Genomic DNA, 288358 nt, shown 5'->3' with positions numbered 1-288358 from the left:
GTTCCATCTGCTATTCTACTACTCCTCAGGGATTATTCAGGCCCCCTCCCTTCCGTACACATCAAGCTCGAGGATTTGCCCCCACCCAGGACTGGCAAATTAGCTTTACTCAACATGTCCCGCATCAGGAAACTAAAATCTTAATCTCTCCCACTCTAGGTTCCCATGCCACCCCAATCCCGCTTGAAGCAGCCCTGAGAAACATCGCCCATTCTCTCTCCATATCACCCCCCCCAAAATTTTTGCCGCCCCAACACTTCAACACTATTTTGTTTTATTTTTCTTATTAATATAAGAAGGCAGGAATGTCAGGCCTCTGAGCCCAAGCCAAGCCATTGCATCCCCTGTGACTTGCACGTATACGCCCACATGGCCTGAAGTAACTGAAGAATCACAAAAGAAGTGAATATGCCCTGCCCCACCTTAACTGATGACATTCCACCACAAAAGAAGTGTAAATGGCCGGTCCTTGCCTTAAGTGATGGCATTACCTTGTGAAAGTCCTTTCTCTGGCTCATCCTGGCTCAAAAACACCCCCACTGAGCACCTTGAGACCCCCACTCCTGCCCGCCAGAGAACAAACCCTCTTTGACTGTAATTTTCCTTTACCTACTCAAATCCTATAAAATGCCCCCACCCTTATCTCCCTTTGCTGACTCTCTTTTTGGACTCAGCCCGCCTGCACCCAGGTGAAATAAACAGCCATGTTGCTCACACAAAGCCTGTTTGGCGGTCTCTTCACATGGACGCGCATGAAATGAATAAGTTTGGTTTTTTTAATAGTAGAGTTTAATAGGAGTATTAAAAGAGTAGAATAACCCCAGACAAATGTTTTTTGACAGATTAAAAGGTGTCAGGGATGGGAAGCCAGATACTCCTGGGTGACAAGTTCATGGAAATAATTAATGTGATTTTGTTACTGGGAAGAGCAGAGTCCTCTGTTCTTAGGCTTACTTGCAAGAAAGAATCCTACCAAGAGACCACTTAGCCCAAAAAGAGAATTTACTGAAGCAAAATTAGAGCACAGAGTTTATTTAGACAGACAGTACACTCCAAAAGATGAGGCACAGTGGGCTACTAACAGAGAATGAGCCAGCAGTAGCCCCAAGAGTTCTGCTTTGGGTTTTTATGATGGATTTTTTCTTGAAGTTCTCGTCTCTGTTTTAAGTCTCCACCTTTTTCCTTCATCTAGTTTTTCCTGCTGCTGCCTTAAGTCCTTGCCTTTTCCCTGCCTAGTTCCTGCCTCAGATTTGTGGGATTCTATCTATCAGTTGGCGTGCATGTGTGGACCTGGTGTTGGACACAAATTCTACCTAGTGGCTACATTGCTCATTACCATCACCCCAGGAAGGCTGTATGGCAGTTAAATCTGTACTTTTTTTTTTTTTTTTTTTTTTTTTTTTTTTTTGAGACGGAGTCTCGCTCTGTCGCCCAGGCTGGAGTGCAGTGGCGCGATCTCGGCTCACTGCAAGCTCCGCCTCCTGGGTTCACGCCATTCTCCTGCCTCAGCCTCCCGAGTAGCTGGGACTACAGGCGCCCGTCCCCACGCCCGGCTAATTTTTAGTATTTTTAGTAGAGACGGGGTTTCACCGTGTTAGCCAGGATGGTCTCGATCTCCTGACCTCGTGATCCACCCGCCTCGGCCTCCCAAAGTGCTGGGATTACAGGCGTGAGCCACCGCGCCCGGCCTAAATCTGTACTTTTTATGCCTGCATATCTCTTAGGAATTTCTCCTTCACCCTCTTTCCTTCTTTATTAGCATGTAGCTAGCTACATTCCGACAGGTTAATTGCAGAGTGGGTGATTACTGGGTGTCTTAAGGGGGCGATTCTTCCCACATAAGTATTTCCCCATCTCTTTGCTTATATCCAGCCTACATGTTTTGGGTGGTCCCTGGGGTGTGAGATTTTCCATACTTCCCTTTTCCTCAGTGGCTCCCCTCCTCTTGCTGCTTATGTCTAGCTATCTGCCTACTCTGACAATTTCTTCCTACTACAATTAATATGAAAGAGAATTAATTCATTCTTTCATTCATTCACTCTTATAACAAATACTACCTGAGTGACAACTATGTCCCAAGCGTTGTTCTAGGTGCTGAGGATATAGTAATGAACAAGGTAGTTAGTTTCCCCTTTCATGGCTCACTTATGAGGCAGACATGGAGGCAACAGAAAGGAATAAATAGATAAATAAATGATGAAGAAATAAAATTCAGTAGTGAAATTGAGACAATGAATCAATACATTCAGTGATGAAACAGAGAGTGACCAGTAGTTCCTATAGATGGAGTGGTCAGGGAAGGCCTCTGTGGGGACATAGGAAGTCACCTGTCACCTGAATGGCAAGAATCCCGCTGCTGGGTGTGTACCCACATGGTGTTATGAAATGTATTGGTTTTCATAGATGGATTCTGGCTCATAACTCCCAAAGCCCTTGTTACAATCTTCTGTTACAATGTTGGGTATGTTAGGCCTCAGGGGTGGGCCTCTAACCTTCTTCTGCCCTCCTTTCACTTGACCCAAAGCAAGACTCTAATCTTAGCTTGACTTTCTGATTGTGGGTCTTACGGCCCTCCCATGAAGGTAGTCCCAGGAATACCCCCAGGAATATCCCCCAGGAATACCCTGGGGGAAGGAATGTTGACATCATGAAAATCTAAGGGCACAGGGTTCAGAGAGTTCTTGGATACCTGAACACATGGAGGTACCTGCAGGGTGGTGTTCCTAGGGATGGCATAGAAGCTCCACACCCCTTCCCCTACACCTCATCCCACATGTCTCTTTATTTGTATTCTTTGCAATATCCTTTATCGTAAACCAGTAAATGTAAGTAAGTGTTTCCTTGAATTTTCGGAGCCACTTCAGCAAATTAATTGAACTCAAAGAGAGGGTCATGGGAACGAACCCCAACTTGAAGCTGGTTGGTCAGAAGTTACAGAGGCCCAGACTGGTGTGGTGGGGGAAGGGTTTGGGGACTGAGCCCTCAACTTGGGGGATATGACACTATCTCTGGGTAGTGTCGAACTGAATTAACAGCTGATGTCTGCTGCTTGGTGTGTGGGGAAAAGAATCCCACACAAATGGTCACAGAAGTCTTCTGTGTTGATGACTATTGTGGTGTGAGAGTAGAGGAAAAATATGATTAAAGAGTTTCTCTACACAGCCCAAAAGATAGGAAATCAGTATATCAGAGAGATATCTACACTCCACTGTTTTTTGCAGCAGTATTCATAATAGCCAAGATTTGGAAGCAACCTAAGTGTCCACCAACAGATGAATGGATAAAGAAAATGTATATATACACAGGGGGCACTACTCGGCCATTAAAAAAATGAGATCATGTCATTTGTAACCACATGGATGAAATTGGAGGTCATCATGTGAAGTGAAATAAGCCAGACACAAAGAGACAAATTTCTCATGTTCTCACTTATTTGTGGGAGCTAAAAATTAAAACAATTGAACTCATAGAGATACAGAGGGTAGAAGGATAGTTACCAGAGGCTGGAAAGAATGAGGGGCGATTGTGGGAGGGAAGTGAGGATAGTTAATACATACAAAATAATAATTAGAAAGAATGAATAAGACCTAATATTTGATAACACAACAGGGTGACTATAGTCAATAATAGTTTAATTGTACATTTTAAAATAAGGAAAAGAGTATAATAGGTTGTAACACAAAGGATAAATGCTCGAGTGATGGATACCCCATTTTCCCATGTAATTATTATGCATTGCATGCCTTTATCAAAATATTTCATGTACCCCATAAGTATATACACTTACTATATACCCATGAAAATTAAAAGTTAAAAAAGAAAACCAGCTGACACAGCTCTAGAGGAAAAACATTTCTTGCAACGATATCATTCTATGCAAAGGTCCACAGGTAGAAAAGAGCATAGCAATTCAGGAACCAAAAAGAAAACCAGTGTGGCCGAAATGTCATGACAAGGAGATGAATGATATTCAATGTTGTTGAAGAGGTAACTAGGGGGCTGCTGATGAGAGAGTAAAAAGTTTGTGGGTTTGTTTTTTTTCTTTGAGATGGATTCTTGGTCTGTCACCAGGCTAGAGTGCAGTGGCACAATCTCGACTCACTGCAACCTTCGCCTCCTGGCTTCAAGCGATTCCTCTGCCTCAGCCTCCCGAGTAGCTGGGACTACAGGAGTGTGCCACCATGCCCAGCTAATTTTTGTATTTTTAGTAGAGACGGGGTTTCACCATGTTGGCCATGATGATCTCGATCTCTTGGCCTCGTGATCCACCTGCCTTGGCCTCCCAAAGTGCTGGGATTACAGGTGTGAGCCACCACGCCCAGCCTGTGTTTTATTTAAAGAGATGAAAAGGTGTTAGAGAGGAATACTACTTTACCTTCTTCGTTTTTCCATAGAAGGAAGAAAATTTCTGTTTTGTTTTCTCAAAGAGAAGAGAGTTAGAGTAACAATTCCAGATTCTATATGACTTATCTAATTGAAGAATTCTGGATAAGAAACTGAGATCACAATACTGTTTTTCAATATTCTGGTAGACCATGGTGTTTTTAGGTACCAACAAGACATTGATATTCTTTTGATATAATAACATTAAGATTAAAAAAAGAACCATTAACATCTTTAGATGTCTTAATATACTACACTAAAATGTCTAATAAGACATTTGATTTATTATAAAACATTCTTCTATACTTCCAAAGTTCCTCTAAACAAACACAACAAAAGTCAGTTGACCATACAAATGGTATCATAAACATAAAAATTCTTACTCTGGTTTAAAAACTTTCTAAACAAGAGAAATATGAACATGACAAAGTTGAAATTAATTCAGATGTTAATCAGTTTCTAGAAAATAAAAAAAGAACTAAAAACATTTTCTTTGAAAAACACACACACTATGGCTTGCTCTCAATGTAATTACTGAAAAAAATAAAAGCTTTCAAAAAGATCTCAAACTTCTCTCGCAAGAAGGTGAATTAACCAGAGGAAAATATTGAAATAGCTTATAAATGTCTTATTTCCCCAAAAAGAGTTTTTGATAGTTGCTTTTTTTTTTGACAAAAAATCACTACATACATGGGTTTCAGCAAAATGGCAGAATGAGAGGGCCCCAGCCCAAGACCCTTCACAGAAATTCTCTAGTCTTCTTACAGAGTTAGTAACTATTCATAGACAAGAATGCCTTTGTAAGAAGTCTAGATCACTGGAATAAAATTGCAGCACCCAGTAGAGCATAGAAACAGAAAAGCTACATTAAAAGAGGTAAGAGGAATGATTTCACTTTGGCCCATGTTGCCCCTCCAGCAAGCCAGCACAGAGCCATGCCAAGAAAGATCCCCTTGGCCTATAACTTCTCCAGTGGGAGAGTAGACTGAGGTGGCTGTTCAATTTCCCCAGCATATCAGAGACATACAGAAGAGCCCCAAATCAGTTTAACTTCACATAGAATACTCAGGGGATTGGCCTGGATAGACTGACAGGAGAGAGTTATGAACAAAGAAAAAGAGTTGTGGGAATTTCAGCAGCAGCATGCAGATCTTCGTGGAGTCTCCATATTTCCACCAGTGGCCTTACCCAAACAGGCAGCCTCGCCCAACCAGAGTCCACTCATCCAGCCCTGCCTAAGTGTGAAGGTCCTCCAACTGGCCCTACCCAACGATGGAGCACACTCAGTGGCTCTACCTGACCAGAGAGTCCAGACAGCAGCCCTATCATACCAGGGAGCCCAGCCAGCAGTCCTGCCGGATCAGGGAGCACTTCCAGCACCCTGCTCAATCAGGGAGCATGACCAGCAGCCCCACCTGAATGCAGAGCCTAGCTAGAAGCCCTACTCACCTGAATGTAGAGCCCAGAGAGCAGCCCTGTTGGACCACAGAGCCCAGCCAGATGTCCCATCTTACTGTGGAGTTCCACCAGTGACCCTGTCTAACTACAGGGCTCTTCCAACTGGTCCCACCTGACTTTGGAGCCCAGCCACTGACCTTGTCTGACTGTAGAAATCCCCCTAGATAGCCATACTCAACTTCGGACATTCCCCCAACTAGCCCCAACTGACCATGGTGCCCAGCCAGCTGATTCTGCCAGATAGCAGAGCACAATCAGTGGGCACCACTCAGCCACAGAGCACTGGCAGTGGGTCCTGCTTGACCAGGGACCCTGGTGGCACAACATGCCTGATCCTATATGCTACCAGCTGGCTTAGCCAAAACTCCACGCTGAACTATGTGGAAAAGGTCTGACCCTGACAAAACCAATCTACAAAGTCTGAAGAAGTAATCACTTCCTCAAGTGTACAGTACAGTTGCAGGATACAAAATCAACATACAAAAATTAGCAGCATTTCTATTTACAAACAACAAACTATGAAAAAAGGAAAGAACACAATCTCATTTACAATTAGCAACAGAAAAAATAGAATACACAGGAATAAACTTAACCAAAATGGTGAAAGACATGTCCACTGAAAATTATAATATGTTGACGAAGGAAATGAAAGAGGAAACACATAAATGGAAAGACATCTGTGTTCGTGGTATGGAAGGATTAATATTGTTAAAATGTTCATAACACCCAAAGTTATCTACAGAGTCAATGCCATCTCTATCAAAATTCCAAGGGCATTTTTCGATATGAGTGCCAAGAACACAAAATTGGGAAAGGCTCGTTTCTTCAATAAATGGTGTTGGTAAAACTACATCCACATCTGAAAAAAATGAAGTTGGACCCTTATCTTTCATCATACACAAAAATCAACTCAAAATGAATCAAAGATCTGACTATGAGATCTGAAACCACAGAACTGCTAGAAGAAAACAGAGAGCAAAAGCTTCTAGATGTTGACCTCGGCAATTGTTTCTTAGATATGACATCAAAAACACAGGCAACACAGCAGAAATAGACAAACAGAACTACATAAAATGAAAAAGCTTCTGCATGACAAATGAAACAGTCAACAGAGTGAAAAGTAACCTATAGAATGAGAGAAAATATTTGCAAGTTATGTATGTGATATGGGGCTACTTTAAAAAAATATATAAGCAGTTTCTAAAACTCAGTAGCACAAACCAAATAATCTGTTTAAAAAAATGGGCAAAGGACTTGAATAGAGAAACATTTCTCTAGAAAAGACATATTTCGATGGAGGAATTAATATTGTTAAAATGTTCATAACACCCATATATTATGTACCATAATAATATATAAATAAAAGGAGAAACTGGGTGCAGGATATATAAGAACACTGTACAGTCTTCTCAATTTATCTGTAAATCTAAAACTGTTCTAAAAGATGAAGGCTATTTTAAAAATAATTCTGCAAAATTTTTAAAATTGACCATTTTAAAATTGATCATTGACATGTGATCCATTGACATGTGACCAACCCTTTTTTGATGATCAAATAATATTTCAATATTATGTTTTTACAATTAAATTTATTTTATGTAGTGTTTAGTTTTTTAATAATTGCTCATTAAATTTTATCTGATATTATTTTATATAAAATTAAATATGCTTAACTATAATTGTTAAACAGTAATTGTTTTATAAGGTGACTTAACCATGTCTGGAGCCTGAGGAAAAGAAGCCAGTAGAGAGACTGCTATAAAACCCAGGAAAAGGAATAAGGGGTGGTATGGAATCCTGGGGAACAGAGACACATGGGGACTAGGAGTGAGCTGTCAAAAGGAGAAGGGCCATCCTCAGAATTGAGGGAAAGAAGAGAGGATAGGAGAAGAAGAAGAGAAAAATGTGATTGTGCCTATGCTTGAATGTGTCTACTGTGGCGTGTCCTCCTGCTTTGGGGACATAAACATCCTGCTCTGCATTCCTTTGTGAGAATGGCAGTAACAGAGGAAATGTCACTGTGCCCATAGCTTCAGAAGGCTCTAGAATTAGATCCCTAGGCATGAGGTCATCATATGCTTGGAAGTTCCAGTGAGTTGAAGTATTTGAAATACAGCACTGATTCTGTGGGCACTGCTGCCTGGCTTAGGCATTGCAAAGAGACTGAAGCATGTGGGGATTAGTTTAATACCCCAAAACTTTGCAGCTTTGAGAACAGCAGGACACAGCAGCACTTTAGATAGGAAGGCGCTCTTCTCATAGTCAGTATTGGCAAACATGGTCATGTGGAGGTATCTATTACAGGTGGATCTCAGGCATGAGATATATCAACCTCAAAGAATACCTGGGAAACCTTCTTGATATGCTTCAAGAAATTAGAAGAAATTTTGACTGGGGGTCAGGGAGGCAGGGTCTGACCAAGTTCCAAGTCAGGCATGGGGAGATGAACAATTGGCAAAATTTAGATTATCAAGGTTAATGTTACCATGTTTTTACCCACAGGTTCATGAGATTAGAGGCCCTTTAGACAACATGAATTTCAGCTAGTTATTTCTAGCTGTTCCTTCCTAAAATCGAAATCACCCTTCAGCATTTGTTACAGACACTTAAATCCTAAATTAGAAACAAGAACACAATTGGCCAGGCGCGGTGGCTCACCCCTGTAATCCCAGCACTTTGGGAAGCCGAGGCGGGTGGATCATGAGGTCAGGAGATCGAGACCATCCTGGCTAACATGGTGAAACCCTGTCTCTACTAAAAAAATTAGCCGGGCGTGGTGGCGGGCGCCGGTAGTCCCAGCTACTCGGGAGGCTGAGGCAGGAGAATGGCGTGAACCCGGGAGACCAAGCTTGCAGTGAGCTGAGATCACACCACTGCACTCCAGCCTGGGGGACAGAGTGAGAATCCATCAAAAAAAAGAAACAACAATACAATAGCACAATTCATGTGACAACCACATGTAGGTTTAGTGATGTTTGTTCTCTGTGAAGCTAAGCTATCTCAGCTAGGGGGTTGAGGACATTTGTACTATCTGGACTAGGCAGAGGTGAATATGATTGAATGTGTAAGACAGTGCCAATTGTGTGCCATATATAGCTGTGTGTGTTTCCTTCTGTCTAAAATATCAACCTATGCTTGCCTTTAATCTCATCCTCAATTGCAATGCTCAAAAACTCCTCCTAGTGTCGTTATATTGTCATAAAATACTCTGAATCACATGTTTAGAGAGATAAAAATTCTAACTTCTCTTAAAGAAACAATGTCTGAAAGTCTTTTCCTTTGGGTTGTTCCACATGAAATGACTCTAAGTGTTGAATGTGCACATTATTCCTACATTCTGAGACTTAGATTTATAGCTTATGAGTTGTCCTTCTAAAGGTAAACTCTTCATATGCCAGTGACTCCCCAGCTTATACAGTAGTTATGTCTTATTGGTGAGGGATGTGTTCAAAGACTCCTTGTGGATGCCTGAAACCTGTTACCAAACCCCATATATCTCTAGTGCACATCTAAATCTGTGTTTAGACGAACAGAACCAGCTTTGTACCCGATTATCTTCACCAAGATGTCTGACGTAAATCTCGAACTTGTCATATTTAACACAAAGTTCTTAATTTCCTTCCTTTTTCAAGCCCAATTCTGCTGTGTTTTCTGTTTAAGTAAATGACACTCATCCATTTAGTTATGTCAGAAACCTAGGAATTATCCATGACTTCTCTCTTACTCTTTCTGCACTTTAAATGCATCAGCTAGTACTGTCTTCAAGAATGTATCCTTTTTACCCAGTCCTCGCCATCTCCTTTACTATCCCCCTTGCCCAAGCAACTATACTTTCATCCTGCTGTGGAAGCAGTTTTCCAACCCTCCTTACTCTCCTTTTGACCACTTAATATACATTCTTCACTAGCCAGAGCAATCTTTGAAAAATGTAACCTACCATATGTCACTCCCCATTTGAAATGTTCCTATTGGGATTTTAATATGATATTAAATACTCATTTTCTCAGCTCTCAAGTCTGAATTCAATTGAGAGGCAGACAGATTTGGGCAAATGAGATAAAATATTCGTTTTGTATTGATAAATGGTTGGATTGGCAGATGTTGCCTTGTATTGAGTATGGTCGTAAAGACATCACTAATATTTAACTTACCTACCTATTTATTTTCCCTCACTTTGAAGTGTGGTTAGAATTTGGAGGAAGCAATTTCATGAAGGTAGAAATAAGATTGCCCTCATAAAATATATTATGTCCTCATAAAATAAATATTTATATATTATATATAAAATATATAAATTTATTATCCGATCCTTCCCAAGAGAGATTCCGCACCTGTGGTTGCCCTTAGGCTTAATCATTAAGCCAGAACCATAAAGAGAACAAAAAACATTACCTGTGCCCGACGTTTTATGGCCTGTGTCACTCCTCAAGTAGTCTCTCCAAAGGAGGAATGTCTGACGTGGTAAGTAAGTTTGAGAGGAAACTGGATTTTGTTGGATCCACCCCTTCTGAAGTCTCTTGTTGTCTTCCTCCCTCAAGAGATGTCTGCCCTATTTTCCACTTGTTTGGAAACTATCTCCCCTGTCTGGTGTCCTTGCAGCTGTGCATCTGTCAGTCTGTGCTGGTAAGCTTTCTCCCTCAAAAACCGACTTGATGTGCTTGTCTGTTCTTATAATATCTGGCTCATATACCTGCATTTCACTAACCTAACCTATATATTATATATAATTTTGTTGTTTATATGTTCATCTTTTATACCTCACTGAGTTCCTTGAGGGTAGGAACAGTGAGTTGTGTTTTTTTTTGTTTTTTTGTTTTCTTTTTTTTTTTTTTGACTCCATGTTCTCAGAACTCTGGCACAGAGTAAATACAAAATATTTCTTCTTCCTTTCTTCCTTCCCTCCTTCTCTCTCTCGTTCTCTCCCTCTCTCTTTCTCTCTTTATTTCTTTTGTCTATCTTTTAAATCACCAAAACAATACTTTGTGTGCAGTAGGTATTTTCCTGCCTAGTACATACCCAAGTATTTTTCAATATTGTTGCAAAGTAATTAGTCTTAGAATTCCCACCTAGATTTTTAGAGGGATTTAAGTCTGATAGTGGTGTCTATATAATGTGAAACAACATTATTTTACTCAACTGTAATGTAATATCAACAGTTTGTTATATGTATCTGTTTGCACACTTTATGGACACCTCATATTTTGAGATATCTGCCATATCTCAAATGTTGTAAAACCTATCTTAAGTACTAAACAAATGACTGATACAAGCATGTTTTATCTCGATATCTGAACACTCCTCATTACTTATAATCTATATCACCAACATTAATTTTCTGTCTCTCATTTGTTCATGCTTGTTTACATTTGGTAATAGCTGGACAAGTATTAACCAGGTTGGAAGTTATGTTAAAGATGGTGAACTGATTAAGCAATAAGTAAATGTATGAGCCTATATAACTAAAAAATCTGAATATTTAGCTTTTGGAGCAGCTGGATGAGAAGCTTATATATATCTGTTATCAGGACCTAGACGATTTTTCTTTAGGTCCTACTTTTGTTTTCTTTAGGTCTACTTTTGTTCACCTCTAATTAGGATCCATTCTTAGTTATGCTCTGTCCTTGTAGTTGCAAGATGACTGCAGCAGCTCTAGAACACTTATCTTTAAAACTCCACACCCAGGAGAAAAGGGAAAGTCCTTGTCTCAGAAAGTTCTAAGAAAGTCTTAGAATAGAATCTCACAGATCTTGATTTCACAGACTTGGATCCTGTGTCCATTCTGGAATCAAATTGTGGCCAGAACAAATAGCGATTAATAAAATGTATTGTTAGAATGAGGATTTGGCCAAAAGTGCACTCCCAGAGCCAGGTATGAAATAAACTTTATACATATTGTTATGCCCAGACCATTTGTTCCCCAAAGAAGACCACCAGAGTCCAGAGTCAAAGCCAAGCGGCAAGGATCTTTACTACAAGTTCGAACCTGGTCCCTCCATTCCACAGCATACAAGAGGGCCCTGAACAATGCGAGTGTTTGCTTTTTATAGCCTGAGAGTTACAGGGGAACAGAGGAATTCTTTTGGTTCCCGCTTTTTCAGTAAAACTTTGAACGGCTGTCTCCTTATCGGAAACTTTCCTGGTGGTGTTTGTACTGGGCTCAGGAAGTTTGAGAGATATATGGCGATATGTGGTGAGATGGGAGGATGGGATGTGTTTGTACTGGGCTTGTTTGTTTTGAGCCTGGGGCTGAGGAATGTGCCCGGCTCCTTTCAATATAGAAAGGTAGGAGAAGGGAATCCCCCAAAACAAAATCAGAGTTCTGTAACCACAAGATGAGATCTTGATTACAGGTGGCAAACCCAACAAATGTTCATTATAGATGTCCTGATACATTGTATGGTCTCGGTAGTACATATGAAATTCACTTTGGGGAATTCACAGAAAGAGGCAGCCTTTCTCAGGAAAATTAAACTGATGTTTGGAAAGATGCCCATATGAAGGAAGAGAGAGACCTCTCATATTATTTTATATTGTTTTATACTCAGTACCTGTTTTAAGAAAAAACAACAAGGAAGTAAAACCAAAGACAGGCAGCCCGGCGTCAGGCCCATAACCAGGCCTGGGCCTGCCTGGCCTAAACCCAGTAGTTAAAAATCAACTCATAACTTACAAACTGATGTTATTCATAGATTCCAGACATTGTATAGAAGAACACTGTGAAACTCCCTGCCCTGTTCTGTTTCTCTCTGACCACCGGTTCATGCAGCCCCTGTCACATACTGCCTGCTTGCTCAAATCAATCACGACCCTTTCATGTAAAATCTTTAGTGTTGTGAGCCCTGAAAAGAGACAGAAATTGTGCATTTGGGGAGCTCGGATTTTAAGGCAGTAGCTTGCCAATGCTCCCAGCTGAATAAAGCCCTTCTTTCTACAACTCGGTGTCTGAGATGTTTTGTCTGCGGCTTGTCCTGCTACACATAGACTGCTGATTAGGAAAGACCATTCATATTAAAAGGGCATTAACAGGTAAAGAAAACATTGGCTTCCCATATGAATCAAAAACAATAATAATAAAAGCAGATGCCTCAACTATCAGCCATTGATCCATCACTGAGCTGTCTCTTAAGAGTACCATCTCCTGGGTGACAGCAACAGGACTTATTTATTTAATTTGATAATTTTTAATGAAGTTAATAATACTGTATTGTAAATTTGAAATTTAATAAGAGAGCAGACCTTTGTTTTTACCACATACACAAAAGGTAACTATGTGAGGTGATGGATGTGTTAACTAACTTAATTTTGGCAATAATTTCACAATGCATATGTACATCAAAGCATCATACTATACAACTTAAATATGTACAATTTTATTTGTCTATTATACCTCAGTAAAGCGGGAAAAAGTATTAGTTAAACAGTATTATGAAAGCCTGAAGGCCTTCTATGTTGTACTTGGCACTCTGTTAGGTGCTAGGAAAAGACATATTTTTTTAAAGGATAACCCTAGGAGCCAAACATAGGATAATGATACTGGTGCCCAAAGAGACCGGCTCCATCAAAGACAAAGCTCAGAAGATGCCTTGAGGCTAAAAGAATTGCTGTCCTTGGCCAGGTGCAGTGGTTCACACCTGTAATCTCAGCACTTTGGGGGGCCAAGGTGGGTGGATCACCTGAAGTCTGGAGCTCAAGACCAGCCTGGGCAACATGAAACCCATCTCTACTAAAAATACAAAAAATTAGCCAGGTGTGGTGGCACATGCCTGTAATCCTAACTACTCAGGAGACTGAGGCAGGAGAATCGCCTGAACCTGGGAGACAGAGGTTGCAGTGAGCCGAGATCATGCCCCTTCACTCCAGCCTGAGCAACAGAGTAAGACTCCATCTCAGAAAAAAAAAAAAAAAAAAAAAAAAGAATTGCTGCCCTTAAAGGTGAAGTGAGTCTCTTGTAGAGCTGATCACCTGGCATTTTGAGCTCTTTCAGAGGTCATAGACCTCTGGAGAGAGAAACTGAGACACGTAAGAGGGTGGAAACGACTCAGTGGTGACACACTGAGGAATCCTGCCCACAAGCAGCACACACTGATGCACTACCCAAAAACCCTAGGCCACAGCTCAGTTCCTCCTTTTAAGAAAATAAATAAATATATACATAAAACCAGGAAACCATCTAAGAATGAGGAGAAAACAAGGAGAATAACCCACTTTTGTGCACTCCATAGGTTTTACGGCACCTTTACTTGCCAGAGTAAAATGGAAGTAATACAGTCTTTGTGCACATTTAGATTAAGGAAAAAGAGCCCTAAGGTGGACCTGTAAACTATAGAGTTCCCAGGTCCCCTTTTTCTGTATTTTCTTTTCTGCCTGCTTTAAATCTGCTGTTATGTTTCTGCTGAGATAAAAACCACTGTTTAGATCTAACAGGTTTTGTTTGTTTGTTTTTTGCGAGCTGGCAAATTTGTATTTATCTCATGGCTAAAGTACTGAAGTAAAAGCTGTAGAAGCTGTGTGTGTGTGTGTGTGTGTGTCTGTATATGTGTGTTTGTATATATTTGAATGCCTTTATAATAGACTTCTATAATGTTATGTTCAATCGGCAATTAAATCCATTTTAATTTCCCTCCAGCTCACCAGGCTTTCTCTTCTTACACTCTTTTTTTTTTTTTGAGTCAGAGTCTCACTCTGTTGCCCAGGCTGGAGTGCAGTGGTGCCATCTCAGCTCACTGAAACCTCTGCCTCCTGGGTTCAAGCGATTCTCTTGCCTCAGCCTCTCGAGTAGCTGGGATTACAAGCGCACCAGCACACCTGGCTAATTTTCGTACTTTTAGTGGAGACAGGGTTTCACCATGTTGACCAGGCTGGTCTTGAACTCCTGACCTCAAGTGATCCAACTGCCTCGGCCTCCCACAGTGCTGGGATTACAGGAGTTTGCTGCCCCACTGGGCCCTCTTCATACCTTATGATGTAAATTTTGTTATCTGATTTTCACCTGAGTTGTTTCCTCTAAAATGCAAATTTAAGGCTATTTAGCTGACAACTGCCCAGGGTGAGCTTAAAAAAAAAAAAAGGAAAAAAAGGAGGTCTTTATGAATCTATAAGATGTACTTCTATCAGCATGCCTAATACATCTATATATTTATTTGTTGTGTACACAATATTTCACTATTAAAAATATATAAACGAGCTCTGATTAATTGGATTAAAAAATAAAAGTGCTTAAATCAGATACTAAAGAAAAAAGACTAGTTAAATGCTTTTTCAAGTTCATGTGAGTTAAGTAAAATCTTTAATAAATAAGTTGGCTTTAAAATTATTGGTAAAATAATATTAGAAATGTCTTAACAATTTGCCAGAGTACGTTTTTGTTGGCATTTATTAATCAAGCATTTTCATACTTATTCCTCCTAAATACTATAAGGTGTCAAAACTTGGCATAAGGGTTACAAAACTATTAACCCAGCCCAAAACAGAATGATCTCCACTTTCATAATCTTTAATAAATAAGACATGAGTATTGATTTAATCAAAATAGTTACATCTTAAATTTAGTAAGATTACTATAACTTCTAATCTTGTGGTTTTAGGCGGTCTAGTTCACAGGCAATAAAGTTTGTTATTGTCTTTGTTTCAAAGCTAAACTATAAACCAGGTTCTTCCCAAAGTTAGTTCGGCTTACACTCAGGAATGAGCAAGGACAGCTTGGAGGTTAAAAGCAAGATACAGTCAGGTAGGTCAAATCTTTATAATCTGAAGATTTAATTTAGAAAGTTATATTAAATTAAATAATAGATATTTCATTAAGTATTTTCCAATAAAACTGTATTTGTAGAAAAACATTCTTTCTAAGAAAAAAGTGTGCCCTTTAAAAAGGTGAACAATTTTTGTCTAATTCAAAGCTTATTTAGAGGTCTTGTATAAAACAAGGTAAAGGGAACCAGGAAATAAAGGAGATGTAAAGAAAGTTATAAAAATAAAGAGGTAGGTTTTTTTTTGTAAGAAAGCTTAAAGAGAAATAATTTTATATGAGAAGAATCTTGTATGGTAAATTTAGTCCTAGAGTAAAATGACTGGTTGTTTAAGAAAGGAGGATGTTCAGGACAAACCAGAAAGTCGAAGCATGGTCTATGTAAGTCACAATGAGAGGATTAAAATACCCCCAAAGCCCCAAAAACTTTTATATGATCAACTTGTCATATTATTATTAAGTTTTGACTTGTTAGGAAAAAAACTGAGTTGAAAAACCTTTAAAAAATTAGGGTTATTACATCTGTGTGTCTCTCTGTATGTGTGTGTGATTTTTTGTTGTTGTTGTTTTGATACGGAGTCTTGCTCTGTCACCCAGGCTGGAGTACAGTGGTGCGATCTCAGCTCACTGCAACCTCTGCCTCCCGGGTTCAAGCCATTCTCCTGCCTCAGCCTCCCAGGTAGCTGGGACTACAGGCGTGTGCCATCACACCTGGATTATTTTTGTATTTTTAGTAGAGACAGGGTTTCACTATATTGGCTAGGCTGGTCTCAAACTACTTGTGACATTGAGTTATAGGGCTCTGACTCCTGGGTCTAAAAAGACACCAAATCCACTAAATTTTAAACACTGACAGTAATTAAAGCCCCATCTTCAGGCCCTGTAGAAGATGACATCAAAATAAACTGCATTTCTGAAACACAGAGCCGGAAATGAAAGCTATTCAATTCCTCAAGGCCCCAGGACTATCATGGAAGAGGTGGGCCTGTGAGATTGTAAGGGCCCATTTTGAGAGACAAAATAGTTCAGTTTCTCTATAAGTTAATCATTAATGTCAAAGGCACACTGATACCTGTGTGTGATTAACAAGGTTTTCTTGAAGCGTTAACTGACTCCTTAGTAAAGGTTATAAAGGTTATAAAAGGCTTATGAAAATTATATCTTATGGTCAAGATTAAACTTTTATAGACTGTTTATAAAATTTTGAAAAAAAATTTAGTTGGCTTCATACTGTTTTATTAGGGCTTATTGTTTTGAAAATTAAGTCTCCTTTCCCAGATAATGAAGATCCTTGCCTTTTTTTTGAAATTCTTGAGTTATCACTTTGGTCAAATGAATGACTTATTTTACAATGACCTATGATATCAAGTATTTTAAACATTTGATATTTGACAAACTTTCCAAAACCAAATGACAAATTATGTCTTTTTTCTGACCTAATTGGTCCTTTAAGGTATTAGCTTCCCTAAAGTCCAAAAATGACAAAATTTGGCATATTTGGTATAAAAATTGTATAGGAAGCATTGTCAAATATGAAATGGTGTTTGGTTTTCTTTGGGCTGTATTTGTATAAATATGTTATTGGTATGTGTTTCAAAATCATGAGAACCTCCTATAATTCTGATATTACTTAGTGTATATTATCAGTAATAATTTTAATTGTTAAATTATTGTTTGCCTCAGAGAAACAAATTTCCTTGTCAATTGTGTCTTTGATTATGGCTGCCCTAAAACATTTTGTCATCCATGGACAATTGTTGTCTTGTTTTGGTTCTCTTTAGAAGGTGGTTTTATAATAAGCCATAGAACTCTAACAGGTGTTCTTAAATGAAGGTTTCTGATATCTTTGGAGACTATGACATTAGAATAGAGGAACAACTTTCAGGACTCTCATGGAAAGCTAAAATGTTCATGAATATCAAGCAGAATAGGAGTGAACTGTGCAAACTGAACTGATAGAAGACTAAAGTAATCTTTTTAGCTTTTTGCTTAACATGTTGCTGATCCTTTGTTTAGTTTTTCGGATCAAGAAGACTTTTGTTTATGCTATTTACAGCTTTTTTTTAAATTTAATTTTATTTTATTTTATTTATTGATCATTCTTGGGTGTTTCTCGCAGAGGGGGATTTGGCAGGGTCATAGGACAGTAGTGGAGGGAAGGTCAGCAGACAAACAAGTGAACAAAGGTCTCTGGTTTTCCTAGGCAGAGTGTTTGTGTCCCTGGGTACTTGAGATTAGGGAGTGGTGATGACTCTTAACGAGCATGCTGCCTTCAAGCATCTGTTTAACAAAGCACATCTTGCACCGCCCTTAATCCATTTAACCCTGAGTGGACACAGCACATGTTTCAGAGAGCACAGGGTTGGGGGTAAGGTCATAGATCAACAGGATCCCAAGGCAGAAGAATTTTTCTTAGTACAGAACAAAATGAAAAGTCTCCCATATCTACTTCTTTCTACACAGACACAGCAACCTTCCGATTTCTCAATCTTTTCCCCACCTTGCCCCCTTTTCTATTCCACAAAACCGCCATTGTCATCATGGCCTGTTCTCAATGAGCTGTTGGGTACACCTCCTAGACGGGGTGGTGGCTGGGCAGAGGGGCTCCTCACTTCCCAGTGGGGGCGGCCGGGCAGAGGCACCCCTCACCTCCCAGACGGGGCGGCTGGCCGGGCGGGGGGCTGACACCCCCACCTCCCTCCCGGACGGGGCGGCTGGCCGGGCGGGGGGCTGACCCCCCCACCTCCCTCCCGGACGGGGCGGCTGGCCGGGCAGAGGGGCTCCTCACTTCCCAGTAGGGGCGGCCGGGCAGAGGCGCCCCTCACCTCCCGGACGGGGAGGCTGGCCGGGCGGGGGGCTGACCCCCCCCGCCTCCCTCCCGGACGGGGCAGCTGGCCTGGCGGGGGCTGACCCCCACCTCCCTCCCAGACGGGGTGGCTGCCGGGCGGAGGGGCTCCTCACTTCTCAGACAGGGCGGCTGCCGGGCGGAGGGGCTCCTCACTTCTCAGATGGGGCGGCCGGGCAGAGACGCTCTTCACCTCCCAGACGGGGTCGCGGCCGGGCAGAGGCTCCCCACATCTCAGACGATGGGCGGCGGGGCAGAGGCGCTCCCCACATCTCAGATGATGGGCAGCCGGGCAGAGACGCTCCTCACTTCCTAGATGGGATGGCGGCCGGGAAGAGGCACTCCTCACTTCCCAGGTGGGATGGCGACCGGGCAGAGATGCTCCTCACTTTCCAGACTGGGCAGCCAGGCAGAGGGGCTCCTCACATCCCAGACGATGGGCGGCCAGGCAGAGACGCTCCTCACTTCCCAGATGGGGTGGCAGCCGGGCAGAGGCTGCAATCTCCGCACTTTGGGGGGCCAAGGCAGGCGGCTGGGAGGTGGAGGTTGTAGCGAGCCGAGATCACGCCACTGCACTCCAGCCTGGGCGCCATTGAGCACTGAGTTAATGAGACTCCGTCTGCAATCCCGGCACCTTGGGAGGCCGAGGCTGGCGGATCACTCGCGGTTAGGAGCTGGAGACCAGCCCAGCCAACACAGCGAAACCCCGTCTCCACCAAAAAAATTAGAAAACCAGTCAGGCGTGGCGGCGTGCGCCTGCAATCGCAGGCACTCGGCAGGCTGAGGCAGGAGAATCAGGCAGGGAGGTTGCAGTGAGCCGAGATGGCAGCAGCACAGTCCAGCTTTGGCTCGGCATGAGAGGGAGACCGTGGAAAGGGGAGAGGGAGAGGGAGCCCGTGGAAAGGGGAGAGGGAGAGGGAGCCCGTGGAAAGGGGAGAGGGAGAGGGAGAGGGAGAGGGTAGTTTTGTGACTTTGTTCCACAGCCAAGGAGCAAAAAGGGGGTATTTACAGCTTTTAACAATTGGGTAAAGTCTACTCCTATGACCAAAATTTGGAGCATATTTTCTTCTTTCTACCTGATTTCTAAAGAATTTGGAAAGTATTTGTGCATATTCTTAACTTATGACAATACCATTATTTGCACAAGTGCAATAATAATCTGTTTTCATTTGTAAAAGGACACAATTGGAAAAACTGATTATTTTACCAAGGCTTTTGGTATGATTTCCTTTAAGGAATCAAACTTGACTTATAGAGCAATAAAAGCCCCTTAGAAAACTGGCCTCATACCTTTGTCTATACAGCCCCCGTACAGGGTTCCTGACTTGTAGTAAGTGAAGAATGTCACTTTCTGACAGGCCCAGGAGCCCCGGGTTTATCTTGGAACCTCAAGAGGAGAGGATCACCCAACTCATAGGTATTTGATGTGTCAGGCCTCCTAACCCAAGCCTGCACATATTCATCCAGATGGCCTGAAGCAAGTGAAGAATCACAAAATAAGTGAAAATGCCCGGTTCCTGCCTTAACTGATGACATTACCTTGTGAAATTCTTTCTCCTGGCTCATCCTGGCTCTCAAGCTCCCCCAATGAGCACCTTGTGAGCACCCCTGCCAGCCAGAGAACAACCCCCTTTGACTGTAATTTTCCACTTAATCTACCCAAATCCTATAAAACTTTATAAAAGTTTTATAAAAAAATTTATTGCTCACACAAAGCCTGTTTGGTGGTCTCTTCACACGGATGTGCATTAAAGTGGCACAAATCCATGGCTGGGCTCAGCTTCTAAAAAGTTTTATCTGAGATTCCTTCTATGGAACAAAGTTGCATCAACGCCAATTTAAAAGCCTATATAAAAATAATTATTCTTGCTGCAGTGTATACAAATAATCAGGCCAAGTATAATAAAGCAAATCAGTCCTACCCTGATTTGTCTTTAGTAAAAATGGGAAACTAGAGAGAGAAAACTCTATAGTTTCAAAAACTATAGTACACCTGTTGTTAGATTCTAGTCTGGCCTATTGTTTTTTAATTTTTACTATTTTCCACAGTTTGAACCGAATTCTAATTTTTCATGGCTACCAGGCATCGAAATAATGTTTTAAATTTTTTCCTTCTTTTTTTCCCCTAATTTTTCCTAATTTGGAATCACTGAAAACTAAGCTCTGCTCTCATAAAGCCCTGTGAACTGAAACTAGACAACTTAAACTTTAGAAGTAAATAACAACAACCTATTTACATAGATAAGCCACTTTCATACCTGCCTACTGATGTATGAACTTCAGAGTCATGTGGCCTATATCAACTTACCAGGATTGTTTTTTTGTTTGTTGTTGTTTTTCTCCCTTCCTCCCTCTATTTTCTCTTCATAAAACCTGAGACTTCACAACTTTCTACAAATGAGCTTTCCTAGTAACTCAGGACCTACCTGTCAGGCCTCTGAGCCCAAGCCAAGCCATCGCATCCCCTGTGACTTGCACGTATACGCCCAGATGGCCTGAAGTAACTGAAGAATCACAAAAGAAGTGAAAAGGCCCTTACCCCGCCTTAGCTGATGACATTCCACCATTGTAATTTGTTCCTGCCCCATCTTAACTGAGTGATTAACCCTGTGAATTTCCTTCTCCTGGCTCAGAAGCTCCCCCACTGAGCACCTTGTGACCCCTGCCCCTGCCCACCAGAGAACAACCCCCTTTGACTGTAATTTTCCATTACCTTCCCAAATCCTATAAAACGGCCCCACCCCTATCTCCCTTCGCTGACTCTCTTTTTGGACTCAGCCCACCTGCACCCAGGTGAAATAAACAGCCATGTTGCTCACACAAAGCCTGTTTGGTGGTCTCTTCACACGGACGCGCATGAAAGAGCGATCAGATGAAAGCTGGAACCAGAGACTCATTTTCTTCTGAAATGTTTTCTCCGAAAGATTTTTTAGAAAGAAAAGGGAAGAAATGTGAAAGGGAAATATCTTGGGCCCCCAAAATCACTAGACTAAAGGGAAAAGTCAAGCTGCAAACTGCTTAGGGCAAACCTGCCTCCTATTCTATTCAAAGTCATCCCTCTGTTCACTGAGATAAATGCATACCTGAATTTCATGCGCGTCCATGTGAAGAGACCACCAAACAGGCTTCGTGTGAGCAATAAAGGTTTTAATCACCTGGGTGCAGGGGGGCTGAGTCTGAAAAGAGAGTCAGTGAAGGGAGATAGGGGTGGGGCTGTTTTATAAGATTTGGGTAGGTAAAGGAAAATTACAGTCAAAGGGGGTTTGTTCTCTGGCGGGCAGGAGTGGGGGTCACAGGGTGCTCAGTGGGGGAGTTTTTGAGCCAGGATGAGCCAGGAAAAGGACTTTCACAAGGTAATGTCATCACTTAAGGCAAGGACCGGCCATTTTCACTTCTTTTGTGGTGGAATATCATCAGTTAAGGCAAGGACTGGCCATTTACACTTCTTTTGTGGTGGAATGTCATCAGTTAAGGCGGGGCAGGGCATTTTCACTTCTTTTGTGATTCTTCAGTTACTTCAGGCCATCTAGGTGTATAAGGGCAAGTCACAAAGGATGCGATGGCTTGGTTTAGGCTCAGAGGTCTGACACTGATTGCCTCATTTGGAAAGGCTAATCAGAAACTCAAAAGAATACAATCGTTTTTCTCTCACCTACCTGTGACCTGGAATCCCCTTCCTTGCCTGGAGTTGTCCCACTTTTGCTTTGAGTTGTCCCACCTTTCTGGACTGAACCAATGTTCATTTTATATATGTTGATTGATGTCTCATGTCTCCCTAAAATGTATAAAACCGAGCTGTGCTCTGACCACCTTGGGCACATGTCATCAGGACCCCCTGAGGCTGTGTCATGGGCATGTGTCCTCAACCTTGGCAAAATAAACTTTCTAAATTAACTGAGACCTGTCTCAGATTGTTGGGGTTCACAGTTCACAACCTTAAATGGATCACGATTGGGAATAGTTAGTTGGTTAGCTTTAGTGTTCAGCGAGGAGTGACCCATCTCATAGTCTCAGGTAGTAGCAATAAACTGAAACCTGGGGAAAGACAAGGAATTTTTCTGACAGCCTGACAACCTGTTAGGGAAGCCATGCCTGTGACACGATGATGGGTCATAGTCAGGTGAGAATTCATATGTCTGTAATTTCCTGAGGTGATTCCCTGAGGTGTCCTTGTTGCTTCTCTCAATACAGTGATTTAGAAGTAGCTCTCTAGATTAATTTTAAAAATTACTTTAGAAAGTATCTGTTTTTGTATCATTGAAAATTCCCACCCAGTAATGTAATCTTTCCTCTCTTTTCTCAATACAGACACTCAATTTAACTTGCAAAAATATTCATTTTGACTCATTATATCTGCTTGTTATTCACTTAAGTGAATCTGTCACAGTCGCATTTCTGTATCAAGGACCTCAGTCAAGAACATTACTACTAAACTGTTAGGAATAAAGTCTCTTCATGAATGTATGTTCTATACCTTTGCCAAAACATGGCAGGCCTCCAGTTTCTAAGAGATATCCAACCATACTTAAAACTATCCTAACTGCTGAATTGAAAACATTTAATTTTGTATTTTGGTTTCTCTCATATATTTGTTGTTGTACTTTTTGCAGTTTTTATTTTTCCTTATTTTTTAACCATTTTTCTACCAAGTCATACTATTAATAAAATCAAACTAAATTTCTGATGGCTCAAATAATAGCATTAATCAGTATGATTCTAACTTTAAAAAGTTAGTTGCCTATCTTGTAAGTGACCCTCAATATTTTCATTAAGGCTAATACATAGAATGATGAGAATAATTGTGACTTATCATATGTATGGTATTTCTATTATTTTCTAGAATTATAATCATATGCATTTTTTTAAAGTTGAAGGAGATTCAACTTCAGCCTTCTCCCCAAAGCAGGGCTTCTTTCTATGTGAGATAAAATAATTTTTAATTTCGAAGCAGGAGAAAAAGTTGGGTAAATTTTTTAATATGAGAAATTTGATTGTTTTTCCATTTCTTAGTTTATGGTATGAGATTCACCTCAGTGCATTCTTAATCATGACTACTAAGGCAACCAATTGACCCCATTTAAAATAAGGAGACAAATAATGTTTCATTATTTTATTATTCAAATCAAAAGCAAGTTAAGACTTCATATTGAATTACCCTTCATTATACTAGGCTTCTCTCCTCTCTTTTAGTCATCTTCTTCAGGGTAACCTCAAATGTTCCAAGGTCTTACACCTACTCATCATATTCAGGGAACTGAGACTCCACACACCTCACTTTGAGGCTGGAATATGCTGAAACTGACTCCACAAACTCATTATTCTGGACCAAGACTTACAGCCTAAAGTGAAGGACATTTCCAAAGAAATTTTCTCCTCACTGATGCCTCTCCTGCTGCAATGCAATGACCCTGGCTATGTACAAGACATACTTTGGCTTGCTCCTGGGAAACCTTTGCTCTGTAAAGAGCACTGAGCTGTTGCTACCATTGCTGGCTTCAAGCACTTTGTCCCCATTCATTTCCAAGGTCAGACCTAATGCCAAGACTTTCTTGAAGGAGAAGTGGGGAGTCTCAGCTACTGCTTCCAGAAAGGCAGATGTTTTCATTGTTTGCTGCAACTTGTTTGTCTTATAGTGGTTTCTCAAGATATCCAGGAAGAAAGAAAAACAAATACCTCACCCTGCCCTAGGAAAGTGACAGACTGTGATGACACTTCCATCACAAAACAGGCCTGGACTCTGAAGCAATTGTCTCCTTTAACACAGCCATGTTAAAACCAGTCTAAGTTTCGCCTTCTCAGGCATATTCCCACTACATTGTGTTTACAATGTTTTTTTTCTCTATTATTATTTTACTTATTATTTTTTTGAGATGGAGTCTCACTCTGTTACCCAGGCTGGAGAGCAGTGGCGCTATCTCGGCTCACTGCAAGCTCCGCCTCCCAGGTTCACGCCATTCTCCTGCCTCAGCCTCCTGAGTAGCTGGTACTACAGGCACCCGCCACCACGCCTGGCTAATTTTTTGTATTTTTAGTAGAGATGGGGTTTCACCATGTTAGCCAGAATGGTCTCAATCTCCTGACCTCGTGATCCACCCAACTCGGCCTCCCAAAGTGCTGGGATTACAGGCGTGAGCCACCGCGCCTGGCCTTAAAATATTTTAATACACATTTTCGTTTATTGGAGAAATGTGTCATTGCTTAAGTTGTTCTGTTTAAACAATGTGATACAGGTCTCATTTAATTTAGAAAGTTTATTTTGCCAAGGTTGAGGATGCACGCCTGTGACACAGCCTCAGGAGGTTCTGACAACATGTGTCCAAGGCGGTCAGAGCATAGTTTGGTTTTATACATTTTAGGGAGACATGAGATGTCAATCAACATATGTAAGATGAACATTGGTTCAATCTGGAAAGGGGGGCAACTTTAAGCAAAGGCAGGAAGACTTGAAGTCATGAGGGGCCTTCCAGGTCATAGGCAGATAAGAGAAAAATGATTGTATTATTTTGAGTTTCTGATTAGCCTCTCCAAAGGAGGCAATCAATTATCTCAGTGAGCAGAGGGGTGACTTTGAATAGAATGGGAGGCAAGTTTGCCCTAAGCAGTTCCAACTTGACTTTTCCCTTTAGCTTAGTGATTTGGGGGCCCCAAGATTTATTTTCCTTTCACACTCCTAGGTACAGTGCCTAGTCAGGAAAAAAAAAAAAAAAAAAAAAAGCTCCAAATCTATAAAGTCACAGCGACAGTCACAAACATAATTTTCCCACGGTGCTCTGCATCCCACTTTATAATGACCACTGCACACTCTAATGTTAGTCTTGCATCACCTGAAACTTCTTTACCCTAGGTGCTATGGGTTTATGAGAACATAAATGATACATAGTTATAGAATCACAAGCTGAATAGACTCCAACATTGTCTACCATGAAAGAAATATTTATTCTCCACCTTATGCCATGCCACTACTTTTGTTTGGACCTATTGAGGTACATTTATTTTATTGGATTTTAATGAGCTTGGGACACTGAGAATACATGTCAAGAAGTAGAAGGGAGGAAAGAAAAGAAAAAATGTTATGGTCTGCTCTGCTTTCTTACTTAATACTGAAAAAAATGCAAAGAATAATTCACAGATGAGGACATTGGGATATGAAAAGTGATAACTCTGTGATCACGTGGTTAGCACATTGCAGATCTTGGATTTTAACTGATGTTTTACATGACTTAGAAACCCTTCATATTATTTACACTACTTATTTCTATCCTGCCAGATGTCTCTGTTAATATCCAGACTCTTTTTTGGATTAAAACTCTGAATTATCTTTCTGACCTGTATCATTTAAATCACAAATACTTAGTATGAACACCATAAGTGCTAAAGCATTAAAAAGTCATTAAACAACCTCAAATTAATAAGGCACTTTAGTGTTTGAAAATTCTTGTACATATATTACCTCTTGTCCTTTCTTTAATAGCAGTATAAGATGAATATTTTTATGTCATCTCTTTTTTAAAAATTAGGAGGCCAGTGTCTAGGGAGATAATTTGTGAGAGAGAGCATTATGATGGTGGAGCCAGAATGTGAACTTGGGTCTTCTGGCTCCAAGTCCAGAATAGCTGCATTGCTCTACTACACTCAGTGTTTTGTTGAGGAAACATCTGTAGCCTCACTTTCCTGGGGTACAGCATCAGGAGAAGGACAACAAAGAGTATACATGCATTCTCAGTGATGTTCAACAGTGGTTTCCTTCCACTAACGACTTAACAGAGTTCTCTCTTCTTAATTTCCTTCCTTTTCTCCAGTGAGAGTCTAGAAGTCATTTATATTCACTATGTCAAGTGTTTGAGCTTAATTTTCTTAGGTATATTTTGCTGCTCTCTCTTTACTTTCTTATGGACTCATTCAATGAGAAATTCAAACACAGTCAAACTGTCAAAGGCATTCAAACCAGAGCAATTCCATGTTGAGTGAGGGATAGGAAAAATGAAGCTGGAGCTTGCTGGGCTGCATTCCCAGGAAGTTAGGTATTTCCAGCCTCTAGATGTTTACAGTTAAGGGGACAGATTTATAATGTTTACTAATCAGGCCCAGACTTGGGAGTATCCTGATATCCCGATATCTTTTCTTTTTTGAGATGGAGTCTCGTTCTGTCGCCCAGGTTGCAGTGCAGTGGTGGGATCTCTGCTCACTGCAACCTCTGCCTCCCTGGTTCAAGCAATTCTCCTGCCTCAGCCTCCCAAGTAGCTGGGACTATAGGTGTGCACCACCACGCCTGGCTAATTATTGCATTTTTAGTAGAGACGGGGTTTCACCATGTTAGCCAGGCTGGTCTTGAACTCCTGATCACAGCTGATCCTCCCACCTTGACCTCCCAAAGTGCTGGGATTACAGATGTGAGCCACCGTGCCCGGTCAATATCCCAATATCTTCAGACAGAAGCGTTCTTAATTTTGTTTTAAAGATAATATTGATTCTTGCAAAATATAGTAATTAAAAAATCCTGTATCACAAACCCTTGCAACAGAGCATGTCTCCTCATCATCTTTTTTTATCCTGTATATAAGCAAGTATTGTATCTAGGGTGGATGCATTCTCTTACTTTCGGGAACATCCTACTCTGCCTATGGAGTAGGATGTTTTTTCACCACTTTACTTTCTTAATAAACTTCTTTTTGCTTTGCACTGTGGATTTGCCCTGAATTCTTTCTGGCATGAGATCCAAGAACCCTCTCTTGGAGTCTGGATCGGGACTCCTTTCCTGCAACAAAACCATGTGCAGTGTGAGTGCAGGAACATTGCCACTGCTTGGAGAATTGCTGAGCCTAACTGTTGCAAAAACAAATTCTGCTGGCTGCCATCACTGTCAAAGTGGGGAAGGCTCTCTGTCTACTCACACATGCATATTGGAGCTCTTGCTCTACTTGGCTTACCTCTTCTATTTTCTTAGTTTTCTTGCAACATTATGCAAGTCTAAATTCCTTTCCTTATTAGCCAATGGAGACCTTTGCTCTTGGCTGGGGCGCTGAGTCTGATAGTTACATGGAGTTTCACAAAAGAATAGGCTGCAGGGCAAAGGGGAAACTGAAGGCATAATCTTGGGGGAAAGTGGAGTTGAAAGTCAAGGTGTCCAAACAAAGAATCCCTTCAAAGGTCAGGGAGTGAGTCAGGAGAGAAAACTATTCATTAACATATTTTAACAAGCATCTTGTTAAACTATTTTTTCATTTACCTCTCCTGACTTCTGTGGGTATGTGAAATTGCAACTCCCACTTTAGAGACATAAACAAGTTTTGTTTTCATTCCTTTCCTTTTCACTTAGGAATCTCAACTTCAGTGTTATAAAACTTACGTTAATCCTAAAGTAATTCCTGCCCTTCTTCCCAGATTCCTGAGGACCCTATTTGGCTCTTAGAACCATGACCATGTTTCTCAACGTTGAACTGCATCTCATGAGGCAGCACACAATTAATTTCCAAATGTGTATCGAAAATTTCAAGTTAGGAGACTGAGTTAGAAATGATTGATTTTTTTAAAAAGGAAAAACAGAGCTTTTTTCTTTTCTTTTCATAACTTTGGTAAATCTAAAATTACATTGTTTGGGGCCATGAATGTTTATTATGTAACATTTGGTTTTAGGGGCATGAAACTCCATTGTATAACACTTGGCATGCTTATTTAAACAATTTGGTTGATATATTTAGGATATAATATATGTTCATCTTGTCTAAAAAAATGTGGAGAAAGGAAGTCCCTCCACCTTTCCATCTCCTATCTAGGTGACTTTGAGTATGGTGATGATATTATAGATACAACACCGAAACCATGATTCATTAAAACTAATTCATAAGCCAGACTTCATTAGAATTAAAAGTTTCTGCTCTGTCGAGGCCACTAACAAAGAATAAGAAGATGACCCCATAGATTGGGAGAGTATATTTGCAAAACACATATCTGATAAAAAAAAAAGACTGTTATCCAAAATATACCCACCCCCTGAAAAACCCCTCTTAAAACTCAACAGTAAGAAAGTGAACAACAGATTGGTTGCCCACAACAAATGGGCAAAAGATCTGAATAGACATCTCACCAAAAAAGATACAGATGACTAATAAGCACATAAAAAGATGTTCACCGTCGTATGTTATCAGGGAAATGTGACTCAAAATGATGAGATACCTCTATACACCTATTTAAATGGCAAAAATTCAAAACACTGAGAACACCAAACGCTGGTGAGAATGTGGAGCAACAGGGACTCTCCTTTATTGCAAATGGCAATGAAAAATTGTGTAGCCACCTTGGAAGACAGTTTGGTAGTTTCTTCTGAACATATAATTCAAAAATCATGCTCCTTGGAATTTTCTCATATTAGTTAGAAACATATCCATACAAAAATCTGCATGCAGATATCTATAGCAGCTTAATTAATAATTACCAAAATGTGGAAGAAACCAAGATGTCCTTCAATAGGTGAATGAATAAGTAAACTGCGGTATATCCATTCAATGGAATATTATTCACCATTAAAAAGAAATGCACTGTCACACAGTGAAAATTACCATGTGAAGCAAGCCAATCTAAAAAAGCTACAAACTGTGTGGTTCCAACTATGTAACATTCTGCAACAGGCACAACTATGAAGACAGTAAAAAGATCAGTGGTTGTCTGGGGTTAGGGAAGAAGAGGGAATGAATCAGCAGAGCACAGAGAACTTTCAGGGCAGTGATACTATTCTGCATAATACTGTAATGATGGCTACATGTTATGATACATTTGCAAAACTTATAGAACGTGCAACACCAAGGGTGAACCCTAATGTATAGTATGAACTTTGGATGACAATGATATGTCAATGTCATATGGAGTTTCATTATAACAAATATAGTGCTCTTACGTGGGATATTGCTAGTGGGGGAAGCTATGTGTATGTGGGGGCAGGGAGTATGTGGAAAATCAGTGTACCTTCTGCTCAGCTTTGCTATAAACCTAAAACTAAAAAATAAAATCTATTTTAAAACCTAAAAAACAAAATCTATTAAAAAATAGGATTAGATATTTGCATAACCTGAAGTGCCTCTAAGAAATCTTAGAGTCATCTGAAAGAGTTTGGTACCCACCAAGTGAAACTGTCATTCATTTCATAACTAATAATATCATTGAAAACCACAATACAATCAAAATAAATTGAAGACACACCTCTTGAGAAACTTTACTAAATCTTCGCAAACGTATTCTTTCCATTCCTAAATGTAACCTTATGGGTCAACTATTATTTTTAAGTTAACCTTCTTTATCTATAAGAAGACTTTTAAAACTCATTTACATATAAGGAAACAGATGTACAAAGAAGATCAATGGGTTGCTCAAGGTCACAGAGCTAGTAAGAGAAGAGACAGCGTCAATCCTAGGCTCTTGCATGACACCCTGGAACTCCCTTATCCTGATCTCTTTGTTTGGGCAAGACCTATGACACCCCGCATGAGGAAAAAGAACTAAGTACACTCAGTGAAGCTGTGCCTTTGGATGACTGCATTGTGAGCTTTCCAGAGACTGCCAGTTCCTCTGCCTTGGGTTCTGAAGGGCACCAGCCAGGCCTCTCCTGAGTAGGAGGCTAACACAAGTCTGGCTCTGTCCAGGAAGGTCCTCTCTGCCCCATGGGTGGACTAAAATGAGGAATGCTGAAGAAGCCACTGAAATAATGTTCTCAAACTTCCTGCTTTTCATTCTTGCATCCACACGTGTTCTCACGTGGCTATTATGTGAAAATACTGTTTTGGGCACAGGAGGTACAGGAGTAAACAAGACAGGGAAGGTTCATATTTGAAGCAGAGAAAATAGCAAATGTGAAAGCCTTGAGTTGGGAACAAGCAGATGCCTGTGGCCAGGCAGGAGAAGGAGCCCCCAGGAACCACCAGTGGCAGGGCAGAGGTGTACATAGTTTACATTTTATTCCATTGAAACATTTCCTCCTTATCATTTCTTTTCATTCCTGCTTATGTGTTGACCTCAACTCAGATGGAAGCCTTGCAGCTGAAGGCAGAAGAGGGGAGGAGGCCTTACATGGTACCACTGACTGTCAGGAAATGAGCATATTTGGTTAACAAGAGAGGGATAAGGAGAGAGAAACAATTGAGTTCTGTTTCCTGAGTGACAGAGCTAGCACCAGGCTCTGCTGAAGAAAGCACAAACAAAAGCTTTATTTGTTTCCCAGCAGCAGTGCCCACTAAGGCCTCTCCACAGAAAAGAGATCTGAAGAAGAAGCCAATGAGATTTATTTTTACCATACCGAGTATGAGTGTTGAAAGTGAGAGGCATCTGGGGGAGTTACTTTTTAGCTGCCTCTTACATAGCTTCCCAGCTAAGGAGTTTTGGCATCTACCTCCTTAGGAATTCCTACTTTATCCTTCATGCTTAAAGACTAAAGCTCTTGCAGTTCCCCGAACAATGTTATCCCTCTCTTCTACTCAGTCTCAATCTGTTTTGGCTCACGTTTTCAGATTCTTTATTTTTGACCTCAGCATTACTTTCATCAGAAAGATTTTTTGGCTCTGTCCCAGGGTGACATCAATTGGGCTTTTTTGGAAAAGATTCATAGAGGCTTTTGTGCGCAGAAAACAATACTTACAGTACTCTGTGTTGTCACTGACACTCATTCAACTACAATTATAAACGGAAAACTTTGCTTTTCTTAAGGTTTTAAACATAATTGAAAAACATTTGGTATTAATCTATAAATGTAAACATTTTTCAGTTAAATTAAGCACAGTTTGTCCTTGGTTATTGTTTGGTTGGCTTATATATATATATATATATATGTATTTCACAAACAAAATGTATATAAATCTTTAGGTACTATATATAAGCTTAAATTGTTTCATATTTTAAATATACAGTTGACTCTTGAAAAAGGCAGATGTTAAGGACATTGTCTCCCTTCACAGTAAAAAATCTACATATAATTTGACTCTCCAAAAACTTAACTACTAATAGACTACTGCTGACTGGAAGAATTACTGATAATATAAACACTCAATTAACACATATTTTATATATTATGTGTATTATATACTGTATTCTTACAATAAAGTAAGATAGAGAAAAGAAATGTTATTAAGCTATTCCTAAGAGAAAATATATTTACTATTCAGTAAGTGGATCATCATAAAGGTCTTCATCCTTGTCATCTTCACACTGAGTAGGTTGAGAAAGAGAGGAAAGAGGAAGGGTTGGTCTTGCTGTCTCAGGGGTGGCAGAGCTGAAAGAGGTGGAAGAGGTGGAAGGAGGAGTGGCAGGCACAGTGGTGTAGCTTTACAGAAATACATGATTTCTGTCTGCCTTTTTTGCTTTTTCATTTCTCCAAAGATATTACCATACAGTACCAATCCTTCCACCATTTGCTTTAATTTCAGTTCTTGTATCATAGAAGACTCCATGTTGTACAAAAAGTCAGAAGCAGTGTTAAATAATTGTAACCCTTCTGCCAGATTGTCTAATGCCAATTTGTTTTCTGGCACTGCTTCTCCTATGTACTCTTCCTCACTGTCTCACACTGGTTTGGAAGTCCTCATCTCCATCAAGTTTTCTTCTGTTAATTCTTCTGATGTGGTGCCTATGCGTTCTTGAACTTCTTCATGATTCATATCTTGAAACCTCTCATCCCTGCACCATTTTTGCCATATCCACAATCTCTTTCAAGATTCCTTTGGTCCTGCCACAAATCCTGTGAAATCATGCACAACACCTGGACACAGTTTTCTCCAGCAAAATTTATTTGTTTCGGCCTGATTGCTTTCACAGCATTTTCTGTAACAACGATGGCATCTTCAATGGGGTAATCTTCCAAACTTTCATGATGTGCTCTCTATTGGGATTCTCCTCCATAGTGCTGACAATCATTCCATAGACTACCGTGAATAATGAGCCTTAAAGGTCCTTATGATCCCCTGATCTCCGCTGAATTACAGATGCTGAGTCTGTGGCCAAATAGACCACTTTGATGCCTTTGGTGTAGAACTCATAGAGTTCTAGGTGGCCAGGGACATTGTCCAATATCAAAATAACTTTATAAAAAAGCCCCTTACTGGCAAAGTACTTCCCAATTTCAGGAACAAAGCATTGATAGAACCAATCAGAAAAAGAGTTCTCATTTTCTGGGCCTTCTTGTTGTAATACAGCCAAAAGACTGACAGCTGGTGTTTTATTTTCCTTCAAGGTTTGGGTGTTAGTAGCTTTATAGATAGAGACAGCCCTGATCATAAACCCAACTGCTTTTGCACAAAACAATAGCATTAGCCTATCCCTTCCTGCCTTAAATCCTGGTGCTTGCTTTTCTTCCTTACTAGTAAATATCTTTTGTGGCATTTCTCCCCCACGCCCCAAAATGGGGCACTTTCATCTGCAATAAAAATCTCTTCAGGAAAATGTCCTTTATCCTCAATGGGTTTCTTAATGGTGTGTGGAAATTTGCTGCCTCTTGGTTGGCAAAAGCTGCTTTTCTTGTTATCTTGTCATTTTTTAAGCCACACTTCTTTCTAAAATTATCAAACTATCCTTTCTGGCATTAAGTTCTCCAGATTTAGATCTTTCACCTTCCTTTTGCTTTAAGTTATCATATAGTGACTTTGCTTTTTCTTGAATCATGTTGGAGTGTATAAGTATGCCTTTCTTATAGCAATCCTGCACCCACATAAAAGGTGCATTTTCAATATGACATAAAAAGGTATTTTGCAAAAAGTGCGAAGTTTTGGTACTTCCTGGCCTAGCTGTAGTGATGGCTTCATATCTTCTCTTTTCTTCTCTTTTTTTTCTTTTCTTTTCCAATGAGCCTTATACTAGATTCATTTATCCTGAAGTGACAGGAAACTTCAGCTGCAGACCCCAATCTATGGGACCTATCAAACAATTCACCTTTTTTTGGTAATGTCGTGACTCTTCTCTGTTTCTTGGGAGCACTTCCAGCAGCACTACTGACTCTTTGTATGGGTCCCATGGTGTTATTGAAGGTTTATGGTATTGCACTGAAAAATGAGTGAGAACTTCAAAAGGTCACTTTTTACTGGGATACGCAATTTATGGATGAGACAAACTGCTCACTTGGAGGTGATTAGCATCACATGACATTTGAAGCAGATACAATGCTTGAGCTCACTGCAATAGCAATGAGAGGTGGCTACAAAAGTATTACAGAAGTACCACATGTACTATAATTAATTATAGTTTTTATGCAGTTATTATTTTGATAGTACATCTCAATTTATTTACATTTTTCTCAACAGAGAATGGTGCCATGTAGTCTTTAAGTGTCTGTATGTGTAAGTGTAGACAAACTAACTTTTTTATAATAGATTTTTGTACATCTTATAGAGTAAATAAGAAAATAGACTAGTATCAATATGTTTTATGCATTCATGGCATACCTTTTTCTTAATCTTTTTACTATTTCTAGGCATGATTTATCTGTGAATATTTAAACATTGTCAGACATCTCCAAAAATTTTTCTAATACACTTATTGAAAAAAAAAATCCATGTATAGGTGAACCCTTGCAATTGAAATCCATGTTGTTCAAAGGTCAATGGTATATAATTCAAGAAATGGAAGTCTAAGTCCAATAATATGATTGTTTCTAAATATTTAAACATATTTTATGTACTTGGTTAATTATATTCCTATAAATGTTTCCAGCTATGGCCACAATTTCATATAATGGATTTTCTCAAGAACTTTAAGCACCTAAAAGAGCAGATTACAAATCCCATAAAGAAATCCTTTCTATACACATAAGTAATTGGGATAAGTCAAATAATAAAATTACACATTTCCATATGGTTCTCTTAAGCATTTAAACATCATGAAACTTGCCCTCATATATTTAGTAAATCAGGTTATCTTAACTATTTAAAATTAATTGCAAGCATACCTTTTTTTTTTTTTTTTTAGATGGAGTCTTGCTCTTGTTACCCAGGTTGGAGTGCAATGGCACAATCTCGGCTCACTGCAACCACCTCCGCCTCCCGGGTTCAAGTGACTCTCCTGCCTCAGCCTGCAGAGTAGCTGGGATTACAGGCGCCCGCCACCACGCCCAGCTAATTTTTTTATTTTTAGTAGAGACGGGGTTTCACTGTGTTGGCCAGGCTGATCTCTAACTCCTGACCTCAGACGATCCACCTGCCTCAGCCTCCCAAAGTGCTGGGATTATAGGCGTGAGCCACCGCACCTGGCCTATACATGGGTAAAATCTTCAAGTGTTTTAGTTAAAACCATCTATTATGTTAGTTTCTCAAATATTTTTAATACAAAGCACATACAAAGCAGTATCATGATTTTTTATATTTGCATAAAAACAAATTATGCAAAAATGACAATATCATATTCATTTTTAAAAATCATCTATTTCTCTTTTTTTGATGTAGCCTCGAGTTTGCAAAGTCATTTAATTAAGTAGAACAGAATTATTTCAGGCCCACCACTAAAGCTGAGATTATTCACTCAGAGTCGTTGGTCAGAGATTTGATAACAACGGTATGGATTTGGGGTCACTGGTCACTGGACAAGGAATTAAAATCTGGAACATGTGGACTAATGCAGAGCACCTTCTGAGAAAATTCAGCTCAGGTTTATAAGGAAAATCCCCTCTCAAGAGTTCTGCTGTTAATGGAGAACTCATTGATATTATCAATTTACTGTATCACATAAATTTTTGCCATCTTTCAAATTTACCCTGAGACAAATTCTGTCATAACTGCCTATAACATTTTATCACTTGATTGGATAGATGAATACGCACAACCAGATTTGAATCTCTTTGCTTCCTAATTAGAATAAACACAGTAGTGTAAGATTTTATATTCTATGGCTTAGCAAACACGATTCCATTATTAATAGCTAGTATTCTGGTCTTATTATTTAAGCTGGGCAAGGCTGGAAGTGAGAACGTAAATTCAAGCAAAGTTCAGAGAAACCAGTTGTATGAGCTTCCTGTGGCTGCTGTAACAAAGTATCATGAACAAGGTTGTTTATTGTCTTGTAGGTCTGTAATATAGAAGTCTGAAATCAAGGTGTCAGCAGCACCATGCTCTCTTGAAATCTTTAGAAGAGGATCCTTCCTTGCCTCTTCCTAGCTTCTGGTGGTCCGCAGGCAATCTTTGGTGTTCCTTGATTTGTATATGCATCGCTCTAGTCCTCCATCTTCACACGAAGTTCTTCTTGTGCCTCTGTGTCTTCACGTGGCATTCTTTTTATAAGGATGTCAGTCATATTGGATAGCACCCTACTCCAGCATAATACCATCTTAACTTAATTACATCTGCGATGACCTATCTCCAAATCAGGTCACATTCTGAGGAACCCAGGGTTTGGACTTCAACATATGTTTTTTGGAGGAAGCAGTTTGATCTCTAACACCATGTTAAAATCAATGGACTGTAGATCCTGGTAATGTTAAACAGTTTATCAACCTTGGCATTATTGACCTATTGCACTGAATAATTCTTTGAACTGAATTATGTTTTGTACTGGAAAATTCAGGAGGTCTGTCCTGTATATTGGGAGATGTCACCAGCATCTTTGGCCTTTACCTGTTAGATGCCAGTAACACCCTCTTGGTGTGATAACCAAAAATGTCTTCAGACATCTCTAAATACCTGCTGGAGGGGTGGACATCAACATTGCCCTTAGTTGAAAACCACAGATGAAAGAAAAAGAATAAAGAAAGGCACACATAAAGGAAAGCCAGAGTTGGAATATTTGAGGAAGCGAACAGGAAAAATAGGAAATTTTCTTATGGCAATGGGAAGTGTGTAAATGAGGTAACAAAGGGGTATTAGTTTCTGTAAGAAAAAGATTAGGATATGATTATAGGAGTGAGGCAAGCGCCAGATGTAGGATGAGGACTGGGTTGGTAGAGGGGAAAAAGCCTGGGAATTAAAAGGATCATGTGTGTACACATTGATATATAGCCAATAATTTTATCACAGAAGTAGTTTTGGAGGCTGACTGTTAACCAGGAACTAAAATCTTCAAGAAATGTGGGAGGCAGGGGTGATCTGGGGAAGATGAATGACTATAACAAAGGGAAGGAGAAGGTAAAATATCTGATTATTTGAGATTCAAGCAAGTCCTTTTATGGAGTCAGAAAAGACAGCAGCCTAGAAGTGGCAATGGGGGACAAAAAGGACATCCCTTCCCCCCATGCATATGTGTGCATCCAGTGATACAAGAAAGGCAAAACCACTGCAGGGGGCTGCAGGGGATACTGTCCTCCAGGGGCACCAAGTTCAGTTAGTGCAAGAAGAGGTGGAAGGGAACTTTTAGGAAAAAACTTGAGGCCACAGAGAAGTTTGCTCATTATTGGAGTTCCAGGGAACAGAGTTGAAGGAGTTCAGTGGTTGAGGACTGATCAAAAACAGGAATTAACAGAGCCTTATCAAAATAAGTGTAAGGAGGAATGAGCAATTTCCTAAGAATCAGTCCTTGGTTTCTTGCAATGACTGATGTAAATATGGATAAAGACATATTAGATAATGGTGACAAAGCTGGTGTTTTTGAGAGATGAGGGAGGAGGGATCTTGTCAGGAGCATGCAAAGTTTGAGGGCTCTCTCCTAATCTTTGATGGTGGATTTTTCAGGGTCATTTTTCACTGGGCCCTGAATGGCAGCTTAGAGGAAAGCAGTTTTCTGCCAGCAAGATATTTAAAAAAGAAAGAAAAAAGCTCGAGTGTGGGAACCTGAACCCTCTGAGTTTGTATGCCAGCTCTCAGCTCTGCTACAAAGAAGAAGGGAGATGTCTTGTCTTTTTTTTTTTTTTTTTTTTTCTGAGATGGAGTCTTGCTTTGCTACCCAGGCTGCCATGCAGTGGCTCCATCTCAGCTCACTGAAACCTCCGCCTCCTGGGTTCAAGCAATTCTCGTGCCTCAGCCACCGGAGTAGCTGGAGCAGCTGGGATTACAGGTGTGCATCACCAAGCCCGGCTAATTTTTGTATTTTTTAGTAGAGACGGGGTTTTGTCATTTGGCAAGACTGGTCTCGAACTTTATTTTTAACAAAAAAGTTACTGAAATATATACTAAACTGTCTGCTGAGTTGTACAGACATTAATAACTCAGTCACATTTTAAATCAATGTTTTTTGCACTTTCACATAACCCATGGGGAGAAATACCTTTTACGGCATAATCCAAAGTACATATTTGTGAGCATTTTATTAATGAATACTTGCCCTTATTGCATGTTATGCACACTGGTAATTTATTTATCATATTATTATTTTGTATGAGGCAGGGTCTTGCTCTGTCACCCAGGCTGGAATGCATTGGCGCAATCACGGATCACTGCATCCTGGACCTCCTGGGCTCAAGAGATCCTTTCACTTCAGTCTCCCAAGTAGTTCAGACTGCAGACATGTAGTCACTTCATCCTCTCCATTCACATGATTTACACTTTGTAACTTCACATTCATCCTCTCCATTTACCTAGATCACACGCATCAGGTAACATCCTCTCTATTTACAATATGGCACATACTGAGTAAATGACTCTGTGACTTCACTTCATTCTCTTCATTTACATAGAATATATGCCAAGTAACCAATGGGAAACCTCTAGAGTATTGAAACCCCAGAATATTCTGTAAGTGGGGCTCTTGAGCCCCTATGCTCGGCCCGCTCCCACACTGTGGAGTGTATTTTCATTCTCAATAAATCCCTGCCCTTGCTTTCCTCGCTTTGTTTGTGTGTTTTGTCCAATTCTTTGTTCCAGATGCCAAGAACCTGGATACCTTCTACTGGTAACACTGCTGTTTTTTATATTGTTTCAAATAGAAACAATTAAGTTCATCTCATGATACCAATTTCGAAGCAACTTTATTCTACAAACATACATTGAGCACCTTCTCTCAGCCTAGTTCTGATGGTTGTTTCAAGTTTAAAGAATAATGTAGATTCTGTACCACAGGCCACTGGGGAAAACAAATACATAAATACTTACCAAATAAAGCATTACAATAGAAATCTGTCAAAGTGCTGTTGGATCTTAGCCTAGAAAATCTGAGAACATCCTTCAAAAGGAGAGGACAATTAAACCTTGCTTCAAGATGGAGTAGGACTTGTGTATACAGAGAAAATGTGCTATGAAGATATAAATTTTGTTCCAGGTGGTTATTTCTTAGGCTAAGACACGTACAGAATTTGGTTTATACAAATAGTGCTTTACCACTTTTCTTCTGAAATTTAATCAATCTCATTTATCATCTTTCTTGGATTTTAGAAAAAATATTTCATTTCTGTAGAATTGTCCTGCTGTTGGCTGCCTAACTATAGCCAAAGAAGTGACAAACTAAAGAACTTTCTGGAAGTAATTTCACAGAAAATACCAAGTAAAGCACATACTAATCTGGGTAAGATTTAATCTGCCTGCCAGGAGTATTCATCATGTGGATTGTGCTGTGGTTACAAAGAACACCAAAACTGTTTCCGCACTCAGGATGCGTGCATGTGCTGGGAAGGGGAACAGACAAATTAAAGAAGAAGACAGGCAGTAAGTAGTGTGTAGAGCCATGAGAGGGGATCTTCTGACTCTGGGAAACGGTAGAGTTGGTCTCAGAGAAAGCACTCTGGAGAGGAAGAAGGGGCACCTGAAATCTAGATATGTGTTAATTTACTTAGTTCAGCAGTTGCAGATTCAAGCTCTATGAGAGGTCAGGGAGGTAACCGAAATGAGTGTAACACCCTGTGGACAAGATAAGATGTGGTGGGGTCTTGGTAGACCAAGCATCATAGCCAGTCTACGGGAAGCAGTGGGCAGTCCTCTGGCCGAGTGTATGAGTCTGTTTTCACGCTGCTGATAAAGACATACCTGAGACTGGGAATAAAAAGAGGTTTAATTGGACTTAACAGTTTCACATGGCTGGGGAGGCCTCAGAATCATGGCAGAGGCTAAAGGTACTTCTTATATGGCAGTGGCAAGAGAAAATGAGGAAGATGCAAAAGCAGAAACCCCCGATAAAACCATCAGATCTCGTGAGACTTATTCACTATCATGAGAACAGTGTGGGGAAAACTACCCCCATGATTCAAATTATCTCTCACTGGGTCCCTCCCACAACACATGGGAATTATGGGAGTACAATTCAAGATGAAATTTGGGTCGGGACACAGAGCCAAACCATATCATTCTGCCCTTGGCCCCTCCAAATCTTATGCCCTCACATTTCAAAACAAATCATGCCTTCCAACAGTTCCCCAAAGTCTTAACTCATTTCAACATTAACCCGAAAGTCCACAGTCTAAAGTCTCATCTGAGACAAGGCAAGCTCCTTCCATCTGTGAGCCTACAAAATCAAAAGCAAACCAGTTACTTCCTAGATACAATGGAAGGTATAGGGTAAATACAGCTGTTCCAAATGAGATAAATTGTACAAAATAAAGGGGTTACAGGGCCCATGCAAGTCCAAAATCCACTGGGGCAGTCAGCTTTTAAACCTCTAAAATGATCTCCTTTGATTCCAGGTCTCACATCGAGGTCACGCTGATGAAAAAGGTGGGTTCCCATGATCTTGGGGCAGCTCCACCCCATGGCTTTGCAGGGTACACCCTCCCTCCCAGCTGCTTTCACAGGCTGGCATTGTGTGTCTGTGGCTTTTCTAGGCAAACGGTGCAAGCTGTTGGTGGATCTATCATTCTGGGGTCTGGAGGACAATGGCTCTCTTCTCACAACTCCACTAGGTGGTGGCCCAGTAGGGACTCTGTGTGGGGCTCTGACCCCACATTTCCCTTCTGCACTGCCCTAGCAGAGGTTCTCCATGAGTGCCCTGCCCCTGCAGCAAACTTCTGCCTGGGCATCCAGGGATTTCCATACATCTTCTGAAGTCTAGGCGGAGGTTCTCAAACCTCAATTCTTGATTTCTGTGCACTCATAGGCTCAATACCACATGGAAGCTGCCAAGTCTTGGGGCTTGCACCCTCTGAAGCCACAGCCCGAGCTCTATGTTGGCCCCTTTCAGCCACAGCTGGAGCAGCTGGGATGCAGAGCACCAAGTCCCTAGGCTACACACAGCATGGGGATACTGGGTCTGGCCTAAGAAACCATTTTCTCCTAGGCCTCCAGGCCTGTGATAGGGGGGGCTGCCATGAAGACCTCTGACATGTCCTGGAGTCATTTTCCCCATCCTCTTGGGGATTGACATTCAGCTCCTTGTTACTTATGCAAATTTCTGCAGCAGGCTTGAATTTGTCCTCAGAAAACGGGATCAAACCATATCACTGAACACAGGCTGAGGTTTTTAAAAAGCAAGCCAGGGAATTCATACTTCTATAGAAAAGGTTTTTTAAAAACTTCTCTATTTTGTTAAAACACTTGGTAGGCCAAACAAAACACATTTGCTAGTGGAGGAGGTCATTCATGACCAATTTTTTATTTCTGCTCTGTTAATTAAGGCTTTTCTAGAATTCTATATTTAAAATGAAAATTTCTTTATTGGAAATAATTGTAATACCTTAGTGTGAATGGTGTATTTGATTATTTTAATTGGAGTAAATGGAATTAGTGCTTTTTAAGTCTCCCTTATGGGCTAGGTTACCAGGAAAATAACTCTTAGCATCCTAGAAAGAAGCAATGCTTTCAGGATGAAAAGGAGAAAGTCTGAGAAGCCCTCAGGTAAAGATGGAAAGAAACACTGGAAGGGAAGGAGCAAGTAAGAGGACTCTGGGAGAGGTGCTCTCCTTTTATTGTGCATTCAATTCCTTTGTAGAGTTGGGGAAAGGGAGATATTTTAGCAAGGGTCAGTCCTGGCTACTATTCTGGGACAGTAATAAATTAGTTTTCTTTTTCTTTTGTTCATTTAGGAACTACAGTACTGTTATGTCAGTAACATAGATCACAGTCGTACGTCTCCAGGCTTCTTATCTTCCTTTGAACCTGACCTGGCTACTGTTTGGTGGATTATAGAGGAAAAGCTGTAATGGGAAAGGAGGTTGGGTGAAGGGATGAGAAAAAGGAAAGCATCGTGGAGCACATTAGCAGGCTTTCCCCATGAAGAAGCAGGTATGTGCCCAGTGGAGACTCACAAGACGGGAATTATAGACCTTTTTTCTCTCTTCTTTTCACTTCCTACATGCTTTTTTTCCCTCCCTACCTTTTCCATTTGCTCTCCACTCCTTAAAGGAGACGTATACCTCAATGCCCTGGGATGTGGAGGGGTTGGAGGCAGCAAAATGTTAGTACCACTGTGTACCAGTCTACCCTGGACTCTTGACATGCCAGCAGAAATGTGTGCTTTCCATCAGAACCAAGGCACCATGCAAACCTTGTCAAAAATTCACAGAGAACCAACTGGGTATGGTGGCTCACACCTGTAATCCCAGCACTTTGGGAAGCTGAGGTGGGCGTATCACGAGGTCAGGAGATCGAGACCGTCCTGGCTAACAGGGTGAAACCCCGTCTCTACTAAAAATAGAAAAAATTAGCCGGGCCTGGTGGCAGGCGCCTGTAGTCCCAGCTACTGGGGAGGCTGAGGCAGAATGGCGGGAACCCGGGAGGCGGAGCTTGCGGTGAGCCAAGATAGCACCACTGCACTCCAGCCTGGGAAACAGAGACAGACTACGTCTCAAAAAAAAAAAAAAAAAAAAATTCACAGAGGACCAAAAAAGCATGCTGTGGACAGATTTGCTACCTGTCTATGCTGACACACCCTTTAAAAACATTCCACCTACAGTCCCGATAAGTAATAGTCAGACCATATACTCTGACTTTTAGTTGTGATCAAAGACCTGAAGAGTTTTCCTGGTGGCACAATGAGTGTTCAAAAGACTAAAAAAGGAGTATATGGTATAAATAATGTGTAAGTAAATGCTATCATTTCCACGCTGGACTAGCATTACTAGGAGAATAGATGAGTCAATCAGAGAGGAGAGGCAGAATGTCTTCATGGAAGAGAAGTAACCTCACTAGTTATACCATGGTGATTAAGGGATTTCTTTCTCCAAACACCACTGGGCTCTGCTAGCTGCCAGATTCTTGCAGCCCCTGCCGGAGTGAAAGGCCCAAAGCATGGGTAGTGGCAATTTATTCCTAGACCTAGGGACCTAATCTTTAGAAGCAGAAAATAGAATTGTCCTTAAGGGTGGGAATACAATATGGGAGGGAACAGACATATATTTAGGGCCTATGCCAAGCACAAGATCGGGAACAGAAGTGGGCGTTACAGAGTACTTTCATCAGCTGCTTGTTCAAGAGGTGGCCTAGCTGTTGTTTCAGTGTCTTAAACAGTCAAGCATGTTTAGTCATGCCTGCGGGTTCTTTTGCAATCCAGTTTCCTCAGAAACTGACAAGGCTTCTATACTATTTTCCTTCCAGTGAGTTCTGTTTCCAGGACATACACAATATTCTTAGATATACTTCTTACGTATAGTTTTCAAGCTTGTCTTACTTTTTTGCTTCCCCACCTCTACGCCTCGCTCTCAATTTAATTGCAGCTAATTTGAAGGCTAGTAGGCTCAAGCAAGAAGATATCGCATCTCATTTTTTTTCTCCTCAAATAAGAAATTCAAGTCTGAAGAAAGTTAGAAAATGTTTTCAAAGTTACAAAATTAATAATTGGCAAAGTTATCGGGTGCAGCGGCTCACGCCTGTAATCCCAGCACTGTGGGAGGCTGAGCTGAGGTGGGTGGATCACCTGAGGTCAGGAGTTCAAGACCAGCCTGGCCAATATGGTGAAACTCTGTCTACTAAAAATACAAAAATTAGCCTGGCGTGGTGGCAGGCACCTATAATCCCAGCTACTCGGGAGGCTGAGACAGGAGAATCACTTGAACCCAGGAGGCAGAGGTTGCGGTGAGTGGAGATTGCACCATCGCACTCCAGCCTGGGCAACAAGACTGAAACTCCATCTCAAAAAAAAACAAACAAAAAAATTGGCAGAGTTGAGATTCTATCTTGCATTCCTCAGACTTAGAAACCTGTGCTGTTTTTCTTTCATTAAGCCCAGTAGAGAATTCTCAGCATTTCTGACAGTTTGGAAGACAGGTACTTAATGGACTATAGCCTCCTCGGCAATGTCTGGGAGACCTGTGATATAAAGTGGAGTCTGGACATTAAAAAAAGAGAGAAAAGGAGAAGAGAAGGTAGAAAAGAAAAGTGTACGATAGAGACAAAGAAAAGAAGTAAATGCATATGTTCCAGTAGAGTGGCCTTGGGCCTCAGTGGAGTTCAAGCAAAGGTGTCCATTCTTGGAATATCCTGCTAAGACTGTGGTCTCTTAATCACGTCTAATTTTACTACCACATTTTAAAATATGGTAAAGAATATCTTAGTTCATTTTGTGTTGCTATAAAGGAATGCCTGAAGTTGGGTAATTTATGAAGGAAAAAAGGTTTATTTGGCTCACAATTCTGATTGCTGGAAAATTCATGATTGGGCACCCACATCTGGTGAGGGCCTTAGGCTGCCTCCACTCATGACAGAAAGTGAAGGGGTGATGATGTGTGCAGAGATCACATAGCGACAGAGGAAGCGAGAGAAGGGGGCAGATTCCAGGCTCATTTTAACAACTAGCTCTCTCAGAAACTAATATAGTGAGAATTCACTCACCCCCAAGGGAGGGCATTAATCTATTCACGAGGGATCTGCCCCCATGACCGAAACACCTCCCATTCGGCCCCACCTCCAACATTAAGGATCAAATTTCAACATGAGATTGAAAAGCATAACAAAGAACAAGTAAAGGAAAACTGAAAATGTGGGTTATATCAAAGTCAAACTGTGAAATTTGAGAACTGCATTTATTTAATCCTACTGACCTTTAGTTTCCTCCCCTGCAAAATGTCAATAGTGGTACAATATTGTAGATTCATTGCAAAGATAAAGCCATATAAGTTGAGTTCATAGCACAGTATCTGGCTCATAAAGAGATAGCAAATGCATCATCTCCTTCCTCTCTCCTTAAAAAATTTGTTTTATTTTGCAGTTATTTTCTAAAATTTGATTCTGTAAAATCTTTTTTGTGTTGACAATTCCAAAAGAAATTGATATCAACATAGTTCTGCAAAGTTGCTCAAAAAGCAGGAGGAGGGCAGAAACATGAAGTAGAGATAATTTGCTTTCTGTGACCAACCTCTCATCCCCAAATCCCCAGTAGAATCCTAGATACATGAGTGATACATGGTGGTGATATGCCCCAGAGATTTGGTGGTGGTTTATAACACAGTCATGGCATTAGATAACTGACACAGTCATCATGGGTGAATTGCACAGAGTCAGAGGAAGTAGTATCAAATGAAGCTGATAAAGTGGCTAGAGGCCAGATTGTTGACCCTGTTACAGATCTTAGCTATCTTAAGAACAGTGGAAGCCATTGGAGAATATGAATCAGAGTTATGTAACATCATTATCAGAATTTAGAAAGATTACTTGGGTGTGTTGTAAAGAATGGATTGGCAATATTTAAGACAAGCAATGATAATATCTAGAATAAAGGCAGTAGCAGTAGAGATGCAGAGATGTATATTTTATATTTAGGATGTTACAGTAATAAGGCTTTGATCAAAGTCCTATTTCATCAAATGGAAACAAATGGAGAAGTATTATGCATTCCTGCCAGATTTCTGGCTTGTGTGTATGTTGGTTAATATTGAGTGTCAACTTGATTGAATTGAAAAGTGCAAAGTACTGTTCCTGGATGTGTTTGTGAAGGTGCTGCCAAAGGAGATTAAAATTTGAATCAGTGGGCTGAGAGAGGCAGACCACCCTCAATCTGAGTGGGCGCAATCTAATTAGCTGCCAGAAAGACTAGAATAAAGCAGGCAGAAGAAGGTGGGAGGAGCCGACTTGCTGAGTCTTCCGGTCTTTATCTTTCTCCCGTGCTGGATGCTTCCTGCCCTTGAATATCAGACACCAAGTTCTAAAGCTTTTGGACTCTGAGACTTATACCGGTGGTTTGTCAGGGGCTCTTGGGCCTTTGGCCACAGACTGAAGGCTGCACTGTCAGCTTCCCTACTTTTGAGGTTTTTGGACTTGGACTGACTTCCCTGCTCCTCAGCTTGCAGACAGCCTATTGTGGGACTTCAACTTGTGATCGCATGAGTCAGTACTTGTTAATAAACTCCCCTTCATATATACATCTATCCTATTAGTCCTTTCTCTCTAGCGAACACTGTGCCCAAATGGATGATGACACCATCCACTGTTGATACGGACAGGAAACAGGGAAACACTGGGTAGAAGAGGGTGGTTCCCTGGCAAAGGCCCCTATCTCAAGCCTGAAGTCCTGTGGTCCTAAATGGGGACAGGCATTTCTGTTTTCATGTGAAGAAGTTGCCTTTTGGCCCACCATGCCCTCTATCCTGTATTCATATAAGCCCCAGGCTCCAGAAGCAGATGAGCAGATGAGAAGATGAGGAGACAAGCAGATGGATTGCAAAATGGTGCAATAGAGAAAGAGAAAAGAAGAGGAATGTCTGAACACTGAGAGATTTCCAGCTGGGGTGGTCAGAGAAGCGTTCAGCCACAAGATGGCCAAAATCCAGGGAAGATCTTCTTCCCACTCCATTCCCTGCTTCTTGTTCCCTATCCATCCCACTGAGAGCCACCTCTACCACTCAATAAAACCTCTCATTCATCCTTCAAGCCCGTGTGTGACCTGATTTTTCCAAGATGCTGGGCAAGAGCTCAGGACACAGAAAGCTGTCGAACTGCCCCTCTGCCCTTGCAGAAAGGCAGAGGGTCCATTGAGCTGATTAACACCCAAGCCATTCGTGGATGGCAAGGCTAAAAGGGCACATTGTAACACACTCCACTTAGGCTCCTTCACCTGCCTGTCTGTGTGCTCCCTCTCCCCTAAGGGGTTTGAGGAGTGCTAGTGACTGAACAGGCGAGCCACACCCATCATATGTCCTTCGAGGGGGATCAGGGAACTCTCCTGTTTCACTGTAATAGAGAAAACTGGAGGAGGACCAGTTATGGGACTGGGAAAGACCAGGAGTTCGGCTTTGGACCTGTTCAGTTTGAGTTGCCTGTAAGTCAGCAAGTGGAGATGTTTTGTAGACAGTTTGATACATATATCTGAGCTCCAAGGAGTTAGAAGTAGTGATTTTGGACTTGTGAGTGTATAGATCATAACTGAAGACATGGCATGGATGAGATCACACAGGGAAAGAGTACACTATGAGCAAACAAGACAGCCTCTATCCAAGTTTTCGAGAATTGCAAAATTTAAAAAGTACAGGAGGTTGGGCTGGAAAGATGAGAAAATCAAGGGCACATCATATTACAGATGACAATGAATTTCAAGAAAGAGTCTAATGTGAGACATGTACAGAAGAGGTAAAAAAAAATCATTAAACTTAGTGATATGGAGGTCACTAGAGTCCTTCTAGAAAGCAAAAAGTTGCTTAGAATTTCAAGGGGACCGTGGAGTTGTCCCCTTACATGCCCCTGAGCCCAGGTTAAGAACTCCTACCTGTGGATTCCAAACAGTCATCTAACAAGGTAACCTAACTGGATTCAAAGTATTAATTCTCTACTCTCTCAATGGCAAGAAAAATTGCTTAGCTAACTTTAATGTCATTTGAAACTATGTGATTTTGTGTCCCAGGCAGGCTAGAGGTTCAAAGAAAGAGGTTATATTAATATAAATAAGGCAGCTTCTTTATTTGTCCATCGGAAAGTCTGTTCGTCTGCAATCATAGAAAGCATTAGATAAATCAGCTGCGGGGAGATAGCTGTACAGATGCGAAGCTCTGCCTGACGATTCTAGCCTACTTTCCTGGCATAATCAACAGTGACTTATTCCTTCCCTGGAAACTAATCTTCCTGTTTGGACCAATTGTATTATTCTTAACCACACCGTAGGTTATGGGCAACAGCATGAGTAAAATCTAGGAATTCCTGAGATGCGCTTCCAAAAAACTATGGTCGGGAATATGTAAATCTGAATAAATAAGAGCATGAGTTTATAAAAATTTCCAGTTCCACCCAACAAACTCTCTTCCTCCCTTTTTTTTAAGAGATAAGATCTCGCCCTGTCACCAGCCTCTCTCCCTTTTGACCATTGAACCACTGAACCCCAACTCCAATTACTGAAGCCAACTATTTCATAACTCAGTCTCTCACACTCTTGAGCAGATTCAATAATAAGAAAGTTTATCTTTCACTTTTTCTGTTTTGGTTCTGGTCCTGCTCTCTGGATCTTTGTGTTAGTTTCCTATGGCTGCCATAACAAATGACCACAAATATGGTGGCTGAAAATGATAGAAATTTATTCTCTCACAGTTCTAAAAGCAAGGTGTTTGCAGAACTACATTCCATCCAGAGGCTCTAGAGGCAGTCTGTTCTTACCTCCTCCAGCTTTTGATGGCTCCAGATGTTCCTCAGCTTGTGGCCACATCACTCTAATTTTTGCTTCTGTGGTCACATTGCCTTCTCCTGTCCTCTGTATGTCTCGTATAAGGACACTTTTTACTGGATTTAGGGCATGCCCAGATAATCCAGAATGATCTCATGTCTAGACTCTTAAATTATATCTGCACAGACTCACTTATGAAATAATATCATATTCATAGGTTCCGGGGATTAGGATGTAGACCTATATTTGAGGGGATACAATTCAACCCACTACCACCTCCAATGAACACATCTATTTTCTCTTTCATAGAACTGCCTTTTCAATGGTTGAAGAAGCTGTTAGATTTCCTCTTGTTCATATTAAGGAAAAAATGGCTGATGTTACTGAAGCTCTACAATGTTCCAGGCATGTGCCAAAATAATATTACAATGTTAGCGTCTATTTTTACTTCCTATTCATTACCATTTCCCTTTTGTGCGTTATAACAGGTGGGGTCTTTTTGCTCACTGCCTCAGGAAAAGGATGTGGGAGGGAAAAAGAATAGTAACTTATTCTTATTTTACAAAATGCTAAAATCTCAAGCTTTTGGGTAAAGTGAATCAGCACACGTGTGGGGAGAGAGAAGGAACAGAGCAGAGACAGGGAGACGATCTATGGATCCCATGAAAGAGGGTGCATGGGTAGATGTGATTGTGCTCAAACTGTCAAATAGGATGCTGCAAGGAGCCTGTGGCAAGTCTCAACAGAAGAATTACAATTTGGCTGGTGTGGTGGTTCACGCCTGTAATCCCAGCACTTTGGGAGGCTGAGGTGGGCGGATCACCTGGGGTCAAGAGTTTGAGACCAGCCTGGCCAACATGGTGAAACCCTGTCTCTACCAAAAATACAAAAAAATTACCTGGGTGTGTTGGTGGGCACCCGTAATCCCAGTTACTTGGGAGGCTGAGGTAGGAGAATTGCTTGAACCCGGGAGGTGGAGGTTGCGGTGAGCCAAGATTGTGCCACTACACTCCAGCCTGGGAAACAGAGCAAGACTCCATCAAAAAAAAAAAAAAAAGAAAAAAGAAAAGAGAAAAAGAATTACAGTTCAAAGCTCGGTTTTGGAGTGAAGCCATACACGTTTTCAGAAAAATGAAATTATTTCCTTTTGAGAAACAGCTTTTGGCTTGCAATTGAGCCCTGGAAGTCCTTGATCATTGGGATACCAAGTTACTTTTTGCCCATAATTATGAACTGTGTGATTGATCCACCCAGGCATAAAGTCGGGCGTTCCCAATGACAGTATATAGTCAAACAGAATTAGTACATATAAACCTAGGCTTGAGAAAGGCCTGAAGATACTGGTCCTCAGGATTAAATTAAGTTGTATGGGCAACTGACCATTCTTCCGGTGTATGTAGTCCTGTTGCATAGTCACCTGTTTCTCAACTATTTCAACTGCCTCAGTGGGAATTCCCATGAACAGCTGAATAAGGAACACAACAATCTAGACTGATTTATGAAGCAATGAAATTCAATATTCCACCTCATACTCTTTCAGAATTTTTGCTTCCTTTCCTGACGGCTCTGAATGAAACCACCCATGAAGACCTTTCAGCCAAAACCAAAGTTGCATCATTATCTGTGTGTGTAATCTTGAGTAAAATGTATTTCTTCATCTGTAAAATATAGGGGTCAGACATGATAGTTCTGAGGCCTCTTAGCTCAATGATTTTACTATTATCTGATGGGGGCCCATATACAATTCAATGTGGAAAAAAATAACAGGAAATCCACTATTTGGATAGTGGGTACACTAGAAGTCCAATCCCCAATAGTACATAATATATCCATGTATCAAACATGCATATGTACCCCTGAGTATAAAATATAATAAAATAAAAATAAATATATAACAAAAAATAAAATAAACAAAAAATAAAATAAAACAAAAATTACAGAAACTGAATATATCACCCAATTCCTCTGTCCCCTTTGTGCTATGAAACAATGGCAAAACCAAGAAATTTCCTTGTTTATTCCTTTGATATAGCCTGCCATTGACCAGAATGAAATATATCAAATTTCTGTCTTTAGAATAAACCTGAGTCTACGGAGTCAGATATCTGACTGAGGGAAATATTCACCAATTCAATTGAATTCATCTAACATTAGACCCTAACATCCTTTTAGTGTCAGGGTCAAAATGCAAAGGCACGCTTCCTATATTGAAACAGCCTTCTGTGGTGTGAACCCAGCCTATGTTTCCAGTACATTGCATGTTCCTTTCTCTGCTGCCCACCCTAACCTCCAGCCTAATGCTTCCCTTCCTTAGCCTCACTTCGTGTTCCACACTTCCTGCCTCTGCATATGCTGATCTGTCTGCCTGGAATATTTGTCATCCTGTAGTCCAACATTGTCACAGTTTATATGACGACTTCCCACAGCATCTCTAGAGAAAGCATCTTGTCTTATTTATTTTATATCAATAGAGCCAAGCAGAATACCTTTCTCATAATTGAGGCTCAATAAATATTAGTTGGAATGAATGCTCAACCACGTGATTAAGCCAGTAGTTCTTACCTCCTGAGTCTATCTCAGGATAGAAGCAGTTCTCTTTTCACTCCATTCCCTCCTTCTTCAGTTCTCTGAAGTGGATTCTTCATTTATTCTCTGCGCTTCATTGCTCACCATCAAACTTTTGAATATGTCAGTTAGGTGTCCTTCTCACTTTTATTTGTTTCCTCTAATAGAGGAATGATATTTCTACATAGCTATACTACTAACCCCAAATATGACCTCAATCTACTCTTTCATTACCTTACAAACTAGTGAAGTGGACTGTTGAATGACTAAAGGCTGGACTTTAGGTATTACTTCCTGGAGACATTCGCAAAGAGGTTTTAATTAAAATCACTTCAAAAATTTCTAACACATCAAAATTCTTTTCATCTAGTAATATCTAGCTTTACAACTGAAGAAATTACTTAGCCTTCCCGAGCATCTAGGGTTTGCTATTGCTGTTTCTTTGTAAATGAAATAAGGGTACCTTTTTATAGAGATGTCGTGGATATTAATTGACACAGTATGAACAGCAATAAACACTGCATCTGGTGAAATAGTAAAGTGATCAATAATGTTAGCTGTTTTAATTATTATTATTTTATAGCACTTTACAGTTTTCTATGTGTAACCAGGGACTCATCTGATGAATCCTCATAATCACATAGTTGGGTAGATATTATGTCAGGAAACCCAGACTTGGAAATGCTTGCCTCATATTTTCCACTATATTTGTTCATTTAAGGATTAATTTTGATTGCCCCTTATTTTCACCAAAGTAACTCGAAGCAGTTTCAAAATATATATACTTAAAAAGTAGTAACCTGGGAATATTGGAACGAAGAAAAGGTGAGCAATCATGTACCAACCATAATGGTAAATAAATTCCATTGATTGAGTACCATATTTGGCTCTTAAAACAAATTAATGGTGGCTTTTCTGGATGGTGGTGTAATGGACTAATATTTTTTATGTCTCTACTTCCTTTATTTTTATTCTTCTGTACTTAACAATTTTTTATAATGAGCATGTATTATTTTTAATAATCAGCAAGAAGCATCTTAATTGGACGTTGGCTTCTTGACCATCAAGGCAAGAAGGAAAATTAGTCATTTATAGTCACACATTACTTAATATTGGAGATGTGCTCTGAGAAATGTGTCGTTAGGTGATTTTGTCATTGGGCAAACATCATAGAGTATACTCACACAAACCAAATAGTATAGCCTACTACACACCCTGGCTATCTAGTATAGCCTATTGCTTCTAGGCTACAACAATGTGCAACATATTATTGTTCTGAATCCTGGAGGCAATGGTAACATCATGGTAAGTATTTGTGTATCTAAACATATCTAAACATAGAAAATGTACAATAAGAATATGATAGAAAAGATTTAGAAATGGTACATCTGTATAGGGCACTTACCATGAATGGAGCTTGCAGGACTAGAAGTTGCTCTGGGTGTCTGTGAGTGAGTGGTGAGTGAATAGGAAGGCCTAGGATATTACTGTAGACTTCTGTAGACTAAAAAATACTGTACATCTAGGATACACTATATTTATAAAAATAATTTTTCTTCAATGATAAGTAACCTTAGCTTACTATGACTTTTTTACTTTATAAACTTTTTAATTTGTTTTAACTTTTTGACTCTTGTGGCAACACTTATCTTAAAACACAAGCACATTATGCAGCTATACTGAAATATTGTCCTCATATTCTTATTGTATGAACACTTTGTATTTTAAATTTTTTTTACTCTTTCAATTTTTTTATTAAAAATGAAGACACAGACATACATATTAGCCTAGACCTACACAAGGTCAGGATCATCAATATCACTCTCTTCCACCTCCACATCTCGTCCCACTGAAAGATCTTCAGAGGCAATAACATCCAAAGAATTGTCGTCTCCTATGATAATAATGCTTTCTCCTGGAATACTTCCTGAAGGACCTTCCTGAGATTGTTTTACAATTAACTATATATTTAAAAGTAGAATGAGTACTCTTAAAACAATAAAAAGTATACTATAGTAAATTCATAAACTTGTAACATAATCATTTGTTATCATTATCAAGTATTATGTGCTATACATAATTGTATGTATTATACTTTCATATAAGTGGCAGCACAATAGGTTTGTATACACTAATATCACCACAAATGTTGTGAGTAATGCATTGCACTACAACCTTATGATGGCTATGACATCACTAGGTGAGAGGATTTTTTCAGCTCCGTTATATAATCTTATGGGACCATTGTTGAATATGCAGTCTGTCATTGACAGAATCATCATTACGCAACACATGATTGTGTATAGTTAGAATAAAAAAGGAGACACAGGGAGGGGAACAACACACACTGGGGCCTGTCAGGGGAGGGTTGGGTGGAGGGGAGAGAGTATTAGGAAAAAGAGCTAATGCATTCTGGGCTTCATACCTAGGGGATAGGTTGATAGGTGCAGCAAACCCCAGTGGGACATGTTTACCTATGTAACAAATCTGCGTATGCTGCACATGTACCCCGGAACTTAAAAAATTTTTTTTAAAGTAGAGAGTGTGCCAATTCCTTCAGGAAAGTAGTTTTTCTAGTATTGGTTTTCACTTGGAACACTAAGAAGTATAATGTACTTTAACTTCAGAATCATTTTTCAGCAAATACATTGACAATGCCTGAAAATGCTTCTTGTAGCATTGTTCCAGAAATGCAAGGAGTATAAGCAATTTCGTAATGGGCTAAGATCATGTGGTTCAAGAATAAATGCCAATTAAATGGATTTTGTGTTTTCAGTCAATTGTCCCTTAGGATCACTGTCAAATGAGGCCAGGAGTGAGTGTAAAGGCATGACTACTATGTCTGATTTAACAGTACTGAATTTGAAAATGTGTCGGGAACTGGCTATAATGGCTTGGAGTTTCTAAGGATGATAAATAAAATATGTGTTAAAAGTTTTGCAATTATGTGGTAAGTAGCATAACTCCAGAAATTATGAGACACCTGCGCAGATGGGTGACCTCCCACCTGCATCCAGTTCAAGCCATGAGCAGGAATAGTCTGGTCACAGAGGAAGAAGTGATGCTGCCAGAGGTGTGAAGAGAGTATCATTTCAACTTGATTGTCTGCAATAGTGTATCCTCTGATAAATCATTGGTGGTCAAGAGAGTCACACCAACTGGTAAGAGAAACTATTGGAAACCTCTGTGCTATGTATCCTGGCCACACTTATTTTTTTTCTAAATCCAAAAGTGTATTCTGTTTGCTTACCCAAACTGCATCAGTACACGGACTTTCTGTCAGCTCTTTCCTACTATGATACTTCTCAAGAGAATGGTTGTATACTCATTTTAACACCCATGCTTTGATGAATGATTGAGTGCAGAGTGTTTGGAATTCTATTTTCACTGATAGAAGTCTATAGTAATGGAATTCAAGGTTGTTGAGAAAAAATTTTATTTGGAAACCAGATGAAAATGTGGCAGAGTTGAATATATTGTGAAAAAAAAGGAGATACTAGTGTTCTTGCTTAGCAAAGTAAGATATGAGTATTTTTTAAACTTTGGATTATAAGATTTTCAAACATACACCAAAATAAAGAGAAGAATATAAAGGCATCAATTTCTACAACGATAGATGTATGCCAATTTTATTCCCTATCATCCATACCCAAAATATCATAGCATTACATCTGTAATTATGTAGAATCAAAATATAAATTGAATTATAATAAACATATTTCTGGCTGGGCACAGTGGCTCACACCTGTAATCCCAGCACTTTGGGAGGCCGAGGCAGGCGGATCACCTGAGGTCAGGAGTTCAAGACCAGCCTGGCCGACATGGCAAAACCCCGTCTCTACTGAAAATACAAAAATTAGCTGGGTGTGGTGGCACATGCCTGTAATCCCGACTACTCGGAAGGCTGAGGCAGGAGAATCACTTGAACCTGGGAGGCAGAGGTTTCAGTGAGCCAAGATCGTGCCACTGCACTGCAGCCTGGGCAACAAGAGTGAGGCTCTGTAAAAAAGGGAAAGAAAGAAAGAAAAAGAAAAGAAAGAAAGAAAGAAAGAAAGAAAGAAAGAAAGAAAGAAAGAAAGAAAGAAAGAAAGAGAAAGAAAGAAAGAGAAAGAAAAAAGAAAAAAGAAAGAAAGAAAGGAAGGAAGGAAGAGAAAGAAGAAAACAACAAATAACCTATTTCTGAATTTCATTTTCTATTCATGATAGTACTTCATGAATTTCCACAAGTCATTTCTAAATAATACATGCAGGTAGATTTATTTCGTCCTTTATTAAATATTTAATTTCTTCAGAACCAGGATTTTTAGTAGTGTCTTCCTCTGCAATACCTCTTAGGACCCAGTACAGTGAGATGCCTAAAATGGTGCTTGATAAATGCTAACTATTGTGAGACACATGCTGTTGTTCTGATCAACATAACTGCTACTGGCAGAAACACATAATCTAATGATGAGAAATGCAGTGTCACTTTCTAATGAAAACTACTCATTAAAACATAAAGTTTATGACAAGAAAATTATATATTTATTTGGTATAAAATTATCACAACCTTCACCTAATAATATCAGCACCTCTATTCCATCTCTTGGTTAAATAAATGAAGCAAAAATGGTGATCCAATTATATAAAGTTACTTGTTTTCTTTCTTTTCATCTTTCACCACTGTTGAAATGTTCTCTCCAATATATATAGCTTTTGAAACTTCATGAGAGTGAATGGAAATTCATTCAAATCTGGCTTTGTAATGAGTGGTTCATGGTTTTTGGTTTGCTATTTTTAACCTGACGTATCTGGAAACGTTCCCCTCCCCAGACTTGTTTATTGGCTCTCCTGCTCTCTCTCCTCAAGATCCAAAGCTAAAAAACATGCTGTTGAAAACAAAACAACTCTAGCCAAGGGAAATCTATGCAATGGAAAAGGGATTCTCCAGAATAAAGTGTAACGTCAAAACTGTGCATATTATCTCTCAAACAGGATGAGTACCTTCTCACTGCCAAAGTAGTTGGAGGGACATCAAACACCAGTGATGGGAACACTGAATCTCACATAGGGTAAAGCGATTCAGGAAAGTTTTGGTAAGATCTCAGGTCCTGAATATAGATATATAAACTTAGGAAATGGTTTTCTCTGCTGAGCGGTTTCCTCAGGAGATTGGTTCCAGGACCTCCATGGATACCTAAATCTGCAGATGCTCAAGTTCCTAATATAAAAGGGCATAGTATATTCATATCACCTATGCACATTTTCCCACATACTTTAAATCATCTCTAGATTACTTATAAACCTATTACAATGTAAATATTATGCAAATAGTTGTTATACTATATTGTTTTTAAATTTGTATTATTTTTATTCTTGTATTGTTTTTTTTTTCAGATATTTTTTATCCGTGATTGGTTGACTCCACAAATGTGGAACCCACAGATAGGGAGGGCTGACTGTATTTGCAATATTGTCTCTGATTTATTAGAATATAAACTAACATGTATACAAGTTACTGAGCTAAACACAACCAGATCCAGAATCATGTGGTAATTGAAATGCTTCACCTGAGCAGCTGGGCTTCAGTGCCTCTGTAACTGCACTGGAACATAAAAGCTACTCCTAGAAACACACAACTCTCTCTCTTTTTGAGTTTCAAATTTCTGAGATAAGTGTCCCACTATCTAGACTAATATGAGTCCCGTTAAAAGTATTAAAATATCTTTGGGGTATCTATGGAGTGTTTTTCAGGGGAAAAGTCATATGAGCCATGCAGGTACCTGCAGAAAGAACATTCCAGGCAGAGAGAAGAGGAAATGCCAAGGCTCTGAGATGGAAACATGTCTGAAATGTTGGTGAAATAGCCGGCAGGCTAGTGATCAGGAGAGAGAGTAGCAGAAGGTGACTTCAGAGAGTATCAGCGAGCCCCATTGTCTAGAGCCTTATAGCCCACGTAAAGTCTTTGGCTTGTATTCTAGGTGAGATGGGAAGCACTTGGAAATTTTAGGCAGGAGAATTATGTGATTTGACTTGACATATTTTAGAACAGTTATGTTTCGAATAGACTGAAAGAGGAAGAACACAGAAGCATGAAGATTAATTAGAAAGCAATAACAATGATCTAGGGAAATAATAATAATGGTTTGGGTCAGGTGTAAGAATGGAAGTAGGAGCTGGATTCTGAATATAAGTACAGAACAAATAGGTTATGCTGGCAAGTAAGATTGAGATAAATCACTGCAGGGTGGGCAGAAAAGAGAGTTCACTAGACAGGAAGCTGGGATTTCTGAGTTGGAGTTTTGGCCAAAAACACATTTACAATGCTACTGGAAAAAAGTCGCTGAAAAGTATGAAAGTCACTGAAAAGTATGAAGTCACTGAAAAGTATGATTTTTCACACCTACGAAAATGGGGTTAATTACCTTCAGGACCTCACAAGACAAATGATTATGACATCTGTGTAAATGTTGGCTTGCTTGGATTGAGTCACTGCTCTATGTGACTTTGTGCAAGTGAATTATTAGCCTGAGCAACTGTGGAGGGGAGGATGAAATCAAATCTGGAATATTTTGAGAACAAACAAAAAATAAAAATATCACTGCTGTGAAGAAATAATTTAAGAAGCTTTATTTTAAAAGGCAAAGGCCGAGCAAAGTCACTCACCCCTTTAATCACAGACAGGAGGATTTCTTGAAGCCAGGAGTTTGAGACCAGCCTGGGCATCATAGTGAGACCTTATCTCAACAAAAAGTAAAAAGTTAGCTAGGCATGGTGATGTGTGCCTGTAGTCCTAGCTACTCAGGAGTATGAGGCAGGAGGATCGCTTGAACCCAGGATTTCAAGGCTGCAGTGAGCTATGATGGCACCACTGCACTCCAGCCTGGGTGACACAGTGAGACCCTGTCTCTACAACAAAAATTAAATAAAATACTCTTTCTAAGCTCAGAATAGCCATAGAAGAAAGTTCAAAAAAATTATTTTAATCAAAGCCTTATGATTCCTGGTAGTAATATGGATTTTGTACTCTTTGAACCTAGATTTATGAATTGTTATCAAGTCACGGATTGAGGAATACAAACCAAAAAGAAAACATAAAATGACAAAAAAAACCCTTCATTTGCAGTTTCAGTTTCAGTTAAACACAACAGGCTTCTTCTGTTTTCTCCTCTCTCTAAGCAGGTTTGCACTACTCTGGAATTTTTCTGAATTTTTACTAAGAAGAGAAATACATGACTGAGTTATTCTAAGGGACTCAAAAGTTTACAACTTTCCCAATCTGCTTAAATATGCAAAGCCCAAGCTACCTCTTTCTAATTCACAAATACAAAAAAGCACCCATAGTTGAAATTTTAGGATAAGTATGGAAGGGTTGGTGAGCAGCCTCCCAGGGTGAGAGGGCAGGAGACATAGAGGAGAAAGCAAGGCTGTGGTGTTCCACATGGAGCCACCTTCTCAGCAGAGAGGCATGCTCTCAATTACCCTTTCCTTCTCCTCTTTATTTCATTTCTCTATAATCCCCCAAGTCTTCCCCATCAAACATACCTATCCTAAGTCCAAGTATCTCAACATCCTGAAAAGTAACTGAAAAGCCATTTAATAAGCCAATTTAAATTGAATTATTAACAATAGATAAAAATTAGTCTTTGAGCTTTCTCTGCATTTTGAGGAGGAGCTCCCAGTAATACAATGGCCTAAAGTCCTGGTTAAAAGGTGAAATGCTTAGGTACCATGAAGATAGATGTTTAGCAAGGAGTTCCTTTGAGAAAGACTCATGAAATCTTCCCATAAGGTGGTTTTCTTCTTTGCCAATACTTTAAAACAGTAGTCTTTAGCATTGTTCCTAAGACCATCTCAGGGGGTCCACATAATCAAAAAATTGTCATGATAACACCAATAAATTATTTGACTTTTTCACTCTCATTCTCTAATAAATGTGCTCTGAAGTCTTCCAGAAGCTATATGATGTTTGATGTTGGCATCACTCTGATAGCTAATTGGTTATACATTTTTGTATTTAAATTTTATCAGTTTTAATTTCAAATATGATATCAAGAGATATAATTCACATTACAGAAAAAGCTCTTGGGATCCTCAATGATGTTTTTAAATGCATAAAGGGGTCCTAAAACCAAAATGTTTGAGAACTGTTGCATTAAGTCATCCTGCCTGATCTAGTACCAATTTAGCAGAGATACTAGAAATACAGCAAAATACAAGGGGTTGATTCCCACTAAATTCAAAACCATGTGAGCTAATCAGTCTGCAATGGTTGGTATCTAAAAGCAAAATCAAAAGAACACATATAAGGAAGTGCTGCAGAACTGACAGGGTCACGTCAAAAGGACATAGGCACCAACTCAAAGGAGCTCACACCGGCCAGACATCTGATTTGTGTTTTTGTGATTAGTCAGAAACACCAGCTCATCTTTTTTTTTTTGAGACCGAGTCTCGCTCTGTTGCCCAGGCTGGAGTGCAGTGGCGCTATCTCAGCTCACTGCAAGCTCTGCCTCCCGGGTTCACGCCATTCTCCTGCCTCAGCCTCCCGAGTAGCTGGGACTATAGGCGCCTGGCTAATTTTTTGTATTTTTAGTAGAGACGGGGTTTCACCGTGTTAGCCAGGATGGTCTCGATCTCCTGACCTCGAGATCCGCCCGCCTTGGCCTCCCAAAGTACTGGGATTGCAGGCTTGAGCCACCGCGCCGGGCCCAGCTCATCTTTTAGGAGGGGAAAGATAGAGAGGAGGGGAGGGTTTTACATATGATGGGAAAAGACAAGGATTATCATTCATTTCCACATTTCCCAAGAGAATATCATAAGCCAAATATTTGGAGTCAACACTTTTAATTGTTCAATATTTTACTACAAATATAAGAAACGATACAGAATTAAATAACACATGAAAATCTTGCTATATATATATATATATATAAATATCCAATTTAACAGCAAAAACAACTTACACTTTAATTCCTAGGCCACTGGATAGACACAGACAAAGCAGAAGATACTGAAAAAGCAACTAATTATGGTTATTAAAGATTCAACATCATTCCACTAGCTGGAACAATATCTTTAGAACAAAGGGATTGTATGCTCATATTTGCCTCCTCTGCTATTGTGAAAAGTTAATGCATGGAAAAAGAAGCCAGCAGAGACAAAGCATATGAATTGGCTGACTGCTATACAGGAAATCTCCTAAACATCTGTTTTCATAATGTCTTTTCATTATATGAGGCTGAATTTAGAATGATGTAAAATAGGGCTGGGTCATGTTATAAGACAAATGGACAGGGAAAGCATGCTTCTCAAAAAATGTGAGCTATTGTCTAAGACTAACAATATTTATCTAGCTATAAAAATAAATAAGTTAAATGAATAAGTTAAGATTGCCAATGTTACTTCACAATAAATTCAGTCCTATTTTTGTTGGAGTAAATCTCATAGAAGCACATGAAGAACAGCAGTGAAACCAAGGATTCTAGCAAGGCCAGCTATTAGCAAAGCAGTAAGCAGGAGCTGGACTAGATACCAAATGATGGGGAAACAGACTCATAGACCTAAGAACATGGGAAGAAGAGATGTAACATCAACAGAAAGGCAAAAGGCAAGCTCTCTGTATTCTTTCTTCTCTCTCTCTTTCAATTCTTCCCCCTTTGCTTATTCCCTTTTTTTTTTTCTGGAATTACATTTTAAATTAAGTTTTAGAGCTATGTGGTAAATTATTTGGTCCAATTCCTTTATACTTTGGATGAGGTAAAGTGACTAACAGAGGTCCCCACCAGTAGGAGCCCAAGTCAGTCTGTGAGCTCAGTGCTCCTGATACTAAGTCCAGTGCCCTTTCAACCACATAACATGGCGTTGCTTTACAAAATCAAGTCCTACAACAGACCTGAGAGGTAAAATGACTTCCTCTTGGGATTCAAACACTGAGTAGCTCAGATGGCAGTAAAAAGTCGTGGGATCCTTAAGGCTTTCGCTCCCACCTCTTTTGCTCTTTCAGGTCCTTTGGAGAATGGCCCCTTTTCCTCCTGCTTTTCTCTTGTGTCAAATTCAAGTAGACCAGGGAATCACTTTCAGGGTGCTGTGTGACTCATTTAGGGCTCTGGATAAAAGAAAAACAAGGTATTAACTTTGGACACTTGTAAATTCTATCATAATAGATTTTAAGAAGATAAATAATAGAGAGATTAAGAAACACAGAGTTATTCTAGTGTATATTCATTGGCAAAGATAAGGAAGTAGACATTTCTGACCCAGTATGGTGTGAGGGGACTATGACTCTTTACAAGAACAAAAGTAGGCTGGATGCGGTGGCTCGTGGCTGTAAGCCCAGTGTTTTAGGAGGCCGAGGCGGGAGGATCATTTGAGCCCAGGAGTTCAAGACCAGTCTGGGCAACATAGTAAGACCTTGTCTCTACAAAAAATAAAAATAATAAAAAAAAATAGCTGGACATGGTGGCACGCACCTGTAGTCCCAGCTACTCAGGAGGCTGAGGCGTGAGGATAACTTGAGCTCAGGAGATTGGGGCTGCAGTGAGCTATGATCTCACCACTGCACTCCAGCCCCAGGCAATATAGCAAGACACTATCTCTAAAAACAACAACAACAACAAACAAAAGCAAAAACAAAACTGAAACAAAAATAAAAGGGCATACGCAATCCTAGGAAATAATGGTTTAGAAAATCACCTAAGACTACAAGTAAAGGAACATGTTCAAAAATTCCAAATGATCAAAATGTATTATATTTGTAAGCTTTGTTTCTGATGGATAATAACTCACTGGATGTTGGGGTAGAAATGGTCACGAAGTAGAGGCCTTTCCAAGGGCTAGTGGCTTTCTGGCACATACTGAGAGCCTGGAAACCTCACAAGGCACATAGACGATGAAGTAAAAGACTTGGAATTTTATCTTGGCACCACCTCTCACTCTCTGTGTAATCTTAGGTAATTGTTTACCAGAACCTGCAAAGTTCTGCACATTTTAGATCCTGCCCAATATTTCTAACATCAGATATCAATGGACCTTGGAAAGACCATCTCCTCCCAACATGGCTCAATACTTTTCAATTTCAATAGTAAAAATGAATTACTAGAAAAATGACATAAAATAACATAATTCATTTTTAAATTATCAGATTTAACAGATATAAAATTACTGTCAAATTCTTATCATAGAGTGTAAGCATTTTTTCTCAGTTATGTACTTATTTTGCTTCAGACTAGTAAAGAACACTTCTTGGATGGGCAACCATCCTCAGACCATATTGGGAGTAACACTGCTCTAAAATATATACATATATATATATATATATATATTTTTTTTTTTTTTCTTTAGATGAAGTCTCACTGTGTCAACCAAGCTAGAGTGCAGTGGCGCAATCTCTGCTCCCCGTAACCTCCACCTCCTAGGTTCAAGTGATTCTCCTGCCTCAGCCTCCTGAGTAGCTGGGAGTACAGGCACATGCCACTACGCCCGGCTAATTTTCATATTTTCAGTAGAGATGGTGTTTCACTATGTTGGCCAGGCTGGTCTTGAACTCCTGACCTCAGGTGATCTGCCTGCCTCAGCCTCCCAAAGTGCTGGGATTACAGACATGTGCCACCGCACCCAGTAACATATTAATGACTTTTCTGCCTTAGAGCTTTCACATTTGCAATTAATTTGCTAAAAACCACTCTTCCCTTGTCTCTTCCATGGCTGGCTTATTCTCTCCTTGCAGGTCTCAGATTAAAAGTCACCACCTCAGCGAAGCCTTCCCTAACAAATTCCAAGTAACTGGTATCCTTTTCAAGTTATCCTCTTTCATTGCATGCTATATTTTATATTACTCTATATTATTTCCTTGTGCTAAAATCTCATGTTTTAATAGTATCCTTATTTGTTGATTCACTTGTCATTTCTCTGCTGTCCCCCTAACCTGTCATCTCCATTAAAATGGCAAGGTCCTGTTTTGTTCATTATAGTATAATAACCAGTGCTAATTACAATGCCAAGCATATTAAAAATTATTAATAAATACTTATAAAATGAATGAATTGAACTTCTGTGAATTTGGTTTTATCACCTATCAGATGGAAATACTTTCCTTATCAATTGCTATGAGAATTAAATGTAATAACTTCCAGGTCTAGTCCTTTTGTCTCATGAACATCCATTTAAATATTTAAGAACACCCTCCATGCCCTCCTTTCATACCCACTTACAAAGTTTTATCTTCTGAAATCTAAGTGCTGTTTTCCCTGAGTGGTGAGACTATGCATTTTGAACTATCAATTACCAATAACAGAATTTATAATTCTTATATGACCTAACTACTGACTGGAATCCAGAATAATAATCTAAATGATAGCATGGTTTCCTTTAAAGATCACTAGTATACATTTTTGTTGTTGTTGTTGTTTGTCTGTTTTTTTTTTAAAAAAGCTCTTAAATTAAGCCTGACTTTGAATGGTTGATTACTTGATTCTGCATCTGGTCTGAAGAAGTTTTTCCTTTCTCTAAAATAAAGTTTCTATATATCTTTCTCCCTCCATCGCCTCCAAGGCCATGCTTTACTCACAGCCCTTGCCAGAGCAAAACCTTTTAGGATTCTTCTAAACTCTAGAATACCTAAGGACTACCTGAAGTACTGGTTAATTTGCAAAAACACAGGACACTTATAGAGAATGTGATTCTTTGTCTTTTTGTGTGGTTCAGGAATATACTTTCGTTTTGTTTCTCTCTTTCTTTCTTTCTTTCTTTCTCTTTCTTTCCACTCACCTTTCTTTCTCTCTTTTCTTTCTTTTTGGATTGGGTAATCTATGAAGCAATGTGTGAGGGAACAAAAATAATAAGATAAGTTTAAAACATATGGAATAGAGAGTGAAGAAATTGTTTAGTGCGGAGAAGACAGAACAGCCAAGTTGCGGTAAGGACAGGAGAAACTAGATGCAAAACTCATGAATCAGTGCTGATGGGGAACCTAGGGCAGCTTTGGATCTACAAGCACCTTCAGGTAGCCGCTCTTCCTGGCATGTGGCAGTTTAGTTTCCTGGAAATCCATTTATACACATCCTTACAGGAGCTGCCCTCCCTCTACCCTTGACTTGCACTAGCTTCAGTGAGTAATTTTTCTTCCCACACTCCTACAAAAAAATAGTCTAAGCAAAACAGTTTCTCTTCTTCAAAAAGAGATACAATTGCACTAGCAGGAAATCAGTTTTCGGCATCACAAGTTCATTTCAGTATACACACGTTTTTAGAATGCACATTTTCTGATTCTGTCTCCCCAGTGGGTCCCCACAAATTTCTCCCAAGACTGCTACTGAAATGACTTATATAGCAGGTCCTCCAACAACATCCTTTCATTCCACAACATGTTGTTATAATGTTGATGAGAAAAACAATAGATTCCCATCCAGGGCCACTGTGTGGAGTTAGCACATCCTCCCCAAGTCTGCATGGGTTTTCTCTGGATACTCTGGTTCCCCCCACATCCCAAACACGTACTGCATGTTATGTAAATTGGCATGTCCAAATGGTCCCAGTCTGAGTAACTGTGTGTGTGTGCGTGTGTGAATGCCCCCTGCTCTGGGATGACGTCCTGTCTGGCGTCAGTGTCTGCCTTGCATCCTGAGCTGCCAAAATAGGCTCTGGCCACCCATGCCCTTGAACTGAAATCACTGAGTGAATAATTATCTCACTTGTTTTTGTTACTCTTTCTTAAATGTATGCATAGCTCACATTTATTTCAATGTTTAATATTAGAAATGTTTTGGTCTTTATTAAAAGTTTGGTGATGTTTTTGTGACTAGAAATATGCCATAGGAACTTGTCTTGTTTCTATCATTTAGCCTGTGGTAAAATTGGTTTTGTTACATGCCGTTTTGCTTAAACTCGCAGTTTCCAAGAACCTATTGATGACATTAAGACTTACTGTATGAGTTCTTCTCCCTTCCAAATACTCATGCCCATGTGTCCAAACAGATTCAGATAACCTGAAATCTTCCTCAAAGCTGTCCTAACTGCTACAATTCCTGTTTGTCCCTCCATTTACCTCTCTAAACTCGTCCTTCCTTGAACATTTGTACAATTCATGAAAATATACTTCGATAAAATGAAAAAGGACCTTAGATTTAATAATTACAAAAATGAACATTTGTACAATTCATGAAAATATACTTCGATAAAACGAAAAAGGACCTTAGATTTAGTAATTACAAAAATGAACATTTGTTACAAACTTAGTCTGCCGCATTGGTGTGCTAGAGCTTTATTGGCTCACGCTGATGGTTAAATTGTTAGTAGCTTGAAATTTGCTATGGTGGGAACATTTACTTCACAGAAGTTGGCGACAGCTACAAATAAGCACTCCACCCCTCTCCTCCCAGGCCAGTGTTCTAGCGTTATCATTCGTTTTAGGCACTTTTCTTTTTCTTTCTTTCTTTTTCTTTTTTTTTTTTTTTTTGAGACAGTCTCGCTCTGTCGCCCAGGCTGGAGTGCAGTGGCGCGATCTCTGCTCACTGCAAGCTCCGCTTTCCGGTTTCACGCCATTCTCCTGCCTCAGCCTCCAGAGTTGCTGGGACTACAGGCGCCCACCATCACGCCCGGCTAATTTTTTATATTTTTAGTAGAGAGGGGGTTTCACGCTGTTAACCAGGATGGTCTCGATCTCCTGACCTCGTGATCCGCCCGCCTCGGCCTCCCAAAGTGCTGGGATTACAGGCGTGAGCCACCGCGCCCGGCCATTAGGCACTTTTCTAAGCACTTGTATGTATTCCCGTTTAAATCTTCACAACATTCTTATGAGATACAGTTACAATTATTATCCCCATCTTACTCAGTGAGGAAAAGGAGGCACAGGGAAGTTAAATGGCTTGTCCAAAGGTACTCAGCTAGTTTGTAAAGGACAGGATTTGATCAAAATCACTAAGTAATTGTTCATTGTTGCAAATAAAAATGACTGACTAGAAAACAACCAATTTTATATGTCATTTGCAATCATCCTTGCTAAAATTAACAGTTGAAAACTTTAAACTCTTGAAGGAGAAATATTGTAGAAATAAATATCACATTCAGTTTCTCAATTATTTCATGTAGCCTTGGTTAAGATGAAAAGAATTTCAGTTAGATAAGGAGTAATAACTTCAAGAGATCTATTGTACAACATGGTGACTACGGTTAATAACAATGTATTGTATACTTGAATATTACTGACAGAGTAGATTTTATGTGTTCATACCACAAAAAAATAAGTATGTGAGGCAATGCACGTGTTAAGTAGCTTGATTTAGCCATTCCACAATGTATACATATATACAAATGTCATGTTGTACACCATAAATACATACAATTTCTGTTTTCAATTAAAAAATAAAAACAAAAATTCATAATAAGTAATAGTTTTAAAAAAGATTAAAAGACAATTGTGTACATAATCCCAAAGGTATTTAACGTGAACTCTTTAAAGGACTTTCAAAACACAAGGCTAGCATTTCTCTTTATTGTATAAAAAAGGGAGAAGGTTGGAGTATTTATAAACTAGTGTCCACAGAGACTCAGAACTAGCAGCATTGGTCAGTCATCATGAAATTCTATCTAGTTTGAATACTGAGAAGGGCAAGAGGCTCTCTTTTAATAGCCTCTCATTCATAAATTTCCATAATTGTGCCTCATGAAATGCGGAACTTAACATTGAAGTTGTGATTTTTGCAAAACATGTCTTGCATGTTTGTAGTACAAAATCTCATTTGTTCTTTATTTACTAGAAGAAATTGTATTTTTTTATAATATGGTTATTTTTAGAGATTAAAATTATTCAAATTAAATTGTACTGAACATACTTTTATTTCTTAATTTTTTTCTGATATTTCTAACTTTTTTTCTACTTAATATACTTCAAATATATATATTTTTAGCTCTGTCTTTAAAAAAATTGTTAGTGGAAGAACTGCTCTACTGCATATGGGCTGCTGAAATCAATTAGGGCCTATAAATGGGAATTTTGAAGAATTCTGAAAATGATATGAAAAGCATTGAGGCTCCTAAAATCTGTAATGACCTCATAACATGACTCTGCAAGTATTAGGGACTGAGAAATTCCCAGTTTAATACGTTATGATAAGTGGGGAAAGACCAATTTGGTTATGCCTACTATCACCACACATAGTGATAAATATAATTTTCCCACGTTGAACTTTCACAGTTCCCTGTGAACTTGTGTTTACGGGATGCTTATGACTAAGACAAAGGAAGTCAGAATTGCTTCCTCTATGAAAAGGTAGGAATAGAGAGAAGCAGGAAATATGCAAGAACTGAGATTCTAAGAAAAAAAAAGTTTTTGTAATATTACAGTTAGTGATAGAAAACAAGGGAAAGCAGAAGTGATGCTTTTGCATTACAGATTTGAGAGACAAAATCTAATCTTGGAAAATAAAGCCTTGCCTGGTCAGAGGTTCTGACCAGGTTTTGAAGTTCTTTGATAGAGAGTTGGCAGGAACAGAGCAAAGGCTATGGAATTACAGAGAGAGAATGCTTCCACTGGGAGGTCAGTAAACAGCTGTCCCTCTAAGTAACTCACTCCCACACCCTCTTAGCATTTGTGGTAGGCATAATAATGGCACCCCAAAGACATCCATATTCTAATTCCAGGAATCTGTGAATATGTTACTTTACATGGCTAAAGGAATTTTGCTGATGTGATTAAATTAAAGACCCTGAGATGGATTATGCAGTTGGGCCCATTGTAATCACAAGGATCCTTATAAAGGAAAAAGGAGACAAATGTATCAGATTTAGAGTGATTCAATGTGAAAAAGACTCAACTGGACATTGTTGGTTTTGAAGATGCAAGGCAAGGAATGTGGGCAGTCTCTAAAAGCAGGAAAAGAGAGAGAGGGAAAAAAAGGATTCTCCCCTAGAGCCTCCAGAAAGGAATGTCTCCCTGCAGACACCTTGTTTTAAACCCAATGAGACCCATGTTGGACTTCTGATCTCTAGAACTGTAGTATAATACATGTGTGTTGTTTTAAGCCGCTAAGTGCGTGATAATTTGGTAAAGAAGCAATAGAAAATTAATACAGCATTTATGATGTTTCCCCCTCTGTAAGCCATGCTGAGTACTTCCATTAAGTGGCCCAATCTTTTCCAGTTTAAATAGCATACAGTTGGCTTCTTTTGTTAGTAGAGGCTAGGGCCTTGGATCTGTTTAGAGGCAAGCTTATTATATGGGTGTGACTATACTACTGAAATGCACAACGGTTCCAAACAAAACAAACTGGTAATAGACACTAGATAAAGGATGTATGCAAACTAAAATGCAAAAGGAGCAGAGATGTTAGAGGATTTTTCAGCTGGTAGATTTTCTCATCCTTTTTGTTTTTCATTAATTAGTCTAACAGGTACTGACAGCTAATCTCCTTGAAAAGCCCCATGGCCAAAAAGCCAAGGGAATGAGTATGCCATTTGAGGACTGAACACACATTGAATTATTGGGCAGGAGACTGAGATGTCTTGATTCCTAGAGATGTTCCCCACATACAGACTGAAACTTAAAATTTGGGTCATCTATGCCCATGTGGGTTTAGATGTTAGAGAGAACAGCAAAGAACAGCTCCAGGCAAGAATGTCCAGGCATTAAGAATCTGTTTGCTAAGGGTTTTGTGATAAGATTATGTATGTCATCTTGGCATGATAGGTAAATCACCCAAAATTTGTAAAATTTTTGCGGAAAAATAGCCTTGGAATTGAAGATTTCTCCCAGCAATACTAATCTAAGCAGTTCAATGAAGATTCTTTATCACTTTTCTCATGTAAAGCATCACATTTCTTCCTCCCGGAACTATGAGGATACTGGGGTGGGGTTGGGTAGTGCCATTCATCCAGCCTCTGTCAGGGAAGCATAAGTACTTTTTGAGCAAAGCAAAGGTTCTTATTTCATACAGCCCGGACAGAGGGCTACCCATTCATACAGCCTTTGTACGGGAAGCAAAAGTGCTTTCTGAGCAAAGCAAAGGTTGTTATTTCAGAAGGGGTGAACAGATATTTTTTGTTTTCCCCTTTCAACTAATGACCAATTACATCATCACAAATTGTTTATTGAACACCTTTGTTGTTTGTATTAAGTATTAAGTATTAAGCTTAAAATAGGAGAAAGTTACATGCTGTTATCCAGTAAATGACGTTTTATTAACTTTGCCATTGTTATTATACATTGCCAGGAACCCATTCATAGGTTAGGTTATTGTGAAGAGAAGGAAATCAACATAAATATACAGCTCATGCAGAGGAAAAACATACTTCTACATGGATTAGCTAGTACTTGAAAAAAAAGTGAAGTTTGGCATATAAATTTTACATGATTGTCTAAATTTTCTATTGTTCTCCAAAGCAGCCTTGACTCAACCAAACCAAAGCAAAGCAAACCAAACCAAACAAAATAAAGCTGCCTAAAAATTAGGTGATTGTCTATGATGATCTGCCTCAAAGTGAAGTTTCTTTTATTGTTTCTGAGAAGCATGTAATTGTTGGTGGGTTGACTAATGAGAAATAAAAGATTATTCTCAACTCCAAATTTAACTACATTGTCATATATGTGAAAGGCACAACTTTATGAAATCACTGGGTTTTAATAGAAAGAAGTATTTCGAGATGGTGGAAAATTTCCCTAGGAAAGTTTAATTCTTTCTCACTTACTGTTTTAAAGTGCTGGATTCATGAAAGAAAAGAATGTTCTTTGAAATCTTATTAGTCTTACTGTGGTAGTCTCCGGGGAAGTAACTGTGATAATTCTATCAGGAGTGGTGCAGAAAAATGGCCTGTGCTACTTTGCAGTTGGAAAAAACCAACGTCATGCTCTCTGGCATTACACAGGATCACAAGAAAAGTAATGGTCGTCTAACTTCTATGTAAAAATAACATCAGTAACTGTAAGTTTGCTTAGGCATTTGTGAGCAATGAGTAGTGATTATGACCTAAAATAAACTTCTGTTTTGGTCATTTACCCAACACAGAATTGACCTTACTTAACAGACTTACCTTACTTACCAGATTTTTATTATTGGTACATGAAGACAGCTACATGAAGATAATTCTTTGTCTGCTCACACTCAATAAATTCAAAAACTTATTCGTCTGTCTCCTTTGCTTTTCTACAAACTCTAAACACTCTCTCTCTCTCTCTCAGTTCCACCTCTTCAATTTAGTGTTTCTGTTCACATCACCATTTTTGAGGTCACCAAGTTCAAAACCTTTGTATTATTTTGGACCAATCGTGTTTTCCTGCCCATTTGGAAATTTTATGTTTTCAGATGATGGAAAGAAAAAGAGAAAGAAAAGAAAAGTAAGGATGAAAACAACTGGAAGGCAAATGTGTAGGACTATTTCCCTTCCTCACAAAATATCAATCAGAATTTGTTAATTGTAGAAATAAAAAGTGTCACTATCTTCTATGATTTTCTTTCCTTTCTCTTTTCTTTGTCCCAACTTTTTGTATAACCTGAAGTTTGGTCTAAATGAACCAGTATTTTCTTAGCCCTGAGCATTTAAGCTTCAGCATAATTGACTCTTGGTTTTACTAGCTGTAAGTGTATGATGCCAAATTATCTGGCTGTTAAAATTTCTAAATCAGTTGTTATAGTTTGGATACTTGATCCTGCAAACCTTATGTTGAAATCTGATCCCCGATGTTAGAGGTGGGGCTTAATGGGAGGTGTTTAAGCGGGGAAGATCTCTCGGGAATTGATTAATGCCCTTGGTGTGAGTGAGTTCTCTCTCTGTTAGTTCCCATGAGAGCTGGTAAAACAGCCTGGCAGCACCCTCTTTTATTTTCCTGTCTCACCATCTGATCTCTGCACACACTGGCTCCCCTTTTCCTTCTGCTATTAGTGGAGGTAGCTTGAGGCCCTCACCAGAAGCAGATGTTGGCACTGTGCTTGTATAGCCTTTAGAAACCAAATAAACCTCTTTTCTTTATGAATTACCCAGCCTCAGGTATCTTTTATAAGCAACACAAATGGAAAAGAAATGAGTCAAAAATCCAGTCATTGAAAATATGCCACTGAACATTCAGAGGAATTAATGCAATAGGCCATATGTCATGAAGACATCATCAGTAAATGGCAATCCTGATGCGTACAGGAGTCAACATAGGTTCAGGTATTTATTTCATAAGTGAGGAAAAACTTGGGCAGAGAAATAAGCTGATTCTTTTTGCTTCAAGAATCGGATATTGGCATTGAATGACTATACTTCCCAGAAAATCCAAGACTTGCTTAATGAACAAGGGTAATTATTTTGCATGTCTCTTTCCAGTAGCATTTACCTCAGGCTTGAGTAGATTGCATTATAAAACTTTTGCCCAAGAGGGACTTTTAAAAATGAATTTAAATACTTTATACTTGTCTGCTTGCACTTTCCAAAAGAAAAGGGCATTGACAGTAAGCACAGATTAAGTGAATGCAACTGATAACAATAGCTCCTTTCAAGTCAAGACATTGGGGCATCAGTAATGACAGGAAGAACATTTGGCAGAGGTCAGGGCACCGGGGTTTAGTCCTAGCCTGCTCTTAAGAAGCTGTATAAACTTATGGAAGGAAGTCAGCTTTCCTCTCTGGGCTTCAGTTTCCTAATTGGAAAAGAAAAATTTCTGGATAAAGTAGAATCAAACAGACTTCTGTCTTTGATTTTATTCTGTGGAGCACTTATGAGTTCCACAGGCTTATAATTATGTGTGGTAAGATTAACTGATTTGTAATCTTCTCTCCTGGACAGAACAAATACCTTTACCTACTTTTGCAAAAGGGCCACTGACACTGAAGGCTTTTTGTGTGTTTTATAAATTCACAAGAATTAATCTGGAGGATTATGCAAAATAAAGTGGTCAAAAACTTGAAACATGAACAAAAACAAAAATATAAACATAAAACTAAAAGGAAACATTTCTATAAAACATAAAATGAAAGGAAAAAATGAGTGAGATTTTTAATCAAAGTCTAAAATAGCTATCAAAGCCAACTATTTTTCTTTCCTGACCCCTATCCTTCAGTCATCTGAAATGGAGGAAACTCCCACATCACCCCTTCACCCTAGCAAATTTCCATTACACAAAACATAAACTGCAGCTTTGTATTCACTTCAATAAATTATGCATTGTCTACAGAAACCAAAGACATTTCATTCTTCCTCTCTATCTAGCTCACTGCTCTTGCTTTATAGTCTCTTGTTTTAAAATTTCTCACAATATCTTAGACTGGTGTTTATGAGGTACTGAATTTACAATAGGAGAAAGGGAATTGAAAAAAAATCACCTTAAAAATTCTCTCTGTCCTCAATCAGTTCATTCAGTAAATTAACATTTATTCAGACCCTGGTATATATAAGATGCTGGGATAGTTGTGAAAGATAAAGAGAAATTTACAGTCTAGAAGGGCAGAATGGCATGACACAATTACTGTAAGTATGGATCACTTGCATGATGCTGACAGTGTTTGAGGCATCGTGGGAGTATAACACAGAAAGTGCTACTTAATGAGTGATCGTAATTGGACAATTGCAGTCTCTTAAATGGGCAGATGGCCTGTGAAGTGCTATAAAAAGAGAAGAGATTGTCCTTCTCATTAATGAGTGGAAAGGTCCTTGCGTGGGTGCCAGACTTCTTTCTTTGGTTCTATCACCATTGTTTGATTTCATTAGCTTTTAAGTCATCTTAGCAAACAAAAAGCAGAAATGTCCAATTTAATGTCCAATTGCAAGAAAATGCGCCAACGCATTTTAAAACGGTATCAACATTTCTGTATTTTGGAAACAACAGACAAAACACATTGTTGCCATTCCCTTATTTATATCTTCAAACGACTCACAAATTGTCATTAAAAATCAAATTTAATTTGTCATTTTTTGAACTCCCTGTGACAACTCACCTCGGTCCTGATTCCGGTGACGTTTCCAGTACAGTAAGATTGAGATTAGGACGAGAAGAATTACCAGGGAAACAATGCTTAGCAATAGTGGAACTGAAAACCAATAGCCTATGGATATTGAAGAAAGAAAAAGGAAAATGACGTCACAAGAGGAAATTGTTGAGGCAAAAAGTGATAAAGCAATAGAGTTGAGCTTTTAGTTAAAATTATCCTTAAATACATACATATGTAGGTTTATATGTATGACTTCATATTATTTTAATAATATTTAGATATTAGTAATAGCTAACATGTTTTATCTGGCTACTATGTAATAAGAGCTTTAAACTTATCTCATTTAATCCTCAAAACATCCCAAGAGTCATTATTTTCTAACAGATTTAAAGAAAACTGAGGCTTTGAGAATTTAACTGAGATCAAAATCAGAATAACAAATGGGATAGCCAAGGTTTGGTTGAAAGTCTGTTTGCCTCTATTCTTTGCCATACTGTCTATTAAAAGAATACATGTTTATTGAGGAAATTGTAGAAAATGCAGAGAAGCGCAACGAAGGACACATGAATCTCATGATTTCAACCCCCAGAGATAACTCATCTCAAAGTTTTTATTAAATTTCTTCTTATCTATGTCTTTAATGCAACTCAGCCTAAATATCAGTTCCTCAGTGTCATGTTGCAATGCAAAGGCAAATGAGGAACTCCTTGATTTGGGAGTCTCTAGCATCTTCTCCATACCTCCATAATGGGATTCGTCACATCATTATTTAACTGAACACCTCAGACCTCAGACAGGGATTTGTTTGATTTCTATAGTTCCAGTGCTTGACATAATGCTTTGAGCACGGAAGATTTTTGGTAAATGTTCACAGAATAAACAAACATTATACAAGTGGTATATAAACACTGTAAGTGATATAAGTCAAATCTGGCATTCTTGGAAAAAAAAAAAGACATTCTTTTTTAGGTTCTTGTTTTTCCAGGAAATATACCCTTTGCCATGGCTGAATCTGAAGATCTCTTCACAAATATCCAAATCCAACACTGCAAGTCTTTTTGACCAAATTTACCTAAATATCCAATTTCTGATTAGTCTGGGTTTTCAGGGACTCCAAAGGCCACTGCAGTAAAGAGGTGGGTGTAGAAAGCTTTTCCAGTTTATTGCTCATTATTTCTCCAAAAAAGAGGAGTAATACTTTTTAGGAGGCTTATTACTGACTGCTTCATCAAGAGTCAGTGCTTAAAAACTACACAGAGAAAAGACGTGGCTATTATTGCTAAAACTTCTTGTCTTTATAATCTCTGCTCCCTTTATTCTCTCCTCTGTCATTCTCACCTCTTGTATCTATGAGGCCCAGAGACGGTAGTTTAGACAAAAACACAAGAAAGCAAAAAGGGACTTGGATAGGAGGCAGTTTGCTTTAAAATGGGTGATGAAAGCACTTCAGATAGGTCCCTTTCTCACAGTGTAGATTATACAGTGATTTCATCACAGATGTCACTTCTTCCAGGAAACCTTCCAAATCTCCCCCAGATTGAGCCCCTCCTTCCCAACCTCCGATCCTTCCATGGTGCATCATAGCTTTCTCACTGGAGAATGTAATGCACAGTTTTACAATTGCCCATCCATTTATCTCTATTCCCTAGCAGACTAGAAGCTTAGAGACTGAGTCTTGCTCATTGCTGCACTTCTCGTGCTCAACCCAAAGTCTGGCCCAGAACAGACCTAATTACATGTTAGTAGAGTGGAAGAAATAAATAAATGAATGGATTTCAGCAACAGCATTTGGTGCGTGGGCAATGAACCACATTTATGAAAGTAAAACTTGCTTTATTTGTTTCTTCAATTTTTTTGTTTTGTTTTGTTTTTTCCTTATTTGCCCCATTCTTTCTCCAAATAGACTATGCTAAGAGGCTGAAAACCTCTGCAGGACATTCACGGCCTTCCAGGTGCATGCACACAGACACAACCACAGCCACCTTGCTCACTTTCTCTTACCTTTGTTGACGGTTTGCTTAAAGTCGGTCACAGTCCCCAGGTGCAGCACCTGGCAGATCACCTCCTTCCCCACCTGATTCTTAGGGTCTTTGATATGGAGGATGCTGGTAACAGACGTGGTCCCGTTTGGGTGAGACAGAGTCACTGTACTATTTTCAATCCCTGACCGAGGGACCTTCCAGAAGACCATGGGGGCTGGGCGGGCAGTGGCAGAGCAAGTGATATTTAGGTGGTCTTCAGAGAATTTGTAGTGAAGGGATACTATGGGCTGTACTGGGACAAAAAATAAATATGATCTGTTATCAGTTAAGCACCTGGTCTGAGTCCTGCAGTCTCCTCAGAGAGATGAAGGAAATACGCTTATAGAAAGATAATGGAGGCTAGAAAGATAGCATGGCATATCCTACCCAAACTGGGGACTTTCCAGTTCCTCTTGTGTCTAATTTTCTGATCTGCAGGATGGAGACTGGCCTAGTACAAACCTGTGATGAGAAAGACCCTTTCTGTAATTTGTCTGTAGCAGAATTTGTCAGATGGACATAGAGTATTGAGAAGTCAGATGATACTTTTCTCTCCCAAACAGTCCTAATTATTCTGTTCTCTTCCAGGGGCAATGCAGCATCTCTGCCTTCTTCTGGGCATTCCTCTTAAATGGCTTGACAATAACCACCAACCAGCACTGCCATACATGTGTCCTGTACCTATCAGAGGCACTAGGGCAGTTTTGGAACAGAGAGCCCATACATAGAAAGGCTACTGCTTAGAGATAGCCATTTTCTTCTTGGAGCTGGACCAGTGAATTAGATGCATGGAGGAGAGCTGGAAAATCCCTTTTTGGAAGAGCTACACAAAACGCAAATTTGGAATTCGTAGCTAATAACCATAAAAATTAAGAAATGACTGTTGGAAGAGCACTGGAAATCACCTGATTAAGTTCAGAAAAAATAACTAGCTCATGAGAAAATTGTTTTCAGGCCAGCTGTAGCCTGTACCCTTTTGAAAATCCCCTGACTAGTGAGTTCATTTTTGTTGGAATATAGAATTTTTCTTTTCTAAGCAGATGTAAACTTGTCTTTCTGTGGTTGGCTTTGGAGCCCACAAGATAATTAAATGGCAGTGCTAACTGAAAGCCTGGGCTGTGCTTATAGGTTCAAGAGGCAGGTAGAAGACACTGGGTTGGGGAAGTAGGGCTATGGAACTGTGGCTCTGGCTAAGATTACTAATGTCTGTGAGCACTGGAAGAAGGGAAATAAAAATGAAAAAACATGAATATGGTTGATGGGCCAGACTGAGTGTTGAGGTCCTATGATGTATCAAAGAATGGCTTACATGAAAGTTATAAGGTGTGGATGGAAAAGGTCAGTGTGGAAGAAAACAGAATTACTAGCTTTAAAGCTCAGAGACATCTGCTTTTCAGGAAAAAAAATACAAAAGTCTATGAGTGAAGGAAGGAGACTAAGAGAAAGAAAGGTGAGGAAAAGAGGAAGAGAATAAAAAGGAACAGAAATGAGAAAAATATGACACAAGAAAAAAAGAAAAATTAGGAGGAAGGAAAGAAGAAAGGAAGGCAGAGACGGAGGAAAGGAAGGAAGGAGACAGGGAGGAGAAACAGAAAAAGAGAGAATGAAAGAAGTGGAAATCAAGAAAGAAACGACATAAGATTCTACAGAGAGGACTCATTATAGGCATAAGTAAAAGAAATTTCTTTTGGCATTGTCCTATCTCCCTTGCATTCTCATCTACTAAGCCTTTTCTTCCCTGTGGGCAATATTATTGGCATGAGTAAACTCTCACCTTAATATTCCTAATAACCATAAGTTTGTCCTCTACTCCCTAAAACTACTGCCATGTGTGCCATGCTCCAAAGTAATCTCTTATTCCCACTTCCTAATCTTTCATCTCAGCTGTGTGTCAGTTAAGAAGAATCTCATCAAACTAAGCCTCTTGGATTTTAAAAGAATGCTCTTGCCCAGTTATATCTTTAGTTGGCATCATTTCAGGTATGAAAAGGCTCTGCTCTATGTGCCCTTATCAATCCTGAAAGAGCTATCTCCCCAAGCAAAATGAGAAGGACAATCATAACTGGCTCAAGGCTAGTCCAATCTGGCTCTGTCCTTAGATCCAAAAAGTTGAAGTTGTAAGTGACCCTAGAAATGATCTATTTCACACTTATTGTCCAGACAATGAAACTCCAGTGGAGAGTGGATAGGACCCTTCTAGGGTCGCATGATTGCTAGTGGCAAAGCCAGGTCTGAATCATATCACTGCTTATGGAGAACTTGTTGCCCTCACCATTGTCCTCAAATTTCTCCTGTTGACAGCAGGATCCCTCAGAGAAAAGATAGCTCCAGCCAAAGAACTCAGTGTAGCCCCATGAACTCTCCAAATAATCATAAACACAGCTATAGTAGACATGAAAGGCTATCTTCTCATGACCCTTTCTGTGGTTAAAATCCTGAAAAACTGGGCACTATGGCTATATTCCAACCATTCTTGCAAATAGTATTTCCAGACACAGACAATGATTCTCAGAGATTCTCACCATAGACGGTGAGGCAGGCCGTTCCTGAGATCTTCCCAAAACCAAAGGTATTGAAGAGACACATGTAACACCCTTCATCCTCCAGGGTGATATTCCAGAAGGTGATGGTTGAGTTTTGGAGTCCCAGCTGGGTAATGTTTATCTTGTCCTTATAGGCAGGCTGGATCACCACCCCATGGTTCTCGCTGAAGGTGACCATGTTTTCTGGGCTTACAGCTTTCTTTTTCTGCCATGTCACAATGAGGGCTTCCTGGGCATTTTGCAGAGAGCATTTTAAGGAAGCAGGTGTGTACAGCTGCTCTCTTTCATCCTGGGTCACCACTTGCACTATGGAATCATAAAAGAACATTTACATTTAGAGATTGTAACACACATACACTTTTTCCTGATTATAAATAAAATGTATATTCAATGTCAAATATAGAAAAGAGAGAGAAAATGCAAAAAAGAAAACATTTATTTACATTCCTACGTGATGCCAGAGAAATATATAGGTTCAAATATGTTTGTTCAATCTTTAAAGAATAGTAGCAGAGTAGAAAAACAAGAAAGCAACTCTCAGTTACAAGAAATTGTGAATGATCTGTGTAAGCTGCGAAGTAGGTACAATGAGATTGAAGATGTAAACTGCCAGGTAGGATAGCAGCTTCACCAATCTTGTCCATGCTTGGAGAAGTAGAAGCAAAGAGCAGGAAAAGGCCAAAGGATAACAGGCAGAGTGACCACTGTAAGTAAAGAAGATGGAGCAGCCCTATGCATTCCACACAAACACACACACATACACAATCTACAAAGGAAGCAGGTGGAACAAAGGTGTCTGCCTCCAGGAAGCAAGAGTGTATATAGGAACATAGGTAAAGAGATTTATGGGACAATGTTCTGGAGGATCTTGAAGCTTTGGCACACAAATAATAATTTACACACCCTCCGCTTTCACTAAATGCTATGGTGGTAATTTCTTCCCTTCCTCAATATTAGCAACTCATACCATCATACATTATTTGATGGAAAATCTCAACATAAAAACAAATAGCCAAACTTTTGAGAAAGCCAATACAATGAAAGAGAAATAATAAATTTTACAAACCCAATAACTCATACAAAATGAATAAAGATATCATAAGGCAATAAATACTTTGACATGAATACATGTGATGATATAAGTGTAATAAAAGCATAATAAAAGCATTATGAATAGTAGAAATTAGAGATATAGAAAATGAGGAATATAAAATTGCAACAGATTGGCTGACTTAGCAAAATAGATGCTACTGAAGAGTAAATTAGTAAAAAGTAAGAACAGGCCATGAAATTATTCTAGAATGTAGCACAAAGAGATAATGATATGGAAGGGATTAAGGAAAAATTCAATAAGTAGACTTAAATGTTCCAAAATCAGTTCAGTAAGACTTCTAAAAGGAGAGAAAAAAAAGAATGGAAGACAAAACCACTGTAAGGAGGGAAAAAAGTATTTTTCAAAATGATAAAAGGAACAATCTAAAATCAGATCTATTATAGTAATCATAAACCTTTATGCACCTAACAACATAACTCTGAAATATATAAAGCGAAACTAATAGAATTACAAAGAAAAAAATTTAAATTCACAATCATACCGAGAACCTTCAATTTAATATATTTAAACAATTGTTAAAGGAAAAAAGTTAAATAGGAAATTTGAAAAACTGCCAGGTACAGTGGCTGATGCCTGTAATCCTGGTGCTTTGGGAAGTCAAAGTAGAAGACTCACTTGAGGCCAGGAGTTCAAGATCAGCTTGGGCAAGAGATGAGACCCTTATCTCTACAAGAAATGTAAAAATTAGCCAGCCGTAGCGTCATGTACTTGTAGTCCTGGCTACTCAGGAGCATAGGACAGGAAGATTGCTTAAGGCCAGGAGTTCAAGGATGCAGTGAGCAATGATCACAGCACTGTACTCCAGCCTGGGTGACAAGGTAAGTCCATGTCACAAAGAAAAGAAAATTTGAAAAACAATATATATTTATATATATACTTCAGGTATTTAATATTATCAATGTTTTATACGTTTATATTATATACACTATATACTTTATATGTATGTAGATCTCTCTCTGTGTGTGTGTATAAATATAAATTTCTTCCCTTCTCCAATATTAGCAACTCATACTATGATAGATTATTTGATGGAAAATCTCAACATAATAACAAATAGCCAAACTTTTGAGAAAGTCAATACAATGAAAGAGAAATAATAAACTTTACAAACCCAATAACTCATACTAAATGAATAAAGATATCATAAGACACACACACACACAGACACACACACTTTACTCAAAGGATGTATAATCTTTTCAAAACACACATAAAACATTCCTCCAAATTGAACTCAAAATAGGCTACAAAAAAGTTGCTACCCTATGTATGGCCTTGAACACCGTTCATAATACAATAAAATTAGAAATTTACATACTTCTTTTAAGTCTTAGGTACACCGGAAAGCATAGAAAAAATCATAAATTATTATAACTGAATGACAATGAGAACATAATATGTTAAAAATCTATAGAAATGGGTAAGACATGCCTGGTGCAGTGGCTCACGCCTGTAATCCCAGCATTTTGGGAGGCTGAGGCGAGTGGATCACTTGAGGTCAGGAGTTTGAGACCAACCTGGCCAACAAAGTGAAACCCTGTTTCTACTAAAAATACAAAAATTAGCCAGGCGTGGTGGCGGGCACCTGTAATCCCAGCTACTCAGGAGGCTGAGGCAGGAGAATTGCTTGAACCCGAGAGGCAGAGGTTGCAGTGAGCTGAGACTGTGCCACTGCACTCCAGCTGGGTGACAGAGTGAAATTTCGTAGAAAGAGAGAGAGAGAAAGAAAGAAAGAAAGAAAGAAAGAAAGAAAGAAAGAAAGAAAGAAAGAAAGAAAGAAAGGAAGGAAGGAAGGAAGGAAGGACAGTTCTCAGAGAAACATTTAATTCTAGCAACATTTAATAGAAAAGAAGAGATACTTAAAAATGAATACACTTACTTCCAAACCTCCTACCCTCCCTTTCAAATATCGCAGTGAATTAATAAAGATAAAGACACTAATAAAATGGTACACAAAATGTAAACTTGATCACAAGCATCCAGACTTGTTTTTAAAGACTGATAATCTGGATAAAATGTTGACAAGTATAAGTAGAAAAAAAAAGAAGGCTGAGCAAACAAGCAACTCCCCCACAATATCAGGGAATGAAAGATGGGTATAACAAATACAGGCTGGAACACCTGAGTATTGCATGATTCAAAACTAAATGATGTATACTCTTAGAAGATGTGAAAAGTTCTGGGAAACTACCTGTTGCTAGGATTGAGACTTCTTGAAAGTTTGTTGAGATTTTGCAGACCAGAGATTTGAAGAAATTACTGCTTTTAGAAGGCAGAGTGAAAGGGAACTCAAAACTAGAATTCAACTCTTAGATGAGTTTTTTTTTTTTTTTTTTTTGACTATGGAAGAAATCGTTTAGGGGAAATTTACAATTCTTTGCTACCTCTATGGAATCTCACTTAGATTCCTCTGGTCAGTTGATAAGTCCTGTGATGAATGTTGTGGACCAGAGTTGGAGATGGGCATGAAGCCCACCTGATCTTCACCAGCATCACCCACATCTGTGGAGGCTGTTGCTGAGCAACATCACACTGCAAGTGATGAAAAGGCCAGTGGTAAAGTGAGTGTGGCCTCCCAAGGAACTGAGGAGGAAGAGCTAGGAACTTCGGTAGATAAGTAGATGGCACAACCAAATTTGTTACACAATAGATAATATGAGCCTATATAACTTCTACATTTCATTGTTTTCTACATTTTTCTGTAAAAAGGTAACACACCCAATTTTAAGGCTTACTGCCAGATTACTTTCCAAAAAGATTGAATTCAAGCATTCCCATATATTTAAAAACAGAGGAAATCATTATTTGTAATTCAATTCAGTAAGTGAAAAATGACATTTTAAAATAGAGGATTTTTTCATAGGTCTGGTTCATCTACTATGGAAACGGCTTCTAAATATCAAAGTGTGCTTCTACATCGAAAACAAAAGTGTGGAAAGCAGAAAAGAACCACGTCCACTCCTCCAGGCAGATTACATGCTTAAATAATTCATGCAGACAAATGGAACCAGCACAGCACAAACAATACTGGCTAAATGTCTTCACCCCAGAAATTGTGTTTGCTGGGCTCCAAGCAGGGGAATTGAGTTTCTTTACCTTGTGCTGTGCACAGCACCACTGCTGCCATGACCCAAACCAGGCTGTAGGTAGACAGATGACAGAAGGGCATCCTGATCACCTGAAGACAGAAAGCAAAGTACAGAAATGGGGGTTTGGATTTGGACAAATCCAAGGAAGCTTCAATCTAATCGCTATTTCAGGGAATGTTGTAGCTAAGTTTTTACCCCCCAGAGAATTTTGGTTTTGTGGGAGCAGAACTAGAGGTTATAAATGGAAGAAATAACAAAGCATGCTCAGGATATGAGGAGGGAAAAGCAGCAGCGTGGCTTCAACACAATAGCAATGCCTGGCAATTTGGGGCCTTGCTCCTGAAGCCACCATTGTCAAGAGCGAGGTCTCAAAGACGTAGGATCACTGGGGAAAACAAACTGGCTTAAATAAATACAGAAAATGCTGAGAATACAAATATTATACAGCATCCACTTCCCAAAAAATCCATGTCTGTTAATGTTAAAAATGTAACTCAGAGGGTAACCACTTTTCAAGAACATTATTTGACTGCCTTGAATTTTGTTGAGGTTGATTTTAATTCTGCAAGTCTTACATATAAACTGCATGTTTTAAAAAGCAGTACTGGCTTTAATTTTTTCCTTCGCTGCCTTATTTTCATGTGTCTGGGCAGAAATCCTCGGCCTTCTTATAAATCTTGGGAGTATTTAAGATAATGTTATTTTGGGCATCATCCTTCTATAAAATGATAAGTCAAGGTAGAGGCAGTTGAACTTTTCTCTGCAATAGTGCCATGGATCCATTCATTTGGTCTGTATGTATGTTCATACTAAGGGGCGAAGGAAAGAAATGTAACTTTTTCCTTTATTTTTTCTATATTTCTATTTTTCATAATGGAGATGATTAAAAATATAACTTTTTTCTGTTTTTAGCTGAACTTTATTTTTATTTCATGTTACTATTCCAACTGGAGATAAGAATTTACTTCCAGTCAATGTTGCATAATCTCTGTCAATTCAGTCTCTCACCACCACAATACCCCATAATTGTCCCAATCTCTAGCATTGCGTCTGCATTCCTGGGGGTTCACAAAATGCCCAGCTATGAGACAGGACTGCTAATCATTGATTACAACCATCTATTATGCTAGCATTGGCTAAAATGGCTGTGTTCCCCTCAAGTCATCACTGTCATTAGTTTGTGCAATTATTGCTCACAAGATGAACTGGTGCTTGCTCATGTTCTTCCAGGCTGTCCCTGGGTTCCCCTTGTGCTGGATGAAAGGAAATTCTACAAGGCTTTCTGCCTAAATTCCTCTGTATCAATCCATCTCTGTTTTACTGTTCACTTTCCATGATGGACAAGCATGCTGCTTCCTACAGTCCCTTTAGGGGACTGTGAGACACAGGTATTATTTTTTTCTTGGATCTCAACAACTACTTGCAGGTTCTATTTTCTACTCTCCTGAACTTCCCATGTCTGGGGCCTGGACACAGGGCCTTATTTTGGGGATGCAAACTGGTATCTGAGCATAGACATCAATCAGTCCCATTTTGCTCTCCCAGCCTACAAAATATTTATCTCCCTGAGCCAGAAAAGCTAGTTCCTCCATCACTCTGCTTTCATCCAATCAACCCTTTCTAGCATGAACATTATATCCTTGGTCTTTTAGCATTTAGTCTTTTGAAACTGGAATGCCAAGGCTCTTGGTATTGCAAAATTTTGGCTTTTGAAACTAAAATTTATTTTCTGCTTAGTATTCCTTCTCTAAGGCAATGGAAGCTTAATTGTCTGATTTGAAAGACCAGAGGACAAAAATAAAGTACTGGAATAAAAAATCACACCAGATGATACATTAAAATAATACTCCAACTTATATTTTGCATAAGGTTACTAAACCACTAATGCTACCATTTATTGAACATTTATTATGTACTAGGCACTGTTCTTAGCACTTGAGATAAAGCATTTCATCCAATATTTCATATAATCTACATAGGAAGCACTATTATTATCATCATTTTCAAAATAAAGAATATGAGGCACAGAGAAGTTAAGTAAATTGCCCAAGGTCACACAGCTGTGAAGTGACAGAGAAGGGATTTAAGCCCAGGCAGTCTGGTTTCAGAGCTCATAACCATAATTACCACACTATCTTGCCTCCCCTATGTAAAGTTTTGTTGGTTTAAAAATTTTGACACATCGTCACAAAAGTACTTTGTTATTGCCTATGACCAAATCATTGTTGTGAGGAATTACCAAACTGCTATTCACACAGCAATCCCTGCTTCATTGCCCTGCAACACTATGTTAAATTCAATTTTGAAGCTGTTTTTTAAAAGCATTTAAACCGGTTTCCACAGAGCCAAGGAATCTCTGAAAGCCATTGAGTCATTGTCTAGAAGCTCTGCTAGTAATAAAGCATGACCCCATCTGTCACTACCTGCAGCTCAGCACCTACAAACATGCTATCCAATCTCATGTCACTGTGCTTTCCACCTTGAACAGCAAGCTCCACTTCACCATTCTTTCAATGACTTGAAATTACCAAGCTATTTCCTACATTAGTTCTTTTATCTTTCCTTCTGCCTAAGATGCTGTCAGTTGAATAAAAAAAAATGAAGGAATGATGAATAATTAAATTTATGAATAACATCAAATTAATCGTCATTTTACCCAAAACAGCTACTTTTTTGTACTTTTATCTCCCAGGCACTCAAGTCATCCAGGATGAATCATTTTTCCCCTACCTAGATATGAAATTAGTCACTTTACACATTAGATTCTCACATGTGAAGTGTCTGTTCCTTGGTACCCATGTGAAGTGTCTGTTCTTCACCACCCTAGTCTCAGCTCATAACACTAGGTGTTTTGTGCAGTAGTCTTGTCTTCTATTGGAACTGAAATTTTGCCCATATAGTTGGCCCACCGTATCTGTTGGTTCTGTATCCGTGGATTCAGGTAACCACAGATGGAAAATATATTTTTTAAAAAAGCATCTGCACTGAACAAACACAGATTTTTGTCATTATTGCCTAAATAATACAGCATAAGAACTATTTATATAGAATTTATATTGTATTAAAAATTATAAATAATCAAGAGATGAGTTTATATGTATGGGAGGATATGCATAGGTTATATGCAAATATTACAGCATTTCATATAAAGGACTTGCACCATCCACCAATTGGTATCTGTGAGGGTCTTGGAACAAAGCCCCCATGGATCCCAAGGGACAACTATACTTCTTTCATTTATTCTATTATTAATCATCTCTATTGAGTCTGACTTCATGCCAGGCACTATGGTAGGTACTTTGGAGACAATGGTGCATAAGGCAGATATAGTCCCTAACTTAGTTAAGTTTACTATCCAGCTTATGTATTTACACACTATTGACAGATTAATTTTCCTTAAATTCCTCTTTGTACAAGATGCCATCCTCTTCTATAGCCCCTAACTACCTAGAGAAAATTGTTCAAAGTTCTTAGCCTGTTTTCATTCTTGCAAATTCATTTCCATTGCCTTCTTATGTATCCCCTCCCTGCCAGCTAGCCTTTTCTACTTCTAAACGCACCACGCAATTTCCCGCCTTGGTATTTTTGTTTGAGCCATTCCTCCTACATGAAATGTCTTCCCCCTCACTTGTATTTATGTAAGGTCTTACTTTTATGAGCCTGATTACAGTCATCTTGCTATACAGATCCTCCTCTTCGGAAGCATTTTCTGCTTAGGTCTTTTGGAACTTTTAGTGCTCCAAGAAGATTCAAGCCTCTTCCTCCAGTGCCAAAGGGGTCCCATCTCCCTTTGTCTGCCATGCCACAGCTTCCAGATCTTGTCTGAACACACCCATCTGCTTTCCAGTTTGAGAGAAGATGACTACTTCCCAAATATACCCACCATATACCCCACACCTTGAGACACTGTTTCCAGCATGCTTACTACCTGTCAACACCCCTCACCCCCCGCCACTCCCCCAGCTATCAGTCTTTCATTCTCTCTTGTCAGTGAAAAAAATTATAGCACTAAAGCAGACTTGACAGTTTTGAAACTACTCTTCTTTCTCAGACTGAGTTAAATTCCTGAGGTTGGGACATTGTCTGCTTGTTTCATTAGAAACAGTCTCTTATTTGGCTCTGTCTATTCTTTTATTGTATTTAGCAGTATGATCATAGTCTTCCATAAAGTAGTGGTCTCCTGGTGCCTGTCTCATTGCCCCCCAAGAACCTCAATATCCACTGAATCCTGTTGCTTTAGCGGGATGTCCTGACCACTTTTTCCTTAATAAACCCATCACGGGCATCCCTTTCTGAAGTTGTAGGTTCTTAGTGGCTCCTGTTTAGCCCCATCTGTTGCTACTATAATTTGAAGCTTATTTCTAGAATATTGGCCCATAATCACTTAAATGACCTTGCTTTAGGGTCAGGATCATTGCTAAAGGGTGGTATTCTACCTGTGGGAATCCCATCCCCTCATTCTCAGTGTTTGCCTTAACTAAGCCCTATTTTTGCCATTCCTTTTAGATACAATGACTTCCCTGCTGGAATTCATTTTCCTTATCACTCCAAGCTGGGTCTTTCTGTTTGCCTTTCAATTTCTCTGGGATTTTTATTGTCTTGTGATGGCCTTCGTCCTGTGGGCTTAGGAGCAGCGGGTCGGGGAATGGAGTTCTCAAGGATCTAAATCTCTCCTCCTTTATCTGCCACAAGGATTTCTCTTTCTTTTCCTGTCCAATGGGAGCCACTCAATTTTAATATCCTCCTACTCAATGGATTTGTTAATTTTAATTCCAGTCAATACATGCCCTTTTCTTTCCTTATGAAACAGCCATGACCTAAACTTAATGAGGGAAATTTCAAGAGGAAGTACCAAACCAATTCCAAATAACAGGTGTTTCACAAACATTAATCTTATATAATAAGCTTCATTTTTCCTCTAGCAAGAGAAGTTACTAACCAAGTCCCTTCATAGGTAGGGGTAGAAAATTACCTGGTAATCATTGATGGTGGTCTTTCCTAGGAGTGTAGCTGTAAGGAGAGGGCCCCCAATTGTCCTGGTCAGAGTCTGTGGTTTGAGATCAATGAGATGATAAAAATTGGAGCCAATATTGTCTCAGCTCTCTTGGGGCCAACTTGTACCCTGGAGGTGGTTGTGTGTGTTGAGCACCAGAGCTGTCATGGTCTGGGTGAAGACCCAAGATCATGTTAGAGACTGGCCTGCTGGAAAAGGGCTCTTCTTCAGCACTCACTCTAACTGCCAGAGACAAGGAGTCTCCATCACTATCTCCATCACAGTATTCCTGATGGATCTTTCAGGATAGATGTCCTGGAAGGAATGATGTCTCACCGCCCTGTGGCCTATCCCAAGTGCTGCCACATACCTGAGTGTCTTCTTGTCTTCAGCTAGAGAGAACCAATCACTTAGACTCTCATCCTGGACCCCATGCAGTGGCATCATAGTACACGGTAATACTGATCTTTGTGATGTAAGTTGCTTTTTCCTTACATCTCTAAGGCTACAGAGAATTCAAGATTATATCATCTGAAGGTGCCATTAGGACAAATTATTCTTTGCAGATATATTTTATTATTCAATACCCAAGCATACCATAAGCATGCTACCCCTTCCTTGTGACTTCTCTTCCTGTCTTCATAGGTCTAAGACTAATAACATAGTCACTGCTCTTTGAGAAACCCAAGATGGTTCAGCTGCCTGAATACATACAGCCTACAAAGATCTGCTCACCCTGCCCATCCACTGCTGGGTATTATACTCACAAAGGCTTTGGTTTTGAAGTGAAAAAAATATATAACTCGATAATTTTCTCAGTATTACTGAGACTGTTCCATCCTATCTAATTATCTAGGAAAGTCAGAAAAAATCAGGCCAAATGTTTCCTCAGGCTCCATTGCCAGTGCCCACCCAACACATTTTGTTTTATTTTCAGCTAAGGCAATTGTGGAGACAGATACTGGCATTCCAATTCTATGTGATATTTTTTAAACCATTAGGCTTCTCTGACGTGGAAATCCAGGCTCTACTAGAGGCCATGATGAAGAATGCAGAATGGACAAGCTCTCATAGAGAAAATCTGTGTTTTAGGACAAGAGAGAAAGCAGATACATACCAAACCATATATTGTGGACTGGGAGCCAGCAATGTTAAGAAACAAAACACAGTGATTGAGGCAAAGGAAATCAGAAGGAAAGCCTTACTCTTAAATAGATACGTATTTTTATTTTACAGTTTTTTTTCCTCGAGTCTGTGCAGAATAGCTGAAAATACGACCAATCTGAAAACAACAGTATTTATATATTTACAGGGAGGTGACCGGGGCTAAAACAAATACTAGATTTGTGAGCAAAAGAAATCATTTTACCTCTCTGAGACTCCGGAAAAGTAATAGTACCAATCTAATGGTTAAAAAGACTAAATGAAGTAGTATATAAAGCTCCTAGAATACTGCCAGTAGAAATAAGCACTAAATAAATGTTGCTCTTATCTCACATAGTTATTATGAGAATTAGGCAATTAAAGCACTTAGTATAGAGCCTAGGTTATAGTAAATGCCAATACGTGTTAGGTAGCTAAAAAAATTAATCGATCAAATCATATAGGGGGAACTACAGTCCTGAAAACAAAGAAGCCCACTTATAACCCTTGCCATGCAGTCCAGGGTTCACAAAAACCTGGGTCTTACCAGACAGCTGCCCACCTGGTAGCTATATTGCCCCTATTCATGCCTCTTCCTCAGCAAGTTTCTATGTCCAAATCCACATTACCCCACATGTAGTCACAAGGACTTGGAAATATCAGCCTTTCCGCCTGTTTATGTGTAAAACGAGGTAATAATTCATTTTTAGAAGGATAGTTACAAAGAAGATTAACAGCATCTAGCTTGCAATAGACCGTAGCTCACAGACCACCATTCTCCTTTGTTAAGAAAGACAGTGAAATCGTTGGCTATGTGGTCTTGCCAACAAACCATACATGAAAAAATTATCTTGAGGCATCCATTGTATTTGGATTCTTATACCAATACCATTGTATTTGGATTTCATATACCAATGGGATATATGAAAACCTTCTCCGTTTTTTGTCTTGTAAGCTGGTTCCGAATAAACAAAATGTCTGTTTCTCTAGATACCCGGGGTTAACCCTTCAAAGCATTATGATCACAGAGCATTTCAGCTCTCTCAAGTGTAGCTTCAGCTTTAACTGATCCTTCATGGCTTCCCCCAGGCAAGGGCTAGGAGGGAGAAAGGGGCTGCATAACAAAGAGGAGACCCAGGAGCTCTCCCGGAGAAAGCGAGCCTGGAAATCTGTATCTCCGCCGCAGCTTTTGGTGCCAATATGGAACCAATACAGCATTTCTCCTTCCCTTTTGGGGGCAGTTTAAAATAGGCTGTGCCTCCCCAGCTTTGGGAGCTGGAGCCAGTGAGCCGAGCCTGCCCGGAGGATGCGCCAGCTTCGTCAGCGCGGATCAAGCGCCCCCGGAGCCCCGGCCTGGTGCATCTTTTTTTCAGGCAATTGGAATGGAGAATCTGGACACCAGCAGCTGCCTGTAAACCACCCTTTGGAAGGCAAAATCCGCTTCTCAGCAACATAAAGCGCTTAGAGAAAAGCGCTGCCATCAACACCGCTGATCTAGTCCCCGGACCAGATTGTGGCGAGAGCCGAAGCTCCGCGCCTTCCACTCGCCGCCCGCCCCAGGGCCACCGGCTCAACATCGCCCGCCCTGCGCCCTCCTTCCCAAGCCCCGGCCCCGCTCACCAGCCTCTCCATCCTCGCTCCTGGAGGCGCGCGCGAGGTGGCTGACTGCGGATGTGCGCCTGGAGCTCTGCTAGGCAGGCGGGAGGAGCGTCACCTGTGCCCCCGCCGCACCTCCCGCCTCTTCCTTTCTTCCACTCCCTTTTCCCCACGCCCTCACAGGAGCGGAGGCTGGCTGTGTGGGGGGAATTAAATGATGTTTATATTCAGCTTTGTCTATTTTCAGACATTTTTCCCTTTTCAAAGGTGACCACTGGGGAAACTGACAAAGTGTTTGGAAAAAAAAAATCATTTTTTTTTTCCATTTTCCTGCTACCTGGACTGAGAAAGGAAATGAGGTGGGAGGTTGTGGAGATCAGTTGTTGAACTGTTAGCTCTTGATGTAGTGGCAAAGGATTCAAGCTGAATTTAACCAATGGACTTTTCTTTTTTTTTTAAAGAAAAAACTTACATTTATTATTTTTAAATCCAGATTCAAATTATATATTTAAGCAATCAATTCCGTAATGATTTCACCTTTCATGATGTGATCAATTCTTTGGTGAAGAGTTTCCTTCCACTTGCATTAATGATGAGGATTCTTTTTTCCCTTCTCCTTCTCCTTCTTCTCCTTGAGACGGAGTCTCGCTCTGTGGTCCAGGCTGGAGTGCAGTGGCGCTATCTCGGCTCACTACAAGCTCCGCCTCCCGGGTTCACGCCATTCTCCTGCCTCAGCCTGCCGAGTAGCTGGGACTACAGACGCCCGCCACCATGCCCGGATAATTTTTTGTATTTTTAGTACAGACGGGGTTTCACCATGTTAGCCAGGATGGTCTCGGTCTCTTGACCTCGTGATCCGCCCGCCTCGGCCTCCCAAAGTGCTGGGATTACAGGCGTGAGCCACGGCGCCCGGCCCTCCTCCTCCTCTTCCTCCTTCTCCGTCTCCTTCTCCTTCTCCTTCTCCTCCTTCTCCTTCTCTTCTCCTCCTTCTCCTTCTCCTCCTTCTCCTTCTCCTCCTCCCCCTCCTCCTCCTCCTTCGTCTTCTTCTTCTTGTTCCAGAGTTCTTGGCTCTTAAAAAAAAAAAAAGGACAAAGAAATCATCAAGTGTTCACCTCCTGAAGGCTTTTGTGTTTTACTACTACCACCCTCTCATAAGGAGCTGGGACAAAGCTTTGGGGTTTTGTTTTTGCTTCTTTTTGCAGACAAAGTCTTGCTCTGTTATCCAAGCTGGAATGCAGTGGCGCGATCATAACTCACTCCTGGGCTCAAGGGATCCTCTCACCTCAGCCTCTAGAGTAGCTAGAATGATAGATGTGCAGCCACTATGTCCAGCTTTTTTTTTTTTTTTTTTTCCATACACGGGGTCTTGTGTTGCCCAGGCTGGCCTGAAATTCCTAGCTTCAAATGATCCTTCTGCCTTTGCCTCCCAAAGCAGTGGGATTACAGGCATGAACCACTGCACCTGACCTAGTCTCCTACTTCTTTTTTTTTTTGGTGGTGGGGGGGCCGGGGGCGGAGTCTCGCTCTGTCGTCCAGGCTGGAGTGCAGTGGTGCGATCTCGGCTCACTGCAAGCTCTGCCTCCTGGGTTCACGCCATTCTCCTGCCTCAGCCTCCGAAGTAGCTGGGACTACAGGCGCCCGCCACCACGCCCGGCTAATTTTTTTGTATTTTTAGTAGAGACGGGGTTTCACCGTTTAGCCAGGATGGTCTCGATCTCCTGACTTCATGATTCGCCCGTCTCAGCCTCCCAAAGTGGTGGGATTACAGGCGTGAGCCACCGCGCCCCGCCCCTATTCTCCTACTTCTAACACCATAGACTAGGCTCACCTGATTTTGAATTTTATATGAATGGCATCGTAGCATATGTCTTCACTTGTTTCTGGGTTTTTTACTCAACAGTAGATTTTAAAAATCCATCCATGTTATTGCCTGTAGTGTGGCTTATTCATTCTCACTGATGTATAGTATCCTATTCTATAAATACTGTCTATTACAATTTATTTATCTATTCTTCTATTAATTAACATTTCTTTGTTTTTCAAATTGGAAGCATTTTTCATAGTGGTGCTATAAACATTCTTATACATGTCTTTTCACAAGCATATGTACATCATTCTATTACATTTATTTTTCCCATATATTTTCCTATCACTTTATTTTTAACCTTCCTCTATTAGAGAAATATTAACTGCACACTTGGAAAAAAAATTCTCCCACCTTGGCCTCCCAAACTACTGGGATTACAGTTGTGAGCCACTGCACCCAGCCTTAACCTATTTGTATGTTGTAATTACTGATATAATAGGACTTTTAATTTTTTTATATTTTATTTTAGTATATTTTCTTCTGTCTTATCTTTCATTAGGCTAAATATTATCTTGCTACATTAAGAGTTATATTTTATTATTCTGCTGTTTTCTCCTAACTTACTAAGGACAATACATATATTTATTTTTTTAAGTCAATTTCTTAAATTTCCCAACACGTATACCTTAGCATAATTCTCCTCACCTCTCATAATCTTATTTTCTAATTTTTTAAAAATAAAATCTTACATTTATTATTTTTAAATCCAGATTCAAATTATATAGTTAAGCAACCAGTTTCATAATGATTGAGGCCAGGAGTTCAAGATCATACTGGGCAATATAGTGAGACCCCTGTCTCTACCAAAAAATAAAAATAAATTACCTGAACATGGTGGCACATGCCTGTAGTCCCAGCTAATCAGGAGGCTGAGATGGGAGGATTGCTTAAGCTCGGGAGGTTGAGGCTGAAGTGAGCCATGATGGAGACACTGCACTCTAGCCTGGGTGATGCAGTGAAACACTATTTCAAAAAAAAAAAAAAATAGCTTAAAAACAACATTTTTAGGTTAAAAGAGACTTGGGGCACAGAAGAGTGAACAAAAGGGGAAAAACTCCCAGCCATAATGAAGCATAAACATTGTATTAAAAACCCTTTGAAAAAGAAGAAATTTGCTTACATAATTTTTTTAAAAAAAGGTCTGCAGGAAAAAGGAAAAAAATGACATTTAAAATTATTGGACAGATTTAAAGGAGCATTCAGAATTAATATATCACCTTAACTATATCAGATGTCAATATTGAGCAAAAGAAACAAACAAGGAACTCAACAAAATGAGAAGGAAAAATATAATAAAACTAAAGGCAGAAATCAATAAAAACGAACACAAATAGAATAAATATAATTTTTTTAGAGATTAATTGATCAAACTGGTGGCATGTAATACTCAGAAAATTATTTCTGTAATACTCAGAAAATTATTTCTGTAATACTCAGAAAATTATTTCTGTAATACAGAGTAACAATATAGAATGAAAAGGGAGAATTAATACTGATGCGACAAATAGCAAAAATAACAAAACAATATCGTGAACAGTTATATGAAAACTTACACAAAATGAATAAATTTCTGAAAGTGGCAAATTGGCCATAAAAATTTAAAAATTAAATAGGCCAATAACTTAGCAAGTAAATCAAAATCAAAGACTTGTTTTGCAAAATAAATAAATAAATAACAGACCTAGAGGATTGTTAAGGAATAGATCTATCTTATTCATGTTCAAAAGGGAGAATTATAAAATTACTAAGATCTTTCTTTGAGGCTAGTGTTATTTTAATTTTAAAGCCAGGAAAGGATAATCCAAGAAAATAAAATTATAGTCCTCTTTTACTTATAAATATAAAGCGGAACAATTTCCAAAATGGCTTAACATTAGAAAACTGTCAATATAATTTATTATATTAGTAAATTGCTATGAAAAATTCATGATTATCTCAACAAGTACTAATAAATTATTTCTTAAGTTCAACAACATATTTATCATAAGAACAAAGGAGATAGGAATAAGAAAATATTTCCTAACCTTATGCTTAGTGATCAAACTGCAGTAAATGTCATATTTAACTGTAAGGAAATTTTAGACACGGTCTTTTAAATCAGAAACAAGAAAAAGATAACTGTTATTGCAGGTATTAAATATAAAAAGAGGTGTCGATTGGAAAGAAAGAAGCAAAACTGTCATTAGTTGTAAGAGAGAGAATCAACTTCATGAAAAACAATCAAAATCAACAGAAAAACTTAAATACAGAGTTTAGCACAGTTTCCAAATATTGGTTAACTTAAAAAATCCAAAAATGTTCCTAAACCACTAATAATAACCAGCTAGAAATTTTTTTAAATATCATTAATTATAGTGAATAAATCAAAAGTACCAAAGAATTAACCTAGCAAAAATTACACCTACATTGAGAAAATTGTAAAACCTTCCTAAAAGACATTTAGAAAGACTTGAATAAATGGATAATATATTTATGGCTGAAGGAAATTCCACTATAAAGACATCAATGCCCCAAACTCAAACTTATTAACAACTTATAGTTTGACTTAGCATTGCTAAATCCATCCACTTTTTATCCACAAAAAGTGGACTTTTGGTTTTCCATTAAATACTTCTGTTCCCCTAACAGTATAACTGAAAAATTTAACAGAGTGATGCCAAACAGGGAGAAGTAATCTATATCTAGTATGTAAAGGATCTAAGATATAAAAAATTTCTGGCCGGGTGTGGTGGCCCACCCCTGTAATTCCAGCACTTTGGGAGGCCGAGGCAGGAGGATCATTTGAGGTCAGGAGTTCGAAACCAGCTTAGCCAACATGGTGAAACCCTGTCTCTACTAAAAATACAAAAAGGGGCGCTGTGGCTCACACCTGTAATCCCAGCACTTTGGGAGGCCGAGGCAGGTGGATCACCTGAGGTCAGGAGTTCAAGACCAGCCTCAAAACATGACGAAACCCCTTCTCTACTAAAAAATAACAAAAATTAGCTGGGCGTGGTGGTGGACACCTGCAATCCTAGTGACTCGGGAGGCTGAGGCAGGAGAATCACTTGAACCCAGGAGGTGGAAGTTGCAGTGAGCCGAGATCGCACCATTGCACTCCAGCCTGGGCAACAAGAGTGAAACTCCGTCTCAAAAAAAAGAAAATACAAAAAATTAGCTGGGCGTGGTGGTGGGCACCTGTAATCCCAGCTACCTGGGAGGCTGAGGCAGGAGAATCACTTGAGCCCCAGAAGCGGAGGTTGCAGTGAGCTGAGATCGCAGCATTGCACTCCAGCTCTGGGTGACAGAGCGAGACTCCGTCTCAAAAAAAAAAAAAAAAAAAAAAAAAAATTTGCAAATATAAACAGCCAACCATACATTACTTGAAGATGTAGGCAAGAACTTTACAGAAGGGGAAACTTGAATGGCTAACAAATATATGAATACATGCCCATACTTATTAATAATCTGAAAAAATGCAAATCAAGGCAGTCATTCAATTGGTGATGATGGGAGGGGATCTGAATCAGGGAATAAATAGAAATATTCAAAGACATTAATATTAACATAACCTCACTAGAAACCAGTAATTCATGAAATTTGATTATATATTTAACCAAATCATTGTTTTCATTTGTTTCTAAAATAATTGTTGCTACCAAATGCATGATTTAATTTGGAAGGTTAAATCTTAAATTTGAAGTGTACAAAATAACAGTAACAAATTCACAAACCTTCCAATTTACCTGTATGTGAGAAGAGAATGGCTCATTACATTCTCCATGTGAGGCTGTCTCAAATGAAGTATTGGTTCACACATATTCTGTGACCTAGAGATACAGCGACATTAATGTATCCATAAGAGGAATACAGCCCAAACACTCCCCCTCATGGCAGTACATTGTAAGAGTATGCTACGAGTAAAAAATCGGGAGATTCAGATTCAGATTCTCCTGAGATTGACCAAAGTATATTTTCAAATGCTTAGTTGGGCATAAAAATACTCCAATTACAGAACTTGCATATTATTTCCGCTCTATAATAGTGAGAGTCATAACCTATGATTTGTCCCCTTGGAGAGTCTATTCATTATACTCTAAAATTTAAACCACTGGTCCTTATATGTTCCATATATTTCAGATTCATATATAGAGATAATTAACCTATTCCTTTGGATGTAAAACAGGCGTTTCAAAATTAACATGTTCAAAATTGAACTCTGGATTCTCTTTCCAAAGTTTGTTCTTCCTCTGATCTTTCCCATATTTGTAAAAGTTTTCTTCATCTAACACCAAAAAGCAAACAATCATCAGGACAATTCTTATATTTTGCTCTTTTACCGCAGCTGTTCCTTCAGCAAATCTTGCCATCCTAAACTTGTCCTTAATCCCTCAGTCCCCTTTGCTGCTACTCTAGTCCAGGCCACCATCAACTCTCATCTTAACTACTGCAATAGTCTCTTTGAAAAATCTCCTTCCAGGCCGGGCGCGGTGGCTCACGCCTGTAATCCCCGCACTTTGGGAGGCCGAGGTGGGCGGATCACGAGGTCAGGAGATCGAGACCATCCTGGCTAACACAGTGAAACCCCATCTCTACTAAAAATACAAAAAAATAGCCGGGCGAGGTGGCGGGCGCCTGTAGTCCCAGCTACTCGGGAGGCTGAGGCAGGAGAATGGCTTGAACCCCAGGGGGCGGAGCCTGCAGTGAGCCGAGATCGGGCCACTGCTCTCCAGCCTGGACGACAGCGAGACTCCATCTCAAAAAAAAAAAAAAAAAAAAAAAAAAAAAAGAAAAATCTCCTTCCAGTCTCTACCTTTTTTTACCTCTCAATGAGCTTCCTCCCACCAGTTGTCTGTGGTCCATATTCTCTCGTGCAAAAATTTGTCCTCAATAAAGACTCTTAAACTCAATTTACCATAAGTATTAATGATAACTAACAGCCTACCTTTGTAATATTCCAGAGTAAACTATCACTTTAAAAAAGATATACCCTTCACTGCGGGAATTACCAAGCATGTGGAAGAGTTTTTTCATAACAACTCTTTTCATGATGGATTTTGCCAGAGCCCCTGGAATTTCTTTTTTTAATGATTGAAACTAACCCTGTTTCACTCACCCTCTTTTTCACAAGCAGGTAACATCTTCTTTCTCAGAGTAATACAGAGGATAACGATGACAACACATGAAATAAATTAAAATGTTATGAGTGCACCTATAGGTAGACAAATAGAAGAACTAGATGTACCTGAAAAACACAAATCAGAAACGTTCTTTGTGACTATACTTCTTTTCTATACACTGTATTGCCCTCTTGATACCTTTAATCTGTAATGCTCTTTTGAGTTTACACTGCCTCTTTGACATTAAAATGAATACTATATGAGATTTGCCATATTTTGCTTTATTAAAAAAAACTAACAAATATTCAAACTCCTACATGTTCTTCAAAGATATATAACATCTAATATAATCTTAACATTCTCAAGAATAAGAAAAAATAGGTAATCACCTAAATATTTATCACAGAAAAACGGTTAAGCAAAATATAATATAATGTAATAAATAATAAATTAATAAATAATTTTATTAAGAATTATATATAAATTTATAATATATATATTTATAAATAAGCTTAATAATAAAATATAATGTAGTCACTTGCTGACTATATTACTAAAATGGAATTTCCAGAGTCTGGAATAACCTCAGAAAATAAATGTATAATAATAATAATAAATATTCAAGATGAATGTACTAAGTAATGCGATAAGCATTTTATAGGGACCATTTATTCACATTATCTGGGTAAGTGCAGGTATTAGGTACAGATGAGAAAATGCAGTCTCAGTGATGTTAAGAAAATCACTCAAAGATATACCATGATTAAGTGGAAAAAGTGAGAAACAAGTTTAATTTTCACTCGAGTGCCTACACTCAAGAAAAACAATTTTTCAGGCATCAACACTTTAAAAAATAGCTTCTTTGACCAAAGTGTAACTAAGTTGTGTTACTGACATGTGTTCGTTTAGCCCTCTGAATAAAATGTACATTTTTTATTGCAATTTAAAATTAACAAAAAGCCATCACTATAATTGTCAATGATTCTTCTTAGATATGATATAAAAATGAACATATAGACGTTATGTTGGCCCTTAAGTAAGTTTTTGCTAACGTTAACATGAAATATTTTGCATTTTGCATATTTAGGTCTTCTCACAGTAGGCTTTTTTTGTGTCCTCTTCCTAATTGCCAGACTGCTGTAATTTTCCTGCTTACAGTAACCTCTCACTCTTTTTAAATTTGCTGCTTTGAATTTTCATTACCATTGAAGGAAAAGAGAAATCTTTTTTAGTAGTTCTTCTCTGAAATGTTATTTAGAGAGTGCATGTGATCCGGTGTGCCATTTATTTTTGAGTGCTCAGACATCGTTTTGTCTGTTTCTAGATTTTACCAATAGTCTTTCTCAAGAACATACTACATAGTCATTCTAAATAGGTGGAGGGGGATGAATGTGAAGAGTCTGGTGGTAAAATATGAACACATCCTTAAAGTCAACAACAACAATGCATAGAAAGAAAGCCTCATATAAGAATTTCAACAGAATTAGGGATTTATATTGCTAATATTTGTTACAAAACTAAGCAATGAAGAATCATTTTCTTAGTTGATAACTTCTTTCCTGACATTTGTATTTCAATAAGAAGTAAAATTAACTGATATCTAGCTAGTAGATTGATGGAAGATACATAAGCTATTCAACTGGCATATTCCAATCTCATGAGCTGGGGAAGGCCTAGGCGAGTGGATCACCTGAGGTCAGGAGTTCAAGACCAGCCTGGCCAACATGGTGAAAATCTGTCTCTACTAAAAATACAAAAAATTAGCCGAGTGTGGTGGCATGCACCTGTAATCCCAGCTACTCGGGAGGCTGAGGCAGGAGAATCACTTGAACCTGGGAGGCAGAAGTTGCACTGAGCCGAGATTGCCCCACTGTACTCCAGCCTGGGCAACAAGAGCGAAACTCCATCTCAAAAAAAAAAAAAAAAAGAATATTTCTGATCATTTTCCTGTATATTCTGATTGTGAACTTCCTTACATGTCCTGCAGATAAATAAATCTTGTATCATTTGCCCAAGTGATATACTGATATTCATCAGTCTGTTAGTCCATAGTTAATACTGAAATTTGTTACAGCTTTGTTTATGAAGCTTGGCATCTAAAGTGGGACAGACACAAAGATCCTAGACTCATCATGCCTACATTTTCCAGAGGAAATCACCAGAGCAATTAGGAAAAGGGAGAGGAGTAGGATACTGTGTAACTCATTTTGTCTTCTTACAAAATTTGTAAGAATTTGTTTTAAAAAGGATACAGCCATGACAAAAGAGGAAACATTTCAGTGGAACAGGTGCATGTTTTCCTTAACTTACTGAAGCCTGAAATGTAGCCCATTAATTTGAAAATGCAGAAGGTCATGGTATAGAACCTAAAATGTCTTGGACTATAAGGCTCAAATTAAAAGTATATGGTATGTAGAAAGAGCAGAGATGAGACTACTATTGATTTAAAGCTCTCTGACAAGCCAGAAAACCTTTTTTTTTCGTACAGATATTTGGGATACCTTCTTTGTGGTTCCCAGTAATTCATTAATATATTAAAGTTGTATAGTTCATGGCAAGATAGTCACCAAAACTCTAGGCTACAGGATAAAGGAATTAAGAGTATTTGCTCCAAAGCTTGTCTTAGATCTTCTGTTGAAGTAGGAAGGGGAGAATGCATTATTCTTTAACCCTAGAGAATGGTGAAAGTTGTTTGGCTTGTCAATGGATCCTTGTGATTTATGCTCATATTTATCCAAAGGAAAGGAAATCTGTATATTGAATGGACATCTTCTGCACTCTCATGTTGGCTGTTTTGTTTTGTTTTGTTTTGTTTTGTTTTGTTTTGTTTTGAGATAGGGTCTTGCTTTTTTGTCCAGGCTGGAGTGCAGTGGCATGATCATGGCTGACTGCAGCCTCAACCTCCCAGTCTCAAACAATCCTCCCACCTCAGCTTCCTGAGTATCTGGGACTATAGGCGCTCACCACCATGTCTGGCTAACTTTTTTATTTCTTATTGAGGCAGGGTCTTGCTCTGTTGCCCAGGCTGGTCTTGAACTCCTGGTCTCAAGCGATCAGTCCACTTCAGCCTCCCAAAGTGCTAGGATTACAGGTGTGAGACACTGTGGCTGGTGACTTTCATATTAATTGCAGCACTATTTACAATAGCCTAGATAAGGAATCAACCACAGTGTCCAACAACAGATGAATGAATAAAGAAAATGTGGTATATATGCACAATGGAAATACTATCCAGACATAATAAAGAATGAAATCTTGTCATTTAGGGCAACATGGATGAGCCTAGAGGACATTATGTTAAGGGAAATAGCCAGGAACAGAAAGTTAAACACATGTTCTCACTCATATGCAAAAGCTTAAAAAGTTTATCTCACAGAAGTAAAGAAAGGAGGATTCTAGAGGACAGGAAGGGTTGTAGGAAGGGAGAATAGAGAGACATTCCTTAAAGGTTATGACATTTTAGCTAGGTAGGAGGAATAAGTTCTAGTGTTCTATAGCACTGTAGGATGACTATGTTTAACATCAATATATTACATAGTTTCAAATAGCTAAAAGAGGGGATATTGAATATTTCCATCACGAAGAAATGATAAATGTTTGAGAAGATGGATATGCTAATTATCCTGATCAGATCGCTATACCTTTTATGTACCAAAAAACTTCACTGTGTATACCCCATAAAAAGGTACAATTATATTTGTTAATTAAAATAAATAAATAAATAATTTTAACAAGCATGTAGCTCATAATGCCCAAGTCAACCACTAAAGGAAGAGTAAAGAAATCTTACTTAAAAATTAGTTAATAAATTAAAAAATGGGGAAATAAAATTTTTAAAAATAACTCAAAATCAAGGAAAGAGAGAAAAGAACATTAAACAGGTGAGAGATAATAGAAAATGAATAGTAACATGGTAGATTAAAACCCCAAAGTATCAGTATTTACAGTGACTATATGGAGAATAAATACTTTAATTTTAAAAGATTATTTGCTATAATATAAAAACAATTATTTAAATACTGCTTATTGGCTTCTACCGTTAGAAATATCCTGTGACGAAATTATACCCTGTTTAACTATTGTTATAATTAAATTATTGTTACAGAACAGAAGATAAATACAGGTGACAGAGCTTGGAAGGAAGGAGAGCAAAGAGGAATGGGCAACTAAGAGAGACATTCTGAAACTGGGTCAATGGTCAATGGTCTTGTTGTTTGAGGTGTTATCCAAGCTTGTTGTCTTGTGACCAGGAGAATTAAGGAGCATGGATACACAAAGGGTGAGGTTGAAGCAAAAATTTAATAAGTGAAAGAAGAAAGCTCTCTGCAGCAGAGAGGGGAGCCCCAGTGGGGTGCTGTTTTACAGTTGAATTCAGAAGCTTTTATAAGAAACTCCTCTTAACTCTAGCTGCTTGAGCAAATTCTCTTATCTGTACAGCTGTCTGTGTAATTTCCCTTATCTACGCAGCTACAGATATGTCTCCAGGTAAGCACAAAGCACAGCTTCTCTTGTTTGTGTAACTGTGGATTTGTTTTAGGTAAGTCCCCCTCCCCTCCCTGTGAAAGCGCCTGTGGAGCCCACCGTGTACATGTCTGAAAAGGGGAAGTAACTCTTTCCTGAGATCCCACCAATCACAAAAAGAACAAAAGGCTTCCATGCTGTACCTTGCCTCCTTATCTGTGCAGCTGCAGCCTGAGTTTTCCCCAGGCTGCTCTACTTGTGCCTGTAGCTGTGATTTTTCAGCTGCTTCTCCAAGGACTAGCCTTAGCTGTCTACCTAACTTTTTGCTTTCCTTCTCCCTAAATTGTATGGTGGATGAAACAAACAAACAAACAAAAAACAGATTTGGCAAGGCTGTTCAAAGTTGTAGAGGTAAGCAGGAAAAAAAAACTATATTGGGAGGAAAATGGTGGAGAAAAATTTGAGGGAGGTGTAAAAAGAGCTCAATCTTCAGTAATTGTGGCAAAAATCCAGTGGAGACCATAGATCAATTTAACATTTGCCATATAAGAACAGTCGACTCAGGAAGCAGGACTAGGGTAGAGATGTCTTCATTATTTGATTCATTTAACCATGCATATATAATACATTGATTTACATTTAAAAAAATACGTGACTTATACAAACACTTCTGGTAATGGATTTTGAAGAAAAATAAATATTTTTCGTTATTGATGTATCACTTCCACTTACATTCTTGTATTACTAAAAGAGGGACAATCTTCTCATTATTCATTAGAAGATGATTCAAGTACAAAATCAGGCGTTGGAACACCAGAGACCTCACAGTCTCCATAGAGATGGTGCATATTTCAGTGACAGTTATTGTGCCATTTGGATTCTGAGCAAAATATTCCTCTGGTGAGTTAATTAATACTTGTGAGGGGAAAACAGATAGTCGAGGAGTAGGTTTTCTTATAGCTGAATAATTAAGGCTAAGAAAATCTTCAAAGTCCAGATTCAGCTAGAGTTCAGTTCTTAATTCAGATACAGCTGAGGCAAAAAAAAAAAAAAAAAAAAAAAAGGGAGAAACAATAAGTATGTCATGCTAGATTTATATGATCCCTAAGACTGGTCTTCCCCAAATTTTTATATGGAACCAAAGCATAGGAAACATATCCCTCTCAGATATTTCTCCCCACATTTTACAAAACTTCACAGTACCATTTCCTGTACCCACTGACAGGCCCTCCAATTTGAGAAGAATAGTTGATGTCGTAACTCTCATTCAACCTTACATAAACCCCCAACACTTTAAATGTATGGCAACATAATGAGGAGACACTAGGACAATATAATTATTCCTGTAACTTGGTGTTAATTTGAAGACTGGGAATCCCCTATTCTCTTAGAGTCCTCATCCTTCTTCTTTCTTTCTTTCCTGGCTCTTTTTGTTTTTCTCTCATTTCTCAGCTTTCCAGTGTGAAAGTCCTCATGAATTTCACTCATGGTAAGAATGCTACTAACTGATCTAAACTAAGGGTGTGGTGATTGTGGGCACAATAATTTAATGATAAGAGCAAATAATTCTCCTGAGATCTTCAAAAGTATTAATTTCCTCAGTCTTCTGCTACAGTTTGTTAAGATTGGCAGAAGGCCAAAATTTCTTTGTTGGTTGAGAAAAAATTACCAATAATTTTCCCTGACACCACATGGTAGCAGAAAAGGGCATCTGATTAGGTTATTCTCTAATAGGAAGTTAAAGTGAAATTTTTAATTTTCCTGCGATAAGAAAGAAGGGCTTTGGAAAATCTATTAAGTGACATGTATATATGTATGTGTATGCCTCCATGTGTGTGTTTTTGAGGTCTCAAAATATGCAAAAATAATTAAATAAAAATTAGAATTATATTTTCAAAGCTTTCATTTCTAGACAAGATGGAGTAGTTTGCAGCAGGTTAATGTTTCTATTGAGAATAACTGTATAAACTGAATTAATTACACAAGAATTTACTTAAGGGCATTGGGCAACTGAAAAGCCAAGAAGAATTAGAGGGAGTAAAATACAGAGAGAAGGGAGTCTTACAGAGGTGAGCTGAGAGTCAGCGGCAACAACCTGGGGTTATTTTTGTCAGTACTCTGTGGGTTGGAAGTTGAAAATCGGGAAACAGATAAACCTTTGGAGTTTTCTGGAATTTTGCAGCCCTAGAGTGAGTGGAGTGACAAATGGAAGACTTTGTGGAGCTTCAGACACATGCCAATTTCTCCCTTAACATCTTGCTGAACTGCAAATCTGCACATGGTGGGAAGTTAAAAGGTAAATCAAAACCTCAGGAAGTCAGAGTGGAACTCTTCCAGACCTAAGTTTCTTAGAAGATAAAAATCTCTAGGAAGGAGCACTAGAGATTAAAAGCTCTAAAAAATAGTGTTGAATTCATGCAGTGAAAAGCTGCCAACACCTTTTTTCTGAGGATACTTGTTGATACATGTAAGAATCCAGCTTTGACCTTAAGTAGAACTCTGCTGCTGAGCAACAAAGAAATCAAAAGAGCATTTGGTGATTTCTTGGGCTAGAGTAACAAAACTGAAGACTTGAAGAAACTCACACATAGAGTCACCTTCCCCCTCAAAACATTTACCAAATTCTGATTTCGTGCAGAGAAAAAAAACCAAAGAGCTAAGTTCAATCTCTCAACAGCTCAGAAAAAATTCTCGTAGTCTGTTAGGGCTAAGGAGACAGATATGCATTAGTCTCACAATTGAAAGCTCTAGAGGTTCACGCTTTAAAAAGAGTGATAAAACAATTAGAAAATATTTTGAACAGAATTACAATGAAGATATGACATATCAAAACTTGTGATATATAGCTGAAGAAGTGAACAAAGGAAAATGTGTTGCCTTGGATCCACACATTAGAAGAAAAAGGCAGAAAATTGATGATCAGAGCTTCCATGTCAAGATACTAGTAAATCAGCAGGAAATCAAAACTACAGAAAGTAGAAGAAAGAACATAAAAAAGACAAGAGCAAAACTCAATAAAATAAAAGATAAAATAACAACATTCCAGTGGGTATTTACTAGTAAAATTTATACACCCCAGGTGAGGTTAACCAAAAGAAAAAAGAAAGAAAATACAATTTACCAATATTGTGATAAACAGCGAAACCCTACCACAAATCCTACAGACATTAAGAAAAACAATATTTTTACCAATTACATGAAAATTACTTTGAAAATTGGCATAAAATGTAACTTATCAAAATAGACAGAAGAAAAAATAAAAAAACAGAGAAGTGAGATATCTATTAATGATATTGAATCCATTATTAAAAATCATCCAGATTAAATACCAAGGCTCTTGTATCTTCACTGGTGAATACTTCCAAATACTTGAAGGGAGAAAAATTATCAATCTTGTAATACTCTTCAAAGGGGGGAAAAACACATACCAGCAATTTTTATTTTTATTTTTCTTTCACAGCTGGCTGTGTGACTCAAATAGTCAACTTTATAAAATCTATGTATCTGTATGTCTGTGTATCTATGCTATATGTACATGATGTTTCACTACCAAAATAGATAAAAGAGTTCTATAACTGGCTTAGAGAAAGTAAGTGCTTAAAACAAATATTTTATCAGGAAAATAAAAACTTTAACTCATATGCATTTTAGTTTACGTGACTTTAATAATCTTTAGTAAATAAAGACAGTTTTAAAATTATTGGTATAATAAAACGTGTCTTCAAAATTTAATTTAGACATTTGGTCTGAATAAGGAAGGTCAGATACTGTCTCTGCTAGATATAAAACTTTGCTTGTCTAATACTTTTGATACTTGCTTAACTTGCCTATAAACGTGTCTTTAGATTTGAGCCTGTAGGGTCATTTCAAGGCCCAGCCTCAGACATTGTTCATTGTCTTGGACTCTGCATCTAGTACATAACTAAAATTGGTTACTTACTAGGTTTTTCATCAAAAATAAAAATAAGTGTTACTAAGAGTTAACATTGTAATTAATAGCTGTAATTAAAACTATTAGATATAAGAGAAACAATTCTATACACAAAGTATATAAGAAAAAGAGAATGTGTTTTTATTAAAAGAGTTATAAAAAGACATGGAAATGTAGTTTTTTAAAAAAGAAAAAAGTAATTTTGTCTATTTTAGAGGTTTGTAAAAACTATATTAAGTGGCTCACGCCTATAATCCCAGCACTTTGGGAGGCCAAGGCAGGCGGATCACGAGGTCAGGAGATCGAGACCATCCTGGCTAACACAGTGAAACCCCGTCTCTACTAAAAATACAAAAAATTAGCCAGGTGCGGTGGCAGGCGCCTGTAGTCCCAGCTACTCGGGAGGCTGAGGCAGGATAATGGCGTGAACCCGGGAGGCGGAGCTTGCAGTGAGCTGAGATCGCACCACTGCACTCCGGCCTGGGAGAAAGAGTGAGACTCAGTCTCAAAAAAAAAAAAAAAAAAAAAAAGATAAAACAATGGATAAAGAAAGTTGGAAAAAAGAAAATACAAAAGATTATAAAAGGCTTATAAAAATATTACCTTATGAGGTAAGTTTGGATGGATTTGTTTATAAGATTTTATTTAAAATTATCTTTTGCAATAATAATATTTACACTTTGCAAAGGTAAAAATATGGATTTCTCCTTTGAACAAGATTTTCATTTAATATTAAGAGATAGCAAAAGTTTTTTGTTTTACCTTTTGAGTAAACTGCAAAAAGAGAGAGAGAAGAAAGAGGAGAGACAGATTCGATTAAGCTCATGCTGTCTTGTTGTTTGGGAAACTGAGTCTCTATCAAAGAGTAAAGGTTTCTGTGCTTTTCAAAATCTTTAAATTCTCATTTTCTCTAAGTTAACGAGTTATTTGGGATTAACTGGGATAGTATTTTGTGATATCAAGTGTTTTAAACCTTTAATACTTGAAAAATTTTTCAAAATCAAAATTTCAAGTCCCAAACTCAGTTTTTTTAATCTCATTAACTTTTTTTGGTGCTAGGTCCTCTGAAGTCCAAAAGAGACATATTCAGTTAATTCAAGACGTTAAAATCATACAGGAAGCATTATCAAATATGAAATGGTGCTTAACTTTGAGTCTTATTTATATAAATGTGTTAGTAATATGTATTTCAAAATTATATGAGGTTTCTAGAATTCTAATATGTCTTTGTATATGTTATCTACAATACATATGATTATTACATTAAATTGCTGCACGTTACGGAAATAGCCAAATTTTCTTGTCATTTGTATCTTTGACCATGGCTGTTTGGGCTTTTGTCATCCACAGACAATTAATGTTTTACTTTGATTCCTCTCAAAAAGTGGTTTATAACCAGCAATAGCCCATAACTTCCTTCTTTAAGGAGTTCACAGGAAGAACTCTGACAAGCTCTTAAATGCAGGTTTCTGATAATCCTTATGATTGTGACATAAAACTAGAGAAAAAATAATTTCAGGACTCTCATTGAAGAACTAATGTGTTCAGGAGGATTACTAACCCCAGTATCAAACAGAATGAGTAATTGCATTGGACTGAATGAATAGGGGACTAAAATGATTTTTATGACTTTTTGTGTTTGACACATTGGAGATTCTGAGTTTTTTGGTCAGAATCAACATTTTTTTATTTCGAGCTATTTATAGCTTTTATTTTATTTTATTTTTTATTTTTTTGAGATGGAGTTTTGCTCTTGTTGCCCAGGCTAGAGTGCAGTGGTGCGATCTCAGCTCACTGCAACCTCCACCTCCCAGGTTCAAGCAATTCTCCTGCCTCAGCCTCCTGAGTAGCTGAGCTATTTATAGCTTTTTAACAACTGAGTAAATTATACCCTTGTGATCAAAATTTGAATCATATTTCTTTCACTCTACCTGATTTCTCCAGAATGTGGAAACCATTTGAGAGTATTCTTAATTTATGGCAATATAGTTATTTGCATGATTTCAATAAAAATATGTTTTCTTTTGTAGCAAGACACAATTGGAGACATTGGTTATGTTTCCAAGGCTTTGACTGAACTGGCATATTTTCAGATATAAACAGATGGCTTTGAGGAATTAAAATTGACTTTATAAGGTAATAAAAGACTCTTGAAAGGACTAGTCTCATACCTTGTCTATGCAATTTTTTTTACATCTCTTGACTTGTGGTAAGAAAAGAATGTCACGTTCTGACAGGCCCAGGAATCTCAAGTTATTTTGGGACTTTGAGAAGAATAGAATTCACCCAGTTCATGGAGGTATATGCAGGCACAGATAAATCCTCTTCTAGGCTCTAGAGGCCTCTTAAAAGTAAAATCTGTCATTCTTTATAAGAAAGCTCCAGTAAAGCCAATTCAAAATGAGCCTATCAACCAATAATTATTCTTGCTGTACTTTATGCAAATAATCAGGCCATAGAACCACTATAATAACAGTCTTATATTACAACTTATTTTGCAAATAAATTGTTTTTACTATGATTTGTCTTTGGTAAAAATAGGAAAATATAAAAAATTACATTTCAAAATAAACTATAGTACAACTGTTATTAGATTCTAGCCTTGTCTATTGTTTTTCAGTTTTTATTATTTATCTATAATTTATCTGGACTAGATCTTGAGTTCTGTCCTGACTACAAGTCTCCAAACTAATGTTTTAAAATTATTTTTCTCCCATTTTTCTAACTTGGAATCACTAGAAATTAAAACCATGCTTTTCTTAAAACCCTGCAAACTGAAGCTAGACAACTCGAACTTTGGAAGAAATAACAGCAATTTCATGCCTGACTACTGATGTACAGACTTCTTGTAATATAGAATCTGTTTTCCAAGATTGCTTTCCCTTTGTTGCTGTAATCTGGTCTTGGTAGCCCCCTTTTTCTCTTTTTTCCCTTTCATTCTTTCTTCCTTCCCCTTTTTCGCTCCTTGGGACAGAAGACTTGACAACCTCCTAGAAATGAGCCTTCCTAGTAACATGGAACCTAACCTCGTAGGAATAAACTATCTATCAACAAGGGATCACAACAAACCCATAACCAGAGACTAATATTCTTCTGCAATGCTTTCTCCAAAAGATTTTGAAGAATTGGGGAAAATGTGGAAGAAAATAAAATCTCAGGATCCTGAACTCACTATGCCAAAAGGAAAGTTAAGTTTGGGAACTAAGTGATACAAGAGACTACCTTCCTTTTTTTTCCCAAATAGATTACTGTAATTTCACATGCTTATGTTATGTAGAATGTAGATTTACTGAGCATGAAATGAATGCATAATTGACTTTGTCCCACTCCCTCCTCTTCACATGTAAAACAGACTCACTGAGTGCTAATTACTACCCTCCTTCCTGTTTTTTTCTTCCCCTTCTGCTTCCTCCTTCCTCTTTAAACATTGACATTCCCAAAATCCTCTCTGAAAAAAAGCACAGGGCACAGATCCTACTGTGACTTGTGTTTGTTTTTCCTGGGCACGTCCTCAACCGTGGCAAAATGAATCTCAAAATCAATCAAGATCTGCCTTAATTACTTTTTTTACTTATGCAGTATAAGCTTAATAATAAAGCTTAATAAAAATATTTCAAGAAAAAAGAATTGCAGACCAGTATCTTTCCTGGGCTTTGATCCTAAAATAAATATTGGATAATCAAATTAACCAATACGTTATAAAAGGATACACAGTAATTATCACTAAGGTTTCCTTCTCTCCAGTAATGCAAGGATGATTTAATAGTCATAAATCAATCAATTTAAATCACCATTGACATGGTTAGGCTTTGTGTCCCCACCCAAATCTCATCTTGAATTGTAATCCCCAGGTGTTGAGGGAGAGAACTGGTGGGAAGTGATTGGATCATTAGGGCAGTTCCTCCCATGCTGTTCTCATGATAGTGAGCGAGTTCTCACAAGATCTGATGGTTGTATAAGTGTTTGATAGCTTCTGTCTTGCTCACTCACTTCTCTCTCCTGCCACCATCTGAAGAAGGTCCTCCTTTCCTCTTTGCCTCTCACCATGATCGTAAGTTTTCTGAAGCCTCCCCAGCCATGTGGAACTGTGAGTCAATTAAACCTCTTTCCTTTATAAATTACCTAGGCTCTGGTATTTCTTTATAGCAGTGTGAGAATGGACTAACACAGCCATATTAACAGAAAAAGTGAGAAAAATAATGTGATTAATAGATTCAGAAAAAAGCATTTAATATGTTTCTATACCTATTTATGAATGAATAATAGCTAGCTAGGAATATAAGAGAATTTCCTTTATATAATGAAAGATAACTACAACAAACCTTCAGCTAACATTACGCTTAATGATGAAACTGTTAATGCTTTTCCTTTGAGCTCAGTAACAAGACAAAAATTCCCACCACTCTCAGTCCTTCTCTCCAATGGTTGACTGGAGATCCTAGCTTGGACAATAAGCCGTGAGAAAGAAATAAAATGAATAAAGATGGGAATGCATTAAATCAGTCTTTATTTCCAGGTGACATGATTTTGTACTTAAAGAATTAGAAAAATTTACAGAGAAATTATTATAATTAACAAGTCAATTCAGCAAGAACCTGGATTCAAGGTCAATATTCCGAAATAGATAAGATGTCCAGTTTCAGTTTTAACATACAAAGAGCTTGGAATTCATCATCTCATCCTAACACAAGAAAAAAGCTGAACAAACTGAAAACCAATGGTCTTTATTAGGCTCTTCAGAGAATTAAAGGCATGGGAAAACTACAACTCTGAAATCAGCAGAGACATGAATAGAAAGGCACTGAGATCAGCTTACTCGGAATGAAAGTCACTGGTGTTATAAAATGGTAGGGACATATCAGTGATAATTTTGATGGACTGCCAGAGGCTTCATGTGAATCAGCTTGAGAGTGATAAACTCTTCAGAGCTGCAGTCTTAGAGAGACCCCACAATTCCATAGGTTTCACCTCCAGGAACCTTATCAGCTTTTCATAGTAAAGAGCCAAGAAAAATCACTTCATATGTTTAAAAACAGAAGAGGAAATGTAACCATTTTTAAATAAGCCCAGTGCATTTTTCATTAAAAAAAAAAAAAAAAAAACCTACTTTCTAGGAAAAAAAGAAAAACAAAAGATATATATAACCAGAACCTTATCTTATGTAGATGGAAGGAAAATGACCTAACTCCAGTCATTTCTTGCTTTCCTGTCTCATTTAAAGTGGTAAGCGAGAGAAAAATAAGTAAGAAAATGTATGAAGGTCATAAGTGTTGTGGGATTCAGGAGAATGAGAGAGAGACCTAGGGTTGAAACAGGAGAATCTTTTATTGAGTGCACTCAGGCCCAGCTGACTCAACGTCCAAAAGACTGGGCCCAGAACGAAGACAGCACTTGACTTTTATACACACTTCATAAAAGAAGGTGGGCTAGCTTGAAGTAAGCTTACAGTGGCATGAAAGCAGGGATACAGAGGCAGGACAAAGATGGTTAATCAAATTGTAACAGGTTCATAACTCAGGATTACACATAACCATTGCTATGCAACCCAGATGTCCATTATCTGGGTTTGCCTAGGCACAGGCATATCCTATAACCTTCACTATGGCGCCCAGGTGACTGTAACTGAGATCTGCTCAGACGCTCATGACCTTCACTCTACTGCTTAGGTAAAACAGATTACTTGAAGTCACTAGTTACAGAGAACAGGAATCTGTGAACTCATTCCATAAAACAAAGGAAAATTTGTTTTTCTTCTCCTTATGTTGAGAGAGTGCTGGGAGAGTCTCCAGAGCACATTAGATAATATTATCAAGACTCTTCCTGGGTCTGGGCTGTGCCTGTTGCTGCCCCTGGGACAAATCAGCCTAATACAGGAAAACTTTTTTCTCTTTCTTTTTAATTTTACTTTTCTTTAATTTCCCACCTCAATAGCCTATAGCCAAGGTACACAGGCCCACTAAAAGAGTGAGAATTAATCATAAGATTTTAGAATGCTTTCCCTCCACAATTCCTTACCACCATCAATAGGGCTCTAGTATAATAGCATTGGATTATAGCTGAAATAGTTGCAAGTCTCAGACTCTAATTAATAAGCAGTTCTTAGGGATATTCCAAGAAAATGGGGAAGAAAAAAACAAGGAAACTATAGATATGTGAAGCCCTTGACACCTGTTGCTATAGTAAACAATAATGCAAGCCAACTTTTAGCCACTTTTGCATAAAACTCACACTAAAAGCCTATTTACCTCAGTTTCTATTACCTCATGTATCATGTCTGGCCTTTGACAAAAAATTGCAAGTCATGTTAAAAGACAAGAACGGTTCAGGAGCAGTGGTTCACACCTGTAATCCCAGCACTTTGGGAGGCCGAGGCAGGCAGATCACGAGGTCAGGAGTTCAGGACCAGTCTGTCCAACATGGTGAAACTCCATCTCTACTAAAAATACAAAAAAATTAGCCAGGTGTGGTGGTGCACACCTGTAATCCCAGCTACTCAGGAGGCTGCGGCAGGAGAATTACTTGAACCTGGGAGGCAGAGGTTGCAGAGAGCTGAGATTGCACCATTGCACTCCAGACTGGGCAACAGAGTGAGACTCCGTCTCAAAAAAAAAAAAAAAAAAAAAAAAAAAAGACAAGAACAAAGGCAGTCTGAAGAGACAAAGCAAACATTAAACTATATTCAGATAAAACACAAACTTTAGAATTATCCAGCAGGAAATTTAAAATAACTATGATTAATATATTAAGGACTTGGGTAGAAAAAATAGACAATGGGCAAGGATAATATAAGCAGAGAGATGGAAACTTTAAGAAGCAATAAAAAGAAAATGCAAGAGATAGTAATAATGATAATCACAACAGAGTAACAAATTGAAGAAAGTTTTTGATGGGCTCATCAATAAATTGCACATGGCCAAGGGAAGAATTAGTGGCTTCTAGATATTTCTAGATAGCTTCTAGATATTTCAATAGAAATTTCCTGAAGTAAAATATAAAGGGGGAAAAATAAAATATCCAAAAATGGTGAGAAAATTATTTTCAAATAATTTTTATGCACAATTGGAATACCAGAAGGAGGAGAGAGAATTAAGGAGAAGAAATATTTGAATAATGGCTGAGAACTTTCCAAAATTAATGGAAAACATGAAATCACAGACTCTGAAATCTGAGACAACATCAAGCAGAATAAATACCAAAAAAAAAATCTACATTATGTTCAAACTTCAGAAAAACAGACAGAGAAAATCTTGAAATAAGAGAGAGGAAATAAATCTTACCTATAGAGGAAAAAAGAATAAGAGTTGCAATGAATTTCTCATCAAACCAATTCAAGCATGGGGAGAGTAGAGTAAAATATTTAAATTGTTTAAAGAAAAAAAAATCCACCAACCTAAAATTCTCATTTAAAAGTGAAGGATAAAGACTTTCTCAGACAAATAATTCATTGCCAGCAGACCTACAGACTTGCTATGCCAAAATGTGTGTGTGTGTGTATAAAAGAAGCTGTTTTGATAGAGCAAAAATAATATAGATAGAAAACTTCAATCTACATAAAAAAGTAAAAGCATCAGAAAAGAATAAATAAAGGTAAAACAAGATATTTTATTTTTTACATACTTGATCTAATTGTTCAAAGTAATAACAGTGACAAAACACTGTGTAATTATAGCATATGGATAAATAAAATAAATGGCAAAAATATTATAAAAGATAGGAGGGAGAAACTGGGAATACTCTGTTATAAAGTACCCACAATGCTCATGAAATTGTATAGTGTTATTTTAAAGTAGATTACAATTAGTTGTAAATGTATCTTGCAAGCTCTAGGAAAGCCACTAAAATGTTTTTAAAAAGAAGTCTAATGGGTGTGCAAAGAGAAGAGAGAAAATTGAATCATATAAAATACTTAATTAAAACTAGAAAAGCTAGGGAAAGTATGAAAAAGAAGCAAATTGCAAGGGTAAACAACAAAACAGTTATAAACATAGCAGATATTAATCCAACTATATCAATGATCACCTTCTAATGAATGGTCTAAGTATACCAATTAAAAGTAATTGCCAGACTACATTCTTTATTTATTTTCTTTCTGTTTTTTTTTTTTTTTTTTTTCGAGACAGAGTCTCACTCTGTCGCCCAGGCTGGAGTGCAGTGGCACAATCTCAGCTCCCTGCAACCTCCAACTCCTGGATTCAAGCGATTCTCCTGCCTCAGCCTCCTGAGTAGCTGGGACTACAGGCACGTGCCACCACACCCAGCTAATTTTTGTATTTTTAGTAGAGACGGGGTTTTGCCATGTTGGCCAGGCTGGTCTTGAACTCCTGACCTCAGGTGATCTGCCCACCTTGGCTTCTCAAAGTGCTAGGATTATAGGCGTGAGCCACCACACCCAGCCCAGACTACATTTTTTCAAAAAAATCTTATGCTGTCTACAAGACATTCACTACATGCAGTCAGCCCTCTATATCCATGAGTTCTACATCTTCGGATTCAACTAGCAGTAGATAAAAAATATTTGGGAACAAAATGGTTAGTTGTGTCTGTACTGAACAGGCACAGACTTTTTTTTCTTGTCATTATTCCCTAACAATACAGTATCACAACATTACATAGCATTTACATTGTATTAGGTATTATAAGTAATCTAGAAATGATTTACAGATTCTCTCAGAACCATCCATGGAAAATTATGGCAAAGCCCCTGAAGTCACAGATGAATCAATGGAACAAGGCTGACTATTTAGAAACATTGTGATGCAGTATTTTAAATACAGCTCTGGTTTTAACACTGTATACAACTTTTATATAATTAAATGGACCTTTAGTTTTACAGGAGAAGCAGGTTGTAAAATAAAGTACTTTATAGATGAATTCTAAAAAGTCGTACATGTAAGAACTGTGAGTATCAGCTCCTCTGGGTTCTGGTTACTGCTGACTTTTTGTTGGTCTGAGCAAATCAGTAATTTGTGTATAGATTTTCTAAAATTTAGAACTAGTTTTTATATTGGAAGGTAATTATAATTTTGAAAGATTTTTGAGATTATCACTTTTAGTTTATACACATACAATAAAACTTTTTGTCTTGTCTCTTTCTGATAGCTCTAGGAGTTTCGTATTTTGGTCATAGTTTCAACATTTTAACATGTGAATTATAGGGTTTCATGCTGGCTTCCAGATTTTATTATTTGACTACAAACAATGAAGTTTGAGATATGTATAATATATATAATATATTATTATAATTATATATAAATATGTAATTAATATATTATTATATTACATTATATATATAATATTATATAACATATATATAATTTGAAGGAGGGAAATGTTATCATTCTCTGTTTCTATAAGAGATAAATACGGTGGATATTTTTCTATTCGTAATGATTGAGTTCACCTCTTTCAGAAGACATTTTCTTTCTCTTCTGAGTAATTCAAAAAAAATCTGGCCCTTGTGAAACCCTGGAAATCTTAAGTCTGTTGAAATACAAGGTTAAACACATTCCAAGAGATCTGTTCAAACTAAAATTATTTTTTATACTTTGAGGTGCTTGATAAAAAGACTACATTATTTATGAGAAAATGTGGTTTATCTTGGAAATTGTGTTCAAACATTAGCTTACTATTTTGTAAAATAAATACTTATGAAGCTAACACTGTTGCAGGATTCAGGAGGATGAGAAAGACCTGGGGTTGAAAAAGGAGAATCTTTATTGAGTGCACTCAGGTCCAGCTGACTCACGTCCAAAAGACTGGGCCCGGAACAAAGACAGCACCTAACTTTATATACTACTTCACAAAACGGGGTGGACTAGCTTGAAGCAAGCTTACAGTGGCATGAAAGCAGGGATCCAGAGGCAGGACAAGGACAGGATTGCATATGACCGTTGCCAAGCAACCCGGATGTTCTTTATCTAGGTTTGCCTGTGCACGGGCTTATCCTATAACCTTCATTGTGGTGCCCAGGCACCTCTAGTTCAGGCCTGCTCAGGTTTTTCATGACCTTTGTTGTACTTCTTAAATAAAACGGAATACTTGAAGTCACTAGTTAAGAGAACAAGAATCTATATACTCATTCAATAAAACAAAGGAAAATTTGTTTTTCTTCTCCCTGTGTTGAGGGAGTGCTGGGAGAGTCTCCAGAGCACATTAGATAATATTATCAAGACTTTTCCTGAGTCTGGGCTGTGCCTGTTGCTGCATCTGGGACAAGTTAGCCTAAAACAGGAAAACTTATTTCTCTTTCTTTTAATTTTATTATTTTTTTTAATTTTCCGCTTCATTCCCCCCTTTGAGGCCTTTTATAAAAGAGTTTACTAGAAGGCCTCAGTATTACCTAATTTTCCATGAAGAGACAAGTTTTCTTCTTTGAGCAAAGGTTGATATTTACACAAAGCCATTAGCTGAGTGGTAGTTTGTCTAGCTATGTTTTTAGCCAACTGTGCAAACAGATACTATAGTACTCTGTGGAACTGTGGATTATGGGAAAGAGTGAGCCTATGGATGTTATCCGGCAAACATTAAAATATAAAGATCAGACTTCTTCGTGGGAGAGAGACTTTGGTCTGGTTTAAGAGACTTCCATTCCTTGACCCAGTACAAATCTTAAACCAGGTCCTAGATAAAAGCTTAGGGTTCTAGCATACATAAGACTGGCTATTCCTTGGGTCACAGAACGAATAGGTGGTTTGGTTGTACATACAAGTCTCCAGAGGGGTTTCTGTGTATTCATAGTGTGTATGGTACAATAAAGTCTTACCTACTGTGTTTCTTATTTATGTAGTGTGCATGCACTGACGGCAACTATCTATGTGCATTTCTTTTTGTATAGACTTAGGTGCAAATGAAGCCAAGGCAAAAAGTAATATTCTTATACTAAACATGGACAGAAAGAGTTCTCCCTTGGACAGACAGATTGGCAATAATGATAGCATAGTAATAAAACAACTAGTAATACTAAGATAGTAATTAAACGTAAAATTTGTATTCACATCTACTCATTTGATGATGACTCCTCAAGCTTTGGCCATGCGTAGACTAGTCAGTTTCCAGTTGTGTGACTAGAGCAGGGCTTACAGTTTTCCTCAAGCTTCTGCCGTGCATAGACTGGCCAGCCTCCGGAGTGGCCACAGCAGGGCTGCTGTTATTTCTACTGGTTACATGGTCTTGTCGCAGGATCAGCCGGGTTGGATGGTCTGGGTCTTACTGACTGATCCACTGATCCTGGGCTGCTGGTTTTAGCCGACTGTGGTGAATCCAAGGCATGATTCCTGAAACTTTAACATAAGTGGGAGTAGACAAGATTATAGAATGGGGCCTATCCTATATGAGTCCTAGAGTGGTTGGATTTTATTTTTTAACTTAACTAAAATTCCTAGTTTTAAAAGGGTGTATTGGGGGTCTGTCAGACTTATAGGCATTTTTTCTATACCTAGCCATGTACTTTTTGCATGGTCATACCTAAAGACTGCATTTGCCTTTTTAAAGTTAGTTTTCCTAGTTTACAGAAATCACTTTTAATCTGACTTATGATGGGGGGTGGCCGGCTGGACAAAATCTCATAGGGCAAATACCTAGTTTGTTTGGTAGGGGTGCACCTGACTCAGAGGAGGACCATGGGCAAGACCTGATCTTAACTTAGATGAGTTTCTTGGCAAAATTTCTTCAGCAGCTGTTTGAGTGTCCAGTTCATGCACTCCACTTTACCTGAGCTCTGCAGCCTGCAGGCTGTATATAATTTCCACTTTGTTTTTAATAATCGAGTTAAGTTCTGAACTATTTCAGCGACAAATGTTGGTCCATTGTCTGATTCTAGAGTTAGAGGCAGTCTAAATCTGGGAATTAATGTTTCTTAACAACATGTTGGTCACCTCTAGTGCCTTCTCTGTCTGGGTGGGGAAGGTCTTGACCTATCCTGAAAAGGTGCAAATGAACACCAACATGTACTGATAGCCCCCCTCTCAGGGCAATTCGGTGAAGTCCATAAGCAGTTTTTCACAGGGTATGGCTCCTGTTTTCTGAACTCCCAGGGGCTGAGTAGGCCCTTGTCGTGGATTGTTCTGAACACAAGTTAAACACTGTTTATAAATGGCTTGAGTAATAGCAATGAGCCATGGCACACAGAAAATGATGCCCTAATAATGTCTTCAGTGCTGGTTTTTTTTTTTTTTTTCCCAATGTGAGTTCCTTGGTGGAACTGTTTTACAAATCTGGGGGCCACCATTTCAGGTATGGCTAGCCTCACATTGGAGATTTTTTACCATTCTCCTTCAATGTAGTTTCTATTTTCCTGGGCAAACCAAGCCCTTTCATTTGGAGTGTAGCTTGGGATCTCTGGGAAGGGAATCTCCAGGAGGAGAGGTATAGCTAAGGCTTCTTCTTTACAAGGTGGAGTTGTCACTGCAGCCTGCTTTGCCTCTTTGTCTGCCTTTCTGTTTTCTTTAGCCTTCAGTGTTCTTGCTTTTTGGTGCCCTTTGCAATGCATTACTGCTACCTTTTTGGGGGCCTATACAGCATTTAAGAGCTGTAGAATTTCTTCCTTGTACTTTATTTCTTTACTTCCAGCAGCTAAAAGTCTTCTTTTTTCTTTGTAAATAGACTCATGAACGTGCAAAGTGGCAGAAGCGTATTTGGAATCTGTGTAAATATTTGCCTTCTGGTCTTTTGCTAGCCAGAGAGCTATTAGCTTTGCTTTCTAAGCAGAAGTTCCTGTAGGCAAAGACTGCACCTCTATTACTGAGTTCAAAGTTACCACTGCATATCTAGCTTGGCAGACTCCCTTTAGTATGAAACTGCTTCCATTAGTAAAACATTCAATGTCTGGGTCCCTGAGGGGCTGATCTGTCAAATCTCTCCGGCTTGAGAACACTTCATCTACCACGTCCATACAGCAATGAAGGGGGCCTCCTGGCACTGACTTGATGAGGAAGGAGCAAGGTAGCTGGATTTAGGGTATTCACAGTCTCTAAAGTCAGTTTATTAGCTTCCTGCGCCAGTAGGGCAGTGGCAGCTAGTGCTTTAAAACAAAGAGGTCATCAAAGTGCCACAGAATCTAATTGCTGGATAAGTATGTCACCGGGTGATGCCATGACCTTATGGCTTGAGTTAGAACCTTTATGGCGTCCCTTTCACTTGTGGGCATACAAGAAGAAAAGCTTAGTTAGTTAGATCTGGTAACCCTAAAGCTGGGGCCTGAGTCAAGGCTTTTTTTTTATTTCCTTAAAAGCCTTTTCCTGGTTGGCCTTCCAGAGAAGGGGCTCCTTCTTTCCTCCCCTTTGTGGCTTCGTATAATGGCTTATCCATGAGCAAGAAATTTGGGATCTAAATGCGGCAGAACCTTGCTGCCCTTAGGAACTTTTTTATCTGATGCCTGGTGGTTGGAGTAGGAAGTGCATAAACAGCCTGCTTTTGTTCACTACTAAGCCATCTTTCCTCTTGGCTTATGTAAAAGCTTAAATACTGGACACTTTTAGAGCGGATTTGAGTCTTTTTTCCTGACACTTTATATCCTGCCTTTTACAGCAGGTGCAGAAGGTCTTGGGTTCCTCCTGGGTGCAGTAGCCCTTGGCTGGTGATTTTCTTATACCATCGCCCTAACCATTTTCCTTATTCTTTTGACATTCATCTTTTCAGTGTCCTTTCCTTTTGCACCGTGCACATTAATCTCTCTTTAGCCTCGGCAGGCCTTCAAATTCTTGTCCAGAATAGCCTCTTCCACGACTACATTCATGCCCGCGTCCAAGCCTCCTTGCAAAGTCAGCTTCTCTTCCTCTAAGGGCTGCTGCTACCAAATTAGCCTTTCTTAATGATCAGCCTCCTTTTTTGCCTCCTGATCTCGGTTAATGTACACCTTGGTAGCCACTTTAATAAGCTGAGTGGCATTGACGCCTGCGGAGCTTCTAACTTCCGCAATTTTTGCCTGATATCTCCTTGGGCTTGCCTTACAAACGCCATATTCACCATGCGCTGATTTTCAGCAGCCTCGGGGTTAAATGAAGTGTACAACCAAAATGCGTCACAAAGTCTTTTATAAAACTGGCTGGTGCTTTTATCTGTACCCTGGAGCACCTCTGAGATTTTTTCTATATTGATTGCCTTTCTCTTCTACCATCTTTTAGCCTTTGCAGAAGTGCTTCTCGGCATCTTTGCAGGCACAGAAGCTGGACTACATCATCTGGGTCCTAGTGGGGGTCCACTTGTCCTCTTAAGAGGTATAAGCATAACTTGGGCACGGACAGACCTGAGATAGCCTGCCTGACTTTTCAAACCTTTCACTTTAACTTCCTGGAGCTCTGATTTCTCCTTCTCGGGTGAGACTGGGAACATGTATTGGTTTGAACTTAACTTCTTAGGGGCAGTTAGGCTTGGTAAAGGGGGAGTAGATTGTCGCGTTATTCTTGCAAAACCAATTTTTTTTGCCTTTCCTGAGACTTTTCTTTTGTCTCTATAGCTGCCAGGGCAGCTGATTTTTACCTTCACTTTTGGCTCGGCTGTGCTACAAGCCCCCGTGACTTTCCTTTTAACTCTGTAGCTGCCAGCGCAGCTGATTTCTCTTGGCGTGAGCTGCGAGCATTCTGCAATAAACTGCTAGGCAGGGCTGCATCTATTTAGCCATAAGTAAATATAAAGTCTTTGTCTGAATGTCCTGGCTGTCCTCCGACCCTAGTCACCACCTTAAAACACATGGTCAATTTCTTTATCTATAGTGCCTTCGGCCAGGCAGCCACACTAAAAGAGGGCTATTCTAATTCACAGAGAGTTTTCAGCATCTGAGGGGTTAACTTGACTCCTTAATCTCCCGCAAAGCCTTTTTTAAAGTTCTTTAGCATGCATTCCAAGGGGGTGGGTTTCGAGGATTTTCCTCCCATTTCCTCCCAGTAACAATGCATCACATTCACTCTTCCCTTTCTCCCTTCAAGGCTCAGCACACTCCCTCTTCGTTTCCTTTTAGGCTGATCAGACCCAGTTGGTCCTATATGTTGCTCGGAGCATACAGCCTCTACTAAGAGACCTGCAGCCCCCTGCCTGTAACTCCTCACATTGGTTTCTCCCGGAACCGTCTCTTTCACACACTTTCACAAACCTCCCCTGCCCCGGGACTCCTCATCAGATGAAACAAGTGTCTCTCGTGTCCCGGGTGGGTTCACATGCACCCACACACTCCCAGTTGGGGTGGCAAGCCACTCTTGCCACCCTGCCAGCAATCTCTGCCTTGCTGCACTTGCCGCTCTATTGGCCCATTTCCTCCCCTTTTCCAGTTCCTGTCTCCAGATCCAGTGAACCACTTTCACTTTGTTAGTGGGGACAAGAGGTTCATCCAAATGGGCAAGACTCTCCTGCCGCCCCCAGCCGCTCTGGGTTGGATTAGTGGTCATTCCCTGGGAAGTGATCAAGCTCCCCTTCGTCCTTAGGGGACGGGCTTCCCTGCCTTGGGCCCCAAAACCTTACCATGGTTCAGATGTCTGCCCGCTGCTCTTGAGATTGTCCTGCAACCCTCCGGGTTCTGATGCACCATCTGGGGAGGGACGCTGGGGAGTGGAAGAGCCGTTTCCTTCTCTGGGCTTAAGTTCTTCCAGTGGTGCCTGAAGTTACAGGTCTCCCACTGCTGGGGCCCCAGACCACCTACAGGCAAAGGAGACAGCCAACCTGTCCTCTCCACAGCCTCCTGGCTGACTCACCAGAAATGTTGCGGGATTCAGGAGGACGAGAGAGACCTTGGGTTGAAACAGGAGAATCTTTATTGAGTGCACTCAGGCCCAGCTGACTCATGTCCAAAAGACTGCGCCCGGAACAAAGACAGCACCTGACTTTCATACACACTTCACAAAACGGGGTGGGCTAGCTTGAAGCAAGCTTACAGTGGCATGAAAGGAGGGATCCAGAGGCAGGACAAAGACAGGATTGCATATGACCGTTGCCAAGCAACCCAGATGTTCGTTATCTAGGTTTGCCTGTGCACGGGCTTATCCTATAACCTTCACTGTGGGGCCCAGGCAGCTGTAGTTCAGGCCTACTCAGGCTTCTCATGACCTTTTTTGTACTTCTTAGATAAAACAGAATACTTAAAGTCACTAGTTACAGACAACAAGAATCTATAAACTCATTCCATAAAACAAAGGAAAATTTGTTTTTCTTCTCCCTGTGTTGAGGGGGTGCTGGGAGAGTCTCCAGAGCACATTAGATAATATTATCAAGACTTTTCCTAGGTCTGGGCTGTGCCTGTTGCTGCCTCTTGGACAAGTTAGCCTAAAACAGGAAAACTTTTTTCTCTTTTTAATTTTATTTTTCTTTAATTTCTCACCTCAACACAAGATTATTTCAGCATAACCAGCAGTTTCCTTGACCTTTTGCTTGCTTTTCTGAATATTTTGAATATAACACATTACTTTCTATTTTATTCCAGAGTATGCAAATGTGAATTATGTGAAACATCACTGTACTGGAAGAATTGATATATTACTTTTAGTAATGTACCTGAGCTAAATGACTGAAGCCTTAGGGTACATAGAAGCCACAATAATCTGTGTGACATTTTGAAGTGAATTAAATATTTTCAAACATGCTTATTTGACAGCCAGTGTTATATTTTTTAGACCAACACAAAGCACAATGATTACTCCAAACTCAGTATTTTCAAATTCACATATTTAAAGTCAGGGAAGCTCCCATTTCTTTGTCAAAATTATGAGCTGCCATATTTATGTCTATTTCTTCATCTGTATTATTTGATACTCGGAATTTTTAAACTTCAGTAATTTCTGATTTTGTAGACTGTAATGTGTTCATTGCATTTATGAAGTAATATATAATTGTACAGTTTCTGTGAGTAAATGGAATGCTTGGGCTTTCAATACAGTATTCATAAAAAGCAATAAATATTAATGTTATAAAAAATGTCTAAAACAAAGTATATGATAGAATGTATGTAGGTCATATGCAAATACTACACCATTTTATATAAGTGACTTGAGCACTCATCTCTACAGTAGTGTAGAGTACTGGGGAGAAGGCAACCAATCTCCCATGGATACCAAGGAATGACTGTATATAAAGACACAGATAAATTTAAAGTAAAGGAGCCAAAAAAAAATACCATGTTAACACTAATCAAAAGAGAGTTGCAGTAGCTATATTAACTTTAGACAAAGCAGATTTCAAAACAAGAAAAATTTTCAGGGATAGAAGAGGGCATCATGTAACAATAAAGGGGTTAATTCTCTAAGAAGACAATAATTTTTAATATGTATGTGCCTAACAATAGATGTTAAAAATATGTGAGGCAAAAACTGATAGAACCACAAGGAAAAATAGACAAATCTATTGTAGCCAGAGACTTCAACATCCCTTAATAGATCAAGCTGCCAAGAGATCAGGAAGGATGTAATTGACCTGAAAACACTATCAATCAACTTAATATCATTAAGATCACTTTATCCAAAAACACCAGAATATTTATTCTTTTCAAATTCACACAGGACGTTAACCAACCTAGAACTCATTCTGGGAGTTAAAACAACACTTTAACATACAAAATGTGTTCTCAGACCACAATGGGATCAAACTAGAAATAACAAAAAGATAAATGGAAAGTCCCCAAATATTTGGATATTAAACAATATATTTCTAAATAACATATGGGTTAAATAGGAAATCTCAAAAAAACCCTAAAAATATTTTAACTAAATGAAAATAAAAATACTACTTATCAAAATTTGTAAGATGCAGTAAAAGCAGTGTTCAGAGGAAAAATATATAGTACTAAATGCATATATTAGAAAAGATGAAAGATTTAAATCAATAAGCTTCTACCTTAAGATATGAGAAAAAGAAATTTAGGAATTCCAAGGAGTGCAGACTTTAACCTGAAAATCTAACTGTATTACAAGTGTATCTATGCAAACATAAGAATTGACAGCGCACACACTTGACAAGATGTGATGAAAATGGTACCTTACCTCTGTGGACTTTCTGCCAACCCATAACCCCAGTCTAATAATGAGAAAAACATCAGACAGGCTCTGAGAGAGGGTAATTCTACAAAATACTTGACTCCTCAAAATAGTCAAAGTCATCAAAAACAAGGAAATTCTGAGAAATTATCAGAGCCGAGGGAAGCCTAAGTAGACATCACAAGTAAATGCAATGCGATATTCTGGTTGGCACCCTGGTATAGAAAAAGACATTAGGTAAAAACTAAGGAAATCAGAATGGACTGTGAACTTTAGTTATGAAAAATGTATCGAATTTGGTCTATTAATTTTAAGAAATGTATCATGCTAAGGTATGATGTCAATAATAGAAAAAAAACTAGAGAAGGGAGTACATAAGAATGCTGTACTATCTTTTCCATTTTTCTATAAACCTAAAACTGTTCTAAAAAATAGTATCTTTAAAAAAAAGCATTGTTTTTCTATATATCTTCAATAAGCTCATAGAAGACAAACACTTGAATATAGCATTTACAACAGCTCATCTCCAAAATAAAAAGAAATAAAAGTATCTGTACAAAAAAATACATTAAAAGATTTATAAGACTTCTCCACTAAAACCTGCAAAATATTTCTGAGAAAATTAAAGACTTAAATAAATGGAAAGATATAACATATTCATACACAGGGAAAGGCATAAAGATGTCAGTTCTCTCCAAGCTAATTTTTCGATTCAGTACAAACCTAATCAAAATTCAACCAGTTTTTAAAAAATTTTTAATTGTGAAAATTGACAAGCTGATTCTGAAAAAGCCAAGATAACGAACATAAGACTTACCTCTGTTCTAGATATAAAGCTAAAGTAATACAATGTGATATTGATTTAAGGATAAGAAAATACAATACAATAGTGATTCAGAAAAAGACACACAAATATAGTCACCTGATATATATATATCTATATAGATATATAGATATACACAAATAAAACAGTGTATCAGATTAGAGAAAAATGATCTTTCCAATAAAAGATGCTGTGTCAATTGAATATCCATGTGGAAAAATTATATATTATATATTGACCCCTACCTAAGACTGGAGACAAAAACCTATTTCAAATGCACTGAAGATTTAAATGTGAAGATAAAACACAGCTTTGTTGTTGTTGTTGTTGTTGTTGTTTTTGAGATAAGCTCTTGCTCTGTCATCCAGGCTGGCATGCAGTGGTGCAGACTCAGCTCACTGCAACCTCTGCCTCCTGGGCTCATGTGATTCTCCCACCTCAGTTTCCTGAGTAGCAAGTAGCTGAGACTATAGATATGTACCACCATGCTTGTCTAATTTTTAAAGTTTTTGTAGAAATGAAGTCTCACTGTATTGCCATGGCTGGCCTCAAACTCCAGGACTCAAGCAACCCTCCCACCTTGGTCTCCCAAAGTGCAAAATACAGTGTTTTAAAAGAAAACATTGTAGAACCTCTAAATGACTTTAGTAACCATATAAAAAAGCTTTGGGAGTTCACCCACCACGACACCTGCCTTACATGTAATGATAAAGGGAGTTATTTCAGTTGAAACAAAATAATGCTAATAACATGAAAACATAAAAGTACAAAACTCAGTATAAAGGTAAGAATATAGTCAAATTTAGGATATGCTAAATACTGTAAAGGTGGCACATAAATTAGACTTGATCCAGTGTAAAAGATTTTTTAAGTATTAAAAATTACTATAACCACAAAAATTTGGTCATGGAAATAATGTGTGAAAGATGTAAACTGATATCAGTAGCATTATATGTGGAGGGGGTAGAGAAATGAAAATGTAGAGATTAGAATGGTGTTTACTAGGGGATTGAGGATGGAGGAAAAAGGAAATAGAGTGACGTTGGTCAAAGGGTACAAACTTTCAGTTGAACAGGAGCAATAAGTTCCCGAGATCTATTGTGCAACATAGTGACTATAGTTAATAATACAGTGTATAAATTTAAAATTCCTAAGAGAATAGATTTTTAAGTATATCACCTACACATACAAAAAATAATAAATGTGTGAAGGGATAGATATGTTAATTAGCTTGATTTAATTACTCCACAATATATGCACATATCAAAACACCACATTGCACATCATAAATATATATAGATATAGTCAATAAAAAGAAGAATCTCAAACCAATAACTTAATCTTCCACCTTATGAAACTAGAGTAAGAAGAGCAAACTGAATTCAAAACCAGCAAAGGAAGGAAACAATAAAGATTAGAGCAGATGTGGAGGGAGAAATAGAAAATGAAACAAGCAAAACTGACTAAAAATAGATAATGTAAATATAACTATAACAAGTAACAAAATTGAGTTGGTAATCAAAAAATGTGTTACAAAAAAGAAGCCACCAGATGGCTTCACTGGTGAATTCTACCAAATGCTTAAAGAGGTAACACAAATTCTTCACAAATCCTAACAATAACAATAACAGCAACAAGTAGAAGAGAAGGAAACAGTTCTTAACTCAGTTTTGGAGGTCAGCATTACCTTGATACCAAAGCCAGACAAAAAATTCACAAGAAAATACTATAGATCATTATCTCTTGAGAGTGTAGATGCAAAAATCCTCAGTAAAATGCTAGTAAGCTGAACCCAGCAGCATATAAAAAAGAAATTTACATGTCGTTCAAGTGGGATTTATCTCAGGAATGTAGGTTTGGTTCAACAAATGAAAATCAAGGTAATGCACCATAAGGGAGAAAAGCTTTTGATAATCTCAATACATGCAGACAAAGCAATTGACAAAATCTAACACCTTTATATGATTAAAAAGCTGAGGCAGGAGAATGGCATGAACCCAGGAGGCGGAGCTTGCAGTGAGCCGAGATCACACCACTGCACTCCAGCCTGGGCGACAGAGTGAGACTCCGCCTCAAAAAAAAAAAAAAAAGAAAAAACCAAACAAACAAGCAAAAAAACACCAAAAAAAAAAAAAAAAAAAAAAAACCCTAGTAATAGAAAGAAACTACTTTGAATCAATAAAGGTCATGTATGAAAAACCCACAGCTAACAGCATGCTTAATGGTGAAAAAGTTTTTCCCTAAGATCAGGAACAAGACAAGAATGTCTGTTCTCCCTACTTCTATTAAACAGTGTATTTGAAATTCCAGCCAGGCCAATTAGGCAAGATTTTTTAAAAGGTGGGGGATGGAGTGGGATACTGTTTGGAAAACAAGAAGTGAAGTATATCTATTTGCAGATGACATGACCCTATATACAGAAACCCCTAAAAATCTACAAAAGGCCTATTAAGAGCTAATATTAGGTTGGTGCAAGAGTAGTTGTGGTTTTTGCCATTACTTTGGCACTGACCTATAAATGAGTTCACCAAGGTTATAGAATACTAGATTAATACAGAAAAATCAGTTGTACTTCTATACACTAGCAATGAATAATGCAAAAATAAAATTAAAAACCCAGTTCCATTGTGATTGCAAGGAAAAAAAAAAAGAAGAATTAAATGACCAGGAATAAGTTTAACAAGAGAATTACAAGGCAGTCCATTTGCTGATTTTTTTTTTTTTTTTAGAATTTGTTGTTGTATTTTTTGCATCTGTAATTTTCATTTGGCTTCCCTTTATATCACCTATTTTTTTCCCTGGAACTTTACTTCTTTGCCCAGACTTTCTATTTTTTCATCTATTTCAATAGTGTTCATAATTATTAGCATTTGCTGAAATATTTTTATGATGGCTATGTTAAAATCCTTTTTAGATAATTCTAACATTTTTGTAATCTTAGGGTTGGTGTCTTTTATTGTCCGTTCTCATTCAAGTTGGCATCACCTTGGTTCTTGGTATGATGAGCGATTTTCAATTTCTACTTGGACATTGCAGATATTATAAGATCCTGGATCTTATTTAAATCCTGGGTTTTACCAGGCATCGTCTGACACTGTTCTGGCAGGAGAAGTGGGGTCACCTCTTGTAGGCAAGTTGGAATAAAAGCTCAAGTTCTCTACTCAGTCTTCATTGACACACAGCCGAAGAAGGGGTGTCTTCTTACTGCTTAGGTAGGAGTAGGGCTTCAGGCTCTTCACTAGGTCTCTGATGATAGCCCCCTGGGTGGGAAAGAGAAGGGTGTCCTATTACTGCTCCCTGCATGGTCTCCACTGATACCATGGGAGGTGGCTTACGCCTATAATCCCAGGACTTTGGGAGGCTGAGGAGAGGATGGCTTGAGGCCAGGAGTTTGAGACCAGCCTGGGCAACATAGCAAGACTCCATCTCTACAAAAAGAATTAAAAAATTAGGTGTGGTGACATGCCTGTAGAAGTAGTTACCCAAATACTTTGGAGGTTCAGGTGTGAGGACTGCTTGAGCCCAGAAGTTTAAGGTAGCAGGGAGCTATGATCATACCACTACCTTCCAGCCTGAGTGACAGAGTGAGATCCCATCTCTTAGAAAAAAAAAGGTGAATGATTCTGGATTACAAGGATGTCCAGTGTGTCGTCATTAGAGTATATTGCTAAAGAGAAATATTAGACAACGTTTACATTTCCTGTTTTATATATATATATATATATATATATATATATATATATATATAAACTTAGCAAGACATATGTATATAAACAAATACATAATGTGGCAAATATTAGCTTTGCAACTTAATTAATTTTTAAATATATATCCACACATGAACCACAACCCACACACAGATATGTGGCATGTATTTCCAACAATGAGAATCCTTTTTTTTTTTTTTTTTTGAAACGGTGTCTCACTCTGTCTCCCAGGCTGGAGTGCAGTGGCGCAATCTCGGCTCACTGCAACCTCTGTCTCCCGGGTTCAAGTGATTCTCCTTTCTTAGCCTCCCGGAGCTAGGACTATAGGCGCCTGCCACCATGCCCGGCTAATTTTTGTATTTTTAGTAGAGACGGGGTTTCACCTTGTTGGTCAGGCTGGTCTCGAACTCCTGACCTCAGGTGATCCACCTGCCTCGGCCTCCCAAAGTGCTGGGATTACAGGCATGAGCCACTGCACCTGGCCGAGAATAGATTTTTTAAAGACCCAAGAAAAGGGGCAGCCCAGCAAGACAGAAAATTTCACCAGTAACTGCTCTACTTTAACCAAACACCACAGAAAAGTGTTCACCCACTCCCTGTACCCACATACCAGCAAAGACTGAGTAGGAAGCTTAAACTTCACCCATACCATACAAGATGCCAGAACCCTGCCTGTTTCCCCACCCCAACCAGAGCAGTATCAGAAAAGGCCTAGTGGGAGCTGGAACTTCCATAACAACCAGGCCATAAAGAGGCACCCCATGCCTCAGTTGGAGACCATGTAGGGAGCCTGGACTTCTGCTCCAACCCAGTCAAACAAGTTGCCTTGTGCCTTCTTCATCAGGGTAGTATCAGAGGAGGCCAAATGAAGAGTTGGGAATTTTACCACCATTCACTTATAAACGTGTGGGTCAGGAGAAAGAGATGAAACACAGAGAACAAAACAATATTTAAATACAATTTTAAATAACTTTAAGATATTTTATGAGAGTAGGAATGTGAAAAGTTGGCTCTATAGTAATAACTAAGTAATTTCAATTAAAATATTTTTTACATATTATGTTTAAAAAAAACAAATGAGTATATCATTATTCCTGAAAATTTCCTCCCATATAACCCAGAGTGAAAGTTCACCTTGTCATCTTGATTTCATTCTCTTACATGCCCACAATATCCATTCACTTTTTTCCTAACCCAGCAACCTGCGTCCTCATATCTCTACCACACTATCTTATCCAGGAAACTTCCTTTTACTAGAATTCTGGGAAAGCAGTGTCCAACAGCTCTTTGTCAGAAATCCACTGTCCCAAAGTCTTAAATTAACACAATGGCGCAATTTCTGTAGGTTCATTTTCACCCCTTATTTATTTTTAAAAATAAAACAAAGCCTTAAGCCCTCAAATGCCTGAGATATACAGGAGCAATGACGTTGCATTTCATCAGCCAATCAAGTAAGAGATGATGGGCCTGAAGCTAACCGGTGCAGACTAGGGGCGAGTTTGGAGCAAGTAACTGTCAGTGAGGTTGCAGTTGGTCTGGGCTGTTTGGCTGTGAGCGAAATAGCTGCCCCCCACTTCTCACTTGCACACCACGGGATACTCCTCCTGAGGCTCCGGATGGTGAGCTCTCCAGTCTCTAGTTTCCTTTTCTGGAAGTTGACCTTTCCTACTGGTACTTTCTCTCTCAGTCTCGCCTCCTAGATGAACAAAGGCTCCCACAGTTTTCCTGCTAGAGATTCAGCCACTCCCTCTTGGCGCTTCTGCCTTTCTTGTGGCAGACCATGAAACACTTTCCCAAAGATCAGCTAGCCTCTCGGTTTGAACTTCTACCCCTTAGCTGCTTCCCCTCCTTCATTATGCTTTTTACATCAACTCTTTGTGAACTATCCAGTGGCATGTGTTCCCTTTGCGTTACTGAAACTGAAAAGTCCAGCCCTAGGGGAAAGGTCACTGGTTCAGGGAATCGCCTCAGGTGTGTGGAGCTGATCTTGAGCTGGAGGACGGGCTCATTCTGAGTGGAGGGGCATTAGGAGGGCAATAGCCCGCCCACCTTCAGAGTCAGTAAGATGTCTGCGTTGTGGGGTAGGAGAGTTTACTAAGGAGACAATCCAGCCTCTGGTATCAATATAAAATAAACCATTAAGCATGAGCTTTGTAGCTGTGAAGATTGCTGAGATCCCACAGTGCCCTCTTCAGGATGCTTTCTTCACCTAATTCTTGCAAAATGTTCCAATGTGAAGGAAGATTGTTTCCATGTTCAGGAACATGGTAAATTAGTGTGACTTACGGTTCATGAGACAAAATTTCTCAATGCTGGCTGACTGACAAGGACAAATTCATGTCATTTTTGAGAGGGCAGTCATTAATTTCCTCCACACACAAAGAGAATTGAGATTTTAGCTAACATGAGAGAGAGATATATATATTTGAAATGGAGTCTCACTCTGTCACCCAAGCTGGAGTGCAGTGGCACAATCTAGGCTCACTGCAATCTCTGCCTCTTCAATTGATTCTCCTGTCTCAGCCTCCCAAGTAGTTGGGATTACAGGCATGTGCCACCACACCTGGCTAATTTTTTTTTTTTTTTTGTATTTTTAGTAGAGACAGTTTCACTATTTTGGCCAGGCTAGTCTTGAACTCCTGATCTCAAGTGATCCACCCGCCTAGGCCTCCCAAAGTGCTGGGATTACAGGCGTGAGCCACTGTGCTCAGTCAACTAACTTATTGTTAAATTAATGCAGAGGACCTATGTGATAAACCAATATTTTTTTCCTTAATGGGATTTGGACTCACAGACTTTTACAAAGCTGTCAAAAGTCAGCTTAAGATTTTAATTACATTGAAAACCTGTGGCCGGGTGTGGTGGCTCACGCCTGTAATCCCAGCACTTTGGGAGGCCAAGGCGGGCAGACCACAAGGTCAGGAGATCGAGACCATCCTGGCTAACACGGTGAAACCTCGTCTCTACTAAAAATACAAAAAATTAGCCGGGCGTGGTGGCGGGAGCCTGTAGTCCCAGCTACTCGGGAGGCTGAGGCAGGAGAATGGTGTGAACCCGGGAGGCAGAGGTTGCAGTGAGCCAAGATCGCACCACTGCACTCCAGCCTGGGCGACAGATCGTGACTCCATCTCAAAAAACAAAAAAAAAGAAAACCTGTTTATTCTCATAGCTATTTCCTTACCCATACATTTAACATATTAAGCTACAGTAATGTTAGTATTTTAAAAACTATTTTAAAATGACATCTATTCTCAAATAGAGATTTCTTATGAGATTTTGGAGTAGAGGTTGGGGAAGCCAAATGGTATTTATCACATATGCATAGCCAGAGAGATAAATTGTGTTGAATTTGATCATATATATCTCTGAACTTAAGAGTAAACAGGATTTGTGGTAATTTTATTATTATTAATGTGATTATAATTTAACTTTTATGTTCTGGGATACATGTGCAGGTTTGTTATATGGGTAAATTCATGTCATGGAGATTTGTTGTACAAATTATTTAATCACCCAACTATTAAGCCTGGCACCCATTAGTTATTTTTCCTGATCCTCTCTCTCCTCCCACCATCTACCCTCAAGTAGGCCCCAGTGTATTCCCCTCTATGTGTCCACGTGTTCTGAATATTTAGCTCCCACTTATAAGTGAGAACATGCAGTATTTGGTTTTCTGTTCCTGCATTAGTTTGCTAAGAATAGTGGCTTCCAGCTCCATCCATGTTCCTACAAAGGACATGATCTCATTCTTTTTATGGCTGCATAGTATTTCATGGTGTATATGTGCCACATTTAGTTTATCTAGTCTACCATTGATGGGCATTTGGGTTGATTCTATGACTTTGCTTTTGTGAACAGTGCTGCAACGAATGTACGCATGCATGTGTCTTTATGATAGAACAGTTTACATTTCTTTGTGTTTATACCCCGTAATGGGATTGCTGGGTCAAATGTTAGATCTGTTTTTAGGTCTTTGAGGAATCACCACACTGTTTTCCACAGTGGTTGAACTAATTTACATTCCCACCAACAGTGTATAAGCATTCCTTTTTCTCCACAACCTTGTCAGCATCTGTTATTTTTTGACTTTTTAATAGTAGCCATTTTGACTGGTGTGAAATGGTACCTTCCTTGTGGTTTTGATTTGCATTTCTCTAATGATCAGTGATGTTAAGCTTTTTTTTTTCATATGCTTGTTGGCAGCATGTATGTCTTCTTTTTAGAAGTGTCTTGTGCTTTGCCGACTTTTTAATGGGGCTGGTTGTTTTTTCTTGTAGATTATTTTAAGTTCCTTATAGATGCTGGATATTAGACCTTTGTCAGAAGCATAGTTTGCAAAAATTTTCTCCCATTCTGTAGGTTATCTGTTTACTCTGTTGATAGTTTCTTTTGCATGCAGTAGCTCTTTAGTTTAATTAGATCCCATTTGTTAATTTTTGCTTTTGTTGTGATTGCTTTTGATGTCTTTGTCGTGAAACCTTAGCCCACTCCTATGTCAAGAATGATGTTGCCATTACCAGCCACTACAAAAACACACTTAAGTACACAGACCAGTGACACTGTAAAGCAAGCACACAGTCAAGTCTGCATAATCACCAGCTAACATCATGCTGACAAGATCAAATCCACATGTATCAATACTAACCTCGAAAGTAAATGGGCTAACTGCCCCAATTAAAAGGCACAGAGTGGCAGGATGAATAAAGAACCCAGACCGTATGGTATGCTGTCTTCAAGACACCCATCTCACATGCAAGAGCGAAAGAAATGGATGGAGAAAAATCTACCAAGCAAATGTAAAACAGAAAAAAGCAAGGGTTGCAATCCTGATTTCAGACAAAACAGACTTTAAGCCAACAAAGATCAAAAAAAAAAAAAAAAAAAAAGAAGAAGGAAAAGAAGGTAATAACATAGTGGTAAAGGGTTCAATTTAACAATACCTACAATACCTAACTATTTAAATATATATCCACTCAACACAGGAGCATCCAGATTCATAAAGCAAGTCCTTAGAGACTTTCAAAGAGACTGACACTCCCACATAATAATAGTGGGAGACTTCAACATCCCACTGACAGTTTTAGACAGATCATCAAGGCAGAAAATTAACAAACATATTCAGGACCTAAACTCAGCATGCTCAAATGAACCTGTAGACTTCTACAGAACTCTTCACCCAAAAACAAAAGAGTATACATTCTTCTCATTGCCACGTGACACATACTCTGAAATCAACCATATGGTCAAACAAAGAACACTTGTCAGCAAATGCGAAAGAACTGAAATCACAATAACCACTCTCTCAGACCACAGCACAATTTTATTATTTTCTGAAAAAAAAATTTATTATAATTGAATGTGTAAACACTTATTACAATTTTTAAATAATTTTAGAAATGATAAAAATGCTCATGGGAACATGTATTCTTAGTTTGGAAAACAATAGACTTCTTAACTATATTAAATTCAGAAAGCATGTAGGAATGTGTAACTGTGGTACAGAAAATAATTTTCCTTATTTCGTCTAGCCTGTATACTCGAGGATGCTTAGTCTTGGCATAAGAGTGGGCAAGTTAAGAGGTGACATTGACAATATTTTTCTCAATAGTTTGATGTTAAGAGCGAATATTACTAATTGACCAAAATGTTCTTTCCTAATGGCAGGGGCTTCCCCTGGAGCAGTGTTTCTAAACACCAGTTGCTCATTAGAATCACCGGAAAGCTTTTAGACTTCCCAGTACTCAAGCTGCACCCCAGAAGAATTAAATTAACCTTGGAGGGTGGGCACCAAGGCATCAGTATTTTCTAAAACTTGCCACGTGATTCCATGTGTGGCCAAGGTTGAGAATGTCTGTTAAGAGACACAGCTGAGCTCACTCTTCTCTGTCACTTATATTACATTTGAGATCTTCAGGTCTACCTACAGTTCTTGATATGTTTAGGTAACGTTAAAGAATTTAGAAATCCTTTGAGGAAAAGAACCAAACACAAAACCCAAAACAACCCCCAAATCCAGGAAGTGATCTAATACTCAGAGATAGGACTCAGTATGTTGCTCCAAGCTGGCCTTAGGCTCACAGCTGCGCCAATGTTGTTCTCCTCTTTGACATAAATGATCCCACAGAACATCAACATCAGACAAAGTCACTTCAAACCTTAGCAAAATGAGACACAAAGGTTGTTGTGCAACCTATACAACACCAAACACCCTCAGTCTCAGCTAAAATGAGTGACTGCTGCTTCTGTGCCCATCACAGCTATATCTTAGCTCTAGTCTACCCTCCTTATAGTAAAGTTTTATTGAATACTCAGTCACGGAATTGTCCTCACTTTCTGACAGCACCTTACCTAAAGTGAACCCTCACTTCCATAGACCTTTTCCAAAATTACCCAGACAAAGCGCAGATCCTCTAATAGGTTATTTCTAACACTCTTTTGCTGATATACCCCCTGGTTTCCCATGGTGAGTCATCTCCTTCACTGCAACAAATAAATAACAAAGAAAACTTGTTAACTACAGATGTATTTCTGGTAACATTTGGCTGAAGGGCATTGACAGCCTTTCTCACAAAACCTCACCAAGAATATTGAAAAGAAGCTGGCTTTGAGACTAAAAATTGAGCAATGTTGTCTGAATTGAGTGGATCACAGTGGTTGCTAACCTTGGCTGGGTTAAATTAAAATTACCTGAAGAGCCCAGGCTGCAAACCAGACTGAATTAAATCAGAATTTCTGGAGATAGGACGTAGGCACCAAGTATCATTACAGCTCCTTAGGTAATTCCAAAAAATAATAAATAAAGGGAGAGAAATTACACAGACTAGAAAATTATACAGATTTGAAAACTGAGGCCAGTGGTGTTAAAGTAAGCTACCCTGAGTCTTTCAACCTACAAGCAGAAGCCCATCAGACCTACGAATGCAAGTAGTCTGACCGCAGATTCTGAAATTTGTTTTAGAGACAAGGTATCACTCTGTCACCCCAGTTGGAATGCAGTGGCATGATCATAGTTCACTGCAGCCTTGAATGCCTGGGCTCAAAACAATGTCCCACCACCCCCTCAGCCTCCTGAGTAGCTAGGACCATAGGTGAGCACCACACTGAGGTAAGTTTTTTTATTTTTTGTAGCAATGGAGGCTTGCTATGTTGCCCAGCCTGGTCTTGAATTCCTGGCCTCAAGGGATCCTCCCATCTTGGCCTCCCAAAATGTTGGGATTATAGGCATGGGCCAGTATGCCAGCCAGAGTATGCACTTTTACCTTGGTGGTAATATGTTACAAGCTTTGTGAATGTTATCTATAAGGCTTTTGATGCTGGTGATACAATAATAAGAGGAAAACAGCACAAAATTTAATCGTAAAAGGATGAGCCCAACAATGCAAATAAAACCTGTAAGAGCCACTAGATGATATGATTTTGGGTCATTTCTCTTCTGCTTTTGAAATACTTGTTTACATATTTATTTCAAGAAGTGTTCACAATAAACATGTATTTATTTTCCCCTTCAAAATATTGTTTTATAATAAAAAGGAAGACATAAGAAAACATATATATATCATATGTATATATGATGTGTGTATGTATGAAACTGAAAAAAAAATTTGCCAGATTATGAGAGGAATTGTAATTTCTTTTCCTTTTTTTTTTTTGAGACGGAGTCTCGCTCTGTGGCCCAAGCTGGAGTGCAGCGGCACGATCTCGGCTCACTGCAAGCTCCGCCTCCCCGGTTCACGCCATTTTCCTGCCTCAGCCTCCCGAGTAGCTAGGACTACAGGCGCCCGCCACCATGCCCGGCTAATTTTTTGTATTTTTAGTAGAGACCGGGTTTCACCATACCAGGATGGTCTCAATCTCCTGACCTCGTGATCCACCCGCCTCGGCCTCCCAAAGTATTGGGATTACAGGCGTGAGCCACAGTGCCCGGCCAGGAATTATAATTTCTTGGTAAGGCAGCCATATGAGATGCTGATAGAAGGCACTAAAAAATGTCAAGCTACCATTATGAGAGATAGAATCATAATATCCTGTGTGAAATGTAAGACCTTTGATGTAAAACTTTCCTTTCCATGGGAAGCAGGCGAGATTGCCTGACTGTGGTTAACTGTCTATTGTTTCAAACTCTTATCAAGGCCCCTCTTGTTCCTCTTCCAAGAAGTAACAAAGAAATAGAACATGTAACAATTTCCCTGATTTAAGAAAGTTTTTTGGTTTTAATATTTTTCTTACATTCTTGGTTGCTATATACACATATAAATTTAGAGAACACCTGGTCTGTCAGTGTCCCAAATGAGATCAAAGAAGGCTGTGATTGGATATCATCATGATTTATTAATTTCTGTCTGGATAAAACAACAAAAGAGATCCAAATATTCTTCCCTGCTTTTCCTCCTACTTTGGAATAGCTGTCAGAACATGCTTGCAGAGGCTTAGATAATCTGAGGACAAAACCCTTTGTTGTCCTTCCACAGAGCTAAGTAACCTGCACCAGCTTGTGGTTCCAATGACCACATTGGTGAGTGTGAATAGTTAGATGGAGAATCCTTCTTTCAGACAGTTGGATGGATTCAGAGTGGGTAACAAGTGCGTAGTGCTTGGCATTGTAAGTAAACATAAGGTAACACTGGTAGTCTCTATCACTTGGGGTTCTGACTTTTTTATTACATTAACTTGAAAGCATCATAGAAAGGAGAGGCATCCCTAAATTTGGCAGACCACGAGAAATCACTAGAAATAATTAAAGGAGAATAGGGCTTTTTTTCTTTTTTAGAAAATTATTAGAAGGCCACCAAGAAGGCAAATCTTATGTTTCTTAGATTCAGATGGACTGTGAAAAATAACAAGATGGATGATCATATGGAGATTGTTTCTAACATAAATCTTCATAAAAATTTTTCTGAAACATGGCTGGAATATTTAAGTACTGAGGACCTCCCTGAAGTCATTCTAACATTGTCTTTGATCAGCTCCATTGGAGGTAAGTATCACTCCGTCTTTATCTGAGTTTATTCTTCTGGTACATCTTATAAATGCTACCATATAGAATTAAGGAAAGTAGAAGTAATAGGATATAATTTTGTTCTCAAACTTATACCTTTAGCTCAATATTTTCAATCAAATGAATCCAATAATAATTTGCTCCTATGGAGAGACATGTAGAATCTGATTTTCATAGCATTCACCCTATTGGGTTCCAAGTGTTCATTCATACCTTCTTACTTGCTATGTCAGGGTCAGATTTCAATGAAGGAGATAATTGAAGAAAACAGGCAGAAAATCAAGGGTTGGGGCAGAGTGTCCCATAGGTTTTGTCCAAATTATAAATTATGCCTGCTATTTTGAGAAGAAAAGAACATGGTATAAACAAAAAGAAAACACTTTTTGCACTATCTTTGACCTGATTAGGGACTGTATTACAAAGAAGCAGAAAAAAATGAAATGGAAGCAAATGTTATGATATTACTTATTGCACTTTTAAAGCAATAATACACAAAGTTAAATATTTGTTATGGGCTTTTTAATGTGTAATAAGTAATTTTTTTCACAGTATTATAAAAATTTTATTTCAAAGCTTTTGATATAGCAACACATAAAAGCAATATGAAAACTAACTGTTAGGCCAGGTCCAGTAGCTCACACCTGTAATACTAACACTTTGGGAGGCTGAGATGGGCAGATCACTTGAGTCCAGCAGTTCAAGACCAGGCCCATGAACACAGCAAAACCTCGTCTCAACAACAACCAAAAATTGGCTGCACATGTTAGCACGCACCAGTAGTCCCGCCTACTCAGGAGGCTGAGGTAGAAGGACTGCTTGAGCCAGGAGGTGGATATTGCAGTGAGCCAAGATCATGCCACTGCACTCCAGCCTGGGTGACAGAGCTAGATCCTATCTCAAAGAAAAAAAATAAAAAGTAAAGGTTAAATTATAACTGAATACCATAAGGAAAAATATAGCTGTTTGTAGACTTGATTTGCATATTTACATCTGGTTAAATATGCAGACTCCCTCGCTTGTTTTCCACGCAAGGAGTCCTGGCTTTGAGCATGCAAGCTGAAATTATGCAGTGTAATCTTAATCTATGCAAAAATTTATGATTGTTCTGTGACTTTTAAATTTGCTAGATTAAAAACTCTCCTGGCTGGGCACGGTGCCTGATGCCTATAATCCCAGCACTGTAGGAGGCCAAGGTGGGCAGATTGCTTGAGCTCAGGAGCTCAGGACTGGCCTGGGCAACATGGCAAAGTCCTGTCTCTACTAAAAACACAAAAAAATTAGCCTGGAGTGGTGGTGCACACCTATGGTCCCAGCTACTTGGGGGACTGAGGTGGGAGGATCGCTCGAGCCTGGGAGGCAAAGGTTGCAGTGAGCCGAGATCATACCTCTGCTCTCCAGCCTTGGTGACATAGCATCACACCTTCTCAAAACAAAAACCTCTCCTGTTGTTGGCTATAAATATTTTTCAGGAGATCAAGACCATCCTGGCTAACACGGTGAAACACTGTTTCTACTAAAAATACAAAAAATTAGCCAGGCATGGTGGCAGGCACCTGTAGTCCCAGCTACTCAGAAGGCTGAGGCTGGAGAATGGCATGAACCCAGGAGGCGGAGCTTGCAGTGAGCCGAGATCACGCCACTGCACTCCAGCCTGGGTGACAGAGCAAGACTCTGTCTCAAAAAAAAAAAAAAAAAGAAAAATTGTATTTTTTTCTAATAATGTAAAACTAATATTTATTTAGTATACTTAATAAAACTTTTAGTAATTTAAAATATTTTAGTAATTTAAAATATTTTAGTAATTTAAAATATTAGAAACATTGAAACACTAAAACATTTCTTTATAATTTTATAAAGAATAGTTTGAATAATGCTTGTCTTACCATATAACTTACTAGTGTTCATCTTTTCTATGCCTTGGCAAATTGTCTCACTCCTTCTTAACTTTGGGTCAGCTTCCAAAAGTTTATCCTTTGCATTTTCAATGTAATGAAGTATCTGAGAGCTCCTTTAATGTGAAGTTTTTTGCTGGCATCACTTCCTGAGACATGGTTGTTCTTTACATAACAACCACTTTCTTAATTTATGTCTATACATTTGACTTTGCTAAATTCCCCTGGCTACATATCTAGAACTGCCTCTTGAACAGCAGCAGCGTTAACATTCCCATAGTCAGCTGTATCTTCTGTAACATTCTATCTGAAGCTTGCAGCTTCATGAGATAGCTTAACATCAATTCATGCCGACTTCTGAAATGATGAACCCAGCTTTTACTGGTACTAATATATTCTCTTTCACTCTTCTTGTCATTACCATTTTCTTTCAATGCAGCAACTAAAGTTATCACTTTGGCCTGAATGCTAGTCAAACTGATTGGGATTTGTTTTTGATTAGTCTTCTATCCAAACAAGTAAATGCTCCATTTCAACCACAAGCAGCTCTCTGTTCCCAGTGCAACTAAAACTGAAAGACGTTGAAGCAACTTTACCTTTTTACATTTATCAGACTTTTAAAATAGGTTTGTATTATAATTTCATGCAGGTCTGGGTCTCAACCTATCTTTGCTTTGCTGTCACCACTTTCAAATCTAATCACATCCAATTTCACTTCCAGCATTATTACTTTTCTTTGCTGCCCTGTCCCTTGCTAACCAGTTACCTCTTTTGATTATCCATTTTGTAAATGGTCACGAGTTTAATCCTTGGGGTCGCGGAGGCAACACTACTATGCACTTTGTGCTTTGCTATCTGTGCATGAACTGAACAGATGATCAGTAACGAATCACCAACAAACTTTGAAAGAAGTAATGTAATAGGCGACCGATCATGATGCCCATCTTTTTTTTTTTGCACAGTGATTTGTGGACTAAAGAGCTGGCAGCAAAATTTATGCAAGTTTTCTCAATACTGTGGTCATGGAAATATTAACCACATTGTTGGACTGGTTTTATTTAACTTAACTGTGGTAACCGATATTTATGCATATTGGAACTGTGCAAAGCAAGGCCTGCCTGTATCTAAAAAAAGCAAAACTGCTTATGAGTTCACAAAACTTTTAATCCAATTTAGTTAACTACTGTCCAAGCCTAATCCTGAATCAAATAAAAACTGAACTGCTTACTGGAGTTAGAAAAATGTTTGGAGAGAATTTAAGGCAGAATTCTTCAAATTAGGATTTGCATAGCACAAAGACATTCTATTTTTTTTTTTTTTTTTTTTAGAGATAGGATTTTGCTCTGTCACCCATTGTAGTGGCAATAATCACAGCTCACTGCAGCTTCAACACCTGGGGTGCAAGTGATCCTCCCACCTCAGCCTCCCAAGCAGCTAGGACCACAGGCACACACAACCATGCCTCATTAATTATTTTATTTTTTGTAGAGACAGGATTTCATTTTGTTGCCAGGACTAGTCTGGAACTCCTGGCCTCAAGGGATCCTTCTGCTTTGGCCACCCAAAGTGCAAGGATCACAGGCATGAGCCTCCATGCCCAGTCGACATTCTTTTGGGAATTCAGATCCCCTCCCCTCATTTCAATAGTCTTGAGGTCTGCAAAGAGTAAAGTTGTAGACAAAACGATCATCACAAGGCACATGACTGTAACTTTTTCCATAGCAGCCAGTACCATGTTTACTCCTCGGTAAAACAGTAGCATCCATTCCATTAATGTTGTTTTAGTTTGTTTCTGAATGCATTTATTTCACAAATTTGTTTGTTAAGGGCTATAAACAAAATTTGTATCGATTTTTATGTTTGTGTATATTTACAAAATAGAAAATTAAGTCAGCGTTAATTTAAGTTAACATGAATAGTCACAAGAATTTTTCCCCTCTGTGAAGGGTGAATATTCAAGGAGACTTCAAAAATTTGTGGAAAAATGGCATTAAAAGATAAAAGTATAAAGTATATTTCTAAACATTAGCTTGACCGAGTTCAAGACACTTTTCTAAGGGATGATACCAGCTATTTAGTCCATCCGAAAGAACTGAGAGTTCTGGGAATTTAACCACATCAATGCAGTTTTTTTTTTTCATTATTAACTGAAGAACAATGTACTGCCCTTAAAAAATTATTAGGATTAGGAAAAAAAAGTGAGAAGGTGCCAAACTGGGACTATAGGGTGAATGCCTAGTGATTTCCATCAAAACTCTCACAAAATTGCCCTTGTTTGATGAGAGGGACGAGCAGCAGCATTGCTGTGGTGAAGAACTCTCTGGTGAAGCTTTCTCCGGCATTTTTCTGCTAAAGCTTTGGCTGAGTTTTTCAAAACACTCTCATAATAAGCAGATGTTACCATTCTTTGGCACTATAGAAAGTCAACAAGCAAAATGCCTTGAGCATCCAAAAGCTGTTGCCATTACCTTTGTTCTCAACCAGTCCACTTGTAGTTTGACTGAACTATTTCTGTATCTTGGTGACCATTGCTTTAATTGTGCTTTGTCTTCAGGATCGCACTGGTAAAGACAGGTTTCATCTCCTGTTACAAGTTTTCAGTGAAATACTTCAAGATCATGAGCCCATTTATTAAAATGTCCATTGAAAGCTCTGCTCTTGTCTGTAGCTGATCTGGGTGCAATGGTTTTTGTACCTCTCAGGTGTAAAGTTTGTTGAACTTTTCCGGTCAGAATTGTGTAAGGTGTGTCTATGGTGTTGGCTGTCATTTCTGCTGTTAATTGTTGGTTTTCTTCAATTAGGCCATGAACTAGATTAATTTTTTTCTCACAAACTGATGTGGATGATCCGCCACTGTGGGCTTCTTCTTCAACATTACTTATACCTTCTTAAAACTAATTATTCATTTGTAAACTGTTCTCTTTGGAGCATTGTCTCCAAATATATATAAACTTTTCATAAAGCATCAATTAAGTCACCATTCTTCCACCCAAGTGTCAACATAAATTTGATGTTTGTTCTTGCTTCAGTTTTAGCAAAATTCATATTCCTCTTTTCATACCGATGTCTTATTCTTCTTAATGCTTCAAACTAGATCCTTATGATATAAATCTTCAACGTCTTGATCAAATAAATATGACAAATTATGTTCTGTAAGAAAAACGCCCTTCACTTTTATTCCTTCCCTGCATATTTTGAGTAATTATCTTCCAAGACCCATGCATCTTTTCCCAAAATCTCTGAGAGCACAAATCCTTATTTCCTTCACTGCGGCAAAGTGTTTCAGAAATGTGTTCCTTGAATTAAAAATCAGTGTATCCTATTTGACTCCCGCTCCTCCGGGATCACATACCTGCAGCCAACCATGCCAAGAGCTTCCCCATTATCTCCACATCGGAGAGCCCTTTCTCCCAATATCCTCCAGTTTCAGAGACTGCACCCGGAGACCCATTATCAGGTTCCCAGATTCACCTCGATTTTGTTCCTGCCTCTCTGCTTTGCATTCTCAGGCTCAGCCTTACAAGAAGGGCGATGGTGTCGGATTGGCCAGAATGAGTGAAAACAGGAGGAAAATGAACCAGTTGCAGCAAAACCCACTATTCCACAACTAGTTTTTTAAGTTGGTCTAGTTTCTCATTGTTCCTGAACCAGATTTCATTAAAGTTTACTTACTAATCTTTTATTGCAGGATTGCTAAAGAAACTAATCTCTGATTTATAATGTGTACAAAACTACTATAAATATTTCAACAGTAACCCAAGAGCCAATAATTGCTAGTAATGTTTGTTAAGTTTCTAAGGAGATGAGAATGAGATACATCATAGGAGAGGTAAAACAGTAACCCGGTAGATTAACAGTTACACTGATTCTGTGTGCTGGTAAGTGTGAGGGAGGATTTTAAACTCACGAAAAGAGAAAACAAGTAGTGAAACTGTAAGACATTGTTCACAATTTTAAGAAATCACGTCACATTAAAGTTCTATAAATGAGATATCTCATTGCCTTTCAGTAACAACATATTTTTTGCAGCATTTTTGAACCGGCACTTGGAAGACTTTCCAATTCCTGTCCCTGTGATATTATTTTTACTTGGATGCAGTTTTGAAGTATTAAGCTTTACATCTTCACAGGTGTGTATTGTAAATGAGTATTTTACACTATTTATTTGAGAATTATATAAATGCAGAGATGGCATTTAAAATTTGCAAAAATTATTCATCCCCTCACTGTTCTGCCAGTTGATAGATGATTGTGATGTGGCTAGCATCAGATCAGGTATGTAGAAAAAGGAGCCAGGCCTGCAAAAGCTGAGATCTGCAAAAGCTGAGTACATACAGCTACTGAGTACATACAGCTACTAAAAGTATTAGTGGCCAAGGAATGTTAAACAGATTTTAAAAGCTTGGAAAAAAAGTGGCTAATGACATAGGAGCTCAGGGAGACTTTGTACTGCTGGTACAGGACTTGAGTAGCAAAAATATTATAATATTGAACTAATCTATTTCCTCAATGAAGACTGTTTTAAAGGGTTTCTGTTATAAGAGAAACTAGTCTCTTAAGTGTGCAGATTTGGCCAAGAGGCCATAATTTGCCAATATCTGCCCTAGTCAATCAGAATGGATGTGAGAACTTGTCTGAAATGATTGACTTTCCCAAACAAATTTAGTCAATGATGTTAAAAATATTATACAAAACATGTATTCATGTAAGAACCAGAAGCAGTTTACTACTTTACATGTCATAAACAGGTTTTATAATCATATGATTTTGACACAGATGCAATTTGAAGTACTTCTATAAGCTTTACTATTTGTCAGCAACTCCTGCAAAGGAAGAGACCAATGTTAAGACCCATGAAGGGGCTAAGATTTTTCTCTACTTGCCAGCTAATAAGCTAGCCTGCCAGTTTCATGATCCCAGCAAAAGAGATGGGACTCCTGGACCAGAGAAAAAGGGTTTTATTATCCACAGCAATAGCAATAACCAGAGTTAACACTTTCTTGTGCCTGTTTCCTGAACCATAATCCCAAAGAAGCAAAGAAGGCCAGGTGAAATCTGCACCTACATTGGGTTATATATCTGGCCACAGGAGAAGAAATGTAAGCTTAGAGAACCCGAATCCTCTATAATGGGTAGTAAGCTCATTTGCTCTCTTGCCTATTCTTCCACACACATCTTCTATATAAGCCATAGCCAATTATTTGTAGTTTTTAGAATTTGGTACAATCACTTACTCCTTTGTGAATTTTGTGCATGATTATCCACTTACCTGAAACTTCTTTCTTCGTCTTGATTGCCTGAAAATCTGCTGCATATTCTTTAGCACCCATGTCAATGTACTTCCTATATCTCTTCTTTAAATGTAATGAATGTCTCTGAGGGAGATACTATCTTTATTACACTGGACAGTAAAGTAAACCTGTCATTTGCTCTGGAGGATGACACTTGCTCTGCTTCTAAGCCATATCAACTTTCATGAAAAGATAGTCTGGAAGAAAAACAACCAATGCCTGTATGCATAAACCATGGAGAAACACAAGAGACACATGGAGAATTATCTCCCAAATGCAAAGATATTACCTAACACAGTAGGTACTCAGTGTTTCCCTAGTAAGTGAATATTGAATGGATACCTAGAATAGGAGTTACACATTTCCACTAAATATCTCATGTTAAACATTGTTAATTAGTTATTGCATGAATTACATTAACTTTCCAGTCTCTATCCCTTCTATTCTTCCACACATATCTTCTACATAAGCCATGGCCAATTATTTGTAGTTTCTAGAATTTGATACGATCACTTACTCCTTTGTGTGATATATCTTTTAAAAATTGTCTTTCTCTACTGTTAGATTTAGGAGCGCCTAGCATGTATTCTATTCTAATAGTGATGAATAAATGAGAAGATGATATATTTGTATAATATTAGGTCCAAAGATACGCAAATGCCATACAATGGATGAGTCCAGACTTATTTTTTCGTATATTTACACCAGTAATTTTCTTTACTACTGCATTTGACATGGATACATACATGCTTCAAAAGTTATTTTGGCAGGTAAGCATTCTTTTTTGGTAATATCATTCATTCATGAACCACATATTATCTATGTTCAAATTTTTAAAATATTTTTTTCCAAAATAGGGAACAAAGAAGAAAGAAAAGGGTATGGGAGCAATAAATTCAGCTTCATAATTTAGTGAATAAGCCATATCTTGGCAATTGCCTAGCATATCAAAGACCCAGGGGAAAAATTAGAAAGAAAACAGTAATTCTGAAAATCTGACTTGCATAACTTCGTACCAGATATAATTTTAACTCGGAAATGCTACAAGAGTGCTATGAGAAAGTGTATTAGCTCCAGTAAAAGGAAATTGCTAAGAAAAGTCATGTTTTAAATACCTATGTTTTAGAGCTTCCTACATTCATATCTAAGAGAATAAAAGCAGAGAAGAAAACACAAGCAGCTAAACTTTAATTCAAAAACCATAAGTTTTTTAATATGTGAGATTTGAACAGTATCAGGGAAAGACCTCAAGAAAAAACACTCCAAATCATAAGTAGGGTGTACGTTTCTTTCAAAGTAATCAAAACAGTTTCGTAAATACAGGCCATTATCTAAACTGCATTAGAAGCAAATAATTTGTTAGAATAATTTATACTTTTAAGCCAAATCCAGACACATGGAGTTCAGACAAATGACAAAAAGATGAAATAAAAAAGAACAGACAAAAAAGGGGTCCTGCATCTTTGGTCAAGTGGAAGTCAGCTGAAGCAGCGTGAGCTAGGTGGCCCCACTCCTGTGTCTGCTGGTGGGTACTGTTGGTGTTGGTTGATTCTGTATCTCCAATAATCCTGATTATTTTCTTCTTAAAATGGACTACAAAAGCAGTCTGATGTTTCTAATTGTAAAATTTCTTTGCAGATACTTTTAATTACAATTCCTGGCTTTTTGGTTAATTATATCTTAGTTCTTTGGTATCTGGCATCTGTAAATCAATTACTTTTGAAGCCCACCCAATGGTTATTATTTTCAGCTATCCTTGTGAGTTCAGATCCCATGCTAACCGCAGCTGCTATAAGAGACCTTGGTAGGTATATTGTTTTCTTTTTCTATATTTATAATATCGTATTTCGTAATGAACTTGTATTTTAAGATCTTTTGCTTTTGGTAGCTTTTCACTATGAGAAGTCAGGTAGTGAGGGATTGGGGGTTGAGGATTAAGCAGAGATTCTGGAGGTCATGCTTAGGGAAGAAGAAATGCCAGTGATGGGCTTACTTAGTGTCAAAAAAAGTATTATATGCAATTGTGGAATAGGGGAGGGGATTAGTTTAGAACCCTTGACTTTATACATACTTCTACCTTGAGCCAACAGAACAGTTCTGGGACGTTACAATATTGCATATACACTGTGGTGACATTTCTGTTGCCCAATATTTCTTTTCCTTTGTAAAGAATCATTAGGACAATGCCATTTTAAAAATATTTTGCTTTTGGAGTCATTGTCATCATCAAGACTGAAAGCCTGAAAAGTCAAAAAATGGTAAAATCAACAATCACACAGTGTTTTGAGTGTATACTATTTTAAGAAAAATCTATCTATATTTAAAAGTAAAATACCAACTCAATTTAGCCCAGAAAAGCAAAAAAAAAAAAAAAAGCCTCATGCAAGAAAAACAATAACTTTATTGTCCCCCTTCATCACTTTTTAATAATGAGAACTAGAAAAATTGCTTTAAAATAGAATATTAATATGGCAACCCATGCACACATTTGCACACACACAACACGCATACTCTTTTCAATTTTAATTTCACTTTCTAGCCAATTAAAGGGGAAATAGCTATCTGAGGCAGGTAGAAATATAGAGTAGGGGAGACACATCAAGTGTAAATATATGAATAAATGAGAGCTGAGCCTTCAAGACAAAGGACATTAAGAGAGTGAGATAACACTTTAGAAGAAGATGCCAACATCCACCATCCAACCCTGGATTCTTGTCTTCCTCCCCATACTCTCAGCACACATCCCTGCCTCCTTGTGACTGTCAGTGCCAGCCCTTTTCTCCGCTATATTTGAGAGACTCTTATGATACCTGAGAGCTGATTTCACTCTCAAAATAACTTTGTTATTTTATAATCTAGTATTCCACTGATTTTCTATCCTGCTGCTATTGAACTTAATTTACGAAGAGTACCTTGCAAGGTTATTTTCATAAATTTTGTCCATCTTGCCGTTACTTTCAGAATTTTGTTTCTCTCCTTCCTGTATCTTTCCAGAAGAAATTTTTAAAAGTAATTTCTTCTTGGCAGCATTGTTCCTGAGTTGACAAAGCAAGATTTATAAGATTTAGATATATGTATATATGTGTATGTGTGTGTACGTGTGTATATGCATATATATATATATTTTTCATATATATATATACATGAAAAATTTGCCCAGGACTGTCAGAATACATAAGTACATCCACATTGGCTTGAGCTTTTCATGTCCTTTGACTCCTCCTATGCCCTTACATCTACTAAGTATTTCTGAATATTTACATTTTGCCATACTTCCATTTTCTAAAATGGGATAATTATACAATAATACCAGTTAGGTTTTGCTGAGTAATAAACAACTCCAAATGTGGTGGCTTAAACAACAATTATTTATTATTTCTCATGAATCCAGCAGTTCTGATGATATGGGCTGGGTTCTACTGATCTTGCTAGGTTCACTAAGGAATCTGTAATCAGCTGGTGGACATTGAGGGGGCTAAGTGATCCAGGATGGCCTCATTTGGGAAGATCTACGTTTCCTTCTTGTATCTCTTATATTCCTACAGAGGAATGCTGCCATGGCGGTGGCAGGAGTCAGAGAGGAGGCAGAAATTTTCTGCTCTCATTGAGTCTCATAAAAAAACAAACTAGATCTTTTTGGTGAGAAACACTGCCAAGTCTTACAGCGAAGGGCATAGATACAGGCAGATGTGAAGTATGGAATGGCCAAGGCAATTGAGCCACACAGGAACAGCCTTGGTGTTTCTTCTCTTCTATCAGCATACTGATTGTAGTTAGGTTGTGATTGCAGTTATAGAGTGGTTGATTCACAGAAAGGACTTTCACTGCATAATAACGTTTCCTCCTATGGCTTTTAGAAAATCACTATAGATGGTAAAAGTTGTAGTCTTACCACTACATGCACATTTAATGGCAGAGGAAAAGGACAACTGATAGACATTTAAACTTAGAATGCCATCATAAATAGAGGAAAATTTGGATGGAAGTGAGTAATATCAGGAACTCTCCATTCATGGAGATTGATTTCTAAAACCATTGGGAAGAATGAATGAGAAAGTCAGATAATTTCTAAGCCTAGCTAGATTATGTGAATAACTGCCTTAATACTTTATTTGGATGTCATGTTATAAAGCTTTGGTTTGTAAATTTACCTAATTCCTCAATCATCATTTTCTGTCTTGCCTTAAATATTTCTGATTTATCATGCATGTATTTATATAGAACAACTCGCTGAATTAAAAATAATAATAAATTTCATGTTTTCCTCTGTGCTTTGAAGCAAGGAATGAGAACTTTGATTATCTCACTTACATAAACATAATGGGCCATAATTAATTTAGTGCCAATTATGATTGTCTAAACTTAACTTACAGTAAATCCATAGCTAAGACCATCCTTATAGTTGCTAAGAAAATTGTATTCTTTAACATTTAATTTTTAATGTTTTTCTCACTTTAAAAAACATCTTTCCCCCTCAACATATGTAGGGCTTTCTAGAAGCCTCATCAGTTTAATTAATGGAGAAAGTCTGATGACCTCTGTTATATCATTAATTACATTTACTAGTATTATGGATTTTGACCAAAGACTACAAAGTAAAAGAAACCATACCTTAGGTAAGTATCTTTTTAAAAAATTTTTCTTAACATCAGAATCCTGTATTTTCTGAAAGCTGATGTGTATTTTGTAATATCCTACCATAAGTTATATTTGTAGGAATATAATAGTGAGTATTGGTTTAGTGACTTACTCTTCACAAAGCACTATTACACATTACTTAATGTTAGTTACATATTTGTTGTGAGACTGGGTTGAGACTCTTCATGAAGATGCTTGTGGGAGCAACATTTCACAGGCCTGGGCTGAACCAGAATGCCAGACCACCAGAATGAGGGATATTCTTTTTTATGTGCTGAAGATGAGCTTAGAAGATAAGCCAAATAGTGCATCCACTAGTAGTGAGAGGAGGCGGCTACTCTTCCCTTTGCCCTGGAACTATATCTCATGTAGGCAACATAAAAAGGTGTCAAATAAGGGAGGAAGTATGAGTTATTAGCCATCTACAGGGCCAGAGAATAGTGCTTGTAAGCAGAGGGATTGCAAAGTGCCCATGAGCTGTTTCATTTACCGCTTTCAGATAGCCCTAAAGCATAAGTACTTTTTTTCCCCTTTATCATGTTTATGTGTGTATATAAAATAAATGATATATGTATATTATAATAGTGATTATAATGTATACAGCTATGTAACTATTAATCAGGAGAAGAAATTTCATGTTACCACCATCCCTAGAAGCATCTTATGTGCTCCTCTCTGGTCAAAACCCTGTATCTTCCTCCTAGAAAAGTCATTTTCAATGTTTGGTCTCTGAATCCCTGGCTAGTGGTGGAAGGGGGTTCATAGGATCCTTTCAGGGTGTCTATGAAATCAAAGCATTTTCATAATATTACTAAGAATTTATTTACCTTTTTATTGTGGTGCACTTGCGCTGGTTTTGGAAAAGCAATTATTACAGTCTCCTTGATAAACTGACGACCTACTATTCTATGCACTGGGTGTCTTCTTTGTTCTAAGGTCTTATGTAGCATTGTCTCATTCCACCACTGCCCCCATTCCTGTGGAAAAGGTGTGCTTAGGAGGTGCCTCCACAACATATTCTAATCCATTGATCTGTATGGTATCAAACAATCCACTCTGCTGCAGTGGGATTCTTCTACTCCCCGCCTCCCCTCAGCAATGAAGAATATCTTAAATTCCTCTCTTACTACTCAAGAAGAGGAGATTTTAGCTGTAATTGTTTTCCCTGTCCCTAGAGAGTGCCTCATTGTTGTGCAACCAGGGACCCTGTATACCTCTATTCTTTCCTATTCCTGCCTTATCCTAAAACTCCGAAGTGAAGAATATTCTTTCCCAAGAAGAATCATCCTGAGGACCACCACCCCTCTCACCCCTCCCTCAAAGGAGCTGATCCAGGTTGTGGACAGTTACCCCACTTGGGCATAGGAGGTATTTGCTTTCAGCCTTTGAGGCTTATGGACAACAGATGGGTGAAGCTCTCTGTATGGTGTTAGTTTACCTAGCCCATGGAAGCTTGGAGCATCTATGGTGAACCTGGAATCTCAGTTTAGCACAGAAAGGTACATCGTCTTTAGGTACTTCCAATTCACCATCTGTGATGTGTGTGAAAGCCAAATAACCATAAACACAACCTCTACTAAAACCCAGGGTGCAAAGGGAGGTGACGCAATATGGCACCCAGAGAGCGCTCACCATAAAACCTCCTATAGCTATGACCTTCCTGAAGTTGACTAAGGTGAGCAACAAAGAAATTTCTATATTCAGAAGCATTTTAAAAACTCAAGGGCCACCCTTGGGGGAACTAAAAAACCTGAAAGAAGTACAATTGTGCATGCCATTCAGGAGGATCCGTGTTCACCTACTAAACCTGGTTCAGTGTTCTACCAGGCTTTATTTAAGATATTATATACTGACCACGGATTTTCAGGGAAACTTATATCAGAAATGACATCTACAGGCTAATCAGGGGAACTTTTTTGGTACTCGTTGGGAGAAGGGAAAGGAAAAGGAAGAATAAAGGTTCTGATGTGGAAGTTCATTCATTTACTGATTCAACAATTATTTATTAATATGTACTATGTGAGAATTTCTATTCTAGGACCTGAGGATTTAACCATAAGCACAATAAGCAAAGTCCCCTTGCCTCCATAGAGCTTGCCTTGTAATTTTGATAATAATGAATGGAATGGAACTTTATTTTTTTATATTTCAGAGGAATAAAAACTGTAAGTAATCACTATTAAAATAATAATAGTAATGACTTCAACAGTAAAAACTCTGCTGTAGGAGAAAGAGAACGATGAATTTACTTTTTTAGACATTAGGACTTTCTCTGAACTTCAACACCTTTGAAATACAAATTTTCCTTAAGAAATAAAGATACTTAATAAGCTTTACTGCTATTTCATTTGACAATTGTGAATCAATACTTTTCAGAGTAACCATTGTTTTTTATAACTTCTGTAATTATTTAAACAGTGTTACTAATCTGTGAAGTTAGCACATATTTTATAATAGGGAAAAATTAAGAAAGATTATTTCACTCAGAGTTCTTACTCCTTCCAATTTGAGTGCTAGAAATTTTAAAACAGTATAAGCAGTAATGGCTTTGCTTTGAGACTTTTCCTGGCTTAACAAATCTAGTCAGCAAACATGTTACTTATTAAAATGTATTTTCCTTTCTTAAAGGAAAAAGCAACTTTCAAACTGGGGTCTTCAAACTCCAGATTCCTGTATGTTTCTGCAACTAGAGTTAGCCTCCATCCTATATTTCAGTGACAGGAGATGCTGGACTCAAAATTATTGCCATGATCAGCTCTGTGCCTAGAGCTCATGTGGCCTAGAGGCATGTGTAGTTCCAGCAAAGAGCCTCTGATGGCCTTGGGCTCCCTGTTTTCCTGGGAAGGGCATCATGACATTGCTCTGTGGAAAGCAATTAGGCAAAATATAAAAGTAACAACACCAAAGAAGCAAATATCTTTTGGTGCATGAATTTTACTTTTGGAACCTAAAAGTACAGAGAAGCACAAAAAAAATGTATGTACAGAAATATACATTGCAACATTGTTTATCAGGGTGAAAAGCTAAAACATATGAAATACTCAAAAATAAGGAAGCGATCAGTCACTTTGGCAGGCCAACATAATGCAGGAGATTCACCCAACTGAGGCCTAGAGACACTCCTCTTTCTGTATTTCCTGTGTGTATTACATTAGATCTAGAGTATCACTTCCATGAGTTTAGGGACTTCCTACTTGTTCCTTCATATATCTCTAAAATCTATTGCATGTTTGACACGTTAAAGGCACTGAATAAATTCCTTAATGGAGACCGAAAGGAGCTCTTAAACTAAACTGACCAAATTTTACAAACTTAAGCGTGGCTTTTAGCAGTTGAAAATAAACTCTTTCAACACAGAAACAAGAAAATATTGTCCATCTACCCCAAAGACAATGAACTATTTTTATTAATATTAGTTTTAATGGACAAATCATAATGTATACATTTATGGGGTACAATGTGAGGCTTTGATATATATATATATACAATGTAGAATGATTAAATCAAACTAATTAACATCACCTCATTTAACTATAATTTTTTATGATGAGAGATTTGAAATTGACTCTCAGTTATTTTGAAATACCAATACATTATCATTGACTACAGTCACTTTGCTGTGGAATAGATCTGAAAACTTATTACTGCTTTCTCTTGGAAACTTTGCACCTATTAATCAACAATTCCCTATTCTCTTCCTCCCTACATCCCCAGCCTCTGGTAATAATTATTCTACTCTCTATTTCTCTAAGTTCAACTTTTTTAGTTTCTACATATAAGTAAGATCATGTGGTATTTTCCTTTCTGTGCCTATCTTATTTCACTTAGCATAATGTCCTCTAGGTTCATCCATCTTGTTGTAAATAACAAGACTTCCTTCTTTCTTAAGGACAAATACTATTTCATTGTATATGTTTACCATATTTTCTTTAATCATTCACTGATGGACACTGAGGTTGACTCCATATATTGGACATAAATAATCCAATTAAAAAATAGGCTAAGAACAGACAGACATTAAAAGAAGACATACAAATGGTCAACTGGTACCCTTTTTTTTTTGAGACAGAGTCTTGCTCTGTTGCCCAGGCTGGAGTGCAGTGGTGTGATCTCGGCTCACTACAACCTCTGCCTCCCAGATTCAAGCTATTCTCATGCCTCAGCCTCCCAGGTAGCTGGGATTACAGGCATGTGCCACCACACCCAGCTAATTTTTGTATTTTTAATAGAGATGGGATTTCGCCATGTTGGCCAGGCTGGTCTCAAACTCCTGGCCTCAAGTGATCTGCCCACCTCGGCCTCCCGAGGGATTGTAAGTGCTGGGATTATAGGCATGAGCTACAGCACTCAGCAGTCAACAGGTACATTAAAAAATGTTCAGCATCACTAAACATTAGGGAAATGCAAATATCACTTCACATCTGTTAGAGATATCACAATGAGATATCACTTCACATCTGTTAGAATGGCTTTTATCAAAAAGATAAAAGAGAAGTGTTAGTAAGATTGCAGAGAAAAGGAAACTCTTGTACACTGTTGGTGGGAATGTAAATTAGTAAAGCTATTATGGAAAACTGTGTGGAAGTTCCTCAAAAAACTAAAAGTAGAACTCTACCATATGGTCCAGTAATCCTACTTCTGGGTATATATCCAAAGGAATTGAAATCAATATGTCCCAGGGATATCTGCACTCTCATGTTCTTTGTGGCAGTTAGCTAATTTTAAAGATAATGACAAAAAGGAAAATTAACCAGGAATATCAATTAAAATTAACGGCAAGTTCTATTAACTATTTCTTATTTACGCCCCTTTCTTGTAGCTGAAGAGATCGTGGGTGGAATTTGCTCATATATTATAGCAAGTTTCTTGTTTGGAATTCTAAGTTCAAAACTGATTCAATTTTGGATGTCAACTGTTTTTGGTGATGATGTCAATCATATAAGTCTCATCTTTTCAATTCTGTATCTCATCTTTTATATTTGTAAGTGAGGGGCCTATGCCTAAAATAAAATCACATAGAAAACTTCAAAATAAAAATATATGAAAAATGCATACCAGGCAAAAGTTAGTAAAAACATTCAACTGATCTAGACAGAATATTTTTATTAAAATCATCTATCAAAAGATATTAAACATATGAATATATATACAAGAGAAAACAATGTACCAATATTAGCAAACACTATTATAAAAGAAAGAAAAATTTGACAAAACTATCATTACAGAAAGATAAATTATTATGCCTTTCCCAGAGAATTTCATGACTAATTGAACAAAAAATGATTATGGTTATAAAAATATTTAAATATCTTATAAGGTTGGTTTATAAGATATATAGAGTTTTACCTCCCAAAACAGAATGCATATCCTTTACATATACCTGTAGACAATTCGCAGAAATTAACTCGAAGAACATTTCAATAAAATTTCAAACATTGTTCAACCATGATGCAATTAAATTAAATATGGACTACAAAAAGAGGGTTCCTACCAGGCGTGGTGGCTTATGCCTATAATCCTAGCACCTTGGAGGGCTGAGGCAGGAGGATCACTTGAGCCCAGGATTTCGAGACCAGTCTGGGTAAGATAGTGAGATCCCATGTCTACAAGAATTTTTAAAACTAGCTAGATGTGGTGGCACATGCCTGTAGTCCCAGCTCCTCAGGAGCCTGAGGCGGGAGGATCACTTGAGCCCAGGAATTTGAGGCTGCAGTGAGCTATGATCACACTCCAGCCCGGGCAACAAAGAGAGAAGCCGTCTCTCTAACAAAAAGGCGGAGCAGGGGCAGTTTCTACCTGTAAATTAGATATTTTGTCTTGGTAACTGTTAGATCAAAAAGGCAATCAAAATAGAAGTTACATATCAAGTAAAGCTAAATGTTAGAACATATATCAATATTATTAATCCATGTCCCACAATCACCTCCTCACAAAAATATGGTAGCTATTGATAATTAGCCATACTGCTGTTTCCTGACACAGCCTCAGAATCACATTTAACTCAGCTCTTCAGACAGCCCTTCACATGATTTGGAATTGACATGCAAGATAACACCTAGTTACCTCACCTGTACTATGTCTCTGTTACATTTAGGAATAAGACAATGGTGTATATTCTCACATCCATGATTTAAAATAATTCCGAAGGCTCTAGCTAATGCAATAAGGGGGAACATTTATACATATTTTAAAAGAAAAAATGGTTAGATTAATCACGACATTTTATATCATATAGAAAATTCAACAGAATTAATTGGTAAACAAAGTCAGCAAGACCCTTTAATAGCTTGATATAAGATAAAGTTATCCAAAACAATTGATGGTATTTTTATCAGCCAGCAATAACTAGCTAGAAAATATGAAAATTTGATTCCTTTTGTATTGGTAAAAAGTTATAAAATATCAATGAATAAACTTAACAAATAGTTTGGACCTAAACATAGAAAATTATAAAAGTTATTAAGAAATATAAAATTTGAATAAATTGAAGCATAGAAAAACTATTCTTCAGAAGTGCTAGAGTAATGGGAATTTATTATTTTTCCCTCTGAAGAGGAAAAGGCAGACCAGAGGAACTTGAGGCTTTCTAATGAATTAATCAGTGGATTAAATTCAATTATAATATACTGAGGGTTACAGAATCAAGCTAATGAATTAACAGACAGTGAGAGAATGATCAGTTAATTCAGGTAGGTTCCTCATGTACTAGTATTCATGTGTATACTTAGATTCCTAAAAGAAAATCCAACAAATATAATTTCCTCTAACATTATTTTTAATAAGTAACCCTAGTTTCAAGATTAAAGGTTATAGTTAAGGAAATAATTTTAAACTTTTAGAGTCGAGATGTCTCAATAAACATTTTAGGAAGAAACCTGCCAAGACAGAATTTCATTAAAACAAGATACAGAGTAAATATAAATTTAATGTAAAAAGACTTTGCCTGTGACCTGGCTTCATGTTTATATTATTAGTACCTTCAAGATAGTCATTATAAATATTTTCCTGACTTCACCATCACCTAACAAGTTATAATACCTAATCCAGGGCTTGATTGTTTCAAAGAACCTATGTCCATGATTTCTTCTTCTTTCATGATTCAACAATGACTCTGCCTTTGTTACCATTTTCAGCCAGGACTAAAATAAAAAATAGACAACTTGTAATTTTCCATCTTTAGAGGGGAAAACTCAATAATGTAATAATGGCATTAATTTCACTAAATTAAACTTTATTACAATCCAAATCAAACAATGATAGAAATTTTTTTGGTTTTAAAATTTCCTTCTCTCTCTCTCTTTTTTTTTTTTTTTTTTTTTTGAGATGGAGTCTCGCTCTGTCACCCAGGCTGGAGTGCAGTGGCCCATTCTCTGCTCACTGCAAGCTCCGCCTTTCGGGTTCTCGCCATTCTCCTGCCTCAGCCTCCCAAGTAGCTGGGACTACAGGTGCCCGCCACCACGCCTGGCTAATTTTTTATATTTTTAGTAGAAATGGGGTTTCACCGTGTTAGCCAGGAGGGTCTCAATTTCCTGACCTCATGATCCACCCGCCTTGGCCTCCCAAAGTGCTGGGATTACAGGCGTGAGCCACCACGCCCGGCCCTTCTCTGTCTTAGAAACAAGAGTCTTGCTCTGTTGCCCAGGCTCTGGAGTACAGTGGCATGATCATGGCTCACTGCAGCCTCAACCTCCTGGGTTTAAGCAATTCTCCCACCTCAGCCTCCTAAGTAGCTGGTACTACAGGCATGTGCCAGCAAGCCAAGCCAATTTTTAAAATTGTTTGTAGAGACAGGGTCACATTATGTTGCCTAGGCCAGCCCTGAACCCCCAGTCTCAAGCAATCATCTGTCAGCCTCCCAAAGTGCTGGAATTATAGGTATGAGCCACCGTGCCTTTCTAAAATTTCATGACAATTTCAAAAGTTCAGCTAGAGAAATTAACGTGTGAGAATAGACAAGACAATTTTTTTAAGTGGAGAACTTTCTCTACCAGATAATTAAATGTTTTAATAGGTCTACAGTAATTAAAATACAACTGTTGTTAACACAAGAATACAAAGTAAGTCAAAGAAACACAAAGGGCACAGAACTAGTCGAAGTATGAATGACAATTTAATATATGATAAAAGTAGCATATCCACAATATTCTTTAGTATTAAAAACCAATATTTCAATTTTTACTTATTAACTAGAACTATGTCTGCTAAGAAGTTGTGGGCAAGTTCACGAAATCATCAGCTGATTTTCATTTCAACCCTCCAGAACCCACCTGAAATAACCAGACCTCTAAAGTGTGCTCTAGCCTCAATGGGGTATGTGAAGCAGTGCAAAGATGCCCATGGTAGGCTTTATCATACAATTGGATATAAGTTGGAGGAAGAAAAAGGACATGGGGTGGTGGTAATAATTTGCAACATTTTTCAGCTGAAATCAAGTGAAGTTGCCTCTCTATAAAAGTCATGGTACTGTCACAACATCTGATACTTTTAACTCGGGTAAAATTTGTGCTGCTGTTGATGTTAAATTAATACTTTATATTTATTTCTTTTTAAAAATAGGTGAGTTAGTTGGAATGTCAGGAATATTTACTCTGGCCATTGTGGGACTTCTTTTAAATTCTACAAGTTTTAAAGCAGCAATTGAAGAAACACTTCTTCTTGAGTAAGTGGGTAGCATATTTTGACTTTATTTCATACACTGGAAGCTATAATATAATAGTAACAATATCTACATCTACATGGTGGAAGTAAGATTTTCAAAGACTTGAAAACTGCCCAACTAAAAACCTTTCCTAGATTTTATTTTTTCTTGCCTGTGTCTTTGAATCCTCCAATTTAAAGCAAATTCGTAACCTTACCTTGAGTTCATGTTGGTTCTCTTTCCCCACTCATTCCTCAAGTCTCTGATTATCTCCTCAATAATTTCCCATATAAAATCTTGTACCCACTAGTAAGAGGGTGCCAAAAGTGCAGTAATTGAGAAGTAATATTTTAATATTTTAATGCAGTATTTTAAAATTAAGTTTAATTAAGTTGAACTTAAGGCAAAAAAAATCTAAAGATCAGTATTTTAAGGACAATGAGGTGCTGTGTAAAGCAAATCAGAAGAGTAAGCTGGGGCATTTGAAGAGGATTAGCAGTGTTATAAAAGAAAGTATGACCACACTAAATGTAAGCAAGACTATGGGTGGAAAAGTGCAAATTGTGCCTTGCTCAAGGGAACTCAGCTGAGGGGTGAGTAGTTATCAGCCAAAAGGAAGAGCACTTTCCATAATGCTTCAATACATAGGGTGGAAACTTGACCTGAACCACATAATGAAAACATATGTGTTAACAAAGGCCCTGAAAGTAAACCATGGTTTTTAGAGTTTTGGGACAATGTTATAGAAGATAGAATTAATTCTGATATAAGAAGCTTAAAAGATATAGGGTCTTATAGGATTCTGGAGCACTTCAATAAAATTACATGCCAATTACAATGAAAGTAAATTGTACTTGCACTTAGGCAAAATTAAATGGACCACAGCTGAGGGAAGAATTTAAAATGCTACACAAGTATTAGTTATATATATGGGGAATGATTCTGAAGGTTTTCCTCCCCTTCTTGCTCCAACTGTAAGCTGGATCTTCAAATATATTACTTATCTTTATTCTTCATTCCTTATAAGTTGTGATGTCTTTCTTGCCTGCATTCCTAGTACTATTGAGCCTACAATTGAAGTAGGTGATCTCTCTGAACCTCAAAGTGATTTCTAAATCATTCTATCTCCTACTTCCTTAAAAGAATCCAATTTTGAAGCTCATGCCATCAGAATATACCATCTGCCTCTTGATTGTGATTATCTATAGAACTGTAAGTCACATTCTCCATTTTGTGAAGATTTTAGTTCCTGTCTCACTGTGACTCTCCAATATTACTCTATCACCATTCTTAGTGATGTCAATATTCATACAGTTAATCCTTCTACTCCCTCATCTTTCAATTCCTGGATCTTCTCTCCTTGTATAAGTATGTCCACCACTCCTCTTTAACCACCCACTCCCACAGTTGTACAAGTAACTACTTCATAAACTCAATTGCAAGAATCTTACTATCTAAAATATGGTATGTACCAACTTCTACTCTTGAAGATAGTGAAAATCTAAGACAATAGTGTTAAATCCTACTAACATCTCAAAACAACCTGTAACAGGTCCATGTTAACTCTTTAACATAGAAGGTGTACCATCTCCCATCTTTTCATTATATGCCCTCTAGTACCTAAATTCTCACGATTCTGCAACCATACTGAGACTAAAATTTATTGATTCTATGATCTTTTACTGACCTTCACCCATCTCATATTTTCAATTCCTCTTTATCCAGGTCATTTCTTTTGTGTAAAATAATAACTTTTCATCATTTTCAGCTACAAGTCAAAGTTGTTTGTAAATGTTTTATTCATTTTTTGGTAATCATTAGCACAATGATTCACATAGATAAACCTTGTAATAAAGATGTCAAATTAATTATAAATATTTTTAATTTTTTCTGAATAATGCAGATTCTGGACTTTTCTATCACGTATTGCTTTTCTCATGGTGTTTACTTTCTTTGGACTTCTAATTCCTGCACATACATATTTGTATATAGAATTTGTTGATATATACTATTCATTAAATACCTACTTCACACTGATTGTTTTAAGGTAAGAACATCATTAAAATTATTCTATTTATAGATAATTGAGTAAGTTTGAAGGTCATCTTTTAAATAACACAAAGATTTCGTACCTTAGATTGAAAAATTGACTCAAACTTTCCAAGGATCATCAGCAAATAAATGCTTTGTAATTTTTTTTGGCTTTTAACTAAATTTCAAAGCAATGCAAACTCTGTAAGTTTTTTTAATTAGAAAAAAACTCAATTAACATTTGACATATTTTGTCCAATGTTTTTGTAATGACATTTCATGAAGTTAAGTACCTATTATAAATAAATATCTTGTTTTTGCTCAATATTATATAAGAAACAATTTTCTATTAATTAAAAACTATAGTTAGAAATTGCTTTTTAAATATCATAGGGAAGCCCTCTTTGTAAACATCTTTTTTTCTCAAATAATTTTTGTAGTTTCTTTTTCCACTGTTAAGAGGTAGAAAAAGTCTGTTTATGTAGCTGAAAAGGAGATAGCATAGATAACCACCATAACTAGAGTCTCATAGTTCTTTAATCTCCATTACTCAAATGATTAACATTCCACTTCCATCTAGTTGAATTGCTGAAGTCAAGGCATCTAGTGCCAAGTAAAATAAAATTATTTCCCAAATTATCAGATAAAATTAGTGTAAAACATAGGAATGATATATGACTGAAGAAAAAAAATCTGGCCAATATTGGACCAATTCAGCAAGATTAAAATCTATAAACAAAAAGAAACAGAGAACATTTTCTCACTTCTTATTCATTAAATTTGTTTTTATTTGGGGTGGGGATTCAGAATTTATGTACAACACATCTCGAACTTTTCTTTTTCCTCCTGAAGGAGCACCAATCAAGGATGATGTAAAGTTACTATGCTACTCACCTAGTAGAAAGAAAGAAAGAATAATACCATTCTCTTGGCATGTCTCTCTGTGGAATACCTGCTGCCTTTCTTTGGTGTCATATCAACAGTGTGTGAAAGATGTCTCATTTGTTTGAGAGTTAGGAATTCTACAGGGAGTAGATTAGAATAGAGTAGCATGAAATGGAAAGAAACTCATATGAAAGAATAACTTTGTAAAAATTGTTTTGTCTTTTAGATTTCTGACCCTTCTGTTAATGAGCCCTGTTTTGTCTCGAGTTGGTCATGAGTTCAGTTGGCGCTGGGTATTCATAATGGTCTGTAGTGAAATGAAAGGGATGCCTAATATAAACATGGCCCTTCTGCTTGCCTACTCTGATCTTTATTTTGGATCTGACAAAGAAAAATCTCAAGTAAAGAAAGCTGTATTTTCTTATTTGAATATTGTATAAAACTATTACTGTGTATTTAAAATATATATTTTTTGTAGTGAGGTAGCTCAACTTCACTTGGGATGTAGGAGTGACTTAGCTATGATGGCAAGATCGGGGAGAGGAGGAACAACTGGCAACTTTCCTTCTCCCCTAAAATAGGTTTATTACAAAGATCAAAGTAATTAAAACTTATCAATCATTTAAAATAGTACCTGGTATAAAAGGTGCACTCAATAATGTTTTAATTATTTATTGCACTCAAGAGAAGTGAAAACTTTCTTATGATTGGCCCTATTACCTTCTGTAACTTTCTGAGGCTCATTTAGTAATGCTATGAGCCAAAACATTTTAATTGTCAGGTAAAACACTCTAAACAGTACCCTCAAACTCTGCTTAGCAGAAAATACAGGGCATAATTCTCCTTCTACCATGTGTCTGGGCAAGATAATTACAAGGATCTCTGTAAGAAAATTTCTGTGCAGATATCACAGAGCATCTGATGCTTTTATCATCTGGGTTTTTTTTTTTTTTAACAAAAATTCCAAATGTAAAAAGAGAAGTGGCAAGATAATCATTATGTGTCTACTTAAATAATACTCAGTCCAAATATTTAAAAAACTAATCTTTAAACTGCCTTTAAAATCAAAATTATCTGATATTGCATGACCTCTCCCTTCTATCTATTTCTACATGCCCAAATATTCAAGATCAGTGTCATCACCATACACCTGATCAGTGTGATGGCTAACCTTGTGCACAGATCTAGGTTCTGAAATTTTCAGCTTAGCTGCTATTTGCTGCGTGGACATCACCAGGTTTTTAATTTCCACCTCACCTCAAGTATCAGTTTCCTCACTCCAAAACAGACTTAATAGTATCAATGGTTTGCTGGTAAATATTTAACAAGTAACTTAAGTGTTGAGGTGAGAGGAAGCCCTAATTTGTAGTATTTGCCCATTTCTGTTGTGTAATCACTTCCACCAACAGAACATCAGTCAGCTCATAAACTTCCTGAAATTGAACGATTAGCTCTCATGAGCTAGTAAGAGCCAGCCCAGCACACTACTTTCACAAAGCATTATTATGAGAAACAAAAAATGTACATAAAACACTTGGCACATTGTTTAGCATATAGCAATTGCACAATAAATACAAGCTCTGATGATGAAATTATAAGTGATGATATACTTTTCAGTAGTGTTTTAAAATAAAATTTTAGTAAGTAAAATCATTTAGTAAATATCCTCACTAGAAGTAACTCCTTGAGAAGAAAGTAGAATTCCTTTTCTCAATTTAATCTAGCTGAACCCTACAGTTAATACTTACCCAGAGGCATTACAGTAAAGGGTTAAAAATACTAACATCAAAGACATATTGCCTTTTTAATTCTGTCTCTACTACTCATAAGTTATGTTATATTGGGAAAGTCACAGTGCCCTAGATTCCCATCTGTGTAATTGTATAGTATTGGTAATTACCTCACAAAATTGCAGTGAAGATTAAATAAGCCTCGTATATTGTATTATTAGCCTGTTATATGTGTTAGCTCTTATTAATTTTAAACTATTTAACTAATTGAGTGGTCTTTTACCTAGAATGCAATGCACTTTAGATTGATTTAGGAACTTTTTGAAAAATATCAATGTCTGTGGAATTCTAGTCTTTACTATGATGAATAGTGGATATCAGACTTACTTTCCATAGTAAACAACTACAAAAATGTTTAAAATATATGAAGCAACTGATTTGGGGTATTGGATAAGGGACATTGCCTGGTTAGATCCTTCAGAGAAATGATCTTTCTTCAAAAATGTTGCAGAGAGAAGTGAAGGCCAAACAGGATGCAGTAAACTTACTGGGCAGAAAATACCTATATGAGAGTTTAGGGCTACTTAAGTAGCTAGAATTTGGGGAGGCAGGGTATCATGGAGTCAAGAATTGTGTAGAAAAAGGAGCACCAGAAATTTAAATTTCCTTGGATCATTACTTCAATACTAATCAAAACAAGCAGAGATTTTGCAGGAGGAGCAGCAGAAAGCTGCTTGGGAGCTTTTGGCTGAATGGATATTGTAAAGGCCACACAGCTCTGGCAGATACTTGAGTTCTGACTAGCCATGGTGTATAAACCTCACTGAAAACCACATAGGTTAAGTTGTGAATCCAGAAAGACCATGTCTTAGAAATAAGAATTATGCCCTAAAGAAATGTGTATTTTAGACCCATTTGAAGAAAGACTAGAATCGTACCTTAGTAGGATAATGTGATCTGCCAGCAAATTAACTGCCTGACACAAAACTCGGAAACTCTTTACGGGAAGACAATGTAATCAAGACTCTCAAGAATGTGACATCCATAATATGTAGCCTAAAATGTAATATTACTGTGCATGTGAAGAAGCAGGAAAATGTGGTCTATTACTAAGGGAAAAATTATTCAATAGAAACGACCCAAAGGTGACACAGATGTTGGAACCAGCAAAACTTTAAAAAATATACTCAAGAATCTAAAGAAAAAAATGGACATAGGAAATGAAGATATGGGATATTTCAGTGAAGAAATTGAAACCATAAAAAAACTAAAGAAAAATTCTAGAAATAAGAAATATCCAAACTAAAAATTTTCGTTATGAGCTTCATGTCAGATTGGACTGTGCAGAAGAAAAAAAATAAGTTATAAGTTGATATGTTCTACAAGAGTGAGAAAATATATGAAGCAAAAACTGATAAACCTAAAGGGAGAAATAGATAAATTATAATTGGACACTTTAATACTCCTCTATATAACTCAACAAATTATAGAACAACTAGACAGAAAATCAGCAAAGATATGAAAGAATTGAAATCATCATCGACAAATAGGATCCAATTGATATTTATGGAAATTATATCAATTGATGCAGAAAAAGCATTTTACAAAATGTAAAATCCTTTCATGATAAAAACTTCAAAACATAAGAATAGAAGGGAATTTTCTAATGTTGATAGAGAACATCTGTAAAAAGTCTGTAGGTAACAACATAATTAATAGTGAAAGACTTTTCCCTTTAAGATTTGGAACAATGTAAAAATGTCTACTTTTTCTTTTTGTGAAACTTTATTTTAGGTTCAGGGATACATGTGCAGGTTTGTTATATGGGTAAATTGCATGGCATGGAAGTTTGGTGTACAGATCATTTCACCCAGGAAATAAACATAGTACCCGATAGATATTTTTTCCATTCTCACCCTCCTCCCAACCTCCACCCTCAAGTAAGCCCAGTGTCTGTTGTTCTCTTCCTTGTGTCCATGTGTACTCAATGTTTAGCTCCCACTTATAAGTGTGACACATGGTATTTGGCTTTCTGTTCTTGTGTTAGTTCACTTAAGATAATGATCTCCACCTCCATCCATGTTGCTGCAAAGGACACAAAGACATGGTCTTGGTTTATGTTTTTTGCTTTTTTTTTTTTTTTAGATAGGTAAACTCATGTCACAGTGGTTTGTTGTACAGAATATTTCATCACCCAGGTACCAAGCCTAGTTCCCAATAGTTATTTTTTTTCCAATCCTCTCCCTTCTCCCATCCTCCACCTTCAAGTAATCTCCACTATCTGTTGTTCCCTTCTTTGTGTCCATATGTCCTCATCATTTAGCTCCCACTTATAAGTAAGAACATGCAGTATTTGGTTTTCTGTTCCTGCGTTAGTTTACTAAAGATAATGGCCTCCAGCTCTGTCCGTTTTCCTGCAGGACATGATCTCATTCTTTTATGTGGCTGCATAATATTCTGATGTGGTTTGGCTCTGTGTCCCCACCCAAATCTCATGTTGAGTTGTAATTCCCAATGTTAGGGGAGGGACCTGGTGACTGGATCATGGGGGTGGATTTCCCCCTTACTGTTCTCATGATAGTGAGTGAGTTCTCATGAGATCTGGTTGTTTAAAAATGTGTAGCACTTCCCCTTCGACTCTCTCTGTCTCCTGCTCTGCCATGTGAAGATTTTGCCTGCTTTTCCCCTTTGCCTTCTGCCGTGATTGTAAGTTTCCTGAGTCCTCCCCAGCCATGCTCCCTGTACACCCTGCAGAATCATGAGCCAATTAAACCTTTCTTCTTTATAAATTACCCAGTCTGGCCGGGTGTGGTGGCTCATGCCTGTAATCTCAGCACTTTAGGAGGCTGAAGTGGGTGGATCACTTGAGGTCAGGAGTTTGAGACCAGCCCAGCCAACATGATGAAACCCTGTCTCTACTAAAAATACAAATACCTGTAAAACCAAAAATAAAAATACAAATAGCCTGTGTGGTGGTGCGCACCTGTAGTCCCAGATACTCAGGAGACCGAGACATGAGAATCTCTTGAACCCTAAAGGTGGAGGTTGCAGTGAGCCGAGATTGCACTGTTGCACTCCAGCCTGGGCAACAGAGTGAGACTCCATCTCAAAAACAAAAACAAAAACAAAAAAACCCAAACAAGCAAACAAACAAACAAAAAAACCCACCCAAATCTCAGGTAGTTCTTGATAGCAATGTGAGACTGGACTAATACATATTCTGTGGTGTATATGTACATTTTCTTTATCCAATCTGCCATGGTGGGCATTTAGGTTAATTCTATATCTTTGCTATTTGTGAATGGTGCTGCAATGAGCATAGGCATGCATGTGTCTTTATGGTAGAACAATTTATATTCTTTTGGGCATATACACAGGAATGGGATTGCTGGGTCAAATGGTAATTCTGATTTTAGCTCTTTGAAGAATTGCTACACTGCTTTCCACAATGATTGAACTACCTTACACTCCCACTAACTGTATAAGTGTTCAGTTTTCTCTGCAACCTCGCCAGCATTTGTTATTTTTTGACTTTTTAATAATAGCTATTCTGACTGGTGTGAGATGGTATCTCATAATGGTTTTGATTTGCATTACTCTAATGATCAATGATACTGAGCTTTTTAAAATATGCTTGTTAGCTGCATGTATGTCTTCTTTTGAAAACTGTCTGCTCATGTCCTTTACCTACTTTTAATGGGGTTGTTTTCTTGTAAATTTGTTTAAGTTCCTTATAAATGCTGGATATTAGACCTTTGTCAGATGCATAGTTAGATCAATTTTATCAAGTTTTGCTTTTGTTGTGATTGCTTTTGGCATCTTTGTCATGAAATCTTTGCCACTATCTATGTCCAGCATGGTATTTCCTAGGTCGTCTTCCAGAGTTTTTATAGCTTTGAGTCTTACATTTAAGTCTTTAATCTATCTTGAGTTGATTTTCTTATGTAGTGTAAGGAAGGGGTCCAGTTTCTACCTTCTGTATATGGCTAGCTAGTTATCCCAAACCATTTATTGAATAGGGAGTCCTTTCCCTATTGCTTCTTTTTGACAGCCTTGTCCAAGATAAGATGGTTGTAGGTGTGCAGCCTTATTTCTGGGCCCTCTCTTCTACTCTGTTGGTATAAATGTCTGTTTTTGTACCAGTACCCATGCAGTTTTGATTACTGTAGCCCTGTTGGACATTTTGAAGTCAGGTAATGTGATGCCTCCAACTTTGTTCTTTCTGCTTAGTATTACCCTGGCTATTTGGGCTCTTTTTGGTTCCATGCGAATTTTAAAATAGATTTTTCTAGTTCTGTGAATGTCATTGTTAGTTTGATAAGAATAGCATTCAATTTGTAAATTCTTTGGGGCAGTATGTCCATTTTAATGATATTGATTCTTCCTATCCATGAACATGGATTATTTTCCATTCATTTGTGTCATCTCTGATTTCATTGGGCAGAATTTTGTAATTCTTATTGTAGAGATTTTTTACCTCACTGGTTAGCTATATTCTTAGGTATTATTTGGGCAATTATGAATGGGATTGAATTCTTGATTTGGCTCTTGGCTTGGTTGGTGGTGGTGCATAAGAATGCTGATGAATTTTGTATGATGATTTTGTATCCTGGAATTTTGCTGAAGCTGTTTACCAGTTGATGGAGATTTGGGCCAACTATGGGGTTTTCTAGATACAGAATCATGTTATCTGCAAATAAGGATAATTTGACTTCTTTTCCTATTTGGATGCACTTTATTTCTTTCTCTTGCCTGATTGACCTGGCCAGGACTTCCAGTACTATAATGAGTAGGACTGGTGAGAGAGGGCATCCTTGTCTTGTGCCAGTATTCAAGAAGAATGCATCTAGCCTTTGCCTACTCAGTATGATATTGGCTGTGGGTTTGTCATAGAGGGCTCTTATTATTTTGAGGTATGGTCCTTCGATACCTAGTAGATTGAGAGTTTTTAACAGGAAGAGATGTTGAATTTTATCAATCTTTTCTGCATCTATGGAGATCATCATATAGTTTGTCTTAACTTCTGTTCTGATCAATCACATTTATTTATTTGCATATATTGAACCAACCTTGCATCCCAATCAAGCCTACTTGATTGTGGTGGCTTAGCTTTTCCATGTGCTGCTGGATTTTGGTTTACTAGTATTTTGTTGAGGATTTTTGCATCAATGTTCATCAAGAATATTGGCCTTAAGTTTTCTTTTTTGTTGTTTCTCTGCCAGGTTTTGATATTAGGATGATGCTAGCCTCATAGAATGATTTGGGGAGGAGTTTTTCCTCCTCCATTTTTTGGAATAGTTTAAGTAGAAATGGTACCAACTCTTCTTTGTGTATCTGGTAGAATTAGCCTGCGAATTTGTCTGGTCCATGGCTTTTTTTGGTTGGTCTATTTGTTACTGATTCAATTTGGGAACTCATTACTGGCCTGTTCAGGGAAACACTTTCTTCCTGGTTGAGGCTTGGAAAGATGTATGTGTCTAGGAACTTATCCATCTCTTCTAGGTTTTCTAGTTTGTGTGCATAGGGGTGTTCATAGTAGTCTCTGATGGTTATTTGTATTTTTGTGGGGTCAGTGGTAGCATACACTTTGTCATTTTTAATTGGGCTTATTTGAATGTTCTCTTCTTTATTAGTCTAGCTAGAAGCTTATCTGTCTTATTAATTTTTTCATAAATAAAAAGAACCACTGCATCCATTGATCTTTTGAATGATTTTTTGTGTGTGTTTTGATCTCCTCGGTTCAGCTCTGATTTTGGTTATTTCTTATCTTCTGTTAGCTTTGGGGTTGGTTTGCTCTTGCTTCTCTAGTTCTTTTAGTTGTGATTTTAGATTGTTAACTTGAGATCTTTCTTTTTGATTTGGGCATTTCATGAAATAAATTTCTCTCTTGACATTGCCTTAGCTGTGTCCCAGAAATTCTGGTATGTTGTCTTTTTGTTCATATTAGTTTTGAAGAACTTCTTGATTTCTGCCTTTATTTTATTATTTACCCAAAACTCATTAAGAAGCAGGTTGTTTAATTTCCATGTAATTGGATGGTTTTGAGTAGTTTTTTAGCCTTAATTTCTGTTTTTATTGTGCTGTGATCTCAGAGTGTGTTCAGTATGATTTTTTTCTATTGCATTTGCTGAGGATTGTTTTATGTTTGATTGTGTGGTTGATTTTAGACTTTTTGCCATGTGGTGATGAGAAGAATGTATATTCTGTTGTTTTTTGATGGAGAATTCTATAGAGGTCCATAAGGTCCATTTGGTCCAATGCTGAGTTCAGATCCTGAATATCTTTGTTCATTTTCTGCCTTAATGATACGTTTGCTACTGTCCGTGGAGTGTGAAAGTCTCCCACTATTCTTGTGTGGGAGTATAAGTCTCTTTGTAGGTCTCTAAGAACTTGGTTTATGAATCTCAGTGCTCCTCTGTTAGGTGCATTAATATTTAGTATAGTTAGGTCTTCTTATTGAATTGAACCCTTTACCATTGTGTAATGCCCTTCTTTGTGTTTTTAAAAACTTTGTTGTTTTAAGTCTGTTTTGTCTGCAAATAGGATTGTTTAACTCCTGCTTTTTTTTTTTTGTTTTCCATTTGCTTGGAAAATATTTTATTTTGAGCCTATGGGTGTCACTGCAGATGAGAGGGGTCTCTCGAAGACAGCACACCATTGGCTCTTGGTTCTTTATCCAGCTTGCTGCTCTCTGTCTTTTAAATGGGGCATTTAACCCATTTATAGTCAAGGTTATTATTGATATGTGTGGATTTGATCTTGCCATTGTGTTGTTAGCTGGTTATTATGTCAGTTTGTTTGTATAGTTGCTTTATTGTGTCACTAGTCTGTGTATTTATGTGTGTTTTTGTGTTGGCTGTCAGTGATCTTTCCTTTCTATATTTAGTGCTTTTTTCCAGATCTCTTGCAAGGCAAGTCTGTTGGTAACCAACTCCTTCAGCATTTGCTTATCTGAAATAAAAAAATTTTATTTCATGTTCACTTAGGAAGCTTAGTTTGGCTGGATATGAAATTGGTTGATGATTTTTTGTCTAAGAATGTTGAATATAAGCCCCCAGTCACTTCTGGCTTGTAGGATTTCTACTGGGAGATCCACTGTTAGCCTGATGGGGTTCCTTTTGTAGGCGACCTGCCCTTTCTCTCTAACTGCCTTTAATTTTCTTTTCTTCATTTTGACATTGTAAAATCTGATGATTGTGTGTCTTGGGGATGATCTTCTTGTATAGAATCTTGCAAGGGTTCTCTGTATTTCCTGAATTTGACTGTTGGCCTCTCTAGCAAGTTTGGAGAACTTTCATGAACAATTTTCTGAAATATGTGTTTTAAGTTGTTTGCTTTCTCCTCATTCCTTGCAGGGATGCCAATAATTTGTAGTTTTATCCCTTTACATAATCCCATATTTTTCAGAAGTTTTGTTTAAACTTTTTCATTCTTTTTTCATTTTTATCTGACTGTCTTATTTCATGGATCAAGCCTTTAAGTTCCAAGATTCTTTCCTCATCTTGGTTTACTCTGCTGTTAATACTGGCGATAAACTTGTGGAATTTTTGTAGTGTGCTTTTCAGCTCTCTCAGATCAGATCTGTGTATCATTTTATTGTGATTCTTAGCTTCCTCGGATTGGTTTTGCCATTCTTCTGAATCTTGATGATATTCATTACTATCCACATTCTGAATTCTATTTCTGTTGTCTCAGCCAACTCACCCTGGTTAAGAACCCATGTCGGAGAACTAGTGTGGTCATTTGGAGGATATAAGACACTCTGGCCATTTGAGTTGACAGAGTTCTTGCATTGGTTCTTTCTCATCTCTGTGTTTGGGTGTCCCTTTAGCTGTGGTGCAGATTGAGTGCAGTCAGTAGAATTCTTTTCTGAATGTTTTCATTGGGCCAAGGCTTTGTGCAGAGTCTTTATTTGCAAATGACTTCTTGTCTTTGGTTTCACAGGGTGGATATGTTAGTGAGGAGGTATTTTTGGTGTTGAAACTTTGGGGTGTGAACCAGTAGGTGGTGGTTAGTTATTGTGGTCAGTTGGTGGGCTCTTGCTTGGTCACATGGCTCCCCTACATTTCCTCACAGTTGCAGCCATGCTCTCTGTCAATGCCCTGAACATGTGGGCTCCTTTCCTACTTGAGTGCTGGCTGTAGATCACAAATTGGCACTCCAAGGCTGCCTACCACAGCTCTTGTGTGATCTCACTGTTGCCTTCCCCAACTTGGTGGCAACAGTGGAAATGACCTTAGCAGTGGTTGTGGATGAAGGTCTTTTGCCTGTCTGCTGGGGGCTCTACCCCAGAGAGATGCAGGTGAGTAATCATTCAGTGCAATTGTCCAGAATGCGGGATCTGTGCTGTGGGCCCAAGCTTAGTGAGGAGACATAGGTTTAAGGGCCCACATAACAGTCTGGTTACTTTTTCATAAGGATGCTGTGGTATGCTGGCAGTCATCTCCAGTCCCTAGTCTCCTCAGATTTTCCAGGACCTGAAGGTATCATTAGTGATGGCTGTGAAACAGAAAAATGGTGGCCTGCCCCTCCCCCTCCCTTTGGGAACTCCAACCCAGGGAGGTACAGACATTTTGCCAGCCTGAACACACCAGCAGGAGGTGGCTGGAGTCTCCACTTGGTAGATCCCGCCTACTGCGGAGGAATGGGATCATGGACCCACTTAAAAAAGCAGTCTGACCTATTTTCCCAAGGGCAGCAGTGCTTTGCTGGCAGTTCACTCCAGTCCCTGGTCACCTTGGACTCTCTAAAGCCTGAAGGCAACAATGGCTAAGGCTACTAAACAGCAAAGATGGCAGTCTACTCCACCTTCTGAGAGCTCCATCCCAGAGAGTTTTGAAATTGCTGCTGACCAGAAAACACCAGCAGGGGTGGCTGGAGACCCCAATCAGGATGTCCCACCCAGTGAAAAGGATCAAAATCAGGAACCTGCATAAAAAGGCATTCTGTCTGCTTTTTGATAGAGCAATTGTGCTGTTCTGGGGGTCTGCTTGAACCTCCAGTTGCTTCACACTCTCCAAAGCCTAAAGGCCACCATGCTTAAGTTGAGAAACAGCAAAGATGGTGGCCTACCTCTCCCTCTGCTAGCCCCATCCCAGGGAGGTTGGAAACTGCTGCTGACCAGAAAACACTGGTGGGGGTGGTCGTAGACTGTGGTCAGGAAATTCTGCCTGGTGAAGAGAACTAGGACCTGGGACCCATGTGAAAATGCAGTCTGGCTGTTTATCCATAGAGCAGCTGCACTGTTCTGGGGGACTTTTCCAGTCCCTAGTCACCTCAGAATCCCTAGAGCTCAAAGGCAACAATGGCTAAGGCTGTGTAACAGCAAAGATGGTGGCCCATCCCTCCCACAGGGACCTCCATCCCAGGGAGGCTGGGAACCACTGCAACCCAGAAAACACTGGCTAGGGTGACTGGAGAGCCCAGTCTGCAGTCTGACATGCAGAGCTACATGGAATATTAGCAGAGCAGCCACTCATATGGAGCCCTGGGCACTTTAGATACCTGGGCTTCCCAGCAAAAGTGGCAGCAATTTGAGAAAGATTGGGGGTTAGATCCCTGTCCATACCTCTAGGAAAGGAGATGATTCAGGGGGCTGACCCAAGAGTTGCAAAGATCCATGGGAGAAGCATGGATACCCAGAATCACTCATTCACTCACCTGCCCAGAGAGGAGAAGCAGGATCATGGACCTGTGTAAAAAAGCAAGCTGGCTACTCTTCCACAGGGCAGCTGCACTAAAGGCAACAATGGCTAAGGCTATGAAACAGCAAAGATGGTGGCTTGCACCTCCCTCTCAGAGCTTGGTCTCAGGGAGGTGTAATGCTGCTACTGGTGGATGACTGAAGTTTCAAGCAGTGGGTCTTATCCCAGGAGATGCCATGGGAGTGATTCCTGTAGACCATTGCTACTCAGGCCCCCTGGATCACCTTCTTTCCTAGAGTACGTTCAGGAGTCTAATCTCTGACTTTGCTGAAGTTGCAGCCACTTTTGCTGGGAACCCCAAGTATCTGAAGCACCTAGGGCTCTACGTGTGCTTGGAGGGCTGCTCTGCTAAGACTCCATGTTAGACTGAAGGCCCTGATGGAGTCGGTTCATGAGGGGATTTCCTGACCTGAGGGTTGCAAAGATCCATGGGAGAAGAATGGGTGCCCGGAATCAGTCAGTCACACACCACTTCCCTGTGTAGGGGAGGCTCCCCTGACTCTGTGTCACTCCTAGGTGGGTGGTCATCCTGCCTTGATTTTCCTTGTTCTCTGTGGGTCAAGTTTTTTGCTTTATGAATCCCAGTGTGTGTACCTGGATGTTTCAGCTGAAAATGCTGTATTTACTCACCTCTTCTATTTCTCTCCATGATAGAGGTGCATACTAGCTGCTTCTAGCCAGCCATCTTGGTCAGTTTCCCAATCTTGTTCTTTTTATGACTGCATAGTATTCCATGGTGTATCTGTACCACATTTTCTTTATCCAGTCTACAATTGATGGGCATTTTGCTTGATTTCATGTATTTACTCTTGTGAATAGTGCTGTGATGAACATACACATGCATATGTCTTTATGGTAGAACAATTTATATTCTCTTAGATAAATACCCAATAATGGGATTGCTGGGTCAAATGGTAGTTCCAAGTTCTTTGAGAAGTCACCGAACTGCTTTCCACTGTGGCTGCCTTAATTTACATTCCCACCAGCAGTATATAACTGTCCCTTTTTCTCTGCAAACTTGCCAGCACCTGTTATTTCTTGACTTTTTAGTAATAACCAGTCTGACTGGTGTGAAGTGGCATCTCATTGTGGTTTTGATTTGCACTTCTCTGGTGATAGCGATTTTCACGTTTCACATGTGTGTTGGCCATCTATATGTCTACATTCTTTTTTGAGTTGTGGAAAACCATAGACACAACAGGTGCTGGAGAGGATGTGGAGAAATAGGAACACTTTTACATTGTTGGTGGGACTGTAAACTAGTTCAACCATTGTGGAAGTCAGTGTGGCGATTCCTCAGGGATCTAGAACTAGAAATACCATTTGACCCAGCCATCCCATTACTGGGTATATACCCAAAGGATTATAAAACATGCTGCTATAAAGACACATGCACACGTATGTTTATTGTGGCACTATTCACAATAGCAAAGACTTGGAACCAACCCAAATGTCCAACAATGATAGACTGGATTAAGAAAATGTGGCACATATACACCATGGAATACTATGCAGCCATAAAAAATAATGAGTTCACGTCCTTTGTAGGGACATGGATGAAGCTGGAAACCATCATTCTCAGCAAACTATAGCAAGGACAAAAAACCAAACACTGCATGTTCTCACTCATAGGTGGGAATTGAACAATGAGAACACATGGACACAGGAAGGGGAACATCACACACTGCGGACTGTTGTGGGGTGGGGGGAGGGGGAGGGATAGCATTAGGAGATATACCTAATGCTAAATGACGAGTTAATGGGTGCAGCACACCAACATGTCACATGTATACATATGTAACTAACCTGCATGTTGTGCACATGTACCCTAAAACTTAAAGTATAATTTTTAAAAAAACATAGAAAACATCGATGAAACCAGAAGTTGGTTATCTGAAACAATAAATAAGATTGATAAGTTGCTAGCTATACTAATAAAGAATAAAAGAGACTATCCAAATAAACACAATCAGAAATGACTTAGAGGACATTACCACCAACCCCACAGAAATACAAGAATCCCTCAGAAAATGTTGTGAACACCTCTGCACACAAACTAGAAAACCTACAAGAAATAGATAAATTATTGGAAACAACAAACTCCCAAGATTAAACCAGGAATAAATTGAAACCCTGAACAGACCAATAACGAGTTCCAAAATTGATTCTGCATCTAATAACCTACCAACCAGAAAAAGCCCAAACAAATTCATAGGTGAATTGTACTTTAAAGAGCTGGTACCACTTCTACTAAAACTATTCCAAAAAATTTAGAATAGACTCCTCTCTAACTTACACTATGAGGCCAGCATCATCCTAATACCAAAACCTGGCAGAGCTAGCAGAGACACAACAGAAAAATAAAACTTCGGGCCAATATCCTTGAAGAATATAGATGCAAAAATCCTCAACAAAATACTGACATACCCAATCCAGCAACAAATCAAAAAGCTAATCTACCCATGATCTAGTAGGCTTTATCCTTTGGATGCCAGGTAGATTCAATACATACAAATAAGTAAATGTGATTCATCACATAAACAGAACTAAAAACTAGAATAATGTGATTACTTCAATAGATGCAGAAAAGGCTTTTGATAAAATCCAACATTACTTCATGTTCAAAACCCTTAAAAATCTAGACATTGAAGGAAGATACCTCAAAATAAGAAGAGCCCTCTATGACAAGCCCACAACCAACATCATACAGAATCAGCAAAAGCTGGAAGCATTCTCCTTGAGAGCTGGAACAAAACAAGGATGCCCATTTTCATCATTCCTGTTCAACACAGTTCTGAGAGTCCTAGCCAGAGCAATCAGGCAAGAGAAAGAAATAAAAGGCACCTAAATAAGAAGAGATTAAGTAAAACTATCTTTGTGTGCAGAAGATATGATTTTATACATAGAAAACGTTTTGTGAAATAGAGTTTGAAGAAAACTAATCTGATAGAGGGGATTTATTTAAAAAGAAAGACTTAAAAACTTAATGATAAGTGACACTTAATGGTTGAATACTGAATACTTTCCCCTAAGTTTCAAATAAGGGCAGATATATCTGCTTTCTTCATTTTTGTGGAACATTATGCTCAATGTCCTACCTCAGGCAACAGGGAGAAAAAAGGCACACAAACTGGTAGATACTAAATAACCAGTAGAACTAATAAGTGAATGTAGCGAAATCATGAAATTCATGTTCAGTATACAAAACTAAATTATATTTTTATATACTAGCAACTAACAGAAAAATGAAATAAAGAACATAATAATAGCATCAAAAACATGTCATAGTAACAAAAATAATGAAATACATATGTATCAGTTATCATTATCTATGGCTATGTAAAAAAATTGTCCCAAAATTCAGTGGCTTCAAACAAGAAACATTTATTATCTCAGTTTCTGTGAGTCAAGAATATGAGTATAAATTAACTGAGTGCCTCTGATTGTTTCTCTCATAAACTTGCATTTAAGCATAAATTGGGAGTGCAGCCATCAAAAGGCTCAACTGGGGCTAGAGAATCTGCTTCTAAGCTGATTGTGTGGTTCTGTTGACAAGATTCAGTTGTTTGAAGGCAGTGAACTAAGGGCTTTAGTTTCTTGTTGACTCTTGGCCAGAAGCCTCTTTGTCATTTGGACCTCTCCATAGGTCAGCTTGCAATATGGTAGCTGGCTTCTCTCAGAATGAATAAGCAAGAGAGCTAGAGAGAGCAAACCCTCAAGACGGAAGCCACGGTCTTTTTTATAACCTAATTTTGAAAGTCACTTCCCATTACTTCTTCATATTCTATTTATTAGAAGTGAGTCAATACGTCTAGTCCATATTTAAGATGACTAAGTATCTAATATCAACAGTATATTTCAGCGTGTGAGATACACACACACACACACTCAAGAGTAAACTGAGTACCACTTTACATTTTCTCTTCCAGAGTGAGATGTATGCAGTATGTGGCCATGTTTGCTAACATACTCATTCTTGACAAAATTCTGATATTATAAAATGTATATGGTTAATATTTGGGCTTGTGACCTGACTTCTAAGAGCTGCTTCTATCACAGAGTTAGGCATTCAATTAACAAAGTAGGAATTTGAGCACAACCTTGTCCACAAGACATTTTAAATATCCACTTAGCCTGGTGTAGTTAGTAGGTGGATGGACACCACTTTCATAAGTTGAGCTTGAGCTCACTACTCAATTGTGCAGCTTAATATGCTGAGTAGGGACACTCCCCTATGGGTTGTCTTTATATCACCATCTTTCTAAGCCCAGAGATGTCATAAGTGACAAGAAAAATGATAAGATTGAGAAATGGGTGTCACTGCTTCATTTGGAGCACGTTATTAACTATGGTTGAAAGATCAAATAAAATAGTTTTATATTTCAACACAAATTGCTATAAGCAGTCCTTGATGTTTTTTTGATGGTATCAGCTGGAAAGCCTCAAATCTAAGAGGGCTTTCCACCCTAGATATAAAATAGATGTTGCCTATTGCTGTGCTTATAAATGAAAAAGGAAGTTGAGGACACTTTTGCAAATGCCAGAATGTAAGATTCATTCAGTGTGCTCCCTGGGCCTCTAAAGCATGCATTGACAGGATTTGCTTATTTTCTAAAATTAGCTTCATTCAATATTTATTATTCTCCTTTTCCTCTCTGAGAATGAACTCTGTATAAAATAAGCTTCTGCCTATTTGCATTTATCCTCCAAACCCAATCTAACAGAATGTTTTCATTTTAAAAATAAGAGGGGAAAAGACCAGAGTTTTCAGGAGAAAACTGGAGGAAAATGGGGACGAAACCTCAGAAAGCAGCTATTCTCAGCAGCTTCGTGGTTAACAACCTTGATGCTGCCTCTAGTCTCTGTCTGTATTCTTCTGCATTTAACCTTCAGATTGTAAGCCTTTTTGGCAAGCTTTTCTTCTGTTTTTTAAGCTCTTTTCCTGAAATTTTCTATGAAGGGCTATGGCACCATTAATGCTGCTGAATATCTTTAAACTCTTAGCACAGGCAAGTGCGAAGCTTAAGGCCACTACTGGTGGGGAAACCAAGTGTCCTCTGTGCCTTTTTTCTTTCTGTGAAGTAATTTAAGGACATCTAAAAAATTAGATTTTAAAAAGTTATCATCTTGGTACAACACTGTGTGCATATACACTTGGAAGTTTAAAAAGGTGTTTTGTCTGGAACTTAGAAGCAGCTCTAAATCTAGTAGGGCAGACTTTCTAACATACCTAGTTTTATTTATTGGCTTTGCTGGAGTATGATAGGAAAATGACGACTCTTACTCAGCTCTGGTATTGCTCATAACTTACCAAGAGGCTAATACTAAACTTGGAAAATTGTTTAAGTACATTTTATCAAGCAGTCTGGGTTTTGTTTTTTTATTATAGTTTTTAATGGATATCTGAAAACTGAAGGAAACTTTAAAGGTTTTTTAATGGTGCAGGTGAAGGTGCCAGTTGCTATTTGGTATCACACTCTACAAAAGCTTAATTACTTTACTTGATGCTGGTTGCTAAGCAGCGATTGTACAGAACATAAGCCTACTGGGTGCCTTTACAAGCCAGAGGCTGGTGCTGCACTCTTGATGTCATGTGAGGAAATAATGCACATGCTCTAATTGCTCACCAGGAAATAAACCTATAAACAGAAAATGAAGAACAAAAAGATTGCTTGAAATAAAACATGATCAACATGACCATATTTTGAAACATTTCAGGAAGGTTGCTTCTTGTCAAACTTGCCTGGCAGAGTTTGTCCAAAACTTGTATTTAATAAATGAACACCTGACTTACAAAAAAAAAAAAAAAGATGACTAAGTATCAAGAGATGGATACCTTTGAGAGCCAACTTAGAGGCTTCTTTCCAAAATATGCAAGACTTGTGCACTGAAAACAACATGGCATTGCTGAAATAAATTTTTAAAAACCTACATAAAATATATATTCCAATCATGGATTTGAAGACTTGGAATTATTAGGATGTCACTATACTCATTGCAATTCCAATCCCAGAAGATTTTAGAAAGAGATACCCAAAATCTAAACTCCATGTAGAAATACAGAAGACTGAGGATAGCCCTAATAATTTTGAAAAGGAAGAACAAAATTTAAGGACTTACACTATCTGATATCAGGACTTATTATAAAAATACAGTAATTCAGTAGCATGCTGGCATAAGAATAAAAAAAGATGGAGTATAATAAAGAATTCAAAAAAGACTCACATATATGGTGAATTGGTTTTTGACACAGATTCTGAAACAGTTCAATGAGAGAAAAAATATTTTTTTCAATAAATGGTGCTGAACTACTGGATTCACTTAGAAAAAAAAAAAAGAAAAACTCTATTTTTACCTCACACCATAACTAAAACTGATTTGAGATGGACCATAGACTTAAATATAAAATAAAAAACTCTAAAATTTTTTGAAGAAAATACAATGGTAACCCAATTTTTTTTAAAAACGTACAAAATATTTGAACAGACACTTCTTCAAAAAGAAAGATGTGTACTAATATGCATGTTAAAAGTATTCAACATTACTACTCTAAGGAAATGCAAATTAAAATCACAGTGAGACATGTCATATGCTATTTAATTTATACGAAGATTTTAGAATTGGCAATTCTTATCTACAGAAGTAGAAATCAAAATACCAGCTGCCTCTCATTGGTGAAGGACTGATTAGGAAGGAGCATTAGAGAAATTTTGGGGATGTGAGATATTTTGCATCTTGATAGGATTGAGAGTTATATGAGTAGATATACACTGTCAAAATTGACAAAATGGTACTTGAGTACATTTCAATGTATGTACATTATACCTCAGATTTCCTTATTACCAATGCTTGGGCTGCACCCTTGACGAATTAGATCAGAATATTCAGTGGGGACCTCCTGGGTACCAATATCTTAAAGTTTCCCTTATGATTCTAATGTGCAACTTTGGGAGCCTCTAGTGTGGTTTCATGCCTATCCCTAATTCCATCTGTGGATATAGAACAGAAGACTAGCTAGGGTGAAACATAAATTCTGGAAGTTGGAATTCCATAAATCCCCAAAAATGTGTAGCCTCAGATTGAAAAGTGTTAGTTCATTTGTCTATCAAGACTGACTTGAGATACAAGTAGATAAAGATATCAAGTGGCACCAAAGACATTTATTACTCCTTCCTGACAATGAAAGGGTACCAGTGAGGCAAAGTGTGAGGTGGAGAAAACATATCAAGGGCCTTGAGTTGTTCTCCTTTCCCAGGTAAGGAGAATTGTTTGATGCAGATATGCTGGTAATGTTGAATAGAGAACGGTGTGGCCATGCACAGCCAGGTGTGTATAGTGGATAAGGATTGATAAAGTATAAGTGTATTCTCAGCTACCAGGAAGTGCAACAGTGGAATTCAAAGATAAATATTCCTTCCCAATGTCTGTATAAGTATTGATATACTTGTCAAAACTTGTGTCCTAATTTTGGTTTGGTAACGAAACATGGATGAATTACATGCAGGAAGATAGAGAATACCCAGAGCGCTTTCATCATGTCTTAGATTAATTCCTCCCCTGCCATGAGCATCTATTAACACAGTACAACCTAGCTTAATTTATATTGGAAAATAGCTTAATTTATATTGGTAAATATAGGCTATATTATATGAAATTGTCATGAATACTTACTTTGTATTTTTTTCAATTCTAGATATTATTTCATGGAGTGTTAGTATGCCTGATAACCCTTGTTGTCAATAGATTTATTTTGCCAGTGGCAGTTACTATACTAGGTAAGCCCTAACAGTTACTATTCCTGTGGAGAGAAAAACATTCTAAGTATGGTAAAGAAGTGCTAATAATAAAGAAAGAATCCATATACAGCCTAGGCAACATAGTGAGACCCCCGTCTCTACAAAAAGTTTAAAAATTAGCCAGGCGTGGCAGTGCACACCTGTTGTCCTAGCTATTTGGAAGGCTGATTGGGGAGGATCGCTGGAACCCAGGAGGCTGATGCTGCAGTGAGGCAAGATCACACCACTGCACTCCACCCTGGGCAAGAGAGCAAGACCCTGTCTCAAAAAAAAAAAAAAAAAGAATCCATATAAATTATATAAATACAAGTCAGTGGTGCCTAATTTTTTTCAAATTTTATTTGACATGTGCAGGTTTGTTACATGGGTATATGGTGTGATGCTGAGGTTTGAGGTACAGATCTCATCACCAAGGTAGTGACCACAGTACCCAAAAGGTAGCTTTTCAACTCACATCCCGTTTCTCTTTCCCCACTCTAGTACTCCCTGGTGTCCACTATTCCCATCTCTATGTTCATGTGTACTCAATGTTTAGTTCCCACAAAAGATATTGGATTTTCTGCTCCTGCATTAATTCACTTAGGATAGTGGCCTCTGGCTTTATCCATGTTGCGGCAAAGGGCATAATCTTGTTCTTTTTTATGGCTGCGTAGTATTCAATGGTGTATCTGTACCACATTTTCTTTATCCATTCCACCACTGATGGACACTTAGGTTGATTCCATCTCTTTGCTATTGTGAATAATGCTGTGATGAACATACAAGTGAATGTATCTTTTTTGTAGAATGATTTATTTTCCTTTGGCTATCTTGGGGTGGCTAGCTTGAATGGTAGTTCTGTTTATAGTTATTTGAGAAATCTCCAAACTGCTTTCCACAGTGGCTGAACTAATTTGCATTCTCCTTTCTCACCAACAGTATATGTGTTCCCTTTTCCCCACAGCCTTGCCAGCATCTGTTATTTTTTGACTTTTTAATAATAACCATTCTGACTGGTGTGAGATGGTATCTCATTGTGATTTTGATTTGCGTTTCTTTTATGATTAGTGATGATGAGCATTGTTTCACGTGTTTGTTGGCCACTTGTATGCCTTCTTTTGAGAAGTGTCTGTTCATGTTCTTTGCCCATTAAGATTTTTTTTGTTTTAATTTTTGTGGATACATAGTAGTTGTATATATTTATGGGGTGCATGAGATATTTTGATATGGGTATAGAATGTGTAATAATCAATTAGGGTAAATGGAGTATCCATCACCTCAGGTGTTTATCCTTTGTGTTACAAACAATCCAATTGTACTCTTTTAGTTATTTTTAAATGCACAATTAATTATTCTTGACTATAGTCACCCTCTCGTGCTATCAAATGCCAGATCTTTTTCATTCTTTCTATTTTTTGAATGCATTAACCACCCAAATTTTCCCTTACCTCCCCACTACTCTTCACAGGCTCTGGTTAATCATCATTCTACTCTCTATCTCCGTAAGTTTAATTGTTTTAATTTTTAGCTCCCACAAATAAGTGAGAACATGCAAAGTTTTTCTTTCTGTGCCTGGCTTATTTCACTTAACATGACCTCCAGTTCCATCCATGCTGTTGCAAATGACAGGATCTCATTCTTTTTAATAGCTTAATGGTATGCCATTGTGTATATGTATATTTTCTTTATCCATTCATCTGTTGATGGACACTTAACCTTTGCCAAATTTTAAATGGGATTTTTTTTTGCCTGTTGCTTTAAGTTCCTTGTAGATTCTGGATATAAGACCTTTGTTAGATGTATAGTTTGCTAATCTATTCTCCCATTTTATAGGTTGTCTGTTTACTCTATTAATAGTTTCTTTTGCTTTGCAGAAACTCTCTAGTTTAATTAGGTGTTGCTTGCCAATTTTTGTTTTGTTACAATTTTTTTGGGGACTTAGCCAAAAATTATTTCTCAAGGCTGGTGTGGAAACATTTATTTCCTAGGTTTTCTTCTAGGACTTTCATAATTGAGGTCTTACATTTAAATATTTAATCCATCTTGAGTAAATTTTCGTATATAGTGAAAGGTAGAGGTCCAGTTTCATTGTTCTGCATACAGCCAGCCAGTTATCGCAGCACCATTTATTGAATAGGGAATCCATCCCCCATTGTCTGTTTTTGTCAGCTTTGTCAAACATCAGATGACTGTAAGCATGCAGCTTTTCTTCTGGGTTCTCTATTCTGTCCCATTGAGCTATGTATCTGTTTTTGTACCAATACCATGTTGTTTTGGTTACTGTAGACTAGTAGTATAGTTTGAAGTCAAGTAGTGTGATGCTTCTGGCTTCATTCTGTTTGCTTAGGATTGCATTGGCTATTTGGACTCTCTTTTGGTTCTATATAAATTTTAGAACTGTTTTTCTCTAATCCTGTGAAAAATGACATTAGTAGTTCAATAGAAATTGTGTTGAATCTGCATATTGCTTTGAATAATGTGGCCATTTTAATGATATTGATTCTTTCAATCCATGAGCATGGAATGTTTTTCCATTTATTTGTGTCATCTCTGATTACTTTTACAGTGTTTTATAGTTCTCCTTGTAGAGATCTTTCACCTCCTTCGTTAGCTCTATTCCTAGATATTTCTCTTTTTTGTGGCTATTTTCTTCTTTTTTATTTTTAAAATGTTTGTTGGTACATAGTAGGTGTATATGTTTGTGGGGTACCCGAGATGTTTTGGTACAGGCATGCAAAGTGAAATAAGCACATCATAGGGAATAGGATATCCATCCCCTCAGGCATTTATCCTTTGAATTACAAACAATTCAATTGCTCTTTAAATTATTCTTAAAATGTAAAATTTTAAAAATGTTTAAAATTTAAAATATGACTCTTTAAATTATTCTTAAAATGTAAAGGTATTATTGACTATAGTCACCTTATTGTGTTGTCAAATAGTAAGTCTTATTTATTCTTTCTATATTTTTGTGCCCATTAACCATCCCCACCTGCCCCCATCCCCCCACCACCTTTCTCAGCCTCTGTTAACCATCATTCTACCCTCTATGTCCATGAGTTAAATTGTTTTTATTTTTAGATCCCACAAATAAGTGAGAATATGTGATGTTTGTCTTTCTGTGTGTGGCTTATTTCACTTAACATAATGATCTTCAGAAAACACAACAGATGCTAAATTTCTCAGGAAGCTAGAAACTGGATGTGTTCTAGAACAAAAAGATAGCTCAAGAGATTGGAATCTTAAAAGATAATGCAGATAATTTATCATATGTGCTTAACTGGCTCATGAGGTTATGGAAGCTAAGTCCCAAAGTATGCATTCCAAAGGCCTGAGAACTAAGAGCCAATGGTACAAGTTCCAGCTAAAGTCTGAAGGTGGGAGAAGACTGAAGTCCCTGCTCAAAGACCATAAGGCAGAGATAACAAATTCTCTCTTGTTCAGACTTTTGTTTTATTGAGGCCTCCAACAGATTGGATGAGGCCCACCCACATTGGGAAAGACAATGTACTTTACTCAGTCTACCAATTTAAATATCACCCTCATCCAAAAACACTCACAGACACACCCAGAATGTTTAACTGAATATATGGGCACCCTGTGGCCCAGTTAAGTTGACAAATGAAACTAACCATTATACCTCTGTTTCTTTGTTTCCTCATATCTCAAACTGGGAAAAAGGACTCACCTCAAAAGATGGCCAAATAACCAAAAACTTAATGCATGCAAAGTGCTGAAATGCACTTTTGCAGAATATAGTAAGCACTCAATAAACATTAGCTATTACTATTACATGCCTCACCTTTTGTGAGAAGAAATATGAAAGCAGAAAATGTTTAACTCTTTAGTATTCCCATTATTAAACAGTTTATGTTGAAATTTTATTTAAAGATTAGTGACAATAAGTTAAAAACAAAAGTAAGCTTTCTAACCCATATCAAAATGGTGGTGTTTCTACTATTTATCAAATGTGTGTTTGTATCAAAGGTCTTCGTGATGCCACATCAACAAAATATAAATCAGTTTGTTGCACATTTCAACACTTTCAAGAGCTAACCAAGTCTGCAGCCTCTGCCCTTAAATTTGACAAAGATCTTGCTAATGCTGATTGGAACATGATTGAGAAAGCAATTATACTTGAAAACCCATACATGGTAAGCAAGTAATATCTTTTTTATTGCTTTAATGCAGATTTGATTATACTGAAGTATAAATCAGATCATAAATATTAATTCACAAGTTTTAATATTTGTAATTGATAGAGAAGTCATGTTAATAACTCTATTTAACAAAGTAGTAAGGGGGAGTGTTAAGGAACTTCATGATCACTGTGGGGCAAAGTAGAAGTCATAACCCCTTTGAATATATATGTTTAAAATATATGTTTTGGGGGCACGGTTCCAAGATGGCCGAATAGGAACAGCTCCAGTGTACAGCTCCCAGCATGAGTGACGCAGAAGACGGGTGATTTCTGCATTTCCAACTGAGGTACCGGGTTCATCTCACTGGGGCTTGTCGGACAGTGGGTGCAGGACAGTGGGTGCAGTGCACCCAGTGTGAGCTGAACCAGGACGAGGCATCGTCTCACCCAGGAAGCGCAAGGGGTCAGGGAATTCCCTTTCATAGCCAAGCAAAACTGTGACAGATGGCACCTGGAAAATTGGGTCACTCCCACCCTAATACTGTGCTTTTCCAATGGTCTTAGCAAACGGCACACCCGGAGATTATATCCCGCACATGGCTCAGAAGGTCCCACACCCACGGAGCTAGCTCATTGCTAGCATAGCAGTCTGAGATCAAACTGCAAGGTGGCAGTGAGGCTGGGGAGGGGCGCCCACCATTGCTGAGGCTTCAGTAAGTAAACAAAGCCACTGGGAAGCTCGAACTGGTTGGAGCCCACTGCAGCTCAAGGAGGCCTGCCTGCCTCTGCAGACTCCACCTCTGGGGGCAGGGCATAGTTGAACAAAAGGCAGAAGAAACCTCTGCAGGCTTAAATGTCCCTATCTGACAGCTTTGAAGAGAGTAGTGTTTCTCCCAGCATGGAGTTTGAGATCTGAGAACGGACAGACTGCCTCCTCAAGTGGGTCCCTGTCCCCCAGATAGCCTAACTGGGAGGCACCCCCCAGTAGGGGCAGATTGACACCTCACAAGGCCGGGTACCTCTCTGAGAGGAAACCTCCAGAGGAACAATCAGACAGCAACATTGCCTGTTCAGCAATATTCGCTGTTCTGCAGCCTCCGCTGCTGATACCCAGGCAAACAGGGTCTGGAGTGGACCTCCAGCAAACTCCAACAGACCTGCAGCTGAGGGTCCTGACTGTTAGAAGGAAAAACAACAAACACAAAGGACATCCACACCAAAACCCCATCTGTACGTCACCATCATCAAAGACCCAAAGTAGATAAAACCACAAAGATGGGGAAAAAACAGAACAGAAAAACTGAAAATTCTAAAAATCAGAGCACCTCTCCTCCTCCAAAGGAATGCAGCTCCTCACCAGCAACCGAAAAAAGCTGGACAGAGAATGACTTTGACGAGTTGAGAGAAGAAGGCTTCAGATGATCAAACATCTCCAAGCTAAAGGAGGAAGTTCGAACCCATCGCAGAGAAGTTAAAAACCTTGAAAAAAGATTAGATGAATGGCTAACTAGAATAACCAATGCAGAGAAGTCCTTAAATGACCTGACGGAGCTGAAAACCATGGCACGAGAACTACGTGACGAATGTACAAGCTTCAGTAGCCGATTCAATCAACTGGAAGAAAGGGTATCAGTGATGGAAGATCAAATGAATGAAATGAAGTGAGAAGAGAAGTTTAGAGAAAACAGAATAAAAAGAAATGAACAAAGTCTCCAAGAAATATGGGACTATGTGAAAAGACCAAATCTACGTCTGATTGGTATACCTGAAAGTGACGGGGAGAATGGAACCAAGTGGGAAAACACTCTGCAGGATATTATCCAGGAGAACTTCCTCAATCTAGCAAGGCAGGCCAACATTCAAATTCAGGAAATACAGAGAACACCACAAAGATACTCCTCGAGAAGAGCAACTCCAAGACACATAATTGTCAGATTCACCAAAGTTGAAATGAAAGAAAAAATGTTAAGGGCAGCCAGAGAGAAAAGTTGGGTTACCCACAAAGGGAAGACCATCAGACTAACAGCTGATCTCACGGCAGAAATTCTACAAGCCAGAACAGAGTGGGGGCCAATATTCAACATTCTCAGAGAAAAGAATTTTCAACCCAGAATTTGATATCCAGCCAAACTAAGCTTCATAAGCAAAGGAGAAATAAAATCCTTTACAGACAAGCAAATGCTGAGACATTTTATCACCACCAGGCCTGCCCTACAAGAGCTCCTGAAGGAAGTACTAAACATGGAAAGGAACAACCGGTACCAGCCACTGCAAAAACATGCCAAATTGTAAAGACCATCGATGCTAGGAAGAAACTGCATCAACTAACAAGCAAAATAACCAGCTAACATCATAATGACAGGATCAAATTCACACATAACAATATTAACCTTAAATGTAAATGGGCTAAATGCTCCAATTAAAAGACACAGACTGGCAAATTGGATGAAAAGTCAAGACCCATCAGTGTGCTGTATTCAGGAAACCCATCTCACGTGCACATAGGCTCAAAATAAAGGGATGGAGGAAGATCTACCAAGCAAAAGGAAAACAAAAAAGGCAGGGGTTACAATCCTTGTCTCTGATAAAACAGGCTTTAAACCAGTGAAGATCAAAAGAGACAAAGAAGGCCATTACATAATGGTAAAGGGATCAATTGAACAAGAAGAGCTAACTATCCTAAATATATATGCACCCAATACAGGAGCACCTAGATTCATAAAGCAAGTTCTTAGAGACCTAGAAAGAGACTTGGACTCCCACACAATAATAATGGGAGAAATTACCACCCCACTGTCAACATTAGACAGATCAATGAGACAGAAAGTTAACAAGGATATCCAGGAAATGAGCTCAGCTCTGCACCAAGCGGACCTAATAGACATCTACAGAACTCTCCACTTCAAATCAACAGAATATACATTCTTCTCAGCACCACACCACACTTATTCCAAAATTGACCACATAGTTGGAAGTAAAACACTCCTCAGCAGATGTAAAAGAACAGAAATTATAACAAACTGTCTCTCAGACCACAGTGCAATCAAACTAGAACTCAGGATTAAGAAACTCACTCAAAATCGCTCAACTACATGGAAACTAAACAACCTGCTCCTGAATGACTACTGGGTACATAACAAAATGAAGGCAGAAATAAAGATGTTCTTTGAAACCAATGAGAACAAAGACACAACATACCAGAATCTCTGGGACACATTTAAAGCAGTGGGTAGAGGGAAATTTGTAGCACTAAATGACCACAAGAGAAAGCAGGAAAGATCTAAAATTGACACCCTAACATCACAATGATAAGAACTAGAGAAGCAAAAGCAAACACATTCAAAAGCTAGCAGAAGGCAAGAAATAACTAAGATCAGAGCAGAACTGAAGGAAATAGAGACACAAAAAACCCTTCAAAAAATCAATGAATCCAGGAGCTGGTTTTTTGAAAAGATCAACCAAATTGATAGACCACCAGCAAGACTAATAAAGAAGAAAAGAGAGAAGAATCAAATAGACACAATAAAAAATGATAAAGGGGATGTCATCACTACTCCCACAGAAATACAAATTACCATCAGAGAATACCATAAACACCTCTACACAAATAAACTAGAAAATCTAGAAGAAATGCATAAATTCCTTGACACATGCACCCTCCCAAGACTAAACCAGGAAGAAGTTAAATCTCTTAATAGACCAATAACAGGCTCTGAAATGGAAGCAATAATTAATAGCTTACCAACCAAAAAAAGTCCAGGACCAGATGGATTCACAGCCGAATTCTACCAGAGGTACAAGGAGGAACTGGTACCATTCCTTCTGAAACTATTCCAATCAATAGAAAAAGAGGGAATCCTCCCTAACTCATTTTATGAGGCCAGCATCATCCTGATATCAAAGCCTGGCAGAGACACAACAAAAAAAGAAAATTTTAGACCAATATTACTGATGAACATCGATGCAAAAATCCTCAATAAAATACTGGCAAACCAAATCCAGCAGCACATCAAAAAGCTTATCCACCATGATCAAGTGGGCTTCATCCCTGGGACGCAAGGCTGGTTCAACATACGCAAATCAATAAATGTAATCCAGCATATAAACAGAACCAAAGACAAAAACCACATGATTACCTCAATAGATGCAGAAAAGGCCTTCGACAAAATGCAACAGCCCTTCATGCTAAAAACTCTTAATAAATTAGGTATTGATGGGACGTATTGCAAAATAATAAGAGCTATTTATGACAAACCCACAGCCAATATCACACTGAATGGGCAAAAACTGGAAGCATTCCCTTTGAAAACTGGCACAAGACAGGGATGCCCTCTCTCACCACTCCTATTCAACATAGTGTTGGAAGTTCTGGCCAGGGCAATCAGGCAGGAGAAGGAAATAAAGGGTATTCAATTAGGAAAAGAAGAAGTCAAATTGTCCCTGTTTGCAGATGACATGATTGTATATTTAGAAAACCCCATTGTCTCAGCCCAAAATCTCCTTAAGCTCATAAGCAACTTCAGTAAAGTCTCAGGATACAAAATCAATGTGCAAAAATCACAAGCATTCTTATACACCAATAACAATCAAACAGAGAGCCAAATCATGAGTGAACTCCCATTCACAATTGCTTCAAAGATGATAAAATACCTAGGAATCCAACTTACAAGGGATGTGAAGGACCTCTTCAAGAAGAACTACAAACCACTGCTCAAGGAAATAAAAGAGGATACAAACAAATGGAAGAACATTCCATGCTCATGGGTAGGAAGAATCAATATCGTGAAAATGGCCCTACTGCCCAAGGTAATTTATAGATTCAATGCCATCCCCATCAAGCTACCAATGACTTTCTTCACAGAATTGGAAAAAACTACTTTGAAGTTCATGTGGAACCAAAAAAGAGCCCACATTGCTAAGTCAATCCTAAGCCAAAAGAACAAAGCTGGAGGCATCATGCTACCTGACTTCAAACTATACTACAAGGCTACACTAACCAAAACAGCATGGTACTGGTACCAAAACAGAGATATAGACCAATGGAACAGAACAGAGTCCTCAGAAATAATACTACACATCTACAACTATCTGATCTTTGACAAACCTGAGAAAAACAAGAAATGGAGAAAGGATTCCCTATTTAATAAATGGTGCTGGGAAAACTGGCTAGCCACATGTAGAAAGCTGACACGGGATCCCTTCCTTACACCTTATACAAAAATTAATTCAAGATGGATTAAAGACTTAAATGTTAGACCTAAAACCATACAAACCCTAGAAGAAAACCTAGGCAATACCATTCAGGACATAGGCATGGGCAAGGACTTCATGTCTAAAACACCAAAAACAATGGCAACAAAAGCCAAAATAGACAAATGGGATCTAATTAAACTAAGGAGCTTCTGCACAGCAAAAGAAACTACCATCAGAGTGAACAGGCAACCTACAAAATGGGAGAAAATTTTTGCAACCTACTCATCTGACAAAGGGCTAATATCCACAATCTACAATGAACTCAAACAAATTTACAAGAAAAAAAAACCCCATCAAAAAGTGGGCAAAGGATATGAACAGACACTTCTCAAAAGAAGACATTTATGCAGCCAACAGATACATGAAAAAATGCTCATCATCACTGACCATCAGAGAAATGAAAATCAACACCACAATGAGATACCATCTCATGCCAGTTAGAATGGCGATCATTAAAAAGTCAGGAAACAACAGGTGCTGGAGAGAATGTGGAGAAACAGGAACACTTTTACACCATTGGTGGGACTGTAAACTAGTTCAACCATTGTGGAAGTCAGTGTGGCGACTCCTCCGGGATCTAGAACTAGAAATACCATTTGACCCAGCCATCCCATTACTGGGTATATACCCAAAGGACTATAAATCATGCTGGTATAAAGACACATGCACACGTATGTTTACTGTGGCACTATTCACAATAGCAAAGACTTGGAACCAACCCAAATGTCCAACAATGATAGACTGGATTAAGAAAACATGGCACATATACACCATGGAATACTATGCAGCCATAAAAAATGATGAGTTCACGTCCTTTGTAGGGACACGGATGAAGCTGGAAACCATCATTCTCAGCAAACTATCATAAGCACAAAAAACCAAACACTGCATGTTCTCACTCATATGTGGGAACTGAACAATGAGAACACATGGACACAGGAAGGGGAACATCACACACTGGGCACTGCTGTGGGGTGGGGGTGGGGGGGAGGGATAGCATTAGGAGAGATACCTAATGTAAATGACGAGTTAATGGGTGCAGTACACCAACATGGCACATGTATACATATGTAACAAATTTGCACATTGTGCACATGTACCCTAGAACTTAAAGTATAATAAAAAAAAGAATCAATAAATACCAAAAATTTGAAAATAAAATAAAATATATGTTTTATGTGTATGTTTAAAATATACGTGTTTAAATTCAAAAGAGGAAGCTGTGTATTGGAGCTCCCTTTAAAAGACATCATAGGTCAGCACAGTGGCTCATGCCTGTAATCTTAGCACTTTGGGAAGCCAAAGCAGGTGAATTGCTTGAGCCAAGCAGTTTGAGACGAGCCTGGCAACATGCCAAAACCATGTCTCTATAAAATATACAAAAATTAGCTGGGTGGTGGTGTGCATCTGTAGTCCCTGCTACTCGGGAGACTGAAGTGGGAAGATCACTCAAGCCTGGGAGGTTGAGGCTGTGGTGAATCGTGATTGTGCCACTGCACTCCAGCCTGGGCAGCAGAGAGATACCCTTTCTTAAAAAAAAAATATATATATATATATATGTGTGTGTGTGTGTGTGTGTGTGTGTGTGTGTGTATGAAAGTGAACCTTAGAAAATGGCTAGTTTTTGACCAGATTGGGAGGGGTCAGGGGCCTTTGTTTATTTATTTAGGCTATTGTGTATCTAAGCATTTGCTAGACCTTAATTTATGGTTAAAAATATTTTCAATATAAAATAGAATTCAAAGCCAAAGTTTAGCTGTGGGAGATGTCACCTTCTGCTTCTGAGATATGCTTTAAGATATCTGCAGTCAGACTCATTCTTTTAAGAACACTCAGCACACTAATCAGTCATGGTTTCCCTAAAGGGAAGTAATAAAAGTTGTCCTCGGGTCTTCACAGCTGCTGCACTTTTCCGTGTCCTACATCATGTCCAGTTTTCAATGGTTTTTACAATGTTTTTGTTTTTGTTTTTTTTGCAAAACACAATATGAGGGGCCAACTTCTGGGAGTGCTTAGGTGAGATAATTAGTCTCTATGAAGTAGAATTCTGAAAAAATCAGTTTCATATCCACTGAACCAGTGGTTAAAGCTCCAGATAGGAATTTAGAACTGACCCTTGTGCCTGCAGGAATACTGCCAGGATTTCTGGATGGAACAAGTACCATGTCATATCCAAAGATTTCTCTAGTAGCTTCCAATACCTGATTGTGAACTTTTGCTGACTTGTCTGCATCAGAATTATCCAGAGAGTTTACTCAAAATATTGATTGAGTTTTCACCTACTCTCTGAAGATTTTTATGCAGGTAGTCTGAGCAGGGATCCAGGAATATTTTAAGTCCACTACCCAGCTAATTCTAATGCAGAAGCCAGTGTTGGGGCCACCACTCTGGTACTTGATCTGTTTTAGAAGGCAGAGGATCAAATGACTACATTCTCCTTTTTATGATGCAAACGAGGGATATTATAGTATTAAAGATAGAACACCGACCTTGGAATCAGAAAATCTGGCTTTATAGCCTAGCTTTCTCACTTAATAGCTTTGTAATTTTGAGCATATCATCAATTTTCTCTAAGCTTCAGTTTCTCATCTGTAAATTATTCATACTCCCATTTCCTTTACGTGTGTTCACTTTCTATTTTACATTAAGTATCATTTTAAAGCAGTGGTTGTCAAGCTTTAGCTGCAGCAAAATTTTCAAATGGGGTTTTAGAAACACAGATTGCCACCCACTCCTCCAATTATGATTCAGTAGGTCTAAGGTGGGATCTGAGAATGCACGTTTCTAACAATTCCCAGGTGATTCTGATGCTGCTGGGAGACCACACTTTGAAAACTGCTAGTGTAAAGCATGATCATATATGTGATAGCTTTTTAAACTGTTAATAATGCCGTGTAAAAGTAAAAATATGATATAACTCCTCCCCGCAAAACTGACAATTATTTTACCTTCTATAACTGAGCAAACGATTAGGACATTTGAGCAAATGATGAGGATCTGAACATTTTTCTTATCTACCAGATTTGCTATCATTTTTCAATGCAAACTGGTACAAAAATTGCTTGTGGATTATGCTAAACAATATGTTAATATTCATGTATTTTTTGTTCTTTTATTTATGTTTTATTTAGTTGAACGAAGAAGAAACAACAGAACATCAGAAGGTGAAATGTCCACACTGTAACAAGGAAATAGATGATATCTTTAACACTGAAGCAATGGAGCTGGCCAACAGGCGTCTCTTGTCGGCACAAATAGTACTGTATTATTCTCTTTTGAAATTATGTTTGGCCAAAAATTATGTTGAAAAATTCCTCCTTTATAAAGACATCTTGATCATGCTCACTTAATAGATTGTTTACAAAGGCAAAGGGAAGTTTGACATTGTCTTAGGAATCTGCTTGATTGGAAAGAAAAAAGAGAGAGAGGAAAGAAAGAAAAAGAAAAGAAAGAAAGAAAGAAAGGGAGAGAAAGAGAGAGAGATGAAAGACAGAGAAAGAAGGAAAGAAAGAAATTCACTCACATTAACTTAAGTAAAGAGTGGTTTATTTATGAAGAATTGGGAATTTCACAGATCCCAATGGCAGAAATTGCAACTGGGGTTAAACTTCAGATGTGTTAGGCAATCTGTTCTGTGATATTGCCCATCTCTGGATCCAAGCCAGTTTTTCATGTAATGATACAGCCAAATCCTCTAATAGCTGACTGAAGAGAGTATTATGTTTTCATTCAAATCTTAGCTAAAAATTAGAGAAATGCTGTAGCACAGCAGCATACAAACTGTTGGAAATTGCTAATAGGCTAGTTTTCATTTTCTATCCAGGTTGAAATAATCAAGATCTATTTGCCATGAATTGTCCTCTTAAGGTGTTCATATTGGCCCTTCCTCACTGCCTATGGAGCTGTTGAACACTTCTCAGCTATTCCAGCCACGTAGGATTCCAATCACTCTACCTGCTCAGTCTAACTAGGGAAGTGGGAGATCTGTAGGGCATGATTGTTCTCTCTTCAACAGTAGTCTTAGTAGACAAGTTGAGTTTCAAAGGCAACTATTTTAAGGACATAAATAACTTCTTTAAGCAATTGAGGCCATGCCATGAGGATGAAGCTAATGCCCACATGGTGCTTTATTCCACCAGCAGATTTTCCACTTGTCCTACCAAATTAGATATTGCTATCCACAGAGTAATGACTTCCTTCCATATGACTAAGTTAACACAGAGGTAGCAAATATTCCTGCTAGCTCTTCCATGTTTCCTAAATCTGATGCTCCAAGGCCATGGTTCTGTAATGTAAATGGACAAGCTAGTCATCCTGGGTTCCCCTGGGAACTGCCTATGAACAGCTTCTGAGGCAAAAACAAAGGCAGGCTTTCTAAATATACCGAGTCAGCAGGAATGAGAGGAAAAAATTGTCAGTCAATATAAAACAATGGAACAGGATAGAGAAACATCTAGACCAGGATTTCAGAGCAGAAGAGGATCTGGAAACAATGAAGTAGGGCTAGTCCTGAGATAACCATAGGTGAATCTGAACAGCCAACCATGGCTTCTTTAAGCCACAACAATTGCTTCCTTAGAAAGCACAAAGGAGTATTTTACAAACATTTGTCTGTAACTGTCAAAAATGAGGTAGACTAACCAAAAGTATATATAATCTGCTATATAATTTAGGAAATATAAATTGCATTTCTATCTTTTCCTGCAGAAATTCCCCAAATCAAAAATTTTTCAATGAGATAGAAAATAAAAACAGAATATTAAACACTAAATTGTGGAAATATCAACTAACAGCACATTTTGATCCTTCTCATTGCTCACTCAACTTTTCCGGATAGTTTTGTTTCTCTATCTAAGTAATGTACTTGCTCACCAATTTTTGTAATATCCTTTCTAGCTGGACTCATGATCAAAGAATCTGCCACTGCCACCACCACCACCTTATTCCCCACCCCTATTGCCACTAATTCTTTATACACACACACATACACGCACACAATTTTCTCAGCCTTAAAAAAATCTATACACCCTTTTGCTTGATAATCTCTTTTTGTACATTGTGTTATTAAATTTTACCTTTTCAAACTAATATTTTATTCCAATATGAAATGTAAATTTAGGGTCAAGAGGGTAATTTTTATTGCTGTTGTTTTAATTGACATATAATTATACATATTTATGAGGCACAATGTAATATTCTAATACAAGTATACATGTGTCATGATCAAATAAGGGTAATAAGCATATAGATCACTTCAAACCTTTATTGTTTCTTTAGGTTGAGAATGTTCAAAATCTTGTCTTCTAACTATATGAAAAAATACAATAGATTAGTGTTTACTATAATCACCCTGCAGTGCTGTAGAACACTAGAATTTATTCCTCCTATCTAACTGCAACTTTGTGTCTGTTAACCAACCTATTCCTGCTAGCTCCCCTGTCCCCCTACCCTTCCCAGCCTCTTGGAGCCACTATTCTACTCTACTTCTATGAGGTCAAGTTTTATAGCTTCCATATATGAGTGAGAACAAGCAGTATTTCTTTTTCTGTGCCTGACTTCTTTCACTTAACATAATGTCCTCTAGTCTTATCCATGTTGCCACAAATGAAAGCATTTTATTCATTTTTATGGCTCAATAGTATTCTGTTGTGTAAATATATGACATTTTCTGTATCCTTTCATCTACTGATGGACACTTAGTTGATTGTTTATCTTGGCTATTGTGAATTGTGCTGCAATAAACATTCCCCATATATAAACATTGTATTCTAGCCAGGGAAAGATAATATCTCATTATGGTTTTGATTTTCATTTCCCTATTCACTAGTGATGTTAAATTTTTTTATGTGCTTGTTGACCATTTGTGTCTTTGAGAAATGTCTATTCAGATCCTTTGCTCATTTTTAAATCATACTATTTCTTTGTTTGTTTGTTTTTGCTGTTGGGTGGTTTGAGTTCTTTGTCTATTCTGGATATTAATGCTTTAGTAGAAGAATAGTTTGCAAATATTTCTTTTTGTTCTGCAGGTTGCCTCATTATTCTATTGATTGCTTCCTTTGCTGTGCAGTAGTATTTTAGTTTGATATAATCTCATGTGTCTATTTTTCCTTTTGTTTCCTGTGCCTTTGAGATTGTAGCCATGAAATCCTTGCCCAGTCCAATTACTTGAAGTGTTTCTCCTCCGTTTTCTTCTAGTGGTTTCATAGTTGCGAGTCTTTAATCCATTTTGAGTTTATTTTCATATAAAGGAGAGACAAGGGTTTAGTTTCATTCATCTGCATATGACTATTAATCCCAACACTATTTATTGAAGAGACTGTTCTTTCCCCAGTGTACATTCCTCATGGCTTTGTCAAAAATCAGTTGGCTATAAATAGGTAATATATTTCTGGGTTTTCTATTCTGTTCTATTGGTCTGTGTGCCTGTTTTTATGCAAGTACCATACTGCGTTGGTTGCTATAGCTTGTTGGTTGTAGTGTATTTTGAACTAAGGTATTATAATGTCTCCAGCTTTGTTCCTTGTGCTCAAAATTGCTTTGGCTACTCGAGGTCTTTTGAGGTTCCATACAAATTTTAGGAATGTTTTCTCTATCACTGGTATTTTGCTAGGGATTGCATTGAATCCACAGGATTCTTAGGGAGTATGATCATTTTAACAAGATTTGTTCTTCCAATATATGAACATGGGATGTCTTCCCATTTTTTGTGTTCTCTTCAATTCCTTCATTAGTCTTTTATAGTTTTCATTGTAGAGATCTTTCATTTTCATGGTTAAATGTATTCTTATGTATTTTTGGTAGCTATTGTAAATGGGATTTATGCTTTGATTTCTTTTCACATAGTTAGCTGTTAGTCTGTAGAAATGCTACTAATTTTGTTTGTTTGTTAATATTGTATCCTGCAACTTCATTAAATTGGTTTAACAGTTCTAGGAGTTGTTTTGTGGAGTCTTTAGCTTTCCTAAATATAAGATTTTAACTTGTCCTCATTCCATATGATTTTGGCTGTGGATTTGTCATATATGGTTTTATTGTATTTAGGTACATTCCTTGTATATCTACTTTATTGGGAGTTTTTATCATGAAACAATGCTGAATTTTATCAAATGTTTTTTGCGTCTATTCAGATGATCAAATGGCTTTGGTCTTTCTGTTAATGTGATGTCTTATGTGTGTTGATTTGTGTATGTTTAAATATCCTTGCATTCCTGGGATAAATCCCACTTGATCACAGTGTATAATCTTTTTGATGTGCTGTTAGATTTTGTTTGGTAGTGTTTTGTTGAGGATTTTTGCATCTGTGTTCATGAGGGATATTAGCCTATAGTTTTCTTTTTTTGTTGTGTTGTTTGCTTTTGGTATTAGGGTAATGCTAGTCTCATAAAATGAGTTTGGAAGATTTCCTTCCCTTTCAAAAATGTTTTTTTCTTGGGAGACTTTATATTACTGCTGCAATCTTGTAAGTCTTCATTGGTCTATTCGGACTTCCTATGTCTTCCTGGCTCAATCTCAGTAGGTTTATGTGTCCAGGAATTTATCCATTCCCTCCAGGTTTTCCAATTTGTTGGAGTATAGTTGTTCATAATAAGTCTGTAATGATCCCTTGAATTTCTGTGGTCTCAGTTGTTGTGTCTCATTTTTCACTTCTGATTTAATTTATTTGTATCTTCTCTCCTTATTTTCTTAGTCTAATGGTTTGTTAATTTTTTCTTATTTAAAAAACAACATTTTGTTTTTCTGATCTTTTATATTATTTTTGGTGTCAATTTCACTTATTTTAGTTCTGATTTTTATTACTTCTTTCCTTGACTTAATTTTGGGTTTGGTTTGTTCTTACTTTTTTAGTTCCTTGAGGTGCATAATTAAGTTGTTTTTTGAACTTTTGTGTGTGGGGGATGGGGGGGATGGAGTCTTACTCTGTCACCCAGGCTGGATTGCAGTGGTGCAATCTTGGCTCACTGCAACCTCTACCTCCTGGATTCAAGCAATTCTCCTACATCAGCCTCCTGAGTAGCTGTGATTAAAGGCGCTTGCCACCACACCTGGCTAATTTTTGTAATTTTAGTAGATATGGGGTTTCACCATGTTGGCCAGGCTGGTCTCAAACTCCTGACCTCAAGTGATCTGCACACCTCAGCCTCCGAAAGTGCTGGGATTACAGGCATAAGCCACCACACCTGGCCCTCTGTCTATTTTTTTGATGTAAAAGTTTATTACTATAAATTTCCCTCTTAGTGCAGCTTTTGCTATATCCCATAGGTTTTGATATGTTGTGTTTCTACTTTTGTTTCAAAATAAAGAATTACCTTAATTTTTTTTCTTGATCTATCAGTGGATGAGGAACATGATTAATTTCCATGTGGTTGTACAGTTTCCAATGTTCTTCTTGTTACTGATTTCCAGTTTTACTCCATTGTGGTCAGAAAAGATACTTGATATGATTTTAATTTTTTAAAAATTTGGGGGGCTTGTTTTGTGGCCTACCATATGCTCTATCCTGGAGAATGATCTGTGTGCTGATGAGAAGAATATGTATTCTGCTGTTCTTGAATGAAATGTTCTGTCTATAGTGCAGTTTAAATCCAAAGTTTCTTTGTTGATTTTCTGTCTAGATAGTCCTTCCAATGCTATGACTGGGGTTTTAAAGACCCAACTATTATCGTATTGGAGTCTTTCTCTCCCTTCAGATCTAATAATTTTTGCCTTATGTGTCTGAGTGCTCTGGTTTTTGGTATTTATATGTCCTTTTGCTGATTTGATCCCTTTATCATTATATAGTAAACTTCTTTGTCTCTCTTACAGTGTTTTACTTAAAGTCTATTTTATCAGTTATAAGTATAGCTACATAACTACTCCTGATCATTTTTGGGTTCTGTTTGCCAGAAATATCTTTTTTCATCCCTTCACTTTCAGTCTGTGGGTGTCTTTACAGGTGAAGTGAGTTTTTAATAGGCATAGGCAGTGTGTAGTTGGGTCTTATATTTTAATCAATTCAGCCAGTCTGTATCTTTTAAATGGAAATTTTAATTAGTTTACATTCAGGGATATTATTGAAAGGTGTCATTTATTATTTTTTTTTGGTTGGTGTGTATTTCTTTTTGTTTGTTTATCTTTGAAGATTGGTGTTTTTCTGTAATAATAATGTTTGATTCCTTTTTCTTCAAGATTTGTGTATCTGCTCTACCATTGGGTTTTATATGTTTTTACAATCTTAGTTATTGTCCTTTTGCTTCCAGATATTGGACTTTTAAGCATTTCTTGTGAGTCCAGTCTAGTGATGGTGAATTCTCTCAGGTTTTACTTGTCAGGGAAACACTTGATTTCTGAAGGATAGCTTTTCTGGATACAGTATTGTTGGTTGAAAGTTTTTTTTGTCTTTCATCACTTCAACCATATTATCTTATTCTCTTCTGGCCTATAAAGTTTCTGCTGAGAAATATGCTGATATTCTAATGGAGATTCCTTTATATGTGACTTGACACTTTTTCTATTTTTAAAATTCTCTCTTTGTCTTTGACTTTTGACAGTTTGACTACAATGTGCCTCAGAGAAGAATTTTTTAGGTTGAATCTTTTGGGGGATATTTGACCTTCCTGTATCTAGATGTCTATATCTTTTCAAAAACTTGGAAGTTTTCTGTTATTACTTTATTAAATATGTTTTCTATGCCTTTTCCCATCTCTTCTCCTTCTTAAATTCCCATAATGATAACATTGTTTGTGTAATGATGTCCCATAGGTCCCATGAGCTCTCTTGGGTTCTTTGGCTCGCTCTATCTATCTATCTATCTATCTATCTATCTATCTATCTATCTATCTTTCTTTCTTTCTCTCTCTCTTTTTTCTTTTCTTTCTTTCTTATCTATGTATCTTTCTCTTTTTCTCTTTTTTCTTTCTCTTTTGTACGACATGGTTATTTGAAAATATCTGGCTTCAAGTTTAGAGATTCTTTTTTTCTGTTTGATCTAGTTTGTTATCAAAGCTCTCAATTGTATTTTTTCATTCATTAAATTAGCTCCAATATTTCTGTTCAGTTATTTTTTTATAATATCTATCTTTTTGTTGAGTTTCTCATTCACATAATGAATTGCTTTTCGATTTTATTGTGTCTGTCTGCTGAGTTTCCTTAATATCATTATTGTAAATTCCTTTTCAGGGAGTTTCTACATTTCCATTTCTTTGGGACCAGTTGCTGGTGAACTATTGTGTTCCTTTAACAGTGAGATATTTTCTTGCTTTTTCATGTTTTTTTGTATCCTTGCATTGATATCTTCAGATCTCGTGAAACAGTTGTCTCTTTCAATTTTGTATAGTGGCTTTCATGGGGAAAGACTCACCTGCAGATATGTCCCAGGGTGTCAGTTGGGTAGGGTGCATTAGCTTTTTACTGGGTGGATACAATAGCATAGCCTCAATACAGTTTCTTCAGCTACAGTCAATGTCATTGATGCCTGTGAGTACCTCAGTTGCTTAGGCTGCAGAAGTTTGTGTGGCTGGTCTACCTATGTGGGGTCTGCTCCCTTGTGAATGAGGGAGCTGGCTATGCTACCATGGGTAGAGAACCAGGATCATCTGTGATTTGGGGGAAGTGCAGGGCTGGTCAGCCAGCATCTCTTCTCAGGTGCTACTCCTTTGAGGACAGGGTTCCAGGCTGGTCTTCACTCTGGGGAAGCAAGGGGCTGGTTAGCCAGCAGCTCAGCTCACTTGACATTTTGCTGCTTCACTTGACATTTTGCTTTTTAGTATAGTTAATTTTTCTTGTAGGCAAATCTAGTAAACCTGGGTAATATTTTTTAGGCTAAAGACTTTGATTTATTCATCTGTATGTCTTCAGTGAATACCACAATGTGTAGTACATAGTAGGTGCTCAAATAATATTCACTGAATTAATTAATCTGAAACTTTTTGGAGTATTTGAGGTTTATTATAGGATCTAATAGCTGTTCTATTTTGATATCTCGATTCTTATCTTCTTTCATTCCTCTCTTGCTGTTTAATTTCTTTCTTTTTCTTTTCCTTTGCCTGCCTGTTTTCCTTTCTTTGTTTCTTTTGTATTGAGATATATCATTCTTTGTTTGTTTCTGTTTGATAAGCTAACTTCAAAAAGTATCTAATTTTACCTTACAAATGATATAAATGTCAATAATACTCTATAACTTTCTAACTAAAATGTTAACTATAGATGTGCTTTTAGAGTAGACACATGTTTGCATTTCCCTTTTCTCAATCTACCTCTATGTTAATTTTTTAAAAAGAAAAAATTGCTTACTAGGCCTTGTACCCATGGCTGGAATATGAATTTAGTTCAATGTTCTGAAATCTCTTTGTGCTCCTCTTCTATTTTTTGAGACAAGATTTCTTTATGTTGCTCAGACTGGTCTCAAATTCCTGAGCTCAAAGAGTCCTCCTGCCTTAGTCTCCCAGAGTAGCTGGGGCTACAGAGGGACACCACCATGCCCTGTTCCCCTGTTTTCACTTTCACACTTTAAGTTTTGTTTTAATGATTATGCTTATTATTCTTATAAACAAGAAGCCTTTTATAGATATGTTTTATTACATATTTCATTCTTTAATATATTGATATTATATTATAATTTTCACTGATTATTTCCAACAATATTCCCAGTTGAGAATATCTTTGAAGTGTATTTTTCAATGCTTTGGCTAGTGTCTCTAGTCTAATTTTGCAGAAAAAAAATTGATTAGTAAATGTTTAAAGATGTTTCAGACCTAAAAATAGGAGTTTTATCCAAGTAATGATACATTTATATGAAGACAAAGGAATGATTTTTATGCAATTAATAAATTAATATTTATGAAATTAAATACAGCTCCCTTTCTTGTTTGGATACCTGTAGAATTATTTCTATTTCCTTGTAACTTAAAAATGGTATGAGGCCATGTCTTTTAGTCAATTCCCAATTTTAATTTATTTCAGGAAAATATGGTGTACAAGAACCCACAAAATAAATGAAGGAAACTTCATTTTGAGTCTTGTTTTTGTTATTAATATGATATGTGACTAAGGACTTAATCTATTTAGTTTCCATTCTCCCAATCTATAAAAGAGGAAACTTATGGTGACTGAATAACCTCTTTTTCGCTTGTGATATTCTATGTTTTCTGCAGTGAACACTCCATGTACCTTTTTGATTTATTGCCTCAAATGTTTGGGTTCTACTATTATATTTTGATCATTGATTTTGTGCTATTGTGTCTTAATCAAGAAATCTCGCTTTTCAAAGTAGATTGGATTTCTCTGCTCTGTTCTCTAGATCCTCATTTCACTTAATATCTTCCGAGTTCTTCTTAATTTTAGATATATTTTCATGCTCATCTTGATGTGTTGATTTGGTTTCTGCGTTCCCATTGGGAAAGATAATTTAACAGTTAACATCTTCTAGTATCTAATTGCTTTGGTATTTGTGTTGCTAAGCTTTCGCGAGATCCATATAATCTTCGGCTTCCTCATTTTTTCAAACTACAATTTTTATCTTGAGGATACTAAGAATATTTTGATTTAATATTGTTTTAAACATATTTTAATGATATTTAAGGAGAAGAGTGTACTCTATTGAATTCCTGTAATTATGGGAAAAGTTTTTTCATCCCACATCCTCAAGTGTCATTGCTATTTCTTTCTAGTATTTCCCCAAAACGAAGCAGTGTTTAATATTCAAAACTGATCATGCAGAGAGAATGCCTGCTGCAGAACCTAGAAATCTTTGGTCACATAATATATTTCAGTTAAGGAAGTTGGTCTACACAGTGATTCTGAATAGTGTTCAGCACATGGATGCCAGGAACAGTGTCAGATACTGGTTTCCATATCATCAGACATAGTCCCTGAAGCTCAGTAGGCTCTTTATATATATGTATTGAATGAAGAAGTGACTGCATTCTGCCAAATAGTAGCAATCTGTTATTATAATATTCCTTATAAATTATAAAATAGTCTATAAATAATTATATAAGTTACAAAGATATAATCATTTTAATCCTTATCACAGATGAGGCAGCAGAGCCCTGTTGTGGAAATATTTGAGAAAATTCAATTAAATAAAGATGTATAGTAGGATTTTTTTTTTACTGTAGGTTTTCTCAGAGCCTTTAATATTCATTATTAACTTTTGAGATGTGGATATAGCTTGCAGCAGTTCCCAAACTCATTTGCCAATAAGTTCCATTTATTTTTTGAAAACCTAATTCCATGTCTAGAAGAGCTCTAGTTTCCTTCAGAACCAGTGTGGCTCCACCCAAAGCCAAGACCTACCTTATCCAGTAATCTTATAATCTGAACTCCATAGAAATATTCTTTTTACAAACAGACTAGATTGATTGTTTTTACTTCTTTGTCACACATTTTTCCCATCAAGATTGTAATAAGTTGTCATCATTATTCATGCTATATAATGACTTGAATTAATATTTTTTTAGGCAAGCTACCAGAGACAATACAGGAATGAGATTCTGTCCCAGAGTGCTGTCCAGGTGTTGGTTGGTGCAGCAGAAAGTTTTGGTGAGAAGAAGGGAAAGTAAGTATATTCTCAAGAGATGGCTTCTATTCTAAGCCACAGCATTTAGGAAATTACCCAAGTGAGTTTTCTTGTTTTTGTCTGGTAACTTGGCTCCCTCTACTATTAATATTAATACTATAGTATTACAGCAGAGCTGTCTGCTCTATACCCCACCCTCAGGCCAAACTACCTATTTTCAGTTTCCCAAATTTGCTGCATTCATTCTTACCTCCGTGATTTTGAACAAGCTGTTCCTTCTGACTGAAACTTTCTTTTGTTCTTTGTCCTCCCCCTGCCAAAAGTTAAGCTGTGGTAAAGAACTCTTCCTTTTAGACAATTTGAATGCCAGACTAAGTAAGGGTGAAGCCTTCCTTAATCCCTCCAGGCACATCTTCCCCAATACACAGGTAGTACTTCAACATCTCTTAATACTCAGCATGCATTTGTAATCTTGTAGTGATTTCTTTAGATATAGGTCTCCAAAATAAGCAGTGACTTCCTCAAAGTTGGTGTTTTGAGGAGTACCCTCAGATCATCCCCTGTGGAGGAATGCTGGATCTATGATTGGGCAAAGAGGGGGGTTAAACTGCAATGCAACTGCAACAATGTCCACCCAGACATACCTTCTAGCTCTAGACAACAGTCCTGAAGACACCAAAATTCCCTGCTTAAATTGTCCTAAGCTTATTTCCAGAGTCTATTTGGGCCTCCAGTCCTGGTCCATCATCTCATGAGCAAACCCGGCCTTTGGTGTGCATACCCCTAAACCTGAAGGATGTGCCAACCTTGTGTTAAGTCACACGTACAACCTTGTGGCACACTGAAGGATAAAGTTAGATGTTAGAAAAGAAGCAGCCAGAAATTAGGGCATATTTGCATTTCATTTCAAGTACAGACTTTCAAGATAACTAAGAGTTTTCATTTTAAGCCTAGTCATACAAATCATTATGACATTATATGTGTCATGATAGGAAGATGAAATATATCTTATTTAAAATTTTGTTTCCTTGATTTATAATGCTTGAATATTTTCATCTATGGTACCAGGGTCTCTGTCCTTTTGATCCAGGCACTTCCAATGCTTTAGGTGACCTAGTAAAGTTGAGGGAGTTGAAAGAGAGAGCTGGGCAAATGTGATCAATTCAAAACAATACTGTGCATATTTTAAAGAAGAAAGGTGCACATTGTACAGTGGAAGTTTTTAATAAATGACACAATAAAAAGCATCATTAATATATTTTCCAGGAGATGTTAAAAATAACAGGCCAGGCATAGTGGCTCATGCTTGTAATCCCAGTACTTTAGGAGGCCGAGGTGGGTGGATCACTTGAGGTCAGGAGTTCGAGACCAGCCTGACCAATATGGTGAAACCCTGTCTCTACTAAAAATACAAAAAAATTAGCCAGGCACGCTGGCATGCACCTGTAGTCCCAGCTACTCAGGAGGCTGAGACAGGAGAATTGCTTGAACCCCGAAGGCAGAGGTTGCAGTGAGCTGAGATCGTGCCACTGCACTCCAGCCTGGGGGACAGAGCAAGGCGCTGTCTCAAAAATAAAAATAAAAATAAAACAACATAGAGCAATTCAGCCCACTGCCTTGATTTTTTTCTCTTTAAATGATCCCCAAAGGCAGAAGCAACATATGCCTATGAAGGCAAACTTTGGAATATATTACATTTTTTATGCATACATGTAAGAGATATACATTGAAAACCAATATGTGCAAAGCTATATATTACCAATATATGCCAGTCACTGTAGGGAATATTAATATTAGCAAAATGGTATTCCAGCCCCTAGAGAACTTTCTATTGATTGTGTTTATATTCAGTTCTTGCTTCTTTGCTGAGTTGATTTTACCATTTGCTAATTATTCCTATGAGTGCCTCATGTGTCAGGGTGACCTGTGGCAAGAAAAACAAGTCTAAGAAAAGAAAGAGTGGAGGGTTTAAACAGGAGCACCAGGACCTATGCTAAGTGCTTGTATAATTGCCTAAAAAATAATACTTTGAGCACATAGTTTCTTTTTATTGAGTGTCATACCAGGTACAGTTTTAAACACTTTACATGTATTAACCTATTTTACCTCAGAAGAATCTTATGAGATAGATGCTGTTGTTATATTCACGATGCAGGTTAGGAAAGTAAAACAAAGAGAAATTAAATAATTTATGCAAGGTCATTTGACTCATAAATTACAGAATTGGGATTCAAAGCCAAGCTGCCTCACTATCTGGTTAAATAGATCATACTGTTTCCCTAAATCAGGTCTAAACAGTGAACATGTTGATGTAAAATCGGAGTTCAAGAGCCTGAATTACTCAGTAATTTGTGTTGTAAAGTGTCACACATAGATATCACAATAAGACTATATTAAATGCTTATTTTTTTGAGTCCAGGGAGCCCTCTCATTTATTATCTCTGTGGCAACACTTACCACGTTTTACTGCAATTGGTATTTACATGTTTCATCCCACTAGTCTGCTGCAGCCTTGAGGGCAGACCAGTATTTCTTTATGGTTTATCTTTGGCATTTAACAACCATAGCAGATATTGAATAAATATTTTTTCAATTATAAATGAATCAACTCACATACATATTCAACATTTTCCATGTATTTACCGCATATTATATTGAATTACAGATAATTGAATGACTTTATTCTTTTCAATTATGTTAGTATCCCTGTAGTAAAAAATATATATATACAAGTTTTAAAGTAAGAACATTATAATTCATAGAAAGAGCAAGGTTTACCTTTGAACTTGGGTTTCCAATGCCCTTCCATTAAGCTACATTATAAGGTAGGGCCTCACATCCAAGGGCAGAGCCTTACTCTCCTGATCATGACGATGAAAGTATCTGGTCAGCAGCAGGTAAATTCCTTGAAAAGCCAAGGAGATTGGCTAAACAAGACATGATCATATACACGGATCTGAGCTGTCTCAATTTAAAAAAAAAAAAAAGCTAGCAGAAAGCTACAGAAAACGTGGGACAAGTGCTCCCAAAATGACATTGAGCTCTTATGACCAGTGACTTAGAGTTACCATTTTAACTCATTTTTAGTCATTCTAAACCTTACTATCTGCTTTGAAGGTGAAGACAAAGAGATGGGAAGATGTGTGATATGAGTTGGATGCTTTATACATGCTTTCCCATTTAATTATCCCAGCCTAACATTGGTATTTTTATCCTTATTTTGTAGATTAGCAAGCAAGTTAATGAGGTAATTTGTCCATTGCCATACCAGACAATGGGGACTCTAACATGAAAACCCAGATGTCTGAATCCCAAATATTTGAAACATAGTATGTTTTCTATCCCTGAACCTTGAAATCTCTATTATTTTCAACCATGTATCTCCAATTTTTAATACTCTCTGTTTAACAAGTGAGCCTGACAATCTAACTTCATGAACCATGCCCATGAACATGCCTTAATCCAACCATCATGGCACAAAATAGTCTTCCTGTTTTGTGCAAAATTAAACTTATGTACAACATTAAACTTATCTCAAAATGTTTAAAGCATGTTTAAAGATTTCTCTCTTTTTCTAGATGTATGAGTCTTGACACAATAAAGAATTATTCTGAAAGCCAAAAAACAGTTACCTTTGCTAGAAAACTACTACTTAATTGGGTGTATAATACCAGAAAGGAAAAAGAGGGCCCATCGAAGTAAGTGCTTTTGAACCTTATAAGAAATGCTATTATATTCACTTGAAATTCCCTGTTTTTTCTTTTAAAATGGTATCTTGAATTTTTTTTTATTATACTATAAGTGCTAGGGTACATGTACACAACGTGCAGGTTTGTTACATATGCATACATGTGACATGTCGGTGTGCTTCACTCATTAACTCGTCATTTACATTAGGTATATCTCCTAATGCTATCCTTCCCCCCTCCCCTCACTCCACAACAGGCCCCAGTGTGTGATGTTCCCCACCGTGTGTCCACGTGTTCTCATTGTTCAATTCCCACCTATGAGTGAGAACATGTGGTGTTTGGTTTTCTGTCCTTGCAATAGTTTGCTGAGAATGATGGTTTCCAGCTTCATCCATGTCCCTACAAAGGACATGAACTCATCCCTTTTTATGGCTGCATAGTATTCCACGGTGTATATGTGCCATATTTTCTTAATCCAGTCTATCATTGATGGACATTTGGGTTGGTTCCAAGTCTTTGCTATTGTGAATAGTGCCGCAATAAACATACGTGTGCATGTGTCTTTATAGCAGCATGATTTATAATCCTTTGGGTATATACCCAGTAATGGGATGGCTGGGTCAAATGGTATTTCTAGTTCTAGATCCTTGAGGAATCGCCACACTGTCTTCCACAATGGTTGAACTAGGTTACAGCCCCACAAACAGTGTAAACGTGTTCCTATTTCTCCACATCCTCTCCAGCACCTGTTGTTTCCTGACTTTAATGATTGCCATTCTAACTGGTGTAAGATGGTATCTCCTTGTGATTTTGATTTGCATTTCTCTGATGGCCAGTGATGATGAGCATTTTTTCATGTGTCTTTTGGCTGCATAAATGTCTTCTTTTGAGAAGTGTCTGTTCATATCATTCGCCCACTTTTTGATGGGGTTGTTTGTTTTTTTCTTGTAAATTTGTTTGAGTTCTTTGTAGATTGTGGATATTAGCCCTTTGTCAGATGAGTAGGTTGTGAAAATTTTCTCCCATTTTGTAGGTTGCCTGTTCACTCTGATGGTAGTTTCTTTTGCTGTGCAGAAGCTCTTTAGTTTAATTAGATCCCATTTGTCAACTTTGGCTTTTGTTGCCATTGTTTTTGGTGTTTTAGACATGAAATCCTTGCCCATGCCTATGTCCTGAATGGTATTGCCTAGGTTTTCTTCTAGGGTTTATATGGTTTTAGGTCTAACATTTAAGTCTTTAATCCATCTTGAATTGATTTTTGTATAAGGTGTAAGGAAGGGATCCCGTGTCAGCTTTCTACATATGGCTAGCCAGTTTTCCCAGCACCATTTATTAAATAGGGAATCCTTTCCCCATTGCTTGTTTTTCTCAGGTTTGTCAAAGATCAGATGGTTGTAGATGTGTGGTATTATTTCTGAGGGCTCTGTTCTGTTCCATTGGTCTATATCTCTGTTTTGGTACCAGTACCATGCTGTTTTGGTTACCACAGCCTTGTAGTATAGTTTGAAGTCAGGCAGTGTGATGCCTCCAGCTTTGTTCTTTTGGCTTATGATTGACTTAGCAATGTGGGCTCTTTTTTGGTTCCATATGAAGTTTAAAGTAGTTTTTTCCAATTCTGTGAAGAAAGTCATTGGTAGCTTGTTGGTGATGGCATTGAATCTATAAATTACCTTGGGCAGTATGGCCATTTTCACAATATTGATTCTTCCTACCCATGAGCATGGAATGTTCTTCCATTTGTTTGTATCCTCTTTTATTTCGTTGAGCAGTGGTTTGTAGTTCTTCTTGAAGAGGTCCTTCACATCCCTTGTAAGTTGGATTCCTAGGTATTTTGTTCTCTTTGAAGCAATTGTGAATGGGAGTTCACTCATGATTTGGCCCTCTGTTTGTCTGTTATTGGTGTATAAGAATGCTTGTGATTTTTGTACATTGATTTTGTATCCTGAGACTTTGCTGAAGTTGCTTATGAGCTTAAGGAGATTTTGGGCTGAGACGATGGGGTTTTCTAAATATACAATCATGTCATCTGCAAACAGGGACAATTTGACTTCCTCTTTTCCTAATTGAATACCCTTTATTTCCTTCTCCTGCCTGATTGCCCTGGCCAGAACTTCCAACACTATGTTGAGTAGGAGTGGTGAGAGAGGGCATCCCTGTCTTGTGCCAGTTTTCAAAGGGAATGCTTTCAGTTTTTGCCCATTCAGTATGATATTGGCTGTGGGTTTGTCATAAATAACTCTTATTATTTTGAGATACGTCCCATGAATACCTAATTTATTAAGAGTTTTTAGCATGAAGGGCTTTGAATTTTGTTGAAGGCCTTTTCTGCATCTATTGAGATAATCATGTGGTTTTTGTCTTTGGTTCTGTTTATATGCTGGATTACATTTACTGATTTGTGTATGTTGAACCAGCCTTGCATCCCAGGGATGAAGCCCACTTGATCATAGTAGATAAGCTTTTTGATGTGCTGCTGGATTCGGTTTGCCAGTATTTTATGAGGATTTTTGCATCGATGTTCATCAGCAATATTGGTCTAAAATTCTCTTTTTTTGTTGTGTCTCTGCCAGGCTTTGATATCAGGATGATGCTGGCCTCATAAAATGAGTTAGGGAGGATTCCCTCTTTTTCTATTGATTGAAATAGTCTCAGAAGGAATGGTAGCAGCTCCTCCTTGTACCTCTGGTATAACTCGCCTGTGAATCCATCTAGTCCTGGACTTCTTTTGGTTGGTAAGCTATTAATTGTTTCCTCAATTTCAGAGCCTGTTATTGGTTTATTCAGAGATTCAAATTCTTCCTGGTTTAGTCTTGGGAGGGTGTAATGTCCAGGAATTTATCCATTTCTTGTAGATTTTCTAGTTTATTTGTGTAGAGGTGTTTATAGTATTCTCTGAGGGTAGTTTGTATTTCTGGGGGATTGGTGGTGATATCCCCTTTATCATTTTTTTTGCATCTATTTGATTCTTCTGTCTTTTCTTCTTTATTAGTCTTGCTAGTGGTCTATCAATTTTGTTGATCTTTTCAAAAAAACTAGCTCCTGGATTCATTGATTTTTTGAAGGGTTTTTTGTGTCTCTATTTCCTTCAGTTCTGCTCTGATCTTAGTTATTTCTTGCCTTCTGCTAGCTTTTGAATGTGTTTGCTCTTGCTTCTCTAGTTCTTTTAATTGTGATGTTAGGATGTCAATTTTACATTTTTCCTGCTTTCTCTTGTGGGCATTTAGTGCTACAAATTTCCCTCTACACACTGCTTTAAATGTGTCCCAGAGATTCTGGTATGTTGTGTCTTTGTTCTTATTGGTTTCAAAGAACATCTTTATTTCTGCCTTCATTTTGTCATGTACCCAGTAGTCACTCAGCAGCTGGTTGTTCGGTTTCCATGTAGTTGAGCGATTTTGAGTGAGTTTCTTAATCCTGAGCTCTAGTTTGATTGCATTGTGGTCTGAGAGACAGTTTGTTATAATTTCTGTTCTTTTACATTTGCTGAGGAGTGCTTTACTTCCAACTATGTGGTCAATTTTGGAATAAGTGTGATGTGGTGCTAATAAGAATGTATATTCTGTTGATTTGGGGTGGAGAGTTCTGTAGATGTCTATTAGGTCTGCTTGGTGCAGAGCTGAGTTCAATTCCTGGCTATCCTTGTTAACTTTCTGTCTCAGTGATCTGTCTAATGTTGACAGTGGGGTGGTAATTTCTCCCATTATTATTGTGTGGGAGTCCAAGTCTCTTTCTAGGTCTCTAAGAACTTGCTTTATGAATCTGGGTGCTCCTGTATTGGGTGCACATATATTTAGGATAGCTAGCTCTTCTTGTTGAATTGATCCCTTTACCATTATGTAATGGCCTTCTTTGTCTCTTTTGATCTTCGTTGGTTTAAAGTCTGTTTTATCAGAAACTAGGATTGCAACCCCTGGTGTTTTTTCCTTTCCATTTGCTTGGTAGATCTTCCTCCATCCCTTTATTTTGAGCCTATGTGTGTCTCTGTACATGAGATGGGTCCCCTGAATACAGAACACTGATGGGTCTTGACTCTTTATCCAACTTGCCAGTCTGTGTCTTTTAATTGGAGCATTTAGCCCATTTACATTTAAGGTTAATATTGTTATGTGTGGATTTGATCCTGTCATTTTGATGTTAGCTGGTTATTTTGCCCATTAGTTGATGCAGTTTCTTCCTAGCATAGATGGTCTTTACAATTTGGCTTGTTTTTGCAGTGGCTGGTACCGGTTGTTCCTTTCCATGTTTAGTACTTCCTTCAGGAGCTCTTGTAGGGCAGGCCTGGTGGTGACAAAATGTCTCAGCATTTGCTTGTCTGTAAAGGATTTTATTTCTCCTTCACTTATGAAGCTTAGTTTGGCTGGACATGAAACCCTGGGTTGAAAATTCTTTTCTTTAAGAATGTTGAATATTGGCCCCCATTGTCTTCAGCCTTGTAGAGTTTCTGCTGAGAGATCTGCTATTATTCTGATGGGCTTCCCTTTGTGGGTAACCTGACCTTTCTCTCTGATTGCCTTTTACATTTTTTCCTTCATTTCAACTTTGGTGGATCTGACAATTATGTGTCTTGGGGTTGCTCTTCTCGAGGAATATCTCTGTGGCATTCTCTGTATTTCCTGAATTTGAATGTTGGCCTGCCTTGCTAGGTTGGGGAAGCTCTCCTGGATAATATCCTGCAGAGTGTTTTCCAACTTGGTTCCATTCTCCCCGTCACTTTCAGGTATACCAATCGGATGTAGATTTGGTCTTTTCACATAGTCCCATATTTCTTGGAGGCTTTATTCATTTCTTTTTACTCTTTTTTCTCTAAACTTCTCTTCTTGCTTCATTTCATTTATTTGATCTTCAATCACTGATACCCTTTCTTCCAGTTGATTGAATCAGCTATTGAGGCTTGTGCATTCATCACGTAGTTCTTGTGCCATGATTTTCAGCTCCATCAGGTCCTTTAAGGACTTCTCTGCATTGGTTATTCTAGTTAGCCATTCGTCTAATCTTTTTTCAAGGTTTTTAGCTTCTTTGCCATGGGTTCGAACTTCCTCCTTTAGCTTGGAGAAGTTTGATCATCTGAAGCCTTCTTCTCTCAATTCATCAAAGTCATTCTCTGTCCAGCTTTGTTCTGTTGCTGGTGAGGAGCTGTGTTCCTTTGGACGGGGAGAGGTGCTCTGATTTTTGGAATTTTCAGCTTTTCTGCTCTGTTTTTTCTGCATTTTTGTGGTTTTATCTACTTTTGGTCTTTGATGATGGCGACGTACAGATGGGGTTTTGGTGTGGATGTCCTTTGTGTTTGTTACTTTTCCTTCTAACAGTCAGGACCCTCAGCTGCAGGTCTGTTGGAGTTTGCTGGAGGTCCACTCCAGACCCTGTTTGCCTGGGTATCAGCAGCGGAGGCTGCAGAACAGCAAATATTGCTGAACAGCAGATGTTGCTGCCTGTTCATTCCTCTGGATGTTTCATCTCAAAGGGTTACTCAGCCTTGTGAGGTGTCAGTCTGCCCCTACTGGGGGGTGCCTCCCAGTTAGGCTACTCGGCGGTCAGAGATCCACTTGAGGAGGCAGTCTGTCCGTTCTCAGATCTCAAACTCCATGCTGGGAGAACCACTGCTCTCTTCAAAGCTGTCAGGCAGGGACATTTAAGTCTGCCGAGGTTTCTGCTGCCTTTTGTTCGGCTATGCCCTGCCCCCAGAGGTGGAGTCTACAGAGGAAAGCAGGCCTCCTTGAGCTGCAGTGGGCTCCACCCAGTTTGAGCCTCCAGGCCACTTTATTTACCTACTCAAGCCTCAGCAATGGTGGGTGTCCCTCCCCCAGCCTTGCTGCTGCCTTGCAGTTCAATCTCAGACTGCTGTGCTAGCAATGAGTGAGGCTCCGTGGGCGTGGTACCCTCTGAGCCATGTGCGGGATATAATCTCCTGGTGTGCCGTTTGCCAAGACCATTGGAAAAGTGCAGTATTAGGGTTGGAGTGACCCGATTTTCAAGATGTCATCTGTCACAGCTTCACTTGGCTAGGAAAGGGAATTCCCTGACCCCTTGCTCTTCCCAGAAGAGGCGATGGCTTGCCCTGCTTCGGCTCATGCTTGGTGCACTGCACCCACTGTCCTGCACCCACTGTCCGACAAACCCCAGTGAGATGAACCCGGTACCTCAGTTGGAAATGCAGAAATCACCTGTCTTATGTGTCGCTCATGTTGGGAGCTGTAGCCTGGAGCTGTTCCTATTCGGCCATCTTGGAACCGCCCCCTATCCTGAATATTTTGCAAAACATTTTGAGGAATTTTACAATGAAATTTCTTTTTAAAAATTTTTGCATATTTTATTATCTGAAAAATGGCCTTATTTACAGTCATAGAAAATGCTCACAAACATACCTAAAATAAGAAAACAAAAATAATCTGTATTAACAAATTCATTTTTTATACCTGTTACTAAATCAGCCTTCAAACTCACCACAAATTTTGGTACCACCATATATTGTTAGAGTTTTTATAAAAATCAAAGGAGATTATGGCATAATATAAGAGAAAAAATGATCTGGCCAACATCCACTATAAACCTTAGCTGCATCCTTTTAATTTTTTATTTTTTAAAAAAATAAAGGGTTTTTTTTCCTGTCTTTACAATTGATTTAAAGCTTTGAAGGGGGTGGTAGCCACCTCAGAGGAGACTGATGAGTGTCACAGGGCATAAGTAGCTACAGAATGTTTATTAGAAATGTGGGGGTCAGCCACCACCCTAAATTTCTTATGTACATACATAAAGTTACTTAAAGAATAAAAAGGATAGGAATAGTATTCTCTTTTTAATTGAGGTAAATTTCATATACATAAGTTAACCATTAACCATTTTAAAGTGTATAATTCAGTGTTATTTATTAGTCCAAAAATAAACTGAGTATTCATTAAGCAGTCATTCCCCATTTCCCCTTTTTGCCCTGCTCCTGGAAAGCACCAGTCTGTTTTCTGTCCCTGTGAATTTACTTATTTCAAATGTTTCACATAAATGAAATCATCACTATGTAGCCTTGTGTTTCTGGCTTCTTTCACTTAGCATAATGTTTTCATCCACATAATAGAATGTGTTAGTAGCATAAGGGTCATCCTCTTTGTAGCATGTATCAATATGTGATTCCTATTTAAGGTTAAATAATGTTCCATGGTATATATACCACATTTTATTTACCCATTCTTCAGTTTATGGACATTTGAGTTGTGCTATTATGAATAGTGCTGCCATGAACACTCATGTGCAAGTTTTTATTTGAATACCTGCTTTCTATTCAAGGGCATATCCCAGGGGCAAAATTGCAGGACTGTGTGGTAATTCTATATTTAGTTTTTTGAGTAACCACCAAATTGTTTTCCACACTTGGTATACAATTTTGATATCAGGAAGTATAAGTCCTTCAACTTTCTTTTTCAAGATTGTTGTAACTAGTTGAGGTCCCTTAGAATTCCATATAAATTTTAGATTATCTTGCCTGTTTCTGCAAAATAAAGAAAAAGGTCGAGATTTTTATAGGATTTAATTTAATCTGTAGATTGCTTTGGGTAGCATTGTCATATTATCAATATTAAGCCTTCCAAACCATGAACATGGAATGTCTTACCTTTTATTTAAATCTTTAACTTATTTTGGTAATGTTTTGTTGTTTTGAGCACGCAAGTTTTAGGTTAACATTAATCCTAACTATTTTGTTGTTTTTGGTGCTATTTTAAATATAATTGTTTTCATAATTTCATTTTCAGATCAGTTATTTCTAGTGTATAGAAATACAACTGATTTTTATATATCGATTTTGTTTCCTGAAACTTTGCTATTTTGTTTATTAGCTCTAGTTGATTTTTGCACATTCTCTATGATTTTCAGTATATAGGATTATGTCATCCACAAATAGAGATCATTTTACTTCTTCCTTTTCAATTGGAATTTCTTTTTTTTTCTTAGATTCAAGGGAAAGAAATATAGCTAGTGACAAAATGAATGAGATCAGTGACTGCAAATTTAACCATAAACTTAAGCAAAGGTAACCTCCAGTGCCATGCTTTGCCAAACATGGTTTTGCTGCTGGAAGAGATCAAGAAAAGCAGACTGGAGAGAGGACAGAGAGATTACCACAAAGTTAACAAGGCTTAAACTCTGCAGCTTCCATCACAGAGGAACTGCCAGAGGCCTTGGAGGGCCCTGACAATGTGAGCACAGACTATATATTACTGCACTCATAATTTCATCATCTTTTTTTCAAATGGTATCCAAAATTGTAAAAGCTTCTGGGCTGTGGCATAGATGTACCTTTGATAATGAGAAAATGATCTGGTACTTACCCAGTCTTCAATCAGCAATTAATTAATCATTATCATGTGAATTTTAAAAACAATAGTGTATTATTATACTACTTGAATAATTAAAATATTAAAGTAAATCTTTTTATCTACATTTCTACTCTCCATCATATTGAATACGGAAGCTATTTTTCAAAGCATATACATTAATTTAAATTTTGTGATAAAATTTGGATCCATATATTCCACCACCATGCATCCTAGGCTTTGATCCCAATTTTATACCTTGACAAGAGAAGATGCTCATGATACGTTGTTAAAAGGGAAAAATGTAGGTTACAGAAAAATATGTGTCATATAACTTCTTTTATGTTTATAGATAATCATTTTATAAACATAAAAAGTTGGAACAATATTCAAACTAATAGTATTCATCTCTGAAAATAGGAATTATCAAAAGCTAGAAAGTATTCTCTTTATTTAAAAAAAATTCCAGTTTGAATTTTTCCTGTGTTATACCAAAAATATTTCCATTAAAAGTAAAAAGAAAAAGTGAATGAGATTTAAGGAGGGAGAGAAAGAAAAAGGAGAAACTAGACTCAAGACAGAGGAGGATCAGTGGAAGAAATTAAAAGGACAGTATCTGAAGCGGGATGCCAGAACGTGTTAGCTAGTGGTGGCTGCTTTCAGAATTATTAAGGAAGGCTCTGCAGCTGTTGATAAGTAGAACAGAAATGAATATATATGAAAATCATTTAATGTAAACCTTTAATCAGATAAAACTGTCTTTTTGTTTTACAGATACTTCTTTTTTCGTATATGCCATACAATAGTATTTACTGAGGAATTTGAACATGTTGGATACCTTGTGATATTAATGAATATATTTCCCTTTATAATCTCTTGGATATCCCAATTAAATGTAATCTACCACAGCGAATTAAAACACACTAACTACTGTTTTCTTACACTTTATATTCTAGAGGCACTACTTAAGGTAATCTAAAATTTATGTGTGTATGGAAGTGTTATATATCTGACGGGGAGATTTCCTAGCCTTGTTTTTCAACACCAGCAACAGACAATTTTCTGAAGGAGTGTATGAATTTCTTCCTCACGTCTCCAAACTTTAATTTTTGAAGGTGATTTTTATAGTAACTCAATAGATAATATGCATACTTGAAGCACTGATTTTGTATTTCCAGAAATAAATTTTAAAATGGTGTGTGTCAAAGGGACACAAAGTGAGTTTAAAAGGTATTGGCAATATTCTCAGTCTTAGCAGGGTGGTGAATACTTGAAGGTTCATTTTATTATTTTTATACTGGATAGATATTTTTATATCTCTCTAGTATGATAGAGGAATACACAGAGTACAATGGGAACAGACAGAAGGAGCTTCTTATGCAGAATAGTAGGGTCGGAGAAGGAAGGTATTCAAGGGAAAGCAACACTTGAGTTGAATTTTGAATAATGTCTAGGAGACCAAAAAGAGAATAACTACAAGTACATTGCATAATAAACAACAAGAACAAGGGAAAACATAGAAGCAACACCATGACACATTAAGGAACACTACTTCCAATGACTGAAGCTCAGGAATGAGTTGGTCAGAGTGGAGATTGGAGAGATGTTAAATATGTTTTCAGGATGTGGAAAATGAGGGAAAAGACATAGATGTGAATTAAATAATAAAGGGCAGGCCATGCTGTCTCATCTACTTTTGTGACATCAACTGTCATTCATAGTCTAATGACTCCCAAATTCATGTCTATAGCTCAAATTTTATCCAGAGCCATAGATCATATAGGTAGCTGCTGACTATATCCCTCTGACAAAGTACTGTGCAAACATTACAAGCAGCATATTGAAAAGAAATGTGTCTTCTCTAATCCTACTCTCCCTTCAGAATTTCAATGGAAACCCAATTTCCCAAGCTGAAATCTACAATCATCTTTGAAATCTCCCACTTTCTTAGCTATACTAGGTTTCAAGAAACCTTTTTTTGAAATATGCAGAAAGACTGTATCAACTATCACAAAATAGTAGGAATTTTGACTATTTTCTCCCTTCGAATAGATGCTTCAGTATTTTAGCTATTTGATTTCAAATTAGTATGATCATTTACTAGTATAAATATATACTTTAACATGTCTAAATTCAAATTATTATTATTATTATACTTTAAGTTCTAGGGTACATGTGCACAACGTGCAGGTTTATTACATATGTAAACATGTGCCATGTTGGTTTGCTGCACCCATTAACTCGTCATTTACATTAGTTATTTCTCCTAATGCTGTCCCTCCCCCAGCCCCCTACCCCATGACAGGATTCGGTGTGTGATGTTCCTTGCCCTGTGTCCAGGTGTTCTGATTGTTCACATCCCACCTACGAGTGAGAACATGTGGTGTTTGGTTTTCTGTCCTTGTGATAGTTTGCTCAGAATGATGGTTTCCAGCTTCATCCATGTCCCTATAAAGGACATGAACCCATCCTTTTTTATGGCTGCGTAGTATTCCATGGTGTATATGGGCCACATTTTCTTAATCCAGTCTATCATTGATGGACATTTGGGTTGGTTCCAAGTCTTTGCTATTGTGAATGGTGCCACAATAGACATATGTGTGCATGTGTCTTTATAGTAGCATGATTTATAATCCTTTAGGTATATACCCAGTAATGGGATGGCTGGGTCAAATGGTATTTCTAGTTCTAGATCCTTGAGGAATTGCCACACTCTTCCACAATGGTTGAACTAGTTTCTACTCCCACCAACAGGGTAAAAGTGTTCCTATGTCTCCACATCCTCTCCAGCATCTGTTGTTTCCTTTTTAATGATTGCCATTCTAACTGGTGTGAGATGTTATCTCATTGTGGTTTTGATTTGCATTTCTCTGATGGCCAGTGATGATGAGCATTTTTTCATGTGTTTTTTGGCTGCATAAATGTCTTCTTTTGAGAAGTGTCTGTTCATGTCCTTCGCCCACTTTTTGATGGGGTTGTTTGTTTTTTTCTTGTAAATTTGTTTGAGTTCATTGTAGATTCTGGATATTAGCCCTTTGTCAGATGAGTAGGTTGCAAAAATTTTCTCCCATTTTGTAGGTTGCCTGTTCACTCTGATGGTAGTTTCTTTTGCTGTGCAGAAGCTCTTTAGTTTAATTAGATCCCATTTGTCAACTTTGGCTTTTGTTGCCATTGCTTTTGGTGTTTTAGACATGAAGTCCTTGCCCATGCCTATGTCCTGAATGGTAATGCCTAGGTTTTCTTCTAGGGTTTTTATGGTTTTAGGTCTAATGTTTAAGTCTTTAATCCATCTTGAATTGATTTTTGTATAAGGTGTGAGGAAGGGATCCAGTTTCAGCTTTCTACATTTGACTAGCCAGTTTTCCCAGCACCATTTATTAAATAGGGAATCCTTTCCCCATTGCTTGTTTTTCTCAGGTTTGTCAAAGATCAGATAGTTGTAGATATGTGGCATTATTTCTGAGGTCTCTGTTCTGTTCCATTGATCTATATCTCTGTTTTGGTACCAGTACCATGCTGTTTTGGTTACTGTAGCCTTGTAGTATAGTTTGAAGTCAGGTAGTGTGATGCTTCCAGCTTTGTTCTTTTGGCTTAGGATTGACTTGGCGATGTGGGCTCTTTTTTGGTTCCATATGAACTTTAAAGTAGTTTTTTCCAATTCTGTGAAGAAAGTTGTTGGTAGCTTGATGGGGATGGCATTGAATCTATAAATTACCTTGGGCAGTATGGCCATTTTCACGATATTGGTTCTTCCTACCCATGAGCATGGAATGTTCTTCCATTTGTTTGTATCCTCATTTATTTCGTTGAGCAGTGGTTTGTAGTTCTCCTTGAAGAGGTCCTTCACATCCCTTGTAAGTTGGATTCCCAGGTATTTTATTATCTTTGAAGCAATTGTGAATGGGAGTTCACTCATGATTTGGCTCTCTGTTTGATTGTTATTGGTGTGTAAGAATGCTTGTGATTTTTGTACATTGATTTTGTATCCTGAGACTTTGCTGAAGTTGCTTATGAGCTTAAGGAGATTTTGGGCTGAGACGATGGGGTTTTCTAAATATACAATCATGTAATCTGCAAACAGGGACAATTTGACTTCCTTTTTTCCTAATTGAATACCCTTTATTTCCTTCTCCTGCCTGATTGCCCTGGCCAGAACTTCCAACACTATGTTGAATAGGAATGGTGAGAGAGGGCATCGAATTTTTTTGAGAAATTAAAAATAACTTATTCTGCATTATCCCAGAATGAAATTACACAAGTGAATTTAGTGAAGAAAGCATAATCTTTTAATAAATATATTTTTAAATCTTGAACGACTTTAATAAAAACTTTGCCCACATGTGTCACAACGAACATAAACTAATTTTGTTTTGACTACTCAGAATCATGATTTTGGATATAAATTATAAAATAATAAAAAATGGATGCAACCCCCAGGATTTTTATGGCATTTAGGGCAACTTGTTTTAAATTAAAACACCCTGGCATACTACATTTTTGTCTGAATTTGCCTTTCCATTGTTGCTACTTTTTACTGGTGTCATTATATACATTTGTTTGTTTTCATTATACCTGTCCTTTAAACCCAATCCTAAATTAATAGTTCTAGGAGTATTCCTTTATTACAAGATAAATTTGATGAACTTGTTTGTTTGTTTGATTTTGGTTTCCTGAGGATATTTCATACACGTGGAGTAGATAAGAGAAAAGCCTAACATGATGTTTAAATTACGGTGGAAAATGGTGTAGTAAAAGCAGAAACAAACATGATAATGTAATTTCCTTTTAAATCAACAGATAGCAGCAATGAGGAAGGACTTTTTTTCACATGCCTGGAACATATTCGAGTTAGCAATTACATTAATTGGCATCTTACATGTAATACTTATTGAAATAGACAACATTAAGTATATTTTTAATGAGACTGAAGTAATAGTCTTTATAAAAGTTGTTCAATTTATTCGTATACTACGCATTTTCAAGGTAAAGAACCAGTAAATCATGCAATTTCTAATTCCTACTGATTGTTTCATAAAACATAGAGTAAAATTAGTTTACTAGTTTTATGGTTAACATATTCTGTTGGGTTAATGTTTATATTTTAAATTTTAGCTTCCTTTGACAAATTAAGTTTCATAACATTTCATATTACAAACATCCCAATTATATTAGGAATTTGTTTAGCATGTGAAAGTATAGAAATACTCATCACAACTTTTCCTTTAAATAGACAGCACATGAGAAATTCTATATTAATGCAAGTGTAAGTTAACCTCCATGTAATGTTTATTTTTATAGATATTTGGGGAATAAAAGATGGAAGTTAACAAAACAACCATGCAAACTATTTATAGGGACAAAGAAAATATCCTACATTTATACAAATCAAGGAAAAAATACATATAGTATTATAGAAATATGGTTTCAAAAATAACCTTTGATTGTCTAATAACATGTTTCTATAACAAATATTATGGGTGGTTATTTTCTGTGTGATTATTTCAATGACATGAAACTCACTCCTTCACAAATAAGTATATATATGAATGCAGATATACTCTCTCTTTCCTATCTTTTTCACTATTCATACACAAACAAGATACATACATATATAAGCACTGTGAGTGATACAGTTAAATAAAACATAGTTTGTATGGAGATAAAACTAATAGAATCTTTACATTTAGATCTTTCTTACACATGTAAGGAATAATTTAAAACATTTTTGCTACTGAGAGGCATAAATCAACTAGGTCAAAGAGTACAGAACCAGTAGTCTGCTTTTTCGGTATTCTAAGGGATCATAAGTAGTGCTAGAGTGCAATTTACCTGAGGAAGGTGAGTCTAGTGTATTCCACTGATGAATTAATTCTGATAGGAAGGTATATAGAGCCTAACAAATAGTTCAGATGAAGAAACTAATAAACCACCTAAGAAAAGTTTGTTGATATATTCAGAAAACTCTGAACTATGGTCTTATGTTAAATCACAGGTCCTTGGAATATGAAGATGAATTAGATATTGTCTCTTCCCCTGGAAAGCTTATTGTAGAAGAAAAATCATGAGTAATCTAGATATTGAAATGTTATATGGTAGGATAAGTGCAAAACAGGAGTATGCACAGAATGAGAAAAGACTTCATTTATTAGGTGATACTTGAGCTGAATCTTGAAAGATGAGTGTAAACCCTTTGGGGATTAGTGGCAGGTAGTTGCAGGGTAGAGTATGGAGGTTGTGGAACATAGATAGAAAAACAAAGGGATCAATGAACTCTGCAGAAGCTAGGGGACTGCACAATGGTAGCTGATAACCTGGAGACTTCAACCCTCAGCAAAGAAACACAGAGAAGTGAAGTTAATTTTGGGGTCTAACAGGCAGTATGGTTGTGGTGGTTTCTCACCTGACCAGACCATCAAGTAGGAGGTGTTATAGGAAATTTAGCATGCAAAAATGGCAGTAATTTAGTCATTTTATGACCTAAGCACAGAAGATTAATTGCATTGTTTTCCAAGAATTGAAACCAGTTGAAAATAGCATCCAATTCTCTATAAGGAAAATAAGTAAAGAATAAAGTCATAAATTTCACATAGGTACCCCCAAATTATTAGTTATAGGGAAATAGCTATAGTCATGAAGTTATAAAGATACCACTAAAAAAATAACAAAGAACCTTGACAGGTTATTGTAGTTACCTTTGAGGGCACTTAATTTCTTATTATTAACTATTTTGATTAAACTAATCAACATATCATAAAATGATATTTGTGCAATTTATATTAATGGAAGTCCTGTTTAATTCAGCTCATAGCACCAAAGTTGCTGCAAATAATAGATAAAAGAATGAGTCATCAGAAGACCTTTTGGTATGGAATACTAAAAGGCTATGTCCAAGGCGAAGCAGACATAATGACCGTAATTGATCAGATTACAAGTTCTAAACAGATTAAACAGGTAAGAAAACCTTAAATCCTAAGAAAAGAGTTCACTCAGCCCTCAGTTGCCCTCATCCATCATTTTTTCTGTTCATATATGCAGATGTCTTTGACTCCTGGTTTTCTAATTAATTTCTTTAAAAACTTAAACTAGGTTACATTTGAATTACTCAAATGCCTCCTTCTGAAATGAACTGTGCCATATTAGCAAGTTACAAGGCTCCTATAAGGCACACTTCTGTCTTTGTGGAGGCTATCACGAAACCCACGTGCAGTGGTTAGCTTTCTCCCAATGCAAGCTCTAAGATCTGTCAGGCTATGGGTGTGTAAAATAGGAAGTACTGGAAGGTGAGAAGTGAAGGCAGGGTGGAGAAAACAGGGCTTCCTCATAATGCCCAAAAGCTTCTTTCATCTCTCTCTATCTTTGTTTTCTACACATTAAACAGTAAAGAAATAAAAACAAGTGATTCAGCAAATAGAAAGAAGTAAAGAAAACAATAATTAAAATAGAGGGAAACCTAGTTTGATTTTGTCATTATGCAGATGAGAAAAAGGAGGCCAAGAGAGGTTAAATGATTGTGCCCAAAGTTCCATAGTGAGTAAGCAGGAAAGATAATTCTAAGGCCTAAATTCTAGATATTATTTTTACTTTCTAGATTGAGACAGATTAAAACTGATATGTGCCCATAAGTTTGTCAGCTATGTGGAATGCAATATTTACTTTTCAAGACGATTTAAAACATCTCAATGCTATATTTTATGTGCCCAAAACTTTGTCATTGAGAAACTGAACATTCAATATGTGGTAGAACACAAAAAGTAGTATCTTCCTCTCTTCACCTCCTGCAACTTTAAAACTATTTTCTTATCTTTTATTACCTTTTCTAACCACTGATATTTAGCACTTGAATTTGGAGACACACAGGAGAAAATATGAAAAGACTTGAGTCCCTAAAATATTGTCTTATTATCCCTAATTTCTACTTTCGTTCACCTTGGCCAAAATTTCTAATCCCTTAAGATTGCAAGCCATCCTGGAATCACAAATCTGGGGGCTCTCATAAAGCCGAATGGGAAAGTACCTACCTATGTTCATAAAACATAGACTAAAATCAGTTTACTAGTTTTATGGCTACAATTTTCTGTTGGGCTAATGTTTGTATCTTAAATTTTAGCTCCCTTTGACAAATTAAGTTTTATAACGTTTCATATTACAAACATCCAAATTATATTAGGAATTAATACCATGCCTGCACTTTTCAGAATCATGACTCACCTTCAGATGTCTCAAAATTGGGCTAGGTTATACCTCTTATCTTCTCTATTACTTTAGCTGAAGCAAAAAGTGCTGCAGCACAAAATTCAATTCGAACCCTTGAAAACCTCTTCATCCTACTTCTCTTAAAACTATTAACTTAGGTTAAAAATCCATCAGTTGCAAATGTAAGGACATTTTATAACAGTCTGTTTTTCCAATGGGGATAACATTTCTTTTGTTCCTTAGATGTTATTAAAGCAAGTGATAAGGAATATGGAACATGCTATAAAAGAGCTAGGTAAGTAGCTCTCATCCTATTTAGCATGACCATCTCTTATCATCACCACTTCAGAAAGGCAATGGTTTTCATAACTCGAGCTAATCTTTGAGGAAAGCTACTCACTAACAATACTGAAGTGAGTAACCTCAACAATCAATGCAATCTTATTTTCTAGTTGAGATGGAAATAGTGTAATATCGCTTCACACTTTCTCTCTCTGCTTCATGCAACAATGAAGGCCTTTTGATTTCTCTTTAGACAAGTTGGCATGCTATGATTATGTATGTCATTATAGTCTTGTAAATTCCATTTTTTTCCAAACCAGAAATACATGTACCTTCCTGAGTGACACAAGAAAAGAAGTTACATTTTTCCTCTACTTGCCACAGAGCTGCCATTTAAGGATTTAGGTCTTAAATGAGTTGAAATTAGAATACAATCTTGCAGAATCCTGTTATATCTGCTGGGAGGCCCAGTGTCAAACATGGCAATAGCCTATTCTCTGAGTCATGCCAAGTCATGCTCCTGGCACAGGACAAATCTTAAGAGTGGCACAGTCACAACCCTACAGTATAATGTTCATGTATAGGAGGAGAAGAAAATTTTATACCATGTGGTGAGCTACAAAAGGACACAGCAAACCTGGAGATGAGGTCATTTGAGAGATCTTCTATGACAGGTAGTTACCAAGCCAGATAAGAGGTTATGGTCAAGGAAAAGCCCAAATGTAGACTCTAAGATGAAATTTTCATGGACTTCAGGAATCCAGATGAAATGGGCAGAAGAGCATAAATGTATGAGTCATCTAGATGCACTGGCAGGTTGAGTGGACGATGACCTAAGACGAGTGAAAGGAAGTAATCAGAAGCCGTATTTAATCACACAATCATCTGTAGTTAAAAATTCTGATTCACACAGAATAAGAAAATGAGTCATGAACTCCAGACATATATCCCTGAGCAGCCTCCTAGTGTCCAGTGCAGGTAGAAAAGTATACCTGTTAATCCTAGAAACGAAGCTACCTATCCTTCTCCATGGACTTGGGCACAAGTATGAGTGCTGCCAAGAAAACATCCAGCAGAACTCTGGCACTACTAGTGAATTATGATTGATCATAGTGGCCCCTTGAGGAAGAGATACATTTCTCTGTGTTGAGGGCGGTATTCCATGGGTTTAGAACAGAAACTTAGCTTATTGTCCACATAAAACATTTAAAACAATGTTCTTATTTAATCTAAAAATATTTTGTTATTTTTTAGGCTACTTAGAGTATGATCACCCAGAAATTGCTGTCACTGTGAAAACAAAGGAAGAAATTAATGTTATGCTCAATATGGCTACAGAAATTCTTAAGGCTTTCAGCTTAAAAGGAATTATTAGTAAAACTGAAGGTGCTGGAATTAATAAGGTAAGGCAAAATATTTTCAAAGCAAGTATATTTACTTGATACATAATCATTCATGACCTTCAAGGCTACATTTGACTTCTAATACAGGCCATTTCTAAGATAGGAAAATCTCACTTAAAATAATTTTCTGAAGACAAACTCCTATGATAGACAGTTTCCTTCCTGCAGCCCAGGTGGTCAGCTTCTCTTTTTATTTTTGCTACAGTAACAGACCACCTGTTTCTCTGCTTTGCTGTCAAACCAAAAGTCTGATGAATCTATTCGTCATCCTAGATTACAGTGGGTATTATTATGTTTGGGGAATTATCTGTGACTCTTAAATAACATTTTTCGTGTAAAACATGATTTATGAGAACACTCAATTGTAGGGCTAGTGTTGACTGTATTTCCTTTTCCTAAGTTACATAAATGGTACTATGACATATAAAGGATAGAAAGAATCCCAATTCATTCTGTAAGTACAAACTTGACACCAAAATTGGAAATAGCATAAGAAAAAAAAAGCATAAACCTGTTATACTTGTAAATACACATACAAAATTTCTTAGCATAATAGTAGTGAACTGAATTGGGTAGCATATTAAACGTGTAATATACTTTGTCTCGGTAGGTTTTCTCTCCCCTAACAGCTATGTAACTCACATATTAAGAGATGAAGAAGAAAAACTATTTGATAAAATTTAACCCTCATTAAGAATGTTAATAAAAATCTTAGAAGACTAATAATAGAAGGAACTTCCCTAACTTGATAAATAGTATCTATTAAAAATTTGTAGCAAACTTTGTGTTAGATAGCAAAACATTAAGAGCATTCTTATTAAAGTTAGGAACAAAAGAAGAACGACAAGTGGCATTCCAAGCATTGAATAACTATGCTGGAGGTCTTATCCAAGTCAAGAAAAAAAAGAAAGAAAATTGAGAGATGAAAATTTTGGAAAGAGGAGAAAAGTGCTATTATTTGTTGACTGATTAAAATCTTAAGGAATTAGCTTAAAAGCAGTAGGATTAATAAAATAATTCAATAGAGTCCAGAAATAAAAGTAATATATAAAATTCTTCTCCAATGGAAAAATTTAGAAAAATATTATTATATTTACAATTACAATTAGAAACTCTAAATTCTTACCTATGAACCTAATATAAAATACATAACACCTATGTGGCAAGAACTAAAAAATTCCAGCTGAATACATGTTTCTGTACAGTAGGTATTAACAATCATTTTCTATAAAGGAAAATATAGTAAATATTTTATATAATGTAGGCCATATGGTTCCTACTAGTAGTACTAAATCCTGCAATTGTAATACCAAAACAACTACAAACAACATGTAAATAAATAGGCAGGGTTGTGTTCCCTACCCCAAAAAAATACTGTTTACAAAAGCAGGTGTTAAGCAGGAGCAGGCCGACAGGCAGTAGTTGCAACCCATGTTGTAGAGAATCAATATCTAAGGCATGAATCATCCATAAAATAATCAGTTAATTTAATAAACCTTAATTAAAATTCACACCATGTCAGGGAGTTAAGGATTTTACTTGTACAATTTATTGCTCAAAAATTAATTTATTAAGAAAACGGTAAGAATTTAGAGGATTCTAGGAAGAAAACAGAGTAGGAAGTTTCAGAAATCTGTCTCTCCTTTTAGACAACAATTGCACTGGCAAAATCTGTCTGATGTAACTATTTTGGAAATCTGAATTCTATGAAGGTTTGCAACTTTCAGGGGAAGGCTTGGATGATAAATTTTGGTTAATTTCTGTCATGTTTATCTCTTAGCACAGTAATAGCTACTCCTCACCCCTCAGCACCATGGCAGGCAGCTATGCATGTGTCCTTGGAGCAACTTACAACTTGCAAGAGCCAGATTGGCAATAAAAGACCCTGTTCTCTAAATATCTTGCATCTGTACTCTGATGACTGATTGATTGCTGTTTCTAATCAGAGAAGGCAAAGAGGTGGAAACCATTGTGATTGTACCTCCTCACATTATTGTAAGCCCTCCCCCTCTGGCTGAAGTGACTTCCAAAGGATTTAAAGGGCCAACACTTTTTTTTAACCTCTTTATTTTTGTCTTATTTCTCTTTTGGGAGCCAGACTTTAGAGACTAAGACATTCAAAAACCACCACTTCACAGGTGAAATTAGAAAGTCACAATGCATGCACAGGGGAAGGCACAGGCTCAGAAAAAAAGTAAAATAAAACCTTGACAATGCCTTAAGCTTAGACCTAAGACTAATCCTCAGCTCAGAGACAGACTACAACCACCAAAAAACAAAAACAAAACAGCAAATTCTGGGGAAAAAGGGAGAGTCTGAGTTCCAGAAAGTTTAATTCAAATTCAGTTTTTTTTTTTAAATCACAAGGCATACACAAAAACTGGCAAGTATTGCCCATTCAAAAGAAAAAAATAAAACAACAGAACTGTCCCTAAAAAAGATGGCAGGTCTACCAGACAAAGACTTTAAAACAGTTGTTTTAAAGATGCTCAAAGAACTCAAGGAAGATGTGAGGAAAGTCAGATAGAAAATACATGAACAAAATGGAAATATCCATAAAGACATAGAAAATCTAAAAAGAAATTCTGGAGCAGAAAAGTAAAAAGTACAATTAAGTACAATAACGAAAATCTAAAAATTTCCTCAGGGGATTCAAAGGCAGATTTGAGTAGGCAGAAAAAAGAATCAGCAAACTTGAGGATAGGTCACTGGAAATTACATGTCTGAGGAACAGAAAGATAAAAAGAATTTTTAAAAGTTAACAGAGCCTAAGGGGCCTGTGGGACACGTGAAGCAGACCAATATATATTGTGGGAGTCCAAGAGAGAGAAGGAAAAAAGACAATATTTGAGAAAATAATGGCCAAAAACTTTTGAAATTTAATGAAAGACATGAATGTAAACATCCAAGAATCTCAACAAACTCCAAGTAGGATGAACACAAACAGAACCACATCTAGACACATTATAATCAAACTGTTAAAAGACAAAGAGAAGTTTTAAGACAACAAGAGAGAAGCAATCCATCACACACAAGGATCCTCAATAAGATTAATAGCAGATTTCTTACCAGAAAACTTGGAGGCCAGAAGCCAGTGAGCTGATATATTCGAAGTGGAAAAAAAAAAAAAGTGTCAGCCAAGAATCTTACATTCAGAAAAATTGTACCTCAAATGTAAAGGAAAAATTGAGACATTTCCAGATAAACAAAAGTTTAGGGAGTTTGTTACCTCTAGATCTGCCCTAAAATAAATGCAAAAGGAAGTCCTGCTGGTTAAATGGAAGGACACTAGACAGTAACTCAGAACCTTATAAAGAAATAAGACTCAGTAAAGGTAAATACATAGGGAATTATAAAAGCTAGTATTATTGTAATCATGATGTGTAACTCCACTTTTTTGTTTTCTAAATGATTTATGAGAATAATATTTCTACTAAAAACAGTTACTAGTATAAAACTAATATTATTTTAACTTTGGATTGCATTAAAAATATTCCATGTTTTTGGACACACAATGTATAAAGATGTAATACTGTGATATCAACAGCTGGAAGGAGATGGGGATGGAACTGTTGTTAAAGGAGTAGAGTTTTTGAATGTTATGGAAGTTAAGTTTGTATAAATTCAAATTATAGTGTTATAACTCTGGGAGTTCATCTATAATGCCCATGGTAAACACATAAAAAAAGTAGCTAAAATATATACACAGAAATAAATAAGAAAATAACTTAAATGTTTCACTATTTTAAAAAATCAACTTAACACAAAAGAAAATAATATAGGACAACAAAGCTACAGATATTTAGAAAAGCTATACAAAAAAAATACAGCAAAATGACAGAAGTAAGTTCCTTCTTATCAGCAATTACTTTAAATGTAAAGGGATTAAACTCTTTAATCAAAGACAGAGATTGGCAGAACAGATCAAAAAACATGATCCAACTACGTGCTTTTTCTTTGAGAAATTGGATCTCTACATGCACAAGAATAAAGTTGGACCCTTAACTAACATCATATACAAAAAATACCTCAAAATAGACCCATGACCTTTATGTTAGACCTAAAACTATAAAACTCTTAGAAGAAAACATGGTTAAAACTTCAAAATATTGGATTTGACAATGATTACTTGGAAATGATGCTTAAGGCACGTGCAGCAAAAGAAAATATAGACAAAGTGCACTTCAGGAAAATTTGGAAATTTTGTGTGTGCATCAAAAACCATTATTACAGAGTAAAACGACCCAAAGAATGAGAGGAAATATTTGCAAACCATGTGTCTTATACAAATTAATACCCATAATATATAGAGAACTCATAAAACTAAACAACCTGATTCAAAATGGGCAAAACATTTGAATAGAAATTTCTCCAAAGAAGACACTCAAGTGGCCAATAACAACATGAAAATATAATGTGTTTGACATCATTCATCATTATGGAAATGCAAATCAAAACTACAGTGAGATACCACCACACATCCATTAGGATAGCTACCACCAAAAAAAAAAGAAAATATCATTGTTTCGGTGAGGGTGTGGAGAAATTGGAACCCTTGTACACTGTTGTTGGAAAAGTGAAATGATATAACCTCTGTGGGAAACAGTATGGCACTTTCTCAAAAAAGTTAAAATTAGAATTACCATATGATCCAGTAATTCCTTTTCTGGGTATATAGTCAAAAGAATTGAAAGTGGAGTCTCAAGGAGTTATTTGTACACCTACATTCATAGCAACATTATTCACAATAACTAAAATGTAGAAGCCAATTAATTTACAGTGACATAGGCAAGATGGCACACTAGAGGTGCCTGGTACTCATTTCCTTCACCCTTGAAAAGAAAGGACCAAGGCAACAAATTAAAAAAATAAGATTTGGCTGGAATGTTGAGGGGAGAAAACTAAACCACAGGCAGGGAGTAAAGAAGTACCTGTGGTGATTGGAAAGCCCAGGAAGTCACATGGAGTCACCCTGCTTCTGCAGCCCCATCTCCCCCACGCATATTGGCCTGGAGTCAGAAATAACTTCCCATTTCATGGAAAAGATAGGCAGAAGATTCCCACCGGCCCCCAATGCCACCACAAGCACCTGCAGTCCTCCCTACAGAAGTATCGCACAATCTTTCCAAACCTCAACATTATTTGGGGAGCTGCTGGGAATTCATGAAGCTGCATTACTCCAGATTAGGATCATAAGGTGTGCACGCCCCACTCCCTACCCATCTACTGTGAGCCAAGCTGCTGCACCATGGCACCATCTTGACACCAGAGCCATTTGTGGAGTGTACCCTGCTCATGGGACCAGTTGCTATTGCACCCCTCCAGCCCTGGAACTGTCTCTTCATTCCACCAAGCCCACATGAATGACTGAATGCCACAAACCCAGTTGTGTGAAACTGGGGCCTAGGATCAGCTGTGGCTCTGGTCCCACATAGCAGGAAAACCAACCCCCACCACCCACAATTCCAGCCAGAGAAACAGTCTTGCAGCCCCATTCAGGACAAAACCTCTGTTGAAATGGCCTAACCACTGTGTCTCTCCTGCAACCAGGAGAGGCCCACAAGCCAGCAAGTAGATAACACACCCCCAGGCTAGCAGAGCAGCTACAAGTGTCCCCACCCAAGACCTGAAAAACAGCCCTGTCCCCACCATTAACCATATGGACATACCCCTGGCCTGCCCAATGACCCCATGCCATCCCCATACCCAGAGCCTGAGACACAACCCCATGGGCTACCCCCAGCAGACATATTCCTAAGCCAGCAAAGCAGCCTTGTGCCTGTATCCTGTGACCAAGAAAGAGCCCCAAGTTACCCTTCTCAACACAGACATGCCTCTGGCCTGCTGAATGCCCTGCACCTGAACTAAGGGCCTGAGAAACAGCCCCACAAGCCTCTGCTGAAAGATATGCCCCCAATGTAGCTAAGCAGTCTTGTGCCCACATGCCAGACCAGAAAAAAAAGCCCATCCAATCCTAGGCAGACCTGCCTCCAAGCCAGCTAAATAGTCGCATGCCCATGCCCCTGGCCAGAGTAACAGACCCATGGCTCCAACCCTAGTGATCCAGACCCCAGGTTAGCTGACATGTCATGTGCATGCATGTGCCCCCAACTTGAGAGGCAGTCCGGCAAGTCTATGCCTGGCAAAGCCATGGCATTACCACCACATGCTCTCATAGCTTAGGCCACTGAAACACTTGCAAAATTCACGAGTATGGATTCCAGTTGGAACAAACTACATGGAGACTACACTACTGCATCCACCTAGATCCAAAGCCAATGCATTCTACCCAACCGACACCCCAAGACCTACTCATGCCAATAAGTCTTTCCCTATGAAACCTACTTCATAAAATTCAAAGAGGCAATTGTTCCACCAGATGCATAGAAATTAGTGTAGTGACACATCAAACATGAAAAAGCAAGGAAATATGATACTTCCAGGGGAACACAATAACTCTCTACTAACAGATACACAAAATACCAGAAAAAAATTTTAAAATAGTCATGTTAAGAAAACAGTAGGATACAAGAGAATACAGATGGACAGTACACCAAATCAGAAAAACAATTCATGATTCAAGTGAGAAGTTTAACAAAGAACCAGACAGAAATTCTAGAGCTGAGGAATTCAATGAATGAAATAAAAAACACAATTGAGAGCTTCAATAAAGACTAAACCAAGCAGAAAAAATAATTTCTGCACTTGAAGACAAGTCTTCTGAAATAACTCAAGCAGACCAAAAAGAAAGAAAAAAACAAAAACAAAAAAAGAATAGAAACAATAAAAGGCAGACACCACCCAAGTGTCCATTAATAGATGAATGAATGAGCAAAATGTGGTATATACATACAATGGAATTTTATTTAACCTTAAAAAGATAAATCCTGATATATACTACAATATAGATGAATCTTGATGACTTGTGCTAATTGAAATAAGCCAGTCACAAAAATCAAATACTATGTGATTGCATTTATATAAGGTATTTAGAGAATCAAAAGATAGAGAAATGATGGCATTGTAGTTGCCAGGGGCTGGGGAAGTTGAAATGGGGAATTATTGTTTAATGGGTATAGAGTTTCAGTTGTGCAAGATGAAAAGAATTCTGGAGATGGATGGTAGTGATGGTTAAGCAACAGTATGAATGTACTTAATACCAGTGAAAATGAAGGGAGCCTTAGCCATTTAAAATAGTTAAAAGAATAAATTTTTATGTTACGTGTATTTTACCACAGTAAAAAAAAAAATGGAAAAAAACAGTGAGAGGGATGTTTGCTCTACTAAATATTAAGACATGCTATAAATCCATAATAATCAAATAGTGAAGAATTAGAATAGAATAAAAAAATTCAAGGAAATAGACTTGAGTCCAATAGCAAACAAAAATACACATGGTAGTCTAATATATAATATTAAGGGACATTGCATATTAGGAAGAAATGATAGATTATTCAATAAATAATTCTGAGATAGTTGAAATTCATATGAAAAAATATAACATTAGATCCATACCTCACACCATATAGAAAGAAAAACTTCCAGATGCAATGATGAGTTAACATTGCCAAACTCCTCCAAAAAAGCAAAGAAGGAATACTTCCAAGCCCATTTTATGAGGCTATCATTATTCTGATATCAAAGCCAGGTAAGGACAAGAAAATTATAGACCAATATTTCTGATGAACATACCTGCAAATATTCTCAACAAAATATTAACAAACTGAATTCAAAAACACATTGAAAGAATCATTCACCACAATTGGTAAAGTGGGATTTATTTCTGAGATGCAAGGACTGTTTGACATACACAAATCAATAAATGTGATACACCACATTAACAAAATTAAGAATAAAATAATATGGTTTTCCCAATTGATATAGAAAAGGCAAAAGGCATTTGACAAAATTAAGCACCCTATCATAATAAAAACTCTCAATAGATTAGGCATAGAGAGAATGTATCTCAACGCAATAAAGGCCAAATATGATAAACCCATTGCTCACATCATCCTCAATGAGGAAAAGTTGAAAAATCAAAGAGAAGAAAAGAAACATCCTCTCTCCCCACTTATTTTCAACACAGTACTGGAAGTCCTGACCACAGCAGTTAGGCATGAGAGGAAATAAAAAGCATCCTCATAGGAAAGAAAGAAGTGAGACTGTCTCCATTTTCTGATGACATGATCTGATATAGAGAAAACCATCAAAAACTTGTTAGAATTGATAATTGAATTTAGTAAAGTTGTAGGATACAAAGTCAACTATACAAATGTTATAATGAAATACAGAATATATCTATATTCTTGATGTGAGGAAAGCTTTTCTAAACCACTTACAAAGCCATATATATATATGTGTGTGTGTGTGTGTGTGTGTGTATGTGTGTGTGTTTAAAAAAAGTAAAAATTACTGCATAAAATTTAAAACTTTATATATTGAAATATATTAAAATGAGATTAAAAGCAAACATGGAAAATAACATTTGTAACATGTATTACACACAAAGTACTGATAGCAATAATTCCTAAAAAGTTTATAGAAATCAATTTAAAAAGGGCAAAAAATCCTGGAGAAAGTGAAAAAAGGGTATTAAAAAGTATTTCACAGATATATAAACAAAATTTACAATGAATGTTTGAAAAGATATTTGACATCCCTAATAATCAAAGAATAGAAGTATTTTCTTTAGTAAATAGAAACTAGAGAAATGAAACTAAAGATACAATTTTTTTGCCAATTAAATCAGCAATGATGGGCAAAAACTGTTATTGTTCAATGCTAATTAGGTTATGAGAAAATAGACTTAAATATGGTAGACTAAAATGTAAGTCAGCACAGCCATTCTGGAGGGCAATTTAGAAAATTCAACGGCCATTCATGCTAAAAACTCTCAATAAACTAGGTATTGATGGAATGTATCTCAAAATAATAAGAGCTATTTATGACAGACCCACAGCCAGTTATCATACTGAAGGGGCAAAAAATGGAAGCATTCCCTTTGAAAACTGCCACAAGACAGGGATGCCCTCTCTCACCACTCCTATTCAACATAGTGTTAGAAGTTCTGGCCAGGGCAATCAGTCAAGAGAAAGACATAAAGGGTATTCCATTAGGAAAAGAGGAAGTCAAATTTTCCCTGTTTGCAGATGACATGATTGTATATCTAGAAAACCCCATTGTCTCAGCCCAAAATCTCCTTAAGCTGATAAGCAGCTTCAGCAAAGTCTCGGGATACAAAACCAATGTGCAAAAATCACAAGCATTCCTATACACCAATAACAGACAAACAGAGAGCCAAATCGTGGGAGAACTCCCATTCACAATTGCTACAATGAGAATAAAATACCTAGGAATCCAACTTACAAGGGATGTGAAGGACCTCTTCAAGGAGAACTACAAACCACTGCTCAACAAAATAAAAGAGGACACAAACAAATGGAAAAACATTCCATGCTCATGGATAGAAAGAATCAATATCGTGAAAATGGCCATACTGCCCAAGGTAATTAATAGATTCAATACCATCCCCATCAAGCTACCAATGACTTTCTTCACAGAATTGGAAAAAAATTACTTTAAAGTCCATATGGAACCAAAAAAGAGCCTGCATTGCTAAGACAATCCTAAGCCAAAAGAACAAAGCTGGAGGCATCATGCTACCTGACTTCAAACCATACTACAAGGCTACAGTAACCAAAACAGCATGGTACTGGTACCAAAACAGAGAGATACACCAATGGAACAGAACAACAGAGGCCTCAGAAATAACACTACACATCTACAACCATCTGATCTTTGACAAACCTGAGAAAAACAAGCAATGGGGAAAGGATTCCCTATTTAATAAATGGTGCTGGGAAAACTGGCTGGCCATATGTAGAAAGCTGAAACTGGATCCCTTCCTTACATCTTATACAAAAATTAATTCAAGATGGATTAAAGACTTAAATGTTAGACCTAAAACCATAAAAACTCTAGAAGAAAACCTAGGCAATACCATTAAGGACATAGGCATGGGCAAGGACTTCATGACTAAAACACCAAAAGCAATGGCAACAAAAGCCAAAATTGACAAATGGAATCTAATTAAACTAAAGAGCTTCTGCACAGCAAAAGAAACTACCATCAGAGTGAACAGGCAACTTACAGAATGGGAGAAAATTTTTGCAATCTACCCATCTGACAAAGGGCTAATATCCAGAATCTACAAAGAACTCAAACAAATTTACAAGAAAAAAACAAATAACCCCATCAAAAAGTGGGCAAAGGATATGAACAGACACTTCTCAAAAGAAGACATTTATGCAGCCAACAGATACATGAAAAAATGCTCATCATCACTAGTCATCAGAGAAATGAAAATCAAAACCACAATGAGATACCATCTCACACCAGTTAGAATGGCGATCATTAAAAAGTCAGGAAACAACAGGTGCTGGAGAGGATGTGGAGAAATAGCAACACTTTTACACTGTTGGTGGGAGTGTAAACTAGTTCAACCATTGTGGAAGACAGTGATGATTCCTCAAGGATCTAGAACAAGAAATATCATTTGACCCAGCAATCCCATTACTGGGTATATACCCAAAGGATTATAAATCATGCTGCTATAAAGACACATGCACATGTATGTTCATTGCAACACTATTCACAATAGCAAAGACTTGGAACCAACCCAAATGTCCATCAATTATAGACTGGATTAAGAAAATGTGGCACATATACACCATGGAATACTATGCAGCCATAAAAAAGGATGAGTTCATGTCCTTTGCAGGGACATGGATGAAGCTGGAAACCATCATTCTCAGCAAACTATTGCAAGGATAGAAAACCAAACACTGCATGTTCTCACTCATAGGTGGGAATTGAACAATGAGAACACTTGGACACAGGGTGAGGAACATCACCCACCAGGGCCTGTCATGGGGTGAGGGGAAGGGGGAGGGATAGCATTAGGAGAAATACCTAACGTAAATGACGAGTTAATGGGTGCAGCAAACCAACACGGCACAAGTATACCTATGTAACAAACCTGCACGTTGTGCACATGTACCCTAGAACTTAAAATATAATAATAATAAAAAAATCAAAACTTTAAAAATGCATACCTTTAAACCAGCAATTACACCTGTAGGAATCTACAGTTATTCTAGAATAAGCAAAGATATGTGTTCAAACATATATTATAAACAGCCTATATGTCCATCAAGTTGGAGATGGTTATATAAATTGTAGTATGGCCATGCAAGTGTGGTATAGCCGTGCAAGTGCAACATATATGTAAATAAACATATGTAAATAGATGTGGAAACATATATGGAAACATATAAATAACATTATATGTAAATAAACAAGAATTTTAAATATCTATGTATACTGATATAAAAAATTCACCAAGATACACTATTAGTAGGAAAAAGGTAACCTGTAAAATTATAAGATTTTGTATATATAAGATGGTCATTTTAGATTTTTAAAAATTTCTGTAGATACACCTATCTATGTAATATATTAAAAATAATCTAGACAAATATATGCAAAACTTTTCATATTGCCCCATGTGGAAGAAGAAATGAGAAGGAAAGAAGGAAAATGAAGGAAGCCTTAGCTATTTATTTTATTTGTATTTTCATCATGCTTGAAACTTTTACTTGGAAGTGTTCTTATATATCACTTATATAATTAGTAAACTAATTTTTTAAAAAATTTTGACTGGTTTCTCAAGTCCCCCAGTTGCCACAATTTTTTTTGAAAGTAATCAAAATAGAATCCTGAAGACACAGTCTCGCTTGATCTTCTATTGGTTACATCATTAACACACAAAGCCTCTGTGCCTTGTACAAATTGAAACCAACTCACCACATTCAATGAAGGTTATTTTTAGTTTAATGCTTATTATACAGTTTAATGGTCCAGTCTGTAATTTCATTTGACCATGGTGAGAAGACCTGTGAAAAGCAGTATCTCCAATGAAGAAGAAACATAAACACTAGATGAAAACCTGCAAAAGCTCATGGTAAAATAACAGAAGGGAGAATAATGAAAGATTAAAATAAATCTTTACTCACTTGATTCTCACAGCAATCTATCATGTGGATACTATTGTTGTCCCTATTTTATGAGAGAAAAAACTGAAGCACAGAGAGATTAAATAACTTGCACCAAGGTCAGATAGCTAGTAAGTCTGGAGATGTTAATTTAATCCAGGCATTCTGATCCCAGAACTCAGGCTCTTAAACATAACACTATAAAAAGCCCAAAATAGAAAGAGATGTGTGTAAAAAACCTTTTGAACTTAGAAAGCAGGGTCAATATACCTGATCATAAAGAAAGTTTATCTTGCAGAAAACAGAAATAATGAACAGAAGCAATGCCATTTAGAATGCCTTATATAACAATGCTAGGTTAAAGTTAGCATTTTTTCTGTATGAATAATCAATTGATCCAGCATAATTTATGAAAAAGACCATCCTACTCCATTGCACTGTGCTGGAGCCTTTGTCACTATTTAAGCGACTGTGTAGGTGTGGATAAGTTTCTGGACTCTTTTTCTGTTCCATTGTTTTATTTAACCATCATTAAACCAAATCATATTGTCTTGATTACTGAAACTTGTTAAGTTTTCATACATGATTGTGTGTGTCTTCCAGCTTTGTTGTTTTCTTCAAGACTATTTTGACTAGTTTTAACATTTTGTATTTTCAAATAAATTTTAAAGGCAGCTTGGAAATTTCTACTAAGTTGGCCTACTGAAATTTCCATTGAGATTCCATTAATCTTGTATATCAATCTAGGGAGAATTGATAACTTTGTGATATTGACTTGATCTACTCACATGATATATCTTCACTTAATTAGGTTTTAATTTTGTTTTAATTGTTTTTGTTTTTTTTTCTGTGTAGAGTTCTTATACTATTAAATTAATAAATCTGAACCTTTATCTTATACCATACACAAAAAATCAATTCCAGATAAACTATAGACATAACTGTTAAAGGTAAAACAATAAACTTCTAGAAGGTGACATAAGAGAATTTTCATGATATTGGCATAGGCAAAGATTTCTTCAATAGGATACCAAATTGGATTTTAATAACATTAAAATTAAGAATTTTTCTTCATTAAAAAATTAAGAGAACTAAAAGTCCACAAAAAGGTAGAGGATAATTGCAAGACAAATATTTCCAATGAAGAACTCATATCCAGAATATACAAATCAGTAAGAACAAGACAGAAAGTTCATTTTTTAATGGGCAAAAGATTTGAAAGTGCACTGTGCAGCGGAAGATATTTAAATCGCTAATACACATAAGAAAAGGTGCTAAATATCATTGTCGTAAGCTTGATGCAAATTAAAACCCAAATGAAATACCAATACACAACCACCAGCATACCATTTTTTTTAAATTGACAATACCAAGTGTAGACAACAGTATGGAACAACGAGAACACTAGAGTAGAAGTGTAAATTGATGTGAGTGCTTTGAAAAAATATTTGGCAGTACCTATTAAAATTGAACATATGCATACTTTATGATCCAGCAATCGGATTAGATAACCATATACTCAACAGAAATATGTACATCTGTACGCTATATTCGTAGCGGCATTACTCATAAAAACCCCAAATGAAGCAATCTAAATGTCAATCAACAGTAGATAAATAAAGCTGTGGTATCCATACAACCGAATACTATACAACAATGAAAATAAAATGAATAAATTTTTGCTTTCTGCAACACCATCGATGAATCTCAGAAACAAAATGTTAAGCAAATGAAATCAGACACAAGTACATTCTTTCATTTCATGCCAATAAAGCTGAAAGCCAGAGAAAGCTAAACAATGATGATAGAAGTATAGTAGTTATATTTGGATAGAAGTAATGATTAGAGGAGAACATAAAGGAGGATTCTAGGGTGAAGCAAATGTTTTATTAATCTAGGTGTTGTTACACAGATGTTTTTACTTTGTAATATTCTTTGAGTGAACATTTATGACTTGTACACTTTTTTTTCACATCTGCTATACTTCAGTAAAATGGTTTACTTTAAGAAGCTTATCTATGACTTCAGAATAATGATCATAGGGAAAACTACCTAAGAGGTACCATACTTATTCCCTGGGTAACAAAATAATCTGTAAACCAAACCCCTGTGACATGCAACTTACCCATGTAACAAATCTGCACATGTATCACCTGAACCTAAAATAAAAGTTGGGAAGAAATAAAAATAATGATGATACAAAAAGAATCATGATATAAGGAGAGGTTGAAAATGTTCATGGAAGAAGAAAAATGTCAAATGATCAAGAATAGGAAATAGTACAAAGACCTGTCTGCCTTAAACATTCTGGGAACAGCAGTTTGGTTCATCCCTTTTCTTAAATTTTATGTTTTAGTTAATCATGGCCAAAAAGAAAGAGGTGCTTGATTCTCAATCTATTATCAGGCCTCTTACTGTTGAAGAAGTTCTATATCATATTCCGTGGCTAGATAAAAACAAAGACTATATAAACTTCATTCAGGTAACACTTTTATTTCCTATTAATAATATTTTTAATGTACTAACAAATAATCTTTTTTAAAATAAGAATTTAACCATGATACTCTCTAGTTTAATATTCTCTAAATGTTCCTTATTTCTGATAGGATAAAATCAAAATCCTTTTGAATAATATGCAAAATGTTTCTACCATCTGTTTCCTGCCTACTTCACCTTTGTCTTCTGTTTTCCATTGTCACATATCCTCTATACTCTATTTATACTGAACCACTCATGGTGTTCCATGCACATTACATGTTTTTCTAATTCCATTCATCTGTGGGTGCTATTTACTTTTCTTGAAATGCCCTTGTTTTTCACTTTTTTTTTTCAAACTTTTCCTGCTTATTTCTTTTCTGGAAACATCCCCACCAGAGTACTCAGAGAAGTAGGTTTTGGGGCCAAATGCCCCAGTAGAAGACCTTCCTGTGAACTATATTGTTTTCAGAGGACCAATATTGCTGCCATTGTATCCAATATGTACCTTTATTATAGCATTAAGTACATTACATTACAATTATCTTTAGGTCTCCCTCCTACTATATTTTTTATCTCATCTATCTTTTGAATACCCAGCCCCTAGCACCTTGCATAATGCATAGTGGATGCTCAGTTAAGTGTTTGTGGAATGAGCAAATAAATGGATCTAACTTGTTCTAATATTCTTTTTTATATATCTATTTGATGTCAAAAGACCAATTATATTTTTCTACCTGATTAAACATTTTGAATAAATGAATATTTTATTTACCTGATCAGCTGTTTAGAGCAAGAGTATGTATGACATATGCATGCCATTAGCCTACATCTGTTCCCATTACTTTTCATCCAGATGAAAGATTTTTATCCCCTAATTACATTCTCATTCCTAGAGTACTTCTTTTCTAATCCATGTATAAATACCCTATCTAAAATTGCATATATTCACAAAGATCCACCTTCCTCTTTACTATTCATAATTTCTATTTTCTGTTACAAACTTATTACTAATATATTTCAGATATTATCAAATGACAGTAATTTTTTAAATGTAAAAACTTTTTTTAAAAATGCAAATTTTAGGCCGGGTATGGTGGCTCACGCCTGTAATCCAAGAACTTTGGAAGGCCAAGGTGGGTGGAAAACCTGAGGTCAGGAGTCTGAGACCAGCCTGGCCAATGTGGTGAAACCCCGTATCTACTAAAAATGCAAAAATTAGCTGGGCATGGTCGTGGGCACCTGTAATCCCAGCTACTCAGGAGGCTGAGGTAGGAGAATTGGCTCAAGCAATTCTCCTTGGCTTGAACCCAGGAGGGGGAGGGTGCAGTGAGCCAAGATCGCACCACTGCACTCCAGTATGGGTGACAGAGCGAGACTCCGTATCAAAAAAATAAATAAATAACAAAAATGCAAATTTTAACATTCCCAACCACTCCTAAAATGTTGTTTATAGTTTATGTATTTGGTGGTATCTTTTAGGAAAAAGCCAAAGTTGTAACATTTGATTGTGGAAATGATATATTTGAAGAAGGTGAGGAGCCCAAAGGAATCTATATCATTATTTCAGGCATGGTAAAGGTAAGGCAGAGGTTTTTGTTTTGTTTTGTTTTTTTGTTTTGAGACAGAGTTTCTCTCTTGTTGCCCAAGCTGGAGTGCAATGGCATGATCTTGGCTCACTGTAGCCTCCACCTCCTGGGTTCAAGTGATACTCCTGCCTCAGCCTCCCAAGTAGCTGGAATTACAGGCACGCACCACCACACCCTGGTAATTTTTTGTATTTTTAGTGGAAACGGGGTTTCACCATGTTAGCCAGGCTGGTCTCAAACTCCTGACCTCAGGTGATCCGCCCGCCTCAGCCTCCCAAAGTGCTGGGGTTACAGGCGTGAGCCACTGCGCCTGACCAGGCAGAGTTATTTATAAATGCACTTGTGATCATAAGTTTTTAAAGAAAACTTTATGAAATTGATAATTAGTAGCTTTCCATGTTAAGAACTGCATAGTTTCTTTTTTAGGACAGTGACTACCATCTAATGATAAATTTTCATGTTCAGACACAATGGATAACACTATCCATCATTTTAAAGCCATACTTTCTCACAGATAACAGGAAACTTTCAAAAGAATTATCTTTCACGATGGACAATTATAATATAAATTGTTATTCATCTTATGCTGATCTGAGTTAGAGATTTAGCCATCCTAAAATGGGTATAGATTAACTGAGTAGGAGGAATCAGAAAGATCAGAGTATTTAAGAATGCTTTCTGTCTAAATCATTGCTAATTTAATAATTTTACTTAAAAAGAAATAAAATATTTATTCTCAAGACAATATGTAAATATTAGAATTGTTCAAACCAAAGTGGAAAAAGTCATAAATTAGTTTTGGTAATACAAGTTAACTGGCATATGTATTTTTCTCTTTCTTTGTTCCTGAACAGCTTGAAAAATCAAAGCCAGGTTTAGGGATTGATCAAATGGTGGAGTCAAAGGAGAAAGATTTTCCGATAATTGACACAGACTATATGCTCAGTGGAGAAATAATAGGAGAGATAAACTGCTTAACTAATGAACCTATGAAATATTCTGCCACCTGCAAAACTGTAGTGGAGGTCAGAAAAACTTCGCCTGTGACTTTTGTTGTATTTTGTTAAATAATATCAGATTTAAGGTTATTTTAGTATTTAGTATAAGTTTACTGTCTAGTTGACAATTTACTTTTAAAAACTAGGAATTATAAAGGAACAAAACTTGCCAAATTACACTCATCTAGTATAAAGCCCTGGCAAAATAGCTTATGAATGTTAATCAACCATACAGAAAGAAAGATGTATCCAGAAAAACTGGCAATATAAGCTCTTTCATGGGGAAATTGGCTAACATATGTTAATTGTCAATACCATAATTTGAAAGATGAGAAAGGGGATAAAGACAGGGCTAGAATCTATTAATATAAAAGTTGGACAAAGTGCATGGAAGTTTCCCTACACATGATTGAGAACAAAATCCTCACAGTACCAAGGGCTCCCACTGGCTTAATTTGAACTCAAAAAGAATAATGACTGCAAATAATTAAACTCCATAAATATGTGAAAACCCATACGTTCCATACATTGATAATGATGCTAATTTTTAAAATTTCTACTGAGGTTGCTAGGATATCATTTTATTACTTTGAAAATGGATTTTTTAAGAGAAAGAAGTAAACATTTATCTTCCCTTTCTTCTATGAACTCTTTCAAAGTAGTTTTTTAATTGGGAAAAATTCTATATAGAATTTCAGCTAATGAACGCAGAATGAGAGAATCAGAAAATCTCCATTGTGCCATCGCTAATAAAATAATAGATCTAGGAAACAACCTTCAGTTGGTGCTAAAACTACTAAGTGAATGTTAATAGAAAACGTTATAATGAAGGAAATACTACCTAAGGACATTGGTCAATATTAGTGTCACTAAATGGGACAACCAGGCATGATGTACCTCATGATGTGATGTAGCAGAAGTGCTAGCACCACCCGTGAAGTCTCACACAAGAAAAAATCTGAAGTTCTTCAAGTCTATAGATTGAATCAGTTTACAGAAAATACAGGAAGGAGAGAAACAGGTTAATTGACAGCAAGAGGGAATAATCAGCTAAATTTAGAATGTGGAAGAGTCTGTAGCCAATAACCTGATTTCTTTAACAAATCAATGGCATAAAAAGTGAATGGAGTAGCAGACATGGTGGCTTATACCTGTAATCCCAAAACTTTGGGAGGCTGGGGCAGGAGGATTGCTTGAGGCCAGGAGTTTGAGACTGGCCTGCAACATATCTGCAAAAAATAAAAAAAAAAATTAGCCAGGCATGGTGACACATGCCTGTAGATCCAGCTACTTGGGAGGCTGAGAAGGGAGGATTGCTTGAGCCCAGGAACCCAAAGTTACAGTCAGTCATGATTGCACCACTGCACTCCAGACTGGTAACAGAGCCAGACTCTGTCTCTGTTTACAAAAAAAAAAAAAAAAAAATATGTAGTGGTAGAGGGGAAGAAGGCAAAGAAAAATTATTAAAAATGGACTTAAGAGATATAATAACCAAATAAATACAATTGCTGTAATTTGAACAAACCAATTATAAAGAGACCTATTTGAGATAATTTATGACATTTTAATGTGAACAGAATACTAAATGATATTTTTATTTTTGGCATATAATCATATATGTTATATATTTAAAATATCTCTATCATTAAAATATTTAAAAATAAAATTATATATTTATGATACCTGGAATTTGCATAAAACACTCTAGCCTTCTGCTTTGGGCTATAATGAAGTTACTAGTAACAGAGCAGCACATCTGCTATAAAAAAAAAACCCTAAAACTTAATAAAATATATGAGGCAAATGTGATTTTTTTTCTATTTAAATTTGTTTTTTTTTTGAAAAAAAATTTTTTTCATCCTTTTATTTTAGGTACAGGGGTACATGTGCAGGTTTGTTATATAGGTAAACTTATGTTACCCAAAACTAAGAGATGAGAAACTCACAAGGTAAGCCCTACATTCACCCCGATCCTCTGCTTAGGACCATTTCCTGACCATGATGCAATAAGAATCCAAGCAGAAGATGGCGATCCTGCTAAGCTGAGAAATGAGACATCAGAAGTTGTGGAAGCTAACTTGGCTAGAAACTGCAGAGCAGGAAGTAAGACAAAGTCTTACACGGAGAAAGACCCAAGTAGTCTGTGTGGTGGTTCTCTACAAGTCCTTGGTTGAGAGACAGGCTGCAAATGCCCAGGATGAGACACAACTAGATTTACCAGATTGTTAAGAAAGGAAGAGAGATACCAGGAGTCAGGCAAGGTGTGGCGGGTCACGCCTGTAATCTCAGCACTTTGGTAGGTTGAGGCTGGTGGATCACCTGAGGTCAGGAGTTCGAGACCAGCCTGGCCAACATGGTGAAACCCTGGCTCCAATAAAAATACAAAAATTAGCTGGGCAAAGTGGCGCACACCTGTAATCCCAACTACTTAGAAGGCTGAGGCAGGAGAATCACTTGAACCCAGGAGGCAGAGGTTGCAGTAAGCTGAGATCGCACCACTGCACTCCAGCCTGGGTGACAGAGAAAGACTCTGTCACAAAAAAAAAAAAAAAAAAAAAGAGAGAGAGAGACACCAGGAGTCAAGAAGTCAAGAAGTCAAGATATCTAACAGAAAGGAAAGATCTGTTAAAATCTCAGGCCCACAGCTGAGAGACCAGAAAGAATAGGCCTTAGGAGTAAGAATCATGACCTAGAAGAAGGCTTGCTCTTATTCTAAGACCTAACAAAGCCTTGGAGCAAGCCCTGACAGCATCCATGGTGGAGACAGAGTTTGGAGACAAGTTACACTGTCTTAGATACCTGAGGTTTTCTACTGATTCACTCAAGCAAATTGTAAAACCCAGCCTATACAAGCTCAGTGTGATCAGATAGTAAATGAACTGCTTACTATAACAAAAATCAACAATTTTCAGAGGAAGATAAAATAATCTAGAATCTCTGTAGTGTTATCATGAGCAACCATGAATTACAAAACAAGCAAAGAAGCATGAAATTGTGATCTATAGTATAAAAGGTGAGGAGTAAAGCATTCGGTAAAAACCATCATGGAGATTGTCCAGACTATAGATTGGTCAAAGACTTTAAACCAGTTGTTAAAAATCGATTCTGGAGAGAGGTGGCCAACATGGCTGACTAGAAGCAGCTGGTGTGCGCCGCTCTCACAGAGAGGGATGGAAGGGACAAGTAAACATAGCACTTTCAACTGAAACATCCAGGTACACACATTGGGACTAATCAAGGATACAACTCAATTCACGGAGAACGGAGAAAAGTAAGGCAGGATGACCACCCACCTGGGAGTGACACCGAGTCAGGGGAACCTCCCCTGCTCAGGGGAGCAGTGAGTGAATGAGGAGCCCCAGGAACCCATGCTTCTCCCATGGATCTTTGCAACCCTCCAGTCAGGAGGACCCACTCCACTGGGGTTTGCAGTCTGACATGCAGAGCTATGTGGAGTCTTGGCAGAGCAGCCACTCAGGCACATGTGGAGCCCTAGGAGCCTTAGATACCCAGGCCTCCCAGCAAAAGCAGCTGCAACCCTCAGCAGGAGGTTAGATCCCCATACCTACTCCTAAGAAAGGGACTGAATCCAGGGGACTGACCAATGATGGTCTGCAGGACCGTGGTACATCACATGATAAGACCCACTGGCTTGGAAATCCAGCCAGCCACGGGTAGCAGCATTGCATCTCTCTGAGAAAGAGCTCCCAGCAAGTCGGGCGGGCCACCACCTTTGCTGTTTCACAGCCTCAGCCACTGTTGCCTTAGGGCTCCAGCAAATCGGTGGCAATGAGGGACTAGAGCAGTCCCTCAGCACTGCTCAGCAGTACTATGGAGAAGCAGTCAGACTTCTTATTCATGCACATCCCGAATCCCATTTCTCCTCACTAGGCAGAATCTCCCAACTGGGGTCCTCCAATCACCCCTGCTGGTGTTGGCCAACTGAGTTTCAAACCTCCTTGTTACAGAGCTCCCAGAGGGAGGGTGGACCACCATCTTTGCTGTTTGGTCAACTTAGCTATTCTTGCCTTCGGGCTTTGAAGAGTCCAAGGCAACTGAAGGCTGGAGTGGACCTCCAGCTAGCACAGCTGCTCTATGAAAACATGGCCAGACTGTTATTTTTAAGTGGGTCTCTGATCCCATTCCTTTTCACTGGGTGGGACCTCCTGACCAGGTTCTCCAGCTACCTCCTACAGGTGTGTTCGGGCTGGCAATAGGTTCATACCTCCCTGGGGCAGAGCTCTCAGAGGGAGAGGCAGGCCACCATCTCTGCTGTTTCGCACACTCCACTCATTGTTACCTTCAGGCACTAGAAAGTCCGAGGTGACTAGGGACTGGAGCGGACAACCAGCATACCGCAGCAGCCCTATGGAAAAGTGGCCAGACTGTTACATGGAGCTAGTTCCCACATCTCCTCACTGGGCAAGTCCTCCAGGCCTGGGCCTCCAGCCACCCTTTGTCAGGGCTATTGAGCCAGTAGCAGTTCTGCAACTCCCTGGACAGGACTCCCTTGGGAAGGGGAGTTGCTATCCTTGCTGTCTTGCAGCCCTTGCCCTTGCTGTCTCCAGGATCCAGAGTCTGTAGGGACCAGAGGCTGGTCCAGACCCCCAGCAAAGAGCAACCAGCTCACAGAAAAGTGGCCAGACTGTTCTCCACGCAGATCTGGATCCTCACTTTTCCTCACTGGGCAGGGCTGCCTGGCCTGGGACTCCAGCACAATGACCCAACCCTTGCCTGATCACCACAATCAAAGACAGCCCAGCATTTCTTCAAGGAGGAAATCATAGAGTCAACTCACAACCCCTCTGCTACTACAGTTGCAGTGGCTCAGCCCTTACAGCCCTGACACTGGAAAGGAACAAAGGGCCTAGTCATTATGCTGGCACCTCCAGCACATGGCAGCCACCATACGGAGGTGAACCACCACCCCAACTCTTCACCAGGCAGGGCTCCCGGCTCATGAAAGTAGAACAGTTGCTCCATCCACAACTGAGCATACTCACTGGTAGTGGCACAGAGGTTGCCCAGGGAGAGGCTCCTAGAGACATACAACTACACCCCCGCTCCTGCCACTGCCACAGTAACAGTTGTATCCCTGCTGCCCTTAGTCTGGGGAAGAAACAAAGAGCCTGAGGGCTACACCCAAGCTTACCATATGCCACAGCTAGCAGACAGAGGAAAGACCAATCTTTCCTCCCTGTGAGCTTTTGGCCCCCTGATCCCCAGCAAGAAAAATCCTAAGGTCATGACAACAGTACACACAACCCACCCCTCCAGCTAACCAGTAACAGCAGCTCCACATTTCATGGAGGTGGAGCCCCCAGGGGCAACAACTTACAGAATGGAAGACAATGCTTGCAAACTATGCATCTGACAAAGGTTTATAAGCCAGAATCTCTAAGAAACTTAAACAAATTAACAAGCAAAACACAAACAACCCCATTAAAAAGTGGGCAAACCATATGAACAGACAATTTTCTAAAGAAGATGTAAACATGGCCATCAAGCATATGAAAAAATTCTGACGATCACTAACCATTTATATTTGAAATACAAATCAAAACACAATGAGATACCATCTCACACCAGTCAGAAAGACTATCATTAAAAAGTCAAAAAGTAACAGATGCTGGCAAGGCTGTGGAGAAAAGGGAATGCTTATATCCTACTGATGGGAATGTAAATTAGTTCAGCCATTGTGGAAAGAATGTTGGCAATTTCTAAGAGAACTTAAAACAGAATTACCATTCAACCCAACAATTTTGTTATTGGGTATATACAGAAAGGAATATAAATCATTCTACTATAAAGACACATGTATGTGTATGTTCTCTGCAGCACTATTCACAACAGCAAAGACATGGAATCAACCTAAATGCCCATCAACAGTAGACTGGATAAAGAAAATGTGGTACATACACACCATGGAATACTATGCAGCCATAGAAAAGAATGAGATCATGTCCTTTGCAGCAACATAGATGGAGGTGGACACTATTATCCTTAGCAAAACTAACACAGGAACAGAAAAGCAAATACTGCATGTTCTCACTTATAAATGGGAGCTAAACATCAAGTACATATGGACACAAAAAAGGGAGCAAGATACACCAGAGCCTACTTGAGAGTGGAGTGTAGGGAGGAAGGTAAGGATCAAAAAACTACATATCATGTACCATTATGCTTATTACCTGGGTGATAAAATGATCTGTACACAAGATCCCTGCGAAATGTAATTTACCTATATAACAAACCTGCACTTCTATCCCTAAACCTAAATGAAAAAATTTTAAAAAGCACACACGTCAAAATTTACTTAAGGACTAGAACTTTTTAATAGTCCTATACATACTGAGATTTTTGGAATTTGTATCCTTCCCACAAAAACAACTCCATGCCAGATGGTTTTACTGATGAGTTTTATCAAATATTTCAGGAAGAAATAATATGAATCTTACACAGACTTTGTCAGGAAACAAAGGAGGAAAAAAAGCTTTCCAGTGCATTTTATGGGGCCAGTGCAAACAAATACTAAACCTTGAAAAAACATTTCAGCAAAAGAAAATTACAGACCAATAATCCCACATTAATGTGGACACAAAAAAATCATTAATAAGATACTAGCAAGTTGAATCCAGGAATATATTAAAACGATTAGACATCAAAACTAAATAAATTAGCTTTATTTTAGGAATATAAGATTGATTCGACATTTGAAAATCAACCATTGTGATTCAACACATTATAAGAAAAAAACAGAAAATTTATATGATATTCAAGTAGATATAGAACAAAGAGAATTTTACAAAATGTAACATTCTTTTAAAAAATCTCCAAAAACTCAGAATAGAATGCAACTTCCTGAACTCAATAAGGGGCATTTATTATAAATTTACAGCTAACGTCACATCTAGTGATGAAAAACTAAGACGGTAAGAATGAGAGCAAGACAAGAATGTCCACTCTCACCACTTCCATTCAGTATTATATTGGAGTTGTTAACTAGTACAATAGGGCTAGAAAAAGAAATAAACTGACATAAAAATTACAAAGAAAGCACTAAAATTGTCTCTGCAAGATGGCATGATATCTACATTTTTAAGATTCTACCAAAAATAACTAGAATTTATAATGAATTTAGTAAGATGGTAAAATACAAGTCCAAATTCCAAAAATTAATTGTGTTTTCATATACTAGTAACAAACAACTGGAAATAAAATTTTTAATTCTTTTTAAAAAATAATCAAAATATAAAAGGGATAAAGTTAATGAAATACGTGGAATAACTCTACAATGAAAACCATAGAATATTTCCTAGATAACTGAAAAAAGATTAAATAAATGGAGAAGTACACCGTATTTGTGGATTAGAGCCCATAATATTATTAAGATATCCATTCTTCATAAATTGATCTATAGATTTAATACAACCTCAATCAAACTCTCCACAGACTCTTTTTGTAGAATATATATGAAAATGCAAGGACCTATACTAGGCAAAACAAATATAAAAAAGTTAGATGATTTACACTACCTGATTTAAAGGCATACATCCTGTGTAATTAAGGCCACATGATGTTGGCTTTAGGTTAAGATGTAGAGATCAATACAACAGAAAAGAGAATCCATAAATAAATCCACACATACATAGTCAATAGATTTTTGACAAAGGATCAAATTATCTCAATGGAAAAATTACAATATTTTCAACAAATAATCCTGAAAACACTGAACATCCATGCAGAAGCAATGAACCTTGATCCCCATGTACTAGGCCCAAAATGTAATGTGGCATGATCATATACTTTAACATGAAAGACAGAACTATATAAATTATAGAAGAAAACATAGGAGAACTTAAGGTAGGCAAAGATTTCTTAGCCAGGATTTTTTTAAGTACTAACCATAAAACGAAATATTGATAAATTGGATGTCACCAAAATTAAAAATCTTCTGCTCTTCAAAAGACATCACAAAAAATATGAGCATCAGGCTCAGGGAAAAATATGAGTCATGGGCTTAGGGATTTTTCAAAAGTTCCCCAAGAAAAGGATTTGATAATAGAATCTATAGATAACTCTTAACAATTCAAAAATAAGAAGACAAACTACTGAATTAAAAACTGGGCAAAGAATGTGAACAGACACTTTACAAAGAATATACAAATGGCCAATAAACACATGAAGATGTTCACCGTCATTAGCTGCCAGAAACATGCAAATTAAACCCACAGTGGTACGTCAATACACACCTACTACATTGCCTAAAAATAAAAACACTGAATAACAGGTATTGGCAAGGACGTGGAGCAACTAAAATTTTCTTTTCTTTTCTTTTCTTTTTTTTTTCTGACAGAGTCTCACTCTGTTGCCCAGGCTGGAGTGCAATGGCTCCCAATCTCAGCTCACTGCAACCTCCGCCTCCCGGGTTCAAGTGATTCTCCTGCCTCAGCCTCCCGAGTAGCTAGGATTACAGTCACGTGCCACCATGCCCAGATAATTTTTGTATTTTTAGTAGAGATGGCATTTCACCATGTTGGCTAGGCTGGTCTCCAACTCCTGACCTCAGGTGCTCAGCCCACCTCAGCCTCCCAAAGTGCTAAGATTACAGGCATGAGCCACCATGCCCAGCTGAAATTTTCATACATGGCTGATGAGAGTGTAAAATGTTGAAACAACTTCTGAAACAGAGTTTTAATTTGAACAGTGGTTGTGGTCTGAAACAGTTTGTCAGTTGCTTACAAAAGTTAAATATATATGTCCTATACCACACAAAAAAAGATACTGACCCAAGAGAAATAAAATCCAATGTACACAAAACTTGTTTTTGACTATTCATAGAAGTTTTATTCTTAGTAACCAATGATCTGTTCACTTTTAGCATAAGCATTTTATTTTTGCCTAAAAAGTTTGCTCCCCTCAAATAACATATTTATAGAGGCATATATTTATCTAAAACGGTCAAATAATTGTTAGTAATTTGTTTTCTATATTTTATCTTATAAAAAATAAAATATGTGTAAATCATACATCTGATAATGGGTTTGTATCTAAAATATATAAGGAACTCAAAAGCTCAACAGCAAGAAAATAAATAATACAATTAAAAATAAGCAAAGGACCTGAATAAACATTTCTCAAAAGAAGACATACAAATGGCCAACAGGTATATAAACAATGTTCAAAATCATTAATCATCAGAAAAATGCACATGAAAACTACAATGAGATACCACCTTACACTAGTCAGAAAGGCTATTTGAGTTTCTTGTAAATTCTGGACATTGGTCCATTGTCAGACACATAGTTTGCAAATATATTCTCCCATTCTGCAGGGTTTTTGTTTCTCCCAGTGAATAGGTTGCCTGTTCACTTGATTATTTATTTATTTTTGTGGTACAGAAGCTATTTAGTTCAATTATGTTCCATTTGTCTATTTTTGTTCTTGTTGCCTGTGCTTTTGAGGTTTTAGTCATGAATTATTTGCCTACACCAATGTCCAGAAGACTTTTCTCTAGGTTTTCTTCCAGCATGTTTATAGTTTGGGATCTAATGTTTAACTCTTTAATCCATGTTGAGTTGACTTTTTTTTAATGTGGTGAGAGATAAAGGGTCCAGTATTATTGTTTTGCATAAATCAATCAAATTTTCCCAATACCATTTATGGAAAGAAATTTTAGATGACACAAACAAATGAAAAACATCCTATGCTCATGGATCAGAAGAATTAGTACTGTTGAAATGACCACATTGCCCAAAGCAATCTATAGATTGAAAGCAATATCTATCAAAATGCCCTGATTTTCACAGAATTGGAAAAAAACTATCCTAAAATTCATATGGAACCAAAAAAGAGCTCAAATATCCAAAGCAATCCTAAGCAAAAAGAACAAAGCTGGGGGAATCACATCACCTAACTTCAAATTATCCTATAAAGATATAGTAATCAAAACAGCATGAAACTGGTATACAAATATACACCTACATCAATGGAACAGAATTTTAAAACCCAGAAATAAAGCCACATTTTACAGACAACTGATTTTGACAAAGTCAACAAGAACATAGGGAAAGGACACACCAATTTTCATTGATAGATACATTTTACTAAGTTTCCATGCTATTACGTGAATCTTACCTAATTATTAGCTTTAATAGTGTACATAAACAAATAAACTTTATTCCTTAAACCATAGTGCACAAAATAGAATACCAAATTTACATCCTTCTTTTCCAGACATGTTTTATTCCCAAAACTCACTTGTATGATGCTTTTGAGCAATGCTCTCCTCTCATTAAACATAAAATGTGGCTAAAAATTGGACTCGCTATTACAGCCAGAAAAATCAGAGAACACTTATCTTATGAGGTAGGAAGTGCTTGTATAAACTTGTCTTTCTTTCTTTGAATGGAATGGCATTAAAACATTATAATTGACTATTTATGAATATATACTGAACTTCATAAACTAATAATAGACTGAAATTGTGTTTTCTGAAACAGGATTGTAACTACAAGATGCAACTAAAGCTCTCTAATATTTATGTAGTAGATATACCAATGAGTACCAAAACTGATATTTATGATGAAAATCTAATCTATGTTATCCTTATACATGGAGCTGTAGAAGATTGTCTGTTACGAAAAACTTATAGAGCACCTTTCTTAATTCCTATAACATGCCATCAGGTAAAGAAATATTGATTCCTGTCTTCAGATCAATATGCCATATGTCCAACAATGTATTAACATCAGAAAAACTGTCACTATAATCTTAAGCTTTTCATCTTCCAATCTTCTCCCTTTTCCCACCACTCCATAAACACTCACTCATACCCACAACCACACCCACATAGGCCCACACACACCAAGTTCATTGACTGCTTTGGCACTTGCTAGCCCAAGCACAAGCTATTCCCATCCAATGCCTATGAAGGCCAAGCTGGACATTTTGGTTACAGTTAGATTTTGGTACAGTTATTCATTGCAAAAGAGGGTGCATTTATTTTACTCACACGTTGCAGAAAAACTGTATCAACAATGCTCTAGAAAGGTTCTGCCAGACTGATGCTGAATTGAGTATTAGTAGTATTCCCACAGCTGCTTTGAAAGTGAATGTCTTCTCATATTTAAAATGTTAATTGAGTTCCCCTGCCAATCAAAATGAGAACCTGAGCCATGTAAAGAAGGAAAGAAGTGTGTGTGTGTGTGTGTGTGTGTGTGTGTGTGTGTGTGTGTGTGTGTTGTTTTGTGTTGGGGGAGAATCAGAGAGGCACATGTCAATAGGAATCAGGGCACATAAAAGATACAGCTACAAAAAGTAATTCAAAGAGGACTCAGAGTTATTTAAAATATGCTGGAATACAGTGCTATATATTGAAATGATAAAAAAATGATACAACTTATCCTCAAGAGATCTCTCAACCAAGTGAAAAGAAACAAATAAGTAAAGATATTAATAAAATGTTTTACAGCTAGGATAAAAGCACTTACAGGGTAGATTTTGGACATAAGAAAAAAGTGTAATGGGAATGGGAGGGATCCCAAGGTGAGAAAGGATCACAAGAAAATTTTCTAAGTGGACATCACCAGCACTGACATAATGCTTAATGAGAGGAAGTGAAACATTCTCTGCTATGCTGCTCTCTACCTCTATCCTTGAACATGTAACAGAGATTTGGTGTGGGTGCTTGTTGAGAATTTAGACAGCCAAGCAGGAGCCTGAAGCCTGATAAACTCTATCTACTTCCCTAGAAACAGAGCCCTACTCATTGTGGATTTGGGTACCAGTGTGATTCAAACTATATTGAAAACAGCCACAAGGTGGAAGAATATTTTGAAATATTTCTATATGGCAGAAAGAAAGTTTAATGAAAAGAATATTTTGAAATACTCTTTTCATTAAACTTTCTGCCATGTGGAAAAAGTCTCTGGATGATTTTTAAAGGGCCATTGGTAATTCATTCTTAATCATTTTTTTCATATGGAATAGAAATATTTAAAAATCAATGAATGTATATGGAATATTGACTTTTACAAAACCAACATATCCAAGTATTTTAAGATATTAATCTTATTTGTGTTGATTTGTTAATATTTTCCATTTTTCCCAGATACCTAGAGAAAGCCAGAAGAAGTAGCAGCTTACTAGGTAAATTTTTAATTGTAGGATATTTGCTCAGAAATTAACCTGCATTCTGTCAACTTTCAGATACAAAGTATTGAAGATTTCACAAAAGTAGTGATTATTCAAACTCCGATTAACATGAAAACATTCAGAAGGAATATTAGAAAGTTTGTTCCTAAACATAAAAGTTCTCTTACACCAGGATTAATAGGTGAGTTAGATTTCTTTCAGCAATTGTGAAAACTTACTTCCCCTTAATAAAATAGCCATATGTGTATTTGGAAACTGTTGCTTGCATTCTGCCTAATATATTGAGGAATCCTTTTAACTGCCATATTTGCTATTCAATGTATGAGTTCAGACAGACAATATTGAAGTTACACTTTTAAATTATTATATATTTCATCCATAAGAACAAAAGCGCATAATTATCAAAACGATATGAAAAAAGGTTAATGAGGGAATTACTAGCTCTTCCCCAAAATTAAGATATGTTACATAGCAATAACAATAAAAATAGCATTGTACTGTCTGAACTACAAACATAAATCACTGGAACTAGATGAATAATTTTGATATAAAGCCTATTCTTCATACATATTTTAATAGATAAAACTTTAATCATAACATATATGATTATTTAATCACTACTATTAAGACCATAGTTAAAATTTGAAAAATACTTTTGAGATAAATTTAAAAATTGAATTTTGAGATAAATATTAAAAATTTAAAAATTATTGAATAAGTAATAATAATAGAATTTAATTGATCAATTCATTAAAGGAGAAATAATGTTCAAAATTTAGAAATATAGAAATCAATTTTAAAATCCTGTGTCTATAAAAAATATTACCAATCAAGAGATCAACCAAAGACAATTCACAGGTGAAAACTTGCACGAAAAACACAATGTGGGATTCTCTCTCCTGCTGCCCTGTGAGGAGGTGCTGTCCACCATGACTGTAAGTTTCTTGAGGCCTCCCCAGCCAAGTGGAGCTCTCCGGCTCGAAGGATGCACATTTAACATTTAAAGAAATGCTAGACTCCAATCTACAGCTCCCAGCATAAGTGACGCAGAAGACGGGTGACTTCTGCATTTCCAACTGAGGTACTGGGTTCATCTCACTGGGGAGTGTCAGAAAGTGGGTGCAGGACAGTGGATGCAGCACACCAAGTGTGAGCCAAAGCAGGGCGAGGCACTGCCTCACCCGGGAAGCACAAGGGGTCAGGGAATTCCCTATCCTAGTCAAAGAAAGGGGAGACAGACAGCGCCTGGAAAATCGGGTCACTCCCACCCTAATACTGTGCTTTTCCAACGATCTTAGCAAATGGTACACCAGGAGATTATATCCAGCGCATGGCTTGGAGGGTCCTACGACCACGGAGCCTCACTCCCTGCTAGCACAACAGTCTGAGATCAAACTGCAAGGCAGCAGCAAGGCTGGGGAAGGGGGACCCACCATTGCCTAGGCTTGAGTAGGTAAACAAAGCGGTCAGGAAGATCGAACTGGGTGGAGCCCACTGCAGCTCAAGGAGGCCTGCCTGCTTCTGTAGATGCCACCTCTGGGGGCAGGACATTGCCAAACAAAATGCAGCAGAATCGTCTTCAGACTTAAATGTCCCTCTCTGACAGCTTTGAAGAGAGTAGTGGTTCTCCTAGCACACAGCTGGACATCTGAGAACGGACACACTGCCTCCTCAAGTGGGTCCCTGACTTCGAGTAGCCTAACTGGGAGGCACCTCCCAGTAGGGACAGACTGACACCTCAAACGGCTGGGTACTCCTCTGAGACAAAACTTCCAGAGGAACGATCAGGCAGCAACATTTGCTGTTCACCAATATCCGCTGTTCTGCAGCCTCCGCTGCTGATACCCAGGCAAACAGGTTCTGGAGTGGACCTCCAGCAAACTCCAACAGACCTGCAGCTGAGGGTCCTGACTGTTAGAAGGAAAAACAACAAACACAAAGGACATCCACACCAAAACCCCATCTGTACGTCACCATCATCAAAGACCAAAGGTAGACAAAACCACAAAGATGGGGAAAAAACAGAGCAGAAAAACTGGAAACTCTAAAAATCAGAGTGCCTCTCCTGCTTTAAAGGAACGCAGCTCCTCACCAGCAATGGAACAGGGATGGATGGAGAATGACTTTGACAAGTTGAGAGAAGAAGGCTTCAGATGATCAAACATCTCTGAGCTAAAGGAGGAAGTTCGAACCCATGGCAAAGAAGTTAAAAACCTTGAAAAAAACTTAGACGAATGGCTAACTAGAATAACCAATGCAGAGAAGTCCTTAAAGGACCTGATGGAGCTGAAAACCATGGCACAAGAACTACGTGAGGAATGCACAAGCCTCAATAGCCGATTTGATCAACTGGAAGAAAGGATATCAGTGATGGAAGATCAAATGAATGCAATGAAGTGAGAAGAGAAGTTTAGAGAAAAAAGAATAAAAAATGAACAAAGCCTCCAAGAAATATGGGACTATGTGAAAAGAGCAAATCTACGTCTGATTGGTGTACCTGAAAGTGACGGGGAGAATGGAACCAAGCTGGAAAACACTCTGCAGGATATTATCCAGGAGAACTTCCCCAATCTAGCAGGGCGGCCAACATTCAAACTCAGGAAATACAGAGAACGCCACAGAGATACTCCTCGAGAAGAGCAACTCCAAGACACGTAATTGTCAGATTCACCAAAGCTGAAATGAAGGAAAAAAAGTTAACGGCAGTCAGAGAGAAAGGTCAGGTTACCCACAAAGGGAAGCCCATCAGCCTAATAGCAGACCTCTCAGGAGAAACTCTACAAGCAAGAAGAGAGTGGGGGCCAATATTTAACATTCTTAAAGAAAAGAATTTTCAACCCAGAATTTCATATCCAGCCAAACTAAGCTTCATAAGTGAAGGAGAAATAAAATACTTTACAGACAAGCAAATGCTGAGAGATTTTGTCACCACCAGGCCTGCCTTACAAGAGCTCCTGAAGGAAGCACTAAACATGGAAAGGAACAATCAGTACCAGCCACTGCAAAAACATGCCAAATTCTACAGATCATTGAAGCTAGGAAGAAACTGCATCAACTAATGAGCAAAATAACCAGCTAACATCATAATGACAGGATCAAATTCACACATAACAATATTAACTTTAAATGTAAATGGGCTAAATGCTCCAATTAAAAGACACAGACTGGCAAATTGGATAAAGAGTCAAGACCCACCAGTGTGCTGTATTCAGGAAACCCATCTCACATGCAGAGACATATATAGGCTCAAAATAAAGGGATGCAGGAAGATCTACCAAGCAAATGGAAAACAAGAAAGGCAGGGTTGCAATCCTAGTCTCTGATAAAACAGACTTTAAATCAACAAAGATCAAAAGAGACAAAGAAGGCCATTACATAATGGTAAAGGGATCAATTCAACAAGAAGAGCTAACTCTCCTAAATATATATGCACCCAATACAGGAGCACCCAGATTCATAAAGCAAGTCCTTAGAGACCTACAAAGAGATTTAGACTCCCACACAATAATAAACGGAGACTTTAACACCCCATTGTCAACATTAGACAGATCAATGAGACAAAAAGATAACAAGGATATCCAGGAATTGAACTCAGCTGTGCACCAAGTGGACCTAATACACATCTACAGAACTCTCCACCCCAAATCAACAGAATATACATTCTTCTCAGCACCACACCACACTTACTCCAAAATTGACCACATAGTTGGAAGTAAAGCGCTCCTCAGCAAATGTAAAAGAATAGAAATTATAACAAACTGTCTCTCAGACCACAGGGCAATAAAACTAGAACTCAGGATTAAGGAACTCACTCAAAACCGCTCAACTACATGGAAACTGAACAACCTGCTCCTGAATGACTACTGGGTACATAATGAAATGAAGGCAGAAATAAAGATGTTCTTTGAAACCAATGAGAACAAAGACACAACATACCAGAATCTCCGGGACACATTCAAAGCAGTGTGTAGAGGGAAATTTATAGCACTAAATGCCCACAAGAGAAAGCAGGAAAGATCTAAAATTGACACCCTAACATCACAATTAAAAGAAATAGAGAAGCAAGAGCAAACACATTCAAAAGCTAGCAGAAGGCAAGAAATAACTAAGATCAGAGCAGAACTGAAGGAAATAGAGACACAAAAAATCCTCCAAAAACTCAATGAATCCAGGCACTGCTTTTTAAAAATATCAACAAAATTGATAGACTGCTAGCAAGACAAATAAAGAAGAAAAGAGAGAAGAATCAAATAGATGCAATAAAAAATGATAAAGGGGATATTACTACAGATCCCACAGAAATACAAACTACCATCAGAGAATACTGTAAACATCTCTACGCAAATAAACTAGAAAATCTAGAAGAAATGGATAAATTCCTCGACACATACACCCTCCCAAGACTAAACCAGCAAGAAGTTGAATCTCTGAATAGACCAATAACAGGCTCTGAAATTGAGGCAATAATCAATAGCTTATCAACCAAAAAAAGTCCAGGACCAGAAGGATTCACAGCCGAATTCTACCAGAGGTACAAGGAGGAGCTGGTACCATTCCTTCTGAAACTATTCCAATCAATAGAAAAAGAGGGAATCCTCCCTAACTCATTTTATGAGGCCAGCATCATCCTAATACCAAAGCCTGGCAGAGACACAACAAAAAAGAGAATTTTAGACCAATATCCCTGATGAACATAAATGCAAAAATCCTCAATAAAATACTGGCAAACCAAATCCAGCAGCACACTTAAAAGCTTATCCGCCATGATCAAGTGGGCTTCATCCCTGGGATGCAAGGCTGGTTCAACATATGCAAATCAATAAACATAATCCAGCATATAAACAGAACCAATGACAAAAACCATATGATTATCCTAATAGACGCAGAAAAGGCCTTCGACAAAATTCAACAGCCCTTGATGCTAAAAACTCAAAAAATTAGGTATTGATGGGACGTATCTCAAACTAATAAGAGCTATCTATGACAAACCCACAGCCAATATCATACTGAATGGGCAAAAACTGGAAGCATTCCCTTTGAAAACTGGCACAAGACAGGGATGCCCTCTCTCACCACTCCTATTCAACATAGTGTTGGAAGTTCTGGCCAGGGCAATCAGGCAGGAGAAGGAAATAAAGGGTAGTCAATTAGGAAAAGAGGAAGTCAAATTGTCCCTGTTTGCAGATGACATGATTGTATATCTAGAAAACCCTGTCATCTCAGCCCAAAATCTCCTTAAGCTGATAGGCAACTTCAGCAAAGTCTCAGGATACAAAATCAATGTGCAAAAATCACAAGCATTCTTATACACCAACAACAGACAAACAGAGAGCCAAATCATGAATGAACTCCCATTCACAACTGCTTCAAAGGAATAAAGTACCTAGGAATCCAACTTACAAGGGATGTGAAGGACCTCTTCAAGGAGAACTACAAACCACTGCTCAATGAAATAAAAGAGGATACAAACAAATGGAAGAACATTCCATGCTCATGGGTAGGAAGAATCAATATCATGAAAATGGCCATACTGCCCAAGGTAATTTATAAATTCAATGTCATCCCCATCAAACTACCAATGACTTTCTTCACAGAATTGGAAAAAACTACTTTAAAGTTCATATGGAACCAAAAAAGGTACCACATTGCCAAGTCAATCATAAGCCAAAAGAACAAAGCTGGAGGCATCATGCTACCTGACTTCAAACTATACTACATAGCTACAGTAACCAACACAGCATGGTACTGGTACCAAAACAGAGATATAGATCAATGGAACAGAACAGAGCCCTCAGAAATAATGCCACACATCTACAACCATCTGATCTTTGACAAACCTGAGAAAAACAAGAAGTGGGGAAAGGATTCCCTATTTAATAAATGGTGCTGGGAAAACTGGCTAGCCATATGTAGAAAGCTGAAACTGGATCCTTTCCTTACATCTTACACAAAAATTAATTCAAGATGGATTAAAGACTTAAACATTAGACCTAAAAACATACAAACCCTAGAAGAAAACCTAGGCAATACCATTCAGGACATAGGCATGGGCAAGGACTTCATGTCTAAAACACCAAAAGCAATGGCAACAAAAGACAAAATAGACAAATGGGATCTAATTAAACTAAAGAGCTTCTGCACAGCAAAAGAAACTACCATCAGAGTGAACAGGCAACCTACAAAATGGGAGAAAATTTTCACAACCTACTCATCTGACAAAGGGCTAATACCCAGAATCTACAATGAACTCAAACAAATTTACAAGAAAAAAACAACCCCATCAAAAAGTGGGCAAAGGATATGAACAGACACTTCTCAAAAGAAGACATTTATGCAGCCAACAGATACATGAAAAAATGCTCATCATCACTGGTCATCAGAGAAATGAAAATCAACACCACAATGAGATACCATCTCACACCAGTTAGAATGGCAATCATTAAAAAGTCAGGAAACAACAGGTGCTGGAGAGAATGTGGAGAAATAGGAACACTTTTACACTGTTGGTGGGACTGTAAACTAGTTCAACCATTGTGGAAGTCAGTGTGGCGATTCCTCAGGGATCTAGAACTAGAAATACCATTTGACCCAGCCATCCCATTACTGGGTATATACCCAAAGGATTATAAATCATGCTGCTATAAAGACACATGCACACGTATGTTTACTGTGGCACTATTCACAATAGCAAAGACTTGGAACCAACCCAAATGTCCAACAATGATAGACTGGATTAAGAAAATGTGGCACAGGGGGAGGAGCCAAGATGGCCGAATAGGAACAGCTCCGGTCTACAGCTCCCAGCGTGAGCGACGCAGAAGACGGGTGATTTCTGCATTTCCATCTGAGGTACCGGGTTCATCTCACTAGGGAGTGCCAGACAGTGGGCACAGGTCAGTGGGTGTGCGCACCATGCACGAGCCGAAGCTGGGTGAGGCATTGCCTCACTTGGGAAGCGCGAGGGGTCAGGGAGTTCCCTTTCTGAGTCAAAGAAAGGGGTGATGGACGGCACCTGGAAAATCGGGTCACTCCCACCCGAATACTGCGCTTTTCCGACAGGCTTAAAAAATGGCGCACCACGAGATTATATCCCGCACCTGGCTCGGAGGGTCCTACGCCCACGGAGTCTCACTGATTGCTAGCACAGCAGTCTGAGATCAAACTGCAAGGTGGCAGCGAGGCTGGGGGGAGGGGCGCCTGCCATTGCCCAGGCTTGATTAGGTAAACAAAGCAGCTGGGAAGCTCCAACTGGGTGGAGCCCACCACAGCTCAAGGAGGCCTGCCTGCCTCTGTAGGCTGCACCTCTGGGGGCAGGGCACAGACAAACAAAAAGACAGCAGTAACCTCTGCAGACTTAAATGTCCCTGTCTGACAGCTTTGAAGAGAGCAGTGGTTCTCCCAGCACGCAGCTGCAGATCTGAGAACGGGCAGACTGCCTCCTCAAGTGGGTCCCTGACCCCTGACCCCCGAGCAGCCTAACTGGGAGGCATCCCCCAGCAGGGGCACACTGATATCTCACACGGCAGGGTACTCCAACAGACCTGCAGCTGAGGATCCTCTCTGTTAGAAGGAAAACTAACAAACAGAAAGGACATCCACACCAAAAACCCATCTGTACATCACCATCATCAAAGACCAAAAGTAGATAAAACCACAAAGATAGGGAAAAAACAGAACAGAAAAACTGGAAACTCTAAATAAAACGCAGAGCACCTCTCCTCCAAAGGAACGCCGTTCCTCACCAGCAACGGAACAAAGCTGGATGGAGAATGACTTTGACGAGCTGAGAGAAGAAGGCTTCGGATGATCAAATTACTCTGAGCTACGGGAGGACATTCAAACCAAAGGCAAAGAAGTTGAAAACTTTGAAAAAAATTTAGAAGAATGTATAACTAGAATAACCAATACAGAGAAGTGCTTAAAGGAGCTGATGGAGCTGAAAACCAAGGCTCGAGAACTACGTGAAGAATGCAGAAGCCTCAGGAGCTGATGTGATCAACTGGAAGAAAGGGTATCAGCGATGGAAGATGAAATGAATGAAATGAAGCGAGAAGGGAAGTTTAGAGAAAAAAGAATAAAAAGAAATGAGCAAAGCCTCCAAGAAATATGGGACTATGTGAAAAGACCAAATCTACGTCTGATTGGTGTACCTGAAAGTGATGGGGAGAATGGAACCAAGTGGGAAAACACTCTGCAGGATATTATCCAGGAGAACTTCCCCAATCTAGCAAGGCAGGCCAACGTTCAGATTCAGGAAATACAGAGAACGCCACAAAGATACTCCTCGAGAAGAGCAACTCCAAGACACATAATTGTCAGATTCACCAAAGTTGAAATGAAGGAAAAAATGTTAAGGGCAGCCAGAGAGAAAGGTCGGGTTACCCTCAAAGGGAAGCCCATCAGACTAACAGCGGATCTCTCGGCAGAAACCCTGCAAGCCAGAAGAGAGTGGGGGCCAATATTTAACATTCTTAAATAAAAGAATTTTCAACCCAGAATTTCATATCCAGCCAAACTAAGCTTCATAAGTGAAGGAGAAATAAAATACTTTACAGACAAGCAAATGCTGAGAGATTTTGTCACCACCAGGCCTGCCTTACAAGAGCTCCTGAAGGAAGCACTAAACATGGAAAGGAACAACCGGTACCAGCTGCTGCAAAATCATGCCAAAATGTAAAGACCATCGAGACTAGGAAGAAACTGCATCAACTAATGAGCAAAATAACCAGCTAACATCATAATGACAGGATCAAATTCACACATAACAATGTTAACTTTAAATGTAAATAGACTAAATGCTCCAATTAAAAGACACAGACTGGCAAATTGGATAAAGAGTCAACACCCATCAGTGTGCTGTATTCAGGAAACCCATCTCACATGCAGAGACACAAATAGGCTCAAAATAAAAGGATGGAGGAAGATCTACCAAGCAAATGGAAAACAAAAAAAGGCAGGGGTTGCAATCCTAGTCTCTGACAAAACAGACTTTAAACCAACAAAGATCAAAAGAGACAAAGAAGGCCATTACATAATGGTAAAGGGATCAATTCAACAAGAGGAGCTAACTATCCTAAATATATATGCACCCAATACAGGAGCACCCAGATTCATAAAGCAAGTCCTGAGTGACCTACAAAGAGACTTTGACTCCCACACATTAATAATGGGAGACTTAAACACCCTACTGTCAACATTAGACAGATCAACAAGACAGAAAGTCAACAAGGATACCCAGGAATTGAACTCAGCTCTGCACCAAGCAGACATAATAGACATCTACAGAACTCTCCACCCCAAATCAACAGAATACACATTTTTTTCAGCACCACACCACACCTATTCCAAAATTGACCACATACTGGGAAGTAAAGCTCTCCTCAGCAAATGTAAAAGAATAGAAATTATAACAAACTGTCTCTCAGACCACAGTGCAATCAAACTAGAACTCAGGATTAAGAAACTCACTCAAAACCGCTCAACTACATGGAAACTGAACAACCTGCTCCTGAATGACTACTGGATACATAACGAAATGAAGGCAGAAATAAAGATGTTCTTTGAAACCAACGAGAACAAAGACACAACATACCAGAATCTCTGGGACACATTCAAAGCAGTGTGTAGAGGGAAATTTATAGCACTAAATGCCCACAAGAGAAAGCAAGAAAGATCCAAAATTGACACCCTAACATCACAATTAAAAGAACTAGAAAAGCAAGAGCAAACACATTCAAAAGCTAGCAGAAGGCAAGAAATAACTAAAATCAGAGCAGAACTGAAGGAAATAGAGACACAAAAAACCCTTCAAAAAATCAATGAATCCAGGAGCTGGTTTTTTGAAAGGATCAACAAAATTGATGGACCGCTAGCAAGACTAATAAAGAAAAAAAGAGAGAAGAATCAAATAGACACAATAAAAAATGATAAAGGGGATATCACCACCGATCCCACAGAAATACAAACTACCATCAGAGAATACTACAAACACCTCTATGCAAATAAACTAGAAAATCTAGAAGAAATGGATAAATTCCTCGACACATACACTCTCCCAAGACTAATCCAGGAAGAAGTTGAATCTCTGAATAGACCAATAACAGGCTCTGAAATTGTGGCAATAATCAATAGCTTACCAACCAAAAAGAGTCCAGGACCAGATGGATTCACAGCCGAATTCTACCAGAGGTACAAGGAGGAACTGGTACCATTCCTTCTGAAACTATTCCAATCAACAGAAAAAGAGGGAATCCTCCCTAACTCATTTTATGAGGCCAGCATCATTCTGATACCAAAGCCGGGCAGAGACACAACAAAAAAAGAGAATTTTAGACCAATATCCCTGATGAACATTGATGCAAAAATCCTCAATAAGATACTGGCAAAGTGAATCCAGCAGCACATCAAAAAGCTAATCCACTATGATCAAGTGGGCTTCATCCCTGGGATGCAAGACTGGCTCAATATACGCAAATCAATAAATGTAATCCAGCATATAAACAGAGCCAAAGACAAAAACCACAATCATCTCAATAGATGCAGAAAAGGCCTTTGACAAAATCCAACAACACTTCATGCTAAAAACTCTCAATAAATTACATATTGATGGGACGTATTTCAAAATAATAAGAGCTATCTATGACAAACCCACAGCCAATGTCATACTAAATGGGCAAAAACTGGAAGCATTCCCTTTGAAAACGGGCACAAGACAGGGATGCCCTCTCTCACCACTCCTATTCAACATAGTGTTGGAAGTTCTGGCCAGGGCAATCAGGCAGGAGAAGGAAATAAAGAGTATTCAATTAGGAAAAAAGGAAGTCAAATTGTCCCTGTTTGCAGACGGCATGATTGTATTTCTAGAAAACCCCATCGTCTCAGCCCAAAATCTCCTCAAGCTGATAAGCAACTTCAGCAAAGTCTCAGGATACAAAATCAATGTACAAAAATCACAAGCATTCTTATACACCAACAACAGACAAACAGAGAGCCAAATCATGAGTGAACTCCCATTCACAAGTGTTTCAAAGAGAATAAAATACCTAGGAATCCAACTTACAAGGGATGTGAAGGACCTCTTCAAGGAGAACTACAAACCACTGCTCAAGGAAATAAAAGAGGATACAAACAAATGGAAGAACATTCCATGCTCATGGGTAGGAAGAATCAATATCGTGAAAATGGCCATACTGCCCAAGGTAATTTACAGATTCAATGCCATCCCCATCAAGCTACCAATGCCTTTCTTCACAGAATTGGAAAAAACTACTTTAAAGTTCATATGGAACCAAAAAAGAGCCCGCATCGCCAAGTCAATCCTTAGCCAAAAGAACAAAGCTGGAGGCATCACACTACCTGACTTCAAACTATACTACAAGGCTACAGTAACCAAAACAGCATGGTACTGGTACCAAAACAGAGATATAGATCAATGGAACAGAACAGAGACCTCAGAAATAATGCCACATATCTACAACTATCTGATCTTTGACAAACCTGAGAAAAACAAGCAATGGGGAAAGGATTCCCTATTTAATAAATGGTGCTGGGAAAACTGGCTAGCCATACGTAGAAAGCTGAAACTGGATCCCTTCCTTACACCTTATACAAAAATCAATTCAAGATGGATTAAAGACTTAAACATTAGACCTAAAACCATAAAAACCCTAGAAGAAAACCTAGGCAATACCATTCAGGACATAGGCATGGGCAAGGACTTCATGTCTAAAACACCAAAAGCAATGGCAACAAAAGACAAAATTGACAAATGGGATCTAATTAAACTAAAGAGCTTCTGCACAGCAAAAGAAACTACCATCAGAGTGAACAGGCAACCTACAAAATGGGAGAAAATTTTCACAACCTACTCATCTGACAAAGGGCTAATATCCAGAATCTATAATGAACTCAAACAAATTTACAAGAAAAAAACAAACAACCCCATCAAAAAGTGGGCGAAGGACATGAACAGACACTTCTCAAAAGAAGACATTTATGCAGCCAAAAAACACATGAAAAAATGCTCATCATCACTGGCCATCAGAGAAATGCAAATCAAAACCACAATAAGATACCATCTCACACCAGTTAGAATGGCAATCATTAAAAAGTCAGGAAACAACAGGTGCTGGAGAGGATGTGGAGAAATAGGAACACTTTTACACTGTTGGTGGGACTGTAAATTAGTTCAGCCATTGTGGAAGTCAGTGTGGCGATTCCTCAGGGATCTAGAACTAGAAATACCATTTGACCCAGCCATCCCATTACTGGGTATATACCCAAAGGACTATAAATCATGCTGCTACAAAGACACATGCACACGTATGTTTATTGTGGCATTATTCACAATAGCAAAGACTTGGAACCAACCCAAATGTCCAACAATGATAGACTGGATTAAGAAAATGTGGCATATATACACCATGGAATACTATGCAGCCATAAAAAATGATGAGTTCATGTCCTTTGTAGGGACATGGAATTGGAAATCATCATTCTCAGTAAACTATCGCAAGAACAAAAAACCAAACACCGCATATTCTCACTCATAGGTGGGAATTGAAAAATGAGATCACATGGACACAGGAAGGGGAACATCACACTCTGGGGACTGTTGTGGGGTGGGGGGAGGGGGGAGGGATAGCATTGGGAGATATACCTAATGCTAGATGACAAGTTAGTGGGTGCAGCGCACCAGCATGGCACATGTACACATATGTAACTAACCTGCACAATGTGCACATGTACCCTAAAACTTAAAGTATAATAATAAAAGAAAAAAAACTTAAAAAAATAAATAAATAAAAATAAAAATCAAAAAAATAAATAAATAAATAAATAACTTATTTAAAACATACTACCAGAAAAAAATTACTAAACACAATGGAAGATAGTAAGAAAGGAAGAAAGAAAGAGAATAGTTACAAAACAACTAGAAAACAAGTAAGACAATGGCAGTAGTAAGTCCCTACCTATTAGTAGTAACAATGAATGTAAATGGACTACATTCTCCAATTAAAAGATAAAGCATGGCTTAATAAATTAAAAAAATAAAACCCAACTATATGCTGCATATGAGAAGAACTCTTTGCCTATAAAAATACATGTACACTGAAAATGAGAGGACAGTATAAAATATTCCATGCAAACAGAAACCAAAAGAGGAAGAATAGCTAAACTTATATCAGATAAAATGGACCTTAAATCGAAATCTTTACCAAAAAAAAGAACAAAAAAGGTCATTATATAATAAAAAAGGGTCAATTAAACAAGAGGATATAACAATTGTCAATATATGTATGTGCTAAACATCAGAGTCCCCAGATATGTAAACCAAATATTAAGAGATCTAAAGGGAGAGGTGGACTGCAATACAATAGCAGTAGGGGACTTCAACACCCCAGTTACAGCAATGGGCAGATTATCAAGACAGAAAATTAACAAACGTTCGAGTTAAACTAGACCCTACACCAAATGAGCCTAACAGACATTTACAGAGTATTTCATTCAACTGCTGCAGAATATACATTTTTCTTATCAGCACATGGAATATTCTCCAGGATAGGCCACATGTTAAGCCACAAAACAAGTCTCAACAATTTTTAAAAAGTCAAAACTATATCAAATATCTTCTATGACCACAATGGGATAAAACTAGAAATCAATCAGAGGAGGAACTATGGAAACTGACCACAATGGGATAAAACTAGAAATCAATCAGAGGAGGAACTTTGGAAACTATGAAAGTTTTTTTAAATACGTGAAATTTAAAAAAACTTGCACCTAGATGACCAATGGGTCAATTTAGAAATTAAAGGAAACATTTTTTTTAATTTATTGAAATAAATGAAAATGGAAACACAAAATTCCAGAGCCTATGAGATATAGCAAAACCAATACTAAGTGGGAAGTCTATAGCAATAAATACCCACACCCCCAAAATAGAAACACTTAAAAAAAAATCTAATGACACACCTCAGGGAACTTGAAAGCAAGAACAAACCAAACCCAAAATTAGTAGAAGAGAAGAAATAATAAATGAGCATAAATAAATAAAATTGGAAATAATAATGATTTTAAAAGTTGGCAAAAATATTTGTTTTTTAAAAAAGATAATTAACAAAACCTTATCTAGACTAAGAAAAAGAGATAAACCCCAGATAAATAAAACCAGAAGTTAAAAAGTAAAGATTGCAACTGATACCGCAGAAATACAAAGGATCATCATAGACTACTATGAAAAATTATACACGAACAAATTGGAAAACCTAGAAGAAATGGATAAATTCCTGGACACATACAACCTATCAAAATTGAAACATGAAGAAATAGAACACCTGTACAGACCCATAACACATAACAAGATCAAAGCCATAATAAAAAGTCTCCCATTAAAGAAAACCCCAGGATCTAATGGGTTCACTACTGAATTGTAATGAATATTTAAATAATAACTAATATCAATTCTACTTAAACTATTTCAAAAAATTGAAGAGAAAGAAATACTTTTAAATTTATTCTACTAGGCCAGCATCATCCTGATACCAAAAGCAGACAAGGACACAGGAAAAATAGAAAACTATAGGCCAATATCCTTGATCAACAGAGATGCAAAAATCCTCAACAAAATACTAGCAAACCAAATTCAACAATACATTAAAAAGGTCATTCATCATGATCAAGTGGGATTCATCTCAAGGATGCAAAGGTGGTTCAACATATGCAAATCAATAAATGTGATGTATTACATCAACAGAATCAAGGATGAAAACCCTATGATCATTTCAGTAAATACAGAATAAGTATTCAATAAAATTCAACATCCTTTCATAATAAAAATCATCAACAAATTGAATAGAGAAGGAACATACCTCAACACAATAAATGTGACATATGTGGCAAACCCTCAACTAATAACATATTAAACAGGAAAGAATTTAAAAAGCTTTTCCACTAAGATCTGGAGCAAAACAAGGATGTCCACTTTTATCACTATTCAACAGTGGTCCAAGCCAGAGCAATTAGGCGAGGGAAAAAAAATAAAGGCATCCAAATTGGAAAGGAAGAAGTCAAAGTATTCTCGTTTGCAGATGACATGATAGCATACTTAGAAAAACCTAAGGACTCCACACCAAAAACTCTTAAAACTGATAAATCCAGCAAAGTTGCAGGATACAAAATCAACATACAAAAAGTCAGTAGCATTTATATAGGCTAACAGTGATCAATCTGAAAAGAAATGAAGAAAGCAATCCTATTTACAATAGCTACAAAAAAATAAAATACCTAGGAATAAATTTAACTTAAGAAGTGAAAGATCTCTACAAGAAAAACTATAAAACACTGTTGAAAGAAATCAAAGAAGGCACACAAAAAATTAAAAGATATTCCATGTTCATAGATTGGAATAATTAATGTTGTTAAAGTGGTCTATACTACCCAAAGCAATCTATAAATTCAATGCAAGGCCTATCAAAATACCAACAGCATTCTCCACAGACATAGAAAAAAAAAATCCTAAAATCCATAGGGAACCACAAAAGACCCTGAATAGCCACAGCAGTCTTGAGCAAAAAGAATAAAACCAGAGGCACCACATTACCCGATTTCGAACTATACTACAAAGCTACAATTACCAAAATAGCATGGTGCTGGCATAAAAACAGACACATAGATCAATGGAGCAGAATAAAGAACCCAGAAATAAATCCATGCACTGATAGCCAACTCATTTTCAACAAAAGCACCAAGAACATACATTGGGGAAAGGACAGTCTCTTTAATAATTGGTGCTAGAAAAACTGGACATCCATATGCAGAAGAATGAAACAAGCTTCCCATCTATTACCATATAGAAAAAAAAACTCAAAATGGATTCGAGACTTAAATTTAAGACCTAAAACTGTAAAACTACAAAAAAAAAAAGTTGGGAAAATGCTATAGGACATTGGCCTGAATATTTTTTTGCCTAAGGCCACAAAAGAACAGACAACCAAAGCCAAAATAAACAAGTGGGATTATATCAAGCTAAAAAGCTTCTGCACAACAAAGGAAACAGTCTGCAAAGTGAAGAGACAACCTACAGAATAACAGAAAATATTTGCAAACTATTCATCTGACATGGTATTAATAACCAGAATATATAAGGAATATAACTCAATAGCAAAAACACAAGTACTCAATTTTTAAATACACAAAAGATCTGAAGAGACATTTATCAAAAGAAGACATGCAAATGACCAACAGATAGACGAAAAAATGCTCAACTTCACTAAAAATAGAGAAATGCAAATCAAAACCACAATGAGATATCATTTCACCTTAGTTAGAATGACTACTGTCAAAAAGACAAAAAATTTAAAATACTGGCAAATACACCAAGAAAGGGGAACACCTGTACACTATTGGTGGAAATGTAAAGTAGTACAGCCATTATGGAAAACTGTACAGTGTTTCTTTAAAAAAAAATAAACTAAAACTAGAATTACCATATGATCTAGCAATCCCACTGCTGGGTATAAATTCAAAAGAAATAAAATCAGTATGTTGAAGCGATGTCTTCACTCCCATGTTTATTGCAGCACTGTTCATAACACCCAAGATATGAAATCAACATAAGTGTTCATCAACAAATGGATAAAGAAAATGCAGTGTGTATATGTGTGTATGTGTGTATATACACAATGGAATATTATCTAGCCATTAAAAAAACAATAAAATTCTCTCATTTGCTGCAATGTGTTTGAAACTAGAGGTCATTATCTTAAGCTAAATAATCCAGGCACAGAAAGACAAATGCGACATGTTCTCATTCATATGTGGGCACTAAAAAAGTGGATCTCATAGAAGTATAGAGTAGCATGATAGTTATCAAAGACTGAGAAGGAAAGGGAAAGGAGATGATGAAGAATAGTTGACTAAGGGGTACATAAAAATACAGTTAGAGGGGATAAGTTCTAGTATTCAATAGTACAGTAATCATAGTTAAAAAAAATATTGTATATTTCCAAATAGCCAGAAGAGAAGAATTGTAATCTTCCCAACACAAAAAAAAAGATAAATGTTTGAGGTGATGGTTATCCCAATTATTCTGATTTGATCTTTACCCATTGTATACAGGCATCAAAATATTATATGTACCCCCAAAATATGTACAGCTAATATATATCAATAAAATATTTAAATTGTCAAAAAAATTAAAATAAAATACCTTGATTCTCTGCTTTTAAAAATGATTAAGCATATACAGCGCACGGTTTTGGGCCCTTCACCATCTGCTCTTTCACCTGCTACCTCCTCTCCCCACACTTTAAAACCTAGCCATACCAAACTACAAATGGTTCACCTGATATAAAAGACCTGGTGGCCTCCCATTCCTGAGCATTTCCCCATATTGTTCATTTTTCCTGAAATTCTCTATACATCTTCTTCCCCACATCTCCTCATTTCATGGAGCTAACTCCTTATCCTTGAAATCTCAGCTTTTTCTCCAAGCAGCCATCACTGATACATCCCAAATTTACAAAACTGCGCTATGTGACTCTCCTGCGTGCTCCAATAGCCCAACATACACACAGTCCTGTTTTTACCACATCATATTTCTTTGTATGTTTGCTAGTCTGTCTGTTTTACTAACTTAAAATTCCTAGAAGACATGGATCTTAATTCTTTTGCTTTCTTATGTATCCTCATTGCTAGCAACATGCCTGGCCCTCAATACATATTAATATAAAAGTATTTTGGGATATTGGAATGATAGATGATTTTGTAGCTCTACTTTCTAAACTTTTTGCACATTTATTATATCATCTCCATAATAAAAGACTTATAATCACTTTTTAAAATGTGACCCTTTTTTTTAACCAAATGAGATTACCACCAATTTCAGATCACAGGTCCTGAGTATGATTTGAATCTGATCTAATCTGATAGTTGGACTAATAGAAATAGTCATTTGCTTCAGTGGTTGAATTGACACTGTTTTTTTTTTTTTTAATCAGGTTCAGCTGGAACATTGGAAGAAGGCACTCAAGAAGAAACAAATGTTAAGGAAGTAAATTTAAAGCAGCCTTTCTAAAAGTTGTATTTTGGGTAAAAGAGAGTCTAGAATTTATGGAAACTACCAATGTGTTTCTCTTATTCTGAAAAAGTTCATCTGCTAGTCATTTTGTAGATTTTGTTGTAAAACACTTATTTTAGCACTGGGTACAGTGGAAACTATACTTATTTTTAGGGAAATATTAGAGAAATGACAAAGAAAAACGAAGTTCAAGGGATGCCAGAAGATCTGTCTTGAATCACATTAGCAACCAGGCACTACCAGGATGGCTACAGTTGTAGCACACCCAAGCCCTTTCCACTCCCCCTTAGAATGCCAAAATCTGGACTGACCCTTAATTCTTTCAGTGCTACCTCAGCTATGCATTTGGGATCTTTAAGCCTGAAAGCAGTTTGCCCTGTGTTTACAGTGCATGACAGAAAGAAGGAGCTCAATAATAAATGCTCTAATAAAATATATCCTGGCTAACCTAAATTATTCAGAAAGTCCCACAAATATTGATCAATTTCATATTCCTCTATGACCCTGGGGATCTTGAGATCCTCAAAATCTTGAGCCAACTTCACAATAGGATTCCAAGCTGTGAAACACTATAGGACTCTGGAACTGAAACTGAGCAGAGAGAAATATAATGAAAATACCCCAAATCTACATCATCCTACCTGTGTCTGAATCGTATGGACTCCAGATGGAATGGAGAGTTCATTTTTAGTTTTAGTCTCTGCCAAGTTGTTTATATTGCTCCAGAAGATGCTGATTATAATACTCAGAATCTGATAAATGTCTGCTATGAATACACAAGCCATAAAATTGTATATTTAGTTGTTAAATACATATTTTACATCCATTAAGCCTATTTGTTCTATTAGCACTAGACATAAACCTCTGAGAACAGACACTCCTTTTGTCCCCAACATCTCCTCACAAATATATGTTGAATAAAAGATGATCATAAGTTCTGTGATAAGTTGAAGATGTTCCTCATCCAAGTGCCCTGGCTTTTAAGAGGACAACACTGTTCTCCAGTACCCAAGTGTCCATCCCTCATGAAAGAAGGATGTTCACTGTCTCCCAAAAGGATTTTGGAGACTTCTTGGGAAAAAGTTTCCTCAAACCTTTCCTATTTATTGCCTGTTGAATGGAATTCATGGCAGAATAGCATAAGGGCCAAGAATCTGGGCTCTGGTATGAGACTTTCTGGAATTGACTCAGATTCTACCACTTAATAGCCATGTGACCTTGGGCAAATTTTTTAACCTACATAAGCATCATTTTTTCATCTATAAAAGAGTGCTAATAGCAATACCCACCTCTGCAGAGATCAAAGAAATGAAAAGTACACTGCACAGTCCTTGGCACAAACCAGCAATTCCTACACACAGTTTCCATTATTCTTGGCTCACCCTTTCTTAATACAGGAAACTATTTCTCCAAACGTCTTTGACTCTTCCCATATTCTCTAAAAAACATGGATACATGCACCTATTCTAATTCTCCCAAACACAGCTGCTCCTGAAGGCTAGGGAATAACAAAGGGAAATAACAATAGAAAAATAGATGAGGAGGACATTTAAAATAAAATATTAGATGACTTCTAGAGCCCACTGACAAGACCATCTTTTTTTTTTTTTTAAACAATGCTGCCTTAATAGCATATTTGGAGGGATCGAAGAAGGAAAGCTAATGTTTTTCATGTACCTAGCCTCAAAGAGTGCTGCTTTTCCATCAATTAAAAAAAGAATGATGGCATGGTGGTTGTTAATGAAGCAGGAGTGTGAAAATGAAAGTTTGTTAAATGACAGGAACGTTAGCTATTAAGACATATAAAGAAAATCATCAAATTGTGTTGTTTAGTAGATGTTTCTTCTCCCTGCAGTTAGATCCTGGCTGTGTTAGAGTCAGTTCTCTTCCCAGGATCCCAAACCCTTTCCTCATCATTACCATCCCAGGACTGTGGCTTTCCCTTTACATAATAAAAAGTCCACCAAAGGTGTGGGGGAAAGAAAGATATATCAGACTGTTATTGTGTCTATCTAGAAAAAGGAAGACATAAGAAACTCCATTTTGATCTGTACTAAGAAAAATTCTTCTGCCTTGAGATGCTGCTAATCTGTAACCCTGGCCCCAGCCCTGTGCTTGCAAAAACATGTGCTATATTGACTCAAGGTTAAATGGATTTAGGGCTGTGCAGGATGTGCTTTGTTAAAAATGTGTTTGCAGGCAGTATGCTTGGTAAAAGTCATTGCTATTCTCCAGTCTCGAGTACCCAGGGACACAATGCACTGTGGAAAGCCTCAGAGACCTCTACCCAAGAAAGCCTGGGTATTGTCCAACGTTTCTCCCCACTGAGACAGCCTGAGATATGGCCTCATGGGAAGGGAAAGACCTGACTGTCCCCCAGCCTGACACCAATACAGGGTCTGTGCTGAGGAGGATTAGTGAAAGAGGAAGGCCTCTTTGCAGTTGAGATCAGAGGAAGGCATCTGTCTCCTGCTCGTCCCTGGGAATGGAATGTCTCGGTGTAAAACCCGATCATACATTCTATTTTCTGAGATAGGAGAAAATCGCCTTATGGCTGGAGGTGAGACATGCTGGCGGCAATACTGCTCTTTACTGCACCGAGATGTTTGTGTAAAGTCAAACATAAATCAGGCCTACATGCACATCGAGGCACAGCACCTTTCCTTAAACTTATTTATGATACAAAGTCCTTTGCTCACATGTTTTCCTGCTGACCCTTTACCCACCATTACCCTATAGTCCTGCCACATCCCCCTCTCCGAGATGGTAGAGATAGTGATCAATAAATACTGAGGGAACTCAGAGACCAGTGCCGGTGCGGGTCCTCCCTATGCTGAGTGCAGGTCCCCTGGGCCCACTTTTCTTCCTCTATACTTTTTCTCTGTGTCTTATTCCTTTTCTCAGTCTCTCATCTCCACCTTGCGAGAAATACCCACAGGTGTGGAGGGGCAGGCCCCCTTCAAAAGGCCTATCATGATATCAAGTAACAAAGTGTTTTGAATCCCAGGATGGAGCACACAGTGCTGCCACTGTCAGGAGTCCCCGGCCTTGCTCCCTGCTGGAGACAAAGTTCAACTGTAAGGAGTCCCCTAGAATAAACCTAAGGAAAGTCAGGTAAGCCACTCTGGTTTCCTCAACAGGATCAGGAGCACATCTGTCGCTGGAGATACAGACTGAAGCCAAAGTTACTTGCCCTTTATGTGATAGTATGAATTATAGCTCTTTCCACTAGTCAGATGATTCTTCTAATTACAGTGTTTCTAAGTTGTAATTTAGAGAATTAACTTCAAAATAAGACTTCTTTATCTAGATTTCTGAAAACTTCATAATATTCTGGTTTCCTCTCTATATACTGCCACTTAATCTCACATGCAACACTGGCTGCTCTCAATTTAGCAGGTTATTTTTCAGGCTACCATGTACTGTTGGAAGATATAAAAAGATAAGTTATGACTTCACTTCTCAAGTGTTTATGTTCTAGTTAAGAAGACAAAACCTACCAGAAGGCAATTAAACTACCATAAAAGATACACTGTGGATAACACCAGCTGAAGTTAAAGGAATTCAAGAGAGAAATGGCTGGCTGTGAGAATGAGCAAAGTCTTTGTAAAGAAAGGAAGAGGATATTCACAAGAGAGGATAAAAGAAAGCAAGACCTTTGGGGAACAATGAGGAGGACAGTCTGACAGTTAACTGTTCAAAATGTGTCTATGGGGAAATATTTGTGTATGTTTTATATGATTTTATGTTACATAAATCATATCACTAAGTTAAAAAATAAAAGCCATCAGATAAATAGGTTTATCTCCATTTTAAAAATGTAATTCTTCAGGCTGGGCACAGTGGCTCACGCCTGTAATCCCAGCACTTTGATAGGCCAAGGAAGGTGGATCACAAGGTCAGGAGTTCAAGACCAGCCTGACCAAGGTAGTGAAACCCCTTCTCTATTAAAAATACAAAAATTAGCCAGGTGCTGTGTCAGATGCCTGCAATCCCAGCTACTCAGGAGGCTGAGGCAGGAGAATCGCTTGAACCTGGGCGGCGGAGGTTGCAGTGAGCTGAGATCACGCCATTGCACTCCAGCCTGGGCAACAGAGTGAGACTTCATCTCAAAAAAAAAAAAAAATATATATATATATGTATTTATATATGTATATATGTATATATATATTTATATATGTATATATGTATATATATTTATATATATTTATATATTTAATATATATTTATATATATTTTTATATATTTATATATATATAGTTCTTCCATGCCACCTCCATATTTTAAAATATGGCCATATTTAAAAGTAGATTTAAAAGCTTAAAATACCCTATGAAAAAGTATTTGCAAGATGAATTTAATGGCAGATTAGAGGCTTTCACTGTGCCTCAGCCACTTTGAAATAGCAAGATAGTGCATAAAAATTATCTCCGTGAGCTACAATTCAAGAAGAAAGATGGGAATCCACTGGAATCATGAGGGACACCCCAGATCCCAGAGAGAAGAACACTGGCAAACAGCACTCCCATGACAGTATCTACCTCATAAAAGTGAGTGAAGCCCCAGTATATGAGAGAAGTAGAGAGCTTCCCTTTGTGACTCATCTTTCTACTGGAGAGCCATGCAACCCAGGCCAAGGGAGACCACTTTGTTTCTCCCTAGCCCTCGAGTTAACTTAGGAGAAAGGCACTGGAGAAAGCTGTAGACATTTTCCCAGTCCTGGGATGAGAGCAGGATGCCATTTTTAATCCGGTCACATAAAAAGTCAGTCATTCTTGGGTGACTCAGCAGCGTGGCTATACAGGCATTTTAGTCTCAGGCCAGAGATTGAACACCCTGTTCTGGAGCAGGGTAGGAGCCTCCACTGCCAGAATTGTGGGAAGTGCCTCAACAGTAGGTGCTAGAATTGTGCTTTTCCCCATTGCAAGTCTGGGGTAGGAGGAAAACTGCTACAGCTATAATTTCTTCTGGGTAGTGAGACTTGCAGCCAGGGCCAGCTTGGCAACCACAAACTTATCTGTATGTGCCATTGCTGGGTGCCTTACCCTGCTCCCCTGAGATTGTGGTGCAGTGGGGCCCTTTCTGCTCAACCTCCAGGTAGAAATGCAGGTATTTGGAGCACTCATTCACCTTGTTCAGCACCCTAAGCCATCCCACCCTTCCTGGACACAGATCATGGTGCAGTGGGGCTCCCTCTGCTCCCCACCCACGCAGATCTCAGGTGTTCAGAGCACCCATTTGCCTTGTTCAGCAGCTTGAGCCATGCAACCCTTTCTGGACATAGATCATGGTACAGTGGGGCTCTCTGTTCCACACCCAGGCAGACCTCCAGGCATTTGGAATACCCATTCACCTGGTTCAGCAGCCTAAGCTATGCCATCCTCCCTAGACATAGATTGTGGTGCAGCAGGGCTCTCTCTACTCCACACTTAGGCAGATCTCCAGGCATTTGGATTACTCACTCACTGGATCAGCAGCCTGACCCACCCCATCCTTTCTGTGCAGAGATCCTGGTGTGTGGGAACTCTTTCTCTGCTTCATGCCCAGGCAGATCACCGGCATTCAGAGTACCCAGTGACCTATTTCAACAGCCTGAGCCACCCCACTCTTCCAGAATCATGAAGCGGTGGGACTCTCTGCTCCATGACCAGGCAGATCTCCAGGCATTCAGATTATGCACTCACTGGATCAGCAGCCTGACCCAACTGCTCCCCCCACTTCCTGTGCAGAGATTTTGGTACAGGGGGACCTTCTCTGCTCCATGCTCACACAGATCTCCAAGCATTCAGAGCACCTGCTTCCTTGGGCCAGCAGCCTGAGTCACCCTACCCCTCCTGTGCAGAGATCTTAGTGCAGGGGGGCCATCTCTGCTCCACACACAAGCAGATCTCAGGCATCTGAAGCACCCACTCTTCTAGATTAGGAGCTTAGGCTGCCCCCATCCCTGTGCAGAGAACTCAGAGCCAAGGTTTCCCAACTCCATGCCCAGGCACACCAGTGAGTACCTGGTGGACACTCACTGGATTCTCTATTGGCACTGGTGCTTGTGCCTGCTATCAAGAGACCTACAGACAGACCTGCCCAGTCAAGACACACCCTTTTTGGCTCCTACTCCCCATCCCCTCAAGGCTGAGCAGGGAGCTCAGACCACTGTGCATATTATGAATTAGGCCATTGCCTAAAACAATAGTTTCTGCCAGTAAACACGGGTCAAGTATATACCTAAACACATTGGCTACAGCCAGCTCTTACTGTAAGTACCATCTACAGGCTTGTACGATGAACTGCACAGCCCAATATAAAACCTGCCAAAAGTTTTATTAAGACATAGAGCTACAGTAGCAAAGCCGAAACAGCATTCTCTATGGTCATACCCCCTAGGGAGTGGGCGAAAAGGGAAGGGAAAAAATAAAATATAAACAAATAATAATATTATTAAAGGGAAAAAAGGAAAATTCTACTCACATGAAAAGAATTACAAAAATTAGAAGTGCCAGTGTCTCCAGATGAGAAGGAACCCATGCAAGAATTCTGGCACCATGAAAAATCTGAATGTAGTAACACCACTAAAGGATTTCATTAGCTCTCCAGCAATGGTCCCTAACCAAAATGTAAACTCAGAGATACAGATAAGGAAGTCAAAGCGTGGACTGTAAGGAAGCTTAATGAGATCCAAGATGAAGTTGGAAATCAACACAAAGAAACCTTAAAACAATCCAGGAAATGAAAGAAGAGATAAACACCTTAAAAAGAAATCAATCAGGGCTTCTGGAATTGGAAAACTCACCTAAAAAAATTGAAAATACAATTGAAAACGTTATCAATAGGCTAAACCAAGGAGAAAAATGAATTTCAGAGCTTGAAGACCACTCTTTTGAACTAACCCTGTCTGCCTCAAATAAAGTTTAAAAGAATTTTAAAAATGAGCAAAGTCTTTGAGAAATATGGGATTATATAAAGAAATCAAACTTATGAATTATTGGCATTCCCTAGAGAAGGAGAAAAGTCAAACAATCTATAGAACATATTTCAGGAAATAATTCAAGAAAACTTCTTTAATCTTGCTAGAGATGTAGACATCCAGATACAAAAACCTAGAGACAATATACAAAATGAACATCCCCAACACATATAGTCACCAGACTGTCCAGGGTCAATGCCAAAGAAAAAATTTTAAAGTCAGCGAAATAGGGTAGATAACATACAATGGGAACTCCATGAGGCTAACAGCAGATTTCTCAGCAGAAACCTTACAAGCCAGGAGAGACTGGGGATCTATATTCATCATTCTGAAAGAAAGAAAATTCCAACCAAGAATTTCATTTCCTGCCAAACTAAGCTTTATAAGCAAAGGAAAATTAACTTTCCAGACAAGAAAGTGCTAAGGGAATTCATTACCATGAGACCATCCTTACAAGAGACTGTTAAGAGAGTTCTAAACAAGGAAAGAAAAGAATGGCAACTGCTACCACAAAAACTCACCCATGTACATACCTTGCAGGCCATATAAAACAAAAACACAACAGAAACTGCACAATACACAGCTAACAACTTCACAATAGGATCAAAATTACATATCAATATGAATCTTGAATGTAAATGGTGTAAACACCCCCACGTAAAAGGCATAGAGGGGCAAGTTGAATTTAAAAAACAAGACCTATCCTTCAAGAAACCCATCTCACACATAATGACACCAGTGAGCTCAAAGTAAAGGGCTGGAGAAAGATCTACCATGCAAATGGAAAACAAAAAAGAGCAGGGGTCACTATTTTTATATCAGATAAAACAGACTTTAAATAGGAAACAGTAAAAAGGACAAAGAAATGCATTATGTAATGATAAAGGGTTCAATGTAAAAAGAAGACTTAATCATCCTAAATTTATATGCACCCAATATTGGAGCACCTAGGTTCATAAAACACATACTTCTAGATGTATGAAAAGGCTTAGATAGTCATATAATACTAGTGAGGGACTTTAACTCCCCACTGACAGTATTAGACAGATTGAGACAGAAAAGTAACAAAGAAATTCTGGACTTTAACTCAACACTTGGACCTAATAGACATCTACAGAATACGCCACCCATCAACCACAATGTATGTTATTCTCATCTGCACACAAAAAATATTCCAAGATTGACCACATGCTCAGCCATAAAGCAAGTCTCAATCAATTCAAAAGAATCAAAATCATACCAACCATATTCTTGGACAACAGTGGAATAAAAATGGAAATGAATACCAAGAAGATCTCTCAAAACCACACAATTACATGGAAATTAAACAATTGACTTCTGAATGATGTTTGAGTAAACAATTAAATCAAGGCAAAAATCAAAAAAAACTTTGAAATAAATGAAAGAGACACAACATACCAAAGTCTCTGGGATACAGCAAAACCAGTGTTAAGCATAAAGTTTATAACACTAAATGCCTACCTCAAAAGTTAGAAAGATCTCAAATTAACAATCTAATTTCACACCTTAGGAACTAGAAAAACAAGAACAAATGAGCTACAAAGCTAGCAGAAGAAAAGAAATAACTAAAATCAGAAAAGAACTGAACAAAATTAAGACATAAAAGTCCACACAAAGAATCAATGGAAATAAAGTCGGTTTTTTGAAAGGATAAACAACATCAGTAGATCACTAGCTAGATTAAAAAAAAAAAGAGAGCTCCAAATACGCACAATCAGAAATGACAAAGGTGACGTTATAACCAATCCCACAGAAATACAAAAGATCCTTGGAGACTGTTATGAACACCTCTACATACACAAACTAGAAAATGTAGAAGAAATGGTGTATCAGTCCGTTTTTGTGCTGCCGATAAAGACATACTTGAGACTGGGCAATTTACGAAAGAAAGAGGTTTAGTGGATTTACAGTTCCACGTGGCTGGGGAGGCCTCACAATCGTGGCAGAAGGTGAAAGACACATCTCATATAGTGGCAGACAAGAGAAGACAGCTTGGGCAGGGAAACTCCCCCTTATATAATCATCAGATCTCGTGAGACTTATTCACTATCATGAGAACAACACAGGAAAGACTTGCCCCCACGATTCAATTATCTGCCTTCGGGTCTCTCCCACAACATGTGGGAATTTAAGATGAGATTTGGGTGGAAACACAGCCAAACCATATCAAATACATAAATTTCTGGGACCACACAATCTCCCAAGATTGAATCAGGAAGAAGTTGAAAAACTGAACAGACCAATATCAGGTTCCAAAATTGAATCCATAAAAAAGAACCTACCAACCAAAAAAAAAAAAAAAAAAAAAAAAAGCCAAGGGCAGGTGGATTCACAGCCAAATTCTACCAGATATACAAAGAAGAGCTAGTACTAATTCTACTGAAACTATTTCAAAAAATCAACGAGAAGGAACTCCTCACTAACTCATTCTACAAAGCCAGCATCACCCTGATATCAAAACCTGGCAAAACACAATGAAAAAAGACAACTACAGGCCAATATTCCCAATCAACATAGATGTGAAAATCCTCAACAAAATTTTAGCAAATTAAATCCAGCAGCACATCAGAAAGTTAATATACCACGATCAAGTAGGCTTTATTTCTGGGATGCAAGACTGGTTCAACATCCAGCAAATCAATAACTGTGGTTCACCACATAAACAGAATAAAAAACAAAACCATATGATCATCTCCATAGACATAGAGAAAGCTTTTGATAAGATCCAACATCCCTTCATGATAAAAAGCCTCAACAGACTAGGCACTGAAGGAACACACCTCAAAATAATAGGAGCCATCAAGCTCCTATTATTTTTGGGACAAGCCCACAGCCAACATCATACTGAATAGGCAAAATCTGGAACCATTCCCTTTGAGAACTGGAACAAGAAAAGGATGTCCACTCCCACTACTCCTATTCAACATAATACTAGAAATGCTAGCCAAAGCAATTAGGCAAAAGAAAGAAATAAAGTCATCCAAAAAAGAAAAAGAAGTCAAACTATCTCTCTTTGCAGACAATATGATTTTATATTTAAAAAACCCTAAGGACTCTACCAAAAGGCTTCTGGAGGTGACAAACAACTTCAGCAGTTTCAGGATGCAGAATCAATGTACAAAAATCAGTAGCATTTCCATACACCAATGTTCAAGCTGAGAGCCAAATCAAGAACACACTCCCATTTACAATATCCACACACACACACACAAACCTTAGGAATATATGCAACCAAGGAGGTAAAAGATTTCTATAAGGAGAATGACAAAATACTGCTGAAAGAAATCACAGATGACATAAACAAATGGAGAAACATTCCATGCTTGTGGATTAGAAGAATCAATATTGTTAAAATGGCCATACTGCCCAAAACAATCTACAGATTCAACACTATTCTTATTGAATTACCAACATAATTTTTCACAGAATTAGAAAAAAAATGGCCGGGTGTGGTGGCTCACACCTGTAATTCCAGCACTTTAGGACGCCGAGGCAGATGAATCACAAGGTCAGGAGTTTGGGACCAGCCTGGCCAACATGGTGAAACCCCGTCTCTACTAAAAATACAAAAAATTAGCTGGGCTTGATGGTGAGTACCTGTAATCCCAGCTACTCAAGAGGCTGAGGCAGGAGAATCGCTTGAACCCAGGAGGCGGAGGTTGCAGTGAGCCAAGATCACACCATTGCACTCCAGCCCGGGCGACAGTGCGAGACTCTGTCTCAAAAAAAAAAAAAAAAAAAAAAAAAAAAAAAGCCAGGGCATCACAATACTATAAGGCATAGTAATCAAAGCAGCATGGTACTGGTACAAAAACAGACACATAGACCAATGGAACAGAATAGAGAACCTATAACTAAAGCCCCACACTTACAACCATCTAATCTTCAACAAAGTTGACAATACAAGCAATGGGGAAAGGACTCCCTATTCAATAACTGGTACTAGAATAACTGGCTAGCCATATACAGAAGAATGAAACTGAAACTATTTCATTCTTTCCCCTACCTTTCACCATATACAAAAATTCACTCAAGATAGATTAAAGATTTAAATGTAAGACCTCAAACCGTAAGAATCCTAGATGAAAACCTAGGAAACACTATTCTCGACACTGGCCTTGGCAAATAATTTATGACTAAGTCTTCAAAAGCAATTGCAACAAAAACAGAAACTGACAAGTAGGACCTAATTAAACTAAAGAGCTTCTGCACAGCAGAAGAAACTATCAATAGAATAAACAGACAACCTACAGTATGGGAGAAAATATTCCCAAACTGTGCATCCAACAAAGGCCTAATTTCCAGAATCCATAAAGAACTTAAACAATTGAACAAGCAAAAAACAACCCCATTAAAAATGCATGAAAGACATAGACAGACACTTCTCAAATGAAGACGTACAAGCAGCCAGCAAACATGAAAAAGTGCTCATCATGACTAATCATTAGAGAAATGCAAATCAAAACCACAATGAGACACTATCTCACACCATTCAGAATGACTCTTATTAAAAAGACAAAAACAACAGATATGATGAAGCTGCAGAGAAAAGGAAACATGTATACACTGTTGGTGGGAATGTAAACTAGTTCAGCCACTATGAACAGTAGTTTGGAGATTTCTCAAAGAACTTAAAACAGAACTACCATTTGATGCAGCAATGGCATTACTGGAGATATATATATATATATATATATATACACACAAATTATTCTACCAAAAAGACACATGCACTTGCATGTTCATCGTAGCACCACTTACAATAAATAGCAAAGACATGGAATCAACCTAGGTGCTCATCAGTGGTGGGTTGAATAAAGAAAATGTGGTACATATATGCCATGAAATACTATACAGCCATAAAAAAGACCCAAATCATGTCCTTTGCAGCAATATGGATGCAGCTGAAACCCATTATCCTAAGCAAATTAACACAGGAAAAGAAAACCAAATATTGCATGTTCTCACCTATAAGTGGGAGCTAAACATTGGGTACTTATGGATATAAAGATGGCAACATTAGACCCTGGGGATTTCTACAGAGGGCAGGGAGGGAGTGGTCAAGGGTTGAAAAACTAACTACTGGGTACTATGCTCAGTACCTGGGTGATGGAATCATTTGAATCCTAAGCCCAGCATCACACAATATACCAGGTAACAAACTTGCACATGTATCCCTGGAATCTAAAATAAAAATTGGAAAGAAAAGGATTTTTTTTATTATTGCCCAAAGAATACTTTCATATATTATCAGAAGATATTCTCTTTTTTGTATATTGAATTTAAGTCAGAATGATTTAGGTAATGTTTAATGCATTAATCTCTTTTACCTCAAAAAAGTAATACTGTCATAGAAAGCAGAAGGAAATACAAGGAGGTGCTGGAGATTGATAATCTTCTTGGCAGGACACCCAAGTCAGCAGTTTCTTATATAATCCTATAATAATAAAAGCAGTTCAAGAATGGTCCAAAAAAAGAATTGATTGCTTACAATAAGATCAATATCTTTACTTTGGACTAATGTGTACAACATGATTAGGAAAACACTGTAATTTCAAGAGGCAAACTTATGAATAAGCAATTCAAGTAAAAGACAATACCTAACAATGGAGAAAATAGTAATCTAAGAAATGCAGAATTTAAAAAAAATTATTAACACTTGCTTTTTTAATTGACAACTTTTTTATTCATTGGTAACATCTATTTCCTTTGAAACAGAAGAGGAAATAGATGAAAACTGAGGGATATTGGTTTTCTCATATTTTGCTGGTAGAAGAGTAAAAACAACTTGTAACAAAGTTATAAGAATGCTCACACACTTTGAATTAGTGATTATGCTTCTAGGGATTAATCCAAAGTAAATTATTCTTACAGTAAACGTGTACAAAACGTCCGAGGCACTACTACTTCTAATGACAAAAGAAAGAGCCCAAGTGTCTAACAACGAGATTGTCTACAGAACATCCATATGAGGAAATATTGTGCAACCCTTAAAAGGGTTGGTTGTGTAGACCAATGTAAAATATGAAGAGGAAGGCAAAATATGCAACATACAATATATATATACATCTTTCAACATGAAAAGGGTCTAGAAAAGATCAATACAAGTTATTTAATTATGGAATTAGAAGGATGAGAGTAGGAGTGGTTTTGATCACTTCTCTTGTTTTATGCGGTTCTATTGATTTTATAATAAAAAGCATGATTATGAAACTATTAAACATTATTGAAATATAAATTCTGTGAAAGTTATTTATTTCTTCTTAACACCCTTTATGTTCAGCAATACTGGTTTGATGAAGGGGGTTTTTATAGTCAGAACTGAAGCTCAATGAGTGGTAATGGATTAAGTCAATGCTTCTCACAATGGACAATCCTCTTCCTGACAATCCATAAACTATGCCTGTTCATTTTAGCACGCTTCAGTGGCTTCTCAGACTCTGACTCCTAGGTTAAATCATTCTGCCACCACTCTATGAGTGACAAGGGATTCACACTCACTTGCTCAATTTCCTTCCTTGGCCTTAACAAAAATGACTAAGTGTGTCTTATGGGAGTCAAATCGACCCTCTCGTACATCCTATTCTGGGTTGTAAGTCAATGTTGAAAGATTCAAAAGCCCTCTATGTTTTTGTTTTTTCTTTCCGCTTCTGTTAGGAAAGAGTAAGACTGTTAAGAAGACCGAAGCATGTATTAATGCTGTGGTTATGAGAGGCCTCCTGCTGCAGAAACACACTTCCCTACATCAAGAAGGAGTAACTTCAAGTTGGATCCTGTGTGGATGATCTTGGTGCTAAGCAGAAAAGAAATTTGGACCTTGAAACCAGCAGTTCAACATATATACTTTCTGCAAAATTTCCTTGATTTAAAATATTTGTTATTTTAAATATACAAAACATTTTAGAAAATCTTAGAGTAAATTTTAGTCTTAAAGCCAGAAAATAAGTTTATAGCCATCTAGATATTTTGCATATTGCTCTTACAGCAATAATGGTTTGGTTCACTTTATGAAAAATAAAATGTATTAAAATATAGTTTAAATGCTGTTCTTGATCCAAGTATTGATTTTTGTCACTCATTGTACTTCACTCGTCTCGGTAGCTCTCAGAGAATTATAATAGTGAGGAATGAAAACTGATTCAGACTGAATCAGGCAACTTAGCCCTAAGTGAAACTTTCAGTAATCACTTTATTCACCATTATACTCACAGCAACAAGCACAATGCCTAGTATGTAATTTTAGATAATAGTCTTAACAGTGAAGAATTAGTGCATGCTTTCTGTATGTTAGGCATACAACACATGCCATACAGTTATGATGAACTCATTTTGTAACAATCATTTAAGGTAAGTACAATTATTCCCAATTTATGAATGAGTAAACTGAAAATCTTACAACTAGGAAGAGGCAGAGCAGAGATTTGAAAACAAGTTATAACACATATCCCCCTAATATGGTAAGCCCTAAATAGATATCTGAAGAATTAATAAAAATTTAGCTTGCAGTGAGCTGAGATAGCACCACTGCAGTCTGGCCTGGGTGAAAGAGCAAGACTCCGTCTCCAAAAAAAAAAAAAAAATATTTAAAGATAAGTCTTCAGAGTCAGACTTCCACCTGGGGATCTAGAAATCTGAATGCTATGCCAAATAACTGGTGGTGGGCACATTTTAGAAGCCAAGTATGGCAACTCCTGTCACAAAAGTGTCCTTGTGGAAAAGACAACTTGGTTTGTTTCGTTGACAAAGTCAAATCAAACTGCTACCACTTCTCTCCAAAACTAACCTTAACCAGTTTTTTCCCAGTGATAATTACCTGACAGCTGTTAAGTGTTTAAGGAACCCCATTAATGAGTACCCCTCCTCTCCTGAGTTCTGAACCAACTGAAAATTATGATAAAGGGTTAAAGCAGATAGAGATTAAAACATTCACAAGCTCACCATTATTACTGATGGAGCTGACATTAGATAAGGTGGTTGCCTTCTTTTCCCTAGAACTGAAAAGATTGACTGCTGTAGGCATTTGTCATTAAGCTTAATGCATAGCTGAGAACAGTAGAAAATGCAAGATTTCTAAGAGTAAATTTACTCCAAAAAGTATCAGGAAGAAGGGGATTAACACAGAATGTCCAGGCTCTACTTCCAAATACATCAACCAAATAAACCACCGCACTTCAGTAGAACAAATGAGAAAATGAAGATGGGCAGCAATATAAAGGCAATGGAGAGTTCAGCCCTTGATCTAGAGCAAGCACCTAGAGAGGGAAGAAGTGTTCTCCACCAACAGTAGCTATTACTTACAGAGAGCCTAATGTGTCTTCTGATATGCTATTCTGAGTGCTTTTCCCTCATTAGCTTATGCAGTCATCATATGAACTTTGGGAGGTACGTACCATCATTAGTCCCATTTTGCCAAGGAAGTAATGGGGCTTAGAGCATGCAAATAAATTGCTCAAAGTCACACAGCTAGGCATGATGACATGGATTTAAATCCTCCAAGCACAATCACTGTAATGCTTTTTAAGTTATTTAGACTTTATCATGGAAATTTAAGCCATTGAAGAAGTATTGCATACACTCCACTATATTAGTTATTGTCAATGTCATGGACTGTTTGTGTACTGGATTGTAAACATCTCCCTGTGGGAAAAGGCCACTACACAAGACACTGGAATATAAAATCCTGGTACCATGCATGATGTATATAACCAGCCTCATCTTCAGGGCATGGTGGGTTGTGTGCCTAGGGCTCTGCTTTTACCTGAAAGAATGTAATGTACAGACTTTGGCTGAGGAAGGTTCTTAGAGCTCACTTTCATTTGGCTCTTCAGAGGAAACCTGTTTATTTGCTTACAATGCCCAGAATATTGTCTGCTTTTAAAATTTTTATATAAAAGGCTTTCCTTGGTCTGTTGACCCTTGAATATTTTTGTAATTTAGCTTTATTCTTTAACTTTTATAGTGCTTAAACCTGGTTTGTACTTTTTCTGCAGATATTTGACTTATCTTCCATATTCTATATTAGTTTTACTAATGAAAAACAGGAAACTTTGCAAATGAAGAAACATTCTTCCCAAGGGTCATTTATTCTCAGAGAAGTGCTGTGCCACCCTCCTGGTGGTTACAGCTAGGAGAGCATTCCCAGTGAACTGAAAAAGTTCCCATTCTGTTTCTAGGCAATCATCTCTGGATTACCATGGCTCCTGCAAAGCCAATGGAGCTATGTGCTGAAATCTCTTCACCACAAAGCAAAAGTCCAACCCCAACGTTCACCTATAGAGTTACTGAAACTCTGTTATCTCCTCTTTAAAACAAAATACTTTTTTATATGGAATAGCAGCAATTAATAGTTACAGTTTTCAAACACACAACTATCTGACATTAGCTAGGACCACTAATCAGCTCATATTCTGTATCACAAAGTATATAGGTAGAAAGTTCTATTCAGGAAGATTCCTCAGTACTCGCTCACCATGCAGCCTTTTCCCTCTTTTAAAGGGAAGCAGAATAGGGAAGTCTTAACTATTTGACTCCTGGTTCTGTAAGAAATCTTAAATAAACCACTTCTTTTCCCATAATAAAATGCCCCAAAATAATTTTCTTTCTGTATAAATAGTTCTCCTAATTCCCTTCCCTCATTTCACCATTGCCAGAAAGTGACTGGGCTTGGGCTAGGGCTAGGGCTAGAATTATCCCATCTAGGCCTTTGAAACTGCAGGAGTATCTAGAATCACTCTTATCACTCACTCTTACCCTAAAGGTCTCTAACGTGCCTTGTGCTGAGGCCAGCCCAGATTGTGAAAACTGCATAAGAACTGGGAAGCCTTGACACACTACATGCAAATATACTGCTCCTTATTGACACATTGGAGTGATGTAGACCAGGTTTCAAAGTCAAGCTAAGACATCTTTCTATGAGTATTTATTAAATAGGACAACAAATAGATATATCCACACCCCGTCTGAACTTATATCTTAGCTCTGTCACTTCCTATTGGGATATCCTTGAGCCAGTCACTTGAGCCTGGTGTTCTCACCTACAACAAAGAGAAAATGGTATTTATTCCACAGAATTCTTACATGAAGAAATTAGAAATTGTATCTAAAGCATTTAACAGAATTACTGGATTATTAGAAAGCTCTCAACAAATACTTATTGTAATTACACTTTTCTATGATCTTCAAAGGATATAGCAAAACAGTCATTGGTCATTAATTCTTTACAGCAATGCCAAAGGATAGGAAAGTAAATTTAAAGATCTCAACCCAAATGTTCTCTGATTTTCCTATCATCTGCTTACAAATATCCAGGCTTTTATTTCCAATTCAACACATACGGTTTCTTACATGTGTTAGAAATGTGGTTTCTTACATGTGTTAGAAATGTAGTTTCTTACACGTGTTAGGCACTGGAGTTAAACACCGAGAAGAATAGAGTGAATCTATGATTCAAAGATTTGTTATCTGGGCTTCTTTGTGTGGGGGTGTGTTGCTCTACTCATTTATGGAGAGGAGATATATTATTTATAGTCCAGAGTCAGTTTTACAGCAGTAAATCTGTCTATTATAAATATCCTGCTCTTTCATGCTACTTTACACAAGTGATTGATAGCTAACACTTCCACAGCTCAGCTTCTCCATCTAGCAGCCTGAGTAAAACAGAAGCTTGAAAGCAATTCCTAACCTTCCCCTAAATTACAATGGGCAGATTGATTTCCAACTCACCCTACCATGGCTCTCTGGACTCAAAGACTCTTTTAGACAATAGTGGAACTAATTAAGCCACACATGGAGCAGCATCCAGGCTGTGTCTGCTCAGGCTGCCCCAACTAGGGTCTAGGATCTGTTCATTCATACTGGTGGGAAGTCAACAATAGCCCTACTCATTGGCTAAGCACCCTGTCCATGTGGTCTCTCTTTCACAATGCTAAGACATTCTGGTCCCCTGCTGCTAGCCTCTAGGTAGTGCAAAATGTGCTGAGGCCACTGAGGAGGGGGCACTTTTAGGTTAGATTGATTGTTTTTCTTTTTTTCTGAAGGTAATAGGGAAGAGAGAGGTTAGTTATAATAATATACCAAGATTCCTTCCGACTCCCACACATACATACCTCTTTTTCTCGTACACAAAATGGCAGACCACTGGTTGTCATCCCAGAT

General features: G+C 37.8%; 2 protein-coding genes and 2 long non-coding RNA genes across 16 annotated transcripts; 2 read left to right on the top strand and 2 right to left on the bottom strand.

Annotated features, from left to right (window-relative positions):
* Positions 1-39927: 39927 nt before the first annotated feature.
* LOC109026371 (uncharacterized) lies at positions 39928-74879 on the top strand. 2 transcript variants are annotated; one of them, XR_010132900.1, is made up of 3 exons: positions 39928-39961; positions 41266-41464; positions 74809-74879. It is a non-coding gene; the product is annotated as an uncharacterized lncRNA (long non-coding RNA). The 2 variants fall into 2 exon arrangements; XR_002005385.3 differs by lacking the exon at positions 74809-74879 and adding an exon at positions 45775-46035.
* On the bottom strand, positions 59131-119917 carry CD200 (CD200 molecule). Of its 5 annotated transcripts, none has more exons than XM_055381605.2 (12): positions 119773-119917; positions 119507-119680; positions 115051-115335; positions 94291-94374; positions 91391-91528; positions 89236-89768; positions 88723-88894; positions 80974-81055; positions 76743-77069; positions 74201-74473; positions 72206-72313; positions 59131-60408 (listed from the first exon to the last, which is right to left on the bottom strand). In XM_055381605.2, exons 7-12 carry the CDS (start codon positions 88732-88734, stop codon positions 60401-60403), a joined length of 810 nt encoding a protein of 269 aa, XP_055237580.1. In that variant the 5' UTR covers positions 88735-88894; positions 89236-89768; positions 91391-91528; positions 94291-94374; positions 115051-115335; positions 119507-119680; positions 119773-119917; the 3' UTR covers positions 59131-60400. The 5 variants fall into 5 exon arrangements, with proteins under 5 accessions (XP_055237580.1, XP_063560094.1, XP_018880057.1 ...); XM_063704024.1 differs by lacking the exon at positions 115051-115335 and adding an exon at positions 87077-87094; XM_019024512.3 differs by lacking the exons at positions 115051-115335; positions 119507-119680; positions 119773-119917 and adding an exon at positions 95661-95780.
* An 8104-nt stretch (positions 119918-128021) lies between these two features.
* On the top strand, positions 128022-284245 carry SLC9C1 (solute carrier family 9 member C1). Of its 8 annotated transcripts, none has more exons than XM_055381592.2 (29): positions 128022-128156; positions 135351-135511; positions 141454-141554; positions 143357-143485; positions 144354-144519; positions 147203-147331; positions 152173-152334; positions 155910-156012; positions 157895-158038; positions 159134-159308; positions 178035-178116; positions 182104-182270; positions 190642-190767; positions 200947-201044; positions 204584-204703; positions 213769-213964; positions 217792-217977; positions 219796-219945; positions 221431-221482; positions 222724-222872; positions 237282-237407; positions 238883-238981; positions 239844-240014; positions 250224-250355; positions 250490-250675; positions 252198-252324; positions 270143-270195; positions 273230-273336; positions 283862-284245. In XM_055381592.2, the coding sequence occupies exons 2-29, from the start codon at positions 135379-135381 to the stop codon at positions 283869-283871; spliced, it is 3579 nt and encodes a 1192-aa protein (XP_055237567.2). In that variant the 5' UTR covers positions 128022-128156; positions 135351-135378; the 3' UTR covers positions 283872-284245. The 8 variants fall into 8 exon arrangements, with proteins under 8 accessions (XP_055237567.2, XP_055237568.2, XP_055237569.2 ...); XM_055381593.2 differs by lacking the exon at positions 283862-284245 and adding an exon at positions 273704-274014; XM_055381594.2 differs by lacking the exon at positions 152173-152334.
* LOC129532388 (uncharacterized) lies at positions 219897-282774 on the bottom strand. The gene is made up of 3 exons (XR_008678105.2): positions 282535-282774; positions 282307-282388; positions 219897-222302 (listed from the first exon to the last, which is right to left on the bottom strand). It is a non-coding gene; the product is annotated as an uncharacterized lncRNA (long non-coding RNA).
* Positions 284246-288358: the final 4113 nt, after the last annotated feature.

This window comes from Gorilla gorilla, chromosome 2, assembly GCF_029281585.2.
Source record: "Gorilla gorilla gorilla isolate KB3781 chromosome 2, NHGRI_mGorGor1-v2.1_pri, whole genome shotgun sequence".
In the NCBI taxonomy this organism is placed as follows: domain Eukaryota; kingdom Metazoa; phylum Chordata; class Mammalia; order Primates; family Hominidae; genus Gorilla; species Gorilla gorilla.
Note: the sequence above shows the minus strand (reverse complement) of the source record. Positions and strands in the feature narration are given on the sequence as shown.

What these genes read in the sequence shown, in the direction of transcription:
- SLC9C1 (XM_055381592.2), top strand. Translation starts at nt 135,379, where the DNA reads ATGGATGATCATATGGAGATTGTTTCTAACATAAATCTTCATAAAAAT. An exon ending in TAAAAGAAACCATACCTTAG is followed by an intron (nt 147,332 to 152,172) that starts GTAAGTATCTTT and finishes CCTTTCTTGTAG; the next exon opens with CTGAAGAGATCGTGGGTGGA. An exon ending in GAAGAAACACTTCTTCTTGA is followed by an intron (nt 156,013 to 157,894) that starts GTAAGTGGGTAG and finishes TGAATAATGCAG; the next exon opens with ATTCTGGACTTTTCTATCAC.
- CD200 (XM_063704024.1), bottom strand. An exon ending in GGTGCTGTGCACAGCACAAG is followed by an intron (nt 77,070 to 80,973) that starts GTAAAGAAACTC and finishes ATGATTCCATAG; the next exon opens with TGCAAGTGGTGACCCAGGAT. An exon ending in TAAGCAAACCGTCAACAAAG is followed by an intron (nt 72,314 to 74,200) that starts GTAAGAGAAAGT and finishes CAATATCCATAG; the next exon opens with GCTATTGGTTTTCAGTTCCA.